Raw genomic sequence first — 288,358 nt, forward strand, 5'->3', positions numbered from 1 at the left:
AGCTCTCACTGGATCGGTTCGCAGCCGAGTGTGAAGCGACCGGAATGAGAATCAGCACCTCCAAGTCCGAGTCCATGGTTCTCGCCCGGAAAAGGGTGGAGTGTCATCTCCGGGTTGGGGAGGAGACCCTGCCCCAAGTGGAGGAGTTCAAGTACCTAGGAGTCTTGTTCACGAGTGGGGGAAGAGTGGATCGTGAGATCGACAGGCGGATCGGTGCGGCGTCTTCAGTAATGCGGACGTTGTATCGATCCGTTGTGGTGAAGAAGGAGCTGAGCCGGAAGGCAAGGCTCTTAATTTACCGGTCGATCTACGTTCCCACCCTCACCTATGGTCATGAGCTTTGGGTCAAGACCGAAAGGATAAGATCACGGGTACAAGCGGCCGAAATCAGTTTCCTCCGCCGTGTGGCGGGGCTCTCCCTTAGCGATAGGGTGAGAAGCTCTGCCATCCGGGAGGAACTCAAAGTAAAGCCGCTGCTTTTTCACATCGAGAGGAGCCAGATGAGGTGGTTCGGGCATCTGGTCAGGATGCCACCCGAACGCCTCCCTAGGGATGTGTTTAGGGCACGTCCAGCTGGTAGGAGGCCACGGGGAAGACCCAGGACACGTTGGGAAGACTATGTGTCCCGGCTGGCCTGGGAACGCCCCGGGATCCCCCGGGAAGAGCTAGACGAAGTGGCTGGAGATGGGGAAGTCTGGGCTTCCCTGCTTAGGCTGCTGCCCCCGCGACCCGACCTCGGATAAGCGGAAGATGTTGGATGGATGGATGGAATTCAACATGATTTTCGATTCAAAAACAATTTCTTTCCGATTCAAAAGGATTCTGTATTCATTCAATACATAGGATTTCAGCAGGATCTACCCCAGTCTGCTGAGATGCTAGCAGAGTTGTAGACTTTTGTAAAAAGTTTTTATAATTATAAAGGACAATGTTTTATCAACTGATTGCAATAATACACATTTGTTTTAGCTATTAAATGAACGAAAAATATGACTCATTTTATCTTTGTGAAAATATTGGACACAGTGTGTTGTCAAGCTTATGAGATGCCATGCAAGTGTGAGCTAAAGTGACACTATTGTTCTTTTTCTTTTTTTTTTTTTTATAAATGTCTAATTCACCCGACATCTATGGGGCGGGGGGGTTGGGGGGTCCCCACATCTGCGGTCCCCTCTGAGGTTTCTCATTGTGCCCCTCGGGTTGAGATTTTTCTTGCCCTGATGTGGGATCTGAGCCGAGGAGGTCGTTGTGGCTTGTGCAGCCCTTTGAGACACTCGTGATTAAGAGCTACATAAATAAACTTTGATTGATTTATTTCCGCGCTTAAAGAATTATTAATCAAAAATTTTAAATTCTAAAGCCGCTGTGTAAAAAGAACCTGTTTACAACCTTCCAAATTATTATTTTTTCTCTAGGCATTAAATAACACCCTTTAGTCACCTTTATGCTCCTTTAAGCCATTGCAGTAATGCTGGCTGAGGCTGAGCCAATCAGTGGCCACGATACTGAACAGCGAGCTCTGATTGGTTTGGTCTCATCTAGTGCCCAATATTTCTGTAATATTAGTTGTTTTTATCCATACTTGAAACTTCTTAATGTATGCCCCCCAAAAATGTACAATATGCTTAAAAAAATCCAATGTATTCTGTTGACCAACTGTAGACTTTGAAAATATATCTATCATGTATATCCATTCATCCATTTTCTACCACCTGTACCATTTATTTATAGTTATTATTATCCATCCATTTTCTACCGCTTGTCCCATTCGGGGTCGCGGGTGGTACTGGAGCCTATCTCAGCTGCATTCGGGCGGAAGGCGGGGCACACCCCGGACAAGTCGCCACCTAATCGCAGGGCCAACACAGATAGACAGAGAACATTCACACTCACATTCACACACTAGGGCCAAATAATGTGTTAATGTTATTCTATTTTACAAACCCCGTTTCCATATTAGTTGGTAAATTGTGTTAGATGTAAATATAAACGGAATACAATGATTTGCAAATCATTTTCAACCCATATTCAGTTGAATATGATACAAATAAAACATATTTGATGTTCAAACTGATAAGCATTTATTTTTTTGCAAATAATCACTAACTTTACAATTTGATGCCAGCAACACGTGACAAAGAAGTTGGTAAAGGTGGCAATAAATACTGATAAAGTTGAGGAATGCTCATGAAACACTTATTAGGAACATCCCAGAGGTGTGCAGGCTAATTGGGAGCAGGTGGGTGCCATGATTGGGTATAAAAACAGCTTCCCAAAAAATGCTCAGTCTTTCAGAAGAAAGGATGGGGCGAGGTACACCCCTTTGTCCACACCTGCGTGAGCAAATAGTCAAACAGTTTAAGAACAACGTTTCTCAAAGTGCAAATGCAAGAAATTGAGGGATTTCAACATCTACGGTCCATACTATCATCAAAAGGTTCAGAGAATCTGGAGAAATCACTCCACGTAAGCGGCATGGCCAGAAACCAACATTGAATGACCGTGATCTTCGATCCCTCAGACAGCAATGTATCAAAAACCGACATCAATCTCTAAAGGATATCACCACATGGGCTCAGGAACACTTTAGAAAACCACCGTCACTAAATACAGTTCGTCCTTACATCTGTAAGTGCAAGTTAAAACTCTACTATGCAAACCTAAAACCATTTATTAACAACACCCAGAAACGCCGCCGGCTTCTCTGGGCCCGAGATCATCTAAGGTGGACTGATGCAAAGTGGAAAAGTGTTCTGTAGTCTGACGGGTCCACATTTCAAATTGTTTTTGGAAATATTTGACATCGTATCATCCGGACCAAAGGGGAAGCGAACCATCCAGACTGTTATCGACGCAAAGTTCAAAAGCCAGCATCTGTGATGGTATGGAGGTGCATTATTGCCCAAGACAAGGGTAACTTACACATCAGTGAAGGCACCATTAATGCTGAAAGGTACATACAGGTTTTAGAACAACATATGCTGCCATATAAGCGCCGTCTTTTTCATGGACGCCCCTCCTTATTTTGTTACAACAGCATGGCTTAGTAAAAAAAAGAGTGTGGGTACTTTCCTGGGCCCGCCTGCAGTCCAGACCTGTCTCCCATCGAAAATGTGTGGCGCATTATTAAGCGTAAAATACGACAGCGGAGACCCCGGACCGTTGAACGACTGAAGCTCTACGTAAAACAAGAATGGGAAAGAATTTCACTTTCAAAGCTTCAACAATTAGTTTCCTCAAATCCTAAAAATTTATTGAATGTTGTTAAAGGAAAATGTGATGTAACACAGTGGTGAACATGCCCTTTCCCAACTACTTTGGCACATGTTGCAGCCATGAAATTCTAAGTTAATTAAAATTTGCAAAAAATAAATAAAGTTTATGAGTTTGAACATCAAATATCTTGTACTTGTAGTGCATTCAACTGAATATGGGTTGAAAAGGATTTGCAAATCATTCTCCCAACTCATATGGAAAAGGGGGTTTGTACTTGAACATTCTGTTTGTATCGTTTTACACAGTATATACGTTTCATTCCAATGTATTTACCTGTTTTAATCCATTTGAAATTGCTTTATATACTGTACATTTAAAAATATTTAAAGTCATATTTTTTGTTTATCAAATATTTTATTGACCTATTTTATAATAATAATAATAATAATAACTTAGATTTATATCGCACTTTTCTAAACACTCAAAGCGCTCAATTTTATGTTCCTATTTAATATCCCTGTTGTTTTAGTTGATCCATTATTTCATTCACATCATTAACGCGCTGGTGTTTCCTGTTCTATATTCCTGCCGTTATATTCTCCAGGGCTTCACAAATATATACATGACAGCGTGACTTGAGGCATATCAGTCTCTTTGTGTCGCCGTGGCAACAAGAGCAGGTTATCATCTGCCCTCCACTGCACACCCTGTTATTATTTCATGACAGGAGAGTATGAATGATGACTATAATGAGGTGCATGCACGTCTCCCGCCCGCCACATGAGAAACAGCACAATCTGGTGGTCGGTTGGTGTACTGCACTGTCCATTCATTGCACATCAGTGTACATAAAGAATCAACTAAAACATTACTTCGACATATACATCCTCTGTTTTTGACTGTAGCCTTTTACCCGACATACGCGCATTTCTTTAAAAAAAAAAAAAAAATTATAAAATACTAATAAATTTCTTGGAAAACATTAGGACACCGTCACCAACATGGTCGACAATTTGAAGTGTCTACAGTTACATTAAAAACAAATATATCTCTTCGGTTTGCATTTTGGCTCACCAGTTTCTCTTGGAGGGTTGTCTCATGTGTTCACACAACCGTACTGGTCCGTGTTTTATACAAATAATTGCCACATTCACCCAACTTGAATAGAAAATCTCCATTGAAATGGTCCTACCTCGTCACACTTCATGTCGTTCAGCTGTGTGTAACCAAAACACACACACACACGCACACACACGCAAACACACACACACACACATTCTTTTACTTCATACCTTCTTGAGACCTCCGAAAAATGCCTCCCTCTTTCGGACCACCCTTTCTATATACATAAAGATTTTTATTTACAACATTAATAATATATACATTCGATGCAAATGTAAAAAAGGTAAGATTTTGGTTATTTATTTTTTGTAGCTGAGATGGGCACAAGTGCCCCCCGCGACCCCGAAAGGAACTAAGCGGTAGAAAATGGATGGATGATCCCTAAGATCAGCCGATCAGCTGCTACTGACGGTCCCTGACACAAGGTTGAAGCTTACAGGTGACAGAGCTTTCGCCGCTGCTGCTCCCAAGCTCTGGAACGACCTACCTTAGAGTATTAGACAAGCCTCCTCTCTTCCTGTTTTTAAATCTCTCTTAAAAACATACTTTTATTCCATGGCTTTTAACACTGAGTGATATCCATCCTGCAATGGTGCCCCGTTATACACCTGCTGTGAACCTGTTTTTATGTTGTATTTATTTTATTTTATTTTATTTATTTATTTTTATCATGTTCTGTTTGTGTTGTGTTGTGTTGTGTTTGCTCGGTTCTCGTTTTTAACCTAACCGTTGTACAGCACTTTGGCTACCCCTGTGGTACATTTTAAGTGCGCTATATAAATAAAGTGGATTTGATTTGATATGATGGATGGATGTAATGTTTATAATTGTTTTTTAATCTTCATTATTTACTTTAATTTATTACAGTATGTCTCTATGTATGTACATATTTATTTATTTTTTCTTTTTAATGAATTTTTGCCAAAGGGGTCGCATTTCAATTCATTACACACACTTGTTATTACATATGTTAGTCAGAGGGGGAGCACTTAAAATTTTTAAACACACTTGTTATTTCATATGTTGACTAGAGGGGAGGACTTTTAAAACTGACACATAGACAATTCGAAAACTCCCTCCTTTTTGGGACCACCCTAATTGTGATAGATTTCACCACCAGGGGTGCAAATCAGATCTCTATTTTTTTGTAAGGTGCTTAAGGCCGATGACAAACGAGTCACGAACCACAGGTGGCCCCTGTGCCGCACTTTGGGCAACCCAGCTGTAGAAGCTAACTGTTAATGGCCACTATAGTCTTAGTACCGTAGTGTATTTGTTCATCTTACAGTCACATATGGGACACGGGTTGTCCTACGTCAGCTCCAGAAGTTGTAAAATCAGCTGTTCACCAAGTGGATTTTTCCGGGGATGAATAGGGAAGTCCTTCTTTAGCTGTCGTCTTGTTTTGTCATACATTGCTGCCTTTGCACCTGTCTTTTTTCACTTTTGTAAGCACATTAAATCAACAAAAAAGCCGGACTTTGGAGCAATGTTCACAGACTCTAGTATTCGGCTCTCTATTAGATGCAATGGTTTTCCGTATTGTAACCATGAATTTGGTCCTAACTTGTTCATTGGTCCTCATATTGAGGGTGCTTTTCCTTGTTCATGTCTCAAGAAGGATAGAAATACAAGAACATACGTTCGTGTTTGTGTTACCTTCTTGATACCTCTGAAAAATGTCTACCTCTTTAGGACCACCCTTTCTAGATATATAAAGATTTGTATTTATAACATTAATAATATATACATTCTACGCAAATATAAAACATTTTGTTGTGAAAAAATAGTTGGAATCTCACAAGAAAAAGTCCACAATTTCACAAGAAACATTTAGAATTTTAGCAGTATTATGATAAAAGTCGTAATTTTACTCAATGCAAATCAAAATGTTCACAATAAAAACTGAACTTGTGTGCCATCCATCCATCCATTTTTTACCGCTTATTCCTTACAATCGGGCGGAAGGCGGTGTACACCCTGGACAAGTCGCCACTTCATCGCAGGGCCAACACAGATAGACAGACAACATTCACACTCACATTCACACACTAGGGCATGATAAAAGTTGGAATTTTTACTCAACAACAGTCGCAATTTTACAAGAAAAGCTTAAAATGTTGGCAATTTAATGAAAAGAGTTGTAATTTTACAATTTCAAAAGAAAACTTCTAACATTTTGGCAAAATTATAACAATAATTGCAAATTTTGCCTGGCAAAATTATGAAAAAGGTCATCATTTTACTCAAAAATGTCCAAATTTTACAAGAACAACTACATTTTTGGGGGCAATATTGCGCTAAAAGTCCAAAATTTATATGAAAAATGTTACCACTTTGCATTAAAAAGTAAAAATTTCACATAAAAAAGTCTTCATTTTAACGAGAAAATATTGCAATGTTACAGAAACAGGAAGAATATGAGAAATCGTTCCCAATTTTATAAGAAAGTAGTCGACACATTGTAAGAAAAAGACTACTTTTATTTACTTTTTTTTTTGTATGTGTGTTTGTAATGGTTTTTTTAATCTTCATTATTTACTTCAAGTTATTACAGTATGTCTATATACACATTTATTTAATTATTTTAATTAATTTTGGCCAAAGAGGGCGCATTTCAATTTCTTACACACACTTGTTATTTCATATGTTGACCAGAGAAAGAGCACTTTTAAAACCGACACACAGTCAATTTGAAAAATCTCTCCTTTTTGGGACCACCCTCATTTTGATAGATTTCACCACCAGGGGGTGCAAATGAGATCTCTATTAGATGCAATGGTTTTCCGTATTGGGACCATGTTTTCGGTCCTGACTTGTTCACCGATCCTCATAAGGAAGGTACTTTTCCCTGTTGATGTCTCAAGAAGGGTAAAAATACAAGAACACACATAGACACACACAGTCGAGTGTGACGCAATGTATGATGTACTTATGTACGATTCAGGCCCAAGGCTAGGTGGCAACAAAATCCTTCAAAAAGAAAATTGTAGTTCTCCCTAAAGCTGCAAAGGCCACCTTCATTGCAGTTCCGTAACAAAAGAAGACATAATACAATATATGGCCTCGCTGCTTTCAAAATAAGAGCGTGCATAGTATTCCCAACATTGGACTCGTGTCGGTGTGTGTGAGAGCCAAGGCCAGTCCAACTGCACGATGAAGAAAGGGGAAAAAAAAAAACGCTGCCATTGGTCGACAATGCTGATTGTCGACCAATGGCGGGATATTTTTATGTGAGAAATTAAATGTTGTGTAACAAATTGTTTGTCAGCTTGCTTAAAGGTCAGTAGTTTCAGTAATGATTCCCATATTTTGTTTTGCGCGTAAAACCATCACATTTGTTTTTGTCTGTTTTTTCACCAAAACAAAGCATTGACTATTTATTGTTTTCAGAAAAAAATGACAAGTATGACTGTGAGGAACTCTTGCGGTCATCGTGCGGGTTCCACGGAGCATCAAGGAAGGACATTGCTGAGCAGGTTTGACTCTTGTTTATTCTTTCAATAAAACAAGCTTGTCTGCAGTCAGGTCGCTTTTCAGCTCCTCCTCCACCGCTCGCTCCTCGGTCGCTGTCTTCGGCTCGCTCTCTGTTGCTCTTTCTCTTCCGGTACTGCAGGCTCTCCAACTCCTTCTGCCTCGATCTCTCCTCCTTCTCTCCTTTTATACACCGTAAGGAGATAAGTCAATTGTGTGCCGGTGCGCGATCCACGCACCTGAATTAGATTGCAGCGTCGCTCCCGGCACGCCCAGCCTCTCCGCTCAGCCACATTCTCCGCCTCCTTGCCGCCATCTTGGGCAGGGCTCCAGCGTGCCCTACCCCGCTGCTCGTTCACCGGCTCTGCCTCTCTAAAATGACTTTTGATCATCTTTTCAAAAAAGATAAGGATATTGTTGTTCTTTTTCTGAAGAACAGCAACTCCAATTTTCGCTCGTTTTTCAGAAAAAAAATAAATAGATTAATGCGAATAAACAATCCAAACACAAAATAATTGTCTTTGTTTTTTTGGGGGTTTTTTTACCGAAACAAAGCGTTGGAGTTCATTGTTTGCAAAAAAGTTACAAGTATATTTTTTGTTTTTTTGAGAAAGACTAGGATATGTGTGTTCTTTTTCTGAAGAACAGCAACTCCAACTTCTACTCGTTTTTCGGACACATATTGTTTTTATTGTGTAAGAACTACAAACACAAAAAATTATCTGTTTTTTTTTACCGAAACAAAGCGATGAACTTTTCATTGTTTTCAGAAAAAAATGACAAGAGTATATTCAGTATGTTTTTTCGAGAAAGATGAGAATATTTTTGTTCTTGTTTAGAAGAACAGCAACTCAAACTTCTGCTCGTTTTTTGGAAAAACATTTTCTTTATGTGTAAGAACTACAAACACGAAACATTACATTTGTTTGTTTTACCTAAACAAAGCCCTGGACTTTTCATTGTTTGCAGAAAAAATAAAAAATATGACTTGTGTTAGTTTTTTCGAGAAAGACAAGGATATTTTTGTTCCTTTTCTAAAGAACAGCAACTCCAACTTCTATTCGTTTTTCGGAAAAAATGTTTTTTTATGTGTATGTACTACAAACACAAAATATATATATATATATTTTTTTTTAACCAAAACAAAGCGTTGGACTTTTAATTGTTTGCAGAAAAAATGACAAATATGACTTTTGTTTTTGTTTTTTTTGAGAAAGACAAGGATATTTTTGTTCTTTTTCTGAAGAATAGCTACTCCAACTTCTGCTCGTTTTTCGGAAAACACATTTTTTTCTGTGTAAGAACTAAAAACACAAAAAATGACCCTTGTTTTTTTCTGTTGTTTTTTTTACCAAAACAAAGCGTTGGAATTTTCATTGTTTGCAGAAAAAAATGACAAATATGATTTTTCTTCGTTTTTTTCAGAAATACAAGGATATTTTTCTTCTTTTTCTTAATTGTGTGCAACTCCAACTTTTGTTCAATTTTCGGAAAAACACTTTTTTTTACAAACACAAAAAAATACCTTTATTTTTGTCTGTTTTTTTGTTGTTTTTTTACCAAAACAAAGCGTTGGACTTTTCATTGTTTGCAGAAAAAATAAAAAATATGACTTGTGTTAGTTTTTTCGAGAAAGACAAGGATATTTTTGTTCTTTTTCTGAAGAACAGCAACTCTAACTTCTGCTTGTTTTTCGGGAAAACACTTTCTTTTTTTTTAATGTGTAAGAACTACAAACACAATAAAATGACCTTTGTTTTTTTTCTTTTTTTTTTTTTTTTCTTTTCTTTTTTTTTACCAAAACAAAGCATTGGACTTTTCATTGTTTGCAGAAAAAATGACAATATGACTTTTGTTCGTTTTTTGGAGAAAGACAAGGATATTTTTGCTCCTTTTCTGAAAAACAACAACTCCAACTTCTGTTCGTTTTTCGTAAAAACTATTTTTTTTTTATGTTTAAGAACTACAAACACAATAAAATTACCTTGTTTTTTTTTCTGGGTTTTTTTTTTCTACCAAAACAAAGCATTGGACTTTTCATTGTTTGCAGAAAAAAAAAAAAGACAATTAGGACTAATGGGCGTTTTTTCGAGAAAGACCAGGATATTTTTGTTCTTTTTCTGAAAAACAGCAACTCCAACTTCTGCTCGTTTTTCGGAAAAACACATTTTTTTTCATGTGTAAAAACTACAAACACTAAAGATTACATTTGTTTTTTTTTCTGTTTATTTTTACCTAAACAAAATGTTGGACTTGTCATTGTTTTCAGAAAAAAAATACAAGTATATCTTTTGTTCGTTTTTTCAGAAAAGATCAACTTCTGCTCGTTTTTCGGAAAAAAGAAAAAAAAAATTCTGTGTAAAAACTACAAGTAAGAAAGATTACTTTTCTTATGGTTTTGGAATAACGTTAATAATGACTTTTTTGATTTTTTGCGTAAAAAAACATTTTGTTGTTACTTTTTTATATCCATACATCCATCCATGTTCTACCGCTTGTCCCTTTCGGTCTATTTTAGTAAAATAATTACTGTACAAACCAGACTTGCCGTTAAATTGTGTGTAAAACAGCAAAAAAAAAAAGAATTTTTTTCGGAATAACAATAACAATTTATATACAGTAGAGTCCTTCTCCTCATTCAATGTGTTTTCTTTATTTTCATGACTATTTACATTGTAGATTGTCACTGAAGGCATCAAAACTATGAATGAACACGTGGAGTTATATACTTAACAAAAAAGGTGAAATAACTGATAACATGTTTTACATTCTAGCTTCTTCAAAATATCCACCATTTGCTGAGATTTCTGCTTTGTACACTCTTGGCATTCTCTCGATGAGCTTCAAGAGGTAGTCACCTGAAATGGTTTTCACTTCACAGGTGTGCTAGAAGCTCATCGAGAGAATGCCAAGAGTGTGCAAAGCAGTAATCAGAGCAAAGGGTGGCTATTTTGAAGGAACTAGAATATAAAACATGTTTTCAGTTATTTCACCTTTTTTTGTTAAGTACATAACTCCACATGTGTTCATTCATAGTTTTGATGCCTTCGGTAACAATCTACCATGTAAATAGTCATGAAAATAAAGAAAACACATTAAATGAGAAGGTGTGGCCAAACTTTTGGCCTGTACTGTTGCTTAGAAAAAATGTAACTGGAAAAAAATTCAAAAGTAATTTTTTTGCTACTTTTCTTTCTTATTCTTTTTTTATATATAAAACTATAAACACGAATTGCCTTTGAATTTTGTTTGAAACGACATGCGAGGCATTTTCTCTAATGTTTATGGAAATAGCCAAACATGAATTTTCTTACTTTTTTGGAATAATGACAACAATTACTTTTTTGAATGCATTTTTTTTTTTTTTGTATAACAACTACAAATACGACTTGCATTCAAATTTGGTGTAAAAACAGCGAACAAAACATTTCTCCAATTTCGATGATTTTACTTACTTTTTTTGTTTTGATTTAAAACAAATATTTTTTTCCTGGAATATGTTGGCTACTTTTCTTTGTTGTTTTTGTACAAGAACTACAAACACGATATGCCCTCGAATTTTGGTGTAAATTGCCGAACAAAATTTTTCAAAGTTTTTCCGATTAATAAAGAACTTTAGTTTGTTTTGTGTTTAATAAAAAATATTTATATCTTGGGTGTTGTGTAATTTTTTTGTGTTTATTTTATTTAGATTTTTTTTATGGAATTCTCCAAAATGGTCTTCAATTAGTTTTGTTACAAAACAAAATAACTAAATAGTTTTTGGGGAAAAAACAATAAATACCATTTTTTTAGGTGAAAAGCACATTTTGTGTTTGAATTTCGCTAGTTTTTTTTAGAGCATCCATCCATTTCTACCGCTTATTCCCTTTGGGGTATCGGGGGGCGCTGGTGCCTATCTCAGCTACAATCGGGCGGAAGTGGGTGTACACCCTGGACAAGTCACCACTTCATCACAGGGCTTTCTTAGAGCAGTGATTCTCAAACTGGTGGTACACAGGCTCTATCTAGTGGTATAATAAATTAATTTATAAATACTGAATGTACTTTGTATGGAGTATTGTGCATTGTTTGTGTAATGTTACAGTGGCCGAAAATAATAAATATACTCTGCCTTGTTTTTAATGAATACTTAGGCCCACTACGCAACTGCATTTTAATGTTGGTCATTATGGTGGTACTTGGACAGCCACGTTTTTTCTAAAGTGGTATTTGTTGGAAAAAACGTTCGAGAACCACCGTCTTAGAGCAAACAAACAAAACTTGTTGGTAAGATCATATTCACTTTATTAAGATGATATTCATACAAAATCTGAAGTCCTTCACAAACAAACATAGAAATACAATCGGTCCTTTTTGAGTACTGATCAAAACAAAAAAACGCAGATGGTGTATAATGAATTCATTTTGCAGAATTTGGTAAAAAAAACCAAAAAAAAAACCCGATGGGGTGGATATGAGGTAAGAAGTGTGTGTGTTCTGGCAATGCTTACTTAATGGGACCATCGCTCTTTTTACGCAGTCACCTTTAGGGGACCTCTGACAGTATGGGGACAAAAAAAAAAAAACAGGTTCCCTGTTAGAATAATTATGTATATATTATCACACTAACTTTAGTATGCTTAAAGTCTGTTGCTTTAGTTATTAGCTATTGTGCTCAAGTTAGACTTTTTCTAATTTGTGCAAAGAAAAAACTTCTTGTCTGAGGGCTGGCCTGAGCCGCAGATGTTATCTTTGTTTTATCCCGCTAACAGCCAATGACTTCAAGGACCTCAACGAAGATAAGATGACAACACGCAGACGAAGCGGGGACAAGGTGAAATCACGAGGCCTCCCAGCCCATTCCGTCACGTACTGTGCGTCCTGGACCTGCTTTGCATAATATATGTGACCACTCCTTTCAGAGGCGGCCTCTGTGGTGTTGACTATGGAACTCTGAATAAAAAGAGGGACGCGGGAGCTGAACCTTAGAGCGTGGGGCGAGACTGTGACTAAGTGTTCAGCTCCGTGCCTTCTCCTCATGAGCTAAATTGAACTCTGTCTCTTTTTGGTTCCTTTCTTCTTGTCTGATTAATATTCTTATCAGTGTTTGAACCTGACATGTATATTAAATATATTTTGCAAAATTTGGTGTGTGTGTGTTCTGGCAATGCTGACTTAATGGGGACATCGCTCTGTTTACGCAGTCACCTTTAGGGGACCTCTGACGGTATGGGAACAAAACAAAACACGGAAACCTTTTTAAATGATAGTCAGCTCCATTCTAAGTGATTTTTAAGCTTTGGCCCATAAAACATGTTTACTGTTTATAATGTTTAATATTTAAATTTGGTCCCCATGAACCATATTAACTCTTTTTTCCCCAGTAAGAATGATCAGCAAGTTACTTCATCAATCCAGAGTTTTAAAGATGTGTATGAGCTGACTGGGCAATGGCCATTTTACCTATTTTATTTTTTTTATGCCTCCGTAACCTGTAGAAAGGGTGGTCCCCACAAGTACTGATCAAAAACTTGGTCCCCATTCCAAAAGATAACCAGTGTGTGTGTGTATGTGTGTGTGTTTGTGTGTGAGCTAGACAATGGACACAATGTCAGGATATCATGTCTTTGGACAACAGGGGGCTCTGAGAAAAAGGGGTCAAAAATCATGACACATTTCGCACAATGTAATCTAAGAGAAACAAAAAACAAAACTATACAAATACAAAAACAAAATCTTGTGCATTGAATAAGTGCCTTCATTGTGGTTGGTCCCAATTCTTCAAATGGAGGACATGATAGTACAGTTACAGTATCATACAAAATATAGACATGAGATACGTTAAGACAGGTCTTCTACATTACTTGGTACAATCATTATAGTGGCGTCCGTTTTACAGCAGCACTTGTACACTAAGTGATTAACAACTTCAACTATAAACAGGTGAATCAAAAGAGGACAAGGAAGCATCGGTGTGTCGACATCATGATGTTCTGCCCACCCTTAAGCCCCTCCGCTCATATTGCACAAACACTCAGGTGGAAATTTCTACTGGCCCTCGTCAATCCGTCACATACTTTGCAAAAACACGCTCACAGACAGGGACAAACAGTAGCATTGCGCATGCAAATGATGAAGAAAAGATGGAAAAAAAATTGCCCATTTCTATTAATAAGCACAGACCAACGAAAAAGTATAAACTTGTCGGCTGAAGAGTGTTTTTGAGGGGGTGGGAGTTTTTCGAATAAATATATACGACTTTTCCGGTGTTTTTAGATAAGAAATTAAAATGTAGTTTTTCAGAAAACCTACGAAAAATACCTCTCCATGGATAATGTAATTTTTTGGATGACTAAAAATGTTGTTTTTTTGGATGAACAACAACTGAGAATGTCGTTTTTTTGATAAACATCGAAGACTATTTCAGCGTTTTTAGGATAAACAACCAATGAGAATGAAGTTTTTCGGATAAACAAAGAACACGATTATTTCAGCGTTTTTTTTAGATAAACAACAAATGAGAAATACATTTTTCCAATAAACAAGCGGTAATATTGTGTTTCGCATAAACCTCGAATAAAATTATTTCAGTGTTTTTCGGGTAAACAACCAATTAAACTTTTTCAGCGTATTTACTGCGATAAAGAACATCTTTTTTTTCAGCCTTTTTTCTGATAAACAAGTGGGAATATTGTATTTTGGATAAAAATCGAATAAGACTATTTCAGCGTTTTTCGGATTAACAATCAATGAGACTTTTCCAGCGTTTTTGTTCTGATAAACAACAAAAACATTTTTAAATGTCCAATAAACAAGCGGGAATATTGTATTTCCGATAAACATAGAATACAACTATTTCAGCGTTTTTCGGAAAAAACAACCAATGAGGATTAAGTTTTTCGGATAAACAAACATTACGAATATTTCGGCGTTTTTCAGATAAACAACAAAAGAGAATTCAATTTTTCGGAAAAACTAAGAATAAGATTTTTCTAATGTATTTGATCCGATAAAGAACGTGTTTTTTTGCCGGTTTTTTTCTGATAAAAAAGCGGGAATTTTTTATTTCGGATAAACATCGAGTAAAACTATTTCAGCGTTTTCCGGATGAACAACGGATGACAATTACGTTTTTTGGACAAACAAAGAATAAGATTATTTTGCCGTTTTTAAAATAAACAACATATGAGAATTACATTTTTTGGGTAAACAAAGAATGAGACTTTTCCAGCGTTTTTTGTCACGATAAACAACAAAAATTTTTTTTAGCCTTTTTTCGGATAAACAAGCGGAAATATTGTATTTCGGATAAACATTGAATAAGACTATATTAGCGTTTTTTAGATAAACAATCAATGAAACTTTTCCAGCGTTTTTGTTCCGATAAACAACAACATTTTTTTTTGTCTTTTTTCCGGTAAACAAGCGGATGACAATTATGTTTTTCGGGTAAACAAAGAATACGATTATTTTGGCGTTTTTCAGATAAACAAGAAATGAAAAAAAAAATTTGCCGATAAGAAAGAGGTAATAAAGTATTTTGCATAAACATCGAATAAGACTATTTCAGTGTTTTTAGGATAAACAACCAACCAAACTTTTCCAGCGTTTTTGTTCCGATAAACAACATGATTTTTTTTAGCTTTTTTTCCCGATAAACAAGTGGGAATATTGTGTTTTGGATACACATCAAATAGGACTATTTCAGCGTTTTTCGGATAAACAACCAATGAGACTTTTCCAACGTTTTTGTTCCGATAAACAACATATTTTTTAGCCTTTTTTCAGATAAACACAAGCGAATATTGTATTTCGGATAAACACGAAGAAAACTATTTCAGCGTTTTTCAGACAAAACAACCAATGAGAATTAAGTTTTTCAGATAAACAAGGAATATGATTATTTCGGCGCTGTTCAGATAAACAACAAATGAGGATTACATTTTTCGGAAAAACAATAAGATTTTCAAACGTTTTTGATCCAATAAACAACGGTTTTTTTGCCTTTTTTCCGATAAAAAAAGCGGAAATTTTGTATTTCCGATAAACATCGAGTACGACTATTTCAGCGTTTGGCGGATAAACAACCAATGAGAATTAAATTTTTCGGATACACAAAGAATAAGATTATTTTGGCGTTTTTCAGATAAACAACATATGAGAATTACATTTTTCATACAAACAAAGAATAAGACTTTTCCAGCGTTTTTGTTCCGATAAACAACAAATAAATGTTTGTTTTTTTCCCAAAACAATGATCAATACGTCTTTACGATACAAAAGCAAGCATGTTGTATTTTGGATAAATATTGAATACAATTATTTCAGCATTTTTCACATAAACAACAAATGACTATTACGTTTTTCTGTTAAACAAAGAATGAGACTTTTTCAGCGGGGGGAAACATAACTTTTTATGTAGGAACAAATAAGATTTATATAGTTTTTGTTTTTTTAGTTACAAAACAAACAAGCCTTTTCTTAATTTTCGTTAAAAGGGGTTAAAGCGTTTCTTTGATTTGCAAAATTTTTATTTTGGAATAAAGTTTTCTCATTTCCCCTGTGTTATATAACTTTTTTTTTTATGTAGGAACAAATAAGATTGATTTAGTTTTTGTTTTTTTGATTAACAGCAAACAAGCCGTTTCTTAATTTTTGTTAAAAGTGATGGGGCCTCTTTTTTTTTTTTTTTTGCAAAAATGTTAATTTGGAATAAAGTTTCCTAATTTTTGATACCTATGTTATATTTTTAAAACATGTTTAATAACATACATTTTTCATGTAGGAACAAATAAGATTGATTTATTTTTTGTTTTTTAACTAACAACAAACAAGCCTTTTCTTAATTTCCGTTAAAAGTGATTATGGTGTTTCTTTGTTTTGCAAAAATTTTAATTTAGAATAAAGTTTTCTCATTTTTAATACCCGTTTTATATGTTTAAAACATGTTTCATAATATAACTTTTTTATGTAGGAACAAATAATATTGATTTATTTTTTTTGTTTTTTTAATTAACAACAAACAAGCCTATTTTTTATTTTAGTTAAAAGTGATTAGGGCGTTTCTTTGTTCTGCAAAAATGTTAATTTGGATTAAAGTTTCCTCATATTTAATACCTGTGTTATATGTTTAACACGTTTCATAACATAACTTTTTTATGTAGGAACAAATAAAATGTATTATTATTATTTTTTCTAAATTTACAACAAACAAGCCTTTTCTTAATTTTTGTTAAATGTGATTGGAGCGTTTTTTTGATTTGCAAAAATGTTATTTTGGAATAAAATGTTCTAATTTTTAATACCTGCGTCATATGTTTTGAAACATGTTTAATAACATAACTTTTTTATGTAGAAACAAATAAGATTGATTTATGTATGTTTTTTTTATATTAACAACAAACACGCCCTTTCTTAATTTTCGTTAAAAGTGATTAGGGCGTTTCTTTGTTTTGCAAACATTTTAATTTGGAATTAAGTTTTTTTCATTTGCAATACCTGTTTTATATGTTTAAAACATGTTTCATAACATACTTTTTTTTAATGTAGGAACAAATAAGATTGATTTAGTTTTTTTTTTTTGTTACAAGACAAACAAGCCTTTTCTTAATTTTCGTTAAAAGTGATTACAGCGTTTCTTTGCTTTGCAAAAATGTTAATTTGGAATAAAGTTTCCTCATTTTTAATACCTGTGTTATATTTTTAAAACATGTTTAATAACATACATTTTTCATGTAGGAACAAATAAGACTGAATTATTTTTTGTTGTTTAACTAACAACAAACACGCCTTTTCTTAATTTTCGTTAAAAGTGATTAGGGTGTTTCTTTGTTTTGCAAAAAATTTAATTTGGAATAAAGTTTTCTCATTTTTAATACCCGTTTTATATGTTTAAAACATGTTTCATAATATAACTTTTTATGTAGGAACAAATATTATTGATTTTTTTTTTTTTTTTTTTTCAATTAACAACAAACAAGCCTTTTCCTAATTTTAGTTAAAAGTGATTAGGGCGTTTCGTTGTTCTGCAAAAATGTTGATTTGGAATAAGGTTTCCTCATTTAATACCTGTGTTATATGTTTAAAACATGTTTCATAACATAACTTTTTTATGTAGGAATAAATACAATTTATTTTGTTTTTGTTTTTTTTAATTAACAACAAACAAGCCTTTTCTTAATTTTTGCTAAATGTGATTAGAGCATTTGTTTGATTTGCAAAAATGTTATTTTGGAATAAAATGTTCAAATTTTTAATACCTGCGTTATATGTTTTGAAACATGTTTAATAACATAACTTTTTAATGTAGAAACAAATAAGATTGATTTAGGTATGTTTTTTTATATTAACAACAAACACGCCCTTTCTTAATTTTCGTTAAAAGTGATTAGGGCGTTTCTTTGTTTTGAAAACTTTTAATTTGGAATTAAGTTTTTCTCATTTGCAATACCTGTTTTATATCTTTAAAACATAACATAACATAACATACATGTTTTAATGTAGGAAGAAATAAGATTGATTTAGTTTTTGTTTTTTTAGTTACAAAACAAACAAGCCTTTTCTTAATTTTCATTAAAAGTGATTAGAGCGTTTCCTTGTTTTGCAAAAAATTTAATTTGAATTTGAATAAAGTTTTCTCATTTTTAATACCCGTTTTATATGTTTAAAACATCCATCCATCCATCCATTTTCTACCGCTTATTCCCTTTCGGGGTCGCGGGGGGCGCTGGCGCCTATCTCAGCTACAATCGGGCGGAAGGCAGGGTACACCCTGGACAAGTCGCTACCTCATCGCAGGGCCAACACAGATAGACAGACAACATTCACACTCACATTCACACACTAGGGCCAATTTAGTGTTGCCAATTATCCTATCCCCAGGTGCATGTCTTTGGAAGTGGGAGGAAGCCGGAGTACCCGGAGGGAACCCACGCATTCACGGGGAGAACATGCAAACTCCACACAGAAAGATCCCGAGCCTGGATTTGAACCCAGGACTGCAGGACCTTCGTATTGTGAGGCAGACGCACTAACCCCTCTGCCACCGTGAAGCCCATGTTTAAACATGTTTCATAATATAACTTTTTTATGTAGGAACAAATAATATTGATTTATTTTTTTTGTTTTTTTAATTAACAACAAACAAGCCTTTTCCTAATTTTAGTTAAAAGTGATTAGGGCGTTTCTTTGTTCTGCAAAAATGTTAATTTTGAATAAAGTTTCCTCATATTTAATACCTGTGTTATATTTTTAAAACATGTTTAATAACATCAATTTTTCATGTAGGAACAAATAAGATTGATTTATTTTTTGTTTTTTAACTAACAACAAACAAGCCTTTTCTTAATTTTCGTTAAAAGTGATTAGGGCGTTTCTTTGTTTTGCAAAAAATTTAATTTGGAATAAAGTTTTCTCATTTTTAATACCCGTTTTATATGTTTAAAACATGTTTCATAATATAACTTTTTTATGTAGGAACAAATAAGATTGATTTATTTTTTGTTTTTTTAATTAACAACAAACAATCTTTTCTTAATTTTATTTAAAAGTGATTAGGGTGTTTGTTTTGCAAAAAAATTAATTTGGAGTGTAGTTTTGTAATTTTTACTGGCTGTGTTATATGTTTAAAACAAGTTTGATAACATAACTTTTTTATGTAGGAACAAATAAGATTGATTTAATTTTCTTGTTTTTGTTTTTCTGATTACAAAACAAACAAGCCTTTTCCTAATTTTAGATAAAAGTGATTAGGGTGTTTCTTTGTTTTGAATAAAATGTATTTTGGAATAAAGTTTTCTCAATTTTATTTCCTGTGTTATATGTTTAGAACTTGTTTCATAACATAACTTTTTTATGTAGGAACAAACAAGATTGATCTAATTTTAGTTTTTTTTGTTTTTTCAATTAACAACAAGCAAGCCTTTTCTTAATTTTTGTTAAGTTATTACGATGATTATTTGTTTTGCAAAAATTTTAATTTGGAAAAAAGTCTTCTCATTTTTAATACCCGTTTTATATGTTTAAAACATGTTTCATAATATAACTTTTTTTTTTATGTAGGAACAAATAAGATTGGGGCTTCACGGTGGCAGAGGGGTTAGTGCGTCTGCCTCACAATACGAAGTTCCTGCAGTCCTGGGTTCAAATCCAGGCTCGGGATCTTTCTGTGTGGAGTTTGCATGTTCTCCCCGTGAATGCGTGGGTTCCCTCCGGGTACTCCGGCTTCCTCCCACTTCCAAAAACATGCACCTGGGGATAGGTTGATTGGCAACACTAAAAATGGTCCCTAGTGTGTGAATGTGTGTGAATGTTGTCTGTCTATCTGTGTTGGCCCATGGATGAGGTGGCGACTTGTCCAGGGTGTACCCTGCCTTCCGCCCGATTGTAGCTGAGATAGGCGCCAGCGCCCCCCGTGACCCCGAAAGGGAATAAGCGGTAGAAAATGGATGGATGGACAAATAAGATTGATTTATTTTTTGTTTTTTTAATTAACAACAAACTATTTTTTCTTAATTTTCATTAAAAGTGATTAGGGTGTTTGTTTTGCAAACAATTAAATTTGGAATGTATTTTTGTAATTTTGTAATTTTTAATGGCTGTGTTATATGCTTAAAACAAGTTTGATAACATAACTTTTTTATGTAGGAACAAATAAGATTGATTTAGTTTTCTTTTTTTTTGTCTTTTAAATTACAAAACAAACAAGCCTTTTCCTAATTTTAGTTAAAAGTGATTAGGACGTTTCTTTGTTTTTGCAAAAAATGTATTTTGGAATAAAGTTTTCTCAATTTTATTTACTGTGTTATATGTTTAAAACATGTTTCATAACATAAATTTTTCATGTAAGAACAAACATTATTGATATAATTTTAGTATTTTTTTTTTTCAATTAACAACAAACAAGCCTTTTCTTAATTTTTGTTAAAAGTTATTACGATGATTCTTTGTTTTCCAAAAATTCTAAGTTGGAAAAAAGTCTTCTCATTTTTAATACCTGTGTTATATGTCTAAAACAAAACAAAAGTAGGAAAGAAAAATCACAAAGCATTGCTTTTTGTTCGATAGCGGCATGTGCTACGATAACTCACCTTTAACTCTCTGCATACACAGGGAGTGACAACACGTCCAAAAAAAAAAAAGATGTTAGTATGACAAAAATGTATTTGTGTCTTTCTGTGTGTGTTAATGCTACATTAAAGAAAAAGCACTTTCTCAAAAAAAAAAAAAATAATGCTACCTTAAATAATATTTCATGAATGGGGTAATGACATACATCAGCATGAAATTGCTCAGCTACAAACAAGTGGCTTCCACATCTCCGAGGTAGAAAATGACCTCAAATGAAGAGAAATACCTCTTTAAAGGGGAACATTATCACCAGACCTATGTACGCGTCAATATATACCTTGATGTTGCTGAAAAAAGACCATATGTTTTTTTAACCGATTTCCGAACTCTAAAAGGGTGAATTTGGCGATTGAAACGCCTTTCAATTGTTCGCTGTCGGAGCGATGACCTTTCACCCGTGACGTTACAACGGGAAATCAATCCGCCATTTTTATCAAACACATTACACACACAAAAACAAATCAGCTCTGTTATTTTCCGTTTTTTCGACTGTTTTCCGTACCTTGGAGACATCATGCCTCGTCGGTGTGTTGTCGGAGGGTGTAACAACACGAACAGAGAAGGTTTCAAGTTGACTTACGTGGAGTGTGCTAATTAGACATATCAATGGTCACGGCATGCTAATCGATGCTAACATGCTATTTAGGCTAGCTGTATGTACATATTGCATCATTTTGCCTCATTTGTAGCTATATTGGCATCCAGCCGTTCCCTCCACCCACAATTAATGCCAAACAAACACATATCAATTGACGGATTCAAGTACACCAGTGGTCAAAAGATGCGAAAGTCCCTCGTTTGTTCTGCACATTTTACCGACGACACCTATGCTACGACAGAGATGTGTGGATATCCTGCCGCACTCAAAGCAGATGCATTTCCAACGATAAAGTCAACTAAATCACAAAGGTGAGTTTTGTTGATGTTATTGACTTATGTGCTAATCAGACATATTTGGTCACGGCACGACTGCCAGCTAATCGATGCTAACATGCCATTTAGGCTAGCTGTATGTACATTTGTAGCTATATTTGCATCCAGCCTTTCCCTCCACCCACATTTAATGCCAAACAAACACTTACCAATCGACGGATTTAAGTTGCTCCAGTGGTCAAAAGAGGCAATCGTTGGTTAGAAAGCGATCGCCGAATTCGTCCTCGTTGCCGCTGTCTGTCGTGATATGGCTCAATAGCTTCAGTTTTTTCTTCAATTTCGTTTTCGCTATCTGCCTCCACGCTCCAACCATCCGTTTCGATACATGCGTAATCTGTTGAATCGCTTAAACCGCTGAAATCCGAGTATGAATCTGAGCTAATGTCGCTATATCTTTCTGTTCTATCTGCCATGTTTGTTTGTATTGGCGTCACGCAGTGACATCACAGGAAAATGGACAGGTGGATATACAGATAGCGAAAATCAGGCACTTTAAAACCTTTTTTCGGGATATTCCATGATGGGTAAGATTTTGAAAAAAAACTTCGAAAAATAAAATAAGCCACTGGGAACGGATTTTTATTGGTTTTAACCCTTCTGAAATTGTGATAATGTTCCCCTTTAAGGTGTGCTTCCTAATATTTGGACGATATGGTTTTGATGTGCTGGTTGGGCTTCATCTCCCGTCCCGACTATTATTGTGCTGCCGCCACAATTTGCGGAGGAATGCGGTGAATTTCCTGCTGGGTTCTTGGGGGGATATGGTTTGTTTTTCCTGTTGCTTGGAAGCCAATTTAATTTTTTCTTCCTCTTGCACTCTTTAACTTCCGGTCTAGAAGCTGGACTTTAAAGAGAGGTGAGCGTCACACGCCATCCATTAAGGCGTTGTGTGGGCTGTCACACCCCTCCCCACCGACCCTCCTCCCTCTCCAGGACGTCCATGCTTGTGTGGCAAAGATGAGAGTTGTGCTTTTTGATGGGAGCGAGGAGGGCGGCTTTCTGAGAGAAAACCATCCCGTATCGGTGAATTTAAGGGGAGATGCGGACTGCTGCTGCTGGGGGGAGGTTGGTGGGTGGTCACCCTCATCTCATGCCATGCTGCTGGTGGGCGTACTTTGGGTGCTGCCGATGCTGGCGTTGGCGCTACTGTTCTCAGAGGGGGACGGGTTGGAGGACACCGGTTGTCGCTTGGCTCCTGAGCATGGACACCCAGAAGGAAGAGGAGAGGCCATGTCCAGTCCGGTTGGGTAACCTAAAAATACAGCACAATGATATTATCACCTCCGCCAAGCAGGAAAACCACACAAATTACACCATATACTTGATTGGGATTGTGCTGATTTCCCCTCGGGGATTAATAAAGTATGTCCGATTTTGATTCTGATATACTGTATTTTTCGGATTATAAATCGCTTCAGAGTATAAGGCGCACCGGTCGAAAATGCATATTAAAAAAGGAAAAAAATAACATATAAAAGTCGCACTGGAGTATAAGTCGCATTTTGGGGGGAAATATATTTGATAAAATCCAACACCAAGAAAAGACATTTGAAAGTCAATTTAAAATAAATAAAGAATAGTGAACAACAGGCTGAATAAGTGTACGTTATATGAGGCATGAATAACCAACTGAGAAGGTGCCTGGTATGTTAACATAACATATTATGGTAAGAGTCATTCAATTAACTATAACATATAGAACATGCTATACGTTTTCCCAACAATCGGTCACTCCTAATCGATAAATCCGATGAAATCTTCTTCCGCGATGTCGCTTCTAAACAACTCTGCCAACTCCAAAGGTATGCGCCGCTTCCTCTTGTCGTTTTCTGCTGCATATTTCACTACGTCCAGCTTGTTATCTGCACTAAATGATTTCCTTTTCGGTGCCCTTTTTGTTCAGCCCTTCTCAGTTTTTATAAGTTACCGCCAACGTTGAAATGATCCATTTTAATAGTTACGGCAGTAGCATTTAGTATATAGCAGTTAGCATTCCATGACCCACAATGCACTTCTGCCATGACCCTCCCCCGCCGAATTCTTATTGGTTGACATGTGTGTGACGATTGCTGACATTTTCTCCGTCTCTTGCGTGAATGAGATAAATAATATTATTTAATATTTTACGGTAATGTGTTAATAATTTCACACATAAGTCGCTCCGGAATATATGTCGCACCCCCGGCCGAACTATGAAAAAACTGCGACTTATAATCCAAAAAATACGGTATTTATGCCAAACATTGCGGATGTCTGGTGCACCTTGTCCCTTTTGGCTAAACTCTAAACTTTTATCAAATATATTCATCGGGGGAATTTACAGTAGGTCAAACAAGTTAATTTTTAATTCTTTTATCTTTTTTTTTCTTGTAACTTTTGTAACTGTTTTTTCCTTTTTGGAACTAACATTCAAAAATAATATATTTGGATTTTTTTCATTACTTTGTTGTTTTTTTTAATAAATATACATTGGGGGTTTTTCAGGGGTTGGAAACCCCCCCCCCACAAACTTAACTTTTGTTGTCATTTATGCAGTTTTTTGAAAAAAAAAAAAGACAAAATAATTACCGGTAATCAAAAACACAAAATATTAATTCTACTTTTTGGGGCAGGGAGTCCTCGAAAAGTTTGTCAGGAGAAAATATGTTATGCAACCAAACAAAAACATGTTTTCTACAAAAAAAAAAAAAAAAAAGATTTGCAGCCAAAAATATTTATCAATGAAAAACATTCATATTTACAAAACTAAGTTTTGTTTGCAATTTTTTTTTGGTTGCAAATCTTTAATCGTTAATTTGTTTTTTTGTTATTATTTTTTATAAATATACTTTGGGGGTAAATAATGATAAACACAAAACATAAATTCTGCTTTTTTGGAGGCGGGAGGCGGCGGTGGTCCTCAAAAGGTTTGTTGGGAGAAAAAAATTTGACAATTTAATAGTGACAAATCCTCTTATGCAACCAAACAAAAAAAGATTTTCTACCAAAAAAAAAGGATTTTCAGTCAAAAATATATTTTAAATTTAAAACATTCATATTTTTAAAGACAAGTAACTTTCGGTTGGAAATCTTTTTTTCGTTTGCAAATCTTTTTCAGTGGAAACCTTTCTTTGTTCCAGTTTTATTTTGGTTGTAAATCATTTTTTTTGGTGTCAAAACATATTGTTCAGACGAGGTCAGGCCCACAATATCTAAATTGAGTCTCAACCAAAAATAGAGGATTTGTTTGCCCCAAAAATTGTATTTGCACCCGGTACCGTATTTTACAGTTTATATGGCGCACCGGATTATAAGGCGCACTGCCAAAGAGCGGGTCTAGCCAGGTCTATTTTCATACAAAAGTCGCACCGGATTACAGGGAGCATTAATTTTTTCTAAATGTAAAATACTTCCTTGTGGTCTACAAAACATGCAATGGTGGTCCTTTGGTCAAAATGTTTGCTTTCTAACAGTTGCTTAAGGATGTGCCATTTTGTGGGCGGTCTTTTCCCTGTCATCTTTGTAGCGGTATAGCGTGCAAGGATGGGAGTGGAAGAAGTGTCAAAAGAAGGAGCTAACTTTTTTAATTACAGTCAGATTTTACTTAAATCAATAACGGAGCAGCATCTCCTCATCCGTGGCTCACTGGTGAGCCATGAAAAAACATCCGAACGGAACTCTCTAATAACTAAAGTTCCTTGGGTGAATAATGTAAACTCACTACACCGGTATGTTTTAGCACTTTCATAGCAAGTTTACAGACAGATATAAGTAAGAACTTTACACTACTTTACATTAGAAATGGCAACAGCGGAGGATGAATCTCCCATAACAAGAAGATAGAAGCTTATCGACTACAAAGGCGGACACACGCACATTTTCAGAACTTATGCAGATCCCAAGTACCGATCAGCAGGTACCAGAAGGTATGAAAAGTTGCTTTTGCATAATATTGCGAAACAAAACGCCAGATAATATGTCTTACCTTATACACACACCAAAATAATAGTATGTTGAAGCACAGTACAATCCATCCAGCGGTGCGGCTTCATAGCTTACCAAAGTCATACCAAAACATTTTGATAGATTTTTGAGTGCCGCGTGTAATGTTCTGTATTTTCAATGGAACATATAACATTTTGGTGTTGTTTACTTGAGTCATATTGCAGTCTACATGTATCGCTTATGTGTGACTGCCATCTACTGGTCACACTTATAATTTCACCATGTAAAGAATAAAATAGCTTTGAGGCCGGTAAGCGCAACCAAAAATATTCCGTACTTTATAAGGCGCATTGTCGAGTTTTGAGAAAATGGAAGGATTTTAAGTGCGCCTTGTAGTCCGAAAAAGATGGTATATTTTTGTGTTTGAAACATACATCTGTTTTTTTTGTATACATTATTATTACATGTGTTTTCATTTGAAATCCATTATTTTTGTTTGCAATTATTTTGGTTGGTCACATATCCATTTTGTTTGGTTGCATTTAAAAAAAAAGATACATTTTGATTTTCTTTTCAGTTTTTTCAGGAAAAAGCACAAATATAACTGTGTTGTTTTTTGATGAAATTAAAACAAGTCCGATTTGTTTTTTCCAACAAAAAACAGTCATATTGATGTTTTTTCTGAAAACAACAAATATGACTGCGTTGTTTTCAGAAAAAACAACATCAATATGACTGTTTTTTGTTGGAAAAAACAAATCGGACATGTCTTGATTTCATCGATGAAACTCTAAATATATTACAAAAACATTACTAATGGAAGAACTAAGACTCAAAAGGTGACTTTTGATTCTGGACCCACCTGTTTTGATTTTGATGAACCACAATGCTCCAATGAGTAACACTCCTATTAGGAAGCCTCCGAATGCGATGCCCAGGACCCCGGGGAGGCCGAAATCAAAGCACGGAGGGTCTGAAAGATAAACAAGATGGAATATGATGCAACTTAAATAGAACCATAGAACATATGTCAATGTTCACATTAAACATCCTGGGTGGAGGCAATAACAAAAAAAGCCAAGGGGTCCATCACTGAAAGGGTGACATCTTGTGGGTGCTTGGCGTTCCTGCACCTGTGCCATCGTATGTGTTTCATGTGTAAGACAAACTTCCTGGAATTCTTGACACCAGTCAGAAGAAAAAAAAACAATCAGAGAAACGTGCAAATTAGTCGCTTTGTGTTCGCATGCTTTTGACGGCGAAGCTGAACAAACAGGAGCAGGAAACAGGAGTCTCAGAGCAGGAGGACGTGACAGCGGGCCAATGCTGAGATGACCCTTCACCCCCTCCGGAGATCAACCCGACTGACAAACAGGAAGCAGTGCATTTCTGATGTTGGAACTCATCATGTTTTTGCGACAGTTTTCACATTAGAACTGAAAGCCAAGTTTTTAGGGCCGTAGGTTTGAGACCTTCCGTGGATGGAGAAAATATAAAAAAACGGGACAAGTTGTTGTCTTAACCCTGCTGGATGGATTTACAGAAGAGACGTCCATTAAAGAGACAAGAGCGACAAAATGTTCTTAATTTTTTTTATCGCCGAATGTAATTTTTGCCAAAAATATTAGTTCGTAAACTAATTCATATGCACAAAAATTATTTACATACGTATTTGTTGACATATAATTATAATCTGCACCAGCTTTGGAGGATAAGATAAAAATAACAATAAACAAAAATAGCGAAATTTTTTGCGAAAAATAGCGTAATCCAGTTTACTAACAATCATTCTGTGCTACGATTTTTATTCAGTATTCTTTTTCTTTTGTTTTTGGTGAGTACTGTTCGTAAAATTGCATTTAAGTGATACTCCAGCAAAATGACGTTCAGTTTAAATGTAATTGTGCAGAATTTTTGTTCTCGGATGTAATCAGAAGTGCTCGCACTCTAATTACGTAACACTAGTGACGTATAGCTACGCTAATACCGTATCGCAACGCTAATACTGTAACGGTACGCTAATACCGTAACGCTATGTTAATAATGCAACTCTACGTCAATTATGAACCGCGACGCTAACATTATCAAACGAAGTAATGTCGGAAAACGTACAAAAGATAACTGAATATCAATGTTCGGTGCTAAAAATGAGTGAATGGTCGGTGCTAAAATTGAGTGAATTTTTTTTCTTTAGTTTTTGCGCAGCCCACTTAATGACACACCACACTATTCGAGGTTAGTACTGCTTGTTGACAATCGAAAATAAAGGCCTCAAAAGCTTTTCCGCATGATTCTTTTCTGCGTTCTTTGAGTCAAAAATGTATCAATGCTACGTAAACGTCATTGTTTTCAAACTATGCTGAATTCTAACACATTTTCTTTTCAAGCAATATCACATTTATGTAGTCTTGAATTTTTACGTTAGGTTTAATTTTTACCAAATAGAAGAGTTAACCTATTGTGTAGCGTTCTGCTGGCGATTTTTATAATCATCAATATTTTGGCGCCCATTTTGGATCGAAACTCTTAGATTGTATGTGTTCGTCATGTTGTGACACATTTTATAAGTTGGTCTTCAGGATAAAAATCCACAACACCCGTCGCCCTCGAAAATTGTAACAGAGGCGGGACTTAATCTGCGTCCACTTCCAGGTTGGATTCCACTCCGCAATGGAATGGTGTAAGAGGTCATCCATGTTTGAGTAATTGCAGTGGAGTGGAGCGACAATAGCCCAGCGCCCGTGTTTGGACAGCAGCGCAGTCTTTGCCCCCGCACCCCCCGCGAGAAACACAAAGGGTCCGGGTCACGTCCCTTGAGGGCCGTTACTTGTGATTGTGGCTGCAAGGTCAGCCCGCAGACCTTCCTAGAGGACGAGGCCGCCCTCTTACAGGCGGCATCCTGAGTTCACTGCTATGTCAACCGCTTGCACACTGCTTCTGGTGCACTCAAAGTAACAATAGCAAGCTAAGCTGCTGCCAGCAGTCAGCAGCCGGCACACAGACTGACAACATCGCTGGCCGTTTGGAGCAAAAAAGAAAAAAAAAAACAGTGAACAAGTACCACAATTCTGTGTTGACCACTGCTAAGACAGGCTATTTCTGCACAGGCGGAGCTCAGTGATGTGATTTTTCATTTTAAAAACTGGTGAAAAATCAATACTACTAGTACTAGTACTTAGAAGAATAAGAAATATACAGTATATGATGTTTTGTATTATTTTATTTCATATTTACATAGTTTTATTTAAAATTACTAGTTAAAAATATTAAAATAATAAACATCATTATTTTTTTCATTTTCTTGCCTAGATGTGGGTTCAGATCCAAGAATGTCATTTTGGTTTGTGAAGTCCTTGGAGACACTTGTGATTAAGGGCTATATAAATACATTTTGACTGATTGATTGAATGATTGATTTACAGTAACAAAATGCACACCCACCTAACATGCTAGTTTATTTTATTGATTTATATTATGGATTTGATATGATACAGTACAGGCCAAACATTTGGACAGACCTTCTCATTCAGTGCAATTTCTTTATTTTCATGACTATTTACATCAGGGGTATCATACAGGCAGCCCGCGGGCCAATTGCGGCCCGAGAGATGTTATTTTGCGCCCCCCCCCCCTTAATATTAAAGGTTAAGGTTAGTGTGGCCCGTAAGTTTTATATGAATGGCGCTTGACAGTGTTGTGGTCAAAATGGATCTTTCAACGTTCTGAGTTGCCAATCCCTGTGTTAGTGGATAAGCGGCAAGTGGGTTAAAGCGACAGAGACGTTGTCATGGAGACGAGGGTTTTCTTATGTGCACACCGCGACACCTGTCCGTCAGTAATAACAGTCCCCGATAACCTGGACCAATTCAAATTTTTTTTTATTGTTTAATTTGCATTGCCTCACACGATGTACACTACATATATTTCAATATGACGCCGGAAAACCCTCCGGGAGCCGTCACTTTTTTGCACTCGCTATCCCGCAACTTTCCCGGCTATTATCCGCCAACCGCTGTGTTGCTGTAGGGAGGGAAAGTGGAATACCACATAAGGCGGGAATAGCATTATTCTCAGTGCACCGGCTAATTACAAATATATACCATGCTGAGGAGTATACAAAACATGTTTTAGGAAATCTTTTTTTGCGGCCCAGCCTCACCCAGACTGTGCATCCAGTGGCTCCCAGGTAAATGAGTTTGAGACCCCTGATTCACATTGTAGACGCCCTGAGATCGGTAGGTTGGGAGTTCAAACTCCGGCCGAGTCATACCAAAGACTATACAAATGGGACCAATTACCTCCCTGCTTGGCACTCAGCATCAAGGGTTGGAATTGGGGGTTAAATCACCAGAAATGATTCCCGGGCACGGCACCGCTGCTGCCCACTGCTCCCCTCACCTCCCAGGGGGTGAACAGGGGATGGGTCAAATGCAGAGGACAAATTTCGCCACACCTAGAGTGTGTGCGACAATCATTGGTACTTTAACTTTAACTTAACATTGTCACTGAAGGCATCAAAACTATGAATGAACACGTGGAGTTATGTACTCAACAAAAAAAGGTGAAATAACAATATTCTAGTTTCTTCAAAATATCCACCTTTTGCACACTCTTGGCAATGAACACCTCTGGGAACTCCTTCAAGACTGTTGGAAAACCATTTCAGGTGACTACCTCTTGAAGCTCATCGAGAGAATGCCAAGAGTGTGCAAAGCAGTAATCTGAGCAAAGGCTTTTCAGTTATTTCACCTTATTTGGTTAAGTGTGCATTTGTAGTTTTTATGCCTTCAGTGACAATCCACAATGTAAATACCGTATTTTTCGGACTATAAGTCGCAGTTTTTTTTTCATAGTTAGGCCAGGGGTGCGACTTATACTCAGGGGCGACTTAAGAGCGAAATTATAAACACCATCCATCCATCCATTTCTACCGCTTATTCCCTTTCGAGGTCGCGGGGGGCGCTGGCGCCTATCTCAGCTACAATCGGGCGGAAGGCGGGGTACACCCTGGACAAGTCGCCACCTCATCGCAGGGCCAACACAGATAGACAGACAACATTCACACTCACATTCACACACTAGGGCCAATTTAGTGTTGCCAATCAACCTATCCCCAGGTGCATGTCTTTGGAAGTGGGAGGAAGCCGGAGTACCCGGAGGGAACCCACGCATTCACGGGGAGAACATGCAAACTCCACACAGAAAGATCCCGAGCCTGGGATTGAACCCAAAACTGCAGGAGCTTTGTATTGTGAGGCAGACGCACTAACCCCTCTGCCACCGTGAAGCCCAATTATAAACACATTACCGTAAAATATCAAATAATATTATTTAGCTCATTCACGTAAGTGACTAGACGTTAGAGATGCCCGGTTTGCGGTCTCAACCGCGGGTCGGGCGGGTGACATGATGAAAAAATAGATTTTAATTAGATTCGGGCGGGTGGCGGTTGAACCATCCGGAAATATTTGAAATACATGGTTCTGGGTTCGGTATCCTTTGTCATTCAAAGAGCCATTTCAGACCCGTGTCACTAAGCGAAGAAGACAATAGGAGACGCTATTATTCTCTAGAATGACTACCGTCAGTCACCCAGATAATAAGTATTAGGGCGTGCCATAAAGCCATTGGCTTTGTCGCCCTCTACAGCATGTACGATCTGCTTGTCAGTCCAGCAACATGTTGTGTGTGGCTTCCGCAGCAACACGCACACGACTGCAAGGCATACTGGGTGACACAGAGTACACTAATGGTTGTGATATAAACAATTTTAACACTCTTAGTAATATGCGCCATACTGTGAAGCCACACCAAACAAGATTGACAAACACATTTCGGGAGGACATCCTCCCAGTAACACAACATTATTGCAACACAACAAATACCCAGAATCCTTTGTATCCATGACACAATGACTATTTTATACACCCCGCTAGCAGCAAACCCCGCCACCCCAACCCCAAGGTGGGCGGGGTAGGGGGCGCGTAAAATATATTCAGGAAATCTAACGGATACAAAGGATTCTGGGTATTTGTTGTGTTGCGTTTATGTTGTGTTACTGTGAGGATGTTCTCCCAAAATGTGTTTGTCAATCTTGTTTGGTGTGGCTTCACAGCGTGGCGCATATTAGTAAGTGTTAAAGTTGTTCCTTTCACAACCATCAGTGTACTCTGTGTCAACCAGTATGCCTTTCAATCTTGTATGTGTGATTGCGGAAGCTGCACACAACATGTTGCCAGACTAAAAATCGGTGTGTACATGTTGTTGAAGGTGTCAAAGGCAATGGCTTCACAGCACGCCCATATCCTTGTCATCAGGATGAACGTCAATTGGATTATCGCGAGAACGTTAGCGGCTCCAATTGTCTTTGTTACTCTGTGAAACGGGTTTAGACAGCTCTGTGAGTGGTAAAGGTGGCCAACCTCTGATGTATTTCAGCGGGCGGGCGGATGCGTTTCTGATAAAATCTTGGTTCGGGTGCACGACGACTTTGGTGATGCGGTTGCGGATGATATAATTGCATATCCGCGCATCTCTACTAGACGTATTAGATGTCATGGGATTTAGCGATTAGGAGTGACAGATTGTTTGGTAAACGTATAGCATGTTCTATATGTTATAGTTATTTGAATGACTCTTACCATAATATGTTACGTTAACATACCAGGCACCTCCTCAGTTGGTTATATATGCCTCATATAACGTACACTTATTCAGCCTGTTGTTCACAATTCTTTATTTATTTTAAATTGCCTTTCAAATGTCTATTCTTGGTGTTGGGTTTTATCAAATAAATTTTCCCCAAAAATGCGACTTATATATGCTTTTTCCCGTCTTTATTATGCATTTTCGGCAGGTGCGACTTATACTCCGGAGCGACTTATACTCCGAAAAATACAGTGGTCGTGAAAATGAAGAAAACGCATTGAATGAGGAGCAGGTTAGTCCAAACTTTTGGCCTGTACTGTATATCACGGAAAAGGTCTGCGCTCTACACGTGAATGTCATAAATCGATATATTTCCAGCTGAGTGTAATTGTAATGAATAGAAACAGTGGTGGATCTGTTTGGTCTTTACAAGATATTGACATAACAACTGCATTGCACCTTGAACTGCAAACATATTTGAGTTGTTTAAGACCTAAAAAAAATGTAGCCCTGCTGTGAGATGTTGCATGATGTTGGTGGTGTACGACCTCTGAACATGGTAATAAAAAAAAAACATTTTTTCACATATTTATCTACACTAATTACATATTGCATAAGAGTACTGATTAATACCGATATCGCTAAGGAGTATCAATATTGATATCGGTATCGTTAAACAGTACCAATGGGGTATATGGCTATTGAATGATACCCTTATGGGTACCATCTGATGGCTACTGCACTGCATGTGGACTTTGATTAAAAAAAAATGCTGCTCTTTATATACTCCTGCTCTTTAAATGAAACTGATAAAATATTTTAACTTGACCACCCACTGATTTGTAAATACATTCTATGTATTGTACTTGTATTTTTGAATTACCTATCATTATGTAATTTCAATATTGTTGTGTATTTGCATTCCTGTTTGATTTAAATTGTGAATGTTAAATGTGCCATAAGGGACTACAGATGGAAATTACCATGGTGCGAAATCTGGTGCAGCCATCTTCTTCATGTAACTGCACATTGTCCTTCAAATAAACAAATACAACAAACAAAACGATATACACCCCTAATTAAGACTGCATTTAAAAAAATTCTGATTTTACGGAAATTAAAAATGTTAATACAATACTTGAAATACAAATGTGATTACTGCTATAGCTCTGCAGGTAAATTTTGTATTTTTGTGTATCAATAAAATATTATGTTTAAGAGGAGGAATATAACCTTAAAGGAAAAATGTAATTTAAAACATTTGTATACAAATACAACACTGAGAACCCTTAGTTTATCTGTATGTGGAATCAAATTATGGAATCGATTATATAAAGAAATCAAACACTGTACTAATATGATCCAATTTAAGAAACTGTTCAAACTTAAAGTGTTTACTAAAAACAATGAAGAAGAACCATTATAAACCTTCTGAATTTACTAATAAACTTTTGTGCCTCACTCTATGAAAAACAACGTATGTCACTATTTTTTATGCATTTATTTATTTATTTATTTTTATTATTATTTATGGAGTATATTCTAAAAAAAATGTGTTAGCAACTGCTAAGTAATGAAAAAGAGGTAGGATCAAGTAAGTTTTAAGTTAAAGTACCAATGATAGTCACACACACACTAGGTGTGGTGAAATTTGTCCTCTGCATTTGACTCATCCCTTTGTTCACACCCTGGGAGGTGAGGGGAGCAGTGGGCAGCAGCGGTGCCGCGCCCGGGAATAATTTTTTGGTGATTTAACCCCCAATTCCAACCCTTGATGCTGAGTGCCAAGCAGGGAGGTAACGGGTCCCATTTTTATAGTCTTTGGTATGACACAAACCCCGTCGGAGTAAGCTTTGCTTCTTCCTACTCCTTTTCGAACATGTTAAAAAGAGAAATAGGAAATTGTGATGTATCATGTTGTAATTGTATGCATGTTCGAAATACACTCAAACCATAACCAAAAGTAAAAAAATATATCATAGTAAAAATAATAATATATATTTAATGTATCATTTCATAAAAATATTAAATATTATTGCATAATAATGTTTGTTTTTTTATGTAATTATTACTGCATTATTCTTACTACAGCATTTTTATTTTAATTCATAATGTAATAGAAAATACACATTTAAATAAAAAAAATAAAATCCAAATGTGTGAATGTTTGAATAACACCATACCATCCATCGATCATCTTCCGCTTATCTGAGGTCGGGTCGCGGGGGCAGCAGCCTAAGCAGGGAAACCCAGACTTCACTCTCCCCAGCCACTTCGTCTAGCTCTTCCCGGGGGATCCCGAGGCATTCTCAGGCCAGCCGGGAGACATAGTCTTCCCAACGTGTCCTGGGTCTTCTCCGTGGCCTCCTACCGGATGGACGTGCCCTAAACACCTCCCTAGGGAGGCGTTCGGGTGGTATCCTGACCAGATGCCCGAGCCACCTCATCTGGCTCCTCTCGATGTGGAGGAGCAGCGGCTTTACTTTGAGTTCCTCCCGGATGGCAGAGCTACTCACCCTATCTCTAAGGGAGAGCCCCGCCACCCGGCGGAGGAAACATATTTCGGCTGCTTGTACCCGTGATCTTATCCTTTCGGTCATGACCCAAAGCTCATGACCATAGGTGAGGATGGGAACGTAGATCGACCGGTAAATTGAGAGCTTTGCCTTCCGGCTCAGCTCCTTCTTCACCACAACGGATCGATACAGCGTCCGCATTACTGAAGACGCCGCACCGATCCGCCTGTCGATCTCACGATCCACTCTTCCCCCACTCGTGAACAAGACTCCTAGGTACTTGAACTCCTCCACTTGGGGCAGGGTCTCCTCCCCAACCCGGAAATGGCATTCCACCCTTTTCCGGGCTCGGACTTGGAGGTGCTGATTCTCATTCCGGTCGCTTAACACTCGGCTGCGAACCGATCCAGTGAGAGCTGAAGATCCCGGCCAGATGAACCCATCAGGACCACATCATCTGCAAAAAGTCTGCGAGCCCTGAGTTTCTAATATTTTGACCATTACATTGGATTTATGACAATTATTGCAGAATGTGTTATTATAGCCCTTGTTTTGATCTGATAAGGTTGTGCAGGTGTACCAAATCACACGAGTCACGCACATTGCAAATGCTCAAGGAAAGGAAAGACAGCGACACTTATCCAGAGGCTTATGTGGCATCTGTGTGACTGTCACAGCATATTTTGGAGATTAAACTGAACTCACTTAGTGTTTGCTGACAAGGCGGGGTGACCTCCAGGTTCCTCTTCACTCTTCCCCCGTCCACACATTTCTGGTGAGCAGCAAAGAAAACCGTTGACCGAGTCATCTAATGAGTCCTAATCCTGCGCTAATGTTCGCCAGACAGCGACAAAAGCGGTTTGTGACGTGCTACATTTCTCAGCACAAAGCTTACAAGCAATCTTTTGACACCTTTTGCAAATGCAATCTCGGGAGACTGAAAGTCCGATTCCTACCTTGCTGTAGCAAAGTTTGACGGAACATTCCACGTCCCAGGTGGTGGAGGTCACCTCGTGGAGCTGATCCAGGGAGAAGCTGAGTCGCGTGCTGTTGGGACAGGAATTCAAGGAGCAGTACTCTGGAATGAAGGGAAGCTCCTTGAGGACCGGGCAGGAGCCTTTGGAGCGCACGAAACAGCTGATCACCTGGATGGTCAAAACCATGGCGCCCAGAGTGTTGCCCGAAATCTGAAACATGCCAACCAAAAGATGACATAATGGGTTGTGCTCAAAATGCTTTGGAAAACTTGCCGGCTGTTTTTCAACCAATCTTGCTCGAATTTAATAAACATGTGCTTGTCAGTCCCCTAAAGGCGTGTAAAAAAACTTGGTGGTGATCCGGCAAAACAACGGAAAGTTTGAGTAGTTACCGTACTTCAAGTCAATCAAAGTTATGGGGTTCAACTTTGCGGTTGAATAACAGCGCCACCATGTGGTGTATTTGTCAAAAATAATATTAGCAAAGATAATACAGTAGAGTTGTATGCTTTGACACATGTTCACCTTTTGGTGTGCAGCAGTTCAAGAGTAATACGTGAAAGTAGTGTTGTTCTGATACCAATATTTTGTTAACGGTAGGGGTACCAAAATTATGTTGATAGTTTTCGGTACTTTTGGGTACTTTTCTAAAAAAAGGGGACCACAAAAAATTGCATTATTGGCTTTATGTTAATAAAAATCTTAAGGTACATTAAACATATGTTTCTTTTTGCAAGTTTGTCCTTTAGTAAAATAGTGAACATACAAGACAACTTGTCTTTTAGTAGTAAGCAAGCAAACAAAGGCTCCTAATTTAGCTGCTGACGTATGTAGTAAAATATTGTGTCATTTATCATTCTTTTATTTTGTCAAAATTATAAAGGACAACACTAATTATTAATCTTCTTGTTCATTTACTGTTAATATCTGCTTACTTTCTCTTTTAACATGTTCTATCTACACTTCTGTTACAATGTAATAATCACTTATTCTTCTGTTGTTTTGATACTTTACATTAGCTTTGGATGATACCACGAATTTGGGTATCAGTCCGACACCAAGTAGTTACAGGATAATATATTGGTCAAATTCAAAGTCCTCCTGTGTCCAGGGAGGTATTTCCTGAGTTTATAAACATGATATAAATTGAAGATGTTGTGATGCCAAAAAATATCGACGTAATCATAGTAGCATCGATCAGATACGCTACTGTACTTGGTATCATTACAGTGGATGTTAGGTGTAGATCCACCAATGGCTGTCATGATCCGTGGTGCGGATCATGTTTTTGTGTTTTCTGTTAGTTTTAGACTCCTTTTGTTCTTGTTTGTGCATCTATGAGTTTGTTTATTCAGCATGGTAACTTATGATTTTCGCCTGCCTTTTACGCTCACCTGTTGCTCATCAGAGACTCTATTTAAGCCTGCCTTTTCCGGTCACTCGTCGTGGCTTCGTTATTTGCTATACCCAGCTGTTACGTTCCCATGTTCCTATGTCCTGCTGCTGTGTTTCCTGTGCTAAGTTGTTGCCCTAGCTTCCCGTGCGATCGGCACGTTTTTCTTTTGTTTGTTTCTGTCTCTTTGGCACTTGTGTGATTAAATAATCATCTCCTACCTCACGCTCTCGTCCGGAGTGTCCGTGTTGCATCTGGAGGAACGATCCCGCAGCAAGCTGCAACCCCAACCGTGACAATGGCGTTGGTTTACATTTTGACGACGGTGAGCTACGGTGTGTAGTGAAGCATGTTTAGCTATTCCTCGTCCTGCAGTGATGATACTTGTAAGAAACGTACTTTATTTGTCGCCATGGAGGCGAGGACTAGTGATTTAGAAGGAGGTACAACACTGCCAACAGGGGCTGGACTTTAGCCGCTAGCTAGCTGGCCATGTCTTAAAGGCCTACTGAAATGCGATTTTCCTTTTTAAACGGGGATAGCAGGTCCATTCTATGTGTCATACTTGATCATTTCACAATATTCCCATATTTTTGCTGAAAGGATTTAGTAGAGAACATCGACGATAAAGTTTGCAACTTTTGGTCGCTAATAAAAAAGCCTTGACTGTACCGGAAGTAGCAGACGATGTGCGCGTGACGTCACGGGCTGTGGAGCTCCTCACATCTTCACATTGTTTACAATCATGGTCACCAGCAGCTAGAGTAATTGGGACTGAGAAAGCGACGATTTCCCCATTAATTTGAGCGAGGATGAAAGATTTGTGGATGAAGAAAGTGAGAGTGAAGGACTAAAAAAAAAAAAAAAAAAAAAAGACAGGGCAGTGGGAGCGATTCAGATGTTATTAGACACATTTACTACGATACTTCTGGAAAATCCCTTATCTGCTTATCGTGATATTAGTGTTTTAGTGAGATCATATGGTCATACCTGAAAGTCGGAGGGGTGTGGCCACGGGTGTGGTGACCGCCAGTGTCTCTGAGGGAAGCCACATTTTTCGACAAGGCAAAGCGAAGGCAGCCGTTGGGGCCGGGCTGACAAGCCTCCCCCCCCCCCCCCGCCACGGTGGAAGCATCCCACGTTCGGGGGCGGCCAGTCGGAGGAGGCAAGAGAGTCACAGCTGCCTCTTTGACAGCTGCACGAGGAACGACGCAAGCTCTCCGCTCATGTCTACAGTAAGAGCCAACTTATTACCACAATTTTCTCACCGAAACCTGCCAGTTGACATGTGGTAGGGAACCATGTTCGCTTGACCGCTCTGTTCCATAGTAAAGCTTCACCGTCATCTTGAGGGGATGTAAACAGGGAAACACCGGCTGTGTTTGTGTTGCTACAGCTGGCTGCAATACACCGCTTTCCACCAACTGTTTTCTTCTTTGTATTCTCCATTATTAATTGAACAAATTGAAAAAGATTCAGCAACAAAGATGTCCAGAATACTGTGTAATTATGCGATTAAAGCAGACCACTTATAGCTGGGATCGGGCCAGAAAAAAATGTCCGCTACAATCAGTGACGTCACGCGCACGCGTCATCATACCGACGTTTTCAACAGGATACTTCGCGCGAAATTTAAAATTGCAATTTAGTAAACTAAAAAGGCCGTATTGGCATGTGTTGCAATGTTAAGATTTCATCATTGATTTATAAACTATCAGACTGCATGGGTTTCAGTAGGCCTTTAAAGCATCTCTTCCGGTGGGCGTTTCCATGTTATAACTTCACCTTTATTGTTAGTTTTCAAGCCAAAATGCGTCCGTTCTCCCTTTTCTGTCTACACACTGTGTCTGCTAGTAAGTACTCTGTGATTGTGCACTGCGGAACACTGCGGGGTAAAGTACCGAAAATGATTCATTAGTTTGGCGGTACAAAACTAATACCAGTATACCGTACAACCCTAAGTGAAAGCATTTTTTTCGTGGAGGACAAGCACCAATTCAATTTATTTTAATTGATTTTAATGGAAGATGTTTTGAAATACAATTGTTTTGAGTTAAGAGCTCTGTCACAGATATAATCAAACCTGTACATTGAGGTGCGACTGTATATTCACTGGTTAGCTATCCATTTATCGGTTCACTCGTTTGTTAGAAAGAATCGGCGAAAATTACATACATTTTTCCGTCGCAAGCTCTCACCTCTGCGTAGATTCTCTTGTCGCTCTGCACCTTGGCGTTGGGGTCCAGAGGCGAGCGGTAATCCGGGGACGTGTAGAGCTGCATCAACAGAGGCATCTGATCAGGCGGCACCGTGGTGGAAGACAGGGTGGGTTCTGCTACCGTGGTTGTCACTGCCAGAGACAGAATTACATTTGTTTGTTTTGTGCCAACTTGCTACCAAGCTCTAAGACGCTTTTCCCAGCGGGTCTTTGTGTCATTTGGTCGATGGTGTGAAAAAGTGAGTGACAGGAAGAAAAGAAAGAAAAGAAAGAAGAAAACTTTGACAGCCCTAATATTTATATATTTGCATTGCGCTGATAGGTCGTAAGTCAGCAGCCAAGAGGAGCTTTTGTAACCTGCAACCTGTTTTGAAAAGGTTTATTATAACTTTTGTACCAAATATTATATTACAAGACTGGTGTTTAATCAAGAATCAATTCGGAATCGAATCATCACCCCAAGAATAGGTATGAGTCGAATCGTGAGGTACCCAAAGATTCCCACCTCTAGCAAATACTAAATGATACTGATATGGATCAAATAGTTTTAATAGTATAAGGCTACAGCTATCGATTATCTTAGTGACCAATTAGTTTGTCCGATTAATCAAGTTTTGGGAGCAACAGTTGAAATAAACAATAATTTTTACAACTTGCCAAAACCTTCATTCATTTTTCCTAATAAATGCGATCATCAATATTGTAAATGCACTTTTAACATCCATCCATCCATTTTTTACCGCTTGTCCCTTTTGGAGTGGCGGGGGGCGCTGGAACCTATCTCAGCTGCATTCGAGCAGAAGGCGGGGGACACCCTGGACAAGTCGCCACCTCATCGCAGGGCCCACTTTTAACATGTGAGCATCATTTTTTTTTTAAAAGGCCGTCATTCACGCTTTATTGCAGCAAACGTGCAAAAACTATGTCCGCATATTTAGAGTTCCAGGCACACCGTGCAGTCCAGATTTGATCAGGTTTTATTAGTTAAACTTATTAAACAATTAATAGAATAGAAATAAAAAGCTTTTTTCTCATCAAATTGATCAATTTAATCGATTAATTGTTGCCGGAATATGTAATAATGGTGCAGACAATAATAATAATAATAATAATAATAATAATAATATATACATACTATAATTTGTGTATTATTTATATATATATATACATATATATATACATACATATTATATATATATATATATGTATATATGTGTGTGTATGTGTGTAATATGATTGTCATTTTAATTTTTCTGAAGGAACTCTCCTGAAGGAATCAATAAAGTACTATCTATCTATCTATTTAATATACAACAATTATAATATACGGTATATTATTCAATATTGTGTTACGTATAACATTCAGTGTATCCGTGACATGTATCACATTATCCAGTATATAGTGAATTTCTGTAATTTTTCCACAAAAAGGTCTTATTTTAAATATTGAATGATACACAGCATAGATATTTGTAGTTTAATTCATATGTAATATGTAACTATATATATATATATATATATATATATTATTCCGCATTCCATGATTGACCCACGTTAGTGCCGCATTTTATAATAACAAATGTTATGTATATTTGTGTCCATCCATCCAACCATTTTTTGAGCTTATCCGAGATTGGGTTACGGGGGCAGCAGCCTAAGCAGAGAAGCCCAGACTTCCTGTTACCTAGCTACTTCATCCAGCTCTTCCCAGGATCCCGAGATGTGTATTGTCCACAAATTATATTATGTAGTGCATATATATATATATATATATATATATATATATATATATATATATATATATATATATATATATATATATATATATATATATATATATATATATATATATATATGTGTGTGTGTGGCGTGGCGCAGTTGGAAAAGTGGCCGTGCGCAACCCGAAGGTCCCTGGTTCAATCCCCACCTAGTACACCTAGTGTCCTTGAGCAAGACACTTCAGCCTTGCTCCTGATGGGTGCTGGTAAGCGCCTTGCATGGCAACTCCCTCCATCAGTGTGTGAATGTGTGTGTGAATGTGTAAGTAGTGTCAAAGCGCTTTGATTACCTTGAAGGTAGAAAAGCGCTATACAAGTACAACCCATTTAACATTTTATATATATATATATATATATATATATATATATATATATATATATATATATATATATATATATATATATATATATATATATATATATGTTATACAATTTATATATACACAAATATATGAACATGTAATACATATATACTGTATATACATATATAGATGTGTACACATACTGTATATACATATGCATGTATATATATACACATACATATACACATTATATAAATACGTATAGTACATATATGTAAATTTAAAAAAAATCCACAATCATTCTTAATTGAAATAACACGTGTAGCTAAAATGTAATATAAAATTCAATTGAACAAACATAACATAATTTTCTCTATATTGTATTATAGACCTTTGTCATTTGTCATCCTCAGACTTTCCTGTCTAAACATTGCCTTCAGCAGCTTTTTGCTCATGAATTCTTTCAACTCCACCATGAGCTTTACAGATGCCACGTCTGTTTGCTAAGGTAAAGAGACAATATGTTGTGAGTCACAGGTAAATTACAATGTTCCAATGATTCATTGAAGCGGGGCAGAAATATAATATACAACGTCTTCTCACCTGTGGAACTTTCCTGACCAAGAACCAGTAACAATGTCGACTCTTCCGATCGGATTTCGGTGTAGCTGGTGAACGTGGCCACTTTGAAATAATCCAAAGCCTTCCTCTGCACGTCCTCAGCTTTGTCGCTGCTCATCGTGATTTCAGGCTGGATTCTGTGGGCGAAGGCGGCCAGCACGATCTCGTTGTTACTCTGCGAAGGCAAGCGGGAGAAGAATTAAATTATTGGTCACTTTTGGACCCTCGTAGCGAGCATGTTGAATAATGCAATGTGCCTACACAAAACTTGGTGTGTTGTAGATTGAGGAACGTCCATGTGGTGCCCTGTGGACCCCGCAGGAACACGCTGGTCTTCTTTCTGTCCACCCGAACCGAGACGTTGCTGCGAGATGGCGAAATCAAATATTTAAGATATTTATACTTCAGGAGGAGCAATGCGGCGTGTAAGTTGGCGGTCTACCGAATGGCAGCGTCCCCTGGGATGTTTATGATATGAAGATCAGGGTCGTCTGCACTTTGCTGCGGGGAACAGGACTTGAATGTGGACTCTGCTTCAATCTTCATGAACTGCTTTTCTGTGGGATCTTCATTTTGGAGTATGCATTCTTCAGAGCCTGCTTTTGTTCCTGCACAAATACACAAATAGAAAAATCACACTACACAGAACAAAAACAAACCCAATGCTCGGTGTTGACTGTCTCAACCCGATTTTATTCATTATTTTGGTTGCCGCATTTTTGTGTAATCAAAAGTGAGCACCATTATCTCGACAAAGGCAGGATTTTTGGACGCAGCTCTTCTATTGCATTGCTGTGAGCATTCAAAAAGCAGGCATGCAAAACCCGACAGTGTGCACATTAAACAGCTTTTAACAGCCTGGAGGAGGAGGTGAGTGTCAGCCACTACAAAGACTCCGATATCGCTTAATGCTGCTTTAACATTCAGTCAGACTGTCTAGGAAGTGCGGCATCAAGAATTTAAAAGCAGCTCGCTGCCCAGAGCTGCTTATTATGTATTTCCTGTTGCGAGCATGGCGTTGAATTTTTAAACCCTGCTCTCTGGAGGAGATTGTACATATTTTCTACGGCGCCAGCCTTATCCAGAATACATCTGGCTGAGACCAACAGTACATGTGTTCATACTAACACCCACGCACAGGTCAAGGAACAGAGCATACTGGAATCATCTCCAAATCCTTGCGGAATATGACTCAATACGACTCTGTAGCCGAGAGGCTAGTCCAAATTATTTAGCTTATGTTTCGGTGGGTTGTCCTTAAAGGCCTACTGAAACCCACTACTACCCACCACGCAGTTTATATATCAATGATGAAATATTAACATTGCAACACATGCCAATACGGTCTTTTTAGTTTACTAAAGTGCAATTTTAAATTTCCTGGGAAATTTTTCTCGAAAACGGCGCATAATGATGACGTGTACGCTTGACGTCACGGGCTGTTAGGAAATATGAGCGCTGCGCACACACACAGCTAAAAGTCGTCTGCTTTAACCGCATAATTACACAGTATTTTGGAGATCTGTGTTGATGAATTCTTTGCAATTTGTTCAATTAATATTGGAGAAGTCAAAGTAGAAAGATGGAGTTGGGAAGCTTTAGCCTTTAGCCACACACACACACAGTGATTCCTTGTTTAAAATTCACGGAGGTGAAACTTTACTATGGATCACAGCGAACATGGATCCCAACCGAATGTCAACCAGCAGGTTTTGGTGAGAAAATTGTGGTAAAAAGTCGCTTCTTACCGGAGATCAGCTGAGCTTGTGCCGCCCATAAAGCTGCCGTCGACTTCCCTGAGACACTGCGCGTCAACACCCCCGTGGACACACACCTCCGACTATAAGGTACTATTAAACTCACTAAAACACTAGCAACACAATAGAAGGATAAGGGATTTCCAAGAATTATCCTAGTAAATGTGTCTAAAAACATCTGAATCGATCCCAATGCAATCGCCTTATTTTTTTTTTGTTTTTTTTCTAGTCCGTCGCTATCAATATCCTCAAACACGAATCTTTCATCCTCGCTCAAATAATGTGGAAATTGTCGTTTTCTCGGTCCGAATAGCTGTTTTTGTTGGAGGCTCCCATTAAAAACAATGTGAAGATGTGGGGAGCCATCAACATGTGACGTCATCGTCTGCGACTTCCGGTAGAGGCAGGGCTTTTCTGTTAGCAAGCAAAACTTGCGAACTTTATCGTGGATGTTCTCTACTAAATCCTTTCAGCAAAAATATGGCAATATCGCGAAATGATCACGTATGACACATAAAATGGACCTGTTATCCCAGTTTAAATAAGAAAGTCTTATTTCAGTAGGCTTTTAAAGGGGAATAACACTTTTTTGGGGAAATTTTACCTATCATTCAAAATCCCTATGTAAAACAACAACACATATGTCTTCCCTTTTTTATGCTTTCAATTTTGTAATAACCAGAAAGTACAAGGGGGCTCACAATGCAGCTAACAGGAGAAATCTACTGCGGCCGTAATACCGTTTTAAAAAAAATTCCGCCAACAGTACTCTGATTACATATCGTGACCTGATTATTAACAATATTGTTATTAGAAGCGCTAATGCAGATGAGTTACTTTTAACAATGCAATATGATCACAGAGAAGTAACTATCGTATGCGGCTATTGACATACTGAGCTGCTGCATCACCTCTGAGTTGGTAAAAGTTCATTCTATACCAGTGATTCTCAAACTAGTGGTACATCAAATAATCCTTCAATTAAATATTCAAACATAGTGTTACTGTTCAAACTGTGTGCAATGTGACAGTGGCCAAAAATATTAAATATATTTGTTAAATAAAACCTCTGCCTTGCTTTTAATGACCTACTGCGCTATTGTATTTTTTTGCTGGTCTATATGGTGGTACTTGGAGTTCCAAGTGTTTTCTGAGGTGATACTGGGTGAAAAATGTTGGAAACCCTCTATTCTAGATTATACATCATTCCTCACAATTGTATAGTAGGTTGTAGTTCTAAACCAAAAGATTGGTCAACTTTGACGTTCAACTTATACCTGTAAATGGCAAAAAAGGCACGAAAAGACACTTGATTGCGCCTACCTTGTTTTTTTACATGCACACACACACACACACACACACACACACACACACACACGCATATATAAACCTACATACATATATGTATATATACATACATATATATACACACTAGAGATGCGCGGTTTGCGGTCTCATCCGCGGAGTCCGCGGATAAACCGCGGGTCGGGCGGTTGACATGACGAAAACATTTATTTTAATTAGATTTGGGCGGGTGGCGGCTGAACCATCCGGAGACATTTCATATATATGGTTCTGAGATCGGTATCCTTTGCCATTCAAAGAGCCATTTAAAACCTGTGTCATAAAACGAAGAATTAATTAGGAGACGCTATTATTATCTTGAATGACTGCCGGCAGTCACCCAGATATTAAATATTGGTGCGTGCTATGAAGCCATTGGCTTTGTCACCTTCTACATCATACATGATCTACTTGTCAGTCCAGCATCATGTTGAATATGGCTTCCGCGGTAACACGCACACGACTGCAAGGCATACTGGGTGACACAGAATACACTAATGGTTGTGATATAAACAATTTTAACACTCTTAGTAATATGCGCCACGCTTTGAAGCCACACCAATTAAGAACGACAAACACATTTCGGGAGAACATCCTCACAGTAACACAACATAAACGCAACACAACAAATACCCATATCCTTTGTATTCATGACAATTCCTGACTATTTTATACACCCCAACCCCCCCACCCCCCCTGCGTCGGTAAGGTGGGCGGGGTTTGGGGCGCAGGGGTGTAAAATATATTAAGGAAGTGTCATGAATACAAAGGATTATGGATATTATTTGTGTTGCGTTTATGTTGTGTTACTGTGAGGATGTTCTCCCGAAATGTGTTTGTCAATCTTGTTTGGTGTGGCTTCATAGCGTGGCGCATATTAGTAAGTGTTAAAGTTGTTTATTTCACAACCATCAGTGTACTCTGTATCACTTAGCATGCCTTTCAATCTCATACGTGTGATTGCGGAAGCTGCACACAAAATGTTGCAGGACTAACAATTGGTTCGTACATGTTGTTGAAGGTGTCTAAGGCAATGGCTTCACAGCACACCCATATTCTTGTCATCAGGATGAACACTAATGAAAAGTCGCGAGAACGTTACCGGCTCCTATTGACTACATTACTCTGAGAAGCAGATTTAAATAGCTCTGTGAGTGGTAAAGGTGGCCAACTTCTGATGTAATTCAGCAGGCGGTTGACGCGCGGGTACCATCCCGATTAAATGTTGGTTCGGGTGGACGGCGGGTGGATGACGATCTTGGTGACGCGGATGCGGATGATATAATTGCCTATCCGCGCATCTCTAATACACACATATATATATATATATAAATATCTACATATATTTACATATATGTATATATACATACATATATATACACAGACATATATATATACATATACATACATATAAATATATACATACAAACATATATACATATAGACATACATATGTATATATACATATATATATACATATTTATATATATACATACATATATATATATGTATGTATGTATATTTGTGTGTGTGTGTGTGTTTGTGTGAGTAAATACATACTTTTTTTGGACACTGCAAATGTGTCATGACCAATAAAAAGAGGGAGTTGATTTAAAAAAAAATAAATACTTACAATATAATGTCATTAAATAAGAAATATCTAATTAAAATGTGAACTAATGTATTGTTGTTTTTCAGTGTATTTAAGTGTCATGAAAAAAGGGCATTAATTAAACAGATTAACTCGCAAATGTGTCACGGCCAATACAAAGCGGTGGGTAGTTTTTGTTTTAAATAAAATAACACTGATATTATTTAATTTAAGTAAAAAATACATATTTAAAGGGTGAAATAATGTATTTGGTAGTTTTCAGTGTATCACAATGTCAAACATGGCCTTTAAATGAAAAAAAAAAAACATTAATTAAAAATACCAGTAAATTACCAAAAAACCCATCAAATAAATACAAATTACATTCAATAGCTATAAATGTTATTAATTAATTAAAAAAAAGTACAGTAAATGTAATCCTGAAATACAAAAGTATCAAAGAGTGTCAATACAATTATTTCGTAATATATTTTACAACTTAATACATGGATAGTAAACTCATTCATTTGTTCAGAGTAAATTAGTGAAATAGTACAAATTTGGTTCAAATTTAATGTTAACATAGCTTTTTATATTTCATACAATAGAAAAAGTTAATAAAATGTTTTCTACATTGTTGTTAGTTAACGTGATGTGTTCAAAGTGGCGTGGTCATTTGCAGATTCACACTGTAACATGTTGACATGGACAAAACCAAGCAGAGCAACGCTGTCAGATATCATCTGCACATAACTCATAAACCAGGACATAAACTCAGACGAACTTTGAAATACAGGATACAAAAGCGAGCGCTACAACTCCAGCATCCCTGACATTCAATCCAGAGACATGTCAGAGCTCTCCTCTCGCTCAAGGCGCCTTAAGGAGGATTTGTTAGGAAATAAGTGTGTTCACACCCGGGCGTACTGCTGCTGGCGAGAGCATGCCTGTTCAGCCTCCATTCAGCCTGTTGCATGCGTCACTTCACTGCGGATGGTAACACTACAACTACAGTTCCATTGATTCTCACCTTCTGTTGCCTTCGAGAGCATCAATTTAGGATTGGCGACAGTGGTGAAGGAAGTCACACCTCCGAACTTCTTGGTCGCCCACTTGACCAGCTCCTCGTCCTCACTGGGGAAGTCGACAGTGTGGACATTGCTGAGATGTCCGTTGGTGTGCAGGACAACTGTGGAGGTGTTACTTCTCTGTAAAAACTAAACAAAATGAATCTGATTAATTTCATTGAAAAATATCTTCTTTAAATACACGTTGATAGATAATATATTCATTCATTTAATCTTCCGCTTGTATGGACTGGTCGCCAGTTAATCACATGACACATGTATACAAACAACCTTTCACACTCGCATATTAAAAACATCAATGTGTATGTATGTGTATATGTAGATATGTATGTATGTATATACAGTAGATGTGTTTGTGTATATGTATATGTGTATATATATGTGTATGTGTGTATATATATATATATATGAGTGTGTGTGTATATGTATGTGTGTAGGTATGTGTATATATGTGAATGTGTATAGATGTGTATGTATGTGTGTATGTATGTATATGTATATATATGTGTATGAATATGTATGTATGTGTGTATGTATGTATGTATGTATGTATGTATGTATGTATGTATGTACGTACGTATGTGTATGTATGTATGTATGTATGTATGTGTGTGTATATGTAAAAAAAAAATTTTAAAAATTGTTTATGAAAAAAAGTCCACTTCTATGCAAAAGGTCTTTTTTAATTATGCTAGCCTTTCCATGTGTATACGAGCAGGCCCATCGAATAGGGGGGAAATGTGATGACAGTCCACAGTAGCTGAAGAGAGAGTCCCAAAATGCATTGCAACTGCCCTGTATACGACCACACCTTTACAGTATGTACAAAAAAACACTCCAGGCTTTGCTACACATCTTTAAAAAAGTATAGGCCTATATGTCAGTCAGCTATGATGCAGAAGCTATAAATTGCTCACTATTATGTCCCCAAAAAAACATTTCACTTCAAGTATTATACCGATATTGGAGCTTTGAGTATTGTCCGATACGAATTATCATTTTAGAAAATGTTTGATCCAGAGAAATTGCACAGAGAACAATGGTAGGTATGAAAAACACTAACCTTATGAGTCATTACCAGGCCTGGGTCGATATAATAAATGAATCGAACGATAAATGAAAATGAACTCGATAACTTTGCCAGCCTCGATAATCACCATGTGCATGTGTTGTTACGGGCTGCAAGAGAGGTCACTCTTTCAGTCTTTGCATCGGTTTTAGCAGATGCAGGCGTTTGGAACACATATACACAAACTGTAATAATGATAACCGCTGCAAAAACGCCCGACGGTTAGTACAGTATTTTTCGGACTGTAAGTCGCAGTTTTTTTTCATAGTTTGGCCGGGGGTGCGACTTATACTCTGGAGCGACTTATGTGTGAAATTATTAACACATTACCGTAAAATATCAAATAATATTATTTAGCTCATTCACGTAAGAGACTAGACGTATAAGATTTCATCGAATTCAGCAATTAGGAGTGACAGATTGTTTGGTAAACGTATAGCATGTTCTATATGTTGTAGTTATTTGAATGACTACAACAAAATATGTTACTTTAACATCACGTTCTCAGTTGGTTATTTATGCGTCATATAACGTACACTTATTCAGCCTGTTCACCATTCTTTATTTATCTTAAATTGCCTTTCAAATGTCTATTCTTGGTGTTGGGTTTTATCAAATAATTTTCCCCATGAAATGCGACTTTTATATGTTTTTTTTCCTTTTTTATTATGCATTTTCAGCAGGTGCGACTTATAGTCCGGAGCGATTTATACTCCGAAAAATACGGTATTACTGTATTAAATTAAAATGATCGACAAACCGTGATTGATAACTGTCATGATCCGTTGCCCAGATCATGTTATTTTAGTTTGACTCCCTTCGTTCTGTTTTGAGCACCCCTGGGTTTGTGTTTTAGTTGCCATGGGTGCAGATTAGTTTCACCTGCCTCTGATTAGTGTTCGGGACGCTCACCTGCTGCCGAGCAGTAATCAAAGAGCTACTTATTCCCGTTGTTCGCCACACTCAGTCCGGCTGTCTTGTTTGCTCTACGCAACAATTGCTGTTTGTATACTTTGCTTCTTGTTCATATGCTTGTTGATATTTTGCTAAGCTTTAGTTTGCTTCCCTTGCTATCGGCACATTTTTCCTGTTTTTGGTACCATGACTGATTTATGGACAATAAATCACTGTCTTGCCTGCACTTTGCCTCCGTAGTTCCGTCTGCATCCTGGGAGAACGATCTGTGCAGTAACATGCAACCCCGACATGACAATAACCACATCTTGATAAAATATCACCCAACTAGCACTTGCTTTCTAGCTGGCATAAAGGGGAACTGTAATCGATATCAATATCACATCTAAAATCCCTACTAATTATCAATATCAGAGCCAACAAGCTTTGATAGGATGTCTTCCGTCAGTGATAGTCTGAGCACAAAAATGGTCTTCCGCATTCTGATAGTCAAACAAAATAATTGTGCTGAATGTCCTTAACTCCTGTTTCCATGTCAGTTTTGAACAGAATAAAGGAGTTGACACTTGTCAAGGCCAAGTATTGGACTCAAATTGCTCTTTGGCAGTCTTTTCAACCACTGATACAGTCTGGTGTGCTGTGGGAGATGATCTAATTTCACCTATTTGGGTTAAAAATGTTTTTTGCAAAATAGTCATTACAGTCTGCAAATGTTGTGTTGTTGTTGAGTGTCTGTGTTGTCTGAGCTCAACAGAGTAACCGTGTAATACTCTTCCATATCAGTAGGTGGCAGCCGGTAGCTAATTGCTTTGTAGATGTTGGAAACAGCGGGAGGCAGAGTGCAGGTAAAAAAGTAACTAATGCTTAAACCAAAAATAAACAGAAGGTTATTGCCCCTAAGAAAAGGCATTGAAGCTTAGGAAAGGCGCTGCAGAATGAAACTAAAACTGAATTGGCTACAAAGTAACCGAAAACTGAATGCTGGACGACAGCAAAGACTTACTGTGGAGCAAAGACAGCGTCGACAAAGTACATCCGAACATGACATGACAATCAACAATGTCCCCACAAATAAGGATAAAAACAAAATGAATATTCTTGATTGCTAAAACAAAGTATATGGGGTATTATAACTCAAAGGAAGACATGAAAGTGCTACAGAAAAAGCCACCAAAATAGGAGCGCAAGACAAGAACTAAAACCCTACACACAGGAAAACAGCAAAACACTCAAAATAAGTTACGTCGTGATGTGACAGGTCGTGACAGTACGCATACTTTGAGACAAGAGCTATGTTGATGCATGCTTGGTTATGATTTAAAGTCATATCCAACTATTGCAACAACGACTTTTTACGGTCATCTGTGTTTCGTTTTTTTTATTTATTTCTGCTTGTGGCGTGCCTCTGGATTTTTTCAAATCCAAAAATATGCCTTGGCTCAAAAAAGGTTGAAAAACATTGCCCTAAGGCATGATTGTAATGGATTTATCGGGTGTTATGTCAATTCCTACAAACAAGATGTCTAACTAAAGGCATGATTTTCTGGTTGATATTCCAAAACAATAGAAAGAATCCTAGACATTACTCAGAAGAAACACAAACGGTGTCAGCATTGTTGCTATTTATATTTGCCTGGAGCATTCCCAGACTTTTTTCCATATCAAACATGTTTGTCTGCTCCTTCTCTCATTCACTTATTCCAACCCCCTGACCCAGCTCTCCTTCTATTCTCTCCGTCTTGTTCGAAAAGAAATGTTTATTATGGTTAAGTGTCCACAAGCCCAGTTGCACAACCCCTTTGGAGCCAAGGTCTTTCCTTTGCTTCCTGAGTGGGGCCAGGAAATGGGACCTTTTTTAGCTCTGTGCGTCACCAGGGTTGGCTGGAATCTGGCTCCATACAAGGTATAAATATATACATCCATCGCCATCGACCAGACACTGCTGTTTCCTCGTCTGGGGAAATAGTGGAGTATATCTTTCCATGAGATTGGCCAGAAGGCTCTTTGCACGAATACCTATGTTAAAATTCGTACCATGAATAAAAGAATGGTTTTGGATTGTAACATCCGTTTGGAAATTGTTCTGTTTTGTGTACGAATAGCACGTAAAAGATAACTGACTCTAACTCTAACTCATTTTAGCTCAAGGGCAACATGAAGGAAAATCCATTGCCAAATGGGCCGGACTGGTACAATCATGGCATGATAACCTACAAATAAAAACCTCTTTACATTGTTTTCTTCATTTGAAAGTGGAACAAGCCCATTCTAAAAATGTATAAATTATGATTTATTTTTTTTGTACATTCACATGTGGTTAATATTAGTCTATCTTCATGTGTTGTTGTTTATACTTCATGAATAAATGATGTGATTATGTTCATCATAATAATAGGTGGAAATGAGTAATAAAATGCTCCCATTGGTGTACATTTTTAATGTATCAGAAAATGAAATTAATACAAATATTGGAAACACTTTAGTATGGGGAACATATTCTAAGTATTGAAGAATTCCATATTCTAAGGAAAAAATACTTAATTTAGCGTTATTCGGACACTAGGGGAACATACTGTACAAGGGGTAGGGTTAGGGTTACTAATAAGCAATAATTCTGAGGTTATTGAGGGAAAACTCTTAGTTAATGGCTTAATGGTTGTATAATAAAGATATGCAGAAGAAAGCATTAATAATTACTTATTAATGACTCATTAAGAGCCAATATGTTACTAATTTGCATGTTAACAAGCAACTAATTGACTCCTAGTTAATGACTTACTGGTTGTATAATAAGGCCATGCAGAATACGGCATTAATAAGTATTTAATAATGACTAATTAAGAGCCAATGTGTTACTAACTTGCATGTTGATAAGCAAATAATTAATGGTAACTACTGTATGTTCCCCCATATTAAAGTGTTACAAAAATTTTTGTTATTAACCTTCGTCTTGTGTTAGGGTCGGCACCGACCCGTTTTAATTTTAAATGCATAAAATAACCATACAAATTTATTTTTTTGCATCAAGGCTTTTTGACTTTGTCAGGAACCGATATTTCAACAAAACAAAACATGTTTTTGGTTTTTCACTAAATGATAAAATGCTCTGGATGAAATTATGACCTTGGTGTTGTTAGGGTCGGTGTCGACCCAGTTTTAAAAATAAGATTATCAAGCAATAATTAAAGCCAAAACTGAACACACTGACAGCCAGCTCCTCTCCCAATCGTGTGAGCTTTAGGGAATTCTCATTTTACCTTGTTATCCAGTACAAAACAAACAAAGATTCAATTCAGTCTCGAAATTATTCAAATGAAAAAATAAATAAAACAAATAAGAGATAAGATCAGATATATGTTGTAATACCCCTCAGTAATAGTCAGGTAACACAACAACCTTTTATTTATTTATACAATTCTTTTAAAGTTAATTTGACCATTTTTTAAATTGAAATCGAGGGGTATACTGACAAAAAAAAGGCCCAATGGCCCACTCCAAAAATATTAAAACTGATATTTTCATGGATAAGGACGTCTACCAAGGTAACCAAGAGATGAGAAACAAATTGGATGATAGATAATCGTTTTTAGTGTATTTTACAGCTGATTTAAGACACGGGTCAAAACCGACCTGTTAACATCAGAGATGGTAACAGAAAGCTAACACAAGAGGAAGGTTAATGTAGTTTACTCATTTTCCTCAACTGAAGTACAAACATTATGTGGTTTATTCTGTACATATCATCGACAACAATACTTATGAATTTCAACTCATTTCATTCATCATACATGAAGTTAGAAGAGGATACATATTATTTCATCATAATTATTTGCGCCCATCTAGTCGCAAGTCCAACACAAAATGTACAGATTATTAAACGCATTTATTTGGGTATAAATGTCACTGGTTGTATTACCAACAACATCCTTGGCAATATGGCAAGAAAGTAACTCTTCACATTTTACACCATCACTAAGAAGCATCGTAAGCACGTAGTCATGCTCCCTTTCGTGGCAGCGGATACAAAGAATCGCTATAGCGACATCCAGTGGACACATTTAGAACAGCATTTATTTTCATTAAAAAATTATTGCTCATTTTTGTACTTAGCAAACTCATTTCGCGGGCCGGTTCAAAACCTGTTTATGGGCCTGAGTCGGCCTATGGGCCGTAAGTTTGACACCCCTGCTCTAACCCAACAAATATTGTGGTATGGCTCGTTTTTATCACTCCTGATACCGGGTCAGCGTTTCTTCCCTTAAGGAAACGAAAGTGCAGACTCTCACAGCTGACTATCATCTATAGTCCTTTTTATCATGTGGGAGTGTGTCAGTGTAAGTCAGAGGTCGCACGCACTTGCCGGCTATTGGCGTGTGAAAGAAAAAGTGGTGAAAGCCGCCTGAAGGGAGTTGTTAAGTTACTTTCTTGTAGAAGTATTGGACTGGTGCAGAGCCCTAAAATAGTAGGAGGGGAACTCCAAGCATGCTAGAATCTGTGAGGCAAAAGTCTAAAATAAGAGGTGGCACTGTAAAAGGTTGTAAAGTTATGGAAAAAAGACTCTTTGAAACACTAAAAAGTCATAACATTAAAAAAAATTACAATGATTTTTTTTTTTTTCCCAAAGAAGGCTAAAGTAGTCGATAAATATATGCCAACATTTTCCAACAATCCAATCATAATTACCACTTTATTACAATGTTTTCGTACAATTACCGCTTTACTTTTGTTGAATTATGACATTTTTGTCTTATACATTACAACTATACTGTTGTTAAATGATATATTATTCTAATAAAATTATGACTTTATTCTCCTAAAATGTAAACTATTTTCTAGTATAATTACAACTTTACTCTCAAGAATTAAAACATTTTATTGTAAAATTACAACCATACTGATGGTAAGTTTCAACAATTTTACTTCAACCTATTTCAACTTCAGTCTCATAAATTTCCAAGTTCCTGTATTTCTCATTAAATTACGACTTTATTCTCAGAATAACAACTTTATTTTTGTAAAGTTTTTTCATCGTACAATACAGGTTTTTTTTCTATTACAACTTTGTCAACAACTTCCTTTTAAATTTACCACTTTCCTCTCGTTATATAACTTATTTTAAGTAAAATTACAACTGCAGTACACACCGTTGAATTACAAATTCTGTCCTCTTAAATTACAACTTTATTCTTAAAAATACAACTTTACTCTTGTAATGTAAATTTTTTTTTTTGTCCCGTAACGATACAACTTTAATTTTATCCCCCCCCAAAAATGGTTTACCAAATCTTATAAAATTAATTAGAGATGTCCAATCTTTTTGCCCTTTGGGCTGCATTGGGCTAAAAAAATTTGGTCTATGGCAGATATATTCTGCATGTGAATATATATATATATATATATATATATATACCGCAGGGCGCATAGTATGCGCCTGCCTTGAATTAAAGCCGGGTCAAACTCGCTTCGAGTGACACTTCCCCTGTCATCATTTTCAAAATGGAGGAAGCTGATTTCAATAACGGTAATTTGATATCGCATAAACGGAAGAAGATTAAGAGCTAATCAGTAGGATTTAACGTCCGAGCTTACATCACACTCAAATTTTTACTGCATACCTTTGGTAAGTGTCGGAGTGAGAAGAGGTTTTAAAATAATTAGCGCATGCTTACTTTTACTGCATGCCTTTGGTAAGCGCAGGAGTGAGAAGAGGTTTTAAATTAATTAGCGCCCCGGCGGCAAATCAAGGAAATACTGTGTATGTATATGTATATATATATATATATATATATATATATATATATATATATATATATATATATATAGATATATATATATATATGTATATATATATATATATATATATATATATATATATATATATATATATAAGAATACATTTTAAATTAGTGTAATAAGAAATACATTTGTAAAAAACAAAAAAACTTAAAACAAAAAAGAACCCCTGGTAATATCATAAGTTTAAAAAAAAAAATTTTTCTCATTTTGTGCTAAATTTTTAATTGTGCAACCACATTTGACTTTGAGGGTACACAACATATGATACTGCTACCAAACAGCATTATTGATAACTGTCCTAGAATTAAAGCATACTTCAAATATGTGAGAGTGTTTTATCGATGTGTTTTATCCAATAAATATAAAATAAGTACATACCACTTAAGTTCAACACGTCAGGTTTAGTTCCGTTCCATCGCTAGAAGCAGCTCGCCAATCTGGCAGGACGTTCCCACAAATGTCACGTGTCTCTGATACGCTGACAATTGTGCGATACCGCAACCTTTATCGCCCAGAGTCTGGACAACGTTCCCTGTGACTACAGGTTGTTGTTTTTGAGGGATGAGCCGCATCACCGGGGGATAATAGTGTTCAACTGCACATTGCAGAGTCAGAGAAAACAGCAGCTGTTCTGCATCTGAGAATTTGTGTCACCGCCTCTGACAGCTTGGCTCAGGGTCACCCCTCCATGCTAACACGAGCACGCTGTGACATTAACGCTGTACATCTGTCGCAGCTCGTGGCAAAAGCTGAATTGTCATGAAATATTATTGTGCAGACATATATTCATCATTTTGAGGCTTCAACAACATGAAGTGGGGAGTTACAAATTAGCAACGTAGCAATTATACTTACACTTTATTATTCGCAATTAGAAGTTTAGTTTTAGGATGTTATTCTCATAAAAATCTGCTTTACTTTACTCTAGAACTTTGAATCTCATAATATTACAACTTTACAATTCTTACTCTAAATTCTTACAGTTTTGGAGCTAACACACTTTTTTTGTCTTTTTACGCATTGAAATCAGAAAAGACTCAAAATTCCAAAAGTCCTCAGGACGCGGTTTGAAAAAAAAAAAAATCTTAAACAATTATTGCTTTTTGCCGGCGCATGTGACTTACTTACCGTATTTTCCGGACTATAAGTTTGAGCTTACCCACCTCAATACTTTTAAAACTCCCATGTAGAAAGGAATGAAGGGCATTCTTACTCAACCGCCATACATGTCAAACTAAGGGTGGCCTTATAAACAACGCCAACACTGTCATAAACATGTGCCGTATAGTGAAACCACACTAAACAACAATGACAAACACATTTCTGGAGAATATTTGCACCGCAACACAACATAACACAACAGAACAAATACCCAGAGTTCCCTGCAATACCAACTCTTCCGGGATGCTACACTATTTTATTTGGCACAGGGTGTAATTATAATTGTGAACAGTAGATGGCAGTCCAATATAAGAGATAAGTCTAAAGTAAACAACACCAACATTTTAAAACGTTCCATTGAAATTATATAACTTTATACACTGCGCTCAAAAATCTATCAAAATGTTTTAGTCGTAAATGTTTTAGTGCCATTTCTAATATAAAGTAGTGTAAAGTTCTTACTTATATCTGTCAGTAAACTCACCATGGAAGCGCTAAAACATACTGGTGTAATGAATTTACATTATTCACCCGAGGAACTTTAGTTTTTAGAAAATTACGGTCCGAGGTTTTTTCACAGGACGCATTTCCGGTGTGTTAGTTTCCATATGAGGAGATGCTGCGCCGTTATTAATTGAAGTAAAGTCAGAATGTCATTAAAACAGTTAGCTCCATCTTTTGACACTTCTTCCACTCCCGTCCTTGCACGCTACACCGCTACAACAAAGATGACGTGGAGAAGACACTGTCGTAGGTGAGCCACGTAAATAAGACTGCATGTCCTGAAGCGACTGTCAGAAAGCAACTTGAAGATGATCTGTAAAACATGATCTATGCAACATTTTCACCCAAGAACCACCATTACATGTAATGTAGACCACAAGGAAGTGTTTTCAATTTAGAAAAAAAATTTAATAATATGATTCCTTTAAATATATATTAAAAAAAATAAAAAAAGAGACCATTCGTCGGCAGTGCGCCTTATAATCCGGTGCGCCCTATGGTCATGAAAATACAGTATATTTTACGGGTCACATTATTATTATTTATTATTGGTCGACTTCAAAGTAATGCACTTTCCTGTACCGTTTCATAAATTTTGATTCGCCGAAAGTTTTATCAATCACAAATACTGCATTAGTTTTCTTTTGCGTAATTTTTTAAATGAATTAAATAACGTTTATAACAACCTTTTTCCAAAACACAATATAGAATGTGAGATATAACAGGACAATGCATACATTTATCATTTGTTTTCAAAACGGTTGCAAAAAGAGGCACCCCAAAAATTTGATGTGGGACCCCGTTTTTATGATTTGATTGGGTCCCTTGTATCCCATTTTGAAGATTCCTAGCGCCAATACTGCATTTTAGTTAGACATGAGTGTTGTATATTGTACGCTACCAACTATATTCTCATAATTACAGCTTGAATATGATAATATTGCAATGTAAAAAAATGGAATGCATCAGCAACACACCCAAAATCAAACTTTGCCGTTAAGAACGAGGAGAAATATAATCTTAGACAAAAATAGAGTTTAAAACATTTGCACGCACGTACAACACTGAAGACCTTCAGTATATCAGTATGTGAAATTAAATTATGGAATGGATTAAGCAAAGAAATCCAACAACGTACTGCTATGATCCACTTCAAGAAGCTTTTCAAACTTCAAGTGTTTACAAAGTACAAAGAAGAACCATGATAAACATTCTGAATTTATTTCATCCATTCATTCATTTTCTTGATAATCTCACTTATCTCACCAATTGAAATATAACTTCCATCCATCCATTTTCTAACGCTTGTCGCCACCTAATCGCAGGGCCAAAACAGATGGACAGACAACATTCACACTCATTCTTATTTATTTTTAATGTTATTAGTTATGGAGTACATTGTGAACAAATTGAGAATAGGAAGTGAACAAAAGTTTTAGCAACTGGTATGTAAATGAAAAGGGGTAGGATTGAATAAGCTCTACTTCTTCCTACTCCTTTTCGAACATGTTAAATAGAGAAAATGGAAATTGTGACGTATCATGTCGTATGCATGCATGTTCGAAATAAACTCAAACTCAAACTCATTAACGTTAAATTACGACTTTACTCTTATGTACGCTCGAGATGTTCCAATATTATTCTTGTAATTGCATCCTTGAAGGAAAACTGATCTTTGTTTAAATGTTGCCCATCATCAACAATCCCACTGTGAGACATCGACACACATCGTTCCCTATAATGTGCATTCTAAATAGTAAAAAACTGCTAGTAATAGACGGCTAACAATGCAAGTAATTGGGATTTATCTATTCCATTTACATGCCGTGACCTGCATATTATTAACCAAGTTATAGCGACTTTGTTATTGTAAAAGCTAACACAAAAGTACTACTTTTCAGGCGTAGTGACACATCACCTTGCTCATACTGCTCCTCCGTCCACAAGCGAGTGGCAACCTATTATCTACTCGTGGAGGACTTCGAATGACTTTTAGAAGGCTTCATAGGCATAATAGATTGTATTCCCATTACAGTTCCGGCATCGGTAGCGGCCTCGTGCTAGCAGTTTTCTCACATTGGGATTGCGGATGTTCGGCAAAACTCCAAAACAAATACAGCTTTCCATTAACTCTTTGAAGTCAACAACCTTGTATCCGTGCTCTATACCGGCGCAGAATAATAACACAGCCACACAGACATGTCCCAGTGTTCTGGGTTTGTTAGCAAGGTTGATTGGCGATGCAAGGTTCTGCCAATGTGTTTACAGTAGTCCAAGTTCCTCTATAGAACAGGATCACTCAAGTATTTTAGCAATTTTCTGCAAAAGTGTTTGTCTCTCAGATTTTGAACTGAACTTGAGGGCCGGTATGGCACATTCTTAGTAGAGATGCGCGGTTTGCGGTCTCATCCGCCGAGTCCGCGGATAAACCGCGGGTCGGGCGGGTGACATGACGAAAAAATAGATTTTAAATAGATTCGGGCGGGTGACGGTTGAACCATTTGGAAATATATGATATACATGGCTCAGAGATCGGTAACTTTTACTGTTCAAAGAGCCATTTTGGACCCGTGTCACAAAGCGAAGAAGACAATAGTTGACGTTAACATTCTCAAGTATGTCTGCCGACAGTCACCCAGTTAATAAGTATTAGGGCATGCTATGAAGCCTTTGCCTTTGACACCTTCTACAACATGCACAAACTGCTTGCCAGTCCAGCAATATGTTGTGTGTGGCTTCCACTGACACACGCACACGACTGCAAGGCATACTGGATGATACAGAGTACACTAATGGTTGTGAGATAAACAATTTTAACACTCTTACTAATATGCGCCACGCTGTGAAGCCACAACAAACAACAATGACAAACACATTTCGGGAGAACATCCTCACAGTAACACAACATAAACGCATCACAACAAATAGCCAGAATCCTTTGCATCCATGACACAACCTGACTATATTATACACCCCACTAGCAGCAAACCCCCTCCCCCCCTTTTTTTTCTAGTCCTTCACTCTAAATTTCCTCATCCACGAATCTTTCATCCTCGCTCAAATTAATGGGGAAATTGTCGCTTTCTCAGTCCGAATAGCTCTAGCTGCTGCTGGCTATGATTGTAAACAATGTGAGGATGTGAGGAGCCCTACAACCCGTGATGTCACGCGCACATCGTCTGCTATTTCCGGTAAAGGCAAGGCTTTTTTTTAGCGACCAAAAGTTGCAAACTTTATCGTCGATGTTCTCCACTAAATCCTTTGAGCAAAAATATGGCAATATCGCAAAATGACCAAGTATGACACATAGAATGAACCTGCTATCCCCGTTTAAATAAGAAAATCTCATTTCAGTAGGCCTTTAAGAACTTTTCTTCTCAACAAAAGAGGAAAAGTAGAAACCGGCACTTTCATCTTGCTTTTGAGCACCAACACAGGCCTGACTCTCTCATCTTATTTTTACAATTGCACGGCAAATAGGCCACCGTTTGACCCTGGAACAGAGTATCTCCATGTTTTGGGGATACCTGTCAATGGAAACCAATAAACTTGCATAGCATATTTTTGACTTTAGAGCAGGGGTATCAAAATCATTTTAACTCAGGGGCCGCATGGAGGACAATCTATTCCAAATTGGGCCGTAATGGTAAAATCATGGCAACATAAAAACAACTCCAGGTTGTTTTCTCTGTTTTACTCTGGCCAAAAATAGAACAAGCACATTATGAAAATGTACAAATCACAAATAATCCTCTGGACAAAACACTTGAAGTTTGTTGAAAGTTCTGAGGAAATTGGTGTAGCTTCAAAAACACAATGAGTTTAGACTTTGTCTCAGTGTATCTACAAAGCCAGGATTAAACTTTTAAATTACAATCTTTCCGGGATTGAACAAAGAACACTATATGTAAACTCTTTTAGGTATCAAATACCTCCTTTGTCATGTCCGCGTGTCAATCCAGTGCTAACTCAACAAAGGTAAAAAACTGATGTAAAATCTATTCAAAAAACCATTAAAAGCCTACTGAAACCCAGTACTACCGACCACGCGGTCTGATAGTTTATATATCAATGATGAAATATTAACATTGCAACTCATGCCAATAAGGCCTTTTTAGTTTACTAAATTGCAATTTTAAATTTCCTGCGAGTTTCTTGTTGAAAACGTCGAGGAACGATGACGCGTATGCGCGACGTCACGCTGTCAGGAAATATTAGCGCTGCACCACTAGCGCCTAAAAGTCGTCTGCTTTAATCGCATAACTACACAGTATTTTGGACATCTGTTTTGCTGAATCTTTTGCAATTTGTTCATTTAATAATGGAGACTATCAAGAATAATGCTATTGGTGGAAAGCGGTGGATTGCAGCTGTCTTTAGCACCAAGACACAGCCGGTGTTTCTTTGTTTGTTGTGAAGCAGAGCGGTCAAGCGAACATGTTTTCTCTACGTCAACCAGCATGTTTTTGGATAGGAAAATTTTGATTTATATCTTACCGGGGACATCATTGGATTATTCGTCAAAAAAGGCAGCTGTGAGCTTGGCTCCTCGGCTTCTCTCTGAGACACTGCGTGTTCACCGCAGCCATCCGACCTCGAGGTATGTCTTTACAATCTCACTAAAACACTGTTAAAACAATAAGCAGATAAGGGATCTTCCAGAATTATCCTAGTAAATGTGTCTAATTACATCTGAAAGCTCACACTGCCGCTGCTTTTTTTTTTTTTTTTCTAGTCCTTAACTATCAATATCCTAATTCACAAATCTTTCATCCTCGCTCAAATTATTGGGGAAATTGTCGCTTTCTCGGTCCGAATTGCTCTTACTGCTGGTGGCTCCCATTATAAACAATGTGAATATGTGTGGAGCCCTGCAACTCGTGATGTCACACGCACATACTTCTGGTAAAGGCAAGGCTTTTCTATTAGCGACCAAAAGTTGCGAACTTTATCGTCGATGTTCTCTACTAAATCCTTTCAGCAAAAATATGGCAATATCGCGAAATGATCAAGTATGACACAGAATGGACCTGCTATTCCTGTTTAAATAAGAACATCTCATTTCAGTAGGCCTTTAAGTTCACTTTTCTTGTGTTTGACAGAGACATTTTAAGGCAAACGATGGTGCCGATTAACAATGTGTTCGAAGCAGAAGACATAAAACGGCAGGTTTTAAGTTTCATGTGGGTTGAGGACAGTGACGTGCGGTGAACTATACACCAGGTGAGGCATGGATACTTTTGGAGTTTTTTTTCTTCTTTTTTTTTTTTACTTAAATTTACATGAGCAGTTGGAACCATTGTTGATTTAGGTTGCACATTAGAATAACAGGAAAACGAAGGAAGTAATTTGTTTTCATAAAAACGTTATCATAATGATATTATGGTTCGACAAATTGGTCCAAAAAGTATTTGACAAAGTTGTTATTAAATACTTTTTGGTCCCATTTTCTTTTAACAAAATAAATCAAGTATTGTGAGTGTATCTTACCTTTCTGTATTTGTACCTGAAGCAGCAATAACACCCACAAACGCTGTCTTACACTAATAAAAATGCCATGTTTGTTATAAATACAATTTCAAAAAAAAAAAAGAAAAAAGGCTGGCTTCCGCTGAAGAGACATGTGTCTGCTAGCTTTAGCGCCCCCATTTCTCCCAGTGTGGCAAGTCAGATTACTGCTGAGGCATTGAACAATATATCGCCCCCTACTTTGAGGCAGAGGTACTTGCTGCCTCATGGCCTGCCTTTCCTCGTGGCATCAAGCAGGCGCCCCCTCTCACGCACACGCTCAAAACACTTTCTGTGTAGCCGTGGAGGCACCACCTGTGTCTGCCTCACTTCTGGTCTGCAGCGTTATTTTGATCAGGAAACACAGAATTTCTGTGATTTTGACCATGGAAATGATCCAAATATACAGGAACCACACCAAAATCACATAGAAAGCATAGACCAAAAAAGAAATATTCAAAATTATTTTTATAAGTTAATACTGACGGTCCCTGACACAAGGTTGAAGCTTAGAGGTGACAAAGCTTTCGCCGCTGCTGCTCCCGAGCTCTGGAACGACCTACCTCTGAGTGTTAGACAAGCCTCCTCTCTTCCTGTTTTTAAATCTCTCTTAAAAACATACTTTTAATCCTAGGCTTTTAGCACTGAGTGATATCCATCCTGCAATGGTGCCCCGTTATACACCTGCTGTGAACCTGTTTTTATGTTTTATTTATTTATTTATTTTTTATCATGTTCTGTTTGTGTTGTGTTGTTTGCTCGGTTCTCGTATTATCTTTTAACCTGCCCATTGTACTGCACTTTGGCTACCCCTGTGGTAAATTTTAAATGTGCTTTATAAATAAAGTTGATTTGATTTGATTTGATTATTACTCTGTTTTTTGAACATCTCATAGTTAAGCCTTTTACCTCTCCTGGTGGCAAGTGAGGCACTCAACCTGACAGCACGTCACTGGTTGAGGAGGAGGAGCCACAGTCTGCCTTTACTGTGTACCTCTTTCTTGGCCCCAGTATAAACCGTTTGCTTGCCAAACAGAATTGCTATTGTGACATCAAGTGAACACATTAAGAACAGCAGTTTCTTTAGTCAAAAAAAAAAAGCATCTCATTTTTATACTTGGCAAACTCATCACGCGGGCCGGAAAAAAGTTGTTTGCGGGCCGGATCGGCCGTACGTTTGACACCCCTGCTTTAGAGGCTCCACTGCCTTTGAAAACAGCTCCTAGAGTAGAAATGTTTATGCATGCAATGAAGAGACACTTTGCGCTGGAACATTGCCCTCCTGAGTTCCAAATGTAAATCCTGCTTGCAGGCTGATAGGACACTGATATAGACTGACACGGTGGCAGGATATGAGGCGGGAAAAGCACATTTATCAATAAAGAAAACACTTAGCGGTGCAGACAAATTTCAAGCCCACATAAGAAAACTGCTATGTGTGCGATAGATAGGAGGCCAAAGAGTTCTGGAGCACGGGGACTTAGAAGTGCTTCATAGGCTAATGCACTTTTGGTTCATTAATGAACTCTAGGTTTATAAGTACCACCACTCACGTAAATGTTGACACCGGCGTTGACCTCATTGATGAGACAGTGGGCTGTTTCGCGCGACGTGACGATCAGGTTCATCGCCCTTGCTTCGGCCATTTCCAAAGAAAACATCTTCCCGTCCTGGTAGAAAAGACAAAGAAACACACTTAACAATCATGCCCGTCGTATATCCGCCATTAATAATTAAGTCCAAGCGGGAGTGTCCACGATGACTCACTTTTATATGCAAATGTTCCACTGCTTAAGCATCGGATGAGATAATAACCGCTAATGCTTGATATGAAAGCTTCATAATAAGGAGGTAATGGTTGCGTGGCAGGGCAAGTTTTGGCAGTGGATGAAAAGCAGAGTGTGATTAGGAAAAGGCGGAGAAGTGAAGCGGCGTAAATATTCCCCCCGCGCTGTCAAAGCATCCCGGTGAGAGTTACTGTGGAGCCCGTAATGAGGTTCTTTGTGCCGCGTCGAGTGTCGGCCATGGTTGTGCACACAAAGCACAACCTTCGAAAACGACTGCTCTGTTTTCCACCTACCACGAGGTTATTTGTCATCATAAAGGACTGAGGTGAGAAGCGGTCATCTTTGCTGCCACGTCGTCTCAGGAATCAATCAAATTCAGCCAGTGATGACGTGTCGCACCAAAGTTGACATAATATTAATTAACTATGAAACCAACTGGACTTACAACAGAAGCAATGCCAAACTAGTAATCGATTTGAACTATTATACAAAAATCGGGTCTGGTTCTAATATAGAGATGAGTACTCTGTCTCAAAGTGTTAATGTTGGCTCAATGTTTCCTTACCAATGTTGGTATTTTGTCCATTACCATTGTTGGTATTGTTCATTCTTCCTATACTGTTACTATAAATTATTGTTAAAGTGTAATAATTATTGTTACCTGTGGTAACGCCACCATGATACAACACTTGTATTATAATCTTTAAAGTAACAGAGACACTCAATGTATTAATCACTGAATGGAGAACTGGGGGTGGGATTAAATAAATTATCTTCTTTCCACTCCTTTTCAGGCAAAACTGGATCATCATGCTTACATACTGTGCATTACCTTTTGCATTACCGTATTTTTCAGAGTATAAGTCGCTCCGGAGTATAAATCGCACCGAACAAAAATGCATATTAAAAACAGGAAAAAACATGTGAAGTCGCACTGGAGTGTAAGTTGCATTTTTTGGGGAAATTTATTTGATAAAACCCAACACCAAGAGTAGACATTTGATAGGCAATTTAAAATAAATAAAGAATAGTGAAAAACAGGCTGAATAAGTGTACGTTACATGACGCATAAATAACCAACTGAGAAGGTGCCTGGTATGTTAACGTAACATATTATGGTAAGAGTCATTCAAATAACTATAACATATAGAACATGCTATACGTTTACCAAACAATCTGTCACTCCCAATTGCTAAATCCCATGCAATCTTATACGTCTAGTCTCTTACTTGAATGAGCTAAATAATATTATTTGAGATTTTACGGTAATGTGTTAATAATTTCACACATAAGTCGCTCCTGAGTATAAGTCGCATCCCCGCCCAAACTATGAAAAAAACTGCGACTTATAGTCCAAAAAATACGGTATATTAATTTATATTATTATGTGTTACCTTGAAATTTTTTTTTTAATATGTCATTGCCTGAAAAAAATGAATATACAAAAACAATTAAAACATTAAAAATGAACTTAAATACTAGTACTGAATATATGTGTATGCGATTGTGTCTGTTAAAGGGATGTCACACTTACCGGTGTAAAGTTGTACTGCGGTAACATTTCCGACTCTTAGTATTACTTAGTATATTACAGTTACATAATTAGTATTATTTTCATTTTAATTATCGTATTTTTTGGACTATAAGTCACAGTTTTTTTCGTAGTTTGGCCAGGGGTGCGACTTATGCTCAGGAGCGACTTATGTGTGAAATTATTAACACATTACCGTAAAATATCAAATAATATTATTTAGCTCATTCACGTAAGAGACTAGACTGTTACGATCCACTGCTCGGATCTGTACATATTCTGGTTTATTGTTCCATTTTTGTATCACTCTGTTGTTTGACGTCTTTATTTCCTGTTTAGTCTGTCACCATGGTAGCTCATTAGTTCACCTGCCCCTTATTTAAGCACACCTGTTTCTTCTAATCACCTCCCTTATTTAAGCTCGCCCCTTTTCGTTATTCATTCTGGGATCCTAATTTGCCTTCGTGCAACAGAGACGACCTTTTGTATGTATATTCCTCTAGCTTTTGACGCTACGCTTTTACTTCTATTTCCAGCTCTCACGCTGATGATTTTGTTTTTCCCTTTTAGTGTGCCTTCGTGCCAATTCTAGCTTGTCTGTTTGCTATTCCTAGCTTTTATGCTAGCGTCCTTTGTTTGTTTATCTATTAGCTCCAGTATTTTTGTTCTTTAGCTCCCTTCGTTACTTTAATGAATTCATCATACCTTACCTTACGCTGTGTTCATTGTCAACGCATCCCTGGAAGATCGAACCCGGCAACAACATGCCTCGTAGTCGTTTCATAGACGTATGATTTCATGGATTTAGCAATTAGGAGTGACAGATTGTTTGGTAAACGTATAGCATGTTCTATATATTATAGTTATTTGAATGACTCTTACCATAATATGTTACGTTAACATACCAGGCATGTTCTCAGTTGGTTATTTATGCGTAATATAACTTACACAAAAATGTGACTTATAGTCCAGTGCGACTTATATACGTTTTTTTCCTTCTTTATTATGCATTTTCGGCAGGTGCGACTCATACTCCGGAGCGACTTATACTCCGAAAAATACGGTATTGTAAAACCGTGATTGACTAAACCACACAAGGAAAAACTCTAATGCTTAGAGAAGCATATAGTGTACTAATCGTGAGCTAATTTAAATCTTAACATGAATACAAGACACATTAACTTCTTAAAAATAAAACTTGGTTAAAAAATTCACTGTGTGTGTGTGTGTGTGTGTGTGTATAAGTACTTTCTGGGCACAACAATAACAGGATAATAATGATAACCATGATAATGTGGCCACAGTTACCGTGATATGACATTTTTACAATGTCACATGGCTGTTCTGATCACGTTGTCTCAGTACTTACTTTCAAATAGGTGCCCTACTTTTTCGGCTATTGTGCTCTATCCAGCTATGTGCCAAGCTAAGGATGAGGATAAAAGAATTGCAAACCCGAGAAAACAACATAATATATCCTAAACATAAATAATCAGCAGAGTAAAACGCTGATCATGTGGCTAAAAGAACATAGACCACATGATCTTTCTACATATTTTGCACTTCTTTTTCTGTTGAGTTTTTTTTTCCATCAAACAGCATAGCACACACTGTCTTACTGTTCCCGGTACCGGTACTCAACGGTACCAATTTCCAGTACTTCTGGGTGTTCTTACATTATTGAATGTTAATTTCTGTAATAATAAAATTAGATTTTTTTAATTTACATTTAACAGTGAGCTGATAATGACAAGAGGCTATCCAGGTGTTACATTTTAATTTCTAACACTTCTAAGTCTAATTTGCAAGTATCTTATAGTAGACTTTGCATGTGGTTACAATTCTAAGATGTAAGATGGCAGTAGTGTATAGGCTACACGGTGTGTTGTCTAGTCAGGGAGTAGTCTTTGCCATTAAGTTGATTGAAGTATTTTGTTACGCAGTAAAACGTGTTTGTACTGCAAGTATTGTACTTATTTCACACTACCTGTTTGATTGTAACATGCATCTCAGTCGTAGTTTTGCAAAATCGCTTATGCTAATTAGTAGCATGTCTATCACAAATACAATGTAAATTAGCATTGAGCTAGCACGTTTGAGTGTTTTCTATCAGGCATACTTTGTTGGCATGGAAAAATACAACACTACCTAGGCAAGAACACATACATCCTTTTTGCAATGTGTTCTAACTTGTAAATAAACGTCAATAAAAGTCTGCTTACAGTGGAGCCAATGGGAGCCATGACGTCATTGTGTCTGTTGCGTCTTTTCCGACCATAAAACCCAACAAATAACCATCCAAAAAGTGCCAACAATACTCCATTTACGTACATGTTGTGACCTGAATATTAATCAAGTTTGAGTGATAATGTTATTGTAAGCGCTAACATATAAATCATGTCCCTCACCTGTATAGTAAAATGATGTGGACATACACTAAGAAGTTGGTATATTTGGATAGCCAACTTGATCATGGAAATGGCAAAACAGACACGTGAAAGACGCTTTTTTCCACCCACCTTTTTTACTTGCGAGGGTTATGAGTCATGTTTAATCCCAACAGGAGTGTATCAACATTATAACAGTCAGCATCCCAGTGAGAGCAGACCTTGTACAGTGAGTTATGTTTAATTGTGTTTTGGCTCTCATGAAGTCTGCAGTGAGTAGTGATCAGTGATGTTGTCAAAGGAAAAAGCGAACGTCGTGGTGCGTTTTTTAAATTAATGCACTGTTTATGCTTAAAACGATAAAAATACGTAAATGTTACATTTTATTATGAATGTGCCTGTTACTACATTACATATATACTGAGTCTGTATAAATAACCTTGGTGGAAGTGTTTGGATTTTTTAAGGGCTTTATAGGAGGAATAGAGCAACTCCTATAAGATCCATTGTAAGTTGACTTTTGCTTGCACTGATTTACTAGAATGCATAAAAAAGACAAATATATACATGTGCCTGTCTTACATAAGGATTGGGAATGATAAGCAAAATTCCAAAGAAAGTGCATTTCTCCTTAAAGTACGTGTTTGCCCGCCAAGTGTTTAAGTCTGTAAGTGGATGTGACAAACAACAAAGGTATTGGAATATGGCACCGTTTGATTTTACATAAATCAATAACCAGTAGCTATCGTGCCTATGAAAGTACTGAATTCGGTACCCATCCCTAGTCACTACTAGCCAGCAGATCCGATCCCAACAGGACCATACTGTTCCATTTTTCATTTCCATTCTGTGGAAAATGGTTCAACTGAGACACAAAAGGTCATGGCACTTGACAATTGTATTTAATGTATAATAACGGGAATGTACCATTTTTGATTCTGGGGTGGGAGGCGAAATGTCCTTTGTGACTTTAACAGCAGAGAGACAAACCCATGTCCTTGTTAACGCTTGCACAGTAACATACATCACATGATGCCAGCAGAGCACTTCTATTTGTCTGGAGATATGCAAACATTTTGATGCCTGTGTATTCTTTTTTGCTGTTTATTTAGTTGTTCCGCCATCAAGCAACATATCATACAATGTCTTGACTAAAGAATCGTATTTTCTTCAGGACAGTGTTACTCTACTGCAGTGTTTTGCAACCACTGTGCAGATACAGGCTGGTGTGCCGTGGGAGATTATTATGTAAATTCACCTATTTGGGTTAAAAATATTTTTTGCAAACCAGTCATTATAGTCTGCAAAATTATTTGTTGTTGTTGAGTGTCAGTGCTGTCTAGAGCTCGGCAGAGTAACCATGTAATACTCTTCCATTTCAGTAGGTGGCAGCCGATCACTAATTGATTTGTAGATGTTGGGAACAGCGGGAGGCAGTGTGCAGGTAAAAAGGTGTCTAATGCTTAAACCAAAAATAACCAAAATGTGAGTGCCCCTAAGAAAAGACATTGAAGCTTATGGAAGGCTATCCAGAACAAAACTAAAACTGAACTGGCTACAAAGTAAACAAAAACCAAATGCTGGACGACAGCAAAGACTTACAGCGGAGCAAAGACAGCGTCCACAAAGTACACCCAAATATGGCAAGACAATCAACAATGTCCCAACAAAGACGGATAAAAACAACTGAAATATTCTTGATTGCTACAACAAAGCAGATGCGGGAAATATCGATCAAAGGAAGACATGAAACTGCTATAGGAAAATACCAAAAAAAGAGAAAAAGCTACCAAAATAGGAGCGCAAGACAAGAACTAAAACACTGCACACAGGAAAACAGCAAGAAACTCAAAATAAGTCACAGCGTGATATGACAGGCAGTGACAGTACACATACTTTGAGACAAGAGCTATAGTGATGATGCATGGTTGGTTATGGTTTGAAGTCATATACAACAATTGCGACTTTTTACTGTCGTTTTTAGAGATTTCTGCTGGTGGTGTACAAACCCCGTTTCCGTATGAGTTGGGATATTGTGTTAAATGTAAATATAAACGGAATACAATGATTTGTTAATCATTTTCAACCCATATTCTGTTGAATATGGTACAAAGACAACATATTTGATGTTCACACTCATAAACTTCATTTTTTTTGTGCAAATATTTAACTTAGAATTTCATGGCTGCAACACGTGCCAAAGTAGTTGGGAAAGGGCATGTTCACCATTGTGTTACATCACCTTTTCGTTTAACAAGACTCAATAAACGTTTGGGAACTGAGGAAACTAATTGTTGAAGCTTTGAAAGTGGAATTATTTCCCATTCTTGTTTTATGTACAGCTTCAGTCGTTCAACAGTCCGGGGTCTCCGCTGTCGTATTTTACGCTTCATAATGCGCCACACATTTTCGATGAGAGACAGGTCTGGACTGCAGGCGGGCCAGGAAAGTACCAGCACTCTTTTTTTTACGAAGCCACGCTGTTATAACACGTGCTGAATGTGGCTTGGTATTGTCTTGCTGAAATAAGCAGGGGCGTCCATGAAAAGACGGCGCTTAGATGGCAGCATGTGTTGTTCCAAAACCTGTATGTACCTTTCAGCATTAATGGTGCCTTCACAGATGTGTAAGTTACCCATGCTTTGGGCACTAATGCACCCCCATACCATCAGAGATGCTGGCTTTTGAACTTTGCGTCGATAACAGTCTGGATGGTTCGCTTACCCTTTGGTCCGGATGACACGATGTCGAATATTTACAAAAAAAAAATTGAATTGTGGACTCGTCAGACCAAAGAACACTTTTCCACTTTGCATCAGTTCATCTTAGATGGTCTCGGGCCCAGAGAAGCCGGCGGCGTTTCTGGATGTTGTTGATAAATGGCTTTTGCTTTGCATAGTAGAGCTTTAACTTGCACTTACAGATGTAAAGACGAACTGTATTTAGTGACAGTGGTTTTCTGAAGTTTTCCTGAGCCCATGTGGTGATATCCTTTAGAGATTGATGTCGGTTTTTGATACAGTGCCGTCTGAGGGATCGAAGGTCACGGTCTTTCAATGTTGGTTTCCGGCCATGCCGCTTACGTGGAGTGATTTCTCCAGATTCTTGGAACCTTTTGATGATATTGTGGACCGTAGATGTTGAAATCCCTAAATTTCTTGTAATTGCACTTTGAGAAACGTTGTTCTTAAACTGTTTGACTATTTGCTCCCTAAGTTGTGGACAAAAGGGGTGTACCTCGCCCCATCCTTTCTTGTGAAAGACTGAGCATTTTTTTGGGAAGCTGTTTTTATACCCAATCATGGGACCCGCCTGTTCCCAATTAGCCTGCACACCTGTGGGATGTTCCAAATAAGTGGTTGATGAGCATTCCCCAACTTTATCAGTATTTATTGCCACCTTTCCCAACTTCTTTGTAGCATATTCAACTGAATATGGGTTCAAAATGATTTGCAAATCATTGTATTCCGTTTATACTGACATCTAACGCAATTTCCCAACTCATATGGAAACGGGGTTTGTACCTCCGGATTTTTTCAACGCCAAAAATGTTCCTTGGCTCAAAAAAAGTTGAAAAACACTGCTCTAATGCTATTTGTCTTCTGATTTTTGCAAACTCTGGGTTAAAATTTGGGAAAAATGAGCCTGTCACTAACAGCCATCAAGCAAATCTGATCCTACTTGGAAAAAATTACATTCCGCTTATAGAGTGAAGTGATAAATTAATAAGATCTAAATGATTGGGTGGTAGTCAGATGGATCAGTTGTTACGGTACAAGTGTCAACTTAAGACTGTAAAACGTTTAAAACTTGCCCAAAAATGTGCACCAAACTACAATAAAAAAATTAGAATAGATGTTTCCAAGCGGTTTGATGACAAATTCAAGCAAGGTCTCTTTTCTCTCCCTCCCTATCTGACAGTGGGGATTCAATTAACACGGCTTCTAAATTGGCTTAGTTTGTTTGAAGTGTTAAAAATAACTTCCAGCTGCAGTCAAGTTCTGACTCCTACTTCTAGCCTATTGCGTAACAAGCCGAGGCAGTGACAGCTAGGCCTGTTTTTTGTGTTTTCTTCCCTTTTGTCGTCGCCGCTGTTGCAAGTACGCAATGTCAACACGTGAACAAGCGGTGCCAGTCACTGTGAGAAAAGTCTTTCGGTGGTGATGCTAACGAGGTAATGCTATTTTTACATCTGCAGAAAACGTCAAAAGCAAACAAGATTTTGCATTATTTACACTCATTTAGGTCTGCATATGCTTGCAACATGAGTGTTACAGCATAATTTTACTGTACTTTTTGCATATATTATCATACTGACCAGCGCTAGGTGGTATGCTGAATATTAAAGCTCATTAAAGGCCTACTGAAATTAGATTTTCTTATTTAAACAGGAATAGCAGGTCCATTCTATGTGTCATACTTGATCATTTCACTATATTGCCATATTTTTGCTGAAAGGATTTAGTAGAGAACATCGACGATAAAGTTCGCTACTTTTGGTCGCTAATAAAAAAGCCTTGCCTTTACCGGAAGTATGTGCGCGTGACGTCACCGGTGTTAGGGCTCCTCACATCCTCACATTGTTTATAATGGGAGCCACCAGCAGTAAGAGCAATTCGGACCGACAAAGCGACAATGTCCCCATTAATTTGAACGAGGATGAGGATATTGATAGTGAAGGACTAGAAAAAATAAAATAAAATAAAAAGCGACGGCTCCGGGTGGCGGCAGTCAGAGTTTCTCATGTAATTAGACACATTTACTAGGGTCATTCTGGAAGATCCCTTATCTGCTTATTGTTTTAATAGTGTTTTAGTGAGATTGTAAAGACATACCTCAAAGTCAGAAGGCTACGGTGAACAAGCCAGTGTCTCAGAGAGAAGCCGAGGAGCCAAGCTCAAAGCTGCCTTTTTGACAGCTACTGCAGGAGGACACATAATCCACTGATGTCTCCGGAAAGATATATACCACAATTTTCCCATCCAAAAACATGCTGGTTGATGTAAAGAATCATGTTCGCTTGACCGCTCTGTGTTAAAGCTTCACAACAAACAAAGAAACACCGGCTGAGTCTCGGTGCTACAGACAGCTGCAATCCACCGCTTTCCACCAACAGCATTGTTCTTTATAGTCTCCATTATTAATTGAACAAATTGCAAAAGATTCAGCAACACAGATGTCCAAATTACTGTGTAATTATGCAATGAAAAGAGACGACTTTTAGCCGTAAGTGGTGCTGAGCTAATATGTCCACTCCAACCAATAAGGTCACAAACAAGCGTCATCATTCCGCGACGTTTTCAACAGGGAACTCTGCGGGAAATTTAAAACTGTAATTTAGTAAACTAAACCGGCCGTATTGGCATGTGTTGCAATGTCAAGATTTCATCATTGATATATAAACTATCAGACTGCGTGGTCGGTAGTAGTGGGTTTCAGTAGGCCTTTAATTCACTTCATTATGAAGCTTTATGTCAGCACAACAGTGATAGGATTTGTTCATATGAATCAGCCCAAATGAACACATTGTACATCTGAGGAGTCCCACTGTGGGATTATCAAGTTTAAAGTTAAGAAATGTTCTTCCCTTCCCCAGACAGATTTAATACCAGTAAGAAGTTTTTTTGTAATTACTTCAATACCAAAATGACTTCAAGATTAGCACATTAAAAACAGTGAGAGATGGTAAATGAATTCAATTACAGTGTACATTTCTACCGCGTTGGAAACAAACAGCTCAGGAATTGTCCCTCCGGTGAAAATTTAACCTTCTTAAAAACTAATTTAAACTCCTTTTTGTGTGTGTTTCTTTTTGATTGAGAGTAGATCGTTTTCTGGGTCGGCTCCAATTGGGGAGGAACAAGCGTGCAAGGGGGACCGACGCGCATCTGTAAAACCAAGTTAATTTTCTTTCAACCTGATTTTGAGCGTGATCCAAGAGAATTGTGATGAGCTCAGGCCTGAGCCGAGCAAATTTGCACGACTTATACAGAACAAATTAGGTCTAAAGAGACCTCCGAAGTAATTGTCTGCCAGCATAAAAAACACAGGTGCGGCATTTACACACAACATTAAAGCGGGGTGTGTGTTTTTTGTCCTTCATACGAATGAAAAGGAAGACATGCATTTAAAACACATTCTTGTGTTCTTTTATTATTATAATTGTTTATTTATCAATATTCTACTGACTAGCCAGGAAACAGAGATGGATGAAATGATTGAAGCACAGATGATAGATTGACGAATGAAGGAAGGACAGATGGAAGATCAATGAAGGAAGGAAAGTAGGTGGGAAATGAGGAGGGAAGAAGAAAGAAAGAATAGGTGGATTAATGGATGGATTGATGGATGAAGAATGGGAGGATGGATGGATAGATGGATAGATTGAGGGATGGATGGATGATTGATGAATGTATTCAAGAGGATAGGTTGATGGAAGGAAGGAAGCATGGATGGATTGAGACATGATGGATGGATGGAAGGATAGATAGATGGATGAAAAGATTGATGGATGAATAGAAGGATTGTTGGATGGATGGATGGATGGTAGATGGACGGCCGGACAGCCGGACAGATGTAAGGACAGATGGACGAATGGACGGATTGTAGCATGAATAGGTGGATGGATGGTTGTAAGAATGGATGGATGTTTGTTGGAAGAGTGTATGTATGGACAAATGAATGGTTGATAGATGGATGGATGAAAGAATGGAAGCATGTATGAATGGTTGTAGGATATATAGATGATTGTTGAAAGGATGACAAATGGATGTATGAATGGACGGACAAATATATAGATGCATGGATGAAAAAATGGAAGCATGGAAGGATAGATTGATTGATGACGGACTGGGTGGTCGTAAGGATGGATGATTGGTGGTTTTGGAAGGATGTATGGAATGATGGACAGATGCATGATGGAAGGATAGATGGATGATTGAAAAGATAGAAGCCATTGATGGATGGCTGGAAGGATTGATGTATGGATGGATGATAGAGGGCTGGATAGACAAATGATGGATGTAAGGAAGGACATGAATTGATTAACTGGACCCCGACTTAAACAAGTTGAAAAACTTATTGGGGTGTTACCATTTAGTGGTCAATTGTATGGAATATGTACTTTACTGTGCAATATACTAATAAAAGTTTCAATCAATCAATCAATCAGATGGATGAATGGAAGGATGGTATTATGAATAGGTGGATGGATGGATGGTTGTAAGGATGGAAGAATGATTGTTGGAAGGTTGTATGTATGGATAAAGGAATGGGTGATAGATAATAGATGGCTGAATGGAAGCATGTATGGATGGTTATAGGATAGGTAAGATGATTGTTGGAAGGATGTACAGATGGATGTATGAATTGGATTGACAAATAAATTGATGGATGGATGAAGGAATGGAAGCGCAGATGGAATGATGGTGGATGGGTGGGTGGATGGATATATAGATGGATGGAAAGATTGATGGCTGGATGGATAAGAGATGGATGGACGGACAGATGATGGATGTAAGGAAGGACAGATGGATGAATGGAAGGATGGTAGTATGAATAGGTGGATGGATGGATAGTTGTAAGTTGTAAGGGACAGCGTGGCGCAGTGGGAGAGTGGCTGTGCGCAACCCGAGGGTCACTGGTTCAATTCCCACCTAGTACCAACATTGTCATGTCCGTTGTGTCGGAAGCAAGACACTTCACCCTTGCTCCTGGTGGGTGCTGGTTGGCTCCTTGCATGGCAGCTCCCTCCATCAGTGTGTGAATGTGTGTGTGAATGGGTAAATGTGGAAGTAGTGTCAAAGCGCTTTGAGTAACTTGAAGGTAGAAAAGCGCTATACAAGTACAACCCATTTATTTATCATTTATTTAATGGATGAAGGACTGTTGGAAGGGTGTATGTTTGATGAATGCATGGGTGATAGATGGATGGATGAAAGAATGGAAGCATGTATGGATGGTTGTAGGATATATAGATGATTGTTGGAAGGATGCATAGATAGATGTATGAGTGGATGGATGAATATATAGATGGTTGACGGATGATGGACTGATGGATGGATGATAGGAGGATAGACGGATGGATGATGGGTGGTTGTAAGGATGGATGATGGATGATTTTGGAAGGATGAATAGAATGATGGATGGATGCATGATGGAAGGATATATGGATGATTAAAAGAATAGAAGCACAGATGGAATGATGGTGGATGGGTGGGTTGAAGGATAGATAGATGGATGGATGGAAAGATTGGTGGATGGCTGGAAGGATTGATGGATGAGAAATGGATGGACGGACAGATGATGGATGTAAGGAAGGACAGATGGATGAATGGAAGGATGGTAGTGAAGTGAATTATATTTATATAGCGCTTTTCTCTAGTGACTCAAAGCGCTTTACATAGTGAAACCCAATATCTAAGTTACATTTAAAGCAGTGTGGGTGGCACTGGGAGCAGGTGGGTAAAGTGTCTTGCCCAAGGACACAACGGCAGTGACTAGGATGGCGGAAGCGGGAATCGAACCTGCAACCCTCAAGTTGCTGGCACGGCCACTCTACCAACCGAGCTATACCGCCATAGCATGAGTAGGTGGATGGGTGGATGGTTGTAATAATGGATGAAGGATTGTTGGAAGGGTGTATGTGTGATGAATGAATGGGTGATAGATGGATGGATGAAAGAATGGAGGCATGTATGGATGGTTGCAGGATAGATAAGATGATTGTTGGAAGGATGGATGGACAAATATATAAATGGATGGATGAAAGATTGGCAGCATGGACGGATACATTGACGGATGGTGGACTAATGGATGGATGATAGGAGGATAGACGGATGGATGATGGGTGGTTGTAAGGATGGATGATGGATGATTTTGGAAGGATGTATGGAATGATGGACAGATGCATGATGGAATGATAGCTGGATGATTGAAAGAATATAAGCGCAGATGGAATGATGGTGGGTGGAAGGATAGATAGATGGATGGAAAGATTGCTGATGGCTGGAAGGATTGATGGATGGATGGATGGATGGACAGATGATGGATGTAAGGAAAGACAGATGAATGACTGGAAGGATGGTAGCATTAATAGGTGGATAGTTGTAAGAATGGATGAAGGACTGTTGGAAGGGTGTATGTGTGATGAATGAATGGGTGATGGATGGATGAAAGAATGGAAGCATGTATGGATGGTTGTAGGATACATAGAAGATTATTGGAAAGATACATTGATGGATGTATGAGTGAATGAACGAATATATAGATGGATGGATGAAAAAATGGAAGCATGGAAGGATAGATTGACAGATGATGGACTGATGGATGGCTGATACGAGGATAGACGGATGGATGATGGGTGGTTTTAAGGATGGATGACTTTGGAAGGATGTATGGTATGATGGACAGATGCATGATGGAAGGATAGATGGATGATTGAAAGAATAGAAGTGTAGATGGAAGATGGTGGATGATAGATTGATGGAATGAAGGATAGACAGATGGCTGATGGATGTATGAAAGAATAGGTGATGGATAGATGTTGCAAAGATGGATGGATGATTTATGTATGGAATGATGGAGGAATAGAAGGATGGATGAAAGACAGGAAGCATGGATGGATGGATGGAAGATGGATGGATGACTGTTGGAAGAATGAGTTCTGAATGGATGTATGGATAAAATAATAGAAACTTGGATGGAACAATTGGTGGGTGGATGGAGGAGTGGATGATGGATGGATAGATATAAGGAGGGACAGATGGATGGACAGAAGATCCTATAATAGTGGGTACACAGTCTACAAGATGTAACAATAATTGTCGCAAGATCAAAAGGCAGTTGTGGCTGTAAGCAATCTCCTGTGTGTTTTTAATCAACTTCACAAGATGGCAGTAGCCACATATAAAGTATCATGAGCAGCTTTATCGACTTTGGCTTAAAAAAATGTTTGTTTAATGTGTGCACAGTTGCTTATAATGAACCAGTACTAATTACAACTTTGATAGTGTTGCTGCTGTATATTTATGCACACCCTATTAGCATGCAGTAAATACCATATAGCTATATTTATGTTTGTTTATTGTAGTCTGAAAACTCCTAGCTGAAGCTGTCTGTCTTGTTACCCATTTCAGTCGTCTTCCGTTTAGGACAGGGGTATCAAACGTACGGCCCGCGAGCCGGATCAGGCCCCCGAACAGGTTTTATCTGGCCCGCCGGATGAGTTTGCTAAGTATAAAAATGAGCCAGAATTTTTGAATGAAATAAACAGTTCTTAAATCGTCCAGAAGATCAGTGGTCCCCAACCACCGGGCCGCGTAAGAATTTTTTCTAAATTGTTTTATTTTTTATTAAATCAACATAAAAAAACACAAGATACACTCACAATCCCTTTTTCATGACAAAAAAGAAACAAAAAAATAAAATAATAATAATTTGGCCGCGGGACAAATTATCAAGCGTTGACCAGTCCGCAGCTACAAAAAGGTTGGGGACCACTGCACTAGATGTCACGATAGCAATTATTTGTATCTTTCTAGATCAGGGTAAGGGAGCTTATGGCTCTAGAGCCAGATGTGGCTCTTTTGATGACTGCATCTGGCTCTCAGATAAATCGTAGCTGACATTGTTTAACACGATAAGTAATTAATAATTACGCTCAAAATATAAATAACGTTCAAAATATTAAACATTCTCATGCATTTTAATCCATTCATCCGTTTTCTACCGCACCTGTTCAAGAAGTTGCATTAATTGGATAATTATTTTATTTATTACTGGTTTACTATTACTATTTATTACTGGCTTCAGAATAACAATGTTATTAAAAAGAATAAGAGACTTATTATACTCTAAAAATGTTGGTCTTACTTAAAATGCACGCATTTAGTTGTGTTCAGTGTTAAAAAATATTATATGGCTCTCATGGAAATACATTTTAAAATATTTGGCTTTCATGGCTCTCTCAGCCAAAAATGTTCACGACCCCTGTTCTAGATTATGCTAAAAAATAAACCACAATATGTTAGTGCCCAAGTCGAGGAAAATGAGGAGACTACATAAATAACATCCTGTAATTTGATTTTGATATTTTTTATCTTGATAGATTGAAAATTAACACCAATGAGTTGACTGATGAACAGTATCCATCCATCCATTTTCTACCGCTTATTCCCTTTCGGGGTCACGTGGGGGGGGTGGCGCCTATCTCAGCTAGAATCGGGCGGAAGGCGGGGTACACCCTGGACAAGTCGCCACATCATCGCAGGGCCAACACAAATAGACAGACAACAGCCACACTCACATTCACACACTAGGGCCAATTTAGTGTTGCCAATCAACCTATCCCCAGGTGCATTATTCAGAAAGTATAAATAACGACAAATAAAGACAGAATACTATTAACTTCAACATCTAAGTGTAAAAAAACATAATTTGTACATTTTCAGATTGTGCTTGTTATATTTTTAACAAAGAAAACAATCTGTAGTCGTCTTTATTTTTAGGTTATCGTGTCGTGATTTTACCACTCCGGCTAACTTACGAGGAGATTTTACTCAATGTGGCCCCCGATCTAAAATGTGTTTGACACCCCTGGTTTAGGAGCAAATATGTACAAAAAGTTGGGCCATTAAATCTTTTGGAGTAGTTCAATGAGCGTTATTTCAGGATTTAGAGTTGAAAAATGTAGAAATGTACAGTAGATTTATATTTAGAGAGCTACAGCACAATAGGCACAGGGCAGCCATTTGGTGCAATGGCACAAACACTGCTAAGGAATGAGCGTCTTTCCTACCCAGGTGCGTCACAGAAGGATAACTCCTGAAATAATCCACCCTGGATTGTCTCCAAATTCTCTCCATTCAAAATTCTTTGAGTTGTTTCCTCTTTTTTTTAAATATAAATTCCCAGTCCCATTTTTTGAAGGACCTTTGATTACGCTGTTTCCAGTTATTCTTTTGGCATACTCCCCTGAATAGGAATTGGCTGAGTAACCAGGCCGCTACGTGCGAGACACCGACAAGCAGCTACTCCCTAGGATTTCTCTCAGCCTTTGCATCCTCCCTTGATGCTCTCACTCAGAAATTATCAACATAAAAACAGACAAAAAAAAAGGCTGGAAATAAGTGTTACACAAAAATATGGAGAAGGGAGTGAAATGAGCAGAAGACCTCCATACCGATTGGACAGCTTGGTAAATAAAGCATGAAGTCAATCATCAATGCAAAGGTTAAATCATTACAGAGATGTATGCACCATTTTTTGTGGGGAGAACAGGTCCAAAGTGACAAAAACAGCCAAAAATTAAAATAAATACTGATCGTAAGATGTGTAAGATTGATTTTGGTACCTCTGTGTGAGCTCATGTGTTTATAAATGTTATTTGTTTCTATTTTTTATTCAACATTTAACAGTAAGCTGATGTAACTTTGCTGTCCAGTTGTCAGCTCTTGATTTATTACCCTTTTCTGAGTTTCATTTGCAAGTATTATATTGTAGACTTTGCATGCAGTTGCCAATAAGTTGAATTGGGTCTTTGGTTGCGCCCTACAAAGTGTTTATACTATAAGTATTGTGGTTATTACACACTAGCTGTTTGGTTGGAAAGTGCATCTTGGTTGTAGTTATCATTATCAAATGTGGAGGTGGTGAAATAGCCATGTAAAATCGCTCAAGCATCAGTCAGACCAAGATTTGGAGCTGGACGTGACGTCGTGTGCAAAAAAAGATATCGGAATATCGCACCGGAAATTGATCGGTCCATATAAAAGTACTGAATGCGGTACCCATACCTAAACATCCAGCTTTGTGCCCAAATGAAATAAAAAGCCAGGGAAATAGTTAAAACATAAATACATTATTTAAAATACGACACTATCTAATACATTGTCAATTAATTACATTTTGAATTATTCAATCTATTTAACATAATTACTCATTATTTAATGTCCAGTATAGCTATTTCATGCATTTATTTACTATGTTAGTAGTATGTGCTATGTTTAATTTAGGTTCAGGGAGAATGTTTTCAATCCAGCACACAGCAAAAAATTTTAAAATAAATAACTTAAATACACATTAAAAATCTGACTGGCGTTTTCCTTTCACTGCAAAAGTAGTAGAGACTAGATCAACCTGTGTATCGGCTGGGGACATCTCAGCGCTGCTGATCCGCCTCCGCTGTGAACGGGACTCTCGCTGCTGTGTTGGATCCGCTTTGGACTGGACTCTTGCGACTGTGTTGGATCCATTATGGATTGAACTTTCACAGTATCATGTTAGACCCGCTCGACATCCAATGCTTTCCTCCTCTCCAAGGTTCTCATAGTCATCATTGTCATCGACGTCCCACTGGGTGTGAGTTTTCCTTGCCCTTATGTGGGCCTACCGAGGATGTCGTAGTGGTTTGTGCAGCCCTTTGAGACACTAGTGATTTAGGGCTATATAAGTAAACATTGATTGATTGATTGATCAACAACACCTCTGCTGGCTGTAGTGAAGTGGTGCACTCCGTATTGCCTCACTTCAATTAAAAGGAGTGGTTTACACCTTTAGTTGTATGCCAGACCTGGGAAAATTAAGGTCCGGGTGTCAGGAGATTTTTTTTAAAAAGTTCAAAAGCTTAGTGATATATCAAATATATCAGATAGTAGGGGGGGGTTGTACCTTTCGCATTCATATTTTGCTGTGTTTGTTGCATTTTTGTTGCGTTTCGCTTGATTGTAAAATATGTCGATCGAGAGGGGGCGTGACGTTCATATGTTGTCAATATTCAGTGTTTTATCGCTCATAGTTAATATTGTAAATCCCCCATTCTATTTTTTCATGTACATTGTGGGTGTCTCCTTAAGTAAAAAAATGTAAAATTCCATTCTGTTTAAAGTTAAAGTACCACTGATAGGCTCACACATACACTAGCTGTGGCGAAATTATTCTCTGCATTTGACCCATCTCCTTGTTTCACCCCCTGGGAAGTGGGGGAGCAGTGAGCGGCAGGAGTGACCGTGCTCGGGAATCATTTTGGTGATTTCACCCCCAATTCCAACCCTTGATGCTGAGTGGGAGGTAATGGGTCCAATTGTTATAGTCTTTGGTATGACTCGGCCAGGGTTTGAACTCACGACCTACCGATTTTAGGGCGTTAAGGTGCTGAGCACTGAGCATAAGGCGGTCTGTCATAATTGTTTTAGCATTCAATCAGACATTATTGTGTGGTTTTGTATTAGTGTTCCAAAAAATAGATATACAGGCCCTAAACACATTTTTTTCCTCTAAATTTGGACCCTCGAGTCAAAATAATTGCCCAGGCCTGGTGTATGCCAATAGGGTGCTAACTCTCTGGAGTGTTGTAAGCATTACACCCTGCTCTCTTCATTCCAGCAAGTTCCAAACAGCCCCTTTAATCCACAATCAATTCCACGTTATTGAGAAAAATCTACAGTGACATTCTGAAATCTAAAACTTATCCGAAGTTCTTTGAATTCTAGTTGTGTAGTCTTCTCGGCTGCGTGTTTTGTAAAGTAAGAAAGATAGGAAGACTGAAAAAAACAAAACGTGCGTTCTCATATTCAACATGATATGGACAAGGCAAGCATGATGTATGAAGTGCGGAGATTGCATCACCCGGGCCCAAATTCCTTCAGTGCACCCCTCGCCCCTCGCATCTGTTCTCTCGTAAAACAACGTATGTCTTCACTCCACCTCTGCGCGTCGATGATCAACTTACTGCTCTTTCTAATCATCAATCTACATGACTATGTGACTGAGAGCAGGGACTACGGTACGCCGCTTTCATCACTATAACGACAGTATAAGAAGATGGAAACGGCTGAAAGTAATAGAGAACCTTATGAGCGAGCAAGCAGGGAGCATACTGATAAGGTGGTGACAAATGTTCGCAAACAGACTCAGTGAAATATGGAGTCTGGGACTGTGATAAGAACAAGAATCTGGAGTTACTGTTACTGTTCCTTTTCCTCCAAAGTCAAACCATGTTTCCTTAAAGAGGAAAGGCTCGTTATTTGAGCCATCTTCTATAATTACACGGCTTATTAACATACACTCATTAATCTAATGAGGGCCAATAAAAGAGCTGTGTCAACAATTACGCTCTTGCAAATACTAATGCTCTGTTTTTATTGACGGAAACTGAGGTAAAACAGACTGCACTACTAGGATGTGACCAGAAGAGGCGCAGTTAATTCAGTTGATTGGGCCCCTTCTACTCTAAGGGTTTTGTTTTGTTTTAAATGATAAAGTGGCGTTTGTGTTCAATTATTTCATGATATATTTTACAGTTTAATGCACGCTTTATAATAAATTATGTCATGTTTTAAATCACTGTTAATCATACTTGCCAACCCTCCTGAATTTTCCGGGAGACTCCCGAATTTCAGTGCCTCTCCCGAAAATCTCCTGGGACAACCATTCACCCGAATTTCTCCCGATTTCCAGCCGGACCTGAGTGAGGACAGCTTGTCGTCACGTCCACTTTTCCTCCATATAAACAGCGTGCCGGCCTAATCACGTTATAACACCTACGGCTTTTGAAGAGTGCATGACTGCACACACAACAAGAAGACTATTATACATGTCTCTGTTATCCATAGGTTTAGCCATAACCCATAAATTAGGCAGGCACGGAGCTATTTCTCAGCGTGTGTTTATTCCAGCCGGCACGTTAATACACTAAAGCAACATCCGGAATCCCATCATGCATTGCTTCAAAACTACGGCAAGTAGTAATGTCCAAAAAAAGATAGTGACAGAGAATAGAACGAGGATGGACAATTCAACCCGAAGCTCACTCCTTTCCTGCAAATTAAATGTCACAGATGCTGCCCATACCTATGCTCCTTCAAAGGCTTTGCTACTGGCTGTAAAGCATTACACTTTCAAAGACAACAATGAGTAGAGAGTGTTATGTGTGTGTATATGTGTGAAAAAATGAACACTGAAATTCAAGTATTTCTTCAAGTATTTCTTATATATATATATATATAAGTATATAAAATGAACACTGAAATTCAAGTATTTTTTTCACACACATATACATATATATATATACATATATATATATATATATACATATATATATATACATATATATACATATACATATATATATACATATATATACATATATATACATATACATATATATATACATATATATACATATATATACATATACATATATATACATATATATACATATACATATATATATATATATATATATATATATATATATATATATATATATACATATATCCATCCATCCACTTTCTACCGCTTATTCCCTTTTGGGGTCGCGGGGGGCGCTGGCGCCTACCTCGGCTACAATCGGGCGGAAGAGAGCATACACCCTGGACAAGTCGCCACCTCATCGCAGTATATATATATATATATATATATATATATATATATATATATATATATATATATGAAGAGTTCATACGCAAAAACCGATAAACGCCATTTTGATAAAGTTTAGCCCAGCCTCGGTAATATATAGTCCACCACTTCTATTGTGGTATACCAAAATCAATTTGTTTGCAAATGCAGACAAATGCCGCTTTTAACGTCATTTAGTTCAGCGATTTATTGCAAAGGCCGATAAGCGCCATGGATCATTTATCACAAAAGCCGATATATCCGTTTGCCCAACCAGCGCTGCAGTACGGGATCACGTGACAAACAAAATGGCAGCGCGCTCGGACTCACTCAGTGTTGTTATCCACGCATGAATAATTTGGAAGCTTCTCCTGTGAACACTGTTAAGCCAGCGAAAAAAACTGACGTGTTGAAGTTATTTGATGTTGGCGCTAGCACGCGTGTCCGTGAGTTTTACACCGCTGCGTTAAACGATGTTGTCGAGCATGGAGCTAATGTCGATAGCGATGATGAGTGAGCTGTTATCTGCACAGGAGTGTTTTTGATAGGCAAACCAGGTTGAGCATTTGTGCTTGTTTTTATTAATAAAACATTGTCTTCATTGCAACACTGTTTTTTTGTTTTTTCATTTTGTGCTGAAAAGCACGAGGTAAATATGTGAGGTCACAGTTCCAAAAAAGCATGTCCGGTTAGCAAGTACGAAAAAACAATGTTCGCAGGGACAGCTAGATTTATACGCACCAAGGGATCGAAACTGTTAAATAATGAAGTAAATAAATGTGAACAGTTGTTACCTTGAAATGTGGCTTTCGATAAATTTCACGTTCTGTTTTTCTCTCTATCTTTATCTTGAATATTATGCGAAATAACGACCGCAAAGAAAACGATTTTGGAGATATCTGTTTTTGCAACATATCATAATTTGGATATATCTGCTTTTGACGTAAAACCACATCAAACACTCATATTTGAAAGCCATTCATTACATCAGCATTTCTTAAAAGTTTAGGCTTTCATGACTTGCTTATGTTGATATTAAATAAACCATGGTATGCTTGTATATGTACCGGCAACACCAGCAGGCAGAAAATCCTTAATATACAGAATCGGTCAAAATGGATTTATCTGCTTTTGCATATGAACTCTTCATATATATATATATATATACTTGAATTTTAGTGAATTCTAGCTATAAATATACTCCTGCCCCTTAACCCCCCCACAATCTTCCGAATTCGGAGGTCTCAAAGTTGGCAAGTATGCTATTAATATTCAAGTGGTAATTTAGTTTAAAAGGGAGGTGCAAAGGTCCGTAAACCCTGCTAAGATAGTTACTACAACGAGAAAATAAACTGCTTGGGTTATAAAAAATGCTAAGTGTGCTCCACAAAATAATTTTTTGTGGCCCAAATTGCAATATATTCTCTGAAGGGATGATCACTGTGTCACTGCATGACATATATGACATGACGTACCTAATGTTTTGTCAAAACATCTGCAGCCTTTTTCTTGACACATACATATGCTGTCCTGCATTCAAATCTGACCCATGATTCACATAAATATGCAATTTGATAACACTACACTTGTGAATGGCAGATTCCATTAGAGAAAAATATATGGTGCGAGGAAGTTTTAATACGGGGTCCCCTCCTTTTAGGCGAACCTCGGCCATATCGTGTCTGCAGAAGATAATCATCCGTTGGCGACATCGGTCGGACAGGTGGTGTATTGAAAAAATAAAATAAAAATAGCAATGTGTGACAAATTTAATTGCATAAGGTGATCCCGCAGTTTAAAAAAAGAAGGCAAAAATGTTCATGATTCTTTGTAGTCTTTATAGTCTCTGGCATTTCACTTGTAACACATTTGCATAAATTAGCTACATTTGCATAACCATGACATTCTTACCGTGGCAGCAAAGTTCAGGTTCAGGATGTGGACCTCGGCCTTGTCTTGTCCAACAAAGCTGGTCCAACAGCCTATTTGCATCTCCCTCACGTAGTTCTGGGAATTGTCGCTAAGCTTCACAGGATCACATGTCGGGCTTGAGGCTGGAAGACATCGAGAGGTTGTGTGCGTTAGGTGCTAATTGAACACCGCTTTTTGTCAAGTTTTTGCATTACAGGAACGTGACTTTGCCACTTAAGGAGGAAATGGAAAACAGAAAGTAAGACAATTTTCAATGTTTTTTTTAACATGTTTGACTTGCCTTTTCACTCTTGAATAATCGAAAAATATTTTCAGTACAGTTTTAGTATGGCAACAGTTTGAACAACTTATGCCAACTCCAATTTTCTTTTCAATGAAAGAAATGACTGCAAAACTATAAAAAAACACTATCAGTCATTAATTGATTATCCCTGTTGGATGTCTGTACTTTGCTGAGGGCATTACAGGTCAACAGGTAATTTTATCCAGGTAGTTGCAATAGTCTAAAAGGTCTCAACTTGTTGTCACTGCGGGAGCATCATCCACTAGGCTAGGACACCGTTTTCTAAAAACAAATCGCATGGTCCACGTTTATCAAACGTGTCAGGGTAGCCGGCCGAAGTCATCCATCAGAGCCGCTGTTTAACCTGGAGACCCAGGTGTCTCTGGAGGACGAATCAATCTGGGCCGGACTGTCATGGATTTTAAAATGCCTGTTGTGACCGGGGCAGCATTTGTCAATGCTCCTGTGTTACATTGGTATTGGTTACAACAGATTTTGCGTGGATATAATTTCCCAGTACAAACTTTCTCAAAAAGAATAGCGTGAATACAGAGAAAGCTACAAACGGTTAGGCTTGACAACTTTTCCAAGCCAACCAAGAGGCTTGCTTCACTCTTGACTCAGGTCCCCAAATGGTATGAATGTGTATTAATTAGGGGTGTAACGGTACACAAAAATTTCGGTTCGGTATGTACCTCGGTTTAGAGGTCACGGTTCTGTTCATTTTTGGTACAGTAAGAAAACAACAAAATATACATTTTTGGGTTATTTACCAAATTTGTAAACAATGGCTTTATCCTTTTAACAGTGGGGACATTATAATAATTCTACCCACGTTAATCCACATTAAACTGCCTCAAGTTGTTGCTTTGATTAAATAAAATGACAATACCTTTCTTCTACATATAAAAAGTGCAACATTAAACAGTTTCAAGTGAACTCATCATGCTTAATTTATTAGAGCATTTGGTAAGTCTGTAGTTGACTTTTATTATACATACACACACATGCACACCCACGCACGCACAAACACACACACACGCACACACACACACAGCAAAATGAGCTAACATAACGCTAAAAGCTAATTGGCCTTCACCTCAACTATGAGCGAGCTGAGCTGCAGTTTAAGTTTCTAGAAGGTCAACGGGCTCATAGTGATGTTTGTAATAGTTGTGACTGGGAAGTGCTTTTTATAATTTGGGGAGAGTACGATGTCCGCCGCTCACCTGCTAGACACATATCTGATCATCTCGACGCCAGAGCACTGACCCCATGCTTTCTGAATACGCCCTGCTGATTGGCTGTTACATCGCTCTAAACACGCACTGCTGTTTGGCTTTGTATGTAACCAATCAGATGGTTGTGTGGGCGGGACAATGCCGGGTGCTCACTGCTCAGACAGAGGCAGAAAGCAGAGCAGCTTGCTAAGACTTTAGATTACAAACTCGTTCGATACACCCTCGTACCGAAACGGTTTAATACAAATACACGTACCGTTACACCCCTAGTATTAAAGAAGGACTACAGCATTGGATTTTCTCCTCATACTGTGAAAAAACTTAAGGCACCCTATAGGCCAGGGGTCGGGAACCTTTTTGGCTGAGAGAGCCATGAAAGCAAAATATTTTAAAATGTATTTCCGTGAGAGCCACATCATATTTTTTTAACACTGAATACAACTAAATGCGTGCATTTTTTAAGTAAGACCAACATTTTTAGAGTATAATAAGTCTCTAATTATGTTGGATCCGCTTTGGACTGGACTCTCGCGGCTGTGTTGGATCCATTATGGATTGAACTTTCACAGTATCATGTTAGACCCGCTCGACATCCATTGCTTTCGTCCTCTCCAAAGTTCTCATAGTCATCATTGTCACCGACGTCCCACTGGGTGTGAGTTTTTCTTGCCCTTATGTGGGCCTACCGAGGATGTCGTAGTGGTTTGTGTTGTGGTTTGTGCAGCCTTTGAGACACTATTGATTTAGGGCTATACAAGTAAACATTGATTGATTGATAATTATTTTTAATAACATTGTTATTTCGTGAACAGGTGCGGTAGAAATGGATTGATGGATTAAAATGCATGAGAATGTTTTATATTTTGAACGTTATTTTTAACATCGTGATTAACAGCGAATTATTCATTACTTATCGTGTTAAGCAATGTCAGTTAAGATTTATCTGACAGCCAGATGCAGTCATCAAAAGAGCTACATCTGGCTCTAGAGCCATAGGTTCCCTACCCCTGCTATAGGCAGTACCTAAAATGCTTTGCATACATGTAATACAAATATCTTAAAATATATATTAACACTTCAAAACATGTATTTACTCATTGACAATTGGTTGCCAACTCCTAGCCATAACCCCTGACAAGATGTTCTGATGGATGGGAACCCGAGTTGTTCAGATTTAATCAGTCCACTAAAGTCGTGCACCAAATCTCGTGGTGATCCGGCTAAGCACCCTAAAGTTACAGCGGGTGATTTTTTAGAGGCCATTGAGATTTGAGAGAAATGTCAGGTCAATATTACGTATTAGGGTCAAACTTAAAGGTTTGATAACAGCACCACCATGTGGTGGATTTGTCAGTAAAATAATGGCAAAGGCAAGAGATTCAGAAGGGGTAAAAAAGTCAGTTTACACCAAGGCTATTCAACTACACTGCTCTTTTGGCCACATTTTTTAGAAATTTAAAGGACCAGGGGGCTGTACTTTTACCTTCACTATTACTCTTACTTTAAGAACCAGCTTCGTCTGCAGTGCACGGATATTTGTTTTGGTCTATACCAGGGGTCACCAACGAAGTGCCCGCGGGCACCAGGTCGCCCGTAAGGACCAGATGAGTCGCCTGCTGGCCTGTTCTATAAATAGCTCAAATAGCAGCACTTACCAGTAAGCTGCCTCTATTTTTTAAATTTTATTTATTTTACTAGCAAGCTGGTCTCGCTTTACTCGACATTTTTTAATTCTAAGAGAGACAAAACTGAAATAGAATTTTAAAATCCAAGAAAATATTTTAAAACTTGGTCTTCACTTGTTTAAATAAATTCATTCATTTTTTTGCTTTGCTTCTTATAACTTTCAGAAAGACAATTTTAGAGAAAAAATCCAACCTTAAAAATTATTGTAGGATTTTTTAACACATACCTTTTTGCCTTTTAAATTCCTTCCTCTTCTTTCCTGACAATTCAAATCAATGTTTTAAAGTATTTTTTTGTATTGTAAAGAATAATGAATACATTTTAATTGAATTCTTCATTTTAGCTTCTGTTTTTTAGACGAAGAATATTTGTGAAATATTTCTTCAAACTTATTATGATTAAAATAAATAAAAAATATTCTGGCAAATCTAGAAAATCTGTAGAATCAAATTTAAATCTAATTTCAAAATGGATTTTAACCTATTTAAAACACGTCATCAAAATTCTAAAATTAATCTTAATCAGGAAAAATTACTAATGATGTTCCATAAATTATTTTATTAATTTTTTCAAAAAGATTTGAATTAGCTAGTTTTTCTCTTCATTTTTTTCGGTTGAATTTTGAATTTTAAAGAGTCGAAATTGAAGATAAACTAAGTTTCCAAATTCAATTTTGATTTTTTTTGTGTGTTGTCTCCTATTTTAAACCATTCAATTATTTTTTTTTTCATCATTTATTCTCTACAAAAATCCTTCCAAAAAAGGAAAAAAAATGTAAAACGGAATGACAGACAGAAATACCCATTTTTTTTATATATAAAGATTTATTTATGTAAGGTAAATTGAGCAACTTGGCTATTTCTGGCAATTTATTTAAGTGGGTATCAAACTGGTAGCCCTTCGCATTAATCAGTACCCAAGAAGTAGCTCTTGGTTTCAAAAAGGTTGGTGACCCCTGGTCTATACCTATTATCAGTTATACATTTCAGAAGAAATTAGCCCTGTAATGCAAAATACAAGTGTCTGCTATAGTGGAGGTTACACTGTCAATGCAATGTGTTTCTGGTCCAGGTTTCACTATACAAGGAACACACTACTGTTTTTAGGAAATTGTTGTCTTCCATGTTATAAACTGTACTGTGTGGGCAGTATAGTGTCATCCCTGGTCTGGATTTGGTCCCCAGGCCGCAAGTTGAAAAATACAAAAAACATGTTTTTCACAAGACTTTAGGCACTGTTTGTCTATTGACACTATTACACAGTTCAGTTCAATTTGATTTAATAAGCCGTGGTATACTGTACATGAGTGTAGGTAGGATGGATACATAAATAGCATGATATAGTATTTTGCAAATAAAAAAATGAAAAAATCACAACCAACGCAAATAGTAGTCGTGACATTACTTCTAAAAAAAAAAAAAAAAAATCGGACAATAACAGCCCAAAGTCCTTTCCCAATAGCCAATAGTAACTTGCCAAAATTTCCTAACAGTCAATTCATAAAAGAAATAAAAGTTCAATAGATGGTTAAACCTCTGAATTTTATGAGCATCAGTTTGAATGTCAAAGTTGTATTGACAAGAATAATGATGCCTGGAGGATTTCCTGTAGCTGACGTAGTCTTGGACTTCTTGAGACAACAAATTAAAGTTGTCCCTCACTACAACGGCGCTCATTTCTTTAACGGTCGATTAACACACACGCATCCTGTTTGATTCTCGGGTGAAGCCGGGGTAGGGGGGACTTGGCTGCGGTTCACGTGCTACTGATGAGCCACAAGCCAGCAGAAATGGACAAAGGAAAGGCTACCTTATGGAAATATTAGGTCCAAAGCCATATCGATGGTTGGAATCTGCGCGTTTGCATGAAAAAACTAGTTACCATGGTAATCTAAGTCACAGCAGCTCAGACGAGGCATCAAGCAGTGTGGGTGGGGAGCGTTTCTAGAGCGGGTGTCAGGGACGGACCCGAAAGGAGATTTTTACAAGAAAGTTCTAAACCTTAGTCATTTATCAGATGTATCAGATAAATGACCTGTTAAAAGGTCATATTTCGCTATTTGTTGCATTTTTGTTGCGTTTCACTTGATTGTGAAGTGAAGTGAATTATATTTGTATCCCGTTTTTCCCTAGTGACTCAAAGCGCTTTACATAGTGAAACCCAATTTCTAAGTTACATTTAAACCCAAGTGGGTGGGACTGGGAGCAGGTGGGTAAAGTGCAAAACGGCAGTGACTAGGATGGCAGAAGCTGGGATGGAACCTGGAACCTTCAAGTTGCTGGCACGGCCACTCTACCAACCAAGCTATATCACTCTTGTAAAATATGTCGATGAGGGTGTGACATTCATATGTTGTCAATATTCAGTGTTTTATCGTTCATAGTTAATCATGTAAATACCACATTCTTTATTTTCATGTACATTCTGGGTGTCTCATTCAGTAAAAAAATTTAAATTCCATTCCGTTTTTTCAGGCGGTCTGTCATAACATTTTTAGCATTCAGTCAGACATTATTGTGAGGTTTTGTATTAATGTTCCTGAAAATCAGATATACCGGCCCCCCAGACACATTTTATTTTCTAAATTTGGCCCCTGGAGTCAAAATATTTGCCCAGGCCTGCCCTAGCTGGTTGCGGACAAGTAGTGCACTATGTGTTACCTCAATTGCTTCAACATCAATCTAGTCAATTCCACATACCGTATTTTTCGGACTATAAGTCACAGTTTTTTTCATAGTTTGGCCAGGGGTGCGACTTATACTCAGGAGCGACTTATGTATGAAATTATTAACACATTACCGTAATGTATCAAATAATATTATTTAGCTCATTCACATAAGAGACTAGACATATAAGATTTCATGGGGTTTAGCGATTAGGAGTGACAGATTGTTTGGGAAATGTATAGCATGTTCTATATGTTATAGTTATTTGAATGACTCTTACCGTAATATGTTAGGTTAACATACCAGGCACCTTCTCAGTTGGTTATTTATGCATCATATAATGTACACTTATTCAGCCTGTTGTTCACTATTCTTTATTTATTTTAAATTGCCTTTCAAATGTCTATTCTTAGTGTTTTGTTTTATCAAATACATTTCCCCCAAAAATGTGACTTATACTCCAGTGCGACTTATATATGTTGTTTTCCTTCTTTATTATGCATTTTCGGCAGGTGCGCCTTATACTCCGGAGCGACTTATACTCCGAAAAATACGGTAAGTGAAAAGAAGATCACACAAAAGTTTGTCGACCAATGAACAAACCTCACTTTGAACAAGTTAATCATACCGTACTGCAAGCCCAATAAAAGTGGGACAGTTTGGCACAGGTAACTTGAAAACCCATTACAATGTAAACCGTAAAAAAAAAACGGATCCCGTATACTAAAGAACTGAAGAGCATTTCAGGGTGGAAACAGGACTATAGAAACTATAACAAAAATTCTCAAAATGAGTCCTGAGATATGTGACATGTGCTTTTTGACAGTGGAAACCAAGCCTAGTCATAAACTAATGACAATAAAGTCATTACTTAAGGAATTTCACATCTCGGACTAAAAAAAATCCTGATCAGTTGTGTCATTTGTGGAAAAAAACCCAAAAAACTCTCTACTCTTCTGCGGCAGCTTGTCTGTCTCCATCTCCATCGCGCCATCCCTCCCTTCACCCTGGAGGTCAAGGCTGGTTTCCTGTTATTCTGCCTTTCTCTCCCTCACTTGTCTCTTGTTCAATAGCCACGACCGTAAAGGCATTTTTGTCTTGTTCTGCCCTGACAGAATCAACTTTCCATGACAGTCACCTGAGAGGTCTGGCCCGTAAATCGCGATGATTGCAAATTGTGTTTGTATGCGTATACGGGTGTGTGTGTATGGGCATGTGTCACTTTTTTACGAGACCACCATAGAATATGAACAACATTTGTTTTGCCCTCCTGACCCCGGAAATGCCAATGGCCTCGCTAAGCGGTTTGCTGGTAAATGAGGTATGGAGGACTATTCCATCCTCTGTCCTCTTTATCCGCTTCCATTTCCCATTTCATGAGAGGGGTGCGTGTTTACGGCTGGTTGCTGATTGTCAGTTTGATGTAAGGCAATGAGGTTGAGGTGGGGGGCGGGGTGGGGAGGGTGACGCAGATGCACAGAGACCAGAAGGAAAAATGTTCAAACTCCAACAACGTAGCGATGCTTTGAGAGCTTTTTTTTTTTTTTTCCAAAAAACGAGTCCATGGTGCAGCTGTTAAGTCAGCCCACGGAACGTCAGAGCGTTGTTGGCATGGTGAAAAGGTTTTCAAGACAAAACATTTAAATTTGTACGTTCCTCTTCTTCCATGCAGAAATGGCCGTTTTTTGCCGATTTTGCTAGGTATATTCAAAGGCCTACTGAAATGAGACTTTCTTATTCAAACGGGGATAGCAGGTCCATTCTATGTGTCATACTTGATCATTTCGCGAAATTGCCATATTTTTGCTGAAAGGATTTAGTAGAGGGCTTCATGGTGGCAGAGGGGTTAGTGCGTCTGCCTCACAATACGAAGGTCCTGCAGTCCTGGGTTCAATCCCAGGCTCGGAATCGTTCTGTGTGGAGTTTGCATGTTCTCCCCGTGAATGCGTGGGTTTTCCGGGTACTCTGGCTTCCTCCCACTTCCAAAGACATGCACCTGGGGAGAGGTTGATTGGCAACACTAAATTGGCCCTAGTGTGTGAATGTGAGTGTGAATGTTGTTTGTGTTGGCCCTGCGATGAGGTGGCGACTTGTCCAGAGTGTACCCCGCCTTCCGCCCGATTGATGCTGAGATAGGCGCCAGCGCCCCTAGCGACCCCAAAAGGGAATAAGCGGTAGAAAAATGGATGGATGGATTTAGTAGAGAACATCGACAATAAAGTTCGCAACTTTTGGTCGCTAATAAAAAAGCTTTGCCTGTACCAGAAGTAGCAGATGTTGTGCGTGTGACGTCACAGGTTGTAGAGCTCCTTACATCCTCACGTTGTTTATAATCATAGCCGCCAGCAGTAAGAGCAATTCAGACCGAGAAAGCGACGAGTTCCCCATTAATTTGAGCGAGGATGACGGATTCGTGGATGAGGAAAGTTAGAGTGAAACACTAAAAAAAAAAAAGAAAAGGCTATGGCTCCAGGCGGCGGCAGTGGGAGCGATACAGATGTTATCAGACACATTTACTAGGATAATTCTGGAAAATCCCATATCTGCTTATTGTGTTAATAGTGTTTTAGTGAGATTATAAAGTCATACCTGAAAGTCGGAGGGCTGCGGTGAACGCCAGTGTCTCTGAGAGAAGCCAATGGAGGAGCCAAGATCACAGCTGCTTTTTTGACAGCTGCAGGAGGAGGTCGCATAATCCGCTAAAGTCTCCGGTAAGAGCCGACTTAATATCACAATTGGTTGACATGTGGTAGAGAAACATGTTCGCTTGACCGCTCTGTGTTAAAGCGTCACAACAAACAAAGAAACACCGGCTGTGTTTCGGTTGCTAAAGGCAGCTGCAATCCACCGCTTTCCGCCAACAGCATTCTTCTTTATAGTCTCCATTATTAGTTGAACAAATTGCAAAAGATTCAGCAACACAGATGTCCAAAATACTGTGTAATTATGCGATGAAAAGAGATGACTTTTAGCCGTGAGTGGTGCTGGGCTGAAATGTCCGCTCCAACCAATAACGTCACAAGCAGGCGTCAACGTAAGCGCCATCATTCCGCGACGTTTTCAACAGGATACCTCGCGGGAAATTTAACATTGAAATTAAGTAAACTAAAGCGGCCGTATTGGCATGTGTTGCAATGTTAATATTTCATCATTGATATATAAACTATCAGACTGCGTGGTCGGTAGTAGTGGGTTTCAGTAGGCCTTTAAGTACATTTGTTTGGGGGCCACATTTTAAAAAAGGACCGGGGGGCCGGACTTGTCCCCTTAACTATTAGTCTTATTTTCTATATTCCTGAGAACCAGCGTCCTCTACAGTTGACATTTACTATAGGCGTATTTCAATCAATCAATCAATCAAAGTTTACTTTTCCTTCTATCCATTTTCTACCGCTTATACCCTTTTGGGGTGCCTATCTCAGCTACAATCAGGCGGAAGGCGGCGTATACCCTGGACAAGTCGCCACCTCATCGCAGGGCCAACACAGATAGACAGACAACACATTCACACACTAGGCCCAATTTAGTGTTGCCAATCACTTCAATCACAAGTGTCTCAAAGGGCTGCATAGGCCACAACGACATCTTTGGCTCACATCCCACATCAGGGCAAGAAAAAAACTCAACCATGTGGGATGACAATGAGAAACCTTGGATATATTTAAATCTATTTAAAGGATCGCTCTACTGTTCTATGGACTGACTGTAAACATTATATCTATGACAGCACTCAAATGTTTATAAGCATCTGCAACAAATATTTTTTCCGAACTCAACTCTAGGGGCTATAAGTTGAATAGTCGAACTGATAAAAAGAGAGGGCCTAACATGGAAGCTTAAAGGCCTACTGAAACCCACTACTCCCGACCACACAGTCTGATAGTTTATATAACAATGAGGAAATCTTAACATTGCAACACATGCCAATACGGCCTTTTTAGTTTACTAAATTGCAATTTTAAATTTCTCGCGAGGTATCCTGTTGAATACGTCGCGGAATGATGACGCGTATGATGACGCGTGCGCGTGACGTCACCGGTGGTAGCGGACATGTTCTCCCAGCACCGATCCCGGCTAAAAGTAGTCTGTTTTTATCGCATAATTGCACAGTATTCTGGACATCTGTGTTGCTGAATCTTTTGCAATTTGTTCAATTAATAATGGAGACTACAAATAAGAAAGATGTTGGTGGAAAGCGGTTCATTGCAGCTGGCTGTAGCAAAACAAACACAGCCGGTGTTTCTTTGTTTGTTGTGAAGCTTTAATATGGAACAGAGTGGTCAAGCGAACATGGTTCTCTACCACATGTCAACCTGCAGGTTTCGGTGAGAAAATTGTGGTAATAAGTCGGCTCTTACCGTAAAAATGAGCGGAGCTTGTGTCGTTCCTCCTGCAGCTGTCAAAGAGGCAGCCGTGACTTTCTTGGCTCCTCCATGGCTTCCCTCAGAGACACTGGCGGTCACCACACCCCTCCGACTTTCAGGTATGACTATATAACCTCACTAAAACACTAGCAACACAATAAGCAGATAAGGGATTTTCCAGAATTATCCTAGTAAATGTGTCTAATAACATCTGAATCGCTCCCACTGTTCTCGTCTTTTTTTCTTCTTCTAGTCCTTCACTTTCACTATCCTCATCCACGAATCTTTTATCCTCGCTCAAATTAATGGGGAAATTGTCACTTTCTCAGTCCGAATCGCTCTAGCTGCTGATGGCTATGATTGTAAACATCGTCTGCGACTTCCGGTACAGGCAAGGCTTTTTTATTAGCGACCAAAATTTGTGAACTTTATCGTTGATGTTCTCTACTAAATCCTTTCAGCAAAAATATGTGGCAATATCGCGAAATGATCAAGTACGACACATAAAATGGACCAGCTATCCCCGTTTAAATAAGAAAATCTCATATCAGTAGGCCTTTAAGGAACACTACTAGTATGACTAAAAAACTTGAACCAACGACTACTAAAGTAGAAAAGCTTAAGCAACACCTTAGTTACATAAATAACATTAAGAAAAAGGAAAGGACTTAAAGTGATGCCTTGAGGAATGCCTCAGTTATGTGAATCACCAGTTTGGACCCCGGTGTCCTATGTATGCTAGCAAGGCCAAGAAGTCAATGCAAGGATCTGCCAATATTTTTGCAGTGGTTCAAGTTCCTCTGTACAACAGTAGTGATTTTAAGAATTTTCTGTAAAATTGGTTGTCTCCCAAGTTTTGAACGGGTGTTGTCATTCCTGGGCCGCATTTAAAAGCTCTGACCTCAGCTCCACACTTGGAATACTATTAATTTGTTGCATTGTAATTGCTTTTTTTGGACCACAATAATCAGTACTGCAATGGCTACAGAAAGTGTCACTGCTTAAAATTGTTCTACATTTATGTAAATAAATACAGCTTTCTGTGCATCAACTTTACTTTTCCTCCCACTCATTTTTGCACTTCGTGCAACAACTTCTCCTTGAATGATGCTCCGGTTTGACAGATTTATTCAGGAAAGTATCCCTACGGAGACAACAGGCTTGGATCTGACATGATAAAACATCAGACTGTCGTCTGCAAAAAAAAAACAACAGACGTTAGCGAGAAGGCAAACAAATGCCCTCGTTGCAGCTATCTTCCGGTTGCCAGTTCCGGTATTTTCACTCACAAATTGGACAGATTTGACGGACCTTTTTCAAATTGTGTTTTTGTACCCTTTCGCTGAAGGTGCGTGTCCGTCTCCTAGCTTGCATTTGCTCCATGTGTCGGACACCATTCCAATACCATTGACTGTTAACAGCTTCTTTGCAAAATAACAAAAGGACATTTGACAGCGAATCTCACCAGCAAAAAATTGGCCAGCGAGAAGAGGGCCTATAACATAAACCTCAGTTACAAACCCACTGGTGGCAACAGATGAGGTGGTGAGGGCCGCGGCGTTTGTGTGTGTGTGTGTGTGTGTGTGTGTGTGCAGCAAGTACATGAGTACATAGGCTTATAGATTGATCAGTTGCTGAAATTTTTGTTATGTTTTTTTGATGATAGATGATGTTTATGTTGAAGTTTTGCAGTGACCTGCTTATTAACCAAGTATTAGTGACATTGTTCGTATAAGAACTACAGTACTTTTCGAGGCGCATTCATCACAGAGAGTTACTGTATCCAGTTACTGCAGTATTGACATACTGAGCTGCTGCATCGTCTGTTGAGTTGGTAAAACGTAATTTTCATTATAAGTCATTGTCATTGTTACGGCGGGGGGGTGGGGGGGGGGGGGGGGGGCTGCGAGGTTGTTCCCCCGGGATGCAAACGGATCACTCCGGACAGGACTTGCAGGTAAAAGCATGGTTTAATCATAAAAATTAAATACGAATCAAAAACACAAAACAAGCAGAAGGAAAACGTGGGAAGCCAACGTTACAGGAAGCAGAAACTCGGAGACAAAAACTACAAGCGTAACTGTTGCATGAAGCAAATAAAGAAGCCAGGACGAGTGTGGCGAGAGAGATGAAATAAATAGCTCTCTGATTAGTGGTCGACTGCAGGTGAGCGTGGCGACCACTAACCAGAGGCAGGTGAACCAAATTAATCCCCAAAGAAACCAAAACAAACGCAGAGGTGCACAAAACAGGAACTAAGGTAGTCCAAAAATAACGGAACATAACAAAAACATGATCCAGGCCACGGATCATGACATTCATGCCAGAGAAGTTGGTCAAATTTTAAATTTAATTTAGACATCAGGAGAATAGACACGAAAAGATGCATTACATGATGCTTGGTATTTGGACCTGCTTATCACTCAGCATCTAAAACTTGCAGCTTGTCCTCTGTACATTCAGGCTCAAAAATATAAGGTTCTGGATCATCATTTGTTCGAAAATAATCGTGTTTGGCTCTCATGATCAGTAGTTGTTGTTGTTGTTGTGGTTGTTGTGGTTGTTAACGGAATAGGGAACGTTGTGATGCTATGTTAAGATCAATGCGCTGACATAATGCTTAAAATGACGATGATGCATAAATATGACATGTTATTATAAATAAGCCTGTTACTACATTACATATATACTTAAAGCAAGCACTGCATATAAAATGTTATCGGAGGTTTTTGTACGTTTTTTAAAGTGCTTTGTAGGCAGAAATTATCAAATGTATCAAAATCTGCCTTGTTAGTCGTCAATGAGTCGAATATTACAAATTAAAATACACAAAAAAGAGAAAAACATATGAGTTATTGTCCAACATGGGGATTGTGAGTGATAGGTAGAATTCTAAAAAAGTGCATTATCCCTTTAAGAGCACTTCTGATTACCAGGTTGATAGCTGGGGTTTTAGCTCGGTAGCTAGCACGTTTGTCTCTTATGCAATGTGGGTAACACAAAAATCTTTGACAATCAGCGTGATTTTGTCAACAATCCACTATTTTTTTTTAAATATACATGCTAAACTGATTTAACACGGAAAGTTTAGCTCCACCCTTCTGAATCCATGCTTGCTCCTGCAGCAGTCTGTCGCGGGGACAAAATTCAACACGAGAAAGAAAGCCAGTCACCATCCACGAAGACATTTCTTCCTCCATGTGAACAGAATAATCACCTGACTGACATGAAAATTGCGGCGCATAGTTACATGACGGCTGTCTGCAACGGTATCTCCGACAGTGTTTTAATTCAATTTCATTCAAGTGAAACCATACAGCAGTTAAGCCAAAATTGTATTTTTTTTTTATGTTGACAGCACATTTCCGATTGAATGAATGGAAAAGTTGGAGTTGTAAAGGCTAAAAATCATAGATTGTATATTTAGACAGGACGACCTACCGCACGGTCAGATGTACGATTGTAAAAAATACAGAGGACAAATGTCAGTGTCTTCAATTGCTACACCATTCCGAAAAAACAGTGTCCTCTGCAGTGGACATTTATGTTTTGCATAACAATGCAATTGTTTTAGTTTTTTATCTTTTTGTAACTCTAAAAAAAATAAATAAAAACAAATGTCCAATGCAGAGGTTGATTATTTTCAGGAGAATATCGCAGGTTCGTGAGATTTAGTGACTGTCTGGGGAAATTTGACATTATATACTTATCAGTGACAGAGCAGGAAAAGGCTAGGAATATTTCATACAAAACACACTGTCATTCATTTGTCACACTTACGGCGCACTTGCTGCGCGGAGTTGCCACTTCGTGGATGCGCACGACCAGTCAGGCAGAAGTGCAGGTAAGAAACTGATTTTTAATATAACAAAACAAAAGAACACTGACACAAAAAGACAAAATAAAGCGCGTGCCTACGCACGGAAGCTAACGCTAAACTTAGCAGGAGACGAAAGTACAAAAATGCGATGTGCCGACCGCACGCCAAGCTAAGGCGGAACTTAACACATGGAAAACATAAGACTGAATACATACGTGACTTTGTTGCAAAAGCAAACAATGGACCGAGGACGAACTAAGGAATCAGGTAGGCTTAAATACACAAATAATAATCGGAAACAGGTGTGTGACAGGAGCCCGTGAGGAGGAGCACAATACGTTGCCATGGTGACTAAAACAAACAAGGAAGTGCTCAAACAAGGATTGGCAGAGTCCAGAAATGATGAAAAACATATGAAAAGGCAAAACCATAAACGATCAGAGTCACGGATCGTGACATCATTAATTAACATTGTACATGCACTTATTTACACACAGCGCGTAATCTGTGTATTTATTTATGTGGCATTTCTTTAGTCAGAGCTACACATTTAAAAGGTAAAAAAAAATAGCTCCGTTATGCAAAATACAAACGTCAACTGCAGAGAACGCTGGCTCTCCCGAGGATACGGTTTAATGAGGTTCCACATGAATTTTTTCACTTCATGTTGTAAACATTACTGAAGAACATACATTCTGATCTCAAAATGTAAACAATGTGTATGCTGTCTAAATTAGCTGTGGTGGGAACATGTGGTACCTTGTAGCATTAAAAAAAAGTTGATCCTTACTTTGCCCATGTCAGGTCATTCATCCATAACAAGAGCTTATATTCCATAACAATATTCATACTTGTGGACAGAATGGTTTTGAATGAAGTTTTTCATTTCAGTATGCCAGGTCTGTAAATTACCACATCCATTAACGCACATCATGACGTCATCACTTTCATACATGATTTAGGGCTGTATAAATAATCATTGGTTGATTGATTGATTGATATATGAATTTATTGTGGCAAAATAGTACATTTACAAAAAACGCAACACCTGGAAGTATTTAATATGATTTATCTCATGAAAAATGTCATTAAATAATTATATTGTAGCTTGCTATATTTGGAAAAATCTGTACTTGGCTCACGCCAAGTCATAAACCTAATCTATCACATAAGTATATTAAAATGTAAAAAACAACTGGGTGGCCATATTGCTGAGCAAAATAGTGATTGGCATGGTGGCGATGTCTGTGATCTCAAAATGCGGAGCCAGAAGCAGTGTGCAGGTAAGAAAATTATTTTAATCCTTAGACAAGGCTAAATATAAAGGAAACATCCCGCTCGGAAGCGCACGGCAAAACCATGGCAAAACTTAGAAAAGCATAATAAACATGGAACGTAGATTGTAGTACTTGGCTAGCACCTAGAACTTCAACAGCTGCGTACACTCAGCAACAAAAAAGGTAAGGAAGGGAAGAAAGGAGCGCTGAGAATATAACTAAACACTAAACATAGGTGAATTATAACAAAACCAAGACAAACCTTTGGCTACAGATATTCACAAGTTCTTACAGACTTAAAATGATATTGGGAATTCCAATTGACATTGTGGGTATATCATTGATGGGACAATAAACGACGCATTGAAGCATTGAATTAAGTTTCTCATAACACATCATTTTTAAACATTTGTATACTGGAAAAAATATGACCCTTTGCGGTGTTGAATTTCTGATAACTTTTCTCTCATGTAATGTCCTATGTTATGTACATGTTCTCATGTCATGCCATGCATTGCCATTAGGGGTGTAACGTTACGTGTATTCGTACTGAACCGTTTCGGTTCGGTTCGGAGGTGTACCGAACGGGTTTCCACACGGACATATTAGGTAGCGCACCTCAGGTTGTGTAAACAATGCAGAGCGAGGCACAACACGAGGCAGGCTAGCAGCGACCGGGCTAGGACAACATGCAAAAGCCAGAGCTGGAAGACCCTCCTGCCTCATTAACATCTCCCGTTTGGGAACACTTTGGCTGCGCGGTGCGATACAACAATGGAGGACGGAGGTTTGCCGACATTGTTCAGCAGCAGTAGGGAATGCTTCAGCCAACATGTGAAACATGCTAACTCCTTTGAAGCGTCATCACCGCATTCAAGCAGCCTCTCCTCGGCGAGTCAGGCAGGGCTGAAGCAATAACAAATATTTTTATAGCAGCAGATTTAAGACCATCCATCCATCCATTTCCTACCACTTGTCCCGTTCGGGCTCCCAGGGGGTTGCTGTATTGCATTAAAAACTAAATTTTGAACCACTTCTATGGTGGAAGAACAATAAGCCCATATATCCTCTTACTGCCAAATTAGCCAGGCTGGGGGTGGGTGAGGGTGTAGTTGTTGATGAACGTGGACCCTTACTGGGGTGTTTGCATTCAGTGGTCAATTTTACAGAATATGTACCCCGCCTTCCGCCCGATTGTAGCTGAGATTGGCACCAGCGCTCCCTGTGACCCCAAAGGGAATAAGTGGGAGAAAATGGATGGAATGGATGGATGTACTGTACTGTACTGTGCAATTTACTAATAAAAGTCTCAATCAATCAATCAAAAAAAGCACTTTATATGTAGAAAGGTTTTGGTAAGAAACCATTCTGAGCCTTATCTTATTTAGTTTTTATGTTATATATGTTGACCACATTAACCTTGGCATTGGACCCTGTGTGTATATGTATGTTATGCCATTGTTTACAAATTTGGTAAATAAATAACCAAAAAAATGATATTTTGTTGTTTTCTTACTGTACCGAAAATGAACCGAACCGTGACCTCTAAACCGAGGTACGTACCGAACCAAAATTTTTGTGTACAGTTACACCCGTAATTGCCATGCAAATGAACTTTATTGATTCCGTCGATTTGTGCACTCTGGTAAATAAGGTTTTAGTAGCAGCAACACCATAAACAGCAAGGATGGTCAACTAAATTGTTTGGGGGCCACACTTCTAGAAAGCTAAGGAGTATGGAACCAGACTTCTCCATTCACTATTAGTTTTGTTTTGTATATTCCTGGGATCCAGCATCCTCTACTGTAGACATTTGATTTTTGTCTATTCTATTAGTCAGAATTACAGGGGCGTTCTGCTGAGCTTTCGGCAAAAAAGTTAGTCAAAAGTCATCTCTTTGGCAGCACTCTAATGTTTTTAAAAATCTCCTGCAAATATGTGAGTCTCTAAATTTTTTTTTAACTAAACTCACGGTTCACCAGTTGAATAGCCTAAATGATGAAAAAGAGAGGACTTTAATGGAAATTTGATAAGGACAACTAGTATAACTAAATTGACAAAATGACTACTAAAGTAAACAAGCTTCAGCAACAGTTTAGTTACATTAATCACCATCCATCCATCCATTTTCTACTGATTGTCCCTCAAAAAAAAAATATTTGTGAGTGCCAATCATGAGAGGACTTATAGGGGAGCCTTGATGAACGCCCCAGTTATGTAAATCACAAGTTTACAGTTTTGTGTGCCAATGGGTTGACAATGGTCCAAGTTCCTCTATAGAACAGGAACAGTCTAGTGCAAAAAAGTGTGTGTATCAATTCTTGAACTGAACTTGGGGGCCGGTATGGTGACATTCCTGGGCCGGATTTAGTCCCCGGGCCGCCAGTTAAATTGTATTAAATGATAAATGATAAATGGGTTGTACTTGTATTGCGCTTTTCTACCTTCAAGGTACTCAAAGAGCTTTGACACTACTTCCACATTTACCCATTCACACACACATTCACACACTTATGGAGGGAGCTGCCATGCAAAGCGCTAACCAGCACCCATCAGGAGCAAGGGTGAAGTGTCTTGCTCAGGACACAACGGACGTGACGAGGTTGGTACTAGGTGGGGATTGAACCAGGGACCCTCGGGTTGCGCACGGCCACTCTACCACTGCGCCACGCCGTCCGAATTGAATTATATTTATATAGCACTTTTTTATCTAGAGACTTTTCATAGTGATACCCATTATTCACATCTTTAAGCTCCATTTAAACCAGTGCTGGTAGCACTGGGAGCAGGTGGGTATAGTGTCTTGCTCAGGGACACACTGGCAATGACTAGGATGGGGGAATCTGGAATCAAACCTAGAATCTTCAACTTGCGGGCACAGCCGCTTTCCCAACCTAGAGCCACGCTGTCCACAACTCAAGTTGATTTTCTTTAAAAAATTCAAAACCTGGCAATAACGTGCGGCATCATTAACTGCCACAATTGTGGGTTTGGATTTGGTGAGATTTTTCTCATTTCCAACGTGAAAGCACACCCAAAAAAAAGTTGGGTTATAAAGCTAATAAGGAGAACAATGTGAATAGCCTGGATAGCAGCCGGGAGACAATCGAACATGACTTAACGCCATCACCTGGTACATGTTTCAGACTGGTAAGTGGGAATCAAAGCATGTTTTAATCAGTTACACACATAGCATTTAGTAAGTTGTTAGCGTCAGTTAAGGTGGCCCTCTGCAGGCAACAAACAGCTGACAGCGACAGCCGTCCTCGTCGAGTCCGTTATGTCCTTGGGCAAGACACTTCACCCTTGCTCCTGATAGGTTGAGGTTAGGGCCTAGCATGGCAGCTCCCTCAGTGTGTGAATAGTTGAATGTGGAAATAGTGTCAAAGGGCTTTGAGTACCTTAAAGGTAGAAAAGCGCTATACAAGTATAATCCATTTACCATTTACCATCCATCCATCCATTTTCTACCGCTTATTACCTTTGGGGTCGCGGGGGGCGCTGGTGCCTATCTCAGCTACAATCGGGCGGAAGGCGGGGTACACCCTGGACAAGTCACCACCTCATCGCAGGTCCAACACAGATAGACAGACAACATTCACACTCACATTCACACACTATGGACCATTTAGCGTTGCCAATCAACCTATCCCCATTTACAGTATTATGGAAAAAAAACATGTTGTCTGTTTACTTTTAGTCTTGGGTAAGCGCAAAAATGAATGAGTATTATTTTCGGAGAAGTACCGCAGTGATCAAAGCATTTAAAAGGTATTAATTGGCTTATTTTTTCAGAAAAAAACATCTTATCTCGGACACTTAAGAGATGAAAGCCGTTGATAATGCGCAATTTGTATGGAGGACGATGAGCCTTAACAGACTTTGCATACTGAATTTGTTCTCCAATATAAAACCTGACTGCGTTGACGAGATATAGACAAGTTTGGATCAGACAACGGATAATCTCTTGTCCATTGGACGTTCTCATATGGATCAATTAAACCAATTTAATATGTCTTTTATGATGTAGCGAGCCTTTGGAATAGGTAACAAATTGTCTCAGTACGGTCTTTTGATTTTTTTTTCTTTATTGTGTACGATTCAATCTAATCCAATTTGTTGCTCTTTCTCTCAAATTACCACGGGTCAGTACAGCCATGTAAACAGAACCTATGTCCAGCAAAAATAGCTACACGGCACCCACATTGCATTGCAAAATCCCGTGCCCCTTTGAGTCCTACACAAGACAGTGACCCCGGCCGTGCAGAACACAGGGTAAACAGCTATAACAATTTAAAAAATATTATAATATTTAAGGCAAATTGTCATATTATTGCACATCCACTGAAGAACTCAACTAAGAAAACAAAATATTGTGGCTAAAATAGTATAGATTGAAATTTCGGATAACTTTTCTCATGTGATGTCATGACATGAATTGTATCTATTAAAAAACTTAGTCACTTCAATTATCCAAGCTAACCATTTGACAGTTCCCACTTTCTGTCCCAATCAAAACTGTAGTCACTTACAGTATGTTCAGTTCTACCCTTACATCTCTGACAATGTTAACGCCTAACCAAGCCAGTATAATCATCTTCCCAGTAATCGACTGTATATTCCCTCAGAGAATAGCTCCCTCATTTGTTATCAGGATTAAATGGAAACACTCTTATTATTCAGGAGGAGGCCCGACCTAAGCCTCCTAAACGAAGGCTCACTGTCCAAATAGGACCAATATAATTATGCAGAGTGCACTAGAGCTGCTCTGGGGCCAGGGGGTGGCGGTGTTTGGGCGTTACCTGAGACGTTGTAGTGATTTATCTTCTTTGGGATCAATGTGGCCTAATACAGTGCTGGCATCCTGTATTTCTACATGTTCCCGTTTGAACTCAAAGGCTAAATTACTGATAGCAAGTGTGCAAGGTAGTGACGTGGCCACACACAGTGAATGCTAAAGAAGCAGAATGTTTCTTTCAGCAGCTTATGCAAGAAAATATATTAATTAAGAATCACTCTTAAGTTCGAGATGTTAGCGATGCATTGCAGAGTTTATTGTATCCAAAGAGTGCACTGAAAGATTCAGTTTATTATTTGAACTGCCCATAATCCTTCCTTCAGGGTAGCCCATTGTGCCACGCTCTGCTGAACATCACAGCGATAAGGATAACATTTAATCTGTGGAGGATCAACCTGTGAAGGAAATTGATTGTATTTGTGTGTGAGAGGATTCAAAGTTTGGAGATAATACACGAACATGTCATAATTACACTGCAATACAGTTACACTCTATGCTCCATTGCACATCAGACATTGGTACGATCAATTCAATTCATGACTTGTAATGCGGTTGATCTTGAGAAATAAGTCATTATTGGATTTTGGCATTAATTCAAGAATGTTTAACTAAAATGTTTCAGAGTGGAAAATAAAATCGAATTACATTTTAATTAATAATTCAAGTATAATGGCGTTGTTTTTTCTTTAGTTTTTTAAATCACAATTTTACAAGTGCGTAATAGTACAAACAAACTTATTTAAATTGTTTTATTAGTATTTTTTTATTGACTTACTCAATAAAAATATATTTATATAATTAATTATATATCATTTGTTCATTTTTATCCATTCTTCAGTAACTACTTTTTTGCCATTGATTATACCAATTGTTATTATGTCTATTTTCAACAAAAGTATTTATTGATTGTCTTGAGAAGTATGTGTCTTCAGGAAAATAGATATTAGAAATATAGTACCGTATTTTCCGGACCATAAGGTGCACCGGATTATAAAGCGCACTGCCGATGAATGGTCTATTTTCTATCTTTTTTCATATGTACGGCACACCGGAGTTTAGGACTCATTAATTGAAAACACTTCCTTGTGGTCTACATAACATGTAATGGTGGTTCTTTGTTTAAAAAGTAGCATATATTATGTTTTACAGATCATCTTCAAGCCGCTTTCTGACAGTCGCTTATTTATGTGACTCACTTTCAGCAACAACTTCTCCCCGTCATCTTTGTTGTAGCGGTGTAGCGTGCAAGGACGGGAGTAGAAGAAGTGTCAAAAGATGGAGCTAACTGTTTTAATGACATTCAGACTTTACTTAAATCCATAACAGAGCAGCATCTCCTCGTCCATCGGACCGGAACTCTCTAATAACTTAAGTTTCTTGGGTGAATAACGTAAACTCACTACACCGGTATGTTTTAACGCTTTCATGGCAAGTTTGCTGACAGATATAAGTAAGAACTTGACACTACTTTATAATTGAAATGGAAAAAGCGGAGGATGAATCTACCATTACAAGAAAATTGAGAAATATAAAAAGCTTATTGTCTACGGGGTCGACACAAACTACAAAGGCGGACACGGGCAATTTTTCATAAGTTTTGAAGGGAAAAAATAATTTTAAGTGCGCCTTAAAGATAGGAAAATACGCTATGATCAATCAATCAATCAAAGTTTATTTATATACCCCTTAAGCACAAGTGCCTTAAAGGGCTGCACAAGCCCAAACGACATCCTCGGCTCAGATACCACATAAAAGAACTAAATATTGAATTGTATTGATTTTATTAATCTATTTCATTATTAAACTACTACTATTAATCCTAACTATTTATTTAAAAATAGTATCAGTCTTTTCTTATTTTTTTATCCATATTTGACAATATGCTTCACGGTGGCAGAGGGGTTAATGTATCTGCCTCACAATACGAAGGTCCTGCAGTCCTGGGTTCAATCCCAGGCTCGGGATTTTTCTGTGTGGAGTTTGCATGTCCTCCCCGTGATTGTGTGGGTTCCCTCTGGGTACTCCGGCTTCCTCCCATTTCCAAAGACATGCACCTGGGGATAGGTTGATTGGCAACACTAAATTGGCCCTAGTGTGTGAATGTGAGTGTGAATGTTGTCTGTCTATCTGTGTTGGCCCTGCAATGAGATGGCGATTTATCCAGGGTGTACGCCGCCTTCCGCCCGATTGTAGCTGAGATAGGCGCCAGCGCCCCCCGCAACCCCAAAAGGGAATAAGCGGTAGATAATGGATGGATGGATATTTGACAATAAGAGCTGTGCGTCCAGTCATTTTCAATTTGACTAAATCTAGACTTTATATAAAAGCTGTGAACTGAATACTCTAAATCAGGGGTCGGGAACCTTTTTGGCTGAGAGAGCCATGAAAGCCAAATATTTTAAAATGTATTTCCGTAAGAGCCATATAACATTATTAACACCGAATACAACTGTCAGGATCAAACACTGATGACATCTATTAAACAGACAAGAAGCAAGGAATTAAACAGAGACAGGAATCAATTCAGCTCAATGTGGAAAGAAACCCGTAGACCTGTACACTTGTACAATTCTACGCCTCCTCGTTCATTTGGACCCAGATTACAACAACTAAATGTGTGCATCTCCTATTCTTTTTAATGACATTGTTATTCTGAAGTTAGCTATACTTTTGACCATTAATGCGACTTATTGAACAAGTGCGCTAGAAACGGATAGATGGATTAAAATGCATGAGAATGTTTTATATTTTGAAGAATATTTCTAACACTGTGATTACCAGCGGAATTATTAAATACTTATCCTGGTAAGCAACGTCAGCTAAGATTTATCTGAGAGCCAGGTGCGGTCATCAAAAGAGCCACATCTGGCTCGAGAGCCATAGGTTCCCTACCCCTGCTCTAAATGATATCCATGTTTCAATTGTATAGTATCATCCTTTGAGAAATGATACCGTGATGAAAATGTAAAAGGTGTATATTATTACATTATTACCATAATCAGCAGGTTTCTCTTCTGATGGGCTGAGATCGATCACATGGTTCATATGGCTAATATGGTCCTTTACCCTACAAAAAGGGCGAAAGCAAAACAGTAACATGGCAACTTTTGAAAGAAAGAAGGGAAAACCCCGCAGCAAAAAAAAAAAAAGCACCTCAGCTTCTTTGTGGAAGTGTGTAAATTGTTTGTGCACTGCGTCTGGTTAAGGAATCAGCAGAAGGAAGGGGGAGTAGGTAGGGTCAATGATCCTTTCGCAGTTAGCGGCGGCGGGAAAGGCGAGGGCCAAGACTGCTTTAAATCTCCCTCAAGTCCACAACACACATGTATATACATACACACACACACACCTATTGTCCCGGCGTTTCCGCAGCTGCAGATTGAGGCCTGACCATCCACAGGAAGGTAAACAAGCTCTTATCAGTGCTCTGCAGGGGCATGCACTGTCCCTTGGCCTCTCACCCCTTGCATGCTGCACACCGCACACTCCGTACAACGCACAACGCTTCCTGAGCATCTCACTTCCTCAAACACCTGAAATGCTATCCCGAAAAAACACGCTGATTAGTCGCGTCAGGTTGGATGTCTCGCCGAAGAAAAAAAAAAAGTGAGCTCGAGGCATGGCTGGAAAGGAAGCCGGGAGGTGAGACGGCCAGTCTTCACACTCGCTCTGTTTACACCTCTGGGAGCCATTCGTCCGTCGCCTCGTCGTTGTCGGAAGCAGGCGGAACAGCGAGTCCAGCGGCGGCGTATGGAAGGTCTATGGCTCACTTCCTTTGTTGTCGCTCGCTTTATGCCCCCTGACTGCTGCCCGTAATGATGTAGGCCGTAGTCACGAGGACACATTTATCGCTATTTCTCTTTGCAACGAGAACCATAAAAGTGTATTAAATGAAGATGCAATATCATTTTATTCCTGGTATATGGGGGTACTATTTTATTCCTGGTATATGGGGGTAATATTTTATTTCTGGTATATGGGGGTACGCGTACCCCTGGGGGTACTTAAAGGTATACCATGGGGTACGTGAGATTTTTTTTAAATATTCTAAAAATAGCAACAATTCAAAAATCCTTTATAAATATATCTATTGAATAATATTTCAACAAAATATTAATGTAAGTTCATAAACTGGGAAAAAAAATAAAACAATGCAATATCCAGTGTTGACAGCTAGATTTTTTGTGGACATGTTCCATAAATATTGATATTTATGGAACATAAATAGACATGTGGGCTTCACGGTGGCAGAGGGGTTAGTGCGTCTGCCTCACAATACAAAGGTCCTGCAGTCCTGGGTTCAAATCCAGGCTCGGGATTTTTCTGTGTGGAGTTTGCATGTTCTCCCCGTGAATGCGTGGGTTCCCTCCGGGTACTCCGGCTTCCTCCCACTTCCAAAGACATGCACCTGGGGATAGGTTGATTGGCAACACTAAATTGGCCCTAATGTGTGAATGTGAGTGTGAATGTTGTCTGTCTATCTGTGTTGGCCCTGCGATGAGGTGGCGACTTGTCCAGGGTGTACCCCGCCTTCCGCCCGATTGTAGCTGAGATAGGCGCCAGCGCCCCCCGCGACCCCGAAAGGGAATAAGCGGTAGAAAATGGATGGATGGATGGAAATAGACATGTTCAGAATTAAGTTCATGAATCCAGATGGATCTCTATTACAATCCCCAAAGAGGGCACTTTAAGTTGATGATTACTTATGTGTGTAGAAATCTTTATTTATAATTGAATCACTTGTTTATTTTTCAACAAGTTTTTTGTTATTTTTTATATCTTTTTTTCCAAATAGTTCAAGAAAGACCACTACAAATGAGCAATATTTTGTACTGTTATATAATTTAATAAATCAGAAACTGATGACATAGTGCTGTATTTTACTTCTTTATCTCTTTTTTTCAACAAAAAATTATTTGCTCTGATTAGGGGGAACTTGAATTAAAAAAATGTTCACAGGGGGTACATCACTGAAAAAAAGCTGAGAACCACTGCTCTAAACTAAAACAAAAATAAGAGAAATTCACAGCCACGCCTGAAAGAGAGACTAAACTATTTTAAATATATTTTTTCAAATTTATTTTTTTAAATCCAATAAATTTAGAATTGTTTTTATTTTTTACAATATAAAAAATTATTGTATGATAAAACCAAATTAAGCAAAAGTAAATTACTTTTTAAATAAGTTTGACATATTTAACAGAGAAGGAACCTGAAGTGAACCTAGTGGTGTTGTTTTATGTTTTTTTTTTTTTTTTTTAGTATTGTTAGAATTTGTCATTTGTCATCTTAACCCAAGGGTAGGCATCCCAAAATGTTGGACCAAAAATACAAATATTTAAAAGCATAATATAAGTCTTATAATGAAGGCAACACATGATGAACGTGTCTATATTAGATAAATTAGCCTACTATCAAAATGACTATGTGTCGCAGGCTGACAAATATTTGCTGACAGAAATGTTGAAATGTAATATTTATTCTACACATTTTTACAACATTGGAAAACAGTCGTAAAACAGAGGCTTCTCAGTTACTAGCTTAGAATGGCCAAAGGTATAGATGTGTGTGTCCAAGTTAAAGGAAACTGCAGGCTGTCTTCTTCTAATGGATATATTACAATATTTGTTGTTGGGTAGTGTTTGTGGTGGTTTTTAACAACATAGCACTCAAACAACTATCAGAAATGCAGCCAATATTACATACAGATAATGTGTCATGAGACATGCAAATAGATATTAAATACACAGAGGACATAATTTAAGGAAACCAAAAATACCTACAAACTTGGCATAATGATGCAATATGTACAAACAAGCCTAAATTTAATGTTTGCATCGATTAACTTGCAGTCATGCAGTGAGCAAATATGCCTGATTAGCACTCTATACATATTAATAACATCAATAAAGCTCAGCTTTGTGCATTCACGCAAAGCGCAAAGAGTTTGGTAGACAAAATGATACAAAGGAGTGGAATAAAACATGTACTTCTGTGGCAGCATCGGAGAAAGTTGTACATGTAAACAAGCTACGGTGAGTTGAAGGACCGCCGAATTTCATAGGACAAAACGGCGCTCGCCAAATACTTTCACCAGTGAAGAATGTTTATTATAAACAGTGGGATTTCTAATAATTAGGGGGTTTTGTGTCATGTTGGTACTCCTACAGAAACCATATTAAAACAAAAAATATATTTTCCCCCACACCTTTTTCCAATTTTATAAATTTTGGAAAAATAGCTCCAAGGAGCCGCATTCGGGGGCGGTATAGCTCGGTCGGTAGAGTGGCCGCGCCAGCAACATGAGGGTTCCAGGTTCGATCCCCGCTTTCGCGATCCTATTCACTGGCGTTGTGTCCTTGGCCAAGACACTTAACCCACCTGCTTCCTGTGCCACCCACACTGGTTTAAATGTAACTTAGATATTGGGTTTCACTATGTAAAGCGCTTTGAGACACTAGAGAAAAAGCGCTATAAAATATAATTCACTTCACTTGATGTACGATAAAATTAAAACTACCGTAAAATAAAGAAAAAACAGTCACGCTTTGAAAAGCCGCCTAAAGAGACAGTACGATGATATTTTTGACATTTTGAATATTTGTTCTATTTTTTTTTTAATGAAAATAAATAAAATGAAATAAATAAAATTAAAACATGTTGGGTTTTTTTTTTATAATTTTTTAAATTCCAAATGGTTGTATAATAAAACTTAATAAAGCAGAAGTACTCACCCTTTAAATAGCTTTGACAGCGGCACAATACTGTCGCCATGTGGTGTATTTTTATATAGTATTGATGGAATTTGTCATGTACAAAGTTGACCGCTGTATAATAAAATGAAATGCAACTTATTTGAAGTAATACTAATCCCCCCAAGTGTTGTGTGTTCACTTATAAGTGTATTTTAAAAATGTAAACAGGTAATTTAATTAAATTCTTTAAATTAATTATATTGTATTTCACGGACATGCCCTTTCTGATGTTGCATTAAGTTCCATTCCAAGGTTATCATCACCTTTCGGTATCGAATAAAATGAAAATAAAAACCACACCAATTAGTTCATTCTACTTTAGATGCTTATGTAGCTAAAATTTCACATCGTGCATGAGTTAAATAATTTGTTAAATCCGAGCCATATTTTTTTCACATATTTTAGTTTTTTAACGCTATAATTTTGTATGGCATGTACGGGCGACTGACATTGGAGGTTCCTTTGTATTAACATGACTCGCGGTGTGGCTGAGATCGGGATGATGCATGGTTGGTTTGTTGTATGTTTTGTCATTTCAGCGATTTTCTTTAATTCTTGGATAATGCTACAGAGAGGATTTAAAGCAGTGGTCTCAGACACGTGGCCCGCGGGCAAATTGCGGCCCGCGAGACGTTATTTTGCAGTCCCCACCTTAATATGAAAGTTTAATGTTAGTGCGGCCCGCAAGTTTTATATGAATGACGCTTGACAGCGTTATGTTATTTGGCTCCAAAATGACTCTTTCAACGTTCTGGGTTGCCTACCCCTGCGTTAGTGGAACAGCGGAAAATGAGTGAAAGCGACAGAGACGTTGCCAAGGAGATTAGCGTTTTCCTACGTGCCTGGCTGCAGTCACACCGCAACACCTGTCCGTCAGTAATAACAGTCCCCGATAACCTGTACCAATTCAAATTGTTATTTTAATATTTTTTTTGTTTAATTTGCATTTTCTCACACGATGAACACTACGTATATTTCTATATGACGCCGGATAACACTCCGGGAGCCGTCACTTTTTTGCGCTCTCTATCCCAGTACTTTCCCGCTATTATCTGCCGACTGCCGTGTTGCTGTAGGGAGGAAAAGCGGCACGACACACATTGCGGAAAAACATTTTTCTCCGTACGTCAGCAACATACAAATATATTCCACAACCCCAAACATGTCTTTTTCAAAGCCTGCAGTGAAGAGAAAGGTTAGTGACGGGCAAAGACAATTCCAGGAAAAGCGGGAGATGCAATATTCCTTTGTTGAGCACATCGGAACCCCGACGTTATTTGCACAGAGAAAATTAAGGTGCACCAGGGATACAATTTGAAATGTCATAAAACAACTAGACACGCTGAGGAGTATGCAAAAAAATGTTTAAGAAATCTTTTCTTGCGGCCCAGCCTCACCCAGACTCTGCATCCAGTGGCCCCCAGGTAAATTGACTTTGAGACCCCTGATTTAAAGGCCTACTGAACCCCACTACTACCGACCGCGCAGTCTGATAGTTTATGTATCAACGATGAAAAATTAGCATTGCAACACATGCCAATATGGCCTTTTTAGTTTACTAAATTGCAATTTTACATTTCGCGCGAAGTATCCTGTTGAAAACGTCGGTATGATGACGCGTATCGCTTGACGTCTCGGATTGTAGCGGACATTTTGTTCCAGCCCGATCCCAGCTGTAACTTGTCTGCTTTAATCGTATAATTACACAGTATTCTGGACATCTGTGTTGCAGAATCTTTTGCAATTTGTTTAATTAACAATGGATACTACAAAGAAGAAAGCAGTTGGTGGAAAGCGGTGTTTTGCGGCCAGCTATAGCAACACAAACACAGCCGGTGTTTCTTTGTTTACATTCCCTAAAGATGACGGTGAAGCTTTAATATGGAACAGAGCGGTTAAGCGAATATGGATCTCTACCACATGTCAACCGGCAGGTTTCGGTGAGAAAATTGTGGTAATAATTCGGCTCTTACCGTAGACATGAGCGGAGCTTGCATCGTTCCTCCTGCAGCTGTCAAAGAGGCAGCTGCGACTCTCTTCCCTCCTCCGTGGCTTCCTTCAGAGACACTGGCGGTCACCACACCCGTGGCCACACCCCTCCGACTTTCAGGTACGACTATATAATCTCACTAAAACACTAGTAACACAATACGCAGATAAGGGATTTTCCAGAATTATCCTAGTAAATGTGTCTAATAACATCTGAATCGCTCCCACTGCCCTCTCTTTTTTTTTTTCCTAGTCCTTCACTCTCACTATCCTCATCCACGAATCTTTCATCCTCGCTCAAATTAATGGGAAAATTGTCGCTTTCTCGGTCCGAATCGCTCTCGCTGCTTGTGGCCATGATTGTAAACAATGTTCAGATGTGAGGAGCTCCACAACCCGTGACGTCATGCGCACATTGTCTGTTACTCCCGGTACAGGCAAGGCTTTTTTATTAGCGACCAAAAGTTGCGAACTTTATCGTCGACGTATGACACATAGAATGGACCTGCTATCCCCGTTTAAATAAGAAAATCTCATTTCAGTCAGCCTTTAAAGCCTTAATGTTGCTGGTTTTGGTCTTGTTAAATTCACCGGCACCTTACACCCTGTCCGGCTGCTACAATGTCAGCAAAACACTTTCAGCGGAAAGTGAAATTGCTAACTAAATTAGGGGCATAATGTATATAAGGCAACAGTACCACCTTGTGGAAATGTGGTTTAATAAAAGTAATTACAGCTTCCTATTGACAACACATTTCACTAAAAGAGTGCTTGCACTGCATAATTATTCATCTGGCGGTGAACTGATGAACACACCCTAAATTAAAAAAGTTTCATTCTAATTACGTGAAAGCATAACGGAGAAAAATGCTATGGATTCATTGCAGTGCTTCGTTTTTGATTGATGTACTGTTGCAACAAGCTATGCATCATCCGGAAGCAGCAGACATTAACTGATCATTTCCAGTGCATTTGGATGACTTCAGCATAGCAATGAAGGCGGTGATATTTAAATGAAGATTCAACCAACCATGATTCAAATGGAGGAGTGGGTTGAAACAGCAAGGGGCAATATATACTATACGAGAGACGGGAGAGGGTGTCGCTCTCAGATGAACTGGTCGCTCATTTAACGCTCCCACGCCGCATTACAACCTCATTAAAATGTTGCAGCAGTTAGGAGTTTGACTTCAAACAGGACAAAAAGTTGGGAATGTCTGAGTCATCAAGATTTTGGAACCAGCAGAACCCTGAAAATCCTAAAAAAAGAAAAAAAATGCAAATTTTCATGAGAATATGCCTCTAAAATTGCACAAAATGTTAAAGAGCTAGTGTTGCTTCTAAGGCCATGGCTAGTCGTTTAACCTCTTAACGAATATTTATTTTGCCAAGGCGCATTTCTTTCATGATTAATCAGTCAAGCAGACTCGGAGCTAAAAACTGGAAATATGGAGGCGAGTCATCCAGACATGCCCGTGTTTCTCCTTCTTCTCCATCAGTGGTTCTCAAATGGGGGTACGTGTACCCCTGAGGGTACTTGAAGGTATGCCAAGGGGTACGTGAGATTTTTTTTAAATATTCTAAAAATAGCAACAATTCAAAAATCCTTTATAAATATATTTATTGAATAATACTTCAAAAAAATATGAATGTAAGTTCATAAACTGTGAAAAGAAATACATACATGCAATATACAGTGTTTACAGCTAGATTTTTTGTGGACATGTTCCATAAATATTGATGTTAAATATGTCTTTTTTTGTGAAGAAATGTTTAGAAATAAGTTCATGAATCCAGATGGATCTCTATTGCAATCCTCAAAGAGGGCACTTCAAGTTGATGATTACTTCTATGTGTAGAAATCTTTATTTGTAATTGAATCACTTGTTTATTTTTCAACAAATGTTTGGTTATTTGTATATCTTTTTTTCAAAGTAGTTCATGAAAGACCACAACAAATGAGCAATATTTTGCACTGTTACACAATTTCATAAATCAGAAACTGATGACATAGTGCTGTATTTTACTTCTTTATCTTTTTTTTTTTCAACCAAAGATGCTTTGCTCTGATTAGGGGGTACTTGAATTAAAAAAATGTTCACAGGGGGCACATCACTGAAAAAAGGTTGAGAACCACTGTTCTAAATGTACAGACGCTTGTGGAAATCACACATGAATACCTTAAGAGAAAGCGATTGCAGCTATTTCAGATAAAACACTCCTCAGATGGCAAGATAACTTTCAAATGTCCGGGTCAGCTGTGATTCTACTTAGCGAAAAACTTTGTCCATTTGTTGAAGGAGAGTCAACGAGAATGCGGGCTCCCGTGGATGTGATAAAAAAAAAGGTAGCGTGTGAGGGAAAACTACTGAAAACAGCGAATGCATCTAGACTGGCAAACCAGACTGTATCAATTATAGTCCGCCATGTATGTCACGGACTCAACGTCTAGGTCCAGAGTGTATAAAGTCATCAAAAACGAATGGACAATGAAGGTGAAGGCAAAAGACTGAGCAGTGTCCTGACCAGATATCTAGACCCCTAGTTTGATTAATGTAAAATGTTCTTTATGACATTGTTTATGTGTCTAATAAATATTTGATTAATTTATGATGGCTCAGGTGTGATTTACTACAATAGGGCCTCACAGCACTCTGGATTCCAGTTAATTGAAATACCACAACACCGGATATTGCTAAGATAAGTTACATATAAGAACTTGCACAAAAAGCAACACTGGAGGTGACTATGACGTGTGCATTTTCCGCGCACCCAACATGGCCTAGGTTGTGTTGCGCCGGCGGACGAAGGGACTCAGGGGTCCTAAACGGTGGCATTGTTGTGTCATTAACTACTTTATAGACATTTTTTTTTACATTTGGTTATTTTTACACTTTTAAAATGTTAATCAACCGCTACACACTATTAATTCCACTCTAGCTTATGATTGTTGTTCTTTAGGAAATATTCCTTTCCATTAAATAGGATTACTTTACTCCACTCTGCATTTTATTATGACATCATACACAAAACTGCACAAACACATGCTCCTACACTATAAAGATGTGATAGAGATCTCAGGTCTATAAATACAGATTGAGCAATGTGGTACCTGAATCAACAGGAAAGCTACCCACCCAGTCCTCGAAATCAAGAGACTCGCTACCACCTCTTTGGGAATGAAGTCTGTTACCACAAAAAAACTTGTGTGATTTAGAACAAATGATACTGGATTTAGAAGGGAAAAGTGCAAATTGTGTAGCTTTTATCTGAAAGAAATGTTTCTATTGTTACTTAGGAATGTTACGATAGTAGTTAGGTTTTTTTCCACTTTCGATACGATCTAAATATCAAAATGCAAGTAAAAATGTATTCATTTCAATATGCATCATAGCAAAAAGGGTAATACTAAAAAAATTGATATATATTGATAGTCCAACTCATATTGACTAGTATACACAAGCTATGGAAATTATAACAGTAGAAAAAACTGCATTTAGTTTAGATAATAATGAGTCCATCCATCCATTTCCTACCGCTTATTCCCTTTGGGGTCGCGGGGGGCGCTGGTGCCTATCTCAGCTACAATCGGGCGGAAGGCGGGGTACACCCTGGACAAGTCGCCACCTCATCGCAGGGCCAACACAGATAGACAACATTCACACTCACATTCACACACTAGGGCCAATTTAGTGTTGCCAATCAACCTATCCCCAGGTGCATGTCTTTGGAAGTGGGAGGAAGCCGGAGTACCCGGAGGGAACCCACGCATTCACGGGGAGGACATGCAAACTCTACACAGAAAGATCCCGAGCCTGGGATTGAACCCAAGACTACTCAGGACCTTCGTATTGTGAAGCAGACCCCTCTCCCACCGTGAAGCCCCATAATAATGAGTCATATATTGAAATATGGCATCAATTATTTGTTTTAACAATTAAATTAACCTAAAATATGACTTTGTGGAAAATATTGGACACAATGTGTTGTCAAACTTATGCCACTGTGACATTATTGTTAATGTTTTTAATATTTGTATTTTATTTTTTATAAATGGCTTTGATGATAAGGCCAATGAGGGATTTTTAATCACTGCTATGTTGGAATTGTAATAAATATTGATACTATTTTTGATATTATTAATTATTGTTTGACTACTTTTGGATTGTTTTGTGTAATTTTGGTGTGATCTCTCAATTGCTCTGTTGATTGCTATTCTGAATGTTGCTGGGCCAGGTTTGGTTTTGGAATTGGAATTGTGTTATCATGGTATTATTGTGTTGGATTGATTAATAAAAAATATATATCAGGGCCTTGAATATTGTCAGATACCAATAATTATTAGCAGGAATCATGCTTTTATTATTTTGTAGTGTAGAATGTTAAAGAAGGCTGGATCAAATGAAATTAATCTAACAGAGAGCAATGGTAGGCAGGAAAACATAATTAGAGTATTACTATTTATTATTAACGACCTGGAATTAACTTATGTCATCTTTAAATTGAAGTGGAGGTGTAATTTATACATATACTTTTTTTATTTTTTTTAACCACACCTAGTGGTCATAATAATTTATTACTCATGACGCAGTAAGTTGAATGATGAGGACATATTCTACTGGATACTTTCTAATATGATTCTACCATGGAGACTAAGAGATATGCAATCCTGTAAAATACATGATACATGTTCGAATTTACAAATGTGGTGTTTTAAACTGCAATATTGTTCAATGAATGACATGTATTATGTATGTCTAGCTTACGTGCTATTGTGTGCTTAGCTGTTGTGTAATTGTTACTTCTCAGCAATAGCCTATCATGTTTACATTTTGTAAATGCCTTCACTAGAATACAAGAAAAGTGCAACCTTGTGCGATTATTGGAGCCCATTTAGATGTTAAATGGCTGACGATCTTTGCACAAGTAAACATGCTGCATGCCCAATTGTATCGGACCACTTGTACCAAAGATTTTAGATACAGGCTGATTAACCTTGATACTTGTTTTTCTGTTGGTATCAGATATCTAATATCAATATCGGATCGGGAACCTCCTAGGAATAACACGTCGAACTTAAAACGATATGAAATTAGGGTAATGTGTAGTTTTTTAGAAGAAATAGTCAAAATAACTAACTTAACGATCCTAACTTGCATCAAAACCAATTTGTCCACTGTCATGCATGTGAAGTGAACATTTGCTTTTGGTCTATTTCTTTTGTCTGAGTTAAAAATAGCGCTATTACGCAAATCACATATCTCCTCTGCAAGGACGCTTGTTTTCCGGAGGATCCGTCTGAATTTTGCCAATTCGTAAAGTATCCATACATTTCCATTGACAAAACTACGTAAGGGATCAAAAAACAGCTATCATGGAACGTTAAAAAGTTAAAATAAAATATTCCGAATCTGCACATCTATCTAGATATGCACCAAAAATCAATTTTTATCCAGGGCATTGCCAAAATTATCACCACCGTTTTTAAAAATAATTCTTGGAAAAAAAACCAGCAATGAAATCTAGCGGTGGCTATTTGTTTAATCATCTACTGTCAATTAATGCACTTTTTAAGATATATATATTATTTTGTATTAAAAAAAATCTGATAGGATGTGCCATTCTTTATTATTGTTGTTTTTTTAGAAGAATTGCTCTACACTTAAATAATACATGTTATGTAGCGCAGCATAGCTAATGTAAATAATGTTTTTCATTTCATTGCAAAAACTAGTTTACAGTCAACAACCAAGTAGTGCACTTTATTTTGCTTACTGTACATTGCTTCAAGGTACAATTAATAACAATTATTTTTGCATAACCAATAGAAATCACATTCATCGTACATCGCTAGAAGAGTACAAGCTAGCGTTCTATTAGTGCAAAAATCACATTTGTGGAAGGAGCATTTTGTTCGTAGTTAATCTGTCAAGCTAAGTGAAAGTGCTGATTCTCCCCCACGTAACATCATCCTCATTAATCCGTGTCCCGAGTGAATGATTTAGTGAAATTAAGATAAGATATTAACAGTTCTAACCCTTCATTTCAGCGAGACATTGATCGATCGGACAGCCCGTCACGATCGCTCACCTGAAAAGTTCCAATCCGAACATGCAGGTACCGCATGTATCTGGCGATAGAGCCGAGATGGAGCCTTTAGGGGTTGCCGAGGGGCATAACGACCCAGCGAGATAAAGGCGCATAATGCCATGTGTTATCTGCACAGACAGCAGGCATGTTGACATGGGCACAAGTGGTCGCCATGCTGACGAGGCGTTTATCTCAACGACTACTAATGAGCCGTTCAGGCCAACTGCAGAATAAGAGCACTGGGCCAGACAGAGATTATGATGTTGAGGACTTGCCTTATTTGGAATGAGTAAAACTGTCTATTTCATTCATCAACGGGTCTATAAAGCAGTATAGAATCTGAAAATGTCACCAATGTGCCAGGAAACTGACACAGGAGCTTGAGAAAAATGAAGATGTTTTATTTATGTAATGTAACCTGCTAAACTAACTTTTGTTCATAATCAAATTAACAATCTTAGTTCATAAAGTTAGGGAGTAAACAGAGTCAAGGTTTAAAAAAAAATCTTGATTTATTTGTTGGTAATGAAGAGGAGAACATAGGAAGAGTGGAATAAATACAAGTCGTAAATTGCAAACTTAGTACAGTAAAACTTTATACCAGGGATATTCAACTAAATTGTTTTGAGGGCTACATTTCCAGAAAGCTAAGGCTCCTTTATTCACTACTATTCTTATTTTGTATAGTCCATAAAACCAGCGTTTTCTACAGTAGACATTTGATTTTGCTGTGTTTATGTTGTCAGTTAAAGAAGTGCTCCGCTCTTTTTAAGGACCTTTTGCAAAAAAGCTATGTCAAGGAACCTCTGTGTTTTTACCTCTAGAGTTTTAAGGAATCGGCTGCAAACATGTGTCTCCCACAAGGTTTTTTAAACTGATCTCGCAGACCATCAGCTAAATGACCCAATACATGTAAAAGAGGACCTTAAAAGGAACCATGGGGAACACCACAAGTACAATTAAAGACGTTGAACACATGACTACTGACTGCATCAGAAGTAAACAAGCTACATCAACACCTGAGTTACATAAATCACATTAGGAAAAAAATGTCTAACTGTCAAAAAATGTGAGGACTTAAAGGTGCCATATGCAATAATTTCATGAGAAGTCATCATTAAATGGCCCTGATATGTCAAAAGGCATTAATAAATCATGTTCTTTTCGAATACCTCTATAACTTATAACGGTAGTATGCTCATTTCAAAATTAGATTTACAGCCCTGAAGTATTGTTATTATTTTGTTATTATGCCCTCTTCGTTGAGCTACTGCCACTGGTAAAGTTACTAAACATGTAAGACCTTAGTAAATCTAAAAGGTGCCGTTACGATGCTCAACTTACTCATGATGAAGACAAGAACAAAACGAGGATTTTTATCTGGGATGCCTTTAAAAGATGGACAAAATTGAAGGCGGAAAATATTTTTTCATCTGTCTCCAAATGCTAATATCCTCCTTGATAGGTAAATAAGGCATTTACGTTTTCTTTTTACTTGTAATACATGGAAATGGACATTTCGTATTTGTAAACTATATTGTCCTATACAGTCTATGATCTTGTGTAACAAATCTAGTATGTTCATGCAATAAATGCTTAGTGTGGTGGTGCTCAGCTCCGAGCGTAATGCTTAGCATGCCAACCCGGTCAATGACACATCGACATATAGGCTAATGGGAGAAATGTGTGCCCGTTAGCCGATGTGTCATCTAACTGACAGGGCAAAATATATTTTGGACAAATAAAACCCATGTGGATATGGGTAGTGTCAGTGCCTATTTCATTCTCAATATGCTGATACGCTGAGGAAATGCCTTCCATATGGGGTGGTATTTGCTTGGCACAATATAATGCATTACACGTAATGAATGGTTGTAGGATTTTCTCCTTTTTTTTGACAGGGTAGTAGGCTAAATGATTTATGTGTAACAAGTTTTTGCGTTACATGGGTTGGCTCTTAGAATTGCACTCTGCCACGAAAGATGGTGATGTACGTACATGGAAGAGATTGCAGTGCATCTGGTTGGATGCAACCTGGAGTTTTGTGGCAAAAATTTTACTGTTGGCATTGGGTTGCAATCAAAGTAGGCCTTTGTGATATATAATATATTATAAATTATTATATATAATTATTTTGATGGTGGTCAGTGCGGTCAAACTAGACATTTTTAGCAGGATAAAGCCAACAATCGGTCCTGACTCCCGACTAAAATATTGCTGAGTAACTTTACAAATACATTTGCCTAATCGACATCGGTAAAATGTGGCATAATTACTTAGTAAACCATCTTGCAAGAAGCTTAAACAAGAGAAACCTAGAGAGTCGGACTCGTCGATTACCATTTGAAGTTCCTTGGAGTAGGATTCGGATTCAGCTGCGTACCTGGCAACCTTAGTCATGGAGAATTTAAGGGAACTTCAGAATTTTGACCGTGATTCCAGTCCACTTCTGGCCACATTACTACATATGCCACCTTTAAAGCGGTGCCTTGGTTAACATGTAAAACACAAGTCTGGGCCCAGTTTTTTTTTTTTTTTTTATAAGAATCAGAATCAGAATAGTTTTATTGCAATTGTTTGAGAACGGGTCAACTATGAATTTTTCTTGATGCTATCATGCAACATAAAACACATAACACAGAATAGGTAATAAAACTAGCTGTAACTGAGTTGCTAGCAAGGTTTGAATGTTAATTCAAGGATCTACCATGAATTGATTAACGTGGACCCTGACTTAAACAAGTTGAAAAAATTATTCGGGTGTAATCATTTAGTGGTCAATTGTACGGAATATGTACGGTACTGTGCAATCTACTAATAAAAGTTTCAATCAATGAAATCTGCCAATAAGTTTATAGTGGTTCAAGTTTCTCTATACAACAAGTGTTTTTAGGAATTTGCTGCAAAAATGTTTGTCTTCCAAGTTTTGAACTCATCCCGGGTTGGATTTGGCCCTGGGCTGCTTATTATATACAGTAAGAAACTTTTTGTTTGCAGACTAGTGTTTGGAGGATGTTTCTTCACAGGGGACATCATTGATGGTTGTCAGGAAGCTACGCAGTAAGACACAAACCACCATAGGAGGGAGGCGAGTTATTACCTGCTGTGACCCCCCTGCAGAGCAGGTGTGTTCGGAAAATAAATTGATAGCGTTCATTACGTCTTCTTTAAATATTAGAAAAAGATTATTGTGTGCAGAAAAATAGTTTTTGTTTAGGTTAAAAGATACATCTTAGTTTCAGCTGTCTCTACAGTCTTCCTGAGAGCAGTCGCTGCTTCCTGGTGTGACATCGATAAAAGGTCTGTAGCTCTCCTTTTTGAAAAAAGTAATGACCCTTCTGCAGGTTGACATATAAAAAAACTTTGTTACAACTTTTACTTCCTTTGTTTAGTCAAGTTTGATGTCATCCTGGTGCTGTGCCAGAGCAGACCTCACAAACTTTATAGTCTAGCCTTTTTTTAAGATGGAAGTTTTTTTTAAATGATATCTTTGTTTTGCTCACTTGAATGAAATACTGTATTCTTTTCATAAGTATCTTTAATTAACTTTGGAAATATTCACATATCGTCATGGTCAAAAGTTTACATACACTTGTGGTGGTAGTATTATGCACTGGGCCTGTTTATTGACCAATGAAACTGGTGCTTTGTTGCTTTAAAGAGAGTAAATGGGACAATGAAAAAGGAGGATTACCTCCAAACTCTTCAGGACACCCTAAAATCATCAGCCCGGAGGTTGGGTTTTGGGTGCAGTTGGGCGTTCCGACAGGACAATGACCCCAAACACACATCACAAGTGGTAAAGTAATGGCTAAAACAGGCTAGAATCAAGGTTTTAGAATTGCCTTTCCAAAGTCCTGGACAGTGCTAAAGAAAATGTTAGTGTCAGAAAACCAACAAATTTAGCTGAACTGCACCAATTTTGTCAAGAGGAGAGGTTATTGCAGCGAAACTTGCCAAGGGGACATGTAACCAAATATTAAAATAGCTGTATGTATACTTTCGACCCAGCAGTTTTGGTCACATTTTCAGTAGACCCATAATTAATTCATAAAAGAACCAAACGTCATGAATGTTTTTGTGACCAACAAGTATGTGCTCCAATCACTCTATCAAAAAAAAATAAGAGTTGTAGAAATTATTGGAAAATCAAGACAGCCATGACATTAAGTTCTTTACAAGTGTATGTGAAGTTTCGACTACAACTGTATGTACTACAGCACATCAACAGTGGGGCAATAAAGTATTTAGTCAGCCACCGATTGTGCAAGTTCTCCCACTTAAAATGATGACAGAGGTCTGTAATTTTCATCATAGGTACACTTCAACTGTGAGAGACAGAATGTGAAAAAAATATCCAGGAATTCACATTGTAGGAATTTTAAAGAATTTATTTGTAAATTATGGTGGAAAATAAATATTTGGTCAACCATTCAAAGCTCTCACTGATGGAAGGAGGTTTTGGCTCAAAATTTCACGATACATGGCCCCATTCATTCTTTCCTTAACACGGATCAATCGTCCTGTCCCCCTAGCAGAAAAACAGCTCCAAAACATGATGTTTCCACCCCCATGCTTCACAGTAGGTGTGGTGTTCTTGGGATGCAACTCAGTATTGTTCTTCCTCCAAACACGACGAGTTGAGTTTATACCAAAAAGTTCTATTTTGGTTTCATCTGACCACATGACATTCTCCCAATCCTCTGCTGTATCATCCATGTATCCATTTTGGTATAAACTCAACTCGTCGTGTTTGGAGGAAGAAGAATACTGAGTTGCATCCCAAGAACACCACACCTACTGTGAAGCATGGGGGTGGAAACATCATGCTTTGGGGCTGTTTTTTTGCTAAGGGGACAGGACGATCGATCCGTGTTAAGGAAAGAATGAATGGGGCCATGTATCGTGAGATTTTGAGCCAAAACCTCCTTCCATCAGTGAGAGCTTTGAATGGTTGACCGAATACTTATTTTCCACCATAATTTACAAATAAATTCTTTAAAATTCCTACAATGTGAATTCCTGGATTTTTTTTTTTCACATTCTGTCTCTCACAGTTGAAGTGTATCTATGATGAAAATTACGGACCGCTGTCATCATTTTAAGTGGGAGAACTTGCACAATGGGTGGCTGACTATATCCTTTTTTGCCCCACTGTATGTGACGTTACGGACACCTAGTGACCAGTCAGTTTACACTATTAGATATGACCATCTGTTTATTTTTTCTTAAAAAAAACACCAAAGATTCGACTGATCGTCTAGGATGGGCAATATCTAATGAATCTAACAAATCCACTATAAAAATGTTCAGTCGAAGACAGCTCTAATTACCATATACAGCTCTATTACCAATGGGAACTTTTCGGGGGTAAAAATATCCAACATTGTTTGAATATTCATGTTCACCTAATAAACTGATATATAAGCAGTTCTGATAATGTTGTGTTTTGTTCCAACAGTGGCTACAAGTGGTAAAATTGTCAGGAGCCAGGACAAGAGACTCGCCTCACAGCGCTCCTCGCAGTGCATTTGCAGTTCAAAACAGAGGAAAAGCGAGGAGGGCAGAAATGGATTGTTATTTGGGAGGGGCATAACAGAAGGAGAAGGAGATTGAAATCGGTCTGGGCCCAGCGACAAGTGGTCGCGTCTCCCTGCCTGCCTGCCTGCCACCCAGTCTGACGGCAAGCCAGGCTGGCTCTCCACACTAAAACACGGGAAGTGGAGTGTTTTGACTCTCAACGCCGCTTTCAAATTGACGTCGGGACTTTTCGACAGCGTGGCTTCTGAGAAAACTTTTGTCATCTCTCTCTCCCATGGCGGCTGGTTTCACTTCCTTCTCACTTCCTGTCCTGTTCTCCATGTTAGGCCTGTTTCAGGGGCAATTCAAAAGAAATAGCTTGATATCCTTACTAGTTATCAGCTGTAAATTGGACCCCCTACTTCCTTACTGTCTCCATGAATCACTGATGAAGTTTGTTATCTCAGATCGTCTGGACGGTTGGCTAAGACCCATTTCCCTTTCTTTCTTTTTTCCTTTCTTTTAAAGACCCATTTTAGACCACCCCTCCCACTTTTCTCTAGGCGCAGGCTTATCCCCCTTTTGTACTTTTTCTCCAGTCCATGGAGGGAGGGCTCCAGGGTGAGCAAATATTCTCTCTTAGCAATTGTCTGTCCAGAGCTGATCTTCAAGGCAAATGAAAACATTTTTTTACTAGCAGTCACCAGTCTGCTGTGACGGTGTTAAACTATTTAAAATTGTATGAATGTGTGGCAGGACTCCCTTGCAAATTATTATTTCTTTTAATCTCAATGGAATCTCCCCGGTTAAATAAAGGTTAAAAAATAATAATATTTGTGTAGCTTTACGCCTTTGACTAGGAGTGTTCGCCATAAATGAAATGACCAAAAGTTCAACTCAAAACCTGGGAACAAATAATATATTAGTTTTTTATCTTTTACATATATTTTTTTTTATTTTTTATTTTTTTGCAGGAAATGCTTGAAAACAGTATAGTGTACCTGTCATGTAGAGCAGTGGGTGTCAAACTTTTTTCCACCAAGTACCACCTCAAAAAACACTAGGCTCTCAAAATACCAACTATATAATGACCAATATTAAAATACAGTAATGTGGTAGGCCTAAATATTCATTAAAAACAAGGCAGAGGTTTTATTTAACAAGCATATTCATTATTTTTGGCCACTGTAACATTGATAGATAAATAGGAATCAATAAAGTACTATCTATGTATCTATCTACACATTGTTTGAACAGTAACAATGTGTTTGAATATTTAATTAATTCATTATTTGGCGTACCACTATAGATGGAATCTGTGTACCACAGTCTGAGAATCACTGATGTAAAGGATCTTTGATGAACATCCATCCATCCCTCCATCCATCCATTTCCTATCGCTTTTCCCTTTCGGGGTTACAGGGGGTACTGGAGCCAATCTCAGCGGTACACCCTGGACAAGTCGCCACCTCATCACAGGGCCAACACAGATAGCAGTAATTCCTTAAAAATGGCAGAACATTCATACTGTGGAGCAGGGGTCACAAACGCGGCGCCCGCGGGCAGCCCGTAAGTACCAGGTGAGTAGCCCGTTAGCCTGTTCTGAATTAGCTCAAATAGCAGCACTTACCAGTGAGCTGCCTCTATTTTTTAAATTGTATTTATTTACTAGCAAGCTGGTCTCGCGTTGGTCGACATTTTTAATTCTAAGAGAGACAAAACTCAAATAGAATTTGAAAATCCAAGAAAATATTTTAAAGACTTGGTCTTCACTTGTTTGAATAAATTATTTATTTTTTTTACTTTGCTTCTTATAACTTTCAGAAAGACAATTTTTGAGAAAAAATGCAACCTTAAAAATGATTTTAGGATTTTTAAACACATATACCTTTTTACCGTTTAAATTCCTTCCTCTTCTTTCCTGACAATTTAAATCAATGTTGAAGTAAATGTGTTTATTTTATTGTAAAGAATAATAAATACATTCTGATTTAATTCTTCAATTTAGCTTCTGTTTTTTCCACAAAGAATATTTGTGAAATATTTCTTCAAACTTATTATGATTAAAATTCAAAAAAAATATTCTGGCAAATCTAGAAAATCTGTAGAATCAAATTTAAATCTTATTTCAAAGTCTTTTGAATTTCTTTTGAAATTTTTGTTCTGGAAAATCTAGAAGAAATGAGGATTTGTCTTTGTAAGAAATATAGCTTGGTCCAATTTGTTATATATTCTAACAAAGTACAGATTGGATTTTAACCTATTCAAAACATGTCATCAAAATTCTGAAATTAATCTTAATCAGGAAAAATTACTAATGATGTTCCATGAATTCTTTTTTTAATTTTTTCAAAAAGATTTGAATTAGCTGGTTTTTCTCTTCATTTTTTTGGGTTGAATTTTAAATTTTGAAGAGTCGAAATTGAAGATAAACTATGTTACAAAATTAAATTTTCATTTTGTTTGTGTTTTCTCCCCTTTTAAACTGTTCAATTAAGTGTTTTTTCATCATTTATTCTCTACAAAAAACCTTCCGTAAAAGGAAAAAAAAATGTACGACGGAATGACAGACAGAAATACCTATTTTTTATATATATATATATATATATAGATTTACCTATTCAAAGGTAAATTGAGCAAATTGGTTATTTCTGGCAATTTATTTAAGTGTGTATCAAACTGGTAGCCCTTCGCATTAACCAGTACCCAAGAGTAGCTCTTGGTTTCAAAAAGGTTGGTGACCCCTGCTGTGGAGGGTCTTTGATTATTGTTTGGGAAGTAGGTCCTGTCGTCTAAGGCTTAAAAAAAAAAAGTAAAGTAGCTGAGACCCCAAAAGGGACAAGCGGTAGAAAATGGATCGATGGAGGTTTAAGATAAATACATGTAATAAAACGTTTTTTTTAATCAAATTTATTGAATTTTTGTTATCTATATTGATTTATAAAACTATTGCAAATAACAATATAACATTTTATGTGAATGCAAATAAATTTAGAAAATAATGCTGATTATTTTATTTAAAAATGGAGATACTGGAACAACTTCACATATTACTACTCAGGATAGTGGAGGTGTAACAATGAAAACAAAAAAACAAAAACAAAGCTACAATATAAAATTATTATCCCTCTCCTACTGTGACTGATATCTCAAAATTCAGTGCACATCTTTGAGAAAAGAAAAGAAAATTGAATGGAGGGCTTCTTCAAGGCCGCATGAGCTGATGGCGAGATGGAGACCCTCCAGGAGGAAGTTACATAAGGTTAATGCTGCAGGTTTATTGGACAAATACTTCTATATTGCTACCCCTAGCGCAGCCCGCTGAAATCTTGTGGTGATGAAGTGATTTGTCATACAGCAAGAAGCAAGTTTCTGAAACTTTTCTTGGTGTTTTTTTTTATTTATTTAATGCTGATGGATGCTGGTCTTAAAGAGGTATTTTAAAGTTTAAACACAATTGTTTCTTCCATCATGCTGGTCAAACTTCAAGTCACTTAACTTTCAAAATACTATTTCAGCTGCAAATTCAGTTGGAGTATGTCACAAGAAGTGAATTTAACAAGGCCACGGCCGACAATCAATGAATAAATGAATCAAACGATAAATTAAAATGAACTTGGTAATATTGCTATGTCCGTATGTGTTTATTTTCTTGGTCTCTTGCTTTCAAACAGAGTGCAAGAGGGTTTATTCTGGGCATCCTACTTAGCACCTGAGCGCATTTGTTCAATAGCGGAAAAAAAAGGAACTGAGCGAATCGTCTTGTCAGATATAGACAACCTTAGTCTCTATGGGTGGAGGCGGGATTGCGAGCTTACACACACAGGATGCACTGGAGAGAGCTTCCTTAGTCACTACTAGTTAGAAGTAGGGCTGGGCGATATATGGATATACTCGATATATCGCAAGTTTGTCTCTGTGCGATATAGACAATGACTATATCGTAATATTCGAGTATACGTTCTCACCCAGTTGCTTTTCACTGCGAGCATAACACTGCATGTGTTTCCCAATCTTTCTTGACTCTCCTTCTCACAGAGACTTAAAACAAGCGCACCTTCTTACTCACGTCACGTGTGCAATGTCACACGCTCCCGCGGAGCATAGAGGGAGCAACATGGTAACGTTAGCTGTGATTCTAACGGTGAGGTGCAGGTGGTAATACGAGAGAGAGAAGGTGCGAATCTGGTAACAAATGGAGGAAGAATTAATTACCAAGAAAAACAGCACGGGATCCACCGTCTAGCGGTGGTTTGGTTTCAAGCGGGAAGATGTTCAACATTTATGCGGCAGTAGCGTTGCTACAAAAAGTAGCAGCACTGCTAATGTAACATCATTTGAAAAGTCACTCACTAGAGAATAAAGAGTGCTTGAAATTACGCATCTCAACATCTCCGGCCAACAAAATGCAGAAGCAATCATTTCCAGATCAACACTGTATGAAAAAAAAGTCAACAACATAAGGAGACAACGTCCGCAGGAACCTATTATGCAGCTCATTTTCATTTGACAGTTATTGGAACATCTTGCACAAAAGTGCACTTTATTTGTTTTAAACTGGTAGTGGCATTTCGTACAAAAAATACTCTTTAATTTAGTGTTGATTTGATATGTCATCTTGGTGACATCATGCACAAAAGTGCACTTATAGCTTGTTTTAAAATGTCTCTGACAATCTTGCACTTTCTGTTTTGGAAATGACATGAATGTTTGTGCCACTGCTTAATAACTGTTTAATAAATACAGTTTTGGTAAATTGACTTAGTTGTGATTTCTCTCTCTGCATGAAAGTTTAAAATGAGCATATATTAATGCAGTATGAACAAGAATGTTTTAATGTAGACACATAGAATCATCCTACTGCTGTGATTATATGCATCAAGTGGTCATTCAAGGCTAAGGCAAAATATCAGTATATATATCGTGTATCGTGACATGGCCTAAAAATATCGAGTTATTAATAAAAGGCTGTATCGCCCAGCCCCAGTTAGAAGCACCTCAAGGAAATGAAAATTAGTGGGAAAAAAAGGTGAAAAAAACATCAACATGGACGAACAAGCCAGTATGCCAAAGGATGTTGGAGAATGATGGTAAAAAAAGTCCACTTAGGATACATGGGAAAAATATGGACTTCAGAATATTAGATATTGATTGCACTGCAATATTTGCTAACAGAGATAGTGAGTCCATTATATTTTTTTGTGTTCGTTTACTTATTTCATATAATCGAAAGGTATTGACCTTCCAATTACAATGGTAAACAATCCTACAAGGAAGGAAGGTTTATTGTGTTTGAAAGGGTTACTTGCATTATTATAATTTTTACTATAAGTTGTGAGTACTTTAATGCCTAATTTTGCGTCAAAATAATCGTTACAACAATAGATCATCGCACAAAAGTTTTTGGTGCACAAAAAGCTGAGTCCTTTTAAGCCAATGGAACAAAAACAGGAAGTAGAAACCTACCAAAATAAAACCGGAATGAGCACTAAATATTGTTAAGCAGAATGGACACTCAGTAGACCAAAAAACACTCGCTGGAAATGTCACTGCATGCTTTAAACAGGAAAAGGTAGTGCCATCTGGTGGACAAATGCAAGAAATTACCAACTGAAAGCCAGGAGTCCAACTTGGAAGATTAGGATACTGAATTGCATTAGTTTCATGAATGGAAATTTAAAAAATGCATTTTCAATTGTCTTAAATGGGACATTATTTTCTTGCAGTAACAAATATGTCTCTTTTTGTGTTGCTTTGCCTTTTTAGAAACAGACATTTCGGAATGAAAATCTGACAAATTTCAACTATATTAACTTGAAACCACCAAAATGGCTTAAAAAAATACAAAACTGAACTCTACAAAATTTCCTAAAGATCCTGTAGGTTTTTTTTTAACTTATTTTTACACTTTTGTGACAATACAGACTATTTTAAAATGATATGCATGGCAATGATTCACATATTTGAGTATTTTAGGGGTTTTAATAAGATTTTATGAAGGTGACAGTTTGACTCTGGAACACAAAATGTGTTCTTATTGATTCCTAGGGGGAAACTCGTTGTTGTATTGCTACTTCTACTTTATCATTATAAGACAAATATAATGAATTCTTGCAGTGTCCGCACTGCACCAGTGTTGATGTAATATCGCTCCAGGGAAGTGACACAAGAACACGCTGGATGGATGAGGACCTGAGGGCGAAGTAAAAGGTCCTAGAACCTTTTCACCCCGCTTGTAGGGCTTGGAGCTTCACACAATATATTATTCTATCCACGCTTTGCAAAACTTTGCAAAAGTATTAGGGCCTTCAGCCAATGGACTCAAAACTCACCAGAGACGATGACAACAGCGAGGCAGAGAAGAAGAGCGGAGGACTCCATGGTGGATGTTTGGGTTTTGATGCTGGAATGATGCCTACTCAATGGTAATTCCACTATGAGGGGGTTAACAAACCTGAGAAATCCAAATAATAAAACACATCAAAATGAGAGGGTTAAAAACCTGGGAAAATAAATACATAATTAGAGTAATGCATTACAATGAGGGGAGGCTCCCATGAAAAAAAAACACTTAAATTACATAACATAACATAACTGTTGCTTATATTCATTTTTTTTTTTTTTTTTTTTATTGACATCCAGCATCAGACATTTCTATCCATTAAATCATATTCACATACATCATATATCTATTGTCTGCCCTAAATGTAAAAAATATTTTTGTTTATATACCATCATACCACCCACCCCACTAAAAAAAGAAAAAAAAACTCGCAAACAGAGAAAAATAAAAACAAAGTAGTAACTAAAAATACATTAATAGCAACAAATAAATAATACATTGATTATAATAATAACATAAATCAAATGAAATAAATATAAACAGATACATATATACACATACACATATACAGTGGGGCAAAAAAGTATTTAGTCAGCCACAGATTGTGCAAGTTCTCCCACTTAAATGATGACAGAGGTCTGTCATTTTCATCATAGGTACACTTCAACTGTGAGGGACAGAATGTGGAAAAAAATCCAGGAATTCACATTGTAGGAATTTTAAAGAATTTATTTTTAAATTATGGTGGAAAAGTATTTGGTCAACCATTCAAAGCTCTCACTGATGGAAGAAGGTTTTCGCTCAAAATCTCACGATACATGGCCCCATTGATTCTTTCCTTAACACGGATCAATCGTCCTGTCCCCTTAGCAGAAAAACAGCCCCATAGCATGATGTTTCCACCCCCATGCTTCACAGTAGGTGTGGTGTTCTTGGGATGCAACTCAGTATTCTTCTTCCTCCAAACACGCTGAGTTGAGTTTATACCAAAAAGTTCTATTTTGGTTTCATCTGACCACATGACATTCTCCCAATCCTCTGCTGTATCATCCATGTATCCATTTTGGTATAAACTCAACTCGTCGTGTTTGGAGGAAGAAGAATACTGAGTTGCATCCCAAGAACATCATACCTACTGTGAAGCATGGGGGTGGAAACATCATGCTTTGGGGCTGTTTTTCTGCTAATCAATCAATCAATCAATGTTTATTTATATAGCCCTAAATCACAAGTGTCTCAAAGGGCTGCACAAACCACAACGACATCCTCGGTATGAAGTACACTTTTGTGTACGGGGACAGGGCGATTGATCCGTCTTAAGGAAAGAATGAATGGGGCCATGTATCGTGAGATTTTGAGCCAAAACCTCCTTCCATCAGTGAGAGCTTTGAATGGTTGACCAAATACTTATTTTCCACCAAAATTTACAAATAAATTCTTTAAAATTCCTACAATGTGAATTCCTGGATTTTTTTTTTCACATTCTGTCTCTCACAGTTGAAGTGTACCTATGATGAAAATTACAGACCTCTGTCATCCTTTTAAGTGGGAGAACTTGCTCAATCGATGGCTGACTAAATACTTTCTTGCCCTACTGTATATACACATATAGGGAGTAATCTTTTTTTTTCAAACAGTACACTAATTCGAGAGATTTAAGTCAGGCTTATGGGGCGTGACATAGTTGACCCAGTTTTCCCAGTATGAAGTAATTTTCTCCAATTTATAATTAATAAAGGCAGTTATCTTCTCCATTTTATATATGTCCATTGTGGTTTCCATCCATTGCTTTAAAGTTGGGCTCTCCTGAGATATCCATTTCCTAGTGATGGTCTTTTTACAAGCCACCAGTAGGATATTCATTAAGTATTTATCTTTCTTCAGCCAATCCTGAGGTGCAATTCCAAAAAATTAAGTTTTACTTTCAGGGGGTATTTTTCGTTTGAAAATATCCTGTATAGCTTAGCTCAGTGGTTCTCAAATGGGGGTACGCGTACCCCTGGGGGTACTTGAAGGTATGCCAAGAGGTACTGAAATTAAAAAAAATAAACGTTTCTAAAAATAGCAACAATTCAAAAATCCTTAATAAATATATTTATTGAATAATACATCAACAAAATATGAATGTACGTTCATAAAATGTTAAAAGAAATGCAACAATGCAATATTCAGTGTTGACAGCTAGATTTTTGTGGACATGTTCCATAAATATTGATGGTAAAGATTTCTATTTTTGTGAAGAAATGTTTAGAATTAAGTTCATGAATCCAGATGAAGCTCTATTACAATCTCCAAAGAGGGCACTTTAAGTTGATGATTACTTCTATGTGTAGAAATCTTCATTTAAAATCGAATCACTTGTTTATTTTCAACAAGTTTTTAGTTATTTGTATATCTTTTTTTCCAAATAGTTCAAGAAAGACCACTACAAATGAGCAATAGTTTGCACTGTTATACAATTTATTTATCTATTCATTTATTTTGTCCTGTCCAGCTTCTCAGGCAAATCATATAGTTGATGTAGATGCCCAGATTTACTTTACAAAAGAGAAGTGTAGGATACTTCTCTTGTTGCCTTATTTGAATTTGACTTTATTAAATGTATTTATATTATCATTTGGTGCAGCCGGGCCGGAGCAGGAGGGGATAGAAAGAGAAAAAAAGGAAGACAGAGGGGGGAAATTGTGGGGATAAGAGGGGGATTAGACAGAGAGACAAAAACAACAACAGCAAACAACAATAACAACAAAACCAACAACAACAATAGAACAACACCAGCACATACGATATGTACAACTATGATCGTAAAAGAGATAGCAAAGAAGCAGTTAGTGAAATAAATAATAATATACAAATGACAATCAGCATTTTTATACTACAACTGGAGCGATACAAATACCAATAGAAAAAGCGCTATTGATCATGAACAGTACCAATATTTTACCTCTATTATCCACAATACAGTTGTTCAAATGCAACAATACGTATACATTATGATAACTAGAGAGATTTAAAAAAAAAAAAAAGGAACACCAAAAGATGGAGGGGAAGAGAGAGAGAGACAACCTCTATTAATCTTGTAGATTGTTATAGTAACAATGAGTTAAGCTTGGTCAGTGTGCCATGTGTTAACCAGTTTACCCTTGGGCAACAACAATGATATATGTTTGATGAAATGTGATTATGTGCATGAGTGTATGTTTGTATGTATGTATATGTACTTGTATATAAACAGAATGTGTATATGAATGTTTGTACAGTTAATGTATATGGAAAGTATGTTATACAATTTAATTGATGACATAGTGCTGTATTTTACTTCTTTATCTCTTTTTTCAACCAAAAATGCTTTGCTCTAATTAGGGGGTACTTAAATAAAAAAAAATGTTCACAGGGGGTACATCACTGAAAAAAGGTTGAGAACCACTGGCTTAGTGTATCTCTTTCCAATAGTCCTTTATGGTGTTGCTTATATTCCTACCAAAAAAATAGTTCCATAGTCACCTGACATTTTCAACACAATCGACTAGCACTCTTTCAGGAAGCACCACAGCATGTTTTGTTTTTTTATTCTTAAAATAAAATCACAATGCTTGCATCAGATAAGGAGGAGACTGACTGTTCCCGTCAAGTGGGGGGGGGAAAAGAAACTGTAAAGTGGAAATGTGGCGAAAGTGCCGATAGAGTTCGACTATTCAAAACAACCAGCCTAAAAGAGTGGGGTGTATATTGATAAAGTATGCAATAAACTCGCCAATAAAAGTAGTCAAAAAGGGAAATGTTGACGTCAAACATACCTTTAAAAAATGTGTTTGGATGGTTGGGAGGCGGTTGAAGGTTAAGTCCACACATAGAGCGAGGATGCAGATTGATTCAGCGGCGGGACGGAGGAGGACTTCTCCCAACTTTGGACTCTCCTCGCCTGGGCGGTGCACTTGGACTAAACTACGCCCCCGACAGACTAACAAGCCCCCGTAAGTATGCTAATAAAAGCTCAAATGTGTCCCTCACATCTTTAGTCGCCAAAACCAACAACAGAGTGGTTTAAACGCACTCATTTTATTGCGGAAATGGAAACTTTTCACTCCAAAGACATTACAGCAGTCGCCGTTTTTAAATAGGTTAGCAACACTTTATTAGCACTAGCATCAATTTTTTGCTTGAAAAAACGATTTTTCCACACCAAGTCATGTATTTATAATTTGTAGTTGTTAATAATTTAATGCAGGGGTCACCAACCTTTTTGAAACCAAGAGCTACTTCTTGGGTACTGATTAATGCGAAGGGCTACCACAGTTGCCGGGAACCTTTTTGGCTGAGAGAGCCATGAAAGCCAAATATTTCCAAATGTATTTCTGTGAGAGCCATATAATCTTTTTTTTTTTTTTTTAACACTGAATACAACTAAATGCCTGCATTTTTAAGACAAGAAGGGAGTCTGTTGTGTCATTCCCCACATATTTTATAATTTAAGAGTAAGTAATGAAAATTAAAAAATAAATTACAATCTGACATAATGATAATGACACTCAATGAAACTACTTGATTAACCTGTAGCATGATTTACATCTAATGAAAATACCTAATTAGGATGTAGCATGATGCTAACAACACATAAACGACTGGACTGTAATTGATAAGCATTGATCCATTGTGTAATAAAGCAGCTTGACGAGCAGTTGGCATGATTTTAAAGACACAATAAACTTCACGTAAACCACCTCCGTTGCATGGCTTTACATGTGAGACACACATGAATAGAACAATTTGATTAGCATTTAGCCGGGAACTAGCAACACATACTGAAACAACTTGATTAACATTTAGTGCAGGAGTTTTAAACTTGTTTTGATTGAGGGCGATATTGCAGTTACGAATGCCTCTGGAGGGCCGCTTGAAATAGCGAATTAGATACAAATTTGCCTATGCAATATATTTTTACGTACACCATAAAAACCCATCCCATCCATTTTCTACCGCTTATTCCCTTTTGGTGTCGCGGGGGGCGCTGGCGCTTATCCCAGCTACAATCGGGCGGAAGGCGGGGTACACTCTGGACAAGTCGCCACCTCATCGCAGGGCCAACACAGATAGACAGACAACATTCACATTCACACCCTAGGGCCAATTTAGTGTTGCCAATCCACCTATCCCCAGGTTCATGTCTTTGGAGGTGGGAGGAAGCCGGAGTACCCGGAGGGAACCCACGCATTCACGGGGAGAACATGCAAACTCCACACAGAAAGATCCCGAGCCTGGATTTGAACCCAGGACTGCAGGACCTTCGTATTGTGAGGGAGACGCACTAACCCCTCTTCCACCGTGAAGCCCACACCATAATAACATTTGGAGATTTTACAGTAAGCTGATAACTCAGTCACCAGAATTCTGCAGTAAAATGGATGGTGTTTTTACAACATATTGCATGTACTGGCAACTGAGCTTCCAGTTTTTTACTGTGAAAAAAACACTATGGTACTGTTTTTCCATTTAGAGTAATACACCATAAACACAACACCAATACATTTTACTGTAAAAAAAAAAAAAAGTTGCAGGTCAGTCCCCAGAATTTTACTGTACAAAAACAGTGCTACAGGTTTTTCAATATACTGTACAGTAATATTGGCCCTGGGATGAGCTGGCGACTTGTCCAGGGTGTACGCTGCCTTTCGCCCGAATGCAGCTGGGATAAGCTCCAGCGACCCCGAGAGGGACAAGCGGTAGTAAATGGATGATTGTATATATGGTGTAAAAAACACCCTAAATTTTAACTGTAAAATCTATCATCATGGTTACTTTTTAATGGATAACTTGCTTTGAAATCATAAGTCAAGCACATATTTAAGTATGTATTTTAATTATAACAGAAACAATTGTTTAGAAAATAAGGTAATATAATAATCATTGCAATATTAGTTAATATTACAGTTTAAAATGTATGCAGTACATATATTTTTTGTAAATTTATTTTAGGTGGTCAAAATGGAACAAACAAATACATTTAGTAAAAAAAAATAAGGTATTTCAACGACGCTATTATTTCCATCCATTGCGGGACACATAATATGATGTGGCAGGTTAAATCTGGCCCCGTGGCCTTAAGTTTGACACCTACAATTTACTGTGATGCTAACAAAATATAATAAAACTATTTGATTAGCATTCAGCATGCTTCTAACAGCACGCCATTAAACAATGTGATTAGCATTTAGCATGAAACTAAAGACACACACAATACATGACAAACTTTCACCACACCCAGTATAGCTTCAAGTGTGGGACACGGAATATGAAATTTAAAGGCACTCTATGCATGGCTTTAAGTGTGTGGCACATCCATCCATCCATCCATTTTCTACAGCTTATCCCTTTTGGCACATGTAAGCCCAAAAAGGTGTCTAAAACGTTTAACCTCACCATCTTCTGTTAATGCTAAGCTAAAGTAAAATCCTCCTCGCCATGCATTTTTATCGTTGTCCATACATATTCAGTAAAAGAAGTAAGCATAAACAGCATCCAGTTGTTGTTGAAAAGTAAGGTTTTCCGAAACTGCAGCTTCGGAATTCATTGTTAGGTTTCCAACAGCGTATTGTCAATGGACTTTGTGTTTTAGAGGATGACTCCTGTGTGAGTGTGTTCAGCTTTGTGTTCAGAGAGGATGTTATGTCTACATCTCTACCCTGTCTATTTTTTTCTCACCAGTTGAAGACAAACACTGTGTTTTTATTTGGTTTGTGCGGCCTAAATTCCCTAGTGAGAAATGTGCCTATGATGAAAAATGCCTACCCTCGGGAAAATTCTAAAAACTCACGTCGAAATGCGCATCCTTTGGTGGTTGTTCACCTACTGTTTGGGTTAGGTTTTATTTTATTGTAATTGTAAGGATTTTTAGACACGTTCCTTAAGTTTGTAGGGGATTGTTCAAACACGACGCAAAAGAAGCTCATGTCAAAAGTACAGATACTAAACTGTTTGCTGACTTTTCATTAATTGTGTTGACTTTTGATGGATTTGTAAGCATTTTTAGACATTTTCCTTCAAATCAATTAAACATCGCTCAAAAAAAACCTTGTCAAAGTATAGATCCTAAAGTGTTATCTAACTTTTTACTGTGGTTGTAAAATACCAGCCTTTTTAGTATTTTTCCCAAAATTTGAAAGGATTGATCAAACATGACTCAAAAAAGAACCTGAGTCAATGTACGGATTCTAAAGTTTTTGCTGGCTTTTCATTAGAGTTGCTTACTTTAAAAAAAAAAAAAATGTATGCATTTTTAGACATTTTCCTTTAGTTTATAAGGAATTGCTCAAACATGACTCGAGAGAAACTTGCATCATAACACGGATCCTAAAGTTTTTTGCTGACTTTTCATTAAGGTTGTTTACTTTTCATAAAATTGCAAGCATTTTTAGACATGTTTCTTCATTTCTTAAGAATTATGCAAAAAGGACTTTCAAGTAGGGCTGGGCGATACATCAGATAGACTCGATTTATCGCGGGTTTGTCTCTGTGCGATATAGAAAATGACTATATCGTGATATTGGAGTATACGTCCTCACGCAGTTGCTTTTAGCTGCGGGCATTACACTACATGCGTTTCTCACTCTTTCCTGTCTCTCAAGGCTGTAAACTACAAGCATGTTTAGACATTTTTCTTAAATTTGTAAGGCATGACTCAAACAAAACTTGGGTCAAAGTACGGATCCTAAAGTGTTTGCTGACTTTTCATTGTAGGGTTGTTTACTTTGCCTTCCGCCCGATTGTAGCTGTGATAGGCGCCAGCGCCCCCCGCGACCCCGAAAGGGAATAAGCGGTAGAAAATGGATGGATGGATGGATGGGTTGTTTACTTTTCATAAGATTGCAAGCATTTTAAGACATGTTTCTTATATTTCTTTTTCAAATTGCTCAAAAGTAACACAAATAAACTAGGGTCAAAGCACAGATATTGGACGTGTTTGCAGACTTTTCCATTTGGGGTATTTACTTTTGTAAAATTACAAGAATTTTTATTTTATTTTTTTAATTTTTCTTAATCGTCTTAGGGTTTTCTAATGGGTCAAAGTGGGTCTCTTCATGTATTGACCTCATTTTCACAAGGGTAAAGTTTTTTTTTTTTTTAATTGTGAGCATTTTAAAGGATTATACAAAAATGACTACAAAAATACTTTGGCTCAATGTGTGGATACTAAATTTCTTTTTTACACTTTATTTAGGGTTTCTTCTCTCGTCTGTAGACATTTTTCTTTAATCTTATTAAGAATTATGCAAAAACATCTTTTTAATAACTGAATCAAAGTATACTTTAACTAAAACACAGACATTTTTAGACATGTCCTTTAGTTTCTTAAGAGGTATAAAAAACAACTTCCAAATAACTTGGGTCAACCAGGTAAACACCGTATTAACGAACAGACCTTTTTAGACGTTTCATTTAATGTCATAACGGTTACCCAAATACCTCTTCCAAAAACACTTGTACTAAGCTAAAGATTTAGTTAAACTGAATATATCATTTGACATTTCCTTGCAGTTCAGAGATACTAAAGAAACATCTTCCAAAAACCTCCAAAGCCTGCTTCTGAAAATACTAAAGGAGTTTTCTAATAAGCTTGTAATCAAACATTGTTTGTAGCGGCCTTAATTAAGGAGGAAATCAGCATTTAAATTGGATGAAACTCTTAATCCCCTCCTGGGTTTAATGGACTAATGGGTTGAAAGACTACTAAATGTGATGTTTAGCACATGCTCAGTTGGCCGAACTGTTTTATTTCAGCCCTCAAGGCTCCCCCTCTGCCCAACGCCCCACCCCGTATTTCAATAACAGGAAACAATCGGCCATCATCTTTCATCGCAGCTTGACGTTGGTTCCCGCACGGTGCCACTGGGTCTCTGTGGTACCGCCAAGCGCATGAGGAGCCAGCTGACTGGTTTCCTTATTGTAATCCAAGGGAACCTCTGACGCATAGCTTCAGAAAACTAAGAAATAATTGTTGGCTCACAATTTAATGAGATTTGATACGGTTTCTTGTATGTTGATAAAGGCAGTGGTGTCATGGGAGCACATCAACGCACTTATTGCTGATGTCATCACAGCCAACTTGCAGCCACAAGGGGGCGAACTTGTATGCTAACTGTGTAATCCTATGATGTAGTAAAATAATTATATGATGAAATATCCTTCAACAAAAATATTTTTAATTCTGTCTAGTAGAACAATATTAAATATATTTTTTATTTTCATGTCAAGGAATGAAAATATTTTATCCCTTTTGAATTACAATACAACTACTGTATCAACGTACAGGTAGGTAAAACTACGACGGATACAATTTTTGCAAGCAGTGGAAACTAAAAATTTAAATAGTGGGTGAAAATGTCTATATAAAAGGTGTCGTAGCATCGCCGGTAAAATATGCGGACCAAACGAGGCACTTTCGCATCTCTTGACACTGGAGCAACTTAAATCCGTCGATTGGTGTTTGTTTGGCATTAAATGTGGATGGAGGGAAAGGATGGATGCAAATATAGCTACAAATGAGGCATAACGATGCAATATGTACATACAGCTAGCCTAAATAGCATGTTAGCATCGATTAGCATGCCGTGCTAATCGATGCACATTCTACGTAAATCAACTTGAATCCGTCCCTGATCGTGTTGTTACACCCTCCGACAACACACCAACGAGGGATGATGTCTCCAAGGTACCGGAAATGTGTTTGAGAAAATGGTGACTTCACGTTTTGACGTCATCGCTCCGAGAGCAAATAGTAGAAAGGCGTTTAATTCGCCAAAATTCACCTATTTAGAGTTCGGAAATCGGTTAATAAAATATATGGTCTTTTTTCTCCAACATCAAGGTATATATTGACGCTTACATAGGTCTGGTGATAATGTTCCTCTTTAAAGACTTTTAAAATGCATGGCTGTTATATAAAAAAAAAAAAAATGGATTAAATGTAGTTTTATCAATATTTAAAGGTATTCATATTTTTTTTAATATATGTAAAAGTAGAAAATGTATAAAAAATGTTAAGTTGAACAATTTTAACAATAAGGTAGATAAATAAAACGTCCTGCTGTGTGTGTGCAAGAAAGGATCTATTATTTCTAAAATAATGTATTGTACACCTGGTGAAAGGTTGATTGGCAACACTAAAATTGGCCCTAGTGTGTGAATGTGAGTGTGAATGTTGTCTATCTGTGTTGGCCCTGTGATGAGGTGGCGACTTGTCCAGGGTGTACATCGCCTTCCGCCACAATGCAGCTGAGATAGGTCCAGCACCCCCCGCGATCCCGAAAGGAACAAGTGGTAGAAAATGAATGAATGGATGGATGGATTGTAGAGTAATACAGTTTCTTTACCATAGTGCCGCTAAAATCTCATGTGGTCCGTACGGACCTCAGCAGTACTCAGTTTAAATACATTTTACAGCTCTTGTAATGACAATATCAAAGCCTACTCAGTGACTTAGTAGTTAGAGTGTCCGCCCTGAGATCAATAGGTTGTGAGTTCAAGCCCCAGCCGAGTCATACCAAAGACTATAAAAATGGTACCCATTACCTCCCTGCAGCATCAAGGGTTGGCTTTAGGGGTTAAATCACCAAAAATGATTCCCGGGCACAGCACTGCTGCTTCTCACTGCTCCCCTCACCTCCCGGGGGGTGATCAAGGGGATGGGTCGAATGCAGAGGACAAATTTTGCCACGCTTCTTAGTTTGTGTGCAACAATCATTGGTACTTTAACTTAAACAGAAACCTGGAACTTAAGTCAGAGCAAATTTATAAGCGCAAAAATTATGATTAAAGTAGTGAAGCTGTATTTTCATTGTCACTTACATTTTATTGCCAGTTTAAGAAATATACATATATATATATATATATATATATTTAGTTAGAATTTATTAATTTTAGCACTGCGTAATTGTATGTACAGTAAATGTATTTTTTGAGTCTCTTCTTTTGCTGTATATTTGAATAGTCTTTATTTTTGTAATCAGCCTGACCTTATAGCCTGATAATATTTGTAACACATGCTTTCCTATCATTTGATAGTTTTCTTGTTTAACTGTAGGAAGTTTAGCTGCATATATTGTATATAAATGCAATCTAGATTTGGATTAGTATATCAATGTTAATATTTGAGTGGGTCTCAGCCCCCTCTGTAGTGCAAAAGTTGGGCTCCTTGGTCAAAAAGCTTACACTAGTTAATTTCAGTTCTATGTAAATCAAGTTTAAGTATAGCAAAAACTACATCATGCAAATCTAGTTTAAAAATGGCTAAAACTACATTTCCAAGAATATATTTAACTTGATGCAGGTGGTTATTATGCATCCATAGTAGTTTGACTTCCTGCCACAAGAGGGCGCTAAAGGAATTACAACATGCACTGCCAATTTAACAGTAAAGGACTTCAAAACCTATTCCCAGTTTAACAGTTTGGGCCTTAATGTGTCTGTCCTGTATGCGGCGTGACAGGCACGCGCTACGTTTCCTCTTTCATTGTCTTATGCAGCCGTACGTGATTTAGTGCACAGCCTCTTGTTTGCTCCCCTTTTATTAGTGAAAGAGCAGCATTCCACACATTCAAGATGACTTTGTGGAAGTGCTTATGCCTATTTTCCTGTTAGCCCCCCTTTCACTCCTTGGAGGATAGTCCGGATACCTGTTGACGCGTGCAATGAACGGAGGAAAAAGCTGTGGTAACACACACTGCGGGTCAGCCATGCTATTGTGTCTCTGAAGAGGAGCACTTCCTGTTTCCAGATCATGTTGTCAAATAATCTAAATATGGCCAATAGAAGAATCATACACGTAGATAGGTTATCTTTATTAGAATGCAGTCTTTTTGCACCTTTATTTACATAAGTGAATCTGTGCTCTTGGACAACGTTGACAGCGGTGTTGTAGAGCAGTACTCGCCGAAGGAAAATAAATAAGTACAATGTTCATGTAGTTGGCACAAAATGGTTAACATTTATATATATCGACAAACAGATTTTGTGTTGCTGCAATGTCAGATTACTCTATGACCTTATTTGTAACTGCTGGATTAGAGGCACATTATGTACTGATAATTACAAGGAAGCTAAAAACTGGATTACTCAAATTTTGCATTTCAGCTGTTTACTTTTGCTAAAATGATGTGAATGCGTCGACATGTTTGTGTTTTGTCACTTCCATTTCTTAGACATAATGCAAAAAAACAACTTCCAATAGTTTGTGCTGACTTTTCATGTAGGTTGTTTACTTTTGTTAAAACTGCAACCATTTTTAGACGAAAAGATGAGGTAAAAACTACTTCCAGAATCCTGAAGTGTTTGCCGTCTTTTCATTCAGGTTTACTTTCGTTAAAATGGGGAGCATTTTCCTCAATTTCCCAGTCAAAACAACTTCCAAAAGCAAGCAGTTTTAGAAGTGTGCTTGTTGACATTTTATCAGTGTAGTTTAGATTAGTTCATCAAGTCTTGAGGGCTGGGCAAAAAATACGCCTAAAGTATAAGAAAATTAAGTCAGCAAGCGTCATTTAGTTAAATTTGTGAGAATTTTAAAACATTTGTCTTAATTTTTTTTCATTTGGAATTCTGTCATCGTTTATGGCTGTTTGGCTTCGTTGTAGTTGTTCACGTTGTCTGCTGACAACTCTACTTAACCCAGCTGTTCTCAATGTGGTATTGTTACAAGGCATCAATAGCCTTGGAGACCTGGTTGAAGACCTCCTCCACGGGAAGCTCAGAGTCGACCTGGGTGGGGCAAGATGACGATGACGATGACGACATCAAAGCGGTTCATAACAATTTAGGAATTGGTAGTTTTTCGCTCACCTTCCTGACGATGCCTCGCTTCTCGTAGAAGGCGATGACGGGTTCAGTGGCTTTGTAGTAGAGGTCCAGACGTTTCTTGATGGTCTCCTCGTTGTCGTCCGAGCGGCCGCTGGTCTCGCCGCGTTTCAGAAGCCTCTTGACCATGGTCTCGGCTCTGGCGTCCACGTACAGCAGCAGGCAGGGTTTGCCGATCTGTGGACACGTAGAATATGTCACTCAAATGTGGTCATAAAGCGCACTAGCCCAAAAAAAACTGATCTTTACCTTCTTCTCGAACTCCTCGCCCTGCTTCACCTCACGGGGGTAGCCATCGATGAGAAAGCCTTTGGAGACACTTGCCTTGGCAATCATGGCGTCCTTAATCATGTCCAAGACGGTGTCCTGAACACACAAACCAACACTTCACTCAGTGTAATAAAACCAAACCAATCGCAGAAAAACAGGTTATGTTCGACAATAAACGTATTATGATAGGTAATATAAAAAAAAAAATAGGTAGGAATAAAGATAAAGGGTATTTTCATGGGGAAACATCCTGTAATACGCACGCCAGGCCACAAGTTGGCGATGCCCAGGGACATAGCGCCAAATTTTGAGCCCCCATACACACAACTCCTATCCACCTATGCCACCCTAAAACCAAGATTGCTGCTCCATACACACACACCTCGTATGTTTATGTACACGAAAAAACTAATTGCATGGATTTGATCAAAACCTTTCAAAAACATAACCTTAATCCGGTTTTTGACTTTTTAAAGATGGGATTAACGTATCAAAACTAGAACATGTCTAAATAAACCTCCCTACATATTTAAAAAAAAAAAAAAGTGCCAACAGATTCACCAAGTGGTCAGAATAGGAATATAAGTAATACTATATAACTTGTTATTATTCACTTAAATATGATTATGAATCTAGTCAGGATCTACGGTGGCCTGGAAGTGCAAAACACTTTCAAATTCCAAAAACAAATGACTGAAAACAAAATAAAAATAATATTTAACACTTTACAATTTCAGAAAACCGAGAAACAAACCTTACAATGTAAATTTTTTGTCTTGTTTTTTATAATTGTAATTTGTTTCATAACATTTGAAAGTTTTTTGCACTTCCAGGCCAAAGTAGGTTTTCTTAGGTAGCATGAAAAAAATATTATTAGTAGAGCATCTCCTAGGAGTTATGCTTCCATCCATCTTTAAAACCTAGTGTCACCTGTTTCTAACTTTACTTGAGGGTCTTTGAAGGCAACACAGTTATGGACGATTAATGATGTTATGGCGTCTGTGTTGAGTCAAGTGTTCAAAGTTACGTTTGCTATCTCGGTGGAACAAACCATTTTGTATTTTTGATAGGGAGTGTAGGTAGTTAGACAATAATAATAATAATAATAATAATGGATCAGATTTATATTGTGCTTTTCTATTGTTAGATACTCAGAGCTCACTAGATTCAAGCAAACTTATTATTGAACTTTCACAGCTATATTTATTTTTTTAACATTTGTGACATGGTCTTTATATACCTTACATATTTGAATTCTCAACATTTACCAATGCCTAGCGGCCCAAGTACCACTTCCCCACTTAACCCTCCACTTAGACGCCATTACATTGGTGTGTACATGTTAGCTCAGAAAATTCAACGTTGTTGTAACATGCACTATATTGCCAAAAGTATTTTTCCTCCTGCCTTGACTCACAAATGAACTTGAAAGTGCCGTGCCATTCCTAACCTATAGGATTCAATATGATGTCGGTCCACCTTTTGCAGCTATTACAGCTTCAACTCTTCTGGGAAGGCTGTCCACAAGGTTGCAGAGTGTGTTTATAGGAATTTTCAACCATTCTTCCAAAAGCGCATTGGTGAGGTCACACACTGATGTTGGTCGAGAAAACCTGACTCTCAGTCTCCGTTCTAATTCATCTTAAAGGTGTTCTATTGGGTTCAGGTCATGACTCTGTACAGGCCAGTCAAGTTCATCCACACCAGACTCTATCGTCCATGTCTTTATGAACCTTGCTTTGTGCACTGGTGCACAGTCATATTGAAAGAGGAAGGGGCTTGTTGCAACCTGTTCCCACAAGTTTGGGAGCATGGAATTGTCCAAAATGTTTTGGTATCCTGGAGCATCCAAAGTTCCTTTCACTGGAACTAAGGGGCCAAGCCCAACTCCTGAAAAACATCCCCACACCATTATTCCTCCTCCGCCAAATTTCACACTCGGCACAATGCAGTCCGAAATGTAGCGTTCTCCTGGCAACCTCCAAACTCAGAATCGCCCATCAGGTTGCTAGATGGAAAAATGTGATTCATCACTCCAGATAAGCCGTCTCCACTGCTCCAGAGTCCAGTGGCGACGTGCTTTACACCTCTGCATCCCACACTTTGCATTAGACTTGGTGATGGCCGACCACTCTGTGGCTAAATTAATGTTGTTCCCAAACTCTTCCATTTTCTTATAATAAATCCGACAGTTGACATTGGAATATTTAGGTGCGAGGAAATTTCACGAACAGATTTCTTGCACAGGTGGCATCCTATGAAAGTTCCACGCTGGAAATCACTGAGCTGCAGACAGTGGCCTATTCTTTCAAAAATGTTTGTAGAAACAGTCTCCATGCTTAAGTGCTTGATTGTATACACCTGTGGCCGGGCCAAGTGATTAGGACACCTGATTCTCATAATTTGGATGGGTGGCGAAATACTTTTGGCAATATAGTGTATATTCACAGTAATTGTCTTTGTTGCAACGTCCTCAACATTAAAGGCCTACTGAAACCCACTACTACCGACCACGCAGTCTGATATTTTATACATCAATGATGAAATATTAACATTGCAACACATGCCAATACGGCCTTTTTAGTTTACTAAATTGCAATTTTAAATTTTCCGTGAAGTATCCTGTTGAAAATGTCAGTATGATGACGCATGCGCGTGACGTCACGGATTGTAGCAGACATTTTGTTCCAGCCCAATCCTAGCTATAAGTCATCTGGTTTAATCGCATAATTAAATGGTATTCTGGACATCTGTGTTGCTGAATCTTTTGCAATTTGTTCAATTAATAATGGAGACGTCAAAGAAGAAAGATGTAGGTGGGAAGCGGTGTATTGCAGCTACCTTTAGCAACACAAACACAGCCAATGTTTCCTTGTTTACATTCCCGAAGGTCAAGCTTTACTATGGAACAGAGCGGTCAAGCGAACATGGTTCTCTACCAGATGTCAACCGGCAGGTTTCGGTGAGAAAATTGTGGTAAAAAGTCGGCTCTTACCGTAGACATGAGCGGAGCTTGCGTCGTTCCTCGTGATCCTGTCAAAGAGGCAGCTGCGGACTCTCTTGCCTCCTCCGACCGGCCGCCCCCAAACGTGGGATGCTTCCACGGTGGAGGAGGGCGGAAAAAAGCTCAGCCCGGCCCGACCGGCTGCCTTCGCTTCGCCTCGTCAAGAAACGTGGCTTCCCTCAGAGACACTGGCGGTCACCACCCTCGTGGCTACTCCCCTCCGACTTTCAGGTACGTCTATATAATTTCACTAAAACACTAGTAACACAATAAGCAGATAAGGGATTTTCCAGAATTATCCTAGTAAATGTGTCTAGTAACATCTAAATCGGTCCCACTGCCCTGTCTTTTTTTTTTCTAGTCCTTCACTCTCACTATCCTCATCCACAAATTAATGGGGAAATCGTTGCGTTCTCGGTCCGAATCGCTCTCGCTGCTTGAGGCCATGATTTTAAACAATGTGAGGATATGAGGAGCTCCACAAACCGTGACGTCACGCGCACATCGTCTGCTACTTCCGGTACAAGCAAGGCTTTTTTAATAGCGACCAAAAGTTGCGAACTTTATTGTCGATGTTCGCTACTAAATCCTTTCAGCAAAAATATGGCAATATCGCAAAATGATCAAGAATGACACACAGAATGGACCTGCTATCCCCGTTTAAATAAGAACATCTCATTTCAGTAGGCCTTTAAAGGCAGCTTTTCCCTTATTTCAGTGTGGGTTTCACATTATCAGGCTGCAGAATGCGTCTAAAATGACAATTTTGTGTGTGTTTTCATTAGTGTGGAGGATCATCCTCTTACCAGCGGCACCAGCTCTCCCCTCTGCATGATGCTCTGAAGATGCTTGCCCCTCTCCGAGCCTGAGCTGACCTCGGCGCGGAGCAGATCCCCTGACGACAGGTGAGTGTAGCCGTACTTGGCCACCACCCTCTCACACTGGGTCCCCTTACCGGAACCGGGACCACCTGGAGAATTAAATGAATATCATTCATCCATGCGCTGTGGGGGTTACTTCTAAATTATGTTTACAAATGTTTGCTCGTACTCACCGACCACAAAGATAATTTTAGCATCTTTAATCTTTTCTGGAAATAGATAAAAGAAAGATACAAATAGGTGTGATAACAGACCAGAAAACAAGGATTGTTACAAACCGTGTGGCGAAATAGTGTCCCAAGAAGTGCATGTGTTCCCCATTGCTGCTTTTAGCTGCTTGACATTGTGTTGCCTTCTGCTATTACTACAACAGTGTTACCATGGCAACGACCGGATCAACAAATAACCACTGTATTTAAAAAAAATAATCTACATTCATTACATTTGGCTGTATTTTTCGTTAAGGTGAATATATTAGAGCGTGTTCATTAAATTCAATATGGCAATAAATGTGACGCTGCTGCAATCCCCCAAACGGCCAGAAGAGGGGAGCAGTGTTCCAAGTATACGAACAGCCCTTTATGTGTCAACTCATCCGCTTCTTAAAAAGCGAATACTGACGTGTTTACGCCTCATCAAATCGTACACTTTGTGTTGAATGAGTGATATTAATCTCCCCTGTTACGTACCTGCCATTTTCAAGCGTCGGCTGCGTGCTTTCCTTCAGCTAAAAGACACACAAAAAGACGATAAACGTGTTAGTTTTTTTCTGGAACGGCGGCGTGTATCTTCCAGGTTGATAAAGCAAGAACATGAATTAGTGTAGCAGCGCGTTAATTAATCACAATTAACTGCGAGTTCATTAGTTTCCTGTTATTGCTGGTAAACTTTAAGTATGAGGAAGAAGGCGGGACATAGTTTGGTTGACGAGAACAATCCTTCCCAGTCAGACCTTTTAAACAACCCGGTGTCAATATAGGCGAACAAGGGACAAGCGGTAGAAAATGGATGGCTGGATATTTTTTTTCTTTTTTTTTTAATAAACTTCAACATTAACAAACAGAAGAGAACCAATCAAAATAGTTCAACAGTATAAAACATTATAAAAACAGTACAAAACAGCCCCATGGGTTTGTAAATTCAAAGTAACAAAAATAGAATGTAAAAAAAATATATAGTGGGGCAAAAAAGTATTTGTTCATCCACCGATTGTGCAAGTTCTCCCACTTAAAATAATGACAGAGGTCTGTAATTTTCATCATAGGTACACTTCAACTGTGAGAGACAGAATGCGAAGAAAATCCCAGGAATTCACATTGTAGGAATTTTAAAGAATTTATTTGTAAATTATGGTGGAAAATAAGTATTTGGTCAACCATTCAAAGCTCTCACTGATGGAAGGAGGTTTTGGCTCAAAATCTCACGATACATGGCCCCATTCATTCTTTCCTTAACACGGATCAATCGTCCTGTCCCCTTAGCAGAAAAACAGCCCCGAAGCATGATGTTTCCACCCTCATGCTTCACAGTAGGTTTGGTGTTCTTGGGATGCAACTCAGTATTCTTCTTCCTCCAAACATGACGAGTTGAGTTTATACCAAAATGGATACATGGATGATACAGCAGAGGATTGGGAGAATGTCATGTGGTCAGATGAAACCAAAATAGAACTTTTTGGTATAAACTCAACTCGTCGTGTTTGGAGGAAGAAGAATACTGAGTTGCATCCCAAGAACACCATACCAACTGTGAAGCATGGGGGTGGAAACATCATGCTTTGGGGCTGTTTTTCTGCTAAGGGGACAGGACGATTGATCTGTGTTAAGGAAAGAATGAATGGGGCCATGTATCGTTGGTATGGTTGTCCAAAATACTTATTTTCCACCATAATTTACAAACTTTTTTTTTTTTCACATTCTGTCTCTCACAGTTGAAGTGTACCTATGATGAAAATTACAGACCTCTGTCATCATTTTAAGTGGGAGAACTTGCACTATCGTTGGCTGACTAAATACTTTATTGCCCCACTGTATATAAAATAAACTAGGTGCAAAGCCATAGGCTCATTCAGATTCATTAAATAACTTAAATTTGGAACAGCATCATCGTTTTCACAGCTTTTTTGTTAGAGGTAGAGAGCGTTTTAAAGTAAAGTTCAAAATCTTTTTTAAAGGCACAAAAGACAGGTCGGGTAATGAGAAACTTACATTTTTGAATATAAAACTTAGCCAATAGTATAATGAGGTTGCAAAGGTAGAATTCCTTTTCAAATGTTTGTTCATACAATGTAAAACCAAAACTCACATCTTTTAAAGCAAAGCACAAATTTGTCATGAATATTGTCCAGGATGAAGCGACAGATGCCCTGCCATAGTGATGAAGTGTTTTCACAAGTCCAAAACAAGTGGTTAACAGTCTCTGGATGCATGTTACAAAACACCATGGGGGAAAATAAGGTCGGCGGCTGTAGAAGAAGAAGCGCCCGTCTTCTTCTACGGGGGAAAATGAAGTTGGCGGCTGCTTACCGTAGTTGCGAGGCCTCCATCCACTCATCCATCCATCCATCCATCCATTTCTACTGCTTATTGTGGCTCAATATTGGTCCATATATAAGGCGCCCCGGATTATAAGGCGCACTGTCAGCCTTTGAGAAAATTTGAGGTTTTTAGGTGCGCCTCATAGTGCGGAAAATACGGTATTTACATTGAAAATACACACAACCCTGACTCAAAACGCCGGACATTTGAGGCTTTTAAGAAACCCCGTCCGGACAGCCCGGACAGGCCCGTAAAAGAAGGACGTAGAGGGGTAGAGGGGAGTCTAGTTAAAGGGATTGCACTTTTTCATATACATCCACGTAATATTGCTGATTTCAATATAAAAATCAGTAAGTTGATATTGCTGAGGTTGAAGTTTGACTTAATGGTTACCGGTGTTAGTTTTAAAGCAGTCCTCTTCAGAATTGATTGATTGAGACTTTTAGACTTTTATTAGTAGATCGCACAGTTCAGTACATATTCCATACAATTGACCACTAAATGGTAACACTCGAATAAGTTTTTCAACTTAAGTCAGGGAGGGTCCACGTAAATCAATTCATGGTACAAATATATACTATCAGCATAATACAGTCATCACGCAAGTTAATCATCAGAGTATTTACATTGAATTATTTACAATATTTACAATCCAGGGGGTGGGTTGGTTGATATCAGCACTTCAGTCATCAACAATTACGTCATCAGAGAAATGGATATTGAAACAGTGTAGGTCTGACTTGGTAGGATATGTACAGCAAGTAGTGGACATAGTGAGCTCAGAAAGCATAAGAACAAGTATATACATTTGATTTTTTACAATCCGGGGAGGTGGGCTGTGGTGGGGGGAGGGTGTTAGTCTAGGGTTGTAGTTGCCTGGAAGTGTTTTAGTGAGGTTTTGAAGGAGGATAGAGATGCTTACTTTTATATTGATGTGGCATAGAAGGAGAATAAGTTAAGACCTTTGTTAGATCGGAATCTGGGTTTAACGTGGTTTGGGAAGGGGGTGCTTTATCAGTATCATGCTTTAAATCCCAGTTGGAAAAGCTGTGCACTGTATAACATGTTCATTGTAGCCATTATTCCAAACTACCTTTTTATGAAAACAAATAATCACAAATTGTTACTGATTTGTGTGTTTTAAATGTTGTGCTCCTGAGTTCTTATTGCTGATTAATTTGAATGTATTATTTAGTTTATTTAACTTTATTTTTCAGTTTATAAATGCTCAAGTTGGTGTAAAACTGTTGTAGTTTACATAATTTTTTAAAATTTGGTCAAATGTTTATTCGGGGCCGCGGGGGGCAGAACCCCCCCCCCCCAAAATGGACAAGCGGTAGAAAATGTCTGAATGGAAAATGTTTATTGAATTTAATAAACAAATAATTTCAGGCAAATTGATGCACTTGAAATATTTTTTAGTCTGCTACCGACTAAATGACTAAATAAGTTATTCTTTTTTGTAAGTTGATCTACATTTCATTTTTGTTTTTGTTTTATTTAATGTTAATAAGGATACAATGTTTCTGCAGAAGTGTACTTACTAACAACCAGTTACTTCGCAATAACAATTATAAAGACAAAGATACTACTTTAACATCATGTTGGAGAGTGGGCCGTAACAACAAATGATTGAGGAGCCCTGGTTTAAGGTGTCCACTTTTATGCCCCTCTGCTCCTAAAGGTCATCGTTGGCTGAGTCAGCACGAAGCCTATTGGCGAATATGACTTATAGAGGAGTTTAACTTTTACTGTCGTGCAGTAGTGATTTTGTTCAGGACCCAAAAAAAATGTAAATATAGTGAAGATAGAAACAGAACATAGCTTACATTTTATTATGAACATGCTTGAGGAGTCAACTATGCACCTCACCCACCTTATTCTGTCTTATTCCTATTTTTTAACCCGCTAAAAAAAGCCCCCGCAGCTGTCAAGTGTCAGGGGGGGATAGTGTGTCCAAAGAGTGAGGCGTTCATGGACTACGAAGGCACATAAAGGCAAAGTGGTTCATTCTCCTTGTGCAGAATCCTGTTACTACGAAGTGGCCCTTTAAGTGGGGGAATGGAGGACCCCTTTGACGTCAGCGCAGTGGGTGGTGGTGTTTGTGAACAGGAGATGAAGTCAGAGCATGCAGCCTGAATTCCTTCAACGCTGCCAGGGGTCGATAAAGCTGCTGCTCTTAATGAGCATTAGTGAGGTTTTGCATGGGATAGAAGAGTTAAAATGGCCTTTAATGAATGGATATGATTGATTGCGAAGGAGAAATGACGGCAGCACAACTAATGCATTTGATCTTTATATACAGTATACTTCCGATAGTATCACTGCAATACTAATGTTTTTAAGGTGTAGGTGGGGCGGTGTAGCTCGGTTGGTAGAGCGGCCGTGCCAGCAACTTGAGGGTTGCAGGTTCGATTCCCGCTTCCGCCATCCTAGTCACTGCCGTTGTGTCCTTGGGCAAGACACTTTACCCACCTGCTCCCAGTGCCACCCACACTGGTTTAAATGTAACTTAGATATTGGGTTTCACTATGTAAAGCGCTTTGAGTCACTAGAGAAAAGCGCTATATAAATATAATTCACTTCACTAAGGTACATCCAAACAGAGTTGAAGTCAATTTTATCCTTCCTTGTCTTAACGAGACAGCCTTTCTTTATATCCAAAGTCATACCTGCCTTTTCCTCTCTGGGACATACGAATTAAAAGTCAGTTTTGCCTTCACTACCACTCTATGATCCACAGCTGAAGTCTACCCTGCCTTCTTTGTACCTTTTGTTGTTTGGCATGCAGTAAAAATTCTACTGCATTGCTTCTACGGCCAAAATTGAAGTAAATTTTCCACTTTCTCCGTCAAAGTTGAAGAAGTCCATCTCCCTGACTGCATCTCTTCTTTCTGGAGCTAAAGTCAACCTGCAGTTTTCTGCTTCGTGACACAAAAACAAAGTCAGACATGCCTTCACCTCCTCCCTTTGACCCATACTTGGTCTTCCCCCATGCTTTCTTTTTCCAGTCTGCACCTTCTACTTGTTGTATTAAGTTGAAGTCAACCTTGCCTTCATTTCCCTGACTGGACATCTTCTCCCTCTGAAACAAAGGTCAATCCCGCCTTCTTTTCTAACACTTTGAGAGAGACCTTACACATGTTCATAAAGTGGGGCAAAAAAGTATTTAGTCAGCCACCGATTGTGCAAGTTCTCCCACTTAAAATGATGACAAAGGTCTGTAATTTTCATCATAGTGAAAAAGAAATCCAGGAATTCACATTATAAGAATTTTAAAGAATTTATTTGTAAATTATGGTGGAAAATAAGTATTTGGTCAACTATTCAAAGCTCTCACTGATGGAAGGAGGTTTTGGCTCAAAATCTCACGATACATGGCCCCATTCATTCTTTCCTTAACACGGATCAATCGTCCTGTCCCCTTAGGAGAAAAAAAGCCCCAAAGCATGATGTTTCCACCCCCAAGCTTCACAGTAGGTATGGTGTTCTTGGGATGCAACTCAGTATTCTTCCTCCAAACACGACAAGTTGAGTTTATACCAAAAAGTTCTATTTTGGTTTCATCTGACTACGTGACATTCTCCCAATCCTCTGCTGTATCATCCATGTATCCATTTTGGTATAAACTCAACTTGTCGTGTTTGGAGGAAGAAGAATACTGAGTTGCATCTCAAGAACACCAAACCTACTGTGAAGCATGGGGGTGAAAACATCATGCTTTGGGGCTGTTTTTCTGCTAAGGGGACAGGACGATTGATCCGTGTTAAGGAAAGAATGAATGGGGCCATGTATCGTGATATTTTGAGCCAAAACCTCCTTCCATCAGTGAAAGCTTTGAATGGTTGACCAAATACTTATTTTCCACCATAATTTACAAATAAATTCTTATACAATGTGAATTCCTGGATTTTATTTTTTGACATTCTGTCTCTCACAGTTGAAGTGTACCTATGATGAAAATCACAGACCTGTGTCATCATTTTAAGTGGGAGAACTTGCACAATCGGTGGCTAACTAAATACTTTTTTTGCCCCACTGTATCTGCACATTTTCTTTCAGGCACCATCCTGTCTTCCTTCACCAGGACCTGTAGTTCAAGTATGTCATAATGAAACAAGCTGAGCAACAGCTTAGACATCTTCACATCTGCACCTTCTAATGCATAGACTCATGCATTCTCTAACATTGTGACATCAAAATGCAGTCAATCCTGCCATCTTAACGTCGATGTCTTTTCCTTATTGGTGTTTGTACCGCTGCTCTCACCATGGATGTCAACCATGCCTTCGTGTTTCCCCTTCATGCATTCTCTCTGTGACAGACGATGCCAACCCTGCCTTCTTATTTACACCGCCCTCTTTAAGACTTGAAGATGAAGACACCCCCTCATTCCTCCTACCTCCTCCATACTCACCTGTCCTGTGTCTCCAGATTCTCAGAGCGAGGGGCTGGCTGCCGTCCCTTGGTGATCCCCACAAGCGAGGGTTGTGCGCGGTTCCTGCTGAACGGCAGCCCTCCCTCCCCCACGCTATGCCTTTTTATAGCCTGGCTGAGCCTGCGCTGCATTCTGGGTAAGAGGGCACCAGAGCAGATAAGGAGGGGAGGGGAGGCTGAGGATGGATAGGCGAAATTAGAGACTGGATGTCTAAAAGTAGCAGCAGTCTTGAGTATTTAGAAAATCTATTCTTACCTAATCGGAGATATTATGGTGTGAATAAAGGCTGTGGAGGTGGTGCAATAAGAGTGCAGGGACAATGTAGATAAAATGTTTCACAATCCAGGTTTTGTCAAGTTGCATATTGCAAGAAAACATCAGGCACTGCAATAGAAACGCAACAAAGTGATGGTCATAATAAACCTCAAACATTTTATTAAACGTATGGGGAACATAATTGCCTCCCCCGAATGGAACATAAATACAAAATAGATTTATATATTATGTACAAATTACGGCAGTGACAAATACAAGCACAGCGGGTACTTTTTTTCTAAAAATAAAAAATGTTAATTCACAGAATAACTGCCGCTCCCAATGTTGTCCAAATACTTGCACTATATTGTTTTCTGAGGTACAAAAATGAGGTATGCATGACCTTTGTTTAGAAAAACAAAACAAAACAAAGAAACCAGCTTGTAATTTAACATTTTCGTACCATGGAACAAATGTTCACATTACTCCCAGTTAAAAATCTCCTTGCTGCTGTTTAGCTGACCAAAAACTCTCAGCAACTTGTGTGATTCTCATGGTCATCTTTACTGAAATATCTCACAAAAATGTAGCTTTAAGACTTCTATTCCCTGCAATATAATTATTACTATTATTGTAAATACTAATATAGTGGTGTGGGGAAGGGGGGATAATGAGACTGCACAATGTAATACAGGGCTTTAACCACAAGGGCTAATTAGCTATAACTTCAATACTGTACTCCAATAATACTAAGGAAGCAGCTTTTTGCGGATTGTTTTTTTTTGTCAGGGGATTTCATTATACACTTAAATATACGGCAAGTGCTTTCAAGGGTTTTAAGTCGGCATTTTTCTTTTAACACTGAATAGCGTGAGCTGCATATTGTCACTGAACACCAGGGACACTGTCTTGTACGAATGCTTACAGCAGCAATAATTAAAAAAAATGTCTATGAGCCTGAAAGATTTGGCATGTGTGTAAGCACTTTAAGGAATAAAAACCTACTGTAGATAAATAATAATTTATATATCTATAGATATATATATATATTTATATATATATATCTTTCAGTGCAAGTCATTGATTTCTTGGACTAGAATTAAATTAATCTTAGAAGTTAAGAATGTTTAAACCATGTGCTTCTACAAATACAATCTCGAGTCTGGGGAGAAAAAATGCTGATTAAGGCATCAGATGTTATTTTGTTAGTGACAGCAATCCAATTTTGACAAATCCCCTCACGACCGTGCAAAACTGCTGCATGTATTCTGTTATATTTACACATATTTCATTAAGAATTTGACATGGCACGCCTACCCGTCGCACACATTTTTTTTTTTTTGCAAGTGCACCACCCTGTTATGGTCGTTTTGGTAACCGCTGCACCATATCCTAGCTGGGGAAACCGCCCGGTGGCTCGAGGTCGGCAGATTCCTCCGGGCTGTCCTGCTCATCGGCGGAGAGTTGAACGCGCTGCTCATCCATACGCTTGGCCTGCACTCTCTGAATTAGGCTAAAGAAGTCTTCGTCAGGCACCGTGGGAGCGTGGGGTCCTGCTTCTGGCGGGGAGCACCGCTGATCGTCGATCCGAGAGGACTAAGTCACACATGTTCAAACATAGAAAGGGCATATGACACAATATGAGATTAGCATGTGAATCATTCAACTTTTGTGTACTTCCTACAAGTCACCACAAAGACAACCAGTACATAAACCAGGGGTGTCCAAACTTTTTCTACCAAGGGCCAAATATGTATACATACAAACCCCGTTTCCATATGAGTTGGGAAATTGTGTTAGATGTAAATATAAACGGAATACAATGATTTGCAAATCATTTTCAACCCATATTCAATTGAATACACTACAAAGATAAGATATTTGGTGTTCAAACTCAAACTTTATTTTTTTTTGCAAATAATTAATTTAGAACTTCATGGCTGCAACATGTGCCAAAGTAGTTGGGAAAGGGCATGTTCACCACTGTGTTACATCACCTTTTCTTTTAACAACACTCAAACGTTTGGGAACTGAGGAAACTAATTGTTGAAGCTTTGAAAGGGGAATTCTTTCCCATTCTTGTTTTATGTACAGCTTCAGGCGTTCAACAGTCCATGGTCTCCGCTGTTGTATTTTACGCTTCATAATGCGCCACACATTTTCGATGGGAGACAGATCTGGACTGCAGGCGGGCCAGGAAAGTACCCACACTCTTTTACTACGAAGCCACGCTGTTGTAACACAAGGCTTGGCATTGTCTTGCTGAAATAAGCAGGGGTGTCCATGATAACGTTGCTTGGATGAGAACATATGTTGCTCCAAAACCTGTGTGGACCATTCAGCATTAATGGTGCCTTCACAGATGTGTAAGTTACCCATGCCTTGGGCACTAATACACCCCCATACTGTCACAGATGCTGGCTTTCGAACTTTGCGCCTATAACAATTCGGATGGTTATTTTCCTCTTTGTTCCGGAGGACACCACGTCCAGTTTCCAAATATAATTTGAAATGAGGACTCGTCAGACCACAGAACACTTTTCCAATTTGCATCAGTCCATCATAGATGATCTCGGGCCGAGCGAAGCCGGCAGTGTTTCTGGGTATTGTTGATAAATGGGTTTTGCTTTGCATGGTAGAGTTTTAACTTGCACTTACAGATGTAGCGACCAACTGTAGTTACTGAAAGTGGTTTTATAAAGTGTTCCTGAGCCTGTGTGGTGATATCCTTTACACACTGATGTCGGTTTTTGATGCAGTACAACCTGAGGGATCAAAGGTCCGTAATATCATCGCTTACGTGCAGTGATTTCTCCAGATTCTCTGAACCTTTTGATGATTTTATGGATTGTAGATGGTAAAATCCCTCAATTCTTTGCAATAGCTCGTTGAGAAATGTTGTTCTAAAACTGTTCGACAATTTGCTTACAAAGTGGTGACCCTCGCCCCACCCTTGTTTGTGAATTACTTAGCGTTTCATGGAAGCTGCTTTATACCCAATCATGGCACCCACCTGTTCCCATTTAGCCTGCACACCTGTGGGATGTTCCAAATAAGTGTTTGATGAGCATTCTTCAACTTTATCAGTATTTATTGCCACCTTTTCCAACTTCTTAGTCACGTGTTGCTGGCATCAAATTCTAAAGTTAATGATGATTTGCAAACAAAAAATGTTTATCAGTTTGAACATCAATTAATCAATCAGTTGAACATCAAATATCTTGTCTTTGTAGCATATTCAACTGAATATGGGTTGAAAATGATTTGCAAATCATTGTATTCCGTTTATATTTACATCTAACACAATTTCCCAATTCAAATGGAAACAGATTTTGTATAAACATATATATACATATACACATATATATGATGCAGTGGTATTGTATTGTATCAGTTTCACAATGTTATTAATAATGCTGTGATGGTATCTAACGAAAACTTGGTGAGTGTCGGGTCTGTAAATAAACTGCATCTCCCATAATCCTTTTTGGATAGGGGGAACGATGAATGCAGCAATATACAGAGACATCCTGTATGAAAACCAACACTTCCCATCTAATCTGATGGAGGTTAAGAAGTGCTGCAAAGAGGAATGGGCGAAACTGCCCAAAGGTAGGTGTGCCAAGTTTGTGGCATTGTATTCAAAAAGCCTTGAGTCTGTAATTGCTGCCAAATGTGCATCAACAAAGTATTGAGCACAGGGTCTTAATACTTAGCGACATGTGATTTTTGATTTTTTAAATTCTTAATAAATGTGCTAAAATTTCTGTAGATCGTTTTTTTTCTGTCAATATGGGGAGCTGAATGTACATTAATGAGAAATACAATTAACTTAATTTTTGATTTTAACAAATGGCTGCAATGCAACAAGAGTGAAACATTTAATTTAAAAGGGTGTAAATACTTTCCGCACCCACTGCAACTTCGAAAAAATATTTCAATGTGTTCATGCAAAAGCAATTCTACAGTCAGAATGTTAAACACACTTAAAATGTTTTACTTCATTTATAGAATGTATTCACTAAAACCTTGTTAATTGTATTAAATTAAGTCCCACTGAGTGTTTTCAAGCACTACTTGTCACAGTCAGAGTCCCCTCACTCATTTTGCACTGACCTATTTGCAGACTAACAACCCACTCCACCTTTCAGCTCACCATCAAAGAGCATGTGTGGTGTTTAGCGTGATTAACCTGCATTGATACTTGGTTAACACGATACATTTTTGTGATTAATCACACAATTTCACACGGTAAATTTGACGGTTCTAATTGTTGCTGTTTTTGTTTGATTTTATTTCAACAATGCGCTCCAAGCCACAAATGCCCCCGAGGCTGTAGCTTGGACACCCCTGAGAACGACTAAACAATTCTTTGGACAAAACCACGTCCCATAACAGCGGGCATGCTTGGATGCATCTGCTGGAGAACAATGTGTGAAGACCCCTGACCTCTGACCTCATCAAACCACCCTCTACAACAGGGGTCGGAAACCTTTTTGGCTGAGAGAGCCAAAAAGCCAAATATTTTAAAATGTTTTTCCGTAAGGGCCATATATTTTTTTTAACCTTAAACACAACTAAACGCGTGCATTTTTAAATAAGACCAACATTTGTAGAGTATAATAGGTCTCTTTTTCTTTGTACTAACATTGTTATTTTGAAGCTAACTGTGGAGGGGGCGTGCCCCGCGGGCCTGCAACGAACTGGGGTGTTGCCAGGACCGGCTTCGAAATCAGCGACAGGTGCGTGGATGGCCCTCCTGGGCCTTTTTATCTAATCACCTGTCGCTCTGTTATAAGCAGCAGCCAGGAAGAGAGACGGGGTTGGGGATGGGGCTGGAGCCAGAGCGCGAGCGAGAAAAATACAAATGTTGGAAAGCAACTGAGAGACTTATTGAAGACTAAAACAATATCGTAACCCTAAAACAGGCTCTCATGTCAGTGCTTGGTGGTCTGAAGAACCCCCCGGAGGGCAAGCCCCACACTTACCAATAATAAATAAATAACTTCTTACCATTAACGCAACTTCTTGAACAGGTGCAGTAAAAATCGGGTGGATGGATTAAAACTGCATGAGAATGTTTTATATTTTGAACATTATTTTCAACACTGTGATTACAAGTGGAATTATTCATTACTTATTGGCTCTTTTGATGCAGTCATCAAAAGAGCCACAACTGGCTCGCAAGAAGCAGGTAGTGAGGATAGCTTCCTCCATTGTAACTAATGTATCTCACTACCTACACAGCCATTTGCAGCTTCTATCTGGACAGAAGTTTTTAGTCCCAGCAAAACGGTACACATGTAGTTTTGTCCCAGCTGCCATCACAGAACTAATTAAGCTGTAGTACCTCTTTTTGACTATATTTATTTTAGTGAAATTTATTGTTTTATTTATTCTTTTATTATGGTGTTTTATTCTGGCTTGTCCAAAATGTAATATCGGAAAGAATCGGTTTCGGTTTCACCCTCCCGATTTTCCCGGGAGACTCCTGAATTTCAGTGCCCCTCCTGAAAGTCTCCCGGGGCAACCATTCTCCCGATTTCCACCCAGACAACATTATTGGAAGGCACTGCCTTTAGTGTTCTCTACAACCTGTCAAGTCCGCTTTTCCTCCATACAAACCATGCCAGCCCAGCCACATAATATATATGCAGCTTTTACACACACGCATAAGTGAATGCAAGGTGAAGTGAATTATATTTATATAGCGCGTTTCTCTAGTGACTGAAAGCGCTTTACATAGTGAAACCCAATATCTAAGTTACATTTAAACCAGTGTGGGTGGCACTGGGAGCAGGTGGGTAAAGTGTCTTGCCCAAGGACACAACGGCAGTAATTAGGATAGTGGAAGCGGGAATCGAACCTGCAACCCTCAAGTTGCTGACACGGCCACTCTACCAACCAAGCTATGCCGCCCCAAGGCATACGTGGTCAACAGCTATACAGGTCACACTGAGGGTGGCCGTATAAACAACTTTAACACGGTTACAAATATGCGCCACACAGTGGACCCACACCAAACAAGAATGACAATCACATTTCGGGAGAACATCCGCACCGTAACAGAACAGAACAAATACTCAGAACCCCTTGCAGCACTAACTCTTCCGGGACGCTACAATATACACCCCTCGCCTCCTCCATCTCCCGAATTCGGAGGTCTCAAGGTTGGCAAGTATGCTCTAGTATACTCTGGACTGAAGCTGTGTGCCTTCATTGTTTGTGTAGCTGTTGTTTTTAGGCATGTTTAAAAAAAATTTTAATAATGCACTTTGTGAAAGTCAAAGTATAGTATTTCCCATAGTTGTAGTGGGTATTAGGATTATTTTAGGGAGAGCATGTCCCAAATTCCAAGCGGCTGTTTCGAAGTCTGTTAAAAAAAATTCTGCACCTTGTGACTTCAATAATAAATATGGCAGTGCCATGTTGGCACTTTTTTCCATAACTGGAGTTGAAGTTTTTTCTCTTATTTTGGTAAACTTCGTTTTTTAATGATTGATTGAAATTTGTATTAGTAGATTGCACAGTACAGTACATATTCTGTACAATTGACCACTAAATGGTAACACCCGAATAAGTTTTTCAACTTGCTTAAGTCGGGGTCCACGTTAATCTATTCTTGTTAAAAGTTACAGTGTTTAATGCATCCAGTGGAGCATCACATCATTCCACCACTGTATATATTAGTATCGGTTGATATCTGAATCGGTAATTAAGAGTAGGACAATATTGGAATATCGGATATCGGCAAAAAAGCCATCATCGGACATCTCTAATGTATCATTTTTATTGGGAAATTTGAGTACATGTACTATTTTGTGATCTTGGCAATGTTTGTGATGCTTGTTATGTGGTCGTTCTTTGTATTGCATATCTAAGATGTTCCTTTCTCTCTCTGTTTAAATGGATGTCCTGATCTTGCTGGCTGCAAAAAAAGTTTACCTTCGGGTACTAATAAAGTAACCTCAAACACGTGTTGATGAGATAGAACAGATCTAATTGAGCAAGCATTTTGCAGACTGTATGAAAGGGAATTTTCTCCTATTTTTGCGTGTCCCAATACTTTTATTTAGTGCACGGCGGTATTACCTGGCACTTGATGAGCATGTTGAAGAAGTCGTCGCTGGGCTCTTGATCGCCTTCACCCACCAGGTGGCCCAGGTTGTTCTGGGTGATCCTGAGACCCGGAAGATTCCCCACGCTGACACGCTGGTCGTCCAGGCGCCGACTCTGAGAGCTGGCGATTAAGTCAAACAGTTCCTCCGTCTGGGGGGAGGTGGTAACTGCAGGGTTTGCAACATGAAAAACATCTGAGCGACTTCGTTTTGCATGAACGCAGCAGTACAGTATCTCACAAAAGTGAGTACACCTCGCACATTTCAGACACCATTCTTATTCAATCTTCTCAAGGAACCATTCCATAATGATAAAACTTGGTTACATCCTATCTTGGAGGCGTGTTTAGGCTCCTTAGCTGGTAAACTGACAAGTGGCCGGGTCTCGCAACACAGAGGGTCTGCTTCGAAATGATCAGAGTACATGTTGGAATGCCTCAATAGACCAAGGCTTTCCAGTGTTGGCGGCACTCATGTAGTCCTGGATCAGGACACCACCAGCAACGTGACAATTAACTTGTAACTCGAGTGTGCTGACAGTGTTCTGGCGAGACGTGCTCCACATTGGAATTCATGCACTCCATACATATGCACAAGCGTATCCATCCAAAGAATGTGGAAATTTGACTGCACTTTCAAGGAATCTTTTCTGTGAGTACGCACATTTCTGTATGTTATCATTTAAAATACATTGTCTTACATGACAATGTACAATTTCATTGGTTATGGATTCATGTGAAAATGTCAATTTTTTTTGCTGCAAGGCATCCTAGGAGCACTTTTAATTTACTAGTAAAAAAACAAATAATTACATTATACAATTGTAGAGTGAAACACGTATACTGAATGACAAAATACAGAAATTTAGTGTTCATTTGTGTAACAATTGTACTAATGTGAAAGACTTATTCAATCCACAATTACATTTCCACATTCCTTGGATTCATACGCAGATACAGGGGGAGCATGCATTCCAAAAAAAGAGAATGTCTCACCAGAAACTGGCAATTTCGACAATACCGCCTGTATTGGTTCATTGGGTGGACAGTAAGTCTATACACGCTGCACAAAGACTACTCTAAAGCAGTGGTTCTCAAATGGAGGTATTACTTCTTGAAAGCACTCGAGAGATGATTGAGTTGAAAAAAATACATAAAATGTATAGTTTTTTTAAATTGCCCCACTACGAAGAAATACACAGGAAAAACTAACACCTGTAACCTCATCACATTGGTTGGACTCCATTTTAGCAGACTCCTGGCTTCAATTGACTCTTGGATAAGTCATTATCTTAGGGGTTATTCTACTTGTGTGAATGTTTAGACGCTGTGTTACAAAAAAAGAAGAAAATTGTAAGTGCAGTATTAGAAGCCTACTGAAACCCACTACTACGCACCACGCAGTCTGATAGTTTATATATCAATGATGAAATATTAACATTGCAACACATGCCAATATGGCCTTTTTAGTTTACTAAATTGCAATTTTAAATTTCTCGGGAGTTTCGTCTTGAAAACGCCGCGTAATGTTGACGTGTACGCGTGACGTCACGGGCTGTTAGGAAATATAAGCGCTGCACACACACACAGCTAAAAGTCGTCTGCTTTAACGGTATAATTACACAAATTTTGGAGATCTCTGTTGCTGAATCTTTTGCAATTTGTTCAATTAATATTGGAGAAGTCAAAGTAGAAAGATGGAGTTGGGAAGCTTTAGCCTTAGCCACACAAACACACAGTGATTCCTTGTTTAAAATTCCCAGAGGTGAAACTTTACTATGGATCAGAGCGGTCAAGCGAACATGGATCCCGACCGAATGTCAACCAGCAGGTTTCGGTGAGAAAATTGTGGTAAAGTCGCTTCTTACCGGAGATCAGCTGAGGTTGCCCCGTCCATAAAGCTGCCGTCGACTTCCCTGAGACATTGGCGTCAACACAACCGTGGACCTCCGACTATCAGGTAATATTAACTAAAACACTAGCAACACAATAGAAAGATAAGGAATTTCCCAGAATTATCCTAGTAAATATGTCTAAAAACATCTGAATTCGCCCCAATGCAATCAAGTTTTTTTTTTGTAACTTTTTTTTCTAGTCCGTCGCTATCAATATCCTCAAACACGAATCTTTCATCCTCGCTCAAATTAATGGGGAAATTGTCGTTTTCTCGGTCCGAATAGCTCTTTTTGTTGGAGGCTCCCATTAAAAACAATGTGAATATGTGAGGAGCCATCTACGGGTGACGTCATCGTCTGCGACTCCCGGTAAAGGCGAGGCTTTTCTGTTAGCGACCGAAAGTTGCGAACTTTATTGTGGATGTTCTCTACTAAATCCTTTCAGCAAAAATATGGCAATATCGCGAAATGATCAAGTATGACACCAAGAATGGACCTGCTATCCCCGTTTAAATAAGAAAATCTAATTTCAGTAGGCCTTTAACAGACTGCAAGTGTGATTTCTATATTGCCAGCACCTGTTACTTGCTACAGGTGAGTTTAATTACAAATTAAAAGGAGCATCACATGCTTAGTTAGAATACAACTATTTCTTACAATTATGAAAAGGTGCCAATAATTCAGTCCAGTCCGTTTTTGAAGTTCTGTGTAAAATAATATCAGATTTGGCTTTTTGGGGGGTTTTTTTGTGTCGTTCCAATGCAAACAAAAGAAATATGTGAATACCAAAGCAATTTTTCTAATTTCAACAATTTTTGGGGGGAGAAGAGGTGCATTATCTGACAGAAATGCAGGGGTACCAATAGTTTTGGCCATGACTGTATATGCCAGCTACATTGACAATAAGCAGACAAGAACACTACGCTGGCAAAGGTTACTGAGTGAATCTTGTCAACAAAAGTAGCACAGTTAAATTTAACATATGCCTTTACTAAATGGACAGCCACCACACGCAGGGCATCTAACATCTGTGAAGTCCTGCAGAAGATGTCATTCATATCACCACAGCTGATCTGTCGTACCTTGAAGAGGCACAATTATAGCAAGGGTAAACCAACTGCGCTACAAAAACAAGAGCATTAAGATGCAAGTACTTTATTTTTGCTTTCTGAAGAACGCTGGACATCTTCAATCACAACAAGCTTGGGTCGTACCCAAAAAGAGATCAAAGAGTAAATGGTGCACTATGTTAAAGACCTACTGAAATGAGATTTTCTTATTTAAACGAGGATAGCAGGTCTATTCTATGAGTCATACTTGATCATTTCGCGATATTGCCATATTTTTGCTGAAAGGTTTTAGTAGAGAACATCGACAATAAAGTTTGCAACTTTTGGTCGCTAATAAAAAAGCTTTGCCTGTACCGGAAGTAGCAGACGGTGTGCGCGTGACGTCACATCCTCACATTGATTATAATCACAGCCACCAGCAGCAAGAGCGATTCGGACCGAGAAAGCAATGATTTCTCCATTAATTTGAGGATGAAAGATTTGTGGATGAGGAAAGTTAGAGTGACGCACTAGAAAGGAAAAAAAAAAAAAAGGCGACAGCAGTGAGAGCAATTCAGATATTAGACACATTTGCTACGATAATTCTGGAAAATCCCTTATCTGCTTATTGTGTTAATAGTGTTTTAGTGAGATTACAAAGTCATACCTGAAAGTCGGAGGGCTGTGGTGACCGCCAATGTCTCTGAGGGAAGCCAATGGAGGAGTCAAGATCACAGTTCCCTTTTTGACAGCTGCAGGAGGATGCAAACTCCGCTCAAGTCTGCGGTAAGAGCAGACTTAATATCCCGATTTTCTCATCCAAAAACTTGCTGGTTGACATGTGGTAGAGAAACATGTTCGCTTGACCGCTCTGTTCCATAATAAAGCTTCACAACAAACAAAGAAACACCGGCTGTGTTTCGGTTGCTAAAGGCAGCTGCAATCCACTGCTTTTCACCACTTTATAGTCTCCATTATTAATTGAACAAATTGCAAAAGATTCAGCAACACAGATGTCCAAAATACTGTGTAATTATGCGATTAAATCGGATGACTTTTAGCTGTGAGTGGTGCTGGAAAAAAATGTCCGCTCCAACCAATAACGTCACAAGCACGCGTCAACATAGGCGTCATCATTCCGCGACGTTTTCAACAGGATACCTCGCGGGAAATTTTTAATTGCAATTTAGTAAACTAACCGGGCCGTCTTGGCATGTGTTGCAATGTTAGTATTTCATCATTGATATATAAACTATTAGACTGCGTGGTTGGTAGGGGTGTAACGGTACGTGTATTTGTATTGAACCGCTTCGATACGGGGGTTTCGGTTCGGTGGTGAACCGAACGACATGGACATAAGTAGCGCACCGCACATTGTGTAAACAATGCACACCGAGGCACCATGAATTAATTTACGTGGACCCCGACTTAAACAAGTTGAAATACTTATTCGGGTGTTACCATTTAGTTGTCAATTGTACGGAATATGTACTGTACTGTGTAATCTTCTAATAAAAGTTTCAATCAATCAAAAAAACAACAACACACGGCAGGCTAGCAACGACTGGGCTGTGATAGAATGACCACACTTCCTCTTTTCACGGGATATGTCCTCTTTGCGGAGCTGTCCAGGTGGAGTTTCTTAAATGCCTCGAATGTCGGTCATTTTAAGTTATGGTTGTGTGTATTTTCAATGTACGTTCAGGGTTAAGAAGGGGTTAAAAAAATTAAAAAGTGGTGCACACAGCGTTAACATTCGTGAGGGAGGGGCAGAGACAGAGAGAGTGAGAGTTATAATAAACGCGCATGCGTCGCCAGGCTCTGCTTTTTATCCTTTGATTAATCAGATTTAATTTTTTATTATCTATAGCAGGTGTGTCAAAAGTGTGCCCCGGAGGCCATTTGCGGCACACAGCTAATGTTTTAAAGTCCCATGGCACATTCTAAAAATACTATTAAAATAAACAAAAACAAACAAAAGTGAAATAAAAAATATTAAAGGCTAAATGTAATTTAGAAAAACTTGCAACGTTTACTAATAAAAAGAAAGCTGTTTTTTTTCTTTCAAACTATCATTGTTAAAACATAATATTGAATCAAAATCAATGTTATTATGAATTATTGACATATGCAAGTTTCCGATTACTTCACATCAAATATTCCACTAAGAAAATTATTTTTGATGGAAGATTTAGCAAATTTGTTCAATAAGTGATCAAAAAATGTACATTTTGTTTTTTTCTTACTGTACCGAAAATTAACTGAACCGTGACCTCTGAACCGAGGTACGTGCCGAACCGAAATATTTGTGTTCCGTTACACCCCTAGTGGTTGGTAGTAGTGGGTTTCAGCAGGCCTTTAAGTTGTTTATGAGAGTGTTTACTACATTATCAATGAGTAACTTTACCTTGTTTGCAAACCACAAAGACTTTCAAAATGTGCACTTATTTTTTACTATACTTATTTTTACCAAGTTTGGAGCAGATGAATGACTTGGAGTTGAGTAAAACATTTGCAAATATATCTGTGGCACTGCTGAACACGTGGAGTTTTGTAGAGATAAAAGAACAGTGGATTCACGTAAACACCGCTAGTAGTGTGAGGCAATTCTTCATCAGCATGTTTCCCGGTAGTGCCTTTTCTTTTGCTGTAAGAAAAGTTCGCTGTGGCATTTTTTTCAGTCTCATTACAATTAAAAGCCCCCTTAGCTAAAAAAAAATCCTAAAACTGAAGGTGCTGTAATTCCAAGGCTAACTAGCTAAAATGCCAGCTCAAAGCGGTTGTTTAGTAACCCGAAGCTTTACAGCAAGACATATTTTAGACACATTTAAAGAGTTTCTGATCACACAAAGTGATCTCTGAGACAGGCTGACAGCTCTGACCTGCGCACGGCACGACAATTGTGGAAATAAACACGTGAGAAGAAACGCTCGCTGAATGGCCGCTTCCGTATGTACAAGATGTAAACAGGATGTGACGTAGGGGACCAGACCCCTTCATAATGGTTGTGCCCGTGTGTACAAGAAGTGATGTCATCAAAATGGCAGCCCCTGATGTGTTCAAGCGGCCTGCAAAATGAATGAATGAAGCACAGCGAGACATGGTTCGCACAGAGAATGTAAAGGTTTGTAAAACGAAAAGGTCGCGAATAGAGGCGTTTGTAAATCGAGGTTCCACGGTTACCTGTTTTTGCATTTAAGAACAACTTTTTTTAAATCCCAAAGGGAGGTGCTTTTATTTGAGCAAGCCATTAGTAATTACCGTATTTTTCGGATTGTAAGTCGCAGTTTTTTTTCGGGGGTGCGACTTGAGACAGGCACCTTCTCAGTTGGTTATTTAAGCGTCATATAACATACACTTGTTCAGCCTGTTGTTCACTATTCTTTATTTATTTTAATTTCATTTTAAATATCAATTCTTGGTGTTGGATTTTATCAAATAAATTTCCCCCAAAAATGTGACTTATACTTTAGTGCGACCTATATGTTTTTTTCCTTCTTTATTATGCATTTTCGGCCGTTGCGACTTATACTCCGGAGCAACTTATAACCCGAAAAAAAGGTATGTTTTTTTTTTTTTTACAATTTACCGTATTCTATATGTTCTATTTCTAAATGTTTCAAACAACTACAGCTGAGCACTATTTTTTCAACAAAAGGCTTTTCTTCTGAAAAACCTATACCACAAAAGGTACATCAATGCAAACAAGGTTGAGAACCACTGATCTAAAGTATACCAAAGTTGTATTTCTATAGCATTGTTCTTGAGGAAGATATACAGAGTAAAAATGGCATCTAAATAAACCCTAGTAAGAAACCAACCTATCATGTCGCTCAGAGGAGCGCCTTCTTCGCCGTCGCCGCCATTCTGGGTTTCATCAAGACGGCAGCGCTGGTCATCCATGCGGCTGCTTTGGAACTTGCTGAGCAGGTCGAAGAAGCAGTCCTCATCGGAGGGGTCACGACCCAATTTCTGACAATGACACATATTTTCAGGCGGTCGTTCGTGCTTTGAAAAAGGGGGAAATGATTTCCGCAATATTTTTACTTTGACAAAAAACGAATGTCAACTGCAGAGGATGTTGGCTCTCAGGAAACTGAAGCAGCCCTAAAAATCGTACAGTCAACAGAAAGTCTGTTATGACATGCATGGAGGGTTTTTACAATGACTGATTTGCATTGACCTTGATTCCCGTAATGTGATCAAATGTGTGCTAAGAAGCAAACCACGCATCTTGTGAGATGACCATACCGACTACAGACTGTTGTGTTTCCTTTAGTCCAACCAGAGAGTACATTCAATAACATTGTTACATGTTGCAGACATTTGAATGGAGACAACATCGTCCAAACAGTAATCTGCATTCAAACCACATCACACACTCATTTGATTGTCCGTAGGATTGCAACAAAGATTTCAACAAAACTTGAATGAAAGATTGAGCACTGGACAAATAATTTTTACTACCTTCTGATGGGTGGTATTATTAAAAAGTGAGGCGGTGTATCAAAGTGTATGATTCTTTTGCCTTGTTGTCTATCTAGCACCGTTTTGCCTAGTTTGTTAATATTGCCAACACCATTTTATGGCTAAAGGCAGACTGATACGATTTTTAAAAGTTGTTTTAATCAAAGCCAACTTTCCAGAAAACAAATTCGATTCAGTATTTGAAATTTTAAAAAAGGAGAAAAAAAGTACTTCTATGCCTAGCGGCAAAATTAGGTCAGCAGACGTTTGCAGCCATCACACATTCAAACAAAACAGCCATTCAGCTCATTTGCATTCAAAGTTTTTCACTCTACTTTCAACGGGAAGGAACACCAAATAAAAAGTGCATACCTAGGTGACAAATTGTGTGAGATTAAAACATGAACAACTTACCGGCTGCACTTTATATTCCCTACTCGCTGTGTGTCCTTCCTCTCCCCTTACATCCCCCGGTGACCACCTTACATCCCTCACTGCGCTGCCCTGCTGTCCTCACTCCCTCAAAGCGCCTCTCCTCTTGTGTCTCTCTATTGCAGCCAACTTTCATGCACTCCCCTCCTCTCTCTCTCTTTTTCTCTCCTGTGCGCCGTTTTTGTGCCATTCACCCACTGTGGGAAAACAACTCATTATGGGAAGGGGAGAGCCCGCGGGGAGGGGGTGTAGCGCTTCTGTGATCAAGGTCACATTATCAGCACACTGACGGGAGTGTTGGTTGGGGGGAGGGTCCAGAAAAGAAGAGTGGGTGAAAATATGGGTGCGACAGCACAGTCATGAGTGGATAGCATGCCAACGACGAAATACAAATCACATTTGAGCGCCTGGCGGCAAATGTGTCCCTCGCCACATCGCGCTTCAAATATTGTGGCTTCACTACATCACAGATTTTTTTTTTTTTTTACAATATTTGTTTTATTTTTTAATTTTATGTTTTTTTGATTGATATATATTCATCAAGCGGGACTTAACCTTCCAGGGTAAAGGTAAACAATGTTAAAAGTATTTACCAAGACAATCTAGGTGACCAACTTTTGGCAATACAATTTTTTATTTTTTAGAACTGAACAATTTGAGAAATCAGACTAATTTAGTGCATGGGAACATACCGTATTTTCCGACTATAAGTCGCAGTTTTTTTCATAGTTCGGCCGGGGGTGCTACTTATGTGTGAAATTATTAACACATTACCATAAAATATCAAAAAATATTATTTAGCTCATTCACGTAAGAGACTAGACGTACAAGATTTCTTTGGATTTAGCGATTAGGAGTGACAGATTGTTTGGTAAACATATAGCATGTTCTATATGTTATAGTTATTTGAATGACTCTTACCATAATATGTTACGTTAACATACCAGGCACCTTCTCAGTTGGTTATTTATGCGTCATAACGTACACTTATTCAGCCTTTTAAATTGCCTTTCAAATGTCTATTCTTGGTGTTGGGTTTTATCAAATAAATTTCCCCAAAAAATGTGACTTATACTGTAGTGCGACTTATATATGTTTTTTTCCTTCTTTATCATGCATTTTCAGCAGGTGCGATTTATACTCCGGAGCGATTTATACTCTGAAAAATAGGGTAGTCATTGTTGAGCCTTGGACATGAGCAATGTGGAATGACAACGCAGACACGGAATGTTAACATCTTTTGGTGAAACAAGTATAAAGGTGACTATATGGGTGTTATTTTATGTTTACAGGGCTCTAATGATGTAAATCAACTATTTAGAAGATTGTAAAGGATTTCACACTGCAACTATAAAAATATAAAATGTATTAATAATAATCCTAATCTGCGGGAATGCGTTTACCACGGTCTTGCGTGCATCCAATCGCCTGTGATGAAGTGGGATGACTATTTTTATGCAGACTTTACTTAAAGCAGTTTTCCTTAGGAAACTTTCTCATATAATGGATTTGTGTTTAGTTTTAGCATGCATTTTTGGCATTAGGAAAACATCACTTAATAGTAGATAATAAATGTAGATTAATAAACTCTTGTAAAATGCATATTCCTTCGCGATGACATTCTGTATCTTGATATCGCTCAATATGGGTGGGAAACAAACACTGCTGGACAACAGGGAAGTAGCTAAATCTAGCTATAATGTTCAATTAGTCAAAACGTTATTTATACAGCACTTTTCATACAAAAGGCAGCACAAATTGCTTTACACCGGTTTAAAAAAGGTAATAAAACATCCACACTACTCTCTACCTTTGACAATAACAAGACATGGCATAGCACTGAAACATTGAGATAAAACATTAACTTCACACCTTTAAAACAACTGCAGGTTAATACTGGGTGATATCAGTTTTTATTTATATACTAAAGTTTTTTTTTTTGCAGACGAATCAAAAAATGTAAAAGTTGCTTTGTCCCTTTACTTCTATAGCAAAACATGGCTAGATAGATGGATAGTACTTTATTGATTCTTTCAGGAGAGTTCCCTCAGGAAAATTAAAAACGCTAACGGGAGCGAGACGTTTGTATATTGGATCCACTTTGGACTTGATTCTCACGGTTATGTTAGATCCACTATGGATTGGACTTTCACAATATCATGTTATATGATAGTCATCATTGTCGACGTCCCACTGGGGTGAGTTTTTCCTTGCCCTTATGTGGGCCCTACTGAGGATGTCGTTGTGGTTTGTGCAGCCCTTTGAGACACTTGTGATTTAGGGCTATATAAATAGACATTGATTGATTGATTGATGTTCCAAAGAAAAGAAAATTGTTGTCTGTACTTTGGTTTTGCGGGAACAGGCATGGAACAAAAGACTGCACGATGCAAATTTATTTTCAAAAAGACAGCAGCACGACTTATTCCAGCATCTGAAACTGAAGCACCCCGCCGAGTGCAGGAAAAGCAACTACTTATCAGTCGAACAAGATGCAAAAACAAGCTACGAGCTAAAAATCCCCTTACCATGGTGGAATAATTTACACCAGGTATGTATGATGCCATGTATGATGAGAAAGAAGCACTATCCAATCACCAAAGTTGCTGCTTTGCACACTGCCAAGATGTGGGATTGAAAAAAGCTGTGTTCACTTTATCCATTGACTGAAACAAATTGAACTAGGATTTGCAATTGCGTGTGAATGTCCCATATGTGCAAGCCGGCGATATGCTTGAGTGGAACTGAAATGCTTGAATGTCCAAGGTGAGTAGTGTGGATGTTGGAACGGTTCGAATCGTTTAAGAAATGTGGAATACGGATAGTTTTGTATATTGCCCCATTCATTTTCCAATGGGAGGAAAGTCCTGATAATACCATGTTATCAGGGAATTTTTGGAACAGGTAAACATGCTGGCTTGAATGTCCTGGGTGAGGGAAGTGTGTGGATGGTGGATAAGAAATGTGGGCTAAGCAGGAAATTGTATAATGCCCATTCATTGTGAATGGGGAGAAAATTTCCCAAAATTTCAGGAAAACTGTGGATTTTGGGAAAGGTAAAACATGTTTTGTGATGATATATATCGGAAGAGTAGTGTGGGTGGATGGTTGAAAAATCACAACCGGGTTTAAATGGTGCACAATTTTGAGAATTTAGGACATTGTAGAACTATGAATATGTCCATTCTTTTAAATGGGGATTTCGGGAATTTTTAATATGATATGAATGGGTTGGTGTTGGATTTTTTGGAATCGGTTGAGAAATGACATAGTAACAGTTTGAATTGAGATTGGATATCTGGGAATTCCTAGAATTTTGGGAAAACCATAAATTTGTACGAAAAAATTAAGGAACATTTCTTGTCCCAACTAATAGGAATATTTTGAAGGTGAAAAAGTCAAAAACGATTGAAAAATGTGCACTGTGAAAACTTTCCAGGAAGAAATTAAAAAAGGGCTTTGGAAAACCGTGCATTCTTATTTTTTGTTTCCACTTTGACTGAACAGAACTGAACTTGATTGTCAAAGGTGAGTGGAGTGTGTGGATAGTGAGACGGTTCGAATTGGGTGAGAAATGTGGGAGTTGTGAAAGTTACAAAATTGTGGGACAATATATAAACATATATACACATATATACATGTATATATTTAAGCGCGCACACACACAGCTACTTTCACAAATAGTCATATTCAAATTGCAAGGCCTAATGGGGCATTACAAGGCCACAGCTTTAATGTTTTGGAATAATTGCAGAAATAATGACAATAATTAACGTACCAAAACCCGTGTCAAGTGTCATTAGGATGTCTCTTTCTTGCAAATGTGTCACACGACTTCCCTTGTGGCATCTTTGCGCTGCTATGTAATCGTCCCCTTTCTTTAAGATGCCAGTTTGCTGATTATAGCAATTTGCGAGGTCATCTGAGCCAATGAGAGAGCAAGATTAAATGCGCAATGGCAACACCAAATTCACAGGTGCAGAAAATCTAGTTCATATGGACATGAGATGAGCGACGGAGGACTTTTCCACATGTGGGTGACTTATTACATCATGTCAAGCAAGCTCTTGGGAAATTAAGGAACAATGTCCCTGATTTAACCTTGCTAATTGTGTCTTGTATATATAAAAAAAGAGGTCTGAGGACACGGACAGGGAGTGGACATAGAGTGTTGCCAAATTAAATTAGAGTGGATTTCTGGTTGGTTTTAAACCAGGCCAACAAAAACAACCAGTTAACTCGTGTGATTATTCAGCAACATTTTTTGCATCAATCATGTATATATGCAGATTAACCACGCAATCTTTTTTTTCTTATTTTACCACAAATGCTGTTTTTACCTTAAACGTGGCACGGGATCAGCGATCAGGTCAATGCATATTGGAAAATTTCACTTCAAAATACACCCTGACGGGACTTTAGATCAAACTGTCCGCAAATGTTGAGCAAATAAATGATGTGTGTTCCAGCAAAACCTTTTTAAAGTGTACTTGGATGACATTCTGACAAAATTGCATTTGTGTACATAAATTGGGCTCTCTTTGAGGTGAATTCCAAATCATGCAAATTGTGTTATTAATTCCAAATCCAAAATTGTGATTAATCAGATAATTTTTTTATTATTAATATCTTTTTTTTTTTAAATACTCTTTCAACAGCACTATCTTTAAAAGCAAGATATTACTGTAAATGCTCCAATAAATGCCTTTATTTTGTTAACCTCCTAATCTCCTATAGTCACAGGGTGTGTGGTTCACCAAAGCAAATACTTTCCACTTTCTCATGCACTCTAAATCATTCATTAAAGTTATTTTTAAAAAGTTGTTAAAATGATCTCCAGACCTCCACCAAGCTTAAAAAGAAACTGGACTAGCGATAAGCACCAAATTGTGCATTTTTGCTACTATTGTTTAATGTTAATTGTATGTGTTGGACTGTACACCACCTGTTCCCTAGGAAAAGCAATCAGTGTAAACAACGTCCTTGGTAGAGGTAATTTAGACGCTACACCCAGCAGCTTGCTAATGAGCTTAGTGTAAAGACACCGTCTGAGACCAGACACGTGTGTAAAAACCGGCTTGTGTCTACACACCGGCACTGGAGGTGGAACCTGCACAGTGATGTCATCAGCGTCCACGGGAGAGTCCAACCAGGTCCTTTCGTCAGACGACTGACTGTCAGGATAGCCTTTCCTCTTACCCGACTGTGACGTTGGACTCGTAGACCTCCTGGCTATGCTTTCCATCTCTTGGTACTCGCCATCCTGCAGCGAAATGAACATGTGGTTAGAAAGGAGTCTGACGCAGAGAGAAAAGGTTTGAACGTTCACCTTGTATGAAGACAGCTTCCATAGTTCCACGCTGTCCATGCTGTTCCTCTTGGTGAATTTGGGTCTTGCTCCTGGGAGAAGCGTTTTAAGATCATGAGCACAAAAGAAGTCACATGATTGTGTGGCGTTGATGACGTGAATGAATAAAAGTCTCTTTGATTAAACAACGGTGGCTTCACTAAAGAAAAGAATGTGCACCCACCCAACAATTCTGATAGTCTAAGGACATCAATTAAATACGTTGCTGGATCATCTGAAGCTGTAATGACGCAACACGATTCAAGTGACCTAATTCCGATTTTCTGCTACCTTGTGGCCCACATTAAATATGCATAACAGCAGGAAAAAAAGAGAATATTCTCATATATGATGAGTGAAATCTCATTGAGTTACTTTTAAGTGTTGTCACTTATTAATCAAAGGTAAAGATTGTGTTGCAGAGGTAAACATCTCAACTTGTTAATTTAATACAAACCGTATTTACTAAAATGCACATTAGAATGTGTTTGACCTTTGATGTTCTACTAGTTACTAAAGTACATAATATTGAAATGCGTTCCACCTAATATGTTACAATGATTACTAAAATGCACATTATTAGAATATGTTTGAGCTAAATGTTCTACTAGCTACTAAAATGCAAATTATAATGCATTTGACTTTACATGTTTTACTAGTTACTAAAATGCACATTATTGTATTGCATTTATCTTTGGATGTTCTACTAGCTACTAAAATGCACAATACAATGCATTCGACCTGAGATGTTCTACTGGCTACTAAAATACACATTGCGAACTTAGTCAAGCAACCAAAAAAAATCAGACAATACATTGCATACCTTGCATCTCAAACTCTGAACTGGAAGGTGAAAGGTCGCCATCACTGACACCCAAAGCCTCCATCAGCTGCTCCACATTCATCCTGGCTGTCAGCTCCCCGTTCCTGTCCCCAATCTTCCAGACATTGGTTCATCTTACATTAATAGATCTGGAAATATGAGGTGGAATTGCAAGACTTAAATAGCGGTCTTACTTCTTTGGAGATTTCAAGGTGTTTTCGGACATAGTGGAGAGCTTGTTTGTGGTTCCCTAAAGACACGTAAGCGTTTCCCAGACTCCAGCAGGCTCGGCCTTCTCCCACCCTGACAACACACAATCAAACAATGTTCCAACCTCTCCTCAAAATGTGAGGACTGCTTAGTCACTTTACCTGTCCGTAAGATCCTGAGCGATGTACAGGTGCCTCAAGTGATACTCTATGGCTCGCTCATACTGCTGCAACAGAGTGTAAGTGTTTCCCAGGCTGTAGCAGGCCTGTGCCTCCATCACTTGGTCCCGTAGTTGCCGCGACAGATGCAGAGTTTTCCTAAAGACAGCAAAAGTGTGACCACTTTGTTCCAATTCTTTGGATCACCACTAGATGCCAGGCTGCCTCTTTCTTCACCTGTAGTAGTCTGTGGCCGTGTTGAACTGACCCAGGAATATGAGGGCATTCCCTAAATTGCTGTAGGCTCGTCTTTCTGCCGCTTTGTCGCCAAATTCCTTGGCTATGGATAATCGCTGCGAATGACGGATACCGTAAATAACGTTTACATGGGAAAGAGCAGGGGAAGAAGTACGCCCAGGGTGTCTCTTACCTGCCTGTGGAACTTAATGGCTTCCACAAAGTTTCCCAAAAGGTAGTGTGTGTTGCCCAGGTTTCCGTAGGCTCTGCCCTGAGCAGCACGATCACCAAGTTCCTTGACCAAACACAAGTTCATCCTACGGATAAAATGCACAATTTAGAGAATACAGCATTAGAGGCCCTGGAGCTGCATCATGCATACATAGAGGCAATTGTGAATTGTGCACAATAAATATTTGGTGTGTGCGCATTATCAAAGACACGTACTCGTAAAAGCTCGTAGCCCTTTGCAATGTTTCACTGACGTCAGGGGGAAGGTCTCCTGGCTCCTGGGTGCAGCCCCACAACTGCTGTTTGCCTTTAGCATGAAACACATTGCCTATGTTGTAAAGTGCTCGTGCCTCCCCAACCTACAGCCAGGGGGAAAACAGGAATTCTATGTCAATTAAGGTCAAGAAGGATGCATAATTACTCTGTCGTTTACCTTGTCGCCTTGCTCTTGAGAGATATCCAAATGTCTCTGACAACAGACAACAGCCTCGTCAAAGCGGCACAGCACTTTCAGGGTGTTGCCAAGGTTACCACTGGCTTTCCCCTCTCCGATTCTATCCCCTATCGTCCTGAAAGAGAGGAACAAACACATGCTATAATGCCAGGAAGTATTAGATGCTACAGTATCATCTTTATTAACTTAAATAGTCAGCAAACTACAGCACAGGGACTTTATATAATTAGGAGAGGCAGTAAAGTGCATTTTAATGAGTGACTGCTGTAGGACTAGCTCCCCGTGTCCCTGCTCAGTCTGTAATGTAACAAGGTAAATCGCACCCCCAGGGTCTTTAATCGCTCCCCTGCCGAAAATACCACCTGCACTCACAGCGGGAAACCAGATTACCCATTCAGCGCTCAAAGACGCTTTTCAACGGTTAGTGTATTGAAAGTCCACTCACTTTTTTTGTGAAAAGGTCATCATTTTGTGCATGAAAAAACTTGAATAATCATGTGCACATGCAAAAAAATGTTGGTTATCCCCACACTTCATGAAACTTTTTAAAACTTTTTTTTTTTACCAGAAATTCATTTATCCGGGTGAGTTTATTCCTGTTAATCAGTGGGATGGATTACCGCAAAGTTAGGAAAATATGTTCCAATCAGACCAACTACAAATGAAAATTGGTGAAGTGAAGTGAATTATATTTACATAGCGCTGTTTTCTGGCCACTTAAAACGCTTTACATAGTGAAACCCATTATCTACATCTTTAGGCTACAGTTAAACCAGTGTGAGTGACACTGGAAGTATATTTTTACATGAGCTACTTTTTTTTACAAAAAGTATGGAGTAATGAGAAAACATTTTCACCAAGGTAAATTTGGTAGTTTCAAGGGGTTTTCAAAATCCCAGATAATTGGGAAATGCTCCTGTGCTGTAACAGAGGCTATTGATAAGATATTGTTCCATTTTTAATGTAATTGAGTTGTTGTTTTTTTTTTTATATAAAAAAGGTGGCTGTAGAAAAAAAAAAGTAACTGGAAAATCACTCTGTAAAGTGCAGATCCCCGTTAGATCCTATATCCCAATAGTAAAGAAAGACAGTGATTCAGTTCAGCCCAAAAATCTAATTACTTGTTCCTTATTCTATTTCTGACATTTCCTGAAAGTTCATTTAAAAGCCGCCCAGAACTTTTTGAGCTACAGTATGTTGCTAACAAACAGACAAAGAAATAATAGAAGGATACATTGAAATGTTTTATTTCTTTGTCTGTCGCTTTCAAACTGTAACAGCGTTCACGCTTAGCATCGATCTCAGCTCCTAAGTGTGTCTGTTCTATAGCGGAATTAAATGAATGGAAAGAACCCTTTCTGTGGGTGGAGGCGAGACTGCTTAGTATATACACAGTTCAGCCATGGAACAAAAACAAAAAGGTAATATAACACCCCAAAAGTGGTAATTACAGGGTAATGGAGCAATAAAGGGTCTATTGGACAAGTATTATTCAGGTAGGTTTGACAACTGGAGCAATTTTTGGCTTTAAGCTTGTAAAAAAGCCATATACCAAGAGGTAAGTTTTAACTGGCGATTTATAATAAAAAATACAAAAAAACAGACGGACATAGATTACATGACAAACAATAAGATAATATGGTTCAATCCCGTGTTCAAACCTTTGGTTTAGTTTAATAGGATTATCTAGGTTTAAATTTTGCTTTAGGTCGCAACCTTTGGTATTAAACAAAATTGTTTTTCACGATGTTCAATCCTGGGCTCGGAAGATTTCTGTGTGGCGTTTGCATGTGCTCCCGGTGACTGCATGAGTTAGGTAGGTAGGTCTTTATTGTCATTGCAACAAGTACACGGTACTTGTTGCAATGGTACCGGGTACTCCGGCTTCCTCGCATCTCCAAAGACATGCACCTGGGGATAGGTTGATTGGCGAAACTAAAATTGACCTTAGTGTGTGAATGTGAGTGTGAATGTTGTCTGTCTATCTGTGTTGGCCCTGCGATGAGGTGGCGACTTGTCCAGGGTGTACACCGCCTTCCGCCCGAATGCAGCTGAGATAGGCACCAGCACCACCCGCGACCCCAAAAGGGACAAGCTGTAGAAAATGGATAAATGGATGATAGTTCGAATGAACTAGGTCTAATTAAAACGAGGTCTGATTAAACAACTATGTTCTTTTTGCAATAAAATTTCCCTTTAAAAGTTTTACACATTCCCAGTGCAGCCATTGAACATGAAATCTCAAAATAAACTTTGTGAAAATACCTTTTTGCAATAATTTGGAATCAATTGAACCAAAAAATATTGGGGCTGTCAACTGGTTAATTCTATTAATCAGATTAATCACACTCTTAACCTGTGATTAATCATGGGTTATTATTAACTTGCATGAATAGGTGAAAAAATACCCCAATATTTGGGTACAAATGCAATTTAGTAGTCAGATTGTCACAAAAAAATTTTTTTAAATGTTTTACTGAACTGCAAGTCATTGATTTGCTCAAAACCTGGTGAAAATAAGTATAGTAAAAATTAGGTGCACCTTTTGAAAGTGTTTGCAGTTTGCAATAATCTTGCAAACAAGGTACAGTTACTAATAAATAATGTAGTTAACGCACTCAAACAACCAAGTACACAATTTACTCTTCTTTAGTTTAAACAGTTGTTGAAACTAGCATGTTTGTTTACCTTTTTCAGATGACTATGCTGATAATTTTTTTGGGGTACAATGCACTCCAGCTCATTGTCATTACTTAAAGATGTCCAACGTTGACCAGGAAGCAAAAGAGTTGAGTTTATACCAAAAAGTTATATTTTGGTTTCATCTGACCACATGACATTTTCCCAATCCTCTGCTGTATCATCCATATATCCATTTTGGTGTAAACTCAATTTGTCGTGTTTGGAGGAAGAAGAATACTGAGTTGCATCCCAAAAACACAATACCTACTGTGAAGCATGGGAATGGAAACATCATGCTTTGGGGCTGTTTTTCTGCTAAGGGGACAGGACGATTGATCCGTGTTAAGGAAAGAATGAATGGGGCCATGTATCGTGAGATTTTGAGCCAAAACATCCTTCCATCAGTGAGAGCTTTGAATGGTTGACCAAATACTTGTTTTCCACCATAATTTACAAATAAATTCTTTAAAATTCCTACAATGTGAATTCCTGGATTTTTTTTTCACATTCTGTCTTTCACAGTGTAAGTGTACCTATGATGAAAATTACAGACCTTTGTCATCATTTTACGTGGGAGAACTTGCACAATCGGTGGCTGACTAAATACTTTTTTGCCCCACTGTATGTATACGCCCTCGCCCAGCAGAGAGGTAGCATCGTGGCTAACGTTAGCCGTGATGTTAACGGAGTGTTGCGAAGGTGCGAAAGAAGATTGGAATCTGGTAACAAATGAAGGAAAAATGAATTCCCAAGAAAAACGGCACGGGGTCCATCGTCTGGCGGTCGTTCGGCTTCAAGAGGGAATATGTCGAATAGACAATTTTAATTTGTCACGTGTGGGGCACAAGCGTTGCTACCAAAAATAGCATTACTGCTAATATGTAGCATTATTTGAAAAGTCACCTGCTAATAACTTTAATAAATACAGTTTTGGTAAATTGACTTAGTTCTGATTTCCTTCTCTACATGAACGTTTCAAATGAGCATATATTAATGCAGTATGAACAAAAAGGTTTTAATGTAGACACATAGAATCACCATCCTGCTGTGATTATATGTATCAAGTGTTCATTCAAGACTAAGGCAAAATATCGAGATATATATCGTGTATCGCGATATGGCCGAAAAATATTGAGATATTAAAAAAAGGCCATATCGCCCAGCCCTACTTGAGATGATTATTTTCAGAATTCAGGTTACAAAAAGCTCCTGTTGGCTGCTGAAATATGACTTATACAGTGTTAACCTAAAAAAAAATATACATATATTTCACAAATTTGATTTACAAAAATCACAGAATGATAATACATTTTATAATAGAAAAAAAGAGCAACCCAAAACCTGCTTTACAATACTTAATATAGAAATTAAAATAGCAATTAAGACTACAGTATTGATATTAATATCAATAATAGTTGTTTGTTTTTCATCCAAAAATTGATTCTTAAAAAAAAGACATTGAAAAAATATATTTTTTTTAATTTATAAATTGATTCTTGAACATTAAAAATCCATTCAAACTCACCTTGAATAAAAATTGCAATTTGGATATAAAATAATTCTTTGAACACCCCAATCGATTACTCTTAAAATCTAATCAGTTGTTCCTTACCCCATTTCATGAAGATCTGCCCATAATGTTTTGAATTATGTCGCTAACTATTTAAAAACAGACAAAATGCCCATTGAATACATAACCTCATGAAGGAGGTAATAAATCCTTAAAGGCCTACTGAAACCCTATACTACCGACCACGCAGTCTGATAATTTATATATCAATGATGAAATATTAACATTGCAACACATGCCAATACGGCCTTTTTAGTTTACTAAATTGCAATTTTAGATTTCCCGCAAAGTGGCCTGTTGAAAACGTCGGTATAATGACGCGTGCGTTTGACGTCTCGGGTTGTAACGGACATTATTTTCCAGCCAAATCCAAGCTATAAGTAGTCTGCTTTAATCGTATAATTACACAGTATTCTGGACATCTGTGTTGCTGAATCATTTGCAATTTGTTCAATTAATAATGGAGAAGTCAAAGTAGAAAGATGGAGGTGGGAAGCTTTTAGCCTTTAGCCACAAAAACACAGCCGGTGTTTCCTTGTTTAAAATTCCGGAAGATGAAGCTTTACTATGGATCAGAGCGGTCAAGCAAACATGGATTCCGACTACATGTCAACCTGCAGTTTTCGGTGAGAAAGTTGTGGTAATAAGTCGCCTCTTACCGGAGACATCAGCGGAACTTCCGTCCTGCTGCAGCTGCCGTGACTTCCCTCAGAGACTCTGGCGTCAACACACCCGTGGCCAAACCCCTCCGACTTTCAGGTACTATTTAATCTCACTAAAACACTAGCAACACAATAAGCAGATAAGGGATTTTCCAGAATTATCCTATTAAATGTGTCAAATAACATCTGAATCGCTCCCACTGCAATCGCCTTTTTTTTTGTCTAGTCCTTCACTCTAAATTTCCTCATCCACAAATCTTTCATCCTCGCTCAAATTAATGGGGAAATTGTCGCTTTCTCGGTCCGAATAGCTCTAGCTGCTGTTGGCTATGATTGTAAACAATGTGAGGGTGTGAGGAGCCCTACAACCCGTGACGTCACGCGCACATCGTCGGCTACTTCCAATAAAGGCAAGGCTTTTTTATTAGCGACCAAAAGTTGTGAACTTTATCGTCATTGTTCTCTACTAAATCCCTGCAGCAAAAATATGGCAATATCGCGAAATGATCAAGTATGACACATAGCATGGACCTGCTATCCTCGTTTAAATAAGAAAATCTCATTTCACTAGGCCTTTAATACAAATAAAATATATGAAAAAAAGACAGAAAACATATATTTAAAAAAAAATGTGTGACTGAAATATATAACATTTTTATTATACTTAAGGAGCTGGACAAAGCCACAAAATTTGGATAAACATCTTTCAATTGATGCGCAATCATATATGGGAAAATAATTCACTTAGACACAAATCATATTGACATGCATCTCCAAAACAGCATTAAACATATAAAAAAGTGTCTCACCTGGCCAAAGTAAGGTCATGCTTGTGGTATTCCAGGGCTTTCCCATACTCCTTCAGATAAAAGTAGGCGTTTCCCAGCTGGCTGTAAATGGCGCTGAGGGTCTTCAGGTCCTCTGTGCCAACCTGCACAGCAGCCTCGAAAAACGCTGTTCCTCCTTTAAAGTCTCCAGCTTTGCAAAGGCGCTCCCCTTCCAATGCCAGCTCCAAGCAAGAGGCCTCCATCCTGAATAAAGACAGTCATTTAGATATCCTTTACAGCAGCAGTGTCTTTTAGAATTTCCAATATCTCCTTAGCAACATGGTCTGCCAGTTACCTTAGTAACTACATCTTTTGACTTTGATGTACAATATACGTGAAACATTAACACTTTCCTACACATGCTAATTACAAAGAAGTATTCTCAATTCAATACATTGGTTACCAAGGCAACCACTGCCTGACTTACACTGTTTGAAGTAATACACATTTGAGTCCATTGACAAGTACTTCATAGTTAACAGAAAATATTTAAACATTTAAAAGAAAGTATCTGAATGGTTGTCATGAGATGTTTTGTTCTGCATACCATTTACTAATCAGTGAATGGTATGTCCAGATTCCTTCTATAATTCCGGATAAACCATCTCATTTGGTTGCAGAACCAAATTCCAGATAAGACACTAGAAGTTAGAGGATTAGAGTTAATCAAGGCTTATCAATCAACCTATTCTGTTTTACATATGCTACCATGTCATAGTATAGGAAAGATAGATGTGGGCGCTATGTGGCCTCATACGGGGGGTTAGTGGGGTCAACAACCATATCACTTCTCTTCAGACTCTGTCTTCAATGTTGCTATTCACAAACGGATCACATGATTATCTTCAATTTCACCAGCAACATAGTTTTTTCTGTGTAGGCCTCCAGCTCTTTATTACCCATGTGAATCTCCGTTTGTGCACGATTATGCAAAAACTACATAACCAATTTCCAGGCAAACACAATCTCAGATGTACAAAATCTATTAAACAACTAAAAGAAAAAACTAAATTGTAAAACTAGGATGAAAGTCACACTGCTTGTTACAAGAAATAAGTTGTACTCTTAAAAAAATTGAAATACATACGTTTTAATTTTTACTAAATAAACTCATTAACATTCTTACACAACACTGGTTAAACGTCCATATATTAAAAATACACAAAGTATTTGATATAAAACCCATCAAACAAATCTTACAACTAATGCCATTGAAGTACGACCTATTCTTTCCCAATACACCGGTTTGTACACATCACATTGTACGGCTGATACAAATGCAGGGTTTGAATTTAACCATGGCAACCGCGGCAAAAGACGTAACCGCCCTTGTCTCCTGCCGTAATGCCCTAAAAAATGGACCTGCATCGGCGGCAAGAACATGCCGCGGCCGCCCTTCACTTTTTATTTGTTAATGGACTAGGGATGTAACGATTAATGGTATAATGATAATTCAAGATAAAATTCCAGACTGTTAGTAATTGCGTCAAATTTTTTAATTCTGTCGTCTAATAATGCATTTTAGGCAACACGAAGTCAGGCACATGCGGACTAGCGTCGTTTGGCTCGATTCTCATGACGGACAAGCTACACAGACTTTGCTCCGTAGATCTCCCCTCGGAGTAAACGTAACAGAGCGCTTGGATTAACGTAATATTCCCTCGCTTCTCGGCATACGTTTAAAGGGGAACATTATCACAGTGGGTACGGAAAGTATTTAGACCCTTTTAAATTAAATGTTTCACTCTTGTTGCATTGCAGCCATTTGTTAAAATCAAAAATTAAGTTAATTGTATTTCTCATTAATGTACATTCAGCAGCCCATATTGACAGAAAAAAAACGATCTGTAGAAATTTTAGCAAATTTATTAAAGGGGAACATTATCACCAAACCTATGCAAGCGTCAATATATACCTTGATGTTGCAGAAAAAAGACCATGTATTTTTTTAATCCATTTCCGAACTCTAAATGGGTGAATTTTGGCAAATTACACGCCTTTCTGTTTATCGGTCTTTTAGCGATGACGTCAGAACGTGACGTCACCGGGGTCACACACCCGCCATATTCATTTTCACATTACAAACACCGGGTCTCAGCTTTGTTATTTTCCGTTTTTCGACTATTTTTTGGAACCTTGGAGACATCATGCCTCGTCGGTGTGTTGTCGGAGGGTGTAACAACACTAACAGGGAGGGATTCAAGTTGCATCACTGGCAAGAAATCTGCCGCCAGACCCCCATTGAATGTACCAAAGCGTCTTCACATTTGACCGGCGATGCTAAGACAGACGTGGCACAGCGATTTATGGATAACCTGCAGATGCATTTGCAACGATTAAGTCAACGAAATCACAAAGGTGAGTTTTGTTGATGTTGTTGACTTATGTGCTAATCAGACATATTTGGTCACGGCATGACTGCCAGCTAATCAATGCTAACATGCTACGCTAATCGATGCTAACACGCTATTTACGCTAGCTGTATGTACATTTGAAACTAGATACCCACATTTAATGCGAAACAAACACTTACCAATCGACGGATTTAAGTTGCTCCAGTGTCACAAGATGCGAAAGTCCTGATCGTTTGGTCTGCACATTTTACCAGCGATGCTAATAAGGCAGCCATGCTATGGGCCACTTCATTAGGTACACCCACGCTATGGCCGAATAGCGTCAATAGCTAATCGCTCAATAGCTTCAATTTCTTCTTCAATTTCGTTTTCGCTATCTGCCTCCATACTCCGACCATCTGTTTCAATACATGCGTAATCTGTTGAATCGCTTAAGCCGCTGAAATCCGAGTCTGAATCCGAGCTAATGTCGCTATATCTTGCTGTGGTAACCGCCATGTTGTTTGTATTGGCAGCCCTGTATGACATCACAGGGAATTGGATAGTGGTTTCGAAGATAGCGAAAATAAGGCACTTTAAAGCTTTATTTAGGGATATTCCGGGACCGGTAAAATTTTGAAAAAACTGCAAAAAATACAACAAGCCACTGGGAACTGCTTTGTATTGTTTTTAACCCTTTTGAAATTGTGATAATGTTCCCCTTTAAGAGCGCAATGCTGTGTTTAGAGGACACAAAGTATACAATGAAGGAGAAAACTATTTCATGTTGCTTTCATTTTCTCAATAAAGCGTCCATCAACTGCTGTGACAGAGTTAATGAGGTGAGGAAACATGCAGTAGGCGATGTGTCGAGAACGTTATCAAAACTTGTTTATACAGTTTTTAGTTTGTTTACAAAGATGCTCATTCCTAACCTGACTCTCGCTAGATCCTTGAGGTACAAGGATCTGGGACTTCTCAATAGGAGGTGTATTACAGAAGGTGGGACAGTGTAAAAAAAAAAAAAAATTGTATGTGATTGGATAAACCACTTGTCCGTTATCCTGAATGGCATGTTGCTTCAACCACTCACATCGAAATTAACCCGTGACGCTGATGAGAGCGACGCTGGGAAATCCAAAACAGGACAACCGACATATTGGATAACGACAGAACAAAAAGTTAGAGAACTTTTACTGAAACAACGAACGCACAATTGCAGTAGACGATTGATGTCGCAAAACAATTGCAATAGCAGAATCAATGTCAGCACACGACTCCTCGCTGCGTGCCGCCATTGTTGTTTGAATCAAACAATCGCTTCGGCGCTATGTCACATCTATGAAATCACGCCCAGCAATCCTGATTGGTTTATTATTTTTTGCTATCTTGAAGGAGTTTGCAATGCCCTGGAGCCCAGATCCTTGTGTGGAGCTCAGCGAACTACAAGAATCTGGCGAGAGTCAGATGAACTCATTCCTCCTTTATCTGCAAAGTGTATCATTGTTCAAAAAACCTCAATACTGGCTAAAATGTATTGTCATCTCATCGAACTGAACAAAGGCTGTGAAGATTTAGAACCACACTAAAAGAACACCTCCGGGCAACAACAATCATAGACTAACATCCCACGTCCCCAGATTGTAAATAATCAAATGTATATACTTGTTCTTATGCTCACTGAGCTAACTATGTTCACTGCTCGCTATATATATCCTACCAAGTCAGACCTACACTGTTTCATTGTCCATTTCTCAGATTATATTATTGTTGATGACTGAAGTGCTGATATCAACCAAACCTACCTCCCGCCCCAACCACCTCCACATCACACCCCCTCGTATTGTAAATAATGTAAATAATTAATGTATATACTCTGATGATGATTAACTTGTGTGATGACTGTATTATGCTGATAGTATATATTTATACCATGAATTGATTGACGTGGACCCCAACTTAAACAAGTTGAAAAACTTATTTGGGTGTTACCATTTAGTGCTCAATTGTACGGAATATGTACTGTACTGTGCAATCTATTAATAAAAGTCTAAATCAATCAATCAATCAAATTGTGTATCCAATGCGAGAGGTATCCCTCTTTATTTTTGTTGGCCAAACTGTTGTACTGAATCACCGGGAGGCCTTGGACAATAACAAAGCTCGTTTTTTAGACTTCATCTTCAATAGCCAAACTGCTTCGTGTTTTATTTTGATATCAAAAAGTAAACACCATGTCTTTTACATTACTTGGGGTTTTTTCATGTATATTTTTTTCTTGCAGCCGGTCAACATGGAGGGGGGTTGCCGTTTCTGTTGCCCCTTCCCAAGGTTTCTTTGTTTTCGGGCTTTGAAAGTTTTGTAAATATCAAGCCAACAGTGGAGCTTGATCAAGGAGACACAGTGTGCAGGGGGACGGTGTCAGCGGTAGTACCTAGGCGGCTCCTCTAGCCACTGCACGCGCCCATTCTTGCTTCGCACCTTAGGCCAACCGGCACAAGCCTTGGATCCATTTTTATTCTGAAGTTGCGGATCTGACTTGCCAACTTCCCTTACCCGCCTTGTTCTAACATGCCAGACGCTGTTGACCTTGGAGACCTGCTGCGGATAGGTGTACAGCCTGTGTTACAATGTACTTACAATTGAAAACTACAGCAAAACGATTTAATAGGAATCACATAGGGTAATGCAAGTTACCTAGAAGATAATTGTATTTTAAAATAAAATTTGTGGGGGCCTTTTCAAAAAAAATAAAAGTATATATATATATATATATATATATATATATATATATATATATATATATATATATATATATATATATATATATATATATATTAGGGGTGTAACGGTTCACAAAAATTTTGTTTCGGTACGTACCTCGGTTTAGAGGTCACGGTTCAGTTCATTTTCGGTACAGTAAGAAAACAACAAAATATACATTTTTTGGTTATTTATTTACCAAATTTGTAAACAATGGCATAACATTCAACAGAGGGTTAATACATATATAACATATATAAAATAAAAACTAAATAAGTTAAAGCTCAGAATGGTTTCTTAACAAAACCTTTCTACATATAAAGTGCTTTTTTTGATTGATTGATAGAGACTTTTATTAGTAGATTGCACAGTACAGTACATACAATTGACCACTAAATGCTAACACCCCAATAAGTTTTCCACTTGTTTAAGTCCGGGTCCACGTTCATCAACACCGCCTGCCGTTTTTTTGTGGACATGTTCCATAAATATTGATGTTAAGGATTTCTTTTTTTGTAAAGAAATGTTTAGAATGAAGTTCATGAATCCAAATGGATCTCTATTACAATCCCCAAAGAGGGCACTATAAGTTGATGATTACTTCTATGTGTAGAAATCTTTATTTATAATTGAATCACTTGTTTCTTTTTCAACAAGTGTTTTGTTATTTTTAAATCTTTCTTTCCAAATAGTTCAAGAAAGACAACTACAAATGAGCAATATTTTGCATTGTTATACAATTTAATAAATCAGAAACTGATGACATAGTGCTGTATTTTACTTCTTTATCTCTTTTTTTCAACCAAAAATGCTTTGCTCTGATTAGGTGGTACTTGAATTAAGAAAATGTTCACAGGGGGTACATCACTGAAAAAAGGTTGAGAACCACTGTGTTATGAGAGTAGCGTATGTGTGTGTGTGGCCCTTTAATATGTGACAGCACGCCAGTGAGTTTGAAGGCGAGCGAATTGAGGGAGCGGTAGAGCGCAGGAGTGGCTAGTGGTTTGTTGGATTGGCTGTGAGCAAGACCTCAATAAAGCCACGATTTGCAACTACATATAATCGCTGGACTCTTCATTTACCCTGGAGTCCGGAGCTGTGGAGACCCACTGCCGGGAGGCACTATGGGAGCCGGAAGCAGGAAAGGTGCAACACATTTTTGACGTGTTGTCAGAAGCAGCTGCTGAACAATCTTGGCAAACCTCCGTCCTCCATTGTTGTATCGCGCAGCCCAAGTGTTCCCAAAAGGGGGGTCTTAACGAGGCAGGAGGGTCTTCCAGCTCCGGCTTTTACTTGTTGTCCTAGCTTGCTAGCTGCTAGCATGTCTACTCGTTCGGTACACCTCCGAACCGAAACCCGTACCGTTACACCCCTAATATACATATATACATATATATATATATATATATATATACACATACATACATACATACACACACACACCAGGGTTTCTCGCAGCGCTTTGTTATTAAGGTGGCCGCCTTAACAACAAACAGCCACCGCCTAAACTAAAGTCTTAAAAAAGAGAAGTGTAGGATACGTCTCTTGTTGCCTTATTTGTATTTGACTTTATTAAATGTATTTATATTATAATTTGGTGGTAAACTAAAGTCTTAACAAGCTGCTATGCTTCGTACTGCCCCTGCCTATGTCAGTAGTCTCTGCAGCACCCAGCATTGTCCCACCCAAACAACAATCTGATTGGCTGTTACCGCTCGGCGTGGAACCAATCAGCAGTGCGTATTCAGAGCGCATGTAACAGCCAATCAGCAGTGTGTATTCATAGCGCATATAACAGCCAATCAGCAGTGCGTATTCAGAGCGCATGTAACAGCCAATCAGCAGTGCGTATTCAGAGCGCATGTAACAGCCAATCAGCAGTGTGTATTCAGAGCGCATATAAGAGCCAATCAGCAGTGCGTATTCAGAGCGCATGTAACAGCCAATCAGCAGTGCGTATTCAGAGCGCATGTAACAGCCAATCAGCAGTACGTACTCAAAGCCCATGTAACAGCCAGTCAGCAGTGAGTATTCAGAGCGGTATCAGCCAATCAGCAGTACGCATTCAGAGCACATGTAGTCAGTGCTTACGGCAGAGGCAGGCAGAGAGGAGAGACGGTGCGGGTCAGCAGAAAGGTGTTTAGCAGGTGAGTATAATGCAGCGGACTCTCCCCAAATTATAATAAACACCTCCCAGTCAACTACTAGCAACATCACTGTGCCCGTTGACGTTCTAGAAATATAAGTAGCAGCACAGCTTGCTCGCAGTCCTTGAGGTGAGTATATTGTATATTGCCATTCAGCATACGGAGCGGAAAACACAACCTAAAATTGTAGGCTTTTTCTGTCTATTGCCCCCCAGGCAGCGATGAGATGGAGGATGGAGACGCGAGAGTAGCGACAGGCCAAATTACACTGTTCCTTACACCCACCCAGCACCTTCACCGTACGTCCACCTGTCCCGGGCGACGCCCCTTTTCCTTTCCCCTGGAGAGACACCACCTTAAATAACAAATTTTCTGGGGGAATCACTGTTTATATATATATATGCAGTATATCACCATAATACCATTGAGGAAATGATGTACACACTGCTAGTTCCTAACAACAACTATTATTTTCATTCAGTGGTACCTGTGCTTCTGTTTTCTATGTGTTTTCTTCACAAACACCTGTAACTCCACTTGTAAAGGCTTAAGCGTGGCTTGAGGTCGGGGGCCACGGTGCACCAGCCTGCACATGGCCCGCTCGGCCCCCGATAGAGGACACGACTCTGTTGCCATTGCAATCAGGATACGACGTTAACACTCTGAAAAAGATAGTCACCAAAAACGCCACTTTCTAAAAGTGTCCACCGGGGACGGCGTTACTCTGAAACCCAAACCCCCAAGAATCGATTCTGAAGTCTGCCAGAACCTTCTACAGAAAGACTGAGGAGATGATTCCAAGACGGCGCAGCTCCAGTAGTGTTTTTTGGCAAAAGTGAAAAAACATGTTTTTAAAGTTAAAATAATCCAACTGAGTCCAAAAGTAAAAGCTGCTGTGCTACTTAGTGTTCACCCTTTCCGTGTCCAATGTGTAATTCCCTTTTTTTGATTCCCCTTCGCTGGCACAAGCACTTACAACTACTTTCCAGAGTGATCCAATGAGAGATAGCGAGTAAAGGGACAGAGAGAGAGACAGGACAGCTAATCTACCTTCTCAATAGTAACCATGCAATACATTAAGTGGCCCAGACTAATCCAACTATCTGCTGACTGGCAAGAATCGTATTATTAGGTCATCAGACATCCAAGATTTAAGAATGTTGAGGGGATGAGGGACTTTTAAGAAAAGGTCAATACTGTGCCTCAAAATGGGATCAGCTAATGTATTGCCCTCGAAAAAAACAAACATTTGTTATTATTGACTCACTTTTTCATGGACAACGGTATTGGGACATCCAGCCAATACACATAGGGGAAGTGAAAATGGAAGAATCAAAATAATTCACCCACCAGCAATAAAAATGAGGAACATCCAAAGTTAGGAGGATAGAATTCTCTAAAATGCCTTAGTTAGGTGAACATTTAAGAGGATGAGACCAATACTTGCAGACATCAAGAAGGGCATGATAACAGCAACAGCAGCCATTTTTCTACAGTGCATGAGAAAGGGATTATACTATAGTACTGAAACTCTTATATACTTTACATATGTCAGTGTACGACTTGTATAGCAGGATACGTTTACTACTATTCGTTATAAAGTACTTAAAAACAGGGATGTTACAATATGAACATTTCATATCAGTTATTGTGATCAAAATTGTCAGTAATTTTCACTGTATTGTTGAATATGCTCAAAAAGTACTTATGAACAACACAATACATTTCCTTGGCAGAAGAAACATGACATTCTCATCTTTCAAGTAATCAATTCATGTGTGCAGTAACATTAAATAGTCCATTGCGTGGGAGGGGCTGTCAAAACAGCGCCTGATTAAGCGGTTTGATGAATTTTTAGCGCACAAATTAAGACCAAAATAAAAATAATTGTTTTAAATAGAATAAACCTGAAATATTTTTTTTTCTGAGATGCATGGGGGCTCCTTGAAGTCTCAAGACACCAGGCATCTGCCAATGTTGCCGAGTGTAAGTTTTCACCACGATCTTCTCGTCAGTCTTTGGATCTGATCTGTCTGTATGAGGCGAATACACAGCACAACCTGTAGGTTCAACGTGCAGTTGAATAACTTAGTTACTCAGACAGCAATGTGTTTATAAAAATTTATATTCTAGGTATTATGACTATGTAATGGGGAAAGACAAAGCGCGCTAATCTGCTTCGCGCTAATCTGCTTCTCTAGGAAATGAGCAATAGCACTGGTTTGTGAGTTTAAAGTACAGTTATTGTGGAGTTAATTTGTGTCTATTATGAAAGCTTTTTTGACACTAAATTTATGAAACGGAATTTTTTGCCATTAAATTTTACAACAAATAATGCTGATTTTCAAATAAAATTGTTAGCAAAATGTGTTTGTTTATTTAAATTCAGTGCATAAGAAATCAGTGTGTAAAAAAATCTGTGTTTTAAAATTTAGTGTATTAAATTCAGTGCTGAAAAATTATGTGAAATAAATGTTCTGCTTTAAATCGCAAGACATATTTCAGGTAAATTAAGACTGAAGCAATCGTACCTGTCTCAGAACGAGCCAATGATGTGTCAAATTTGAAGTCTCGTGACACGGGTCTTAAAAAGAAGCAGGTAATGCAGCATTAAATGCAGCCAGTCAAGGTAATCTGATGTGTGGTTGGATCTCTTTTTATGAACATTTTTAAACAGTTGAGGTTGCTGTGCATTACTGAAAAAAATATTTCTGTAAAAAAAAGGTTAAAGCTGACCACATGGTAAAAACACTCAAATAGTAATGACTGATACTAAAAACGTTAGAAATACAATTTTAGTTTTTTGCTGAATAAGACACTAAATGTACATGGAAATACAGAATGTGTTTAAAGCATTAACAATTAACAAACACACTGAAGATTGAATATATGTGAACCTTGGTCCTCTACTCTCCAAACCACCACCTTGAAAGAGATCTTTTATAATCAAGGAAGTACAACAAAGATGCAACAAACACGACAAAACACAAACGCAGAGGGTAAAAAAGCAACTACATTTCGATATCACTTTTCTACAGAACTTGGTCGTACAAATCTGCCTCCGTCTGACACTCGCGTCTCAGGATTGCTGCTGTGTAAACAAAATCCGCCCACTCTGCTTTGTGCTCGGTCTGGACGGAGCTGCTGTGACGTAATTTTTATGATTACCGACACTTAAAAATGCAGATTCTAACCACTTTGTTATGTTGCATTATACCCAGATAGCCCAGGTAACTGCCTTTTTTCTCTTAGTTTTTGCTTTGCATGTCATGTGACTTCAAACTTGAGTTTAGTGGAGTTTCGAGTTCATTTCGAACATGCATAGAATTACAAAATTATACATCACAGTTTCTCTTTTCAACATATTCGAAAAAGAGTAGGAAGAAGCAGAGCTTATTTAAGCCTGCCTCTTTTCCTTTACATAGCAGTGGCTAAGTTGTCACACTTCAGACCTCGTTTGGACATGCGAAAAGTACTCACTTGGGTTGTCACTTGTCAGCCATTGAGATAATAATGTCTGTGTGTTGAGTTACTTTTAGTGGATATTTAATGTATACGGCTACACAAGCTGTACACTGACCAAACGTAATGATATAGTATTGTACTGATGGGGAGCAAAAAACCTGAGGTTGCGGAACACGAGTGTAAATGCTAGGAGTTGTACAATGATGGCATTTGAAGTGTAAATATTTAGAAATACATTGATTAAGGTGCAAAACAGACAGAAGGAATGCTGAGACTTGGCAAGAAAAGCAAGGCAAGCGTACAGGACAAATACAGGAAATGGTCCATGGGAGGACTTTCACACTGTGACTTTCATTCTTGACATCCTTGGTCAGTTTGGAAAAAACATTTCCTTTGTGGTCTAACAGGGTCCAATGCAGCAGTAACAGCCAGCTAAACTGTATGGTGGAATGTGTAAAGTTAAAGTACCAATGATTGTCACACCCACACTAGGTGTGGTGAAATTTGTCCTCTGCATTTGACCCATCCCCTTGATCACCCCCTGGGAGGTGAGGGGAGCAGTGGGAATCATTTTTGGGGATTTAACCCCCAATTCCAACCCTTGATGCTGAGTGCCAAGCAGGGAGGTAATGGGTCACATTTTTATAGTCTTTGGTATGACTCGGCCGGGGTTAGAATTCACAACCTACCGATCTCAGGGCGGACACTCTAACCACTAGGCCACTGAGTAGGTAGTATAAGTTTGAATCACAAATAATATGATAAAAGTATTGAACATATTCAGGTCTTTGAAGGTCTGTCCTCATCTTGAACTGAGAAAATGGTGGTAATCTTGCAATAATTACAGAGTGCCACAACCAGTTGTCCGGGAAACCACAGGAAAACTCTCAAGGAATATTTTGTTCTCTCGTTTTTGATTCTTTTGTTTGCTTCTTTTTTAAACACAATTTCTTTTAACATGAAAAAATCCAATCAATATATCTATCAGTGTCATGTGTTTTGGGAGAATCAACAAAGAAAAACAACTTTGCCTCTATTACCATGAATTGATTAACGTGGACCCCAATTTAAACAAGTTGAAAAACTTATTCGGGTGTTACCATTTAGTGGTCAATTGTACGGAATATGTACTGAACTGTGCAATCTACTAATAAAAGTATCAATCAATCAATCAATCAATCAATGAAGAAAAGACACCCATCCATCCATGTTCTAAGGCTTGTCCCGTTCGGGATTGCAGGGGGTGCTAGAGCCGATCTCAGCCACCTCATCACAAAGCCAACACAGATAGACAGACAACATTCAGTCTCACATTCACACACTAGGGACCATTTAGTGTTGTCTTTGGCACGTGCTTGTAAAATACAACAACCCCAGAGGAGGCAATATGATCATAACCAGGACAGTGATTCATTCTACATATTTAGCACAAGTGTGAACAATCAAACAGACCTTGACTGTGTCACCTAACAACTCAACAGCTGCCTCCTCTGTAAATCCCCACATAAAAAATTATGTTCCAGGTGAAAATGTCACCATTATTAACAGTAGTGGAGGTGTTTTTATCAAAGTTTAGCAGAAGTGTAACAATACATTTATAGCCGTGTTGTAAATTGATTATAAGATCAAGTCTTTAAACTATTACCATAATTTACCTTATGAATGTGGAGGATGTGATAAAGGTGGCATAAACGTGTAAAAATATTTTATCTGTTAATATAACATTTTAACAAGTGACGGCTAGTGCTAGCAGTTCCAGTTAGCACTTAGCAGTAGGGCTGCAACTAGAGATTATTCTGATAGTCGATAAGTCCACGATTATCTTAACGATTGGTCGACTTAAGACTTTATAAACCGTACACATATTAAAATGCTCTGATTTTTACATCGAATTCTAAATGCAGCTTGTTATTTTAGTCATGTGCTTACTAACAACAAACATGACATATAGATGACATTCATAAATATGTATTTATACTGTAACTGTGCTGCTCATTAAGCTGTTAAAACAACAAATAAAATGTTGTCCATTTAAAAGAAAGGAAATGCATAGGTCAAAAAAAAAAACAATCTTGTTTAATCTAACTCCCTCAAAAACAAAAGCATTTTGTGATGTTTAAAAAGTTGCGCACTGGTATATTGACTATTGATTAACTATTGGCAGTTTTAGCACTCTAATAGACTCAATGTGTAGAATTATATAATAGATTTATTCTTAAAATGTTGGCTATTTAATAGATTGTATGTTTAATCTTATTATAACTCCGCATTGGTGCCTGTCTGTGTGTGTGTGGTTGCCGTTTGTTTTAGTGCCCTTTTTTTAGGACAGTCCTTGTGACTTTGGAGAAGCTTTTTTTTGCCGTACCAGAATATGATGAAGCGTTTGTAGCATTTGGCTTCACAACCTGAGGTGGCGACTTGTCCAGGGTGTACACCGCCTTCCGCCCGATTGTAGCTGAGATAAGTGCCAGTCGCCCCCGCAACCCCAAAAGGGAATAAGCGGTAGAAAATGGATGGATGGATGGGCTTCACAACCACGGTGGAGGACGACGAAAGACCAGTGGGTTTTATTTTATGTTGACAAACTTACAATGTTATGCAGAGGTATAGTTATAACATTTTTATTGACAAATTATACTATTTATAGTCACGATGGAGAGTGGGGGGGGCAAAACATTTTTAGTTTTTTCGCAGGGGGGCCGTATCAGAAAATATTTGAGAAGCACTATTTTATGTCATCATGTCTCCGCTTTAAATGCTTGCATATCACAGATGTACTGCCATCAAAACAAAGTCCGCTTTGCAAAATGAGCAAGGTACTCATCTTTTTAACAAGGAAATATCCTCACACTTTTCATTTTATCACTGGGGATGTTTTTGCAAGTTACCCACTTCTGGACGGAAAAACACAAGTGTTGACGGCACGACTTTTATCAACAAACATAATTGTCGGCAACACATTTTTGAAAGGCAGACATCTCAAGTTGATATGAATGGCGCAAAGTACAAAAATGGTGAAATAAAGTTAAAAGTGCCGCTAGTCACTAGAGAAGCAACTGCTGTTAGCCAGCTGATACGAAAGGCACTGACGTCAGCTCGCTGCTGCAACGTTAAAATCTATGGAAAAAAATCCCAACATTTTTGGTGTTATCTGATTCAAATGATTCTCTGGGCACAGGACACAAAGGGAAGCAAGACTTAATGCTAAAAAAAAAAAGTTGAGGACCAGGACCCCTCAGCGAGCAAGGGTGAAGTGTCTCGCTCAAGGACACAACGGACGTGACTAGGATGGTATAAGGGGGGGATTGAACCAGTAACCCTCAGATTGCTGGCACGGCCCCTCTCCCAACTTCGCCACGCTGTCGTCCCCATGTATCAAATATTGAAACATTTGAAGACTGGATCAAAGCAAATTCTATGGACATTTGTCATAAAATAATTTTCTTGTGTGCTGACTTCAATATTGACTTATTGAACCCGAATAAGCCAAAGTCCATCGATTCATTGATACAATGTATAGCATCAGTTTGTATCGTAAAATCAAGACAGTGCCAAGCTTACTTATATTTTTACCAATGATTTTGATAACACTACAGATTGGTCTACTTATAACCGACAATGATCGTTTGCCAGTTTTCACAATATATGATGGAAATACAAGAAGAGGAACAGGGATGACAAAACACATTTGGAAGACGATGCACAGCGAACGGTGTGATTACTTTCATGAATTAGCTAAAAAACAAAATGAATGTTTGTGCCACTGCTTTATAACTGTTTAATAAATACAGTTTTGGTCAATTGACTTACATAGTTGTAATTTCCCTCTCTGCATGATAGTTTAAAATAAGCATATATTAATGAAGTATGAACAAGAATGTTTTAATGTAGACACATAGGATAATCATACTGCTGTGATTATATACATCAAGTGTTCATTCAAGGCTAAGGCAAAATATCGAGATATATATTGTGTATCGTGACATTGCCTAAAAATATTGAGATATTAATAAAAGGCCATATCGCCCAGCCCTAGATGGAACCATCTCATCATGTCCCAAACAACTGCTGGAAGATGAAGATCCGCTCCCCGTTTTTATTTTGGGTGACCCAGCTTATCCCCTGACGCCATATTTCACAAAAGAATACCCCAGCGGCGAACCCACAACAACAGTACTTTGGGTATTCTCTGTCTAGATTGATTGTTGTAAGTGTTGTCAAATGTTCTTTATCACATTGTTTACGTGTCCAAAAAGATGAGATTAATTTATGATGCCTCAGGTGTGATTTACTACAATAGGGCCCCACAGCACATTGGATTCCAGTTAATTGAAATACCACAACACTGGATACTGTCCGGGTAAGTTCCGTTTAAGAACTTGAACACAAAGCAACACTGGGGAGGACTAGGACGTGCATTTTCCGCACATGCGTATCAGGTCGCGTTGCGCCGGTGGACGGGTGGTGGTGAGGGTCTTGAACGGTGGCATTGTTGTGTGTGGACACGGATAAGGTTAGGTGTGATTTACCCTGGATAACTTTATCCGGCTTAGTGTAAACGGGGCCTCAGTGAGCTACAGCGCTAACATTACACTTTTTAAAAACGGCATCGTGCTTGATTATCTTATTTGTGTATCCTGTTCATGAAGCATTAGGCGTTTCCCTTAAGATGTCAAAAATAAACATCCATCCATCCATCCATCAGTTGGAGGAGCAGCGCCTTTACTTTGAGCTCCCCCTATCTCTAAAGGGAGAGCCCCGCCACCCGGTGGAGGAAACTGATTTCGGCCACTTGTACCCGTGAGCTTGTCTTTTCGGTCATACCCAAAAGCTCATGACCATAAGTGAGGATAGGAATGTAGATCGAAAGTTAAATTGAGAGTTTCGCCTTCCGGCTCAGCTCCTTCTTCACCACAACGGATCGATACAGCCTCCGCATTACTAAAGATGCCGCACTGATCCGCCTGTCGATCTTACCATCCACTCTTCCCTCACTCATGAACAAGACTCCTCGGTACTTGAACTCCTCCACTTGGGGCAGGGTCTTTTCCCCGACCCGGAGATGGCACGCCACCCTTTTCCAAGCAGTAGCCATGGACTCGAACTTGGAGGTGCCGATTCTCATTCCGGTTGCTTCACACGAACCGATCCAGTGAGAGCTAAAGATCCTGGCCAGATGAAGCCATCAGGACCACATCATCTGCAAAAAGCAGAGACCTAATCCTGCAGCCACCAAACCGGGTCCCCTCAACGCCTTGACTGCGCCTAGAAATTCTGTCCATAAAAGTTATGAAAAGAATCGGTTACAAAGGGCAACCTTGGCGGAGTCCAACCCTGACTGGAAACGTGTCCGACTTACTGCCGGCAATGCGGACCAAGCTCTGACACTGATCGTACAGGGAGCGAACCGCTACAATCAGAAAGTCCGATACCCAATAGCACAAACAAACATTAACTTTAAAAGTGACTGTTTGGGAGCCTATTCTCAAAAGGAGAGCAAAAAAGTCACATAAACAGGCTCACGCGGCTGATTACTGAAATGACAATTTTACATAAAGGTCCTTTAAAGGCCTACTGAAATGAGATTTTCTTATTTAAACGGGACTAGCGGGTCCATTCTATGTGTCATACTTGATCATTTCGCGATATTGCCATATTTTTGCTGAAAGGATTTAGTAGAGAAAATTGACGATAAAGTTCGCCACTTTTGGTACTTCCTGAAAAAGCCTCGCCTCTACCGGAAGTCGCAGACGATGACGTCACATGTTCATGGCTGCTCATATATTCACATTGATTTTAATGGGAGTCTCCAACAAAAACAGTTATTCGGTCGGAGAAAATGATAATTTCCCCATTAATTTGAGCGGGGATGAAAGATTATTTTTTGAGGATATTGATAGCAACGGACTAGAAAAAGAAAAAAACGAGTTAAAAAAAAAAACGCGATAACATTGGGACGTATTCCGATTTTTTTAAACACATTTACTAGGATAATTCTGGGAAATCCTTATTCTATTGTGTTGCTAGTGTTTTAGTGAGTTTAATATTACCTGATAGTCGGAAGGGTGTGTCCACGGCCGGGTGTTGACGCGCAGTGCCTCAGGGGAGTCGACGGCAGCTATGGACGGCACAAGCTCAGCTTTCATCCGGTAAGAACTGACTTTTTAACCACAATTTTCTCACTAAAACCTGCTGGTTGACATTTGGTCTGGATTCATGTTCGCTTGACCGCGGTGTGATACATGGTAAATTTTCACTTCCGGGAATTTTAAACAAGGAAACACCGTGTGTTTGTGTGGCTAAAGGCTAGAGCTTCCCAACTCCATCTTTCTACTGTGACTTCTCCAATATTAATTGAACAAATTGCAAAAGATTCAGCAACACGGATGTCCAAAATACTGTGTAATTATGCCGTTAAAGCAGACGACTTTTACCTGTGTGTGTGCGCAGCGCTCACACTTCCTAAAACCCTGTGACGTCACGCGTACACGTCATCATTACACGACGTTTTCAAGACGAAACTCCCGGGAAATTTAAAATTGTAATTTAGTAAACTAAAAAAGCCGTATTGGCATGTGTAGCAATGTTAATATTTCATCATTGATATATAAACTATCAGACTGCGTGGTGGGTAGTAGTGGGTTTCAGTAGGCCTTTAAACTTGACTGTTTGTTCATACACGTGTGTTGCATTTAGTTAGACTTTTGCCCCTCTTGCTTACCTAATTAGTAAATGAGTATTTTAGAGGCGGTCTTGGATAACCTTTAAAGGCCTATTGAAACTCACTACTACTGATCACCCTGTCTGATAGTTTATGTATGAATGATGAAATCTTAACATTACAACACATGCCAATACGGCCTTTTTGGTTTACTAAATTGCAATTTTAAATTTCGCGCGAAGTATCCTGTTGAAAACGTCAGTATGATGTCGCGTATGATGACGCGTGCGCGTGACGTCTCGGATTGTAGCGGACACTTCTTTCCACCCCGATCCCAGCAATAAGTAGTCTGCTATAATCGCATAATTACACAGTATCCTGGACATCTGTGTTGCTGAATCTTTTGCAATTTGTTCAACTAATAATGGAGACGTCAAAGAAGAAAGATGTAGGTGGGAAGCGGTGTATTGCAGCTGCCTTTAGCAACACAAACACAGCCGGTGTTTCCTTGTTTACATTCCTGAAGGTGAAGCTTTACTATGGAACAGAGTGGTCAAGCGAACATGGTTCCTGACCACATGTCAGCCGGCAGGTTTCGGTGAGAAAATTGTGGTAATAAGTCGGCTCTTACCGTAGACATGAGTGGAGCTTGCGTCGTTCCTCGTGCACCTGTCAAAGAGGCAGCTGCGTGTCTTCCCTCAGAGACACTGGCGGTCACCACACCCGTGGCCTAGGGCTGGGCGATATATCGATACATGCGATGTATCGCGAGTTTGTTTCTGTGCGATATAGAAAATGACTATCGTAATATTTGTGTATATGTTCTCACGCAGTTGCTTTTAGCTGCGAGCATTACACTACAGGCTCTTCCCACTCCTTCTTGTGTCTCCTTCTCACAGAGTGTAAGCGCAGGTTCTTACATACGTCACATATTGTCACATCATACGTCAAATACGTACAGTATACGCCCTTGCCCAGCAAAGAGGTAGCAGCGCCGCTAACGTTAGCTGTGATGCTAGCAGGGTGTTGCTATGAGAGAAAGAAAGTGCGAATCTGGTAACAAATGAAAGAAGAATTTATTCAAACCGAACGGGGTCCATAGTCTGGTGGTGGTTCGCCTTTAAGCGGGAATATGTGGAATAGACAACTTTAATTTGTCAAGTGTGGGGCACAATCGTTGCTACCAAAAGTAGCATAACTGCTAAAATGTAACATTGTTTGAAGGGTCACCTGCTAATAACTTTAATAAATACAGTTTTGGTAAATTGACTTAATTGTGATTTCCTTCTCTGTATGAAAGTTTAAAATGAGCATATATTAATGCAGTATGAAGAAGAATGTTTTAATGTAGACATATAGAATCATCATACTGCTGTGATCATATGCATCAAGTGTTAATTCAAGGCTAAGGCAAAATACAGAGATATATATCGTATATCGCGATATGGCCTAAAATATCGCAATATTAAAAAGAGACCATATCGCCCAGCCCTACCGTGGCCACATCCCTCCGACTTTCAGGTACGACAGTATAATCTCACTACAACACTAGTAACACAATAAGCAGATAAGGGATTTTCCAGAATTATCCTAGTAAATGTGTCTAATAACATCTGTATCGCTCCCACTGCCCTGTCTTTTTTTTTCTTCTTTCTAGTCCTTCACTCTTACTATCCTCATCCATGAATCTTTCATCCTTGCTCAAATTAATGGGGAAATTGTCGCTTTCTCGGTCCGAATCGCTCTCGCTGCTGCTGGCCATGATTGTAAACAATGTGAGGAGCTCCACAACCCGTGACGTCACGCGCACATCGCCTGCTACTTCCAGTACAGGCAAGGCTTTTTTAATAGCGACCAAAAGTTGCAAACTTTATCGTGGATGTTCTCTACTAAATCCTTTCAGCAAAAATATGGCAATATCGTGAAATGATCAAGTATGACACATAGAATGGACCTGCTATCCCCGTTTAAATAAGAAACTCTCATTTCAGTAGCTCTTTAACATGTGTTTTTCTTTGAAATGGAGCGGGACAGAGTGTGCTAGGAACTACAACACCCACAGTGTACGTGGGCTCCACTCAGTCTGCAGTTCACCAATGCCAGGCTTGAGGCTTGGAACTGGACTCTCTGGTTCGGTCCGGTTGAGAAACTCTCCCCTTTCATGCTTTGTTTATCCTTAACTAAATAGCCTCTGTTATCCATGTACTCTAATATCATCTGGCCTTCCCGGTGTACGTCATCAAACGACAAGGTGACATTTTATTTTGAAGAAGATAGTTCCTCTTACCTTGAGTGTAGCCGCTTGCTAGCCAAGTCTACACCGTTAGCTGGCGACTGAGCCATGTCGCCGCCGCTAACTCCTGCCTTCCGCGCCTCCAAAACCAAAGACAGGCCACTTTAAGGCTTTTCAAAGCCCTCCACTGTTTCCTTCACCTTCTCGGTTCTCCTTTCCAGGGCCACTTTCTCCCCAGCTCTCCCCAAGCAGGGGCCACACTGCAGTATGGCAGCAGCTACGGAAAAGAGCTACATTAAAACCCCAAGTCCCGCCCACATTGTGATGTCACATAGCCGGAAGTCGTGCTTGGATGACAGCAAAAGTTAAGCTCGTTTTAAATCAAAGTGGTAAACAATTATACATTTATAAGTTGCGATTTATGGTTTACTCTTAGGTCGCTTTACTGGTTTTACTCAAGCTTAGACCTCTATTCCGCGGAAAAAATATTAAAAGGCGACGTGATTTTTACAATTCCAACAACAGCGAAAGCATCTTGATGGACTCGTGAAGCAACATTAGTAGCACATATAAACTTAAAAATACGTAATATTATTTGTATTATGACAATTACAGTTGTATATACAGTGGGGCAAAAAAGTATTTAGTCAGCCACCGATTGTGCAAGTTCTCCCACTTAAAATGATGACAGAGGAATGTAATTTTCATCATAGGTACACTTCAACTGTGAGAGAAAGAATGTGGAAAAAAAATCCAGGAATTCACATTGTAGGAATTTTAAATAATTTTTTGGGTGGAAAATAAGTATTTGGTAAACCATTCAAAGCTCTCACTGATGGAAGGAGGTTTTGGCTGAAAATCTCACGATACATGGCCCCATTCATTCTTTCCTTAACACGGATCAATCGTCCTGTCCCCTTAACAGAAAAACAGCCCCAAAGCATGATGTTTCCACCCCCATGCTTCACAGTAGGCATGGTGTTCTTGGGATGCAACTCAGTATTCTTCTTCCTCCAAACACGACAAGTTGAGTTTATACCAAAATGGATACATGGATGATACAGCAGCAGATTGGGAGAATGTTATGTGGTCAGATGAAACCAAAATAGAACTTTTTGGTATAAACTCATCTTCCGCTTATCCGAGGTCGGGTCGCGGGGGCAACAGCCTAAGCAGGGAAACCCAGACTTCCCTCTCCCCAGCCACTTCGTCCAGCTCTTCCCGGGGGATCCCGAGGCGTTCCCAGGCCAGCCGGGAGACATAGTCTTCCCAACATGTCCTGGGTTTTCCCCGTGGCCTCCTACCGGTTGGACGTGCCCTAAACACCTCCCTAGGGAGGCGTTCGGGTGGCATCCTGACCAGATGCCCGAACCACCTCATCTGGCTCCTCTCGATGTGAAGGAGCAACGGCTTTACTTTGAGTCCCTCCCGGATGGCAGAGCTTCTCACCCTATCTCTAAGGGAGAGCCCCGCCACACGGCGGAGGAAACTGATTTCGGCCGCTTGTACCCGTGATCTTATCCTTTCGGTCATGACCCAAAGCTCATGACCATAGGTGAGGATGGGAACGTAGATCGACCAGTAAATTGAGAGCTTTGCCTTCCGGCTCAGCTCCTTCTTCACCACAACGGATCGGTACAACGTCCGCATTACTGAAGACGCCGCACCGATCCGCCTGTCGATCTCACGATCCACTCTTCCCTCACTCGTGAACAAGACTCCTAGGTACTTGAACTCCTCCACTTGGGGCAGGGTCTCCTCCCCAACCCGGAGATGGCACTCCACCCTTTTCCGGGCGAGAACCATGGACTCGGACTTGGAGGTGCTGATTCTCATTCCGGTCGCTTCACACTCGGCTGCGAACCGATCCAGCGAGAGCTGAAGATCCCGGTCAGATGAAGCCATCAGGACCACATCATCTGCAAAAAGCAGAGACCTAATCCTGCGGTTACCAAACCGGAACCCCTCAACGCCTTGACTGCGCCTAGAAATTCTGTCCATAAAAGTTATGAACAGAATCGGTGACAAAGGACAGCCTTGGCGGAGTCCAACCCTCACTGGAAATGTGTTCGACTTACTGCCGGCAATGCGGACCAAGCTCTGGCACTGATCATACAGGGAACGGACCGCCACAATAAGACAGTCCGATACCCCATACTCTCTGAGCACTCCCCACAGGACTTCCCGAGGGACACGGTCGAATGCCTTCTCCAAGTCCACAAAGCACATGTAGACTGGTTGGGCAAACTCCCATGCACCCTCAAGAATCCTGCCGAGAGTATAGAGCTGGTCCACAGTTCCACGACCAGGACGAAAACCACACTGTTCCTCCTGAATCCGAGGTTCGACTATCCGACGTAGCCTCCTCTCCAGTACACCTGAATAAACCTTACCGGGAAGGCTGAGGAGTGTGATCCCACGATAGTTGGAACACACCCTCCGGTCCCCCTTCTTAAAGAGAGGAACCACCACCCCGGTCTGCCAATCCAGAGGTACCGCCCCCGATGTCCACGCGATGCTGCAAAGTCTTGTCAACCAAGACAGCCCCACAGCATCCAGAGCCTTAATGAACTCCGGGCGGATCTCATCCACCCCTGCGGCTTTGCCACCGAGGAGCTTTTTAACTACCTCAGCGACCTCAGCCCCAGAAATAGGAGAGTCCACCACAGATTCCCCAGGCACTGCTTCCTCATAAGAAGACGTGTTGGTGGGATTGAGGAGGTCTTCGAAGTATTCCCTCCACCTATCCACAACATCCGCAGTCGAGGTCAGCAGAACACCATCCGCACCATACACGGTGTTGATAGTGCACTGCTTCCCCTTCCTGAGGCGGCGGACGGTGGTCCAGAATCGCTTCGAAGCCGTCCGGAAGTCGTTTTCCATGGCTTCCCCGAACTCTTCCCATGTCCGAGTTTTTGCCTCCGCGACCGCTGAAGCTGCACACCGCTTGGTCTGTCGGTCCCTGTCCACTGCCTCCGGAGTCCTATGAGCCAAAAGGACCCGATAGGACTCCTTCTTCAGCTTGACGGCATCCCTCACCGCTGGTGTCCACCAAGGGGTTTTAGGATTGCCGCCCCGACAGGCATCAACTACTTTGCGGCCACAGCTCCGATCTGCCGCCTCGACAATAGAGGTACGGAACATGGTCCACTCGGACTCAATGTCCAGCACCTCCCTCGTGACCTGTTCAAAGTTCTTCCGGAGGTGGGAATTGAAACTTTGTCTGACAGGAGACTCTGCCAGACGTTCCCAGCAGACCCTCACAATGCGTTTGGGCCTCCCAGGTCTGTCCGGCATCCTCCCCCACCATCGCAGCCAACTCACCACCAGGTGGTGATCGGTAGAAAGCTCCGCCCCTCTCTTCACCCGAGTGTCCAAAACATGAGGCCGCAAATCCGATGACACAACTACAAAGTCGATCATGGAACTGCGGCCTAGGGTGTCCTGGTGCCAAGTGCACATATGGACACCCGTATGTTTGAACATGGTGTTTGTTATGGACAAACTGTGACGAGCACAAAAGTCCAATAACAAAACACCACTCGGGTTCAGATCCGGGCGGCCATTCTTCCCAATCACGCCTCTCCAGGTTTCACTGTCGTTGCCAACGTGAGCGTTGAAGTCTCCCAGTAGGACAAGGGAATCACCCGGGGGAGCACTTTCCAGTACTCCCTCGAGTGTACCCAAAAAGGGTGGGTACTCTGAACTGCTGTTTGGTGCATAAGCACAAACAACAGTCAGGACCCGTCCCCCCACTCGAAGGCGGAGGGAGGCTACCCTTTCGTCCACCGGGTTGAACTCCAACGTACAGGCTTTGAGCCGGGGGGAAACAAGAATTGCCACCCCAGCCCGTCGCGTCTCACTGTCGGCAACGCCAGAGTGGAAGAGGGTCCAATCCCTCTCGAGAGAAGTGGTTCCAGAGCACTTGCTGTGCGTCGAAGTGAGTCCGACTATATCCAGCCGGAATTTCTCGACTTCGCGCATTAGCTCAGGCTCTTTCCCCCCCCCAGTGACGTGACGTTCCACGTCCCAAGAGCTAGCTTCTGTAGCCGAGGATCGGACCGCCAAGTGCCCTGCCTTTGGCTGTCGCCCAGCTCACAATGCACCCGACCTCTATGGCCCCTGCTATGGGTGGTGAGCCCATTGGAGGGGTGACCCACGTTGCCTCTTCGGGAACAGGCCCGGCCACCAGGCGCTCGCCATCGTGCCCCACCTCCGGGCCTGGCTCCAGAGGGGGGCCCCGGTGACCCGCGTCCGGACGAGGGAAATCTGGGTCCATGATTTTTCTTCTTCATAAAGGTCTTCGAGCTGCTCTTTGTCTGATCCCTCACCTAGAACCTGTTTGCCTTGGGAGACCCTACCAGGGGGCTTTATGCCCCCGGACAACATAGCTCCTAGGATCATTGGGACACGCAAACTCCTCTACCACGATAAGGTTGCAGCTCAGAGAGGAGTTTAAAATTCCTACAATGTGAATTCCTGGATTTTTTTTCACATTCTGTTTCTCACAGTTGAAGTGTACCTATGATGAAAATTTCAGACCTCTGTCATCATTTTAAGTGGGAGAACTTGCACAATCGGGGGCTGACTAAATACTTTTTTACCCCACTGTATATATGATGAATTCAGATTATTATATATAGGAATAATAATCATGTTAAAAAACTAGTTAATTAGGACAATTACATTTTTGTATGTATGTGATGAAGTCAGATTTTTATATGAAGAAAGTAGTCCATCCATCCATTTTGTTCCGCTTATCCGAGGTCGGGTCACGAGGGCAGCAGCCTAAGCAGAGAAACCCAGACTTCCCTCTCCCCAGCCACTTCGTCCAGCTCCTCCCGGGGGATCCCGAAGCGTTCTCAGGCCAGCCAGGAGACATAGTCTTCCCTACCTGTCCTGGGTCTGCCCCGTGGCCTCCTCCCGGACGGACTTGCCCTAAACACCTCCCTAGGGAGGCGTTCGGGTGGCATCCTGACCGGGAATCATGTAGCAACATTAGTAGCACAAATACACTAAAAAATACATGATATTATTATAATTAGGACAATTACAGTTGTATATGTATGTCATAAAGTCAGATAATTAGAGAAAGGAATAATAATCATGTTGACACACTAATTATATTTTGTCGAGAAGAAAGTAGTCATATTAGGACAATAATGTTATATAGGCTCCAGCATCCCCCGCGACCCCGAAAGGGATAACTAGTAGAACATTTATGGTAGGATGGACATTAAAAAGCGAAACTGGCGACGTGATTATGAGAATTCCAACAGCAGCCAACGCATCCTAATAGAATCGTGAAGCAACATTAGTAGCACAAATAAACTTAAAAATACATAATATTATTTTTAATTAAGACAATGTGTGGAGCTTGCATGTTCTCCCCGTGAATGCGTGGGTTCCCTCCGGGTACTCCGGCTTCCTCCCACCTCCAAAGACATGCACCTGGGGATAGGTTGATTGGCAACACTAAATTTGGCCCTTGTATTTGAATGTGAGTGTGAATGTTGTCTGTCTATCTGTGTTGGCCCTGCGATGAGGTGGCGACTTGTCCAGGGTGTAGCCCGCCTTCCGCCCGATTGTAGCTGAGATAGGCGCCAGCACCCCCCGCAACCCCAAAAGGGAATAAGCGGTAGAAAATGGATGGATGGATGGAAGACAATTACAGTTGTATATGTATGTGATGAAGTCAGATTATTTTGTATAGGAATATTAATCATGTTAAAAAAACTAGTGATATTTCGTCGAGAAGAACGTAGTCATATTAGGAAAATAATGTTACATAGGTTCCAGCACCCCCTGCGACCCCGAAAGGGACAAGCAGTAGAAAAGTGATGGTTGGATGGACATTGAAAAGCGAAACTGGCGACGTGATTTTGAGAATTCCAACAGCAGCCAACGCATCCTAATGGAATCCTGAAGCAACCTTAGTAGCACAAATAAACTTAAAAATACATAATACTATTTTTATTTAGGACAATTACAGTTGTATATGTATGTGATAAAGTCAGATTAATACATATAGGATTATAATCATGTTACAAAACTAGAGTGGTAATTTGTCGAGAAGAAAGTAGTCATGTTAGGACAATAATGCTATGTTTCAGTAAGATTAAAAAATAAAATCTCTTATTTTCTAATGCCTCAACTACTGTAATTCTGTAAATGTTTTCTCTACGTTTTTCTTCACAAGAATAGCACTACTAAATTATTCATAAGACTGGAACAAACAGTCCTACTAATCAATCTTTGAAAGCAATTTTATCATTTTATTTCTTTCCACTAGTTTTTCATAGCAATTCTAAAATTCAGCTTCATAATTTGTTTCCAAATAGTACATGTATTATTTTTTACTGCACTGTATTGACATTGTGACTATATCGCCAAAATGGTGCCGTACTTCACACTTGCCACTAGGGGGAGGCATTGCACCGGTGAATCCGCCTACTTTGTCTTAGAATACAAGTTCAGAAGATTCTAGTTATTTTACTGGTACAAACAAAAAGGCAGTCCACTACAAAATCCAATTAATTTATATATTTTTTGAAATATTAATGTCTGTATAATAGTCAGTTTTGCATAAGGAGCATAAAGCTATGTTTGCATTCCTAAATCATCTGGTTGACAAAAGAATGGCAAAATAAATAATCCTAGTTCACAAACATCTCTTCAAAGGTTAGTGTGTTATTTCCAGTGAAGCCTCCCATTGTAATGAATTGCCATCAAGAATAATACGCGTCTCCATGCACAAAGCCGAGGAGGCAGGCTTCTGCTTTACATTTCCATGTATTTTCTTTCATCATTATTATTATTTATTATAATCCCTCGGCTGTAATATCAGCGGCACCGGCTCATTACGGACAACAAGGAGCAACAAAAGCAAAATGAGATTGAGGTAAGCTGATTTCAGATTTAAACTGAGCAACTTAAATTTGCCTCTCCCTTGTGAGCTGATGGCCCATTTTTGAAAAACAAACCCATCTGCCTCACATTGTTTTTTCCAGCATACAGTGGGGCAAAAAAGTATTTAGTCAGCCACCGATTGTGGAAGTTCTCCCACTTAAAATGATGACAGAGGTCTGTAATTTTCATCATAGGTACACTTCAACAGACAAAATGTGAAATAAAATCCAGGAATTTTAAATAATTTATTTGTAAATTATGGTGGAAAATAAGTATTTGGTCAACCATTCGAAGCTCTCACTGATGGAAGGAGGTTTTGGCTCAAAATCTTACGATACATGGCCCCATTCATTCTTTCCTTAACACGGATCAATCGTCCTGTCCCCTAAACAGAAAAACAGCCCCAAAGCATGATGTTTCCACCCCCATGCTTCACATTAGGTATGGTGTTCTTGGGATGCAACTCAGTATTCTTCTTCTTCCGAACACGACAAGTTGAGTTTATACCAAAAAGTTCTATTTTGGTTTCATCTGACCACATGACATTCTCCCAATCCTCTGCTGTATCATCCATGAATCCATTTTGGTATAAACTCAACTCGTCGTGTTTGGAGGAAGAAAAATACTGAGTTGCATCCCAAGAACACCACACCTACTGTGAAGCATGGGGGTGGAAACATCATGCTTTGGGGCTGTTTTTCTGTTAAGGGGACAGGACGATTGATCCGTGTTAAGGAAAGAATGAATGGGGCCATGTATCGTGAGATTTTGAGCCAAAACCTCCTTCCATCAGTGAAAGCTTTGAATGGTTGACCAAATACTTATTTTCCACCATAATTTACAAATAAATTATTTAAAATTCCTACAATGTGAATTCTTGGAGGGTTTTTTTGACATTCTGTCTCTCACAGTTGAAGTGTACCTATGATGAAAATGACAGACCTCTGTCATCATTTTATGTGGGAGAACTTGCACAATCGGTGGCTGACTAAATACTTTTTTGCCCCACTGTATATACACTTAAAAAATATACATGCAACACTTTTGTAATTGCAGCACTTTTGCAGGAAAATGAGTAAAAGCTTCATCTATACAAACAAAAGGCTCTTACAAATGTGTACTGGAGCACAAAAAGTACACAAACCGAGGCATAACTTGATGCTAAAAAGGCAGTTTATGTCAAGAAAGACCTTACTGTATTAAGAAGAAATAAACATATTTTTGCAAATTGAAGAAGAATGTTGGTCTTTTACCTACAGAATATGTAAAATGGGTGCAAAACAATTCAATGTATGCAGATGATATACTCATGCGATATAATACATGCAAAAGTGTTGCACGGTCATTTATCACAGATACGCAAGAAATGTGACCTGCCCTCAAATGGCCTCTTGGGGGGTATGAGACATTTTGTGTCATTTGTCACCATGACAACACCGCTCGCATCTTCATTAGTCTCCAAAGGAGCACTTTAGCAGCATGAGTGGCCATCGGGGTTGGAAGTTGCATTGCTCGATAAGATCACTGAATGGCCAATGCAAGGCAACAAGGCTCATGGAGTTTATTACTATTAAGTGCATGATCAGAAGCAGACTGTTTGCTTTGGCTCAGCTATCGCTCAATAAAAATAATTGATCATATGGAAGGGGTGGGGTGGGTGGGCGGTCAGGGGATGACAAAACAATCTGCATAATGGAAAAAGTCAAATCTAATCTTTTGCACAACTCCAGCCTGTTTTCTGCTGGTGAAGGCAGAGGGAGTGGGAGGGTGTTAATGAACGGACTCTTTGATTGCCTGTTATCTGAACTCAACTGCAGATAGTACGAGGCATTCACTTAAAGAACATCTTCACGGTCATTATACATTATATATATATATATATATATATATATATATATATATATATATATATATATATATATATATACATTATATATACTGTATATATATATATATATATATATACATACATTATATATATATATATATCTATATATATATATATATATATATATATACATATATATCTATATATATATATATATATATATATATATACATATATATATATATACATTATATATATATATATATATATATATATATATATATATATATATATATATATATATATATATATATATATATATATATATATAAGGGGTGTGGGGAAAAATTGATTCGAATATGAATCGCGATTCTCACGTTGTGCGATACAAAATCGATTCTCATTTTTAAAAAATCAATGTTTTGCCTTTTTTTTTTATCAATCCAACAAAACAATACACAGCAATACCATAACAATGCAATCCAATTCCAAAACCAAACCTGACCCAGCAACACTCAGAACTGCAATAAACAGAGCAATTGAGAGAAGACACAAACACGACACAGAAAAAACCAAAAGTAGTGAAACAAAAATCAATATTATCAACTACAGTATCAATATTAGTTATAATTTCAGCATAGCAGTGATTAAAAAAATCCTCCTTGACATTATCATTAGACATTTATAAAAAAGAAAAAAAAAGAACAATAGTGTCACAGTGGCTTACACTTGCATCACATCTCATAAGCTTGACAACACACTGTGTCCAATGTTTTCACAAAAATAAAATAAGTCATACTTTTGGTTCGTTTCAGAGTTAAAACAAATTTACATTATTGCAATCAGTTGATAAAACATTGTCCTTTACAATTATAAAAGCTTTTTTACAAAAATCTACTACTCCGCTTGCATGTCAGCAGACTGAGGTAGATCCTGCTGAAATCCTATGTATTGAATGAATAGAGAATCCTTTTAAATTGGGAAAAAATCGTTTTTGAATCGAGAATCGGTTTTGAATTGCAAAAAAAATCGATTTTGAATCGAATCGTGGGACACCCAAAGATTCACAGCCCTAACACACATTATATATATACACAGTGGGGGAAAAAAGTATTTAGTCAGACACCGATTGTGCAAGTTCTCCCACTTAAAATGATGACAGAGGTCTGTCATTTTCATCATAGGTACACTTCAACTGTGAGAGACAGAATGTGAAAAAAAAATCCAGGAATTCACATTGTCGGAATTTTAAATAATTTATTTGTAAATTATGGTGGAAAATTAGTATTTGGTCAACCATTCAAAGCTCTCACTGATGGAAGGAGGTTTTGGCTCAAAATGTCACGATACATGGCCCCATTCATTCTTTCCTTAACACGGATCAATCGTCCTGTCCCCTTAGCAGAAAAACAGCCCCAAAGCATGATGTTTCCACCCTCATGCTTCACAGTAGGTGTGGTGTTCTCGGGATGCAACTCAGTATTCTTCTTCATCCAAACACGACAAGTTGAATTTATACCAAAATGGATACATGGATGATACAGCAGAGGATTGGGAGAATGTCATGTGGTCAGATGTAACCAAAATGGAACTTTTTGGTATAAACTCAACTCGTCGTGTTTGGAGGAAGAAGAATACTGAGTTCCATCCCAAGAACACCACACCTACTGTGAAGCATGGGGTTGGAAACATCATGCCTTGGGGCTGTTTTTCCGCTAAGGCGACAGGACGATTGATCCGTGTTAAGGAAAGGATGAATGGGGCCATTTATCGTGAGATTTTGAGCCAAAACCTCCTTCCATCAGTGAGAGCTTTAAATGGTTGACCAAATACTTATTTTCGACCATAATTTACAAATAAATTATTTAAAATTCCTACAATGTGAATTCCTGGATTTTTTTCCCACAGTCTGTCTCTCACAGTTGAAGTGTACCTATGATGAAAATTACAGACCTCTGTCATCATTTTAAGTGGGAATACTTTTTTTCCCCACTGTATATTTGTTTTTGTATTCTTAAAGAACAAAAGTATATGTTAGCAATAGTCTTTTTGAAATATTTTTTACATATTTTTTATTAAAAAAGAAAATCTACAAATATTCTACAATTTTAGATGAGTTCAGCAGTAATGTCACAAGACAAAACAAGACAATACAGGGGAGAAAGGTTGTTGTTTTTTTCCCAAGGGAAAAAAAATGTAATGTCATAAGAATCAAGACAATAAACATGGACATCCTACAAAAAAGTTTTATTTTTTGCAAGTAAAGAGTTGTAATATTACAAGAATAAAGTTAAAATGTCATGAGAATAAAATCAAAATGACAGAGATGTCATAACATTACAAAAAAAGATGAAATATTTTGGTAATTTTTCAAGAAACAAGTTCCAATTTTAAGTCACAATAGTATAAGAATAAATTTGGGTTTTACGGTATATCGGTATTGGTATAGTACCGCGATACTAATAAATCATACTCGGTAATATACCGCCTCTAAAAAGTATTGGTTATATTATGTTTATAAAATCAGGAAATACGTTCCTGGACACATGAGGACTTTGAATATGACCAATGTATGATCCTGTAACGACTTGGTATCGGATTGATGTCTAAATGTGTGGTATCATCCAAAACTAATGTAAAGTATCAAACAACAGAAGAATCCGTGATTATTACATGTTAACAGAAGTGTAGATAGAACATGTTAAAAGAGAAAGTAAGCACATATTAACAGTAAATGAACAAGTACATTAATAATTCATTTTCCACTTACCACTTGTCCTTAATAATTTTGACAAAATAATAGAATGGAAAATGACACAACATGTTACTGCAGACGTCAGCAGTCTAATTAGGAGCCTGTGTTCGCTTACTTACTACTAAAAGACAAGTTGTCTTGTATGTTCACTATTTGATTTAAAGACAAATTTGCAATAATAAACATTTGTTTAATGTACCATAAGATTTATTGTTAAAATAAAGCCAATAATGCCATTTTTTGTGGTCCCCTTTATTGAGAAAAGTATTGAAAAGTATCCAATTGTTTAAATTAATGCATATGAATGTTTCATTTATGGAAGTTGTTGCCCATATTTGGAAAAAATGAAGACAACATGTGTTCCAGTCTATGTGTTTAGCACCATGCAAACCACTGACAGTTAAAAGCCTACTGAAACCCACTACTACCGACCACGCAGTCTGATAGTTTATATATCAATGATGAAATATTAACATTGCAACACATGCCAATACGGCTGGTTTAGTTTACTAAATTACAATTTTAAATTTCTCCCAGAGTTTCTTGTTGAAAACGTCGCGGAATGATGACGCTTATGTTGACGCGTGTTTGTGACGTCTCGGGTGTAGCGGACATATTAGACGGCTAAAAGTCGTCTCTTTTCATCGCATAATTACACAGTAATTTGGACATCTGTGTTGCTGAATCTTTTGCAATCTGTTCAATTAATAATGGAGACTGTAAAGAAGAACGCCGTTGGTGGAAAGCGGTGGATTGCAGCTGCCTTTAGCACCGAAACACAGCCGGTGTTTCTTTGTGTGTTGTGACGCTTTAACACAGAGCGGTCAAGCGTACATGTTTCTCTACGTCAACCAGCAAGTTTTTGGATAGGAAAATTGTGATATTAAGTTGGCTCTTAACGGACACTTGTGTGGATTATGCGACCTCCTCCTGTAGCTGTCAAAAAGGCAGCTGTGATCTTGGCCCCTCTCAGAGACACTGGCGTTCACCGCAGCCCTCCGACTTTCAGGTATGACTTTATAATCTCACTAAAACACTATTAACACAATAAGCAGATAAGGGATTTTCCAGAATTATCCTAGAAAATGTGTCTAATAACATCGGAATCGCTCACACTGGCGTCGCCTGGAGCCGTCGGCTTTTCTTTTTTTTTTTGTGCTTCACTCTAACTTTCCTCATCCACGAATCTTTCATCCTCGCTCAAATTAATGGGGAACTCGTTGCTTTCTCGGTCCGAATTGCACTAGCTGCTGGTGGCTATGATTATAAACAATGTGAGGATGTGAGGAGCCCTACAACCCGTGACGTCACGCGCACATCGTCTGCTACTTCCGGTACAGGCAAGGCTTTTTTATTAGCGACCAAAAGTTGCGAACTTTATCGTCGATGTTCTCTACTAAATCCTTTCAGCAAAAATAGGGCAATATCGCAAAATGATCAAGTATGACACATAGAATTGACCTGCTATCCCCATTTGAATAAGAAAATCTCATTTCAGTAGGCCTTTATTCGATCGCTTTGCATACTCTCAATTGTATAAGCCGACATTGCTGCAAACTGCAGATGGGAAAATTATTGATTTCTTTATGTCGTCACACTGCAAAACCCGTCCTGAAGCACTTTCATGGAAAGTTATACTGCGGACAAACCCATCCGACGCACTAAGACCAGTGTGTTTGTGTGTGTATAATAAACGCAAGCGTGTTTGTCAGCATCTGGCTGCGCCTATAGTTCACTGTATATCAGCTTATACATCATCTGTCCACGCGTCCATCAGTGTGTGTGTGTGTGTGTGTGTGTGTGTGTGTCTGGCAACATAATGCTTGATGCTGCTTGCTTGCTTGCTCTGTTGTGGCTCCTTGTTCTTGGCCTACTTTGGGAGAGGTGAATTGGGGGCAAGCAGAGTCTATGAGTAAGGGGATTAGGTCTCCAAACACGCTCCTCTCCAGTTTGGGATTTTGCCCCGATGCCAGACACTTAAAGTCTGCCAGGGATTAAGACACAGAGAGAAGTAAGAGCGTCGTGTATTGTGACTTGTGTGTGTGTGTGTGTGTGGGGGTAAGGGTGGGGAGATGTTTTCGTCCCAAAAAAAGAGGAGGGGTAGCCGGTGGGTTAATAATGATAATAATAATAAAAAAAATAAGATACACTGCGATGATATGATCTAATACTTGAGCGTGGCATTTGCTGACCTATTTGTACGCGGCTCGTGCCGTGAAGTCGGTCAGTATGTTTTCAAGGGATAAGACATAATAATAGAGAAGCTGTTCTTTTGATTTTGTTTGTATTAGAGGCTCATCTCCACTTAATTCTGTGTTTTAATTAGGAAATGGCTCAGGTCGCTACTGTTTCCTTATTAAGGAAACAAAAGCGACGTCTTTTCGGTAATCTGTGTTTACAAGAATGTTATTCGGCAGGCACGCGTGCATCATAAGTGCGGTTCTTATCCCGATTTAACCTTCAGAATATTTCCAAAATACATAATGTGCTTACTTAAGTGTGACATTATTCCCCCAAATGAAGGCAAAACGCAACAGTGTATGTACAAACCCCGTTTCCATATGAGTTGGGAAATTGTGTTAGATGTAAATATAAACGGAATACAATGATTTGCAAATAATTTTCAACCCATATTCAATTGAATGCAGTACGAAGACAAGATATTTGATGTTGAAACTCATAAACTGTATTTTTTTTCTTTGCAAATAATAATTAACTTAGAATTTCATGGCTGCAACACGTGCCAAAGTAGTTGGGAAAGGGCATGTTCACCACTGTGTTACATTACCTTTTCTTTTAACAACACTCAATAAATGTTTGGGAACTGAGGAAACTAATTGTTGAAGCTTTGAAAGTGGAATTCTTTCCCATTCTTGTTTTATGTAGAGCTTCAGTCGTTCAACAGTCCGGGGTCTCCGCTGTCGTATTTTACGTTTCCTAATGTGCCACATATGTTTGATGGGAGACAGGTCTGGACTGCAGGCGGGCCAGGAAAGTACCTGCACTCTTTTTTTACGAAGCCACGCTGTTGTAACACGTACTGAATGTGGCTTGGCATTGTCTTGCTGAAATAAGCAGAGGCATCCATGAAAAAGACGGCGCTTAGATGGCAGCATATGTTGTTTAAAAACCTGTATGTACCTTTCAGCATTAATGGTGCTTTCATAGATGTGTAAGTTACCCATGTCCTGGGCACTAATGCACCCCCATACCATCCCAGATGCTGGCTTTTCAACTTTGCGTCAATAACAGTCTGGGTGGTTCGCTTCCCCGTTGGTCCGAATGACACAATGTCAAATATTTCCCAAAAACATTTGAAGTGTGGACTCGTCAGACCACAGAACACTTTTCCACATTGCATCAGTCCATCTTCGATGATCTCGGGCCCAGAGAAGCCGGCGGCGTTTCTGGATGTTTTTTTAAAAATAGCTTTCGCTTTGCATTGTAGAGCTTTAACTTTCACTTACAGGTGTAGCGACCAACTGTATTTAGTGACAGTGGTTTTCTGAAGTGTTCCTGAGCCCATGTGGTGATATCCTTTAGAGATTGATGTCGGTTTTTGATACAGTGCCGTCTGAGGGATGGAAGGTCACGGTCATTTAATGTTGGTTTCCGGCCATGCCGCTTACGTGGAGTGATTTCTCCAAATTATCTGAACCTTTTGATGATATTATGGACCGTAAATGTTGAAATCGCTAAATTTCTTGCAATTGCACTTTGAGAAACGTTGTTCTTAAACTTTTTGACTATTTGCTTATGCAGTTGTGGACAAAGAGGTGTACCTCGCCCCATCCTTTCTTGTGAAAGACTGAGCATTTTTTTGGGAAGCTGTTTTTATACCCAATCATGGCACCCACCTGTTCCCAATTAGTCTGCACATCTGTGGGATGATCCAAATAAGTGTTTGATGAGCATCCCTCAACTTTATCAGTATTTATTGCCACATTTCCCAGCTTCTTTGTCACGTGTTGCTGGCATCAAATTCTAAAGTTAATGATTATTTGCAAAAGAACATTTTTATCAGTTTGAACATCAAATATGTTTTTCTTGTAGCATATTCAACTGGATATGGGTTGAAAATGATTTGCAAATCATTGTATTCCGTTTATATTTACATCTAACACAATTTTCCAACTCATATGGAAATGGGGTTTGTATGATGAAAAACTTTTGTCTAACAGGACTGGAAGTAACAAAAGAGAGTTGGTAGCATAGAATTAGCACACATTTGAAATATAGAACAGAATAGAATAGAAAGTACTTCATAGATCCCTAGGTGAAATTCAGCAAATATAAGTCATCACATAGCATTCATGCCAATAGCATATTGTCACTAAGCAAATTACAGTGATTCCACAAAAAATACTTTTAAGATAAATCAATTAGGTAACAAGACTGTGCTGAGATTTGTTCAGTTTTGAAATAGGAACCTGCAGAAGATTTGAATGATGCAACTTTCTAGACCATGTGACTTGTGGAATATTCAAAATTTTTCAAACGGGTTGATATTGTGTTAGGGCAACAGGACTGAGTGAAAACCCAGGAACACTACCAAATTGTGATTTAAACAACATTTTTAATTAATCTTAAGAATATAAACCTAAGGTATAAATGTGATAGTAACACAAATATGTAGAAATGAGGGCTGTCAAGAATAACAGAAGTTTCCTGTAAAAAGAAAAAAAAATTGTATCGTGCTTAGGGCTGGGCAATATGGCTTTTTATTAATATCTCAATATTTTTAGGCCATGTCACGATACACTATATATACCTCGATATTTTGCCTTAGCCTTGAATGAACACTTGATGCATATAATCACAGCAGTATTATGATTCTATGTGTCTACATTAAAACATTATTTTTCATATTGCATTAATATATGCTCATTTTATACTTTCATGCAGAAAGGGAAATCACAACTAAGCCAATTGACCAAAAGTGAATTTACTAAACAGTTTTTAAGCAGTGGCACAAACATTCATGCAATTTCCAAAACAGAAAGTGCAAGATTGTCAGAGGTATTTTAAAACAAGCTATGAGTGCACTTTTGTGCATGATGTCACTAAGATAACATATCAAAACAACACTAAATGAAAGTGCACTTTTTGTACAGAATGCCACTACAATAGTTTAAATCAAATAAAGTGCACTTTTGTGCATGATGTCACACCAGATATTTCAAAAACTGTCAAAATACAAATGAGCTGCTTAATAGGAAATCAAATAGTGTATGTCCTCCGCTATATGGTAGGTTCCTGCGGACGTTATCTTCTTCTGTTGTCGACTATTTTTTTTATACGGTGTAGATGTGGAAATGGTTGCTTTGGCATTTTGTGGCTGTGGCACCGAACTGAGATGTTGACATGCAGAGTTTCTAGCACTCTTCATTCTCTCACGGGTAACTTTTCAAAAGATGCTACAAATTAGGACTTCTGCTACTTTTTGTAGCAACGCTTTTGCCGCATAATTCTTCAAAATCTTCCTGCTTAAACCCAAACCAGCGCCAGACGATGGACCCTGTGCAGTTTTTCCTGGGAATTAATTATTCCTTCATTTGTTATCAGATTCGCACCTTCTCTCTCTCGTATTACCACTCGCACCTCTCCGTTAGCGCCACCTGCCACAGCTAACGTTACCCATGCCGCTACCTCTCTGCTCTACGAGGGCGTATGACGTTGCACGAGCGACAGTATGTGACGTATGTAAGAAGGTGCGCTTGTTTTATGTCTCTGTGAGAAGGAGAGAAAAGAAAGAGTGAGAAACACCTGTAGTGTAATGCCAGCAGCTAAAGCAACTGCGTGAAAACTTATATTTGAATATCACGATATAATCATTTTCTATATCGCACAGAGACAAACCCGCGATATATTGAGTATATTCAAAATATCGCCCAGCCCTAATCGTGCTATTTTTAAATTGCAGCGTTCCAGATAATTTTGAGTCACAGGAACAAATAAAGAACAGAAATGGACAAAGACTCCCTTTTTAGACCAGTTGATCTGCCGTTTCTTTTCTTTTTCTCCTATGTCCCACTCTCCCTTGTGGAGGGGGTCCGGTCCTATCCGGTGGCCATGTACTGCTTGCCTGTGTATCGGCTGGGGACATCTCTGCGCTGCTGATCCGCCTCCGCTTGGGATGTTTTCCTGCTGGCTCCGCTGTGAACGGGACTCTCGCTGCTGTGTTGGATCCGCTTTGGACTGGACTCTCGCGACTGTGTTGGATCCATTATGGATTGAACTTTCACAGTATCATGTTAGACCCGCTCGACATCCATTGCTTTCGTCCTCTCCAAGGTTCTCATAGTCATCATTGTCACCGACGTCCCACTGGGTGTGAGTTTTCCTTGCCCTTATGAGGGCCTACCGAGGATGTCGTAGTGGTTTGTGTTGTGGTTTGTGCAGCCCTTTGAGACATTAGTGATTCAGGGCTATATAAGTAAACATTGATTGATTGATTGATTGATTGATTGATTGATTGATTGAAAGACAACGGTATGCTGAATGGCAAGTTTAGCTTCAAAACCCTGAGAAGTCACTCTCTCCACAAGACATACGTTTTTTCCATCCACGCTGTGTGTTGACATATCACCGGAGTTTCGAGCTGCTAGCAGCAGTGTTGCTAAGTCGGCTTATAAAAAAAGGATTTGGGCTTGTTTTTTTCTAAGGCCGCATGCAAAATTCATTCGTTTTTGGATCGGTTTGAACGTGTCTTTGATTGATTGATTGAAACTTTTATTAGTAGATTGCACAGTACAGTACATATTCCGTACAATTGACCTCTAAATGGTAACACCCGAATAAGTTTTTCAACTTGTTTAAGTCGGGGTCCACGTTAATCAATTCATGGTGTCGTTGCTTTTTTGGGCTTGCTTGTCTATCCCCACAAAGAAAAACACGACTGCGCTGGTAGGTAGTTGGTCCTTTTCTACTGGGTGACTTGGCACACAAATGACATATGTGCACATACGTCATAGCCAAGACTGACATAATAAAAAACTTCATAGAAATAACATTCAAACATACATACACGTATAAAGCTACAATGTATGACAATGTATGCAAAACTGAAAAAGGGACAACCATGTGGAGGTGCATTTTAAAACTATTATTAGTGAAATAAGTACGGACGGTCAACACCTTAAGTCTGGGACATTTGACATTTGTGAGGTAAGGATGGGTACCTTTCATATTTGAACCCATTTGGTATCAAGTACAAATTTTTTGTACCCTTGTGTGTGTTAATGTGGTTATAAATGTACATTTTTTTGAATAATAAAATCAAAATTCAACATGTAACTAATTTCTGAGTTCCATTTGCAAGTATGCATTCATTTCAGTTTGTCCTCGGTGTCTTGCCATGGTCCTGGCCATTAAGTTGAATGTTCTCGTCTTGTCTTTTGTTTAGCCCCACAGTGTTTGTACTGTAAGTATTGATTTCATTGTAGCATGTACATTGGTTGGAGTTATCATGACCAATTTGAAAGTGTTGAAAAAAAATCGCTAATGGTAATCAGTAGCATATATTCGACATATCAAATGTAAATTAGCATTTCGCTAGCGCATTTTGAAAAGTGGAGCCTTACTTTCAAGCGCTTTTGATCAGGCATAATTGCAATATTATCTGAAGGTAGTCGCTATAAATTCACTTTGTCACAACACGATCGGTACCATAAAACACGGCCCATCCATCCATCCATCCATCTTCGTCCACTTATCCGAGGTCGGGTCATGGAGGCAGCAGCCTAAGAAGGGAAGCCCAGCTCTTCCCTGGGGATCCCAAGCGTTCCCAGGCCAGCCGGTAGACATAGTCTTCCCAACGTGCCCTGGGTCTTCCCCGTGGCCTCCTACCGGTCGGACGTGTGTTAAACACCTCCCGAGGGAGGCGTTCGTGTGGCATCCTGACCAGATGCCCAAACCACCTCATCTGGCTCCTCTCGATGTGGAAGAGCAGCGGCTTTACTTTGAGCTGCCCCCGGATGACAGAGCTTCTCACCCTATCTCTAAGGGAGAGCCCCGCCAACCGGTGGAGGAAACTCATTTTGGCCACTTGTACCCGTGATCTTGTCCTTTCGGTCATAACCCAAAGCTCATGACCATAGGTGAGGATGGGAACGTAGATCGACCAGTAAATTCAGAGCTTTGCTTTCCGGCTCAGCTCCTTCATCACCACAACAGATCGATACATCGTGTGCATTACTGAAGACGCCGCAGCGATCCGCCTGTCAATCTCATGATCCACTCTTCCCTCACTCGTGAACAAGACTCTGAGGTACTTGAAGTCCTCCACTTGGGGCAGGGTCTCCTCTCCAACCCGGAGATGGCACTCCACCTTTTAGCGGGCGAGAACCAAGGACTCGGACTTGGAGGTGCTGATTCTCACCCCAGTTGCTTCACACTCGGCTGCGAACTGATCCAGTGAGAGCTGAAGATCCTGGCCAGATGAAGCCATCAGGACGACATCATCTGCAATCCTGCAGCCACCAAACCGGATCCCCTCAAGGCCTTGACTGCGCCTAGAAATTATTTCCCTAAAACAAGGGCTCTTCATTCACAATTAGTGCCGGTACCAGTCATGACATCACATGCAACAAAGGTATCGATATATGGTCACGTTGGATTTTACGTAAATCCGTACCTGGTAGAACCGACAGAATTCAGTCAGTACCTAGACATGCATCGAATTTGGTGCCCATCTCTAATATGAGCGGTCTGGTACGCGCTTAAGTTTGGTACAGCTCCCCTCATTTGGCACAATGGTGAGCAATACACATATATGCAAGCGTAACATAGAATGAATGCAATCAGTCAAAACTCATTGCAAAAGCTCACTCGGACACCCCTGCACTGGTCTGAGTATGGACAGAATTTGCTCATGTCTAATAATACATATCGTCACAGGTCCTACAGTTATTTGCATTTCTCAACCTCTCTTTAATAGACTTTTGGGATTAAAAGTCAAGCATTTTGTAGTCAGAAAGAGTAGAGGGCAATCACAATCCACCAATAACGAAGACGCCATCTGGCATTTGTGGCGAAGATTTGTTGGATTGCCACGTAACTCATCGCTAGCTAGCAAAATATGTCATAATCAGAAAATTATGGGGAAAAATAACAAGTGGAAGCAATAGAAGCATTATCACGAACATGGGCACTTTGGACCAACAATATGATGAATCTTCTGGCAAAGGGTACCACGGTTACCAGAACCTACTACAATTCTATGTTATTCCATCCATGACGTCCTTTTTTAATTCTGCAGCAACAAAATGCAAATTTTCAATGTGAAATCATGGATGCCGACTGCAGAAAAGACTAACGTAAGTGAAGTAAAGTGAATTATATTTATATAGCGCTTTTCTCTCGAGACTCAAAGCACTTTAAATAGTGAACTCCATTATCTACATTTAAGCTCCATTTTAACCAGTGTGGGGGGCACTGGGAGCAGGTGGGTGAAGTGTCTTGCCCAAGGACACAACAGCAGTGACTAGGATGGTGGAAGCGGGCATCGAACCCAGAACCCTCAAGTTGCTGGCGCGGCTGCTCTACCAACCGAGCCACTCCGCCCCAAAACGTTGTACATAATGAAAGAAAAAATTGTGTCCTACATATTTAAGCTTAGGGAGTAAAATAAAACATTGAATACTGCAAAAATACGACAACCCGTGAAATATCGAGTTCTACAAATTTTCGAGAGCAACAACACCCAGAAACGCTGCAGGCTTCGCTTGGTCCGAGCTCATCTAAGATGAAAGAAAGTGGAAAAGTGTTTTGTGGTCTGACGAATCCACATTTCAAATTGTTTTTGGAAAATATGGCCGTCGTGACCTCTGGACCAAAGAGGAAAAGAAGTGAAGTGAAGTGAAGTGAATTATATTTATATAGCGCTTTTTCTCTAGTGACTCAAAGCGCTTTACATAGTGAAACCCAATATCTAAGTTACATTCAAACCAGTGTGGGTGGCACTGGGAGCAGGTGGGTAAAGTGTCTTGCCCAAGGACACAACGGCAGTGACTAGGATGGCAGAAGCGGGAATCGAACCTGCAACCCTCAAGTTGCTGGCACGGCCACTCTACCAACCGAGCTAAACCGCCCCAAAAAGAACCATCCGGATTGTTATGGGGAAAAGTTCAAAAGTCAGCATCTGTGATGGTATGTGGGTGGTTTAGTGTCCAAGGCATGGGTAACTTATCTGTGAAGGCACCATTAATGCTGAAAGGTGCATACAGGTTTTGGAGCAACATATGTTGCCATCCAAGCAACGTTATCATGGACGCCCCTGCTTATTTCATCAAGACAATCCCAAGCCACGTGTTACAACAGTGTGGCTTCATTGTACTAGACTGGCCTGCCTGTAGTCCAGACCTGTCTCCCATTGAAAATGTGTGGCGCATTATGAAACCTAAAATACCACAAAGGAGACCCCAGACTGTTGAACAACTTAAGCTGTACATCAAACAAGAATGGGAAACAATTCCAGCTGAAAATCTTAAAAAATTGGTCTCCTCAGTTCCCAAACGTTTACTGAGTGTTATTAAAAGGAAAGGTTATGTAACACAGTGGTAAAAATACTCCTCTGCCAACTTTTTTTGCAATGTGTTGCTGCCTTTAAATGTTAAGTTAGTGATTATTTGCAAAAAAAAAAACGTTTCTCCATTCGAACATTAAATTTCTTGTCTTTACAGTCTATTCAATTAAGTATAAGTTGAAAAGGATTTGCACATCATGGTATTCTGTTTTTATTTATGAATTACACAACCTGCCAAATTCCCTGGTTTTGGATTTTGTAGAAAAGAAAATGCAACATTGGGCATAATGAGCATAACGTCTCCCAAAAAAAACAACAACGACAAAAACAAGTGAACTGAAGAGAGAAGCTGTGCCAAAGTGTCAAAATGGTTTCCTCTGAAATGACAAAAGCATCAGCTGGAGGCCTGACCTCTTATGTGGCTTTAAGGAGTCTTTACGAGAGTCTGTCTTTCGCTTTGTCTTGGTCTCGTGGACGGTGTGTGTGTGTGTGTGTGTGTGTGTGTGTGTGTGTGTGTGTGTGTGTGTGTGTGTGTGTGTGTGTGTGTGTGTGTGTGTGTGTGTGGAGGGGGTCTTCCTCCACCCTGCGTCTGGAGGCTGCTCCTGGGTTAGAGGCCGCTGGTCCACGCGGCTCCTCCAAGAAAGTGGGTCATGAGTCTGAGACTGTAGGATTACGAGGACAGGCGTGTGCCAGGCCACCTCTTTAGCCATAATGTTTACACCCATCCTCCCCTGAGTGGTAAAGAAAGGAGGTTGGAGGGTATGTGTTTGAGGGAACGAGGGGGGACCTAAGATCTGTCGAGTCAAAACGTAGTCAACAAGTGATGGATATACATTGAAATGTGCAAAAATGAATGCGCTGTCGTCACTCCGCCCTAAGAGGTTGAGTAATAATGACGTCTAATAGCGATGCAATGATAGACGCTCGCTTTTAAAGCCCACGGGTCCAGATATTAACCGACACCAAATATGGTCATTTAGCTAATAAATCACGCATTAGATACTTTTCTGCAGTGAGTGTCATTAAAGTCATGATAAGCATGAGATTTCATGAGATGATTTATTCGGACTTGTAAAGCACATGACCAGCATTATAGTATAGCATAGCAGAAGATGGAAGGATTCTATTCTGCACCAGAAACACAATATATTGTCATCTTTTCTGATTGTAAAAACATTAATTGGTTATTGCAGAATTGCACACTTAAATTTTTCATGAGTAGCACCAGTGCTAATAAATGAAAAAAAATAGTAGCACATAATTTTTGGGGGATGTCAGCCAGTCCGCACTAAGTCTGAGACTCACAGGCTTGCAGCCGCCGAATTGAGACACAGCCCATGAGAAAACAAAACGTTCTGGTCTGATGAGACAAAAATGTAACTCTTTGGCGTGAATGGGAGTTGTCATGTTTGGAGGAAACCAGGCACCGCTCGTCACCAGGCCAATAGGTAGGTAGGTACGTAAGTCTTTATTGTCATTGCAACAAGTACAACGAAATTTTTGTTTACAGCACAAATGCGTACAAGATTAGACAAACAAAAAGTGTACAGGGTTACAAAACAGGAACGCTGATTGGTCGCCACGAGGCGCACCGTAAAAGATGGGAAAAGGTAAAACGCTGGAAAAGAAAATGAGTAACAATATACAATCTAGACTGGGCTCCTAAAGGGGCCTAGTCTGGAGTGGAGAAAAACCTCCGTGCAATGCACACAAAAACACGTTACATTTAATCACGACAAACTCGCAACAGAGGGGCAGGGAGTTGGTGTCCTGGAGGGTGACTGCTGCTTTGAAGTGCTGCCATCCAACCATCACCCCAAGAGGAAAAAGCTGTGGTGAAGGCGTGGGGTGGGGGTAGGGGGTTGTGCGTGTATGCCCAAATTGTCTTGGGTGTGATGATGTAATGTTTTTTTAGACTGAGGCCGATCTAAGTTTGACTCCAGGTGTCGTTGAGGAGGGAGGGAGGTCAAAAGCGTTTATCGTTGAGGTGTCCTCGGGGGTGTTTTTCAGAACAGCCTGGTCCTGCGTCAAGGCCATTCGAGGGAGTCAAATTGTAGATTAGGAAGTTTGTTTTTCTCGAGCAGACAAAAACAATGACTTGTCTGTTCTATCTGTCCATGCTGGATGCTCTCAAATTCAATTAAGTTTTCCTTTTCAGCAAGCTTCTCCATGATATGATCCATCTTGCGATTCAGTTCAGAAATCACCACAGTCTGTGTTCCCACAGCTCTGCCCAAACCATCCATTGCAACGAACAGCCTTTGGGCTCCTTGAGTGGCTGCCATCGTCTTACGAATTTGACGATACACCAGAGCAATGCCCAGCCCAATCAGCAAGTGCCCCGCGATCACAGTTCCAAATAGGTAGATGTCTTCCACGTCCTCGATGGAAAGGACTGAGAGGCACATGATTTTTTTGTCAATTGTGTCGAGAGTCCACCTGATCATGTCCATGTCTGATGTTTTAGATTTGAGGACAGCGCAAAGAAAGAGGCTTCAAAAAAGTTCAGACAAGACAAAAACGAAGAGACCAAGCTGGGGAAGGACGGAGCGGAGAAAAATCCGACCGCCCTCACCAGAGGCAGACAGAAAAGTCTGTACCATCCCTACACTGAAGCAAGGTGGTGGCAGCATTATGATGTGGGGATGTTTTTTAGTCGTCCAAAGATAGGTGTGCCTACCTTGTGGCATCATTTTTAAAGACACTTGAGGATGTTAGTGCTGCCAAAGGTGCATCAAAGTATTGAGCAAAGGCTGTGAATACTTATTTATATGTGATTTCTTACTTTATTTTTAATACATTTGCAAAAAGCTTGGAAGAAAAAATGTTTTCACATTATGGGGTATAATCTGTAGAATTTTGAGGCCAAAAATGAAATTATTCCATTTTGGAATAAGGCTGAAACATTCCAAAATGTGGAAAAAGTGAAGTGCTGTAAATAGTTTCTGGATGGACTGTAGCAGTCCTACTACAATCTATATGTAATATACACTATATATGTCTTACAATTGTGAGTTAAGTGCAACAACTAAATATAATAATTTGTCACACTCACATTGCGTCTTTTTTGGGGTTTTCTTTTTTTTAAAGCATATTTTACAACATATTTGCCCTTCATTAAGGATTTTCAAGCATACAAATATAAATACTGCAGTAGTATTGGCCACTAGATGAGAAAAAAATCAGAGCGCAGTGTTCAGCATCATGGCCACTGATTCGCTCAGACACAGACAGTATTACTAAATTGGATTAAAAAAGTGTATAGGTGACTGGAGGGTGCTATTTAATGTCTGCAAGGCTTTCATGATGTTTAAGGTCAAACAAGTTTTTTTTTAATGCTATAACTAATTACACTGCGTTGCAATTTGTACAAATGCTAGTACACACTCGTCAGAATGTGACTCCAAGCTAAGGCCTCATTTTACTATGTTCATTTAAAACATTTCCTTAAACAATATTAACTTTGAGCCACATAAACCATAAATTAGTGCTCTTTCTACTAACAAATGACGAATAGTCCAACTAAATTGTCTTTCTGTCAAAGACCAAATATATGCACATATGTGGTTTGTTACTTTTTGTATACAATCGTACTAAATTAAGATTAGAAGTAAATTGCCAAAAATCTAAATAACATAAAGTTTATTTTGAGCCACACAAATCGTAAAATGTGTGCTCTTTCTTCTAACCGCTGACTGTTTTTCTGTGCAAAATCCTACTAAATTGTCTTAAGTAAGACCAAAAAAGTGGGTAAGAAGCCTGTTTTGCAGATTTCCCCCCAAAAAGTACTCTTTTCTACATTTTACTTTTCTTCGACCCTGCTCGTATGTTACTTTTTTTTTTTTTACAAAATCTTACTAAATTATCACAATAAGGACATTGCAAAAAGTGAAATTTTGTGTAAAATGCTACTAAATTCTCCTAAGAAAGACAAATGTCCACATATATTGTAGTATGTGATGTTTGTATTTTCTATCAACTGCAATAATACCAAATTATCTTCAGAATGGCATTGCAGAAAAAAAAAATACTTTGATTCTGAGCCAACGAAATGGCTAAAAATCAATCAGAATATAAACTTATGAATAAGTCATCACAGTTCCTAAATATGCTTAACTTCAAATCTTGAGAAGACCTCCGGAAACACGACATAGACCTCACAGCAGGCCAACATCTGTAATGACAAGCGAGGCCAAGCGTCAGCGCTGCCTGAAAGCTTTGAACTTTGACCTCTGTGGCATTCTGCTCAGCCTCTTGGGGTGGCTCATCATTGCTCTAAAAAGTTGATCTATCCTCCCGCCCCGCCGACAAAGCCAAACAACACGACCAGCCGGAGTCCCCAGACGGGAGCGCCGGCGTTAAATAGACGGGACAGTTGTTGGCCTTCATTGTGCGAGCCTTAAACGGAGGACACATGTTGGGTCGTAAAAGTGTCAAGGCCCCACTGAAGGGCCTTTGTGTCTGCTTCCAGTGGAAGCGGCGTTGCTTTGTCCTCTCTGTTGTTCATCATTAGCATATCAATATTCAAAGAAGTCGAAAGCGATATAGGTGGCAGCCTTTTTAGCCTGGAGTAGACCCTCATGCACATAGAATGGACGCGACTCTCCAACTAAAGTAGCAGCTGTTGACTTGATAGTGATAACTGTGTAGGTTCCAGGACAGGACCTTTCATTATACAACATCACATTCCTGACTTATTTCAAGTTGCTCAGTTCATTTCTAGTGTGAAAAGTGGCTGTCAAAGTGATAACTGACGGAAGGAGAGATTGTATTATTTATATTTGACATGTGCATGTCGGGCTGGGCGATATGGCCTTTTATTAATATCTCGATATTTTTAGGCCATATCGCGATACACGATATATATCTCGATATTTTGCCTTAGCCTTTAATTAACACTTGATGCATATAATCACAGCAGTATGATGATTCTATGTGTCTACATTAAAACATTCTTCTTCATACTGCATTAATATATGCTACTTTTAAACTTTCATGCAGAGAGGGAAATCACAACTGAGTCAATTTAACAAAACAGTATTTATCAAACAGTTATTAAGCAGTGGCACAAACATTCATCTCATTTCAAAACAGAAAGTGCAAGATTGTCAGAGACATTTTAAAACAAGCTATTAGTGCACTTTTGTGCATGATGTCATGAAGACGACTTATCAAAACAACACTAAATTAAAGTGCACTATTTGTACAGAACGCCATTACAATAGTTTAAAACATATAAAGTGCATTTTTGTGCATGATGTCACACAAGATATTTCAATAAATGTCAAACAAAAATGAGCTACATAATAGGAAATCAAATAGTGATTGTCCTTTGCTATGTGGTAGATTATGCGGACATTATTTCCTTTTGTTGTTGACAATTTTTTTAAGACGGTGTTGATCTGGAAATGTTCGCCTCTGCAATTTGATGGTGTGGCACCGAATAGAGATGTTGACATTTGTAGTAAGAACTCTTCATTCTCTAGCAGGTGACCTTTCAAATGATGCTATATATTAGCAGAAATGCTACTTTTGTAGCAACGCTTTTTGCCGACACTCATACTTGCCAACCTTGAGACCTCCGATTTCGGGAGGTGTGGGTGGGAGGTGGGGGGCGTGGTCGGGGGTGGGGCGGAGGCGTGGTCTGGGGCGTGGTTGGGGCGGGAGGCGTGGTTAAGAGGGGTGACGTAAAATTCACCAACTCGAGTATTTCATATATATATATCTATATATATATATATAGATATATATGTATGAAATACTTGACTTTCAGTGAATTCTAGTTATATATATTTATTGTATTTATATATATATATATACATATATATATATATATATATATATATATATACATATATATATATATATATATATATATATATATATATATATATATATATATATATATAAATAAAATAAATAGTTGAATTTCCGACGGCACCTATCAAAAACACAGTAATAAAAACACAGTTGTTCTACTAACCGTACTGTGCTTGCTGGTTATTAAAAAAAAAAAAACACTTACCTTTCACTATTTGAGTAACTTTTGTTCTGCCATTTGCGTGTTGGCGAGCGATCTCCGAATCCGGGAACATATCTTTCACGGATTTGTTGTAGACATCCGCAAATGAGAACGGGATGTTGCTTCCAGCTATCAGCATAGCCATCTTTGTCTCAGCATAAGATACATCATCAGGTCTACCGTCTCCATTTTGCAAGGTGGGCCAAAATACTGGGTTGTGAACGATGCTGCTCTGCGGACGCTTTGTGCTTCGCTGACCGTTCATGGCTGAATATCCGTTCGGCCACCGTGTTCAATTGAGAAGTCTGTTCTACAAAATTTACAGGCAACATACCCCTTCCCCTTCGAACTCTCCTGGATAAACTGAAATTCTTGCTTCCAATTGTTCTGGAACTTGCAAGCGTATTTCTTCATTTTGCCTGTCGACGGTGTAACATATTGGGTTGGACTCAATAACCAGGCGACGTGATGAAGTTACGTCTCCTTACTGTGGGCTTCAGAACAAATGTAGAATATATTTAACATCTATTCTATGTACAGTAGATGGGAGTATTGTCCTGTTTAAGAGAGTCACAACATTGAGTCAGGTCTGACTCAATGTTGGGGGGCGTGGCCTCCAGCTCAGCGTGAATTTCGGGAGATTTTCGGGAGAAAATTTGTCCCGGGAGGTTTTCGGGAAAGGCGCTGAATTTCGGGGGTCTCCCGGAAAATCCGGGAGGGTTGGCAAGTATGCCCACACTCGACAAATTACGGTTGTCTGTTAGACAGAGTCCCACTGTCCCGCCAGGGTGTATATACGTATGTGACGTTTGTAAGAAGGTACGCTTGCTGTCTGTGAGAAGGAGAGACAACAAAGAGTGAAGAAAAGCCTGTAGTGTATTGCCAGCAGCTCAAATCAACTGCGTGAGAACGTATACTCGAATATCACAATAGTCATTTTATATATCGCACAGAGACGAAGCCGCGATATATCGAGTATATCGATAAATCGCTCAGCCCTGACATACATGACCATTTCCCTTTTTTCGAACATTATTTGCAAGTGAAATAAACAAATACATTTGGAATAGCATACAACCATAGCAACAAAACACATTTTTCAGGGTTCACTGCCACACAGCCACATGAACACTAACACTACACGAAGCCTGACAGGACAGTTTAATAATAAACTGGACACTGCATGCAAAGGTACACCTTTACACTCTATATTCACAGGTATGTTAGATAAAAGAGATAAGAAATATGGATGAACACAGCAATATTAATGTTAACTGCCACACATAACTTGGGCTATCGTGGCTCCGGTGTGATCCTCTGGGAAATAAGTAGTTTGCAGGCAGCGATAAATAAAGCCAGACTGACGAGCTACCCCCTCGTTTGGGTAGCTGCTGATTGTGGGGGTTCAATGTCTTTTTCTGCCAGCGCATCGCCTACCTGTCCTGTCTCCATGTTTACTTACAATGATCCCCTCAAGCGTGTAACCCAGGTAACCCGTAACGGCGGGAGACACTGCACACAAAGAGGGCACGTAAAGCGGCGTCATGTCGCAAAATCGAAAGAGAACTGCGAGCCTACATGTCAACGCAACCTTTTCTGAGTAAGAAAATATACTTTTCTCTCCCGTTTGACACCAAATACACTTACTGAATGTGCAATTATTGCTGTTGTTACTATGATTCATCTGATGGCACAAGCCTTATGGATAAAATATCGCTGGAAACAATAAAATCAGAAATGGCACGATAGACATTTTTCTATCGTGCCCACAATATGTATCGTCATATCGCCCAGCACTATTAGTAACACCGTCTAATTTTAAATGACCTAAAAACCGTCATTTATTTATGCATTTTAGACAACACAGAGTCAGGCGCACCAGTATCGTTTGGCGTGACATTCATGGCGGATAAACTACAAAGACTTTGCTCCGGAGAGTTCCTCTCGGAGTAAACGAAGCCAAGCGCTTGGTTTAAAGTCATTTTTCCCTCGCTTCCAGACGTGCGTTTAAGAGCCCACTGCTGTTTTTAGATGGAGACAGGTGTGGACAATATTGGAGAAAGATGCACACTAAAAGTATGCAGCGAAGGAGAAAAACTATTTGATGTTGCTTTTATATTCCCAAAACAGCGTCCATCAGCTGCTGTGACTGAGCGTTAATGAGGTGAGGTGATGTGTCGAGAACATTGTCACAACTTGTTAAAGTCTTTAGTTTGTTGACTGGGATGATCACTCACACTTTATTTGACTGCAAACTGTATCAGTGTTCAAATAACATCAATACTAGCAAAAATATTTTGTCATCTCATTGAATTGAACGCAGGCTGTGAAGATTGTGTATTCGATGTGAGAGTCACACTCCTTTTTTTTATTTTGTTGGCCAAACTGTTGTACTGAACCACTCCGAGGCATTGGAGAAGAACAAAGCTTGTTTATTAGACTGCATGTTCATTACCCAAACTGCTTTGTGTTTTATTTTGATATCAAAAAGGAAACGCCATGTTTTTTTACATTACTTGTGTTTTTTTCATGTCACAAAGGTATTACTTCAAAAACCATTCATGTGACAAACAATTTTGTTGATGTTTTATTGTGTATATTTAATTCCTTTACAACATATTTCTGCTCAAATTCTTAATGGATCTGTCCCGATACAGCATGTGCATGTACATATATATGTACATAACTTGAAAAAATAAATACATAATAAATAAAAACCTGCCTCTATCAAAATGTAAAAATAGAGATAAGGCACTAAGATTTTTCACAGAGTCGCTTTCTATAATTGTTTTATTGTCAAATTTCCAAGTGGTATCCTTTAATTAGCAGTCATAGAGGCTCCATACAGCATGTGGAGCCACTTAACAAAGTCAATAATTCTCCATTGTGCCAAACAAACTACATTTTTTACATGTATTATTATCAGTGGAGGACAAAACTAAACATGTTCCAGCTAATCGCTGAGGTGACTTAAAATAACACAAGAAATAAGTGCTTAGTAGAGTTTCAGAAGAGTCTAGCAGAAAGAGAACCAATGTTAACAGAAATGAACAAGTAAATGAATAAGCGTTATAGAGAGAGGATAATACAACAACTGTTGTGTAGCAACCACTGTGAGGCATACACGTAAGGGGAAGACGAATCAATCCAAAAATTGGTAGTTGATACTAAGGGTAATATCAGTAAACTGTATGAGCGATACTAGTCATTTGATTGATATTTTTATTTTCCCAAAATATTTTTTTTGTTGCTTTTGTTATTATTGTTTACAAGTTCAGCAAATTAGGCTCTAACACAGAAGGCAAAATCCAAAGGATTTAGGTAAATAGTTTATGTTTGTGTTTAGGTATTTTTTACGATTAACTTTGTTTTGATCAAACAATTATATGTAATAAAAAAGGAAAAAGGAACTAGTTTCAATATTGCGTTAATATTGGTACACCGTCAATAGCAGTCACTATAAATACATGAATAAAAAATTAAAGTTGATACATGTAACTGGTATCAACCGATATCACTCATGAATGATCTGTATGTAATTCGGCAACTTTTGTGAAAGTGTACTCTGGTAAGAAACATCATAACATTTATATTCAAGTTTAAAGGATTAATTTTAAAATACTTTTTGAAAATAGCGGGCAGCACGGTGAAAGAGGGGTTAGTGCATGTGCCTCACAATACAAAGGTCCTGAGTAGTCCTGGGTTCAATCCCGTGTTCGGGATTTTTCTGTGTGGAGTTTGCATGTTCTCCCCGTGACTACGTGGGTTCCCTCCGGGTACTCCGGCTTCCTCCCACTTCCAAAAACATGCACCTGGGGATAGGTTGATTGGTGACACTAAATTGGCCCTAGTGTGTGAATGTGAGTGTGAATGTTGTCTGTCTATCTGTGTTGGCCCTGCGATGAGGTGGCGACTTGTCCAGGGTGTACCACACATTCCACCCGAATGCAGCTGAGAAAGGCTCCAGCACCCCCCGCGACCCCAAAAGGGACAAGCTGTAGAAAATGGATGGATGAATGTTTGAAAATAAAAGTCCTAGTAAATTGTTGACTGTCTCAATAATCGATAATTGTTGGGGACCGGAATCGAAATGAGGAACTGATATTGGAATCTCCCGAATTTCAAACGATGCCCAACCCTGCTGTCCATGAGCGAGCGTATTGAATTTTTAGCTTATTTCCAGTCTTTGTATTTACCGTATTTTTGGAATTATAAATCGCAGTTTTTTTCATAGTTTGGGTGCGACATATACTCCAGAGTGATTTATGTGTGAAATTATTAACACATTACCGTAAAATATCAAATAATATTATTTATCTCATTCGCGGAAGAGACAAAGAAAATGTCAGCAATTGTCACACACACGCCAACCAATAAAAATTTGGTGGGTTGAGGGTCATGGCAGAAGTGCATTATTGGTCATGGAACGCCAGCGCCCCCCGCGACCCCAAAAGGGAATAAGTGGTAGAAAATGGATGGATGGATGGAATGCTAACTGCTATACGCTATATGCTACTGCCGTAGATATTAAAATGGATCATTTCATCGTTGGCGGTAACTTATAAAAACTGAGAAGGGGTGAACAAAAATTGGACCAAAAAGGAAATCGTGTACTGCAGACGTAGTGAAATATGCAGCAGAAAACGACAAGAGGAAGCGGCGCATACCTTTGGAGTTGGCAGAGTTGTTTAGAAGAGACATCGAGGAAAAGGATTTCATCGGATTTATCCATTAGGAGTTACAGATTTTTTGGTAAACGTATAGCATGTTCTATATGTTATAGTTATTTGAATGACTCTTACCATAATATGTTACGTTAACACACAAGGCACCTTCTCAGTTGGTCATTTATGCGTCATATAACGTACACTTATTCAGCCTGTTGTTCAATATTCTTTATTTATTTTAAATTGCCTTTCAAATGTCTATTCTTGGTGTTGGATTTTATCAAATAAATTTCCCCAAAAAATGCAGCTTAAACTCCAGTGCGACGTATATATGTATTTTTTCCTTCTTTATTATGCATTTTTGGCCGGTGCGACGTATTCTCCGGAGCGGTTTATAATCTGAAAAATACGGTATTCTATTTTGCAGGGTGGCGACTATCATTAATAACTGGCAGGAGGAATGATCACATTAGTTATGACGAGTATGTCGCACTGTTTATAGCCACATGTACTCTGTGGAATAGAACCAGAAAAATATATGTTTCTTCATGGGATAAAGTCTAAAGTACTTACAGAAGTAAGAACTGAGGCCCGTGAGCCATTTTCAACAAATTGTGAAAATAGAATGAATTCATTATCATCAGTGAGCTATAATGTTAGATCATCACCTCACCTGTGTACAACAAAAAAGCTAAGATGATGTTTAGTTCAGATAGTTTAGCATATATCGACCTCCATTGAATTGGTTTTATTGTACACAACGTATCAAAGTGCATTATTTATTTTTCTGTTTGAGGTATTTGCTGTAAAAAGTTCGGACATACACAACTAATGTTTGTCAAAACTACCGTTGGGGGGAAAAAGGTCATTAAGAAAACAAAGCCAGTAATAGTCTGGGACTATTGCACACACTGTACTTCTGACCTACTTAAATCTATACTACTGTACGCTCTCCTCCGGGGATGGAAAAACAAAGGGGCCAGAGAGGCTGAAACCGCGACTCACGCCAAATGACCGGACCGGGCAAGGCCAGGCGGCAGTTAACATTGTGTGTGTGCGTGTTTGTATCTGTGTCTGTGTGTGTGTGTGTTGGACGGCCGGCAAAAAGTGTCGGTTGCTGCGAGGTCCACGCGGGAAAGCAGTTGGGCAGTTTCGCCAGCTGCTGGGGGAGCGAGGCACGGCCGGGTCGGTCAGTGAAACCTCGCCAGATGGAGCCTTTTTCCAAACAATGAGCATAGGGAGGACAACTTTATCTACAGTAGATCAGGACGGCTTTTGCCTTCTCTTGTTTATGTTCAGCCCCGAAAAAAGAAATACGAAAAGAACATATCAGATTGGCGTTGGAATAAACGCTGTCTTTTTTCAGCCATGTGGATGCTATTGTGTGGTTTACAGCCCAGAGTTGCCCTATACAGCCTCGCACACTTGCTTGTCTGCTCGATGTGCAACAGGCCGAGGTGTCCTGGGACTACTTTGCTTGGGAGTAACCAAGCCAGGCTAATGAGGCGTGTGATTGGTCCCCTCCCTCCCGGACAAGGCCCGTCTTTTGGGGGGACATGATTGATCATGACAGGAGCACAATGGCGGCCTGGTGTCAGGAGGGTGGCATGGGTGCGCCGCGGCACACCCGCCTGCAACACTCGCTTGTCGCCTCTCTGCTCAGCTGTGCTTAAGCAGTTTTGTAACACACACACACACGCACGCACTCATGCACACACACACACACACACACACACCCACACAGAGAGAGAGAGAGACAGAGCAGTCATCTGCACATATGCATGCACATAATAACATGCAGTACACTGTTATCATTATAAAAGAATCAACAAAATAAGCATTTTGTGCACATATTGTATTTTATTGGTTTAAATGTATATTTATTTCTAATGTAGTTATGTTTAAACTCCAATCATTATGCAGTGCATTTACACACCACTGCAAACTACAACCATACAAAATAAGTATGTTTTTACCTTTTACACAAAGCTTTACTATCCTAATTTTTTTTTTGTTAGTATGTACTCATTTTTATTTATTGTTTTTCCAAATATTGTTGTTAATATATACTGTGTTTTTTTTACAAATATTGACAAATGTGTACTGCATTTACACACATCTGTGGTTTATATATATATATATATATATATATATATATATATATATATATATATATATATTCATTTTTATTTATCTAATATTTTGGTGTTGTTATTTAACTTCCATTAAGACGCAGTGCAATTATACACCGATGCAAACTACAACATAACTTTTGTTAACAAATATTGATTTAAGTATATTTGTCACCAAATGTACACACTGTACTTTTTTAAAAAATGTTATGAATGTTTTATGTATTATTTGGTATTCGTATATTAAATTGTTTAGCTTCCATTAAGTTTCAGTGCAGTTGTACAGCTGTAAACGACAACATAACTTTTTTTCTACTAATATTGACTAAAAACAAACATTTTCACCTATTCTACACACTGTACCTTTTTTCAATTTGTATTATTTTTTATTGTATTATTTTGTATTTTTACAATCCATTTTTTAGCTTCCGGCAAGATGCGGTGCAGTTGTACACCATTGCAAACTAAAACATTACTTTTCTTCTCCAATATTGAATAAACTTTTTTATTTTTCAATTTTATGATTTATTATTTAACTCCCATTAAGATGCAGTGCAGTTGTACATCACTGCAAACAACCTTTTCATCTATTGTACCCCCTTGAAAAAATGTTTTATTCTTAAGTTGTACAAATTTAGATTTTATTATATTGTATTTTGATATTATTATCATTATTATTATTATTTAACTTTCATTAAGATGTTTTGAAGATGTACATCACTGCAAATCACAACTTTTTTTAAAATAAATGTTGACTAAATGAGAAAAATCTTTTTTTATAGTTTGTACACAGTGTACTATTTGTATTATTGTTTTGTATTTAGTATTTTACTTTTTTTTAGCTTCTATTAAGTAGATTAAAATCACTGCACATGACAACATAGCTTTTTTTATTATTACAAATAGTGACTTAAGTATTTTTCACCTATTTTACACACTACATGTTTTTTATTTAATTAAATTAAGTTGGTTCGTATTCATTATTATTTAATAATTTTATATTTAATTATTTAGCTCCTATGCAGTGCAGTTGTAAACTACTGCAAACAACCGTTTTCACTTATTGAACACAAGTTGTAGATTTTTTTGTGTTTGTGAATTTGTACACATTTTTATTTTATTATTTGGTATATTCATTTTAATTATTTACCTTCCATTAAATTGCATTGACGTTGTACACCAGTGCGAATAACAACATATTTAATTTTTTTTACAAATGTTAACTAAATAAGCACATTTTTTACCTATTGTACACACTTTGTGCATTTTTTTTACTAAAATGTATTCATTTTCTGTTATTATTTTAGAATGTTATATTCAATTCACTAGCTTCTATTAAGATGCATTGAAGAAACCACAAAATAACCTTTTTTAAACTATTTTTTTAAAAGTTGCAATATATTGTTGTTTATTTAAATAATTTTATAGTTACATAATCAATTATTTTGCTCCTGTTAAGATACCACCATTGCAAACAACAACCACATTAATAAAAATATTATATTCTGACAGTGTCAATCAAAACTGAACATTATTATCAGGATGTTTCATAGACTGTGCAAGAAAAAAAATCTGCCAGTGTTTTTGTTTATGCATGCAAGATGACAAAAAAGGTAAGCCTTTGCTCATGTTAATCCCTCACTGGAGATCATTTTCTATTAGGAATCTACAGGGTTGATGATTTCTGTTAAAACTTCTTCAATTGTAACATTTTTGTCAGTTCTTTTTGAAGCCATCCTTACGGAAAAAAAAGGTCAAATATCAAGTGGCTCTCAAAAGCGTGCAAATAGAAGAAAAAAAGAATCTGAGTGGAGGACCATTGAACATGGATTGCTGCTGCTTTCTCAAGTAGGACCTCAGGTGTGTGATATTTTGACCAATTTAGCGCAATGATGCTTGAGGATAGAAGAATCTGTCCTTTTGTTGTTGTTTTTTTGCATAATATTCATGCATGTTGTACGTTGCTGTTGTTGAGTTGTGTTCTAAGCTCCTTTGACACTGTGGCAGCCTTTAGCCTCCTAGTTACTGTGTGCCTTCCTTTGCAGATTTACAAAGCGTTAATCTGCACAGAGATGTAAACTGATTTATTGACCAGAGATTAGATGCCCACAAAAACACAACACAAATCATTTGAAAACAAACTTGTGTTGTGTGCCTTTTTTACAGGAGAGGCGACGGAAAGTAGAGGATTTCTTTTTATTTGCTGAGGCTTATTTGGCCCCCGAGTGGACTTAATGAAGGCGATAGCTCTAATTGGCCGCTGCAGGCTGAGTAAAATTGAATCAAAGCTGTATGTATATGCTAAGGCTAGTGCTGTTCTAATTGGCACATTGTCAATGGAGATAACTGCATGGCACACAGCCAAAAAAAGCGGTCATCTGTGTGGCGCATGTGCACTATTGAACTGGCCTTCTGCAGCAAAGCTTTAGAAACGATTGTTGACGTTCTTGAAATATTCATACTATATACAAGCTTTACCTTTCAAAAACATGACATTTGAAATGAAAATATACACAGCGGAACCTCAAAAAGGGCACTTCATTCATACTTCGAAACGCATTTTTTTCCATTTGTAAGTAAGGGGAATTTAAATGATCTGTTCCAGGGTCAAACTGCGAAGAGAGAAGATCCCTACACAGATTTGTCCCGATCAAGCAAGACTAAAAAGAAGCTGACCACTATATGAATCAACTTTAGAATTGAAAGGAGGCCTGTTACACACATGAACTGTCATGCAAGTGTAAAAAGCAGCTAATCACCATAGGATACAAGACAACAAATTTAAATTAAAGGACTCACCCATGTTCCATTTCACATCTACATAAAAGAAAAACTACTTACCCTGGGATGATGTGTGTCTTCATATTAGCACTGAACACGGCTGACTTTGCGCTGATCCATACTGGACTGAGTGGCCAGGACAGGAATGTGTAAAATCCCTGCAGGTGTTCTTCTATGGTGGTATCACACATACAAAGAAAAGTCAAAGAAAAAGCAAAATACACACTTATTGCAAAGACTGTACTCAAGTTAGCAGACTTAAGGCAGTGTATTATTTAAAGCACAAAGCGGTGCAAAAGTTTAGACCAGGGCTATTTAACTGGCGGCCGGGGGGCCAGGGAATGACATCATACCAGCCCCCAGGTTCAGTTCAACACTTGGGAGTCAAACATTATGCAGCAAATTCTTAAAAATACTACAGTGCTACTTCTGTTTTGAGGAACTTGGACCTCGTTCAACACATTGTCAGATCCTTGCATTGACATTTTAACATTGCTAGCAAAGAACAGTGGGCTCCAAACTACTGATTTACATAACTGAGGCGTTCCTTAAGGCACCCTTTTATGTCCTCACCTTTTTTAGCAGTTACACATTTTTTTAATTTAGCCTGTTTATTTTAGATGCAGTCAGTAGTCATTAGTTCAGCTTATTTATTTAGTTATACCAGTGAGGGTTTCCCCTAAATGTAATTGGTACTGGCGCTTCACCACGGCAAAATAAATGCCGCCATACCTTAAAAAAAATGTGTTTTTTTATTTGATAACAAATTTAAATAATACAGTGAATTAATGGATATATATATATATATATATATATATATATATGTATATACATATATATATATATATATACACACACACAGTGGGGCAAAAAAGTATTTAGTCAGCCACCGATTGTGCAATTTCTCCCACTTAAAATGATGGCAGAGGTCTGTCATTTTCATCATAGGTACACTTCAACTGTGAGAGACAGAATGTGAAAAAAAAATCCAGGAATTCACATTATAGGAATTTTAAAGAATTTATTTGTAAATTATGGTGGAAAACAAGTATTTGGTCAACCATTCAAAGCTCTCACTGATGGAAGGAGGTTTTGGCTCAAAATCTCACGATACATGGCCCCATTCATTCTTTCCTTAACACCGATCAATTGTCCTGTCCCCTTAGTAGAAAAAAAGCCCCAAAGCATGATGTTTTCCACCCCCATGCTTCACAGTAGGTTTGGTGTTCTTGGAATGCAACTCAGTATTCTTCTTCCTCCAAACACGACGAGTTGAGTTTATACCAAAATGGATACATGGATGATACAGCAGAGGATTGGGAGAATGTCATGTGGTCAGATTAAACCAAAATAGAACTTTTTGGTATGAACTCAACAGGTTGTGTTTGGAGGAAGAAGAATACTGAGTTGCAAGACACACAGAGCGGATGCCGCATGGTTGCAATGTGGACGTACTTTAATATATCCAAGATATGCCTACGGACAGCGATCTACAAAATATGCCATGTGTAAATATTAAGAGAACAGCGGCATTCAATCAAGGAGAGCAAGTGAGCAGACGATCGGTGTCAGCGGTAATGCCAAGGTGGCGCAGCCGCACTGTGGCTCTGGCAACTTTCTTCTCATTCATTGTGGTAGCGTCACAGTGCATTAAAAAGTGTTGATGTTGAGCATCCATTGCCTTTCATGGGGGAGCCCAGAGTGGGTTGTTCCACTGCGGCGAAATTTGACATTCATTGGATAAATGCTCGGCTTTCTCCTACCCACATATGCCGAACATCTCTGAAGGTGAATGATAAGTGGGCTCGGCCTCGCTGGCCTGGACACTGGGCTTCCGCATGATGATTGGACAATCTGTTTGAAGCTGAATCCCTTTCTGTTTGACAGCATAATGAGCAAATCAGCGTTCTTGAAATATAAACCATTGCCAGAGCATTTTTCAACTTTCGTTCCATTGTTCGGTGTTGATATGGAGTATTTTATAATCCTTGAAATCAGTGTTCCCCAACCATCGGTCCGGGAACCAGTACTGGTCCGTGACACATTTGCTACCGGGCCGCAGAGAAACATTAAATAATTTATAAACAACTGTATTTTCTCCGACTTAACTTTCGCCTGTCCCACTGAACACACCAATAAGCTTGTATAGAGTAGTACAATAAAACTCCTCATAGGAAGTTGCCGTTTCTTATAATCAATGTTTACTTATACAGCCCTAAATCACGAGTGTCTCAAAGGGCTGCAGAAGCCACAACAACATCCTCGGCTCAGACACCACATCAGGGCAAGAAAAAACTCAACCCAATGGGATAACAATGAGAAACCTTGGAGGGGAACGCTGCCCCTGGGCGACCGGTGCAATGGACGTCGAGTGGATCTTGTTAATAGTGTTAGAGTCCAGCCCATAGTGGATCTAAAATAATAGTTAGAGTCCAGTCCATAGTGGAGCCAGCAGGAGATCATCTTGAGCGGAGACAGGTCAGCAGCGCAGAGACGTCCCCAACTGATGCACAGATGAGTGGTCCACCCCGGGTCCCGACGTTGGACAGCTAGCGCTTCATCTGTGGTCACCGAATCTGCCACCTCAGAAAAGAGACGGCAGATTAACCGGTCTTAAAAGGGGGTCTATTTAAAGGCGAGAATATATAAAGTAGTTTTAAGATGGGACTTAAAGGCTTTTACTTATGTAGCATCAGGGGGTGATCAAGGGTGATGGGTCAAATGCAGAGAATAATTTCGCCACACCTAGTGTGTGTGTGTGACAATCATTGGTATTTTAACTTTTTAACTGTTACCGGGGGGCCTTCCAGAGTACTGGAGACTAAATAGAAAACGCTCTAGTGAAGTGAAGTGAATTATATTTATATAGCGCTTTTTCTCTAGTGACTCAAAGCGCTTTACATAGTGAAACCCAATATCTCATTTTTACATTTAAACCAGCGTGGGTGGCACTGGGAGCAGGTGGGTAAAGTGGCTTGCCCAAGGACACAACAGCAGTGACTAGGATGGCGGAAGCGGGGATCGAACCTGCAACCCTCAAGTTGCTGGCACAGCCGCTCTACCAACCGAGCTATACTCTATAGCCCGCAGACTTTTTTGGGCTTTGAGAATCACTAATAAGCCAGAGTTCTTTGAGCGCAGATTTCGTGCCAGGACATATGGTAGAATATAATCAGCAAGATAGGACGGAGGTAGACCATGTAGTATTTTATACGTAAGTAGTAAAACCATGTCAAAAATCATGTCACAAATTATTTTGTGACATGATACAAAGCACATTAATGAACATATAAAATATAAATGTCACAGATTGTAGCAAACGGCTAATTTCCATCTGCATAAGTGGAAAGCCATTCCCTGGAAATAATGCTTACATTAAACCGGTCCATGGTGCAAAAAGGTTGGGGACCACTGCTTTAAATGATCAAAATCTAGCATATTTAAATACTGTATATGTTATTGTATATTGTATTTGTGTTGATGTACCTGAAAATGAGCTTCCACTACTTGAAAGATCTGTTGCCGCTATTGGTCTCCAATAAATTCCGAAAAATATGCTAGGTTTGTTGCTCGTTGTTTTTTTTTAAATGTCACTGAAAGGATTGGAGAAGTCTTTAGAAACTTTAAAAATCCTCAACAATAAGCAGCAACAATTAAAAAAAAGAGCATAACAATATAAGAAAAAATATGCGTTAAAACTAATAACACAGATTTATTTTTAAATATATGAAAAACATATCTTTAGCCTTTTTAAAGAAAACATATATGCATCATTTCCGATCATTCAAATTGTTTGATGCCATCATATTTGCCACGCCCGGAGCCACACACCCACCGCCACAAAAAATCTGGGGGGGAACCCTGCTGGTAATGTTCCATTTTAGGTCTTCTCATTTCATCATTTGGGCTATTCAACTGGTGGATCACGAGTTCAGTTCAAGAAAACCTTGAGAGACTCATGTTTTTGCAGCAGATTTTTAAAAACACTAGAGTTCTGTCATAAAGAGGATCTTTGAAAGAAAGGTTCTTAAAAACAGCAGAGCAGAGTGCTCTTTAACAAAATAAATAGAGTAACAGCAAATGTCTACTGGAGATGACACTGGTTCTCCGGATTCTACAAAATAAGACAGTGAAGGGAGAAGTCCGGCCCCCTGGTCTTTAGTTTTCTGTTAATATGGCCTTACAACAATTTAGTTGGAACATCCCTATAGTTTAGACACACTTTCTCATTCAATTGCCTGAGAAAGGAGGTGACAGCTAGTGATGAGTAAATGACGCCTCGGTGAGTGCATGGCACACTCACTAGCTGTATTGACACTGCACTGATACTGTGTCGGCATTTCATAATGGTAATATGCAATCTACTAGATTAAACCTACACTACAATTCACCTTCAAATAAAATGAACTGTTAGCAAATATAATTGTTAGGTTGGTTTTTTTAAGAAATAGCTGCGCCAGAACGGAATATGAAAAGTGCAACTCTGATCAATGAGGAAAATAAAGAACATTTAACCGAAGAAGCGTTTTCTGATTAAAAAAATGTAACGCTTCACTGTCGAACGATACAGCAGCTGTATCAGTCACGTATGGTCACATATATCGGTCGATGCTATAGTAGTATCGCTTGACCCATCGCAATTGACTGCATTTCTTTAGCGGCTCTTATCAACAAATAATGTATTTTTTGTGTATGTTTTTTATTTTACACTCACTGACATCAATGCAAGGACTTGTTTCTGCATTAGTGATTGAAGTGATCACATATGGTTTCTTCATTTGATTAAAAGATTTAATTTGAAAACAATGGACTACAAGCCTTTTATCAAGCCCCGTGAACACATTTGTTGAGATGCACATTAAAGCAGGGTGGGGGTCTATCTTTAAGCAAACAAGGGGGAGGTACCACTGCATCATCATGATAACAATGTCCTGATGCATGCATGAATGCACACTATTGTGAGGCCCTGAAAAACAAACACATGCAGCTGCAGCATATATATATGTACACATGTATTGTATGAAGTAAGCATGCATGCATGGGGGCATCGGTCACCTGTGTGTGTGGTAGGGCTGTACGGTATACTGGTATTTGCATAGCACTGCGATACTAATGAATTATATCCAGTACTATACCACCTCTGAAAAGTACCGGTCCGCCACCCTCACCCGGTGTCAAAATGTAAACAATCGCCATTGGTGGATCTTTACCTAACATATATCAATCAATCAATGTTTACTTATATAGCCCTAAATCACTAGTGTCTCAAAGGGCTGCACAAACCACTACGACATCCTCGGTAGGCCCACATAAGGGCAAGGAAAACTCACACCCAGTGGGACATCGGTGACAATAATGACCCAGTGGGACGTCGGTGACAATGATGACTATGAGAACCTTGGAGAGGAGGAAAGCAATGGATGTCGAGCGGGTCTAACATGATACTGTGAAAGTTCAATCCATAATGGATCCAACACAGTCGCGAGAGTCCAGTCCAAAGCGGATCCAACACAGCATCGAGAGTCCCGTTCACAGCGGAGCCAGCAGGAAACCATCCCAAACGGAGGCGGATCAGCAGCGCAGAGATGTCCCCAGCCGATACACAGGCAAGCAGTACATGGCCACTGGATCGGACCGGACTGTAATGATACCAAGCACAGTGACGTATCTAGTCGATACTATGTTTACGTCGATATGGTTTGACCTCACAACGTCTTCTTTCATTTAAAAAAAAATGTATATTATGTTTATAAACTCGGGAAATGTGCTGCTAGACACATGAGGACTTTGAATATGACCAATGTATGACCAAGTGATGACTTGGTATCGGATTGATACCCAAATTTGTGGTATCATCCAAACCTAACGTAAAGTATCAAACCACAGAAGAATAAGAGATTATTACATTTTAACATAAGTGTAGATAGAACATGTTAAAAGAGAAAGTAAGCAGATATTAACAGTAAATGAACAAGTATAATAATAATAAATTTTCCACTAATTTTCCTTAATAATTTTGACAAAATAATAGGATAAATAAATGACACAATATGTTACTGCACACGGGTTTCACGGTGGTAGAAGGGTTTGTGCATCTGCCTCACAATACAAAGGTCCTGAGTAGTCAGGGTTCAATCCCGGACTCGGGATCTTTCTGTGTGGAGTTTGCATGTTCTTCCCGTGACTGCTTGGGTTCCCTCCGGGTACTCCGGCTTCCTCCCACCTCCAAAGACATGCACCTGGGGATAGGTTGATTGGCAACACTAAATGGGCCCTAGTGTGTGAATGTGAGTGTGAATGTTGTCTGTCTGTCTATCTGTGTTGGCCCTGCGATGAGGTGGCGACTTGTCCAGGGTGTACGACGCTTTCCGCCCGATTGTAGCTGAGATAGGCACCAGCGCCCCCCGCAACCCCAAAGGGAATAAGCGGTAGAAAATGGATGGATGGATGGATGGATGGATGTTACTGCACACGTCAGCAGCTAAATTAGGAGCCTTTGCTTGCTTACTTAGTATACAATAATCCAATTCTTTAAACATTTTTAAAAGGCGTTTAAGCTAAATTTATTGCGACGTTATGCTTAGTACTTTTAACACACCCCTCATGGTTGAGGAATTCACATTAGTCGCATAATTTTGGTCTTGACCTCTGTATGTATGTTGAGATTATCGCAGATTTTCAAGATGCAACCTTTTATATCAAATTTGAATAATAGGATATTCAGATGGATTTGGTGGATTTTTAAAGATTTCTTTTTTTTCATTTATAAATGAAATGGTAAATGGATATTTGGTGAGTAGATTTTGAAATCTAATGTATTGCATTGTAGTTTGTATGATGATGTATATCTTAACTGTGGGTTTCTGCCCATAAACTGTGTGCTTCTATAGGGATGACCTTTTTGGAGAACTGACTCTGATATTAACAAAAGAAACAATAATGAAATACAAAACTATGTATGTCTCCAAATAAATAGATAAATATTACTACTAAAAGACAAGTTGTCTTGTATGTTCACTATTATATTTAAAAGCCTACTGAAATGAGATTTTCTTATTGAAACGGGAATAGCAGGTCCATTCTATGTGTCATACTTGATCATTTCGCGATTTTACTATATTTTTGCTGAAAGGATTTAGTAGAGAACCTCGACGATAAAGTTGGCAACTTTTGGTCGCTAATAGAAAAGCCCTGCCTTTACCGGAAGTATGTGCGCGTGACGTCACAAGTTGCAGGGCTCCACACATATTCACATTGTTTATAATGGGAGCCACCAAGCAGTAAGAGCAATTCGGACCGAGAAAGCGACAATGTCCCCATTAATTTGAGCGAGAATGAAAGATTCGTGAATTATGACGTTTAGAGTGAAGTACCAGATAGAAAAAAAAGAAAAGGCGACGGCAGGCGGTGTTTCAGATGTAATTAGACACATTTACTAGGATAATTCTGGAAGATCCCTTATCTGCTTATTGTTTTAATAGTGTTTTAGTGAGATTCTAAAGACATACCTGAAAGTCGGATGGCTGCGGTGAACGCCAGTGTCTCTCAGAGAACCCAATGGAGGAGCCAAGATCACAGCTGCCTTTTTGAGCTGCAGGAGGAAGTCCCATAATCCACTGATTTCTCCGGTAAGACTTAATATCACAATTTTCCCATCCAAAAACATGCTGGTTGACATAGAGAAACATGTTCGCTTGACCGCTCTGTGTTAAAGCTTCACAACAAACAAAGAAACACCGGCTGTGTCTCGGTGCTAAAGACAGCTGCAATCCACCGCTTTCCACCAACAGCATTCTTCTTTATAGTCTCCATTATTAAATGAACAAATTACAAAAGATTCAGCAACACAGATGTCCAAAGTACTGTGTAATTATGCGGTTAAAGCAGACAACTTTTAGCCGCGAGTCGTGCAGCGCTAATATTTCCTTACAGTCCGTGACGTCACGCGCATGACTAATCATTCCGCGACCTTTTCAACAATTATCTCCGCCGGAAATTTAAAATTGCAATTTAGTAAACTAAACCGGCCGTATTGGCATGTGTTGCAATGTTAATATTTCATCATTGATATATAAACTATCAGACTGCGTGGTCGGTAGTAGTGGGTTTCAGTAGGCCTTTAAGGACAAACTTGAAATAAGAAACGTATGTTTAATGTACCATAAGATTTTTTGTTAAAATGAAGCCAATGATGGACATTTTTGTGGTCCCCTTTATTTAGAAAAATACTGAAAAGTATCAGTACCGGTACCAAAATATTGGTACTGGGACAACACTAGTGCGTGGGATTTAAAATTAGTTAGCAGCAAATTAATGCAAGTCCAACGCTGAGATCCGTGTCCACGCCCATTCAGCACCGTGGACAGAGTCTCCTGCCAAACAGCCACCCTGGCGGAGGTCTCCCACTCAGATCAGCTGACGCCACCGCACGTCCCCGCCCCTCTGGCGAGACTTCCCAGTCTCATCTTGGCCACGCAGAACCAACAGATCCAGTTATAGTCGTGTCCCTCTTTTGGGTGACCCACCAGCAGAGTCGAGTGCATCCTTTTTTTGGTGGGGGGCGCTTTTTTTTTTTTCCCTGCAGGGAGGATACACCTATCGTCCTGCGGTGCAGACATGTTGCTCGAACACCCGAGTTCGAGTTGTCAGAACGCCAATTTCTCTCGCTACAGTGCAGGCCAAGGTAAGACCCGTACGCCGAATTATTTATTTGAGCTTGTTTTAATCGGCCTTTGCAGAAATAATAATGCACTTTTAAATGGCACTGCTAGAAAGTATTTCATTTTAAAATGATGATATTGTTAGTGTAGAACTACACTATATGTGACGACGAAGGATCTGTCTTAATACTTTAAATTGATATTAGTATTTCGTGTGTCAGTGAGCAATATTAAGGAAACTGACCACAACACGTATTTAAAGGAACGCAACACAAGTTAATGTGGAAATCACTTTTTTTCCGTCGGGTTCCAGATTTTTTTTGCAACTTTTATGAATGTAAATTGGCAATATTTTCTCATTTAAATTGCATAGTTTGAAAATAAGTCAAAAGGATGGATTCAATTAAAAAAAAGCACAATTGCGGCCTCAGAGACTTAAAAAAGACATATAAGCACATACATTTCTAATTTAGATGTGTTTTGCGTCCTACATTTTGCAATTTAAACACGCATGCTTGCATTTGCATTGCTTAGCAACACATTTTAACAACAAACAACGGGCGTGTTTTCCTGCTGCATGCGTGCGGAGGACGTTATGAATGCGTAATGAGCTCCCATTGTTGAGCGCCCGGTCAAGAACAGATGTTGTGCGCGTTCGGTCATTTCACACCGCCGTCATTACGGGGTTCGAATAACGGATATGATGACACCCCCACAAAAAAAAAAAAAAAACTAAAACTAAACGCATTAAAAACCTCTCTTGGCTCACCTGTTGATTGGTCAAATGTTATAAAATTAGAGGCTCTACAGGTGTCACCACAGGATCAGAAGTGCGCAAAATACTCCTCAGTACTAGTACTTGAACGCACCACTCAACATTTTCAGTGGGTTGAGCTTATTTTAACTGATGCCTCTATAGATTTAAAATAAACTTGAATAAAATAAACATATTTTAAATGTGTCAGGTATAGTTATTTTTTTAAACAAAGTTCAATTCCAAAATGCACAAATTGAGTGACGAACGCCCACAAGAATGAGAGCAATCCACAACGACGTGGGGGAGAAAAAAACGACAACAAAGCTGCAAAGTAGGAAAATATACACAAGCGTATAAACATTTCCTCTCCTTCAATGCACTTCCCAAACGTGCACAAATGGCGCAATTGATTTTAGATTAATCAGCGTACACTCTTCATGATTTCCCTAGGCACCATTTTGCACCAAAGATCAGCGTCAATAAAATTCATTGGGGTGCTGGCCCGATCAAACATTGTTATTGAACAACATCTCTTCCCTAAATAAACACTCGTCTTAGGGTGGAGGACAGGACACTTTTAAAACCTAATTGTTCCCCAGTGATAACTCCCTAAAAATATATATTAAATTGACAAAAGTATTGATATGTGTGTATTTGTCAGCTAAATTTGTTGATATACACTTATTTTTAAGCAGGTACCCGGATGTTAGTGTGGTCTTGATTTTTATTGCACTGTTGTCTTTACAACACAAATATTACCTGCTATCTGGTGAAGAAAATAAAACTAACATTTGCATGCATATAAATAAATCTGCAGCATCATTTTGATGCTTTTTTTTTTATTCCTCTCATTTTAAAGGGCACATAAAATGCTAATCGACTATTGTTCTTATTTCTAATTGATTCGTATTTATTTATATATGTAAAATAGAACGATTACACTTTTGCGAAAAATGATTTGCTACAAAATGATAACATTTGCATTTTTTTTTAAAGAAAGAAGCCGGTTAAACGAATAATACATTGCCAGTGTATGCCATGAATACCATTAATTTACACCACAATTTACCATGATTTAATTAACGTGGACCCCGACTTAAACAAATTGAAAAACGTATTCGGGTGTTACCATTTAGTGGTCAATTGTAGGGAATATGTACTGTACTGTGCAATCTACTAATAAAAGTCTCAATCAATACATTGTAAAATAAAGAAATAACACCCCCCAAAAAACTACGATCGTTTTCCAACTCTATTTCAATTATTTATACTCACTATATTATAACAGGTCTACACAGACAATACATTGGGTACACCTACACCAGGGGTGTCCAAACTTTTTCCACTGAGGGCCGCACACTGAAAAATCAAAGCAAGCGGGGCCATTTTCATATTTTTTATTTTTTAAAACCAATACAATATATGTATAAAAATATACATTTAGGCCTCCACTCAGTTATGATCCCAGGGACCCCAAAGGGTTTTGGTCCAAAAAATTATTAAAAATGTGTCATTATTCAGTATTATTATTTTCATTATTATTCAAGTTTTAAATCTCTAGATCAACATTAGGGGGAAAAAGGGGAAAAACAAAAAATATGCAATATTTTCACCCAATAACTTTTTTAGGTGGAATATTTGAGATTATATAATAATTACAGCCTTAATTTTGGATTTTGATTAATTTTTATTTTTTGAGCAATGACACTTAAAAACAAATCACACTAAAATATTTGGGGATCTAAAAGTGTCCTACTCATTAAAGTGTTAAAAAATAAATTATACTTTTTTTTTTACTGTTTACTTTTACCACAATAATCTCGAGATCAACTTCAGTTTTAAGTTTTATTGTTGTTATGTTTTTTCTTTGTTTGTTTTAGGCTCTTCCTTAAAAAAAAAACTCATTTTTTTATATGGCAAAATACAAAATATGCAAGTTTCCCCCAAAAATATCTCAAAATTGAATATTTAATGTGACGTACTTGAAGCCCTGAATAGCTCAATCATTGATTCTTTTTCTTTTTTTTTTTATAAAGAAACAGCCTATAAGGCAGCTTTGTGGTATTAAAACATTGCAACATGTTCTTGTTACATTTCAACTGTTTGCTCTTTTATATCACTTTTTATGTTTTAATTTTTTTCAATTGTATTTTTAAAATGTGTCGTGGGGCCGTTAAAAAATGACCCGCGGGCCGCACTTTGGACACCTCCGGATTGTTCTAGGCCCCAAAACAGGGGTCACCAACCTTTTTGAAATAGCCAATTTGCTAATTTTACATTTAACTCTATGTTATTATAAATAATTAATGATATCTATCTTTGTGGAAACACTGATCATCTTAATGATTTCTCACAATAAATATATATTTTTGATGACATGTTTTAAATAGGTTAAAATCCATTCTGCACTTTGTTGGAATATATAACAAATTGGACCAAGCTATATTTCTAACAAAGACAAATCATTATTTCTTATAGATTTTCCAGAACAAAAATGTTAAAAGAAATTCAAAAGTCTTTGAAATAAGATTTAAATTTGATTCTACACATTTTCTAGATTTGCCAGAATTTTTTTTTTTTTTAAATTCTAATCATAGGTTTGAAGAAATAATTTCACAAATATTCTTGGTCAAAAAACAGAAGCTAAAATGAAGAATTAAAATAACATGTATTTATTATTCTTTACAATAAAAAAAATAAAATTTACTTGAACATTGATTTTAATTGTCAGGAAAGAAGAGGAAGGAATTTAAAAAGTAAAAAAAGTATATGTGTTTAAAAATCCTAAAATACTTGTTGAGGTTGTATTTTTTTCTCTAAAATTGTCTTTCTGACAGTTAGAAGAAGCAAAGTAAAAACATAAATGAATTGATTTAAACAAGTGAAGACCAAGTCTTTAAAATATTTTCTTGGATTTTCAAATTCTATTTGAGTTTTGTCTCTCTTAGAATTAAAAATGTCGAGCAAAGCGAGACCAGCTTGCTAGTAAATAAATACAATTTAAAAAATAGAGGCAGCTCACTGGTAAGTGCTGCTATTTGAGCTATTTTTAGAACAGGCCAGCGGGCTACTCATCTGGTCCTTACGGGCTACCTGGTGCCCGCGGGCACCGCGTTGGTGACCCTTGCCCTAAAACAATTCGGATGGTTCTTTTCCTCTTTGATCCGGAGGACACAACTTCCACAGTTTGAATTGTGTAAGTCCTACACAATTTAAATGGCAGCCACTGAAAAAAAGCTGCATTCGCAATAATGCACAAATAGGATGAGCAAAAATGTTAGAAAAGGTGTGAGTATGCAAACGTCAACCACAATAACACACATTTTGTTAAAGTAATAATAATAATTTTGTTAAATTAATAATAAATAAAAAAAACAGCATCCATTGATTCCATTCGTTCCGGGGGTTGACGTGTGTGTGTGTGCGCGCAATAATGCAGGTGTACCTAATGATGTGGCCTGTGAGCTTACCTTAGAGCAGATGCGTGTTGTTGTGTACCGTCTGTTTGATGTTTTTCTACATCCCACGTAGTCACCAAGGGAACAAACACCCTAGAATAATCGTGGAAAATTTCCACGGGCCCACGACGACGTTAAAACTCGCATGAAAGTGTGTGTTGGGCTGCGGGCCTAAAACGAGAAGACCGCCAAAAAAAAAATGCGGAAATACTTCTCGTATATTTTTGACCACACGGATTGCCTGCTTAAAATACAATAGTACGAAATAATCAAGAAATTTGACAAAATAAATGCTAAAAATGTGTGAACACACATATACGCCAATTTTTATTTCAATTAAAAGCGTACGAACTGTGAGTCAAAATTAATGTTGTTTTTTTTTAAGTAGATCACTGTACTTCCGGTACGTCTTTTTTTTTTAATGTTTACTTATACATTTCAACAATAACAAACAAATGAGAAACAATAAACAAAATAGTTCAACAACAATATAAAAATTACAAAACATTATAAAAACAGTACAAGACAGCGCCAGGGGTTTGTAAATTCAATGTAACAAAAAAGAATACAATATATATATATATATATATGCATACATATATATATATATACACACATATATATACACACATATATATATATATATATATATATATATATATATATATATATGTCATTGTTGTATGCTAGTGATTTAGTGATTTAGGGCTATATAAGTAAACATTGATTGATTGATATATATATATATATAAACCAGGTGCAAAGCCATAGGCTCATTCAGATTCATTAAATAACTTAAATTTGGACCACAGCATCATCGTTTTCCCAGCTTTTTTGTTGTTAGAGGTAGAGAGCGTTTTAAAGTAAAGGTCAAAATCTTTTCTAAAGGCCCGGTATTGAAAAACTTACATTTATGAATACAAAACTTAGCCAATAGAATAATGAGGTTGCAAAGGTAGAATTCCTTTTCAAGTATTCCTGGTACATCTTGCTCGTTGTCCCATTTTTTATTTACGTTTTAATTTTTATCACACATCTTGTTTTTGTTCATATTTTTTAACAAGTCGAAACACTTTCTTCACGAAACACTACATTAAAAAGTTTTCACATTCATGCTTTCATTTAGCTTTAGAAAAATTGATCTTGTTTAAATGTTATTTTTGGGCTTCACGGTGGAAGAGGGGTTGGTGCGTCTGCCTCACAAAACGAAGGTCCTGAGTAGTCAGGGTTCAATCCCGGGCTCGGGATCTTTCTGTGTGGAGTTTGCATGTCCTCCTCGTGAACTATTGGGTTCCCTCCGGGTACTCCGGCTTCCTCCCACTTCCAAAGACATGCACCTGGGGATAGGTTGATTGGCAACACTAAATTGGCCCTAGTGTGTGAATGTGAGTGTGAATGTTCTCTGTCTATCTGTGTTGGCCCTGCGATGAGGGGGCGACTTGTCCAGGATGTACCCCGCCTTCCGCCCGATTGTTGCTGAGATAGGCACCAGCGCCCCCCGCGACTCCAAAGGGAATAAGCGGTAAAAAATGGATGGGATGGATGGACTGTTATTTTCCACTAGTATCACACACCATGCCTGCTTGACCCATCCATCCATTTTCTACCGTTATTCCCTTTTGGGGTCGCAGGGGGCGCTAGCGCCTATCTAAGCTACAATCGGGCGCAAGGCGGTGTACACCCTGGACAAGTCGCCACATCATCGCATCGCAGGGCAAACACAGATAGACAGACCACATTCACACTCACATTCACACACTGGCAACACTAAATTGGCCTGCTTGAGCATAAGGAATTATTTAAAAAGAGGCTGGACTTGCTTAAATATTCATTTTCGAGCTATAGAAGGCGAGAAAATTATATCAGAGGTTCTTATTGCTTGAATGGCTGAATGAGCACCTGGTGTTTGTCAGCGAGTGTGCACTCCAAACTAAAGAATCGCTTCATGCATGTTGTATGACTTTGAGCGCCACTTCACAATGGCCATGAGATTCATTGCAGCTTTTCTTTGAATTAGTAATAACCTGCCTGGATACCGTCTGCTTTTTTAAATTTATTTTTATTGCAAGTTAATGCGTGGCTCTTTAATTATTTTGTGCCTATTTATTTTTTATTTTTTTTATGTTATTATGCTGTGTTACAAGAAATCACCCAAGAATATGAGTATTATTGTTCAATTGTTTAATCAGCATTTGAGGTGATTTTTAATACCATATTTGCTGTGAGCACATACTAATAAAACATAATAGTATTATTAATAGTACTATTAATAAATGGCATCTCGTAAATTTATTCTTCTGTAGTCCTAATTAGCAACTGACAAAGCTGTACGCCATTTAAAATATTTTTACATACTATATATATATATATATATATATATATATATATATATATATATATATATATATATATATGTATATATATATATATACACACTATACACACTATACACACACACACATATATATATACTCTATACACACACACACACACACATATATATACATTTATATATATACACATATTTACACATATATATACATATATATATACACATATTTATACATATATATTTATATACATATATACATATATATACATATATATATATATATGTATATATATATATATGTATATATATATATCCATCCATCCATCCATTTTCTACCGCTTATTCCCTTTCGGGGTCGCGGGGGGCGCTGGCGCCTATCTCAGCTACAATCGGGCGGAAGGCGGGGTACACCCTGGACAAGGCGCCATCTTATCGCAGGGCCAACACAGATAGACAGACAACATACAACAATGACATATATATATATATATATATATATATATATATGTCATTGTTGTACGGTATACCGGTATTAGTATAGTCCCGCGATACTAATGAATCATTTTCGATACGATACCGTCTCTGAAACATACCGGTCCGCCACTCCCCTGCGCCCAAGTCAAAGTCACATCCGGTCAATGCTGATTTACGAGCAGACGAGCATGTTCGGCAGCGCACAATCCCAGAGTACTCACAAGTAGACACAGTGTGTAGACAGAAAAAGGAGAAAGGACTCATTTTGGCTTAAAAACTAAAGATAAAGGTGAATTTATAACACTGAAACGCCCTCAAGAAGAGGTGCTTTAAGACATGGCTAGCTAGCGTCTAACGTACACTACTGCACTAATCCTCGTCTCCAAATAAAGTAGGTTTCTTACAAGTATCATCCCTGCAGGATGAGGAATAGCTAAACATGTTTCACTACACACCGTAGCTCACCAGCATCAAAATGGAAACAAACGGCATTGATGGATCTACAACTGTCATCCTTTGTACTGATATCTAGTCAATACTACTATGATTACGTCAACATTTTTAGGCAGCACAACATCTTTTTGTTTTTTAAAAATATATATTATGTTTATAAACTCAGGAAATATGTCCCTGGACACATGAGGACTTTGAATATGACCAATGTATGATCCTGTAACTACTTATTTGTTGTATCATCCAAAACTAATGTAAAGTTTTTAACAGAAGAATGAGTGAATTACATTTTAACAGAAATGTAGACAGAAAATGTGAAAATCGAAAGTAAGCAGATATCAACAGTAAATGAACACGTAGATTAATCATTAATTTCCTACCACTTGTCCTTAATAATGTTGAGAAAATAATAGAATGATAAATGACACAATATATTACTGCATATGTCAGCAGACTTATTAGGAGCTCTTTGTTTGTTTACTTAGCACTAAAAGACAAGTTGCATAGTATGTCCACTATTTAATTTAAGGACAAACTTGCAATACAAAAAATATGTTTAATGTACCCTAAGATTTTTTGTTAAAATAGAGCCAATAATGCAATTCGTTTGTGGTCCCCTTTATTTAGAAAAATATGGAAAATTACCGAAAAGAATCAAAATAATTTTAGTACCAGTACCCAAATATTGGTGTATATATATATATATTGCAATACTTCTACATATATACACATACATGTATACATTCATATAAATATACAGATATACATATGCATATACATACATACACACATCATACACATATGTATATATACACACATATATATATATAAGTATATAAATATATATACATATATATATATATATATATATGTACATATACATATATATATATATATATTATATCTATATACACATATATACATATATCAATACTACAACTATAATCAATCAAAAAAGGTGCAGAAGCAATACAAAATATTAAACTAAAATAAAGTTGCATTATTATATTAGATTTTTTTTGTACATTTAACTTTAGTTTAAAAAAAACAAACTACTACTAATACTACAAAAACTTATCGGTGCAGTTAAATGCAACTTGATACTCTAATTTCCAATGATATTTGAAATATTTAAGAAAATAAAAAAATAGCAACATACTCAGTAGTTTGTTTCTATGAAAAATCTAAAACATCGTGATTTATAAATATATGTAAACATAGTACTTTTATCCTACTGCTATAATTAATCAAAAGGTACAGAAGCAACATAGAAATAATAAAATAAAATACAGTTGAAATGATTATCTTTGTTCTATTGTTTACATTTAACATTAGTAAAGATACTACTACTACAAATAATTATAATTGAATGCAAAAAGATCCTCTAATTTACAAATATATTCAAAAATTAAATAAATGAAATAGTAGCAGTTGTATTTTTCTATGACAAATGCTGAAATACATTCAAATGTAATTACCTGACAAGCTTGGACTGACTTATTACTTTCCTTGCATGTTGCATGTGTCCACGTACATGTGCAGAGATCCCGGTGTGTGCAGGCTGCAACCAGCACATTGTGGACCGCTTCATCCTCAAAGTGCTGGAGCGCCACTGGCACAGCAAGTGCCTCAAGTGCACCGACTGCCAGACTCAGTTGGCCGACAAGTGCTTCAGCAGGGGGGACAGCGTTTACTGCAAAGAGGACTTCTTTAAGTGAGTACATGTAGGAAAAACATGATAGTAATGCTCAGAATGGACTGACACTATAATATGTTGATTATTGTTATTGTGCTATAGTACTAGTACATTAAACAGCTGTCAGTATGATGATGCATTGCAGTTCTTTCCCACTGTAAAAGCCATTATGCAGCACCAGGGGCCTAATTAGCATTAAGAGCCTTTATAGGGACAATATGTAAATTGTCAGCATCATTAGGTCTATTATGAATTAATAAATGAAAAATAATGCAGTGATAGCAGAAAACATTCTCCGGCTTGCAAGTTTCTTTACAAAAATAATCATTTTGAGTTTTGAGAAACGGCGTCCTTTACAATGGACATTTTTTTAAAGGAGTTAAATTTCACTGGAAAAATGTGGTTTTCAACACAAAGTAATGATGTTTATAAAGCCTGTTGTCTTGATGATTTCAGAAGATTTTGCAGATTAATGTAGTACACAAGTGGCATTATTTTAGGTGCGATAGGAGTCCCAGATTTTATGTTGTTTTGTTGCGTATAACACAAGCTTCGTGGCTGAAAGTCAATGAAATCTTTAAAATAAGCTTATATTTTCTCATAACTTTAGTATTCCCATTGACATTCCATATTTTTAATGCCTATTGTAATGCCCGTTGTGGTTTTTGTCTTGCAAAATAGTGACCAAGAGTTCAAAGTATTTTTTTCACAATAAAATACTGTGATCCAAATGTACTGTAACATTACAACAAATGACTGTAAAAATTCCGATACCCCTTTCAGTGATGTACCCCCTGTGAACATTTTTTTAATCCAAGTACCCCCTAATCAGAGCAAAGCATTTTTGGTTGAAAAAATTGATAAAGAAGTAAAACACTGTACTATGTCATCAGTTTCTGATTTATTAAATTGTATAACAGTGCAAAATATTGCTCATTTGCAGTGGTCTTTTTTGAACTATTTGGAAAAAACATAAAAATAACTAAAAACTTGTTGAAAAATAAACAAGTGATTCAAATATAAATAAATATTTCTACACATAGAAGTAATCATCAACTTAAAAGTGCCCTCATTGGGGATTGTAATAGAGATCCATTTGGATTCATGAACTTAACTCTGAAATTTTTTTCACAAAAAAAGAAATCTTTAACATCAATATTTATGGAACATGTCAACACTGAATATTGCATTGTTGTTTTTTTCACAGTTTATGAACTTACGTTCATATTTAAGTATTATTCAACAAATATATTTTTAAGGATTTTTGAATTGTTGCTATTTTTTAAATATTTTAAAAAAAAATCTCACGTACCCCTTGGCATGCCTTCAAGTACCCCCAGGGGTACGCGTACCCCCATTTGAGAACCACTGACTTAGAGTGTCAACCTAAACAGAAAGATTTTTTGATGTGTGCAACAGGTGTCCCTAATATTGTGTCACTTCTACAAGTACAGAATACACATTCTGATGATCAACCTTGTGTGCCAAAGGAGGTTCGGAACCAAATGCGCGGCCTGTCAGCAGGGCATCCCGCCCACGCAGGTGGTGAGGAGGGCTCAAGACTTTGTTTACCACCTGCACTGCTTCGCCTGCATCGTGTGCAAGAGGCAGCTCGCCACGGGGGACGAGTACTACTTGATGGAGGACAGCCGACTGGTGTGCAAGGCCGACTATGAGACCGCCAAACAGAGAGGTTGGTTGGTTTCTGTCGTTGTTATCATTTGAATAAGTGCAAGATCTACCCGGTTCATGTGTAACACTTTAAAGGCTATAAAGTGGATATGGACTTGACTTGTAAAACAAAACGCTCATGGCCGACGGGGTGCACTTAAACGCACTCTTGCTCCGATTTGGGCACGTACACAATTCCAAAATAGATGTAATTACATGATGAGCCTATTAGATACTATATTTGACAGGGGTGTCCAAACTTTTTCCACTGAGGGCAGGGCCGCACACTGAAAAATGAAAGCATTTGGAGGCCATTTTGATATTCTTCACTTTCAAAAACAATAGCATTTTCTTTGACTACAAGGGCATAAAACATAAAAAAAAAAAAAACTTTATATTGGCAAATAGATCTGATGTTGATCTAGACCAGGGGTCCCCAAACTTTTTGACTCAGGGGTCGCATTGGGTTAAAAAAAACCTGGCCGGGGGTCGGGCTGTGTATCTTTTGCTTAGGCTATGTATATATATATATATATATATATATATATATATGTATATATATATATATATATATATATATATATATATACAGAGAGAGAGAGAGAGAGAGAGAGAGAGATAGATAGATAGATAGATAGATAGATAATGTATATACATATATACATACATATATACATATATACACATACATACATCTTTACACATATATATACATACATACATACATACATATACATACATACATATATATATATACATATACATATATATGTATGTGTATATATGTATGTATATATACATATGTATGTATATATACATATATATATATATACATATATATATATATATATATATATATATATATATATATATATATATATATATATATATATATATCTTGATTGGATTATCCAGAGAATAGTGCTCGATACCGTGGTAGAGCGCAATATGTAGGTGTGGGAAAAATCACAAGACTACTTCATCTCTACAGAACTGTTTCATGAGGGGTTCCCTCAATCATCAGGAGATTTCTGATGATTGGGGGAACCCCTCAATGAATGTACATCTCATTATTTAATTCATTATCTAACAATGAATTTAATGTAAAAGTGCTTTTATTTATGCCATGAGTTCATTATTTATTTCATAATTTAATGATTTATTTAATTATTTCATGAACCTGTGTGTCAGGCTTTTATCTGTCAAACTTTAAGCTCTGTGTTTGATGATGGCTGAGTTTGAAAAACAAAATACATCCATTAAGCCCTGAAACAGGTCCATTAAATGATAAAAAAAAGATATACATTTTAGAAATAATTGATTAAGTCATGAAATATTTCATAAAATCATTAATTGGATGATTAAATATTTAATCCAATATTGAAATAATCCCACATTTGTGTGTTGAAAAATGCTTAATTTAGGCCAAAAATACTTTGAATATGCTTTAAAAAATGTACAACAGAGTAAAGCTGCAAACTTCGAAGTAAACATCTAAGGACCTGCAAGAGTGGAATAAAAAAAATATTTTTACAATCACTGTGTCATTGATTGACACTAATTGTAGTGCGTTATCGTAAAATCGACCCATAATAATATGATGACATTAATTCAGAATGTTAGAAACAACTCAAGTACAATTAACTGTTACCTCAATGTCAATCAAACACAATTATCCTCTCTACAACGCAGCTTTATTTAAAGGGAATTCTGCATCGGATCTCATTACTTTGTCCCTATCATTTTTTTAAGTTTGAAGATGCAGTCAATTTTTATCTTCCAAATGTTACTTTGGATTTTTCTGGCGACTATTCCTTCCCCATTTTTTGACACATTTCAACCGTTACATTGTCAAAACATTCCTCTTAATCAGGACTGGAAAAAATCCTGTTTTTCCAGGAATTCCTTAATACCATTTCCCAATTCAACATGTTAGCAATTGAACGTTTCTCGACCGATTTGAAAAAATTCCAACACCAACCCATTCAAGGTTTTTCAAAAAAATTCCCGCTTTTCCCGAAATTCCCAATTTTTTCTGAAAATGGGACATTCTTCAAAATTCGACAACTCCTACATTTTTCATTTGATTTAAGCCGCTTCAATTTCAGATTAGATAGTACTTTATTTATTCCGTCAGGAGAGTTCCTTAAGGAAAATTACAATTTTCAGCACAATCCAATCCAAGATCAAACAAACATTAGAGGGAGACAGAACAGGATCGCTGAGGGGTCTGCCGGCTTCCAGCGCCCCTTACAAAAAAGATGAGATACAGGTAAACAAGGGGGGGCGGGGGGTGTTAGCCTGGGTCCTGGAGAGGGGGTGCAGACTGAGGCCAAGGAAAAAAAACAACAACTCATAGCCATAGTACACATCCTTCTTACGTGTGTAAGAGGGAAACATCAAACATCAAAGAACAAAGAGGAAATTAAAGACATTAAAGCAGAAGATACAACCAGACACTTCTACATACAACTATGAATAAAAAGTAAAAGAAACATATCCACTATGGCGGTCTCTGCGGTGTTCCACGCCATCGTCCGCTGGGGTGGAGGGAGCATGGCCAGAGACAGGAGCAGACCCAACAAAGTAACCAAGACAGCCGACTCCACTCTCGGCCAGTGTCCAGTCCGCATGGATGGGCGATGATACGTCCAAAGAGACTGAGGTGTCCGACATTCGACAATCGACATCCGATATTCAGCCTATTCAGAAATTGTGTGCTCTCCTTCAACAATTCTAAAAAAAAATTCCCAGATTTCTTAGAATTCCCAGTTTTTAGGGACATTTTCCCCATTCAAAATGAATTGGCAATTTTTCAAACTTCCACCACTTCCACATTTTTCTACTTATTCAAACCATTCCAACATCAATATCACTCCACTCATCCTGGACATTCAAACTAACACTTTCCCAAGTCCCAAACCAAATTCCGGTTTTCCTGGAAATTCTAACTCTTCAGCATTTCAGTTCAACTTCAGCATTGGAGCATTCGCACACAATTCCCTTAGGAATTGCCTCATGTAGTTTGTGTATAAGATACAAAAGTAGGGAAGGAGTCTACAAACTGTTTCCAACAAGGGCCGCATACTGAAAAGTCAAAGCATCTGGCACCTATTTGAATATTTTGTCATTGTTTTTTTCCCCAAAAAAATTTTAAACAGTGTTTTGGTTTGATTTTATTTCGACAATATGCTGTGGGCCAACAAAACTAGAGCTCTCGGACACAAATGGTCCCCATGCCACACTTTGGACGCCCCTCCATCGGTTTGAATGAATGAATGAATGAATAAATGATTTTTTTCCGGCAGACATATAGCAACACTTCATCACTCTTTGTAATTTGACAGACATGCAACGGCACCCACCGAAAAGGGATACGGGATAAAAAATCACAACTGCTTATCCATGTCCCGCTCCTACTTTATAATCAACTTATGTGTTGGTTATATAGTCCAAGTTTCAACAGCATATTTGATGGATACATGACAATTTCAGAACAAATATAACATATGGTAATGGATGAGAATGACAAGTCAGTATACATACACCAATATGGATATAATAGCATTGTGCGACCATGAGATCAGCTCCACCTTGCCTGGGTATCTTTCCTCTTCTGAAGCCTTGTCTGGTGTGTTATGTCCCTTATTCCACGGTGAGTTATTTTGCACCTGTGTCCCACAATTGAGATAGTCCAAACAACTAGTCATGTTTATGATAGTTTCCCAACAACACATTTTTTAACCGCAAGGTTGAACACTCTTAGGCTAGAAGACATTGTAACACAGTTTTTCCTCCGCTATAGATAACGTTTGGGACTTGAATGTGGAATTTACCATGTTATGTTTGAATTTCCGGACACCCCTGAGTTCATGTGGACCATCTCTGAGTGAAAACAGACGGTATATTTGCAGGTAGAGCCTTTTGTGAGGCCATAAACATAACTTGAAGGCTCCTGTATTGGATTATATCATGTAGTTTAAGAAAATGAGTCATTATGAACAGATCATTGGTATGAGCTCTATATTGGGCATAATGTATAATTCTAATTGCCTTTTTCTGGAGCTTAAATAGCGGTTCAATAGTGTCCCTGTAGGTGTTCCCCCAAACTTCAGCGCAATACTGTAAATGTGGCAATAAAAGAGCTAAGTAAATCCTGCAAAACGTTGAAGACCCCTGCTTTGGAGTCCACTATTCGAAGAGACATTGTCTGATTTCTATTGTTTTTTTTGAACTCTTTGTCCTATTGTCCTACTCTTCTACCGTGTGCCTCCTCAGAAGCCGACTCGACGGCGAAAAGGCCGAGAACGACGATCACGGCCAAGCAGCTGGAGACCCTAAAGAACGCTTACAATAATTCTCCGAAGCCGGCCCGCCACGTCCGAGAGCAGCTCTCCTCCGAGACGGGCCTGGATATGCGGGTCGTGCAGGTAACGTTTATTATCGTCCATTAGGGAAACTGATCCATTAATGTCCTGACTTCATTATCCCGGGACAATGGCGGCTGAGCTGGCAACTGCGGTGGGGAGCGATTTACGGCAAGATGGAGCAAAATGAAGTCCGCATCAAAGTCAGCACGGTTTAAGTGTGCGATCGTTAACAATGCTAAGAGGGAAAGGGGGCCCCTCTCGCGTGTTGTTGCCCCCCCCCGGCCGTATATATTGTTTTATTTGCAAGGACAAACGCGGGGGACAGAAGCCACTAAAATGCTCCTCATTATTCAGCGAAAGGGAAGGAGGCGAAGAGGGTTCACTCTGGGGCGGAATATCATTAAGGGGGCATGTAAAACTGCTTTTTGTGCTTTTAAGTTGGCCTGTGAAATGAAGTAGCTGAGAAATGGAGATATTTCACACACACTTGTAAAACGCAGGGACACCGTTAACCGCACCTGACGTTTAGATTGCAATGTTTTTGCATATCCAAGTCCTAATTTCGTGAAAATGCAATGTTTTTAGGCATTTTTGTTTTTTTGTCAATTATAGCATCGGGTTGTGCATTTAGGAGTTTGTTATCAATGTTTTTATAAGTGTCCAAAAAACCACTAGATTTTGCATACTAAATAAGAGCAGGATCGTAGCACTAAATTATGGGCCCCTATAGACAAGATTCCTAAATGGCCCCCCATCCCACCTTAAACTTAACATCACAATCCCATACACACACTTGGTATGATTACATGCAATAAAAAAAAAACAGTTTATTACATGGATTTGGTTGAAACCATTAAAAAAAAACAAAAAAAACTGAATAAAGTTTTTGACTTTCCTAAATGTAGGATTAAAATATCTATAACAATGATCCTCAAACTGTGGTACGTGTGCCACGAGTGGTGCACTGGCTCCGTCTAGTGCAGACCTGGGCAAATTAAGACCCGGGGGCCACATGTGGCCCGTTAAGCTTTTTTAATATGGCCCGCCAGAATATTTTTTTTTTTTAGATTTTTAAGATCGAAACCGTAACTGCCATCATGAAGTGCAGTGATGTTTTCAAATTAATAATAAAAAAAAGGGAATAAGCGGTAGAAAATGGATGGATGGATGGATAATAATAATATATTTCATTTGGAATAGCGCTTTTCAGTGTACTCAAAGACGCTTTACAGTATAAAAAAATAAAATATAAAACAGTCCTAAGTAATAATATAAAATACAGGAAATATAAAAGCAGTACATACATAGTAGAGATGCGTGGATATGCAATTATATCATCCGCAACCGCATCACTAAAGTCGTCATCCACCCGCCACCCACCCGAACCAACATCTCATCAAACCCACACCCGCCCGCCACCCGCCCGTTGTTATATATCTAATATAGATTATGCAAGGTATTAGTGAGGTTAGAAAGTGTATCTCCCTCCAAATAGCACAGACACAATGGCTTTCTTGAACTGATTTATTTGAGGCCTTACTTTCCCTTCAAATTCACCGTGAAAACTATAATAAATAAAGCACGTTACAAACATAAAAATAATAACATGCACAGCATGTGGATCAAACATTTTACCAAGTAAAATACCAACAAATGACAAATATTTTGTTGGCCATACCTGGAAGTAGCTACCTTACATCCGTCGATCGACCAAACGAGACACTTCAAAATAAAAGTATGCCCACATACTGATTCAAAGAGTGCTGCTCCTTTTTCGTATGTGGGTAACAACATTTAACTATTTATAAACGGTTGCTTTCTATAGGCTAGTGAGGTAAAGTGAAGTACCTGACAAGTTTGGGCTACCTTGCTTCTGCAGCCTTCATTAGAGGTGTCACGTGATGTTAGCGTGACGTTGTCTGTGACGTGTTATATGGATTGTACCATCAAGAGTTGTCATGTACAACACTTTACCTTACTAGCCTGTATAAATCAACCATTTATAAATACACGTCAGTAGGATAAATGAACCTCTTCAACATTACATTTAACTATGTATAATGTAGCGGCTGGCTACGGGGTGTTAGCCAATGACTTTAGCTGGGGGGCGGGACTCCCGGGAGATATAGAGAAGTGACGTTATCGACAGGAAGTGAGAGTTCGAGTTGTCCCGGGAAAAGCGTTAGAGACATGAGAGCTGTTGTGTGGTTGTATTACATCTTGCGCAATAAAGTCAAGACAAACGAATAAGTTTTATGAGCCTACATTCCTGGGATTATTACAATATATATTTCCGAATTGGTTCAACCGCCACCCGCCCAAATCTATTTAAAATCTATTTTTTCGTCATGTCACCCGCCTGACCCGCGGTTTATCCGCGGACTCCGCGGTTGTGACCGCAAACCGCGCATCTCTGATACATAGTAACACTGGGCATTTACAAGACGGGACATTACAAGACACAAAACACTAATCACAAATGACCGTAAGTCTTGAACTGTACAAAATATTTCAATGTTTGGAGTCTGCGCTTTTGCATGATATCCTAGTTACTAGGGGTGTGGGAAAAAATCGATTCGAATTGGAATCGCGATTCTTGCGTTGTGCGATTCAGAATCGATTCTCATTTTTAAAAAAATCATTTTTTTTCATTTTTTTTTAATCAATCCAACAAAACAATACACAGCAATACCATAACAATGCAATCCAATTTCAAAACCAAACCTGACCCAACAACACTCAGAACTGCAATAAACAGAGCAATTGAGAGGAGACACAAACACGACACAGAACAAACCAAAAGCAGTGAAACAAAAATGAATATTATCAACACCAGTATCAATATTAGTTATAATTTCAGCATAGCAGTGATTAAAAATCCCTCATTGACTTTATCATTAGACATTTATAAAAAATAAAAAAAAAAGAACAATAACCCTGGCTTACACTTGCATCGCATCTCATAAGCTTGACAACACACTGTGTCCAATGTTTTCAAAAAGATAAAATAGGTCATATTTTTGGTTCGTTTAATAGTTAAAACAAATGTACATTATTGCAATCAGTTGATAAAACATGGTCCTTTACAATCATAAAAGCTTTTTACAAAAATCTACTACTCTGCTTGCATGTCACCAAACTGGGGTAGATACTGCTGAAATCCTATGTATTGAATGAATAGAGAATCCTTTTAAATCGGGAAAAAATCGTTTTTGAATCGAGAATCGTGTTGAATAAAAAAAAAAATCGATTTTGAATCGAATCGTGACCCCAATAATTGATATTGAATCGAATTGTGGGACACCCAAAGATTCGCAGCCCTACTAGTTACTATGGTAACATAAGTCACAGCAGCTCAGAAGAGGCACCAAGCAGTGTGGGTGGGGAGCGTTTCCACAGAGTGTTTCCAGAGTGTCCAGCCTGAAATGCGGGTGTCAGGGATCAGACGCAGAAGGACATTTTTACAAAAAGGTTCTTCAGCTTAGAGATACATCAGATATTATAGTTTTTTTGTTGTTGTTTTTTCGCGTTCATATTTCACTGTGTTTGGTGCATTTTTGTTGCGTTTCACTTGATTGTAAAATATGTCACTCGAGAGGTTCATATGTTGTCGATATTCAGTGTTTATTGTTCATAGTTAATATTGTAAATCCCACATTCTTTTTTTTCATGTACATTCCAGCAGCAGTGTACAGAGTTGAGATCAATTTAAATAAAAGTAAAAAAGTAAATAATGGGGGTTTAAATGGAAACAAAATAGAGAAATATTACAATAAGAATACAAAATAAAAAGCAACAATGTGAATAAAAATATAACAGTAAAATAAGAATTTAACAAGACAAAGTAGGCAGTAGTGACCATGTTGTGAAAACGTATTGCACTGTTATTGTTTTGCATCCCCTGTCATCCTAGTACCCCCCGTCCCCCCGCCCCAGAGAGGAGTTGTACAGTCTAATGGCGTGTGGGACAAAGGAGTTTTTGAGTCTATTAGTCCTGCACTTGGGATGCAGCAGTCTAGCACTGAACAGGCTCCTCTGGCTACTGATAACGCTATGCAGAGGGTGACTGGCATCATCCAGGATGCTCACTAGTTTGTCAACAGTCCTCTTCTCTGCCACCGTCACCAGTGAGTCCAGTTTCATTCCCATTGTAGAACCGGCCCGCCTGATCAGTTTTCTCAAGTCTGGAGCTGTCCTTCTTAGATGTACTGCCCCCCCCCCCCCAGCACACTACCATGTAGAACAGAACACTGGCAACCAGAGACTGGTAGTACAGTAGTCTTTGGTATGACTCGGCCAGGGTTTGAATTCACAACCTACCGATCAAAATTGTGCGTTATTGTAAGAGTCCCATCCCAAGTAGTGTCCAAAATGAACAACCCCTAAATTGGGGTTATATAAAACCATATAAATGTCCTGATACAAGCATTGTATTGTCCTTTAAAGGTTTGGTTCCAGAACAGGCGGGCTAAGGAAAAGAGGCTAAAAAAGGACGCCGGACGCCAGCGATGGGGGCAGTACTTCCGAAACATGAAGAGGTCGCGAGGAAGCTCCAAGTCGGACAAAGACAGCATCCAAGAGGAGGGCATGGACAGCGACGCCGAGGTGTCTTTCACAGGTGAATCCAATAGTTTGTCGAATTTATGTCCATTCGTCCACCCGAGAACCTAACAAGCGGCGTTTTTTTGTGAAAACAGACGAACCGCCCATGTCCGATCTAGGCCACACCAACGGCATCTACAGCAGCAACTCTCCCGCCATGGGGGGCCGCCCAGGGACCACCAACCACGCCTCGTTTCCCTTGGAGCACGCCGTCATGCCCTCCCAAGACCAGTTCCACGACATCCGCTCCAGCAGCCCCTACGGCCTCCCGCAGTCGCCGGGGTCCCTGCAGGCGCTGCCCCGACACCAGCCTCTCATCAACAGCTTGGTCTACCCCGACTCGGGTCTTTCCATCCTGACCCAAGGCGGCGGGGGCATCAACCCCGGCGTGAGGGTCTCCATGGGCGCCGCCAACGGCCCCAGCTCGGACCTCTCCACCGGAAGCAGCGGGGGATACCCGGACTTCCCGGCAAGTCCTGCATCCTGGTTGGACGAGGTGGACCACGGCCAGTTTTGATCCCTTGATAAGAAACAAGACTTTTATGATAGACTGTTTCCTTTCGAGCCTTCATTAAGGACTAGTGACTGGTGCGGTCTTTGGATGGAGAACTTCATCAAAAGCGCTAATTTCCACAGATAAACATTGCCGTTTCAAAGACAACGTGAAGACTGCTTCCTCCGATTCCTTGTTTGTGTTGTCGTCCACGATGTGTTCAGGTGCAGAAGTCTTTCAATGTCTGGTCGTTGCCAAATGTCAATATAAAAATATAAATATATAAACGGTTTGTCATTGTGGAGACTATTTTTATACCAGCCGCTCGCAGGACCGTGAAAGGAGGATCCAGCAAAGGAGGACTTTGTACATTCTATAGACGTAGAAGCCAGATGGTCCACTGACATCACTCTATGCATTTGTGTGTCTTGTTCTACTCCAAACAAAAACCCCCGAGGAGGTGCTTACCCCCGCGCCCCGGGGCTGTGATGTATATGTTTGTTTATGTGGAAAATAACTTATTTATTCCTTCTGGTGATTGCCTGCTTATTGTTATGATCATGACTCCAAATTAATGATGCAGGACTTTAATAAATTAATACATTTGTCACCTGAACAGCTTTCTTTGGTCGGACAAGAAGAACATTCAGAATGTTTACGTAGAAACGTGCACAGGATTATTATTTTATTTATTTATCGTGCAAAAATTTGGTGTGGGCCAGAATTTACAGGATTTAATTCTGACAATTGTTTCTCCATAGGTTTTCTCTGTGTCGCAAGTTAAGTTCGGCTTTAAACTTCATAACACACAAATACCACTCTTTCATTATTACTATTACCATTATTTTTGTAAAACCGTGTTCACTAATGGCACTCCGACACTCTAAGGCAGGGGTCCCCAAAACGTGTCCTCACAATTTTGTCCCTCAGTCTTTTTTTTCCTTCTTCTTTCTACAATCCCCTGTTTCGGTCCAGCTGCCCCGAACACTAAATATATCCAAGCATTTGATAAACTCAAATACAAAAAAGGACAGGAGAAAATAATCCCACATTTCTCTTTTGTAAGCTAAAGCTGTACAGCAGATATGGTCATTTATATCAACTATATGATTTTCCTGAGCAGCTGGACAAGAGAAATTTCAAAAGATTTAACTCACGGTGGCAGAGGGGTTAGTGCGTCTGCCTCACAATACGAAGTTCCTGCAGTCTTGGGTTCAAATCCAGGCTCGGGATCTTTCTGTGTGGAGTTTGCATGTTCTCCCCGTGAATGCGTGGGTTCCCTCCGGGTACTCCGGCGTCCTCCCACTTCCAAAGACATGCACCTGGGGATGTTGATTGGCAACACTAAATTGGCCCTAGTGTGTGAATGTGAGTGTGAATGTTGTTTGTCTATCTGTGTTGGCCCTGCGATGAGGTGGCGACTTGTCCAGGGTGTACCCTGCCTTCCGCCCGATTGTAGCTGAGATAGGCGCCAGCGCCCCCCGCGACCCCAAGAAGGGAATAAGCGGTAGAAAATGGATGGATGGATGAAAAATATACACCTACCTATATGTATACATATATACATAAATATGACACACGTATATATGTATACATGCATCCGTACATACAGTATACACACACGCACCGTATAAGTGTATATACAGTATGTAGTTATACGTGTGCACACACTCACACACACATATTTATACATATACACATGTATAATTATACACTGTATACACGCACACCTAAAGGTATATACATATATACATACATCCATATATATATATATATATATATATATATATATATATATATATATATATATATTTATATATATACATACATTTATACATACTATATGTACACATATATACACATACATGTATATATATATACACATACAGTATACACACACGTATATATATATACACACGAACACATGTATATATACACACATATACATTGTATGTATACACACACAAAAGCATACACATATACACACACATATATATATATATATATATATATATACACACATATAAACAGACACATATATATATACACATATACACATGCACACACACATATACATAAATATATAATACACATACAAACACACATACATATATATATATAAATATATATATACACATATATACAGACACATATATATACATATACACATATGATTACATATACACATAGACACACACCTAAATATATATGCACACATATATATATATATATATATATATATATATATATATGTACACATATATATACATACACATAGATGCATATATATATACATACATTTATACACACTATATGTATACATATATACACGTACATATATACATACAGACACATACAGTATATACACATATACATACACACACATATATATATATATATATATATATAAACACAAATATATATAGACACACACATATATGTACATATATACACATACATATATACACACATACACATTTATATACATATACATATATATACATATACAGTATATACATTTATATATATATATATATATTTATACATATACAGTATATTCATATATATATACACATATACATATATACACACATATATAGTCACACATACATGTACATACATACACACACATGTATATGTAATGTACAAACCTGGAACACTACAAACAGAATGCCATTGTAAGGTAATAATACAAACACAGACACTCGTAAAATGTTAGCATATTCCCTAATGATAACGGCGCAAGCATTGTTGCATCATGACAGCACATACAAACATGCATGAAAACGTTCCTACAAACGTCAGACATGGGACGGTTTAGTAAAGTAAGAATTGTTTTATATTTGTAAAACCCACAAATTTTGCTTGGAGTGATAAGTGAGGAACCTATACAAGTAGAAACGCGAAGGGACGATTAAAAGCCAGAACGGCACTTCTACTTCCGGTTCAAAGCTTTAAACAGCAGGAAACTCGTCCAAACGAGTCAATTAATCAATAAATGTTTATTTATACAGCCCTAAATGACAAGTGTCTCAAAGGGCTGCACAAGCCACAACGACATCCTCGGTTCAGATCCCACATCAGGGCAAGGAAAAACTCAACCCAGTGGGATGAAAATGAAAAACCTTGGAGAAAACCGCAGATGTGGGTGACCGGTGCAATAGACGTTGAGTGGGTCTAGCATAATATCGTGAAAGTCCAGTCCATAGTGGATCCAACATAATAGTGAGAGTCCAGTCCATAGTGGATCTAACATAATAGTGAGAGTCCAGTCCATAGTGGGGCCAGCAGGAGACCATCTTGAGCGGAGACAGGTCAGCAGTGCAGACATGTCCCCAACCGATGCACAGGCGAGCGGTCCACCCCAGGTCCCGACTCTGGACAGCCAGCACTTCATCCATGGCCACCGGACCTGTGCCCCGAGCAGAAAAGAAAAGAAACGGCAGATCAACTGGTCTAAAAAGGGGGTCTATTTAATGTTAATGTATACAAATGAGTTTTAAGTTGCGATTTAAATGCTTCTACTGAGATAGCATCTCTAACTGTTACCGAGAGGGCATTCCAGCATACTGGAGCCTGAATAGAAAACGCTCTGTAGCCCGCAGACTTTTTTGGGGCTCAGGAAATCACTAATAAGCCGGAGTTCTTTTAACGCCGATTTCTTGCCCGATCTCGTTTAATGGAAACTATTTGCGTTACCGCCGTCAGCTAAGAAAAATCCATACATTAGCCGCACCGTTTTATAAACCGCAGGGTTTAAAGCATAAGGGACTAAAATAAATACAAAGTCAGGCATTTTCATGAAAATTGTCCCTCATCCCAATTTAGCAAGTATTCAGACCCTTATAGATTTGTCCTTCTCCAAAAAGCAATTGCCGACCCTGGAGGCCATCATAAAAGCACGTGCTGCTCTTCTCAACGAGCAACGGGGTGCTCCACAATTCATAACCTAACTTTTTGTGAATACTGTGATCTGTCATCTCCTAACACCCAATAGAATGCATTTGAGAGAGTTTTAGTTTCGCCAGGTGAGTATACCTGGTTAATTCCACTCAACAGCACCCGAGCAGAGAAATTTCAATTCAGAGATGACTTCTTTGCCCAAATGCCCTTATGGGAATGGAATCTGCAATCCATTAGCGGAGAAGGGATCAGATAACTCCCCTGTGAGTTCCCTTCATTTGTTTAGGCATCCAAAGTCAGGTTCAATTAGGTGGATTAAACACGCTTTTGTGTCACTCGCTTAAGTGACCATCTAATCATATCGAATTCGTATCAGCTGTTATTTTTACGCTATATCCCTCGCTCGTTAGCATGAATAATTAGCGGCGTGTTGCCACGGCAACCTGACCTGTTTAATTGATAATGAGCCCCTTGCAAATATGGAGATCAGATAACTTTCACGCCAAGGGGAATCTGAATGAATTATCATATTTGGGTGCATTTACGTGACAGTTTATTAGTAAATCAAGGTAAAAATTTGAATATTTTTAAAATATTGGTTTGAACATAACACTGCTTCTTATCCTCCTGGGAACCTTAGGTTCTGGGTGGCCGACTGTCCTTCCTCCAGCTCTAATGGTTGCCTGTGTCTCCTCTCAGGTTCCACAAACAAAAAAAAAAAGGTACAACAGACAGGATATTGGTTGGAATCCTTCCACCTGACGTCTGGGCAGCGCGGCAGGTGCGAAACTTGACCCCATATTATTTGAGGAGCGAGACAAAACAGGAAGTTGTTGTCATAGTTTGCGCTGGTCTAATCCGTCTGAATAGAAGGGTCGCCCTGTTCCGTCCGTCCAGGCAGGTGTGAGATTGTCGTGGCCAAGAGTTGAACTTTCAGGCAAAAAGAGAGGGATTATTCCAATCCACTTGTTTGCATTCAGCAATTTTTTGGGGGGCCGAGTGAACAATTATATTGAGTTGGGTGTGCAATTTGTCAGATGAGGCCTGACACAATGACAAGGTGTGTTGCAGGTCATTTAAAAGAGTTTGAGTTTGAATTTGAGTTTAGTTCGAACATGAAAGCATACAACATTTTTACATCACAATTTGTGTTCTGAAAGTAGTAGGAAGAAGCAGAGCTTATTTAATCCTACCCCTTTTCTTTAATAGAGCAGTTGTTCACTTCCTGTTCCCAATTTATTCACAATATACTCCATAAGTAATCACAATAAAAATGAATGTATAAATAATAACTGGTGAAGTAAGTCATATTTCATATTATGATGCGATAAGTAAGATTATTTTGAGAATGTAAGAAGAGGAAGTAGTTATTGTTAATGTTCAGATTAGAGGAAAATATTTGATTGCATGTAATTTTCATTGTTTATGAAATGTAAACAAGTTTATGTTCAATCAATGTTTATTTATATAGCGAGTGCAATCCATTAGCACAAGCCACAACAACGTACTCGGTTCAGATCCCACATCAGGGCAAAGAAAAACTCAACCCAATGGGATGACAATGAGAAACCTTGGAGTCCATAGTGGATCTAACATAATAGTGAAAGTCCAGTTCATAGTGGATCTAACATAATAGTGAGAGTCCAGTCCATAGTGGATCTAACATAATAGTGAAAGTCCAGTCCATAGTGAATCTAACATAATAGTGAGAGTCCAGTCCATAGTGGATCTAACATAATAGTGAGAGTTCAGTTCATAGTGGATCCAACATAATAGTGAAAGTCCAGTTAATAGTGGATCTAATATAATAGCGAGAGTCCAGTCAATAGTGGATCTAACATAATAGCGAGAGTCCAGTCCATAGTGGATCTAATATAATAGCGAGAGTCCAGTCCATAGTGGATCTAACATAATAGTGAGAGTCCAGTTCATAGTGGATCTAACATAATAGTGAAAGTCCAGTCCATAGTGGGTCTAACATAATAGTGAGAGTCCAGTCTATAGTGGATCTAACATAATAGTGAGAGTTCAGTTCATAGTGGATCCAACATAATAGTGAAAGTCCAGTTCATAGTGGATCTATTATAATAGCGAGAGTCCAGTCAATAGTGGATCTAACATAATAGTGAGAGTCCAGTCCATAGTGGATCTAACATAATAGTGAGAGTCCAGTCCATAGTGGATCCAACATAATAGTGAGAGTCCAGTCCATAGTGGATGTAACATAATAGTGAGAGTCCAGTCCATAGTGGATCTAACATATTAGTGAGAGTCCAGTTCATAGTGGATCTAACATAATAGTGAGAGTCCAGTCCATAGTGGATCTAACATAATAGTGAAAGTCCAGTCCATAGTGAATCTAACATAATAGTGAGAGTCCAGTCCATAGTGGATCTAACATAATAGTGAGAGTCCAGTTCATAGTGGATCTAACATAATAGTGAGAGTCCAGTCCATAGTGGATCTAACATAATAGTGAGAGTCCAGTTCATATTGGATCTAACATAATAGTGAGAGTCCAGTCCATTGTGGATCCAACATAATAGTGAAAGTCCAGTCCATGGGGAATCTAACATAATAGTGAGAGTCCAGTCCATAGTGGATCTAACATATTAGTGAGAGTCCAGTCCATAGTGGATCCAACATAATAGTGAGAGTCCAGTTCATAGTGAATCTAACATAATAGTGAGAGTCCAGTCCATAGTGGATCTAACATAATAGTGAAAGTCCAGTCCATAGTGGATCTAACATAATAGTGAGAGTCCAGTTCATATTGGATCTAACATAATAGTGAGAGTCCAGTCCATAGTGGATCTAACATAATAGTGAGAGTCCAGTCCATAGTGGATCTAACATAATAGTGAGAGTCCAGTTCATATTGGATCGAACATAATAGTGAGAGTCCAGTCCATAGTGGGGCCAGCAGGGGACCATCCCGAGCGGAGACAGGTCAGCAGCGCAGAGCTGTCGTAAAATGACTTTTCACATACTATCATTTTTAGAGTTGGGAGTCTTTGGCCACCTTGTAATTGGATTCCAATTCTTGAGTGATGACTCGAGTCAGAATTGATCCAACACTATTTTGTAATATATTATAATAAAACCTTTACAAAACAGGTTACAGGCTACAAAAGCTCCTGTTGGCTGCTAACATACGACTAACTGCATACGAGCAGTTTTTAAAAAAGTATTTGCAAAATCACAGAATAGTAATCAATCAGATAAAAGGAAATAGAGCAACCCCAACTCTGACCCAATACCAGTAATTACAATTCTTAGGACAGAAATGTATAAAGCAATTAAAAAGATGTACAAATACGAAAAAAAAAAGGAAAACCAAAAATGATTAAAAGCAACACAATCAATAATAATATTGTCAACATCAATGACAGTTGTTTAAAATGTTTTAATCGAAAAAAATATTCTTGAAAAAAAAAGAAAAACACATTTTTTTAATACATTCTTGAAAATGATAATTGTTTGTGAAATGTCAACAACTTAAGTGTAATTTGATCTCATTTTAAAGCGAGTTTATGTTGTCGTACAATGACTTTTCACATATCTTTTTTTTTTTTTAGAGGTGGGAATCTTTGGGCACTTCATGATTGGATTCTGATTCTTGAGTGACGATTACATTCAGAATCGATCCAACACTATTCTGTAATATATTGTAATAAAATCTCTACAGGCTACACATGCTCCTGTTGGCTGCTGGCGTACGACTAACTGCATACGAGGAAAAAAAAAAATACATTTTTAAAATTGTATTTGCAAAATAACAGAATGGTAATCAATCAAATAAAAGGAAATTGAGCCACCCCAACTCTTACCTAATACCAACAATTACAATTCTGAGGACAGAAATGTACAAAGCCATTGGAAAGACATACAAATACTAAAAACAGGAAAACCAAAAAATGATAAAAAGAAACACAATCAATAATAATGTGAATATCAATAACTGTGGTTTATTTTTTTTAAGCAACAAATGTATTTTTGAAAAAAAAGGAAAACATTTGAAAAATATTTTTTAAATACATTTTTGAAAATGAATAGATTTAGAATCACAAAATATAAATGTTGTTGTGAATCGATTTTTCTTTAACACCCCAGTGGGTTTACTTTATTCCCTAAATATGGTTTCTCTTTTTTTTTTTTTTATATATTTATATGGCGCTTTTCTCTAGTGACTCAAAGCGCTTTACATAGTGAAACCCAAGATCTAAGTTACATTTAAACCAGTGTGGGTGGCACTGGGAGCAGGTGGGTAAAGTGTCTTGCCCAAGGACACAACGGCAGTGACTAGGATGGCGGAAGCGGGAATCGAACCTGCAACCCGCAAGTTGCTGGCACGGCCACTCTACCAACCGAGCTATAGTCATATTACTCCCGTTTAGCGTTCTTGTAATGGCGACTGGTAAATTTTATATATTTCAAAATTTAATACACAACTACAAAAACTGCAAAATATGCTTAAATTTTGTATTTATTTATTTTTTTGTTAAATAGGTGAAGCCACAATATTTAAATGTGCTGTGGCGAGGGACAACTGTAATTAAATATTGAGACTCTTTAAAAACAAACGTTTTCGCTCATATATTGCAGCTTTAATACCCACAATTACAACATTGTTCTTTCGACCATTAGAGTACGAAAGTGGGATTTTTTTGTCTTTTACAGTAAATTTTTGCTGTATTTTAGCCATCATTTTTGTTGTGTTACTTACGGCGGCAGCTATCGATTTTTTTTTTTAGTTTGTTGGATTAATTGAGTAATCAGATAAACAGACTTTATATAGTCTCAATGCGTAATTCAGTGAAAACAGTTAAAGAAATTGCCAAAACATTAATTTTTTCTGACAAATGCACATCATCAACATTGAAATTGCACTTTTAACGTGTGTATTAATAACAATAAATCAAAAATAACTCCACTGTTCGCCCTCACGGCACCCACACACCACCGCTCTCATGCACGCTCCATTGCAGCGGCCGTGCATATTTAATGATCTGGGCTCTCCATGCGGTACAGATATGATTACTTTATTTAGTTTATTGGTTACACAATGACTAATTGTTGCAACACAATTTAAATCGAAGCTTTTGTATTATCTATTTAATCAAATGACCATTGCAGCCTTTATTATTCTAGTATACATGATTTTTCCCATAGTGTTTTATTCAATTTAAAAATGTCCATATTCAGGTGTACGGGTACGTTAGTAATACCCCAAAGACAACCAAATAAAAAGTCTTATATTTTTCAAAGGGAATAAAAACATTTTGGATTAACCCCCACCACCCCTTCCCACCCTTTTTTGTCCTCAAATATCTCAATCAACATGAGCCCTAAACAAGTAACAAATAAACATGTCATGTTTATTTCTATTTCAACCCTTTCGATCAAATAATGCCATGGTTTTCAGTTAGTAAACATTTGCATAACATGAGTTGTATTACTAATTCAAACCTGTGCCATTATTTAATCAAAAATATATATATTTTTTTAATATATTTTTGTTCAGGACTAAGGTTTATTAAGGAAATTTGAGCAAAAATAAATAAAATCCTTGTACAATCCCCCCATTTTTCCTTATAATATTACTACTTTAATATTGTAATATGATTGTCATAAAATTTATTTTTTCTCTGTCATTATATTTTGATGTTACTGTCAAAATTACAATGTTAAAAGTCTGTGACTGTACTCTTGTAGTAAAATATTTTCTTTATTCACACAAAACTATCATGACTATTATATTTTCTCCTAATATTACTTCTTTATTCTCAAAATTAATTAATCAATTCATTTACTACGTAGTTCTTTTTTAAGTGTGGAAAAACACAGCTCATCAGCATTAAATTAAATATTCACATTCATTTTCAATATTGCGGCTTATTTCTTGTAAAATGTACCCTTTTTTCCCCACAATATTGTAACTTATTTTCATTTATTTTGCTATTTTTCCATTCAACTGGGTAACTAACCCTTTTAATCCAACCTTTTCAATACATCCGTATGATGATAGTGTTTTGGTTCTGATTTTAATTGATTTCAAACATGCGTACAGTTACAATATGGTGCATCACATATTTTCAAATTCTCATTAAAACATGTCCGAAAAAGAGTCGGCAGAAGCACATTCCATTTTTTAAAAATGTGTGTTACATATTTTTTAACTTCCTGTGCTTAATTTGTAACACAAACAACTCGAATAAATAAATGCATGTTTATAAATAGTGATCCACATCAATCATTAATGGGAAATTTTCAAAGCACATTTTTATTGCCCGTACTGTATAAAGTGTGTATTGTTAGTTATTGAAACATTTTCTTTCCCCACATCAATCAAAGTACACCACCTAAATAGGAATGATGATCTAAAAGTGTGTGCATGCTGCACTATTAAAAAATGGTCGGCTATAAATTGGTCTGCTAGGGTGATTGATGAAGAACAAATTAATTTGCTAGTGACCGATCCTCTTCTGAGAATTTAACGGTACTTTCTGTAAAGGACTCTAAGCCTGTTGTCTCTTGTGCATGCACAAACACACTCACACACACACACACACACACACACACACACACACACACACACACACACACATACGTGTTTGGGTGACATATGAGGACTTATGACAAAAACGTGACATATGGGGACATGCCTTTCCAATGGTCCTGCAGGCCTGGGAATCAGACGGTTAGTGAACCAGAATTTTAGAAACACAGTGGTCTATTGAGATTTTTGCAACTCTTTTGTTTTTTTCTGAACCTGATTTTTATGGTACATATGAGGACTTGTCAGGTTTAGGTGACAAATGAAGACCAGAGTGTTTAAGATTTCAAGTTTATGTGACATATGACGACCATGACGTCACAGAGTGTTTAAGATTTCAGGTTCATGTGACATATGATGACCATGACATCACAGAGTGTTTAAGATTTCAGGTTCATGTGACATATGATGACCATGACATCACAGAGTGTTTAAGATTTCAGGTTCATGTGACATATGATGACCATGACATCACAGAGTGTTTAAGATTTCAGGTTCATGTGACATATGATGACCATGACATCACAGAGTGTTTAAGATTTCAAGTTTATGTGACATATGACGACCATGACGTCACAGAGTGTTTAAGATTTCAAGTTTATGTGACATATGACGACCATGACGTCACAGAGTGTTTAAGATTTCAAGTTTATGTGACATATGACGACCATGACGTCACAGAGTGTTTAAGATTTCAGGTTCATGTGACATATGATGACCATGACGTCACAGAGTGTTAAAGATTTCAGGTTCATGTGACATATGAGGCTAATGACATCAGAGACTTAACAAAACCACCTGAGTTGGTTTAGTTGATGTGTTGTCATTTTAAAAAATCCCAATCCCATGCTACTGTAATCTAAAACCAAGAAGAGTTTAAAAGAAACATGGGTATAAATGTAATTGTCGACTAAGTGTAACTGAATTGTTTTTGTGGATTTTGTCGCTAAGAATTATCTGGAATAAATACAAAACGCTTGCTGTTTATTTTGCTTTTTTAATTGCTGGTAACATACTCAAACTACCACAGAAGATGTGGGAAAACATTTTTTTCCCCTTTTTTTAATATAATTCTGTTATGGATGTAGTACTTGATGGCAAGCCAATCTCTGTCCTGTAGAGCTACTAGTTCTTTATGGAGGCAGGCTTCACAATCTTTTTTACCTGGTACTTTGTTGCCAGTTACAAAATGCAACATGTGTCATTCAACTGCTTCCACTTCTTCCCCTTTGCAGCTGTCATAAAGGAGACAAAATACAATTTCTTACTGAAGGAAAAATGACTATAACACAGTGAAAAGGTGCAAAACGTAATATAATATTCTAGTAAATGATGTGGATTATTTATTTACCCCGCTTTGGAGTGGACCAAGTGGAAGAAGCTTGAGACATACCTACTTCCAGCGATTTGTCCTGCTGTCAATCTGAAGGGAAGAATTAGAAAACTGTAAAAGTAAACATTTAACATATTGTGCTTTGTGAAGCAGCGGAGTATATGTGTTGTCTGTCTATTTATCAATAATGCAGACGAGGAGTGTTGGCTGAGTTCTTAACATTTGCTTTCAGAGCCTGCATATCACAACATACAAGATGCCGTCATGGCGACACAACCTATACATGCTCCTCACTCCTGTTGCATGCTGGGTAGGGTAGTTCTTTTTTCCCCTGGCTCATAACATTACAATATAGTACCATGTATATGCGTTCAGTTTATCAAAGCACCAAGCAAACAGATATGGTCATAATTATTTTAAGTCCACTACGCAGAATAAACACAACATTATTAATATTGCTACTACGGATAATTTGATCAAAAATTCCCTAAAACAGCGCACTACCTATAATATAAGTTTTTTAAACATAAGATCCCTGATAAAAAAAAAAATGTTTCTGCTGTTACCTCAGAAATTGCCTGTTCGGATGTTATGATTGTGGCTCAGAGATTTGTATGTAGATTATATTTATTTTCCATAACAAACAAGATAACTTAAATACCCTGGCAGTGGCAATAAGCTTAAATGTTTGTATTTACCTTTTTTGAGTTGATTTTCATAAAATTTGCTATTTAACTGCTACTGTTTAACAAGGACTGATTTAAATTGTGTTTGCACAACAAATGTTTTGGCGCTTTTTTTCATGTGGGAGAATATTCCAATAAAGGTGCACTACACACTACTTTTGAATTCATTATTGGGCTTTGCGTATACAATGCAGTTAATCGCGATTAATAAGAGAAATAGTGCGATTAACTTCGATTAAAAATGTTAATCATTGCCCAGCACTAATATATATACAAACCCCGTTTCCATAAAAGTTGGGAAATTGTGTTAGATGTAAATATAAACTGAATACAATGATTTGCAAATCCTTTTCAACCCATATTCAATTGAAAGCATTACAAAGACAACATATTTGATGTTCAAACTCAAACTTTTTTTTTTTTGCAAATAATAATTAACTTTGAATTTCATGGCTGCAATACGTGCCAAAGTAGTTGGGAAAGGGCATGTTCACCACTGTGTTACATGACATTTTCTTTTAACAACACTCAATAAACGTTTGGGAACTGAGGAAACTAATTGTTGAAGCTTTGAAAGTGGAATTCTTTACCATTCTTGCTTGATGTAAAGCTTAAGTTGTCGTGTTTTACGCTTCATAATGCGCTACACATTTTCGATGGGAGACATGTCTGGACTGCAGGCGGGCCAGGAAAGTACCCGCACTCTTTTACTACGAAGACACGCTGTTGTAACACGTGGCTTGGCATTGTTTTGCTGAAATAAGCAGGGGCGCCCATGATAATGTTGCTTGGATGACAACATATGTTGCTCCAAAACCTGTATGGACCATTCAGCATTAATGGTGCCTTCTCAGATGTGTAAGTTACCCATGCTTTGGGCACTAATACACCCCCATACCATCACACATGCTGGCTTTTGAACTTTGCGCCGGATGGTTATTTTCCTCTTTGTTCCGGAGAACACCACGTCCACAATTTCCATATATAATTTGAAATGTGGACTCGTCAGACCACAGAACACTTTTCCACTTTGCATCAGTCCATCCTAGATGAGCTCGGGCCCAGCGAAGCCCGCGGCGTTCCTCTGTCTTGTTGATAAATGGCATTTGCTTTGCATAGTAGAGTTTTAACTTGCATTTACAGATGTAGCGACCAACTGTAGTAACTGACAGTGGTTTTCTGAAGTATTTCTGAGCCCATGTGGTGATATCTTTTACACACTGATGTCGGTTTTTAATGCAGTACATCGCTTACGTGCAGTGATTTCTCCAGATCCTCTGAACCTTTTGATAATTTTACGGACCGTAGATGGTAAAATCCCTAAATTCTTTGCAAAAAAAATGTTTAGCAGTTTTAACATCAAATATGTTGTCTTTGTAGCATATTCAACAGAATTGGGGTTGAAAATTATTTGCAAATCATTGTATCCTGTTTATATGTACATCTAACACAATTTCCCAACTCATATGGAAACGGGGTTTGAATGTATTTATATAAATATAGCCTATTATTTGCGCACTATTTACAAGTTATGTACCAAAAACACGACCACCGAAAAAATACTTTGATCAATGAAAACAGCGCTGCAAAAACCGGCTGTAAACAAGAGGCACTGCATTTTCTGAATTGAAACACTCATTTTAAAGCTTTGACATTAACATTTTAACACACACTAATCTGGTTCAGAAAATATGAGGACCTTATATGAAACACACTTTCTTGGTTCAAACAATATGAGGACATGACGAGTGCTCACATGTAGAATTTATGTTGTTGACTTGTAACATCTCCTGTTTTGCTAAACATGAGTTCCAAACTCCCTACTGACTAACATGGATGTACCCTTACGAAAATGTTGTCATATAAACTGATCTGTGAGAGATTAAAATTAATAAATGTCTTTCAAAATATAGGTTGGGTCAAATTTAGAGCAGATATAGTAAAAATAGACATGTAATAACCTGTTGGAGGGATGAAGTCGGTTTATGGCTGTCATCTGAATCTAGAGAATGTTGAGATAGAACCTCAACAGTTGGTTTCTGCAACAAAACACAAAAATATAATGTCATAACTAATTAATTATAACATTCTCACCACTTTTTGTTGATAAAAATCTGAGCATACAATGCCAGATAAAGGGTAAAGATTATTACAGAGTTTCAGCTCTTAGACAATTCATTAAGAATGTAACACACACAAAAATCTGGTTCAGAAAATATGAGGACCTGAATTGAGACACACATTTTAAAGCTTGGACATTAACATTGTAACACACATTTTCTGGTTCAGAAAATATGAGGACCTTATATGAAACACACCTAAGTCTTTCTTGCTTCAAACAATATAAGGACATGACGAGTGCTCACATGTAGAATTTATGTTGTTGACTTGTAACATCTCCTGTTTTGCTAAACATGAGTTCTAAACTTTCTACTGACTAACATGGATGTACCCTTGCGAAAAAGTTGTCATATAAACTGATCTGTGAGAGATTAAAATAAATAAATGTCTTTCAAAATATAGGTTGGGTCAAATTTAGAGCAGATATAGTAAAAATAGACATGTAATAACCTGTTGGAGGGATGAAGTCAGTTAATGGCTCACATCTGAATCTGGAGAATGTTGAGATGGAACCTCAACAGTTGGTTTCTGCAACAAAACACAAAAATATAATGTCAGAACTAATTAATTATAACATTATCAGCACTTTTTGTGGATATAACTCTGAGCATACAATGCCAGATAAATAGTAAAGATTATTACAGAGTTTCAGCTCTTAGACAATTAATTAAGAATATAAAACACACTAAAATCTGGTTCAGAAAATATGAGGACCTGAATTGAGACACACATTTTAAAGCTTGGACATTAACATTGTAACACACACTAATCTGGTTTAGAAAATATGAGGACCTTATATGAAACACACCTAAGTCTTTCTTGGTTCAAACAATATAAGGACATGACGAGGGGTCACATGTAGAATGTATGTTGTTGACTTGTAACATCTCCTGTTTTGCTAAACATGAGTTCCAAACTCCTTACTGACTAACATGGATGTACTCTTACGAAAATGTTGTCATATAAACGATCTGTGAGAGATTAAAATTAATAAATGTCTTTCAAAATATAGGTTGGGTCACATTTAGAGCAGATATAGTAAAAATAGACTTGTAATAACCTGTTGGAGGGATGAAGTCGGTTTATCGCTCACATCTGAATCTGGAGAATGTTGAGATAGAACCCCAACAGTTGGTGTCTGCAACAAAACACAAAAATATAATGTCAGAACTAATTAATTATAACATTAACAACCACTTTTGGTTGATAATATTCTGAGCATATAATTCTACATAAACAGTAAAGATTATTATAGCGTTTTAGCTCTTAGACAATTAATTAAGAATATAAAACACACTAAAATCTGGTTCAGAAAATATGAGGACCTGAATTGAGACACACATTTTAAAGCTTG

At 38.5% G+C, this 288,358-nt stretch overlaps 4 protein-coding genes and 1 long non-coding RNA gene across 10 annotated transcripts in view; 1 reads left to right on the forward strand and 4 right to left on the reverse strand.

Moving 5' to 3' along the window:
- Positions 1–20,240: 20,240 nt before the first annotated feature.
- eng (endoglin) lies at positions 20,241–137,779 on the reverse strand. Its single transcript, XM_061876416.1, has 13 exons — positions 137,627–137,779; positions 133,819–133,940; positions 86,980–87,122; positions 64,519–64,635; positions 47,955–48,141; positions 42,675–42,840; positions 42,494–42,596; positions 42,215–42,407; positions 39,512–39,663; positions 35,900–36,130; positions 35,649–35,715; positions 26,642–26,752; positions 20,241–23,107 (listed from the first exon to the last, which is right to left on the reverse strand). Exons 2-13 carry the CDS (start codon positions 133,865–133,867, stop codon positions 22,944–22,946), a joined length of 1,683 nt encoding a protein of 560 aa, XP_061732400.1. The 5' UTR covers positions 133,868–133,940; positions 137,627–137,779; the 3' UTR covers positions 20,241–22,943.
- A 7,869-nt stretch (positions 137,780–145,648) lies between these two features.
- Positions 145,649–157,926, reverse strand: ak1 (adenylate kinase 1). The gene is made up of 7 exons (XM_061876423.1): positions 157,782–157,926; positions 151,517–151,554; positions 151,001–151,036; positions 150,753–150,916; positions 146,922–147,038; positions 146,658–146,849; positions 145,649–146,576 (listed from the first exon to the last, which is right to left on the reverse strand). The coding sequence occupies exons 2-7, from the start codon at positions 151,521–151,523 to the stop codon at positions 146,511–146,513; spliced, it is 582 nt and encodes a 193-aa protein (XP_061732407.1). The 5' UTR covers positions 151,524–151,554; positions 157,782–157,926; the 3' UTR covers positions 145,649–146,510.
- On the reverse strand, positions 151,517–243,611 carry gpsm1b (G protein signaling modulator 1b). 4 transcript variants are annotated; one of them, XM_061876418.1, is made up of 17 exons: positions 204,219–204,242; positions 202,977–203,044; positions 186,201–186,422; positions 180,457–180,592; positions 180,240–180,382; positions 179,986–180,109; positions 179,793–179,908; positions 179,559–179,714; positions 179,382–179,490; positions 179,188–179,302; positions 178,347–178,417; positions 178,110–178,280; positions 171,940–172,090; positions 165,150–165,343; positions 158,058–159,653; positions 157,782–157,977; positions 151,517–151,554 (listed from the first exon to the last, which is right to left on the reverse strand). In XM_061876418.1, the coding sequence occupies exons 1-15, from the start codon at positions 204,225–204,227 to the stop codon at positions 159,450–159,452; spliced, it is 1,989 nt and encodes a 662-aa protein (XP_061732402.1). In that variant the 5' UTR covers positions 204,228–204,242; the 3' UTR covers positions 151,517–151,554; positions 157,782–157,977; positions 158,058–159,449. The 4 variants fall into 4 exon arrangements, with proteins under 4 accessions (XP_061732402.1, XP_061732404.1, XP_061732403.1 ...); XM_061876420.1 differs by lacking the exons at positions 202,977–203,044; positions 204,219–204,242 and adding an exon at positions 243,500–243,611; XM_061876419.1 differs by lacking the exons at positions 202,977–203,044; positions 204,219–204,242 and adding an exon at positions 205,875–206,153.
- An 8,328-nt stretch (positions 243,612–251,939) lies between these two features.
- On the forward strand, positions 251,940–273,001 carry lhx3 (LIM homeobox 3). 2 transcript variants are annotated; one of them, XM_061876421.1, is made up of 6 exons: positions 251,940–252,122; positions 261,116–261,287; positions 262,724–262,962; positions 267,219–267,370; positions 271,757–271,928; positions 272,008–273,001. In XM_061876421.1, the coding sequence occupies exons 1-6, from the start codon at positions 252,056–252,058 to the stop codon at positions 272,427–272,429; spliced, it is 1,224 nt and encodes a 407-aa protein (XP_061732405.1). In that variant the 5' UTR covers positions 251,940–252,055; the 3' UTR covers positions 272,430–273,001. The 2 variants fall into 2 exon arrangements, with proteins under 2 accessions (XP_061732405.1, XP_061732406.1); XM_061876422.1 differs by having other exon boundaries at positions 262,760–262,962.
- A 10,846-nt stretch (positions 273,002–283,847) lies between these two features.
- Positions 283,848–288,358, reverse strand: part of LOC133536159 (uncharacterized) — a 9,502-nt gene continuing 4,991 nt past the window's right edge. For both annotated transcript variants that reach the window (XR_009802397.1, XR_009802396.1), the window contains 5 exons: positions 288,065–288,142; positions 287,455–287,532; positions 286,845–286,922; positions 284,216–284,287; positions 283,848–284,099 (listed from right to left, as the gene is read on the reverse strand). This is a non-coding gene — a long non-coding RNA (uncharacterized LOC133536159). The remainder of the gene's footprint in view (positions 284,100–284,215; positions 284,288–286,844; positions 286,923–287,454; positions 287,533–288,064; positions 288,143–288,358) is intronic.

The sequence above is a fragment of the Nerophis ophidion genome, linkage group LG17, assembly GCF_033978795.1.
Source record: "Nerophis ophidion isolate RoL-2023_Sa linkage group LG17, RoL_Noph_v1.0, whole genome shotgun sequence".
Lineage (NCBI taxonomy): Eukaryota > Metazoa > Chordata > Actinopteri > Syngnathiformes > Syngnathidae > Nerophis > Nerophis ophidion.

Bases quoted from the DNA above. Each gene is read 5' to 3' on its own strand.
- eng (XM_061876416.1), bottom strand. From the start codon at position 133,867: ATGGAGTCCTCCGCTCTTCTTCTCTGCCTCGCTGTTGTCATCGTCTCT. The intron at 64,636-86,979 runs GTAAGAATGTCA...CTTTTCTACCAG, and splicing joins ACCTGAACTTTGCTGCCACG to GACGGGAAGATGTTTTCTTT. The intron at 36,131-39,511 runs GTGAGAGCTTGC...GGCATGTTTCAG, and splicing joins ACAAGAGAATCTACGCAGAG to ATTTCGGGCAACACTCTGGG.
- ak1 (XM_061876423.1), bottom strand. The intron at 150,917-151,000 runs GTGAGTACGAGC...TTAATTCTCCAG, and splicing joins TAAAATTATCTTTGTGGTCG to GTGGTCCCGGTTCCGGTAAG. The intron at 147,039-150,752 runs GTAAGAGGATGA...TTGTGTGTTCAG, and splicing joins GGGGAGAGCTGGTGCCGCTG to GACACCGTCTTGGACATGAT.
- gpsm1b (XM_061876417.1), bottom strand. From the start codon at position 194,097: ATGGCAACAGAGTCGTGTCCTCTATCGGGGGCCGAGCGGGCCATGTGC. The intron at 180,383-180,456 runs GTAAACGACAGA...CCCTGGCTGTAG, and splicing joins CTCAAGAGCAAGGCGACAAG to GTTGGGGAGGCACGAGCACT. The intron at 178,281-178,346 runs GTGAACGTTCAA...ATTTCGCTGCAG, and splicing joins GGAAGCTGTCTTCATACAAG to GATGGCGAGTACCAAGAGAT.
- lhx3 (XM_061876421.1), top strand. From the start codon at position 252,056: ATGTTGCTCGAACACCCGAGTTCGAGTTGTCAGAACGCCAATTTCTCT. The intron at 252,123-261,115 runs GTAAGACCCGTA...GTACATGTGCAG, and splicing joins TCGCTACAGTGCAGGCCAAG to AGATCCCGGTGTGTGCAGGC. The intron at 267,371-271,756 runs GTAACGTTTATT...TGTCCTTTAAAG, and splicing joins TGGATATGCGGGTCGTGCAG to GTTTGGTTCCAGAACAGGCG.